The sequence below is a fragment of the Ictidomys tridecemlineatus genome, chromosome 8 (assembly GCF_052094955.1).
Source record: "Ictidomys tridecemlineatus isolate mIctTri1 chromosome 8, mIctTri1.hap1, whole genome shotgun sequence".
Classification (NCBI taxonomy): domain Eukaryota; kingdom Metazoa; phylum Chordata; class Mammalia; order Rodentia; family Sciuridae; genus Ictidomys; species Ictidomys tridecemlineatus.
Genome location: NC_135484.1, coordinates 118,965,432 through 119,229,901, shown reverse-complemented (window position 1 = coordinate 119,229,901; position 264,470 = coordinate 118,965,432). Strand labels below are relative to the sequence as shown.

Genomic DNA, 264,470 nt, shown 5'->3' with positions numbered 1-264,470 from the left:
CAATAAGGGGTGTGTGCATTTATTTTTTATTATTTTATTATTATTACCATCAATACTAGGGATTGAAACCAGGGTCCTCTACCATTGACCTACACCCCTAGTCCTTTATATTTTTTGAGATAAAGTCTTGCTGAATTGTAGAGGCTGGCCTCGGACTTGCAATCCTCCTGCCTCACCCTCCCAAGTCACTGGGATTGCAGGCCTGTGCCACTGCACCCAAGAGTGTGCATTTTTGTGTTGCATATCTGGGAGAATTTTTCAAGGCTAGCTAGTTTATGGTTTAGGATACACTCTTAGTTACTCAAGGAGGAGGATAGTGACCTCTATAATCCAAAACAGTAGGAAAGGCCAGATATTTCTCTGAGGCATTTAAAGTATTTTCAACTGTGGGTATACTTTTATAATTGTGCTTAGCACAGACTGGAATACTATATATCTTGCAATCAGTAGGAAAGGAGGAGGGCCATCAGCCTGGACTTTTAAAATCCTTTTTAATAAAACCTTCCTGTCTTACAGCCAAATCTTCACATTTTCCCCTCTCTCTTTTCCAATTTACACTTGGCTCTGCCTGCAGGACAGGAGTCCTGGTGAGATACATATATATAATATATTATATATATATATATATATATATATAATATATATATAATATTTATTTTTTATAGAATCATTCATGAGTCAGAATTCAAAAAGAATATAAGGTACATAGTAAAGACCTCCCTCTTAAAGCTTTTTGGTCTCCTTCCAACAAATTTTATCTTGATTCCAATGAATCTACTTTCTTCCTAGGATCTCACTCTGATGATTATCAGCATCTGGTACTTTCTGATTTTTTTCTGGGGTGGGGGGCTGTAGGTATGTAAGTGTGTGGTTACTGGAGATTGAACCTAGAAGGTTGCTCTACCACTGAGCTACATCCTTAAGCTTTTTATCCTCTCCAACCTGCCCCCCCCCTTTTGGTACTCAGGATTGAACCCAGTGGCACTTAACCACTGAACCATATCGCCAGCCCTTTTTATTTTTGAGACAGGGCCTCACTAAGTTGCTGAGGCTGGCCTCAAACTTGAGGTCCTTTTGCCTCAGCCTCCTGAATTGCTGGGATTATAGGCGTACCCAACCATGCCAGACTCTTCCCCCCTTTTTATTTTGAGATAAGTTCTCTATATTATGCAGGTTGGCCTAAAACTTGCATCCTCCTGCCTCATCTCTCAAGTAGCGGGGATTATAGGCATGCACCACATTTATTCTGTTTGAAATTTAAGATGCCTAGCTGGGCATGGTGGCTCATGCCTGTAATTCTAGCAGCTCAGGAGGCTGAGGCAAGAGGATGGCAAGTTTGAGGTCAACCTCAACAATTTAGCAAGGCCCTAAGCAACTTAGTGTGACCTTGCCTTGGGAAAAATAAAAGGACTGGGGATGTGGCTCAGTGTTTAAAAAGCACCTTGGATCCAACCCCCAGTACACCCTGCCCCTCCATCCCCCCCAAAATATGCCAGCATGCCATTCTCCAAGTAGCCCACAGATTGCACCCTTGGGGTGACACATGTACCTGCTCACCACTCAGGGGCCTGGAATCCCCAGCTGTGCCTTTTCTGTCAGCCTTTCCCTACTTCCTCCTTCCCTATAGAGCAAGGCTGCCTGAGCCCTTTTCCCCACCAAGGGTCTTTCCTACCTTGTCTGCTCTTCTGAGAGTCGGGATTTACCACACTCCGATCTTATCTCTTGGTAGATGGCTATGCCTTCTCACTGAGCCTCCTTCAGCCCCCCTCTAATACTCATTTTTATTAAATTGCCCAGTTAAACCCAGTTATCTTTGTGGCTGAGAAGTGACATCCTCCTTACAATAATATGTAGGTAATGAACATATGTATTTTTTTAGTGGAGCTGGGGATCGAACCCAGGACCTTGTGCATACTAAGCACATGCTCTACCACTGAGCTGCATCCCCAGCCTCCCCTTTCTTGACTACTTCTCAGATTCAGAGCTTGCTGAAAATCAGTCATTCCTACATCTCACTCCCAACCTTGCTCCATATCCCCATTACTGGTTCTGACTTTAGGTCTATAAACCCAGACAAGTATTTGCTGTATTTTTTTTTTTTTAAATTCTTCGTCAATCTCAGCCCCTCTCTTCTGAGTCACATCTTACCTCCCCCTTGCCAGCTCAGCAGTCTCCCCTCACACTCATCAAAGAAGAATGCATCAAATCTGCATCCAGAGGGAAAGGTGAATGGGGTCCCTGACCCCAGTTTAAGAACTAAATTCCCAGGACCTTGGAGTGCCTTTGCAAAGAACCCCCCCCCCCAACAAACAAGTGTCTTTGCTTCTGAATTTCTTACATAGACTTCCTTTGCTCATGGCCACAGCTTCACTCTCTATGTGCGCTGCAGGTGTTCCCAAACAGTATACTGTGCAGTGTTGCCCATTTGGTGTGTAGGCATGGATATCCCTGTAGTGCCAGAGGAATGTCCCAGGGCTACATGAACTTGGGTAGATTTAAGGGGATCGTTCTCAGATCTAACACTTCCCGTTGGATGTGGAGGGTCCGAGAGAGAGAGATCCCTGTGAAGCTGGCACAGGTATCCCCTCCTCTTCCCCCACTCAGGCTTCCTTACCATGGAAAGAAGGCCCAAGACAGAATTTAGGAGGGTGGCAACATCCAGGGCACCAAAGGGGCAGTTTGAAAAATCTGTGTTAGTTTTGAGAAAGTGAATGCCTTTGTTATCAGAGAATAGGTACTTTCATTCTGTTTCCTTTCTGTTTCCTTTCTACAAGTTGAAGGAGGATTCGTTATTATTATTTTTTAACTGTTTTGGTTAAAAAAAAATTTCACAGAACATAAAATGAACCCTTTTTAAATGAACAATCAGGCTGGGGTTGTGGCTCAGCGTAGAGCGCTCGCCTAGCATGTGCGAGGCCCTGGGTTCGATCCTCAGCACCACATAAAAATAAATAAATAAAGGTATTGTGTCCCAGTACAAAAAAAATATTTAAAAAAATAACTAAACAATTCAGTGATATTTAGTACGTCCCAGTATTGCATGACCATCACCACTATTTAGTTTCTAAACATTTCCATCATCCCAAAAGGATACCCTGTTCCTCTATTAAGCTGCAGCTCCCTATTCTCCTTTCCCTAGGCCCTGGCAACCACCAATATATGTTCTGTCCCTGTGCACTTACCTATCCTGGACATTTAATATAAATGAAATCATAGAATATGGAGCTTTTGTGTCTAGCTTTTTTCATTTGGCATGTTTTAGAGATGCATTTATCATGACTTTATTCCTTTTTAATGGTTGGATAATGTTCCATTGTGTGGATATGCCATAATTTGTTTTATTTATCTATTGATGGACATTTAAGCTGTTTCTAGATGGTGTTGTTATGAGTATGTGTATACATGTATTTGTTTATCTGCAATTTGTATCTTATCAGTGGAGTTGCTGGATTATATGGTAACGTGTTTATTTTATTTATTTATTTATTTATTTATTTTTGTGTGCTAAGAATTGAACCCAGGGCCTCAGTTCATGCTAGGTGTATGTTCTACCACTGAGCTGCATCCCCAATCCTTCTTTAATTTTTTTTTTTTTTTTTTTTTTTTTTTGATACTGGGGATTGAACTCAGGGGCACTCACTCACTGAGCCACAACCCAGCCCTATTTTGTATTTTATTTAAAGACAGGGTATTTAAAAAAAAAATACATATATATATATATATATATTTATTTTTTGTGTAGGTAGAAACAATCTTTATTTTATTTATTTATTTTTATGTGGTGCTGAGGATTGAACCCAGGGCCTCACATGTGCTAGGCAAGTACTGTACCACTGAGCCACAACCTCAACCCCTAGAGACAGGGTCTTACTGAGTTGCTTAGTGCCTTGCTTTTGCTGAGGCTGGCTTTGAAATCGGGATCCTCCTCTCTCAGCCTCCTGAGCTGTTGGGATTACAGGCATGGGCCACCATGCTCGGCTTTTAAAAAATTTTTGAGACAGTGCTTTGCTAAGTTACCTAGGCTGGCTTGAACTTGTGATGCTCCTACCTCAGTCTACCAAGTATCTGGGATTATAGGAATGCGTTACTGTATCCAGCCAGTTGATCTTGAGTGTTTTTTATTATTGAATTATAGTCACACATAGTATCAGTTTTTTTAACATAATCATATATGCATTGAATATAATTCAGTTCCCAGAATTTCCTCTTTCCCTCTTCAACTCCCCCTCTTCCCTTTCCTCTACTGATTTTCCTTCTACTTACATATAGTTTTTAAAATTAGAGCATTGTAGATTTACATCAAGGTGATATTCACTGTGGTATACTCATATATGTACATAGCATAACTTCACTCCACAGTTTCTCCTGTTTTTTTTTGTCCTTCTTCTCTCCCCCTCAAGCTACTTCCTCTGCACAATGGATCTTCCCTTCATTTTCATGGGATTCTGCCTCACCCCATTTCTTCCTTACTGTGCTCTAGCTTCTACGTATAACAGAAGACCTTTAATTTTCTGAGTCCCTTTCACTTAGCATGATGTTCTTCAGTTCCATCCATTTACCCAGGTGACTGATTTTTGATGATAGGTCACTGTGTTTAGGTATCTTATTAAATGTGATGTCAAAGAACGTAGTGACATCAATATGACAAAATGCTTTTTATTCCCACCTATAATATTTATAGGAACAAAATTTCAGCTCTCACATCTATAAAAATGAAAGATAGAAATAGATTTATGCTGAATCTTGTCTAATTCTAGCAATAAATAGTGCTCATCTATGGAGAACATGAACTAATTGAAAAGAAGTGACCCAACTACCCAACTATCTTATTTAGAACTATACTTCCAATGTGATTTTTTTTTTTTGTACTGGGGATTGAACCCAGGGATGCTCTACTACTGAGCCACATCTCCTGCTCATTTTTTAAAAAAATCTATTTTCGTTGTTGATGGACTTTTATTTTACTTATTTTATGTGGTGGTGAGAATTGAACCCTGTGCCTCACACATGCTAGGCAAGCACTTTACTACTGAGCCACAACCCCAGCACCCCCAACCCATTTTTATATTTATTTTGAGACAAGGTCTTGCTAAGTTACTTAGGGCCTTGCTAAGTTGCTAAGGCTGGCTTTGAATGCAGGATCCTCCTATCTCAGCTTCCCGTGTCAGTGTGCCATAGTACCCAGACCTCAAGTTATTTTGGTAAGTTAATTATAAATAATAGACACAAATATATTTGTTTTACTTATATATATAAATAAATGCAAACATATATTTATTATAACCCAGAAGGAAATTTTTAATACTTAGAGCCTTATGGCCATAGGAAATTTTTTAAATTCAGTTTTAATTTATGTACATAACTTTTTGCAGAAAATAGAAGGCTTTCTTTTTAAAAATTTTTAGTTGTAGACAGATACAATACCTTTATTTATTTATTTTTTATTCGGTGCTGAGAATTGAACACAGTGCCTCGTGTGCTAGGCAAGTGCTCTACACCAAGCTACACCCCCAGCCCTAGAAGGCTTTCAAGCATAAAATATATTACATTAGGAAAATGTTTGGGGTATAAATAGAAATATGAATTCAGAAGAAATAGAACAGTGTGAAATTCTTGACTGTTAAAGAAGAGTATGATTTTTTTTCTTTTCTTTTTTTGGTACCAGGGATTGAACCCAGGGGCACTTAAATACTGAGCCACATCCCCAGCCCTTTCTATTTTTTATTTGAGATCCGGTCTCACTAAATTGCTTAGGGCCTCACTAAATTTCTGAGGCTGGCTTTGAACTTGTGATCCTCCTGCCTCAACCTCCTGAGTTGCTGGGATTACAGAACTGTGCCATAATGCCCTACTTTAGAAGAATATGGCCAGGCATGGTGGCATACACCTGTAATTCCAGCGGGACAGGAGGCTGAGGCAAGAGGATCATGAGTTCAAAACCAGGCCTCAGCAACGGCAAGGTACTAAGCAACTCTGTGAGACCTTTAAATAAAATACAAAATAGGGCTGGGAATGTGGCTTAGTAGTTGAGTAGCTCCAAGTTCAATCTCTGATACCCCCTTACCACCCCCCAAAAGAAGAGAATAATCATGTACTTATGTTTTAAAAGAATTGTGAAAGGTATGGTAAATAATTTTTTTAATATTTATTTTTTAGTTGTAGTTGGACACAATATCTTTATTTATTTGTTTTTATGTGGTGTGGAGGATTGAAATCAGGGCCTCGCCACGTGCTAGGCAAGCGCTCTACCGCTGAGCCACAACTTCAGCCCAAATAATACTTTTTTGAAAAGGTCAGTGTTCACAACACACTGGGCATGGCATCATTTTTGTTATTATCATCATTTCTATGTTTAATTAATACATATAAATTGTACATATTTATCAGGCATAGTAAAATTTCATTCCATGTATACAATGTATAATGATCAAGCAGAATGATTAGTATATCCATTACCTCAACCATTTATCGGGCTGGTCTCCAACTCCAGGCCTCAAATGATCCTCTTGTCTCATCCTCTGGGGTACAGGTGTGGTGGCCGCACCTGACTGAGACCAACATTTTCAGTTTAAGTGAGAATGTGGTATTTGTCTGTCTATGAGTGGCTTATTTCACTTAACATAATGTCCTCTAGGCTCATTCATATTGCTAAAAATAATGTCCCATTGTCACTGGGCATGGTGGCACATGCCTGTAATCCCAGCCTCTTGGAAGGCTAAGGCAGGAGGATTTCGAGTTCAAAGTCAGTCTCAGCAACTTATAGAGGCAACTCAGTGAGACCCTGTCTCTAACTATATATATATATATTATATCACACACACACACATACACATAAATAAAAGGTCTGGGGATATGGCTCAGTGGTTAAGCACCCCTGGGTTCAATCCCCAGTACCCGCCCCCCACAAAATTTCCATTGTCCACATTATCCTTATCCATTCAGCATCCATCAATGGACAAATGGTAATCCCTCACCCCACACACACCTTTTTTTTTTTTGGTAGTACTGGGTATGAACCCAGGGGCACTATAACACTGAGCTATGTCCCCAGCCCTTTCTATTTTGAGACTAGGCTGGCTTGAACTTGTGATCCTCCTGCCTCAGCCTCCTGAGTAGTCAGGATAACAGGCACACACAACCATGTCTGGCTCCTTTTCTTGATTATTGTGAATAGTGCTGCAGTGAGCATAGGATTGCAGATTTTTTTTGACATATTGATTTCCTTGTCTTCAGATATGTACCCCAAAGTGGGATTGCTGGATCATTAGGTAGTTTTATTTCTAGTTTTTTGAGAATTCTTTATATTTTTTTCCCATAATGGTTGCACTAATTTGCATTTTTGCCAACACTATATAAGAGTTCCCCTTTCTGTACATTCTCCACAGCATTAAAAAAATGTTTTTGATACTAGCCATTCTAATTAGGATAAGGTGATGTCTCATTGTTTTTTTTTTTTTTGTTGTTGTTGTTGTTGTTATTGCTTACCCGTTAGGCAAGAGTTCTACCAGAAGCTATATCCCTAGCACTTTTTATTTTTGATTTTGAAACAGTCTTGTTCCTTTCCTGAGACTGGCCTGGAAATTTCAATCCTTCTGTCTTAGCTTCCTAAGTTGCTAGGATCACAAGCACGTGCCACTGCTCCTGTCTTAATTGTAGTTTTGATTTGAGTTTCCCCAATGATTAGTGATATTTAGTATTCTTTTTCATATATTTGTGAGCAATTTGTATTTCTTCTTTAGTTTCTCCAAAGACGCTTCCTGAGTAGTTAAGCTCTGACAGCATTTATAAAAGAGATTGTCTTTTTCTACAATGTGTATTGTTGACTGTAGAAAATCAGTTGATTATAAATACAGAGATTTATTTTTAAGTTCTCTATTGCTTTGGTCTGTGTGTCTCTTTCTATGCCAGTGCGGTGCTGTTTGAGTTACTATAGCTTTGTGGTATGTTTACAATTAGGTCTTGTAACACTTCCAGCTTTGTTATTTAAAAAAATTTTTTTTGTAGTTGTAGATGTATACAATAACTTTATTTATTTATCTCTATGTGGTGCTGAGGATCAAACCCAGGTCTTCACACATGCTAGGCCAGCATTCTACCACTGAGCTACAACCCCAGCCCCAGCTTTGGCTATTTTTGATGAAGATGGCTTTGGTTATTCAGGATCTTTTGTGGATCTAAAATTCTGGGAATGCTTTTTCTATTTCTGCAAAGAATGTCATTGTTATTTTCATAGATATTTTACTGAGTATGTAGATCACTTTGGGTAATATGGACTTTTTAAATATATTTTTATTTTTTAGTTGTAAATGGACACGATGCTTTTATTTTATTTATTTATTTTTATGTGGTGCTGAGGATTGAACCCAGGGCCTCACATGTGCTAGGTGAGCACTCTACCACTGAGCCACAACCCCAGGCCCTAATATGGACATTTTAACAATATTACTTTTTCTAATCCAGGAACATGAAGAATCTTTCAATTTTTTGAGTATTCTTTTCAATTTTTTTTCTCTAGTTTTCACTGTGGAGTTCTTTTGCCTCCTTGATTAAACTTACTATTATGTATTTTATTTATTTATTATTTATTATTTTTTGGTACTGGTTTAAACTCAGTGATATTTTACCCCTGAGCTACATTCCCAGCCTTTATTTTTTATTTATAGACATGCTATGATTTTTGTATGTTGTTCTTGTATTCTGCACTTTACTGGATTTCCTTATCAGTGCTGACATTTATTTTTGGAGGGGTATTGCAGGGGCACTTGACCACATCCCTAGCCCTATTTTGTATATTTTTCCCCTGTGAGTATTATTATTATTATTATTTTTAGAGACAGGGTCTCACTGAGTTGCTTAGGGCCTCACTGTTGCTGAGGTTGGCTTTAAACTCTCCATACTCCTGTCGGAGCCTCCCAAGCCGCTGGTCGCTGGTACTACAGGCATGTGCCACCATGTTCAGTAGTGCTAATATATATATTTGTGTGTGTGTGTGTGTGTGTGTGTGTGTGTGTGTGTGTGTGTGTAATTTTTAGGTTTTCTTACAGGTAAGATCATGTCATCTGCAAACAGGAATTGTTTGACTTCCTCTTTCAGATTTGGATGCCCTCTATTTCTTTTTGTTGCTTAGTTGCATAAGTAGGACTTCCGAAATTACATCCTTTTGAAACTCTTTCAACATCTGGGAAAATTTTTAGATAGTATCATAAAAACATGCAAAGAGTACAGAATTTGCAAAATTCTTCTAACATGAGCGAGAGAGTTTGAAGATTAAGTGCTTCTCAAACTTAATGTGCAGATGAATCACCTGGAGATTGGTTGCATTGCTGAATCTGAGTCAGTAGGCTTGGGTGGGGCCTGAGATTTCTGCATTTCTACAAGCTGCCAGTGAAGCTGAGGCTTCCCATCTGTGGGCCACATTTTGAGGTCAGCATCAGTATAGTCCTGTGAGTAGAACTGCTGCATGGTGAGATCTGTACACGTTCAGCTTCCTTGGCTAACTGTTTCCTAAAGCTGCTGTACAAATTTACATTCCCACCAGGAGTAGGAATGCTCCTGCTTACGAAGAGATTTTTCCAGGCTTCCTGATTTCCAAATTGAACAGACACTCGATCAGCTTGTGATACATTGGACCACACTTGTTTGATTCACTGCTTTCCCCTGGATTTCATGATGCCTGTCTTGAGGTTCCCTCCTCTCTAGAACCTCACTCTTCTCTCACCCCTCACTCTCTTCCTTTGTCCACTTCTCTACCTCCCATCCCTCTACCCAGTATTGGGGGTTTATCCTAGGGGTGGTCTATCACTGAGCTACATCCTCAGCCCTTTTGTATTTTTATTTTGAGACAGGGTCTTCCTAAGTTGCTGAGCTTGGCCTTGAACTTGAGATTCTCCTGCCTCAGCCTCCTGAGTCACTGGGAACATAGGAGGGTGCCACTGTGCCAGATTTGATAATTAATTTTATATGTTGACTTAGTGGAAGCTATGGTGCCAGGTTATTTATTCAAACACTAGTCTAGATGTTTCTGTGAAGGTATTTCTTGATTAAAATCTACATCTCAGTCGTTGTGTGTGTGTGTGTGTGTGTGTGGTGGGACCTTGTGCATGTTAGGTAAGTGCTCTATCGCTGAGAAACACTTCAGCCCCTCAATTGACTTTAAGTAAAGGAGATTGCCCTTAACAATGCAGGTGGACCTCATGTCATCCGTTAAAGGCCTTATGAGCAAAAACAGATTTCCAGAAAAAATTCTGCCTTGAGATTATAATATTTAAGAAATTCTGCTTGAGTTTCTGGCCTGCCAGCCTGTCCTACAAATTCAGACTCAAGACTCTAACAGCTCTTCCCTCAATTTCCAGCTTGCTGGCCGCTCTATGGATCTTCTTCTTGCCAGGTCTCACAAATGCACAAGCCAATTCCTTAAAATAAATCTCTATTATCCTACTGGTTCTCTTTCTCTAGATAATCCTGGCTGATACAGACTCTCAAGTTTTTATTTCCTCCAGATGTTCTAAAGGTACTTAAAATGCAGTATGTCCTGAATAGGATCTGTTTCCTCCTCTACTCATAAGTAGGGGTACCACCACCCATCCCCTCACCCAAGCTAAAACTCCTCTTTCCTCCTCCATCCTTCCTACATTCTTAGCCATCAAATTCTGTACACATCTGTTCAGTAAAAACACGAATAAGACACACATCCTACTCTCCAGAAGACTCTAGTAAACGCACAGGCAGTCACAGGACAACTATGTGACTGGGCATTATGAGATCCAGAGGGGGCTCAGAGGGGGCTCCAAGGGGCAGCATGGGAATGCCTCAGTGTTGGTCCTGGCTCTCCTTCCCCACTTCTGTGCTTGTCTTCAGCTCCTGCTGTCTTGTCAGGACTATAAATATCTCCTCACTGGTCTTCCAGTCCTTCCACACTGATCCCAGAATAATATTTCTAAAATGCTAATCAAATCACTTCCTTGTCTAAAATACCACATAGCTAATTGCCTTACAAAACATACGCCCTGGGCTGGGGATGTGGCTCAAGCAGTAGCGCGCTTGCCTAGCATGCGTGCGGCCCGGGTTCAATCCTCAGCACCACATACCAACAAAGATGTCGTGTCCACCAATAACTAAAACAAATAAATATTAAGATTCTCTCTCTCTCTCTCTCTCTCAAAAAAAAAAAGTGATTTCCCATAATATTGATGTATCTTGCTTCTGTGACTCCTTTAAAAAAATATATATTTAAAAAAAAAAAAACAAAAAAAAAATACGCCCTGGCTCCTTAAAAAGGCCTACTGTCTTCCAAGGTCTAGTTCACCGTGGTCTCCCCTCCCTCCATCCCAAAATTTCCAGAACTGCTTCAGTTTCTTTAATGTACCCTGGGGATCCAGAGTCACCACCTCTACTCAGAGAACTGCTCTCTCTGTGTCGCTCTCTCTCTCTTTTTCAGGTGGCTAAGCACTCATTTTTTTTTTCAGTACTAGGGATTGAACCCAGAGGTGCTTTATCACTGAGCTACAACCCCAACCCAGTTTTATTTTTATTTTTTACTAATGCTGCTTGTTAGGATGCAGGAGTGATATTGGGAGACCCTGATCATGATGGTTGCTCAAGGATCCATATTTTAAAAGTTTCCATTAAAAGAGAGTGTTAGGGCTAGACCTCTGACTCGGTGGTAGAACACTTCCTTAGCATGCACCAGAAGATGCGGGGTTCAATCCCTGAAAAAAAGTGTTACTGTTATGTAGAATGTCTTAAAAAATTGTTCACCTGTAGGAATAGGAAGCAGGGACATCTGCTCACCAATTGCCATTCTGTGACTGACAGCAGGTTGATGAGGACATTAGCTCCCCTGCTTTTTCTACCTGGGCCTGCCAATTGGGCACTGAGGCACAGAAGAATGCCCAGGCTGGCATGACTTAGCACAAGGTGAGTCTGAGCTCCTGAAGAGCCACACAACTTAGCCACGGCTGAAATCAGAGGTGGATGGAAGCCTTCTGATGCGGCTGCCCCATAGGCCCAACACTTATTGGATTAGCACTTTCTGCCAGCCCTTGTGTTGATGCTAATTTTTTTTTTTTTTTTTTGTACCAAGGATTGAACTCAGGAGAACTTGACCACTGATCCACATCCCCAGCCCTATTTTGCATTTTATTTAAAGATAGGATCCCACTGAGTTGCTTAGCGCCTTGCTTTTGCTGAGGCTGGCTTTGAACTTGCGATCCTCCTGCCTCAGCCTCCTGAGCAACTGGGATTACAGGTGTGTGTCACCATGCCTGGTGGTATATAACAGGCAGCCCTTTACATTTACGTGGTCACTTTTCAAAAGGTCTGGTCTTTGGGCTCTTTGAACTTAGAATTGGAGTTTTAAAAATGTAGATATGACTGAGCTCCAAGGAAGTAACTCATGCTATTAAGACTCATGAAAAGCTAATGAACTCCCACAGAGTTCCAAAGAGGCATTTTATTTTGGGAAAAGCTAAGAAGTGAAAGAGAATATATTTTGAGAAAAATAAAAGAGTTGAGCTTTTACATATAATTTTTATAATAAAGTAACATTTTAATACTAAATAGTGAGAAGTGGAGTGGGAAGGGCACTAGACTGGGGACTGGGAATATTCCATGTCTTTATCTGGGAGGTGGTTACTCAGGTGACAACTATATAAAAAAGTCAATGGGGCTAGGCATGCTGGCCCCCACAGTGGCTCCAAGAGGCTTATGAGACTGAGGCACATGGACTGTAAATTCCAGGCCAGCTTCAATTACTTAGTGAGACCCTGTCTCATTATTAAAAAAAAAAAAAAAGATGGGGAGATGGAGTTTAGGGATAGAGACCCCACCTTCTACCCTCACCCAAGGCAGTTTCACCTCCAGTGCTGTAAAAAGAAAAAAAAAAAAGTCAATGTACTTTACATATAGATTTGTCTATATGTCTACTTTATAGTGGTTCGGTGGTAGAACATTTGCCTAGTATTTGCAAGGTCCTGGGTTCTATCCCACAAAAAAAAAAAAAAAAAGATAATACAAATTTGTTTGTCAAAAGTGAAGCATTATGGTTAGATCTGAACTGTCATCCAGAAGCTCATATGTTGAAGGTTTGGTCTCCAATGCAGCAGTGTTCAGGACCTGCAGGAGGTGATTAGAACATGAGGGCTCTGACTTCATCAATAGATTAATCCATTTATGGATTCATAGCTTAAGGGGTTTGGGCAAAGGAACTTTGCAATAAAAACGAGCTCTCTGTTTTCAGCCTCCATGAGCTGAGCAGCTTTTTGAGAATTTTTTTTTTTTAGAGAGAGAGAGAATTTTTTAATATTTATTTTTTAGTTTTCACTGAACACAACATCTTTGTTTGTATATGGTGCTGAGGATCGAACCCGGGCTGCACGCATGCCAGGCGAGCGCGCCACCGCTTGAGCCACATCCCCAGTGAGCTGAGCAGCTTTGCTTCACGACATGCTCCCTACTGTGATGTTTCACTTCACCATAGGCCCACAAAGAATGGAGACAAGTGACAATGGACTGAAATCTCTGAAACTAAGCCAAAGTAAATCTTTGCTTTTTAAGTTGATTTTTCTCAGACATTTTGTCACAGTGGCAGAAAGCTGACTAACACATAGAGTGTGACATGTTATTAAAAATGAATGTCATATGGTTGGTTTTCTAAAAATGTGCTGGGGGTTTAGCTCAGTGGTAGAGTGCTTGCCTAGCATGCACTAAAAATACAATTGATTTATGGTTGTGTTTTCATAACAGGAATCTTTTCCCTGTAGAGATATATACTGATGTATGTATACTTACAGGTGAAGTGTAATATAATTCCTTGAATTTATTTACATAAAACTCCAGAAGGAGAGGGTGGATTCGTAGAAGTGAACCTAGATCATCTGTACATTGATGACTGTTGAAGTTGGGGAGAGGTGCACGGTGGTCCATTGTCCTATTCTCTCTACTTTTGCATATGTTTGAAATTTTACAAGATGAAACAATCTGCAGAGAGACTGTCTGTAGGTCTCTTGGTCACAGTCCTACAAGATGTTTCTATGGCATAGTAGAAGATTAAGATGGACCTTTAAGTCACTTTGTCAAAGCTTTTACAGGATTTCTTCTGAGCAACAGATTGAGAACTCAAAGGAAGTGCTGACTTCCCCAAAGACCTCCCTCAAGAATTTTTCTGACTGGGTGTGGTGGCTCATGCCTGTAATCCCAGCAAGTTGGGAGGCTGAGGCAGGAGGATCACTTCTTTGAGGCCAGCTTCATCAATTTAGCAAGTCCCTAAGAAACTCATGGAGACTCTGTCTCAAAATAAAAAAAAAAAATGTAGGGGGCCTGAGCTGGGGGTGTGGCTCAGTGGTACAGAGCTTGCTTCACATGTATGAGGCACTGGGTTCGATACTCAGCACCACATATAAATAAATGAATAAAATAAAGGTCCATCAACAACTAAAATAAATAAATAAAAGAGCTGGGGACCTGACTCAGGGGTTAATCATCCCTCAGTTCAATCCCCAGTAACCACCCTCCTCAAAAAAATGTCCTCTGCCTGGTTCCGCAGCTCTCTCCTTGCCCTCTTGTTTCCGTCCGTCTATTTGAATAGGTATCATGAGTGTGATAAAAAGCACAAGCAATAGCTAGGGCACAGCTCAGTGGTAGGGTGTGTGCTTAGCCTTCATGAGGCTCTGGGTTCAATCTGCAGCACCAAAAATAAATTAATTAATCTTTAAAAGTACTAACTGAAATAAAGGGGGATATGGTGAAAAGTAAGTTACCCTCCTTGCCTGTACCCTATTTTACAGCCTCCAGTTCTCCCCAGAGGCAACTCTCCTATCCAGTTTCATATAAACCTGTGCAGAAAAATTAAACGCACATGAAACGTGTATATGGGGTCAACGGTGTAGCTCAGTGCTTGCCTAGGGAAGCCCTGAGTTCCATCCTCAGCACCACAAAAGCAAAACACAACAAAACAAAAGACAAAAATTGTATATGTCTACCATCTCTTTCCTCCCATCCTTTTTTGCATAAATGGTGACATCCATACGTACTACTTTGAACATATTTAGTTAAAAAGTGCATGTTTGTTATGATTCATATAATATCTAAGACCTTTCACTCTGTAGATAAAATAGACCTCAAGCTTTCAGAGGCCCATTCTACTAGTGTCCAAATGTCTCAGGCGCTGCCTTAGACCTCTGTTTGTGGAAGCAGGGTCTTTCCAAACGCGGTATGTCACGTTTAGGGTAGTAGGTCCTTTCCTTTTGAGGTCTTAATTTAATTCTCAGAGGTGACTTTAAGGGGAGTGTTTTGCTTTTGGCTCTGCCTGTGACAGGTGATGAAATAGGGTGAGTGAGATTATGAAACAGCTAATCAATTTGCCAAACTGAACCTTAGATTCTAGGCTGTTTAAAGTCAAAGCCCAAATTCTTCTACCATTCATTATAACCTTTCATTTTCATCTGGGAGGAAAGTAAGGAACGAATATAAGTTCCTTGCATATGGAAAGTTTCACCCCGTCATTGTGGCATTGAGGGTCATTGTGGCATTGAGAGTCCTTGTGGCATTGAGGGCTTGGAAAGTCACAGTGCAAAGTGCTGGAGTGGGCTGAAAGGACATGGAGGAAGCTCTGAAGTCACTACAGACATGAAAGTTCCAGGCCTGTCCTGCTGGCTGTTACCAGGAACAGGAAGGGAGATGGAGCATCTCTTCACTTCCCCGTATGTGGAAGGAGCATTAGGAAGGCACTGTGAATGAAAGGGCAGATGGAGGGCAGTCAGGTTCCCCCTCTCACTAAGGTCAAGTCCAGAACTGGAAGGCAGGGGACTTGTAAGGCAGGAGGCAGAGCAGTTGCAGCGACAGGCCATCCCTGCTGATGCCCTTTCCCATCTGGCCTCTGAACATGTGACCCATGGCCATCGTCCTCTCACCTGAGTAATTCTGGGCAGCCTTGCCCCCAGGTAGCAGGACGTGTGCCACTGCCCCTAGGACAGCTGAGATGAGTCTTCTATTTCTTGGGAGGCCACCTTACCCCTTAGTTGCTTGTTTAATTCTTAGGAATTATTTGTGCAATGGATGATGAGGACGGGAGGTTCAGTATACAATCTAGTGTTGAACCTGAAGGTGGCCCCTGGGCCCCAGGAGCCTGGAGAAGGTAGAGGCTGGATATATCCTTTCCTGGAGTCCCTAAGTGTGATGCACGAAAAGGTTCCTCAAGGTCACAGTTGGGCAATTAGTTCAAAGTAATTAAATCAATGCCTGATGGAATGGGGGATAGTATGTATACCTAGTGACCTAGGAGTGGCCTGTGTTAGAGGAAGTGGGTGAGGCCTACCCAATGTAAATATGTTTATTAATAAAGAAATGGAAGAAATAGAAACAACAGCCACTTCTGTTGCTGATCTAAAAGATACTATTTTCTTGGGATGGAGAGAGACCTGGGGAAGGTGTTGGCCACAACCTTACTCATAGAGCTCATTATTTCAACAAAAACTCCTTGGATCCTTCCTCTGGGGAACTTGAGACAAGCATCTGAATAACTCCAAGGCAGGGAGTGGTGTGGATAGGTCCTGTTGGAGTCTGATGGATAAAGCATTTGAGAAGGATGCAGAAGAGAGTGTTACACAGTACGGGGAACAGGAGACAAGAGCCAACGGAGTCAGGGCTTGGAAAGGCACAGTGCTTAGTACTGGGGTAGGCTGAAGGGACATGGAGAAAGTTCTGAAGTCACTACAGACATGAAAGGAAGAGGTGCCATTGCACTGTGGCTATCAGTGTAGACTCTGGAGCCATGAACTCTGCCACTTAGTGCCTATGTGAACCTGAAGCTCCTCACTTAACCTTTATGCAACTCAGTTTCCTCATCTGTAAAGTAGGAGTGATGAACAGAACCTCATTTGTTGCAAGGATTAAGTGAGTGCTTACATGGAAAGGGTTTAGAACAGTGTTTGGCACGGAGCAGCTGCCATAAATATGAAGTCCTTTCCCCCCAAGTAGATACAAACTCTGAGACAACCATTCAAATAGTGTGTTTGGAAGGTGATCTCAGGAAATGTGGGTAGGGAAGTAGGAAAGCAGGTCAGAGAAGGAAAATAGTCAACAAAGGGTGTATTATCACCTGCCAAGGCTGGGTGAGGGAGGTTAATCTGCTGAGGAACCCTGGTGCAGAACATGCAAATCAGGATTATCCCATGGGTAAGGGAGGGGGGTATTTATGTGCTAGTTCACTCATTGGTTCAGGGACCTTGATTCTCTGGTGTTTCCAGTTTTCTGTACACATGTAGGGCAGGACACAGACACACAGACACACACTCACACACACAAAACTGACAAAAACAAAATCTCTTGGGCAAAGAGATGCTGCTGTTGGAAACCAGTGAAACATCCCGGTGATAAGGCCTGAGTTGGGGCGATCATGGATCTAGTATAACCACAAAGAGGCTTGTTAAACAATATCGACTTCCTAGCTAAAAATCACACAGTATGACTGTGACCCAGGCCAGGTCAGCCTAGTTTACAAAATTAGGCGTTGATATGGGTTTAGGGATCAGGCCTACAGTTACCATAGAAAATTGAGGGGTGGCAGATCAAAGAATGTTAGCAAAGTTTATATCCAGGTGTCCAGATTGTAGAAGGCATAGGCCGTGGTCACTATGGTAGGCTTGGCCCATGCTATCTGCCATTTTTCCAGTGAAATTTTTAGCTGCAAGAAATGGAGTGCTTCAGAAGAGTAGGGATCAGACTGAGAGGTCATCACATCACTATTTCCACTTTTTACCTGTGAGTAGGGGATGAGGTGTAGAAATTGGGGAATTGATTTCTTCTCTTTAAAATTGGCCCCCTCAGGCCTGGGTTGTGGCTCAGTGGTAGAACTCTCCCCTAGCACGGGAGAGGCCCTGGGTTCCATCTCAGCACCACATAAAGATAAATAAATAAAAGTATTGTGTCCATCTACAACTAAAGAATATTTTAAGAAATTGGCCTCCTGGAAGCAGACATTAGAAACCTTGAATTCATGAAAAGAAATTTGAACAAGACGAAAGAATCTAGCATTATTCACCTCCTTCCTTCCTTCCATCTGGAGTGAAAAGCCCAGGTTGCACTTGTCAGGTTTTGGATGATGTAAGAAGTGGACAAGCCACCATCACCTTCACCTAATGGGGACCTTCTAAAAATCTACTCAGGAGCATAGAGGGGAATAGAGATGGTGCCTTTGGCCCCAAAGTCACTCAGGTCATGGTCCTGTCACATTGAATTGGGTGGGCTTCTCGGAGACCTGGAGCAGCTGACCAACTCTGTGGCCCAGTCTGTCTTGTTCATCTTGAAGTGCCACTACACGAAGTGTCCCCACTGTGCAGTGTTTCCCATCAATGTCGGCCTCCTCTGGCGCATTGCACTTTCTTTCCCCAAATCCATCTTCTTCTGGCATAGCATTAGAATTCCAGCTGCACACATGGTAGACAAAATAGAGGCCTCATTTCCCAGCCTTCTATATAACTGCGTTTTTGCGGATGGAATGTGAGTGGAATAGTTAGGTGGAATTTTCATGACACGACTTGCCCCCTATTTCCTCCCTCATTGGACTGGAATACAGACTTGATGGAGATCCTGTTTCAACCACATGGACAAGAACAATTCCCAATGGAAGAACCATAAGATGGAAGGGATCTAAAGTCCTGAGTGAGGGTGACATACAACTGTCATGCCATTCAGGGTCCCCATCAACTATCACCCTTGGTTGCTTATGCTGAGGATCTTTTATTGGCTAGAAGAAAGCCTCTCTGGTATATTTAGGTTTTTTCTTTATTTACAGTTCCTGAGTGTTGCCTTTGGCTCCCATTTGATTTCTGGCTAGGTGTGTTGTTAGATACAGACCTGTTGCTATGCCAAAGGTAGAGTAGCCTGGTGTTAAGTGGTTTGAGCATAAGCAGTACAAGACAGCCTACCAGTCCTGACAGCCCTACAGGTTTGGGAACAGGACTTCTTTAACTTTGTTGCTTTGTCGTCATCGACATGTGACTTCCATCTTGTGACTGGGTGACTGCTGCAATTTCCACCATTCTCTCCTCATTCCACCTAGTGGGAAGGGAGGAAGAAAACTGAGAAGCATATGCTTCTCTCCTTGAAAATATACTTTATAGATGTGGCAAAAACTATGCAATCATTACTTAAGGAAGAAAAGAATGGATTCTGCCACACCTTGCCAAGTTGATTCAACTCAATAAATATTGGGCGAAATTCATTAAAGAAAGACTCTTCCTGAGAAAGTGGTTTGACAGGAGCTTGGTGGCTTAACAAGGCACCCAAAATTCAGTGACTTCACCATTCAACCAGGTTCGGATTTATTTTGCTTTGGTGACAAAAAATCCCAAAGTATTTGATGCCATAGTGGTTAGCAAAATATGACTGCAAATCTCTTCTATTCTGGTGTGCGTGCTCCCTGCAATGTGTCTTTGCCACTCCTTCCATCAAGAGGTAAAGTCTATTCCTGTACCCTTAAATCTGAGCTGGCCATGTGAAGTGCTTAGACTGATAGAATGTGGCAGAAATATTGTCATATGACTTCTAGTAACACAAAAAATAACATAATAACTAAATAACTAAAATAACACAGGTGTGTTTTTGCTCATATGGTATATCTTCTGTAGGTCGTATGTGGTTAGGCTTTTGCTGTCACCTAGAGATCTAGGCTGATGGAACGGTCATTGTATCAAACGTTGCCATACAGAAAAAAGAAGGCTGCATTGGCTTTTAGAAAGCCTGCCTGGGTGTGACACATATGCTACTCACATTTCAGTGGCCAAAGTAAATGGATGGGGAAATTCAGTCCCACCATGTGACCAGAAGGAGACAAAACCACAAAATCTGTGAACATCTCTAAATACCACCACCCTTAAGATAGTTTATTTTCCTCTTGTAGCAGGTGGGCAGGGCTCATCTGACACCAACACCATGGAGGGGGGGTGCGCAGCCTTCTCTGTTTGCCCTTCCATCCCCAGGACATTGCCCTCATCCTCATGGTGGTGACAGCTCTCTACTAAATTTATGTTCTAGCCCATGGGAATGGAAGGACATGCTCCTCTTTAATTTAGGGGCCTAAGTTGGAAGTTACAGCATCAGTTCTGCACTCACATCCTATTGGCCAGAACCGAGTCGTCTGACCTCTGGTTGCAAGGAAGGCTGGGGAATGGTCTTCAGCTGGGTAACTGTGTGTCCTCTTAATCATCTTCCACTGTAGGGGAGAGAACAGATCCTGGGGCTGGGGGAAGCACCCGCAGCTCTGCCACATCAGCAGCGTGAGGGGACCCTTGACACCTGGGCTGTCATGGTTTTCTTGCACTCAGTCTTGTCCATTGTGAGTCCCACTTTGTGTATGTGTGTTGACAGAGATGAAATTACTTTTTTAAATAACTGGTTGAATACTGACAATTTTACACAGTACAACTTAACTGATTGATAGTTACTTCCCTCAGCCCGCTGTAGGTCAGATTATAAATATATTTATGAATATATTTATTCATAAATCAAAAGAGTTTTTGCAAATGTGAATGATCATTTCAGAAAGATTTCATCTTCATTTTTATTGATCTTATTTATTTATATCCCATATTTATTTGATATTCCAAAAAGTATTAAAGAGAGACTAGAGACTACTGTGGGACAGGGAGCCTAACACACAGGCTTAAAATTTCTTTTTTTTGTTTTTTTAGAGAGAGAGAGAAATTTTTCATATTTATTTTTTAGTTTTCGGTGGACACAACATCTTTGTTGGTATGTGGTGCTGAGGATCGAACCCAGGCCGCACACATGCCAGGCGAGCGCGCTACCACTTGAGCCACATCCCCAGCTCTTAAAATTTCTTTACTTCCTTCATTTTATACAAGTGCAGGTTATGATTGAAAGGCACATCCTAAGCCCCAAATGCTTTTTGTTTAATATTTATTTTTTTAGTTGTAGTCAGACACAATACCTTTTTAAAATTTTTTTATTTTTATGTGGTGCTGAGGATCGAACCCAAGGCCCCACATGAGCTAGGTGAGCGCTCTACCGCTGAGCCACAATCCCAGCCCCCCCAAATGCTTTTAATACTTCAAGTAACCAACTCCAAATTTATTTATTTTGCAAGTGGGGAATTTTTCTACTGGGCTTTCTGTAAAAATATTCTAAACATTTTTCCTGTCTCCACAAACAAATGCTAATTCTATTTTTCTCCCTAGATTCTCTCTTGGGAAGGATTGCAGGAAAGAAAAGGATTGTGAATCTTCCTATTAAGAAGTCTAAGAAGGGCTGGAGTTGTGGCTCAGTGGTAGAGCACTTGCCTTGCTTGTGTGAGGCTCTGGGTTCCATCCTCAGTACCACATAAAAACAAATAAATAAAATGAAGGGATTGTGTCTATCTCCAACTTAAAAAAAAAAAAAGGCTAAGAAAATCAGTCTCAATCCTTTGCAAGTTTATATTCAAGAAGATCACACTCTCCCAGGCTCCCAGGAAATAAAATGCACTTGGCAAACCCGAAAAGAAAACAAAAACTTTGCTTCAAAAACATATTTGGCAAGATCTTGGATGGTTTGTGGATTTGTGTGCTTTAGACTAGTTATGTGAGAGCAAGTGCAAATGAGCACACGTGTGTAAGTGCATGTGTGTGTGTGTTTGTGCATTTGTGTGTGCATGCCTGTGTTCCTGCATGAATGTGTGGGTGTGTGGGTGTGTATGGGTGTGTGTGTGTGTGTGGCACATGGCACTTGACATCAGTATGCAAAGTCTGTGGTGGTGATCTACTGACTATGGATATATCAGAATTAGGGAAGCAAAGATTTTGCCTCTCAACCCAGTCCCCAACCCCTGTTTAGTGTTTTCTAACAGGAGGCCACCCCCCTTGCCACTCCCTAGCTTTCATTTTCTGTCAGTAAATGAAACAGCCAGCTTTGGTTTGCGGGAAGTCAGATGACCTTTTTCCTCTTCTGGCTTGGCTCTCCTTGCCCTGGGGTGGACACTATGGACCCACAGATGGCTCTCCTTTATCTGCTGCTCCTGGGCCCAGGTAGGAGGCAGGGGAGGGGGATGGTGGGCTCTGCAGGAAAGCCAGTCCCCCCAGGCTGAGACCAGTCCCACAATGAAAGGGATGGTCTTTTGTTTCCCTTTTTCTCATCTGTGCTTTTCTTCTTTCCCCTCTCATTGTCTGTGTGTTCCCACACCCACAGGCCTGGCAGCTACCGTTCCTTCGTGTCCTCAGAACGTGAACATCTCTGGTGGCACTTTCACCCTCAGCCATGGCTGGGCACCCGGGAGCCTCCTTACCTACTCCTGCCCCCAGGGCAGTTACCCAGTCCCTACATCACGACTGTGCAAGAGCAGTGGACGGTGGCAGACACCAGGATCCCCAAGATCTACCCGGCTCACTAAGGCTGTCTGCAGACGTGAGGCTCCCCCTGGGCTTTGCCCAGCATGCCCTGGCCAAGGGCCAGCCCAGAACTTCTATTTATGAGTTGCTCAGGATAGGCTGACCCTGATTAGGCGGTGTAGAGGGCTGGCCAGGCGGCTCTTGCAGAGGGCCCTCCAAAATACTTGGAAAATGTCAATTATCCACAGTAAGGAATTCAGGACAGGTTTTAATGGAGACGTGGGGTACCAAAGATAGGGATGACTTTTTATGTACAATTGATTGTGTGGTGGTGATCATTCTGAATGGCTGCTGAATGGTCCCAGGGTCTCCTGACATCTGAGAATCCCAGGAAAGGGGCCGGAGTGACCATGACCCACAGTGGGCTGAGGGAAGTAACTATCAATCAATTAAGTTGTACTGTGTAAAATTGTCAGTATTCAACCAGTTATCTTAAAAAGTAATTTCATCTCTGTCCACCTACTTTCTCAAAAAAAGTGTGTGTGTGTGTGTGTGTGTGTGTGTGTGTATGAGAGAGAGAGAGAGAGAGAGAGAGAGAGAGAGAGAGAGAGAGAGAGAGAGAGAGAGAGAGAAGAGAGAGAAGAAAGAAGAGAGAAGAGAGAAGAGAGGGGAAAGGGAAGTGATATACTGGGAATTGAACCCAGGAGCACTCCATCACTGAACTACATCCCAGCCCCTTTTATCTTTTATCTTGAGTCAGGGTCTTGCTAAGTTACCGAGGCTGGCCTCCTGCTTCAGTCTCTCCAGTTGCTGGGATTGATCATGTTCAACTCTTTCAGTGTTTTGACAACCAGTTGATCATTCTTCTGTGTCCCAGAAGAATATCACTCACTTGATGTCCAGCCCAGGTGTCAGCCATCCACCCCTGTCTCCTCCACTTTTCTCCCTCCAGCTGTTCGCTGTCCAGCTCCTGTTACCTTTGAGAATGGTGTGTTTACTCCACGGCTGGGGTCCCACCCTGTGGGTGGCAACCTGAGTTTCATATGTGAGAACGGCTTCACACTGCGGGGCTCACCTGTGCGGCACTGTCGTCCCAATGGCATGTGGGATGGGGAGACGGCCGTGTGTGACAATGGGGGTGAGTAGTCTGACAGGGAGGGGGAGTGTGGAGGCCAGATGTGCCCAGGGAACCTCTGTTGGGGCCTGGTGTTCTAGACCGAAGAATATTCCTGGAATTGGGTAAGTTGAGATCCACAGGTCACCCATCACTGGTCTGCAGGGTGCCTGGCCCTTGGAAGTTGGTACTAAACTTCAGCTCCAACACAATGGCTCCACATACTCTGTCCATCTTTTCTAAATGCCTCAAGGCAACACTTAGTATTTGGGCCCCAGGAAGTATTGCCCGGAAAACATGATTGGAGAGAGTTAAGTATTGTGCTTAAGTGCCTTGCCTTCAGAGCCAGATTAGGATATTCCAAGCCCAGATCTTAACAGTCTTTGGGCAGGTTATATAACCTCTTCATGCCTCAGTTTTCACATCTATCAAATGGCAGTAGTAAGAGTACTGATCTCATAGGATTTCCATGTGAGTTAAATGAGTTAATATTTTAAGCACCTAGAATAGCTGGAACTTGATAAACACCACATACACTTTTTTTTTTTAGTTGTAGGTCACAATACCTTTATTTTATTTATTTATGTGGTGCTGAGGATTGAACCCAGTGCCCCATGCATGCAAAGCAAGCACTCTACCAGTGAGCCTCAACCCCAGCCCCATCACATATACTTTTTTTTTAAGTTGTCGATTTATTATTTATTTATTTATATGTGATACTGAGAATTGAACCCAGTATCTCACACATGCTAGGCAAGTGCTCTACCACTGAGCTGAAACCCCAGTCCCCCACCACATATACTTTTGTCATGGCTCTTACTGCCCCTGTGAATAGTGAGTGGCTCTGCTTGGCAGAAGTAGGACTTCCAGGATTACTCTGAGCCACAGCTGCCTGTGGCTTTCCATAACACAGAAGACAACACCTACCAGGCAGCTCCCTACTTCTGCCCTGCCCTGGAATTTTCCCCAAATAGGCTTTTTTTTTTTTTTTGGTACTAGGGAGTAAATCCAGGAGTACTTAACCACTGGCCACACCCCCACCCATTTTTTGTATTTTATTTAGAGACAGGGCCTCACTGAGTTACTTAGAACCTTGCTAAGTTGCTGAGGCTGGCTTTGAACTCACGATCCTCCTGCCTTAGCCTCCAGAGCCACTGGGATTACAGGTGTGCCCCATCATGCTCGGCCCCAAACAGCCATTTATTCAAATATAAATTTAATTTATTTAAAAATGTCCCTAGGTGCTGGGGAGTGAACCCAGTGGCTTCACACATGCTGGGCAAGCAGCTGTCCTCACACTACATCTTCTCTGGGGTTCTGGGTAGACACAGGTGAGGCCTGGGTTGGAACTAGGACGCTCCAGCTGGCAACTGAGGCTGCCAAATTCTAAACCCTTCACCCTACTTAATGTTCTTCAAACTCACCCTGGTCTCACAGTTCTGTTTTCTCCCAAGGGACCCTTGCAGCTCTGAAGGTCTCTAGAGGAGCCTGGAGGGAGGGGTTGGTGGCTTGCTCATCTCTGTCTTTTTTATTCACTTGCAGCTGGCCACTGCCCCAACCCAGGCATTTCAGTGGGCGCAGTGCGGACGGGCTCCCGCTTTGGCCTTGGGGACAAGGTCAGCTATCGCTGCTCCTCAAATCTGGTGCTGACAGGGTCATCAGAGAGGGAGTGCCTGGGCAATGGGGTCTGGAGTGGGACAGAGCCCATCTGCCGTCGTGAGTAGCCATGCTGCCCTCCTGGGACTCCTGACCCCCCTGGCCCCTCCTGAGACTCCTGACACCCCTTGGCTGACCTCCAGGTGGTTCTTCCCACAGAACCCTATTCTTATGACTTTCCTGAGGATGTGGCCCCTGCCCTGTCCATCTCCTTGTCCCATGTGCTTGGAGCCACCAATCCCACCCAGAAGAAGAAGGGTGAGTGTTTTGAGGACCGGGTAGCAGGGGATGTTCCTGGGTGGAACAGGTCGGGGAGGGAAGCCTCCTGTGACTCAGTGACTGAAGGGGAGGCAGGGAGGCTGGACTCTCTCACCAAGAGCACAGGAGGGAGTGCGCATCTGAATCTCCCCTTGCACATTTCTCCAGAAAACCTGGGCCGTAAAATCCAGATCCAGCGCTCTGGTCACCTGAACTTCTACCTGCTCCTGGATGCCTCTCAGAGTGTGTCGAAAGATGATTTTGAGATCTTCAAGAAGAGTGCTTTCCTCATGGTGGACAGGGTCAGGAACTAGGAGTTTACAGGCTGAGAAGTCCTTCTTGGCTCTCTCACAGCCTGTCTCCTTCTAGATGTCCTCCAAGATTATATTCATGCCATGCAGGAATCATAAATTCAATTCACACGATCATTTTTAAAATTCCACAAATCCCTTTGGGGCACCTACTATGGGTCAGGCACCATGTTGGGTGCTGGGAGATAACAAAGATGAACAAGGCTGTGAGGTCTTCTCCCCAGAAATTCATTATCTAGAGCAGTGGTATCCACAGAGGGGTAACAAAATAATCCATGGGGGTGAGGCAGAAAATTACTGATGTCTCTGTTGAATAATCTTAATTAAATTAATGATATTTAATAATTTTCTCTTAAAACTTCAATATTTTGTGCAGTTTTAAAAATGTGTATATTTGAATAGTTCAATCCTTTATAATTTATAAATGGGCCCAATGGCTTGTAATCCTGCTACTCAAGAAGCTGAGGCAGGATGATTGTGAGTTCAAGGCCAGCCTGGGCAATTTAGCAAGACTCTTTCTCAAAACAAAACAAGGATGTAGCTTAGTGGTAGAATGCCTCTGGTTCAATCCCCAGGATTCCCCCCACACACATAATCATAAATATATACACCTGTATTGAGGTATGTGTCCAAAATGTTTTTATTTTATTTATTTTTTTGATACCAGAGATTTTTTTTGGTACTGGGATTGAACACAGGGGCCCTCAACCACTGAGCCACATCCCCAGCCCTATTTTGTATTTTATTTAGAGACTGGGACTCACTGAGTTGCTTAGTGCCTCACTTTTTCTGAGGCTGGCTTTGAACTCTTAGTCTTCCTGCCTCAGCCTTCTGAGCCACGGGGATTGCAGGCATGCATCTCTGTGCCTGGCCTCCAAAATGTTTTTGCTGACAGGAAGCATCACCAGAAGAGTTCGGATGCCACTGGTTTCAGTTCTTTGGTTCCTTGCCAGCCCTTTCTTTTGTATTATGCTTTTCACAGTAATTCGTGTAAATAGGTGGTTTTTCGCTTTCAGCTACATTTTTTATTATCTATTTTTTTTTAGTTGTAGATGGACACAATACCTTTATTTTACTTATTTGCTTTTATGTGGTGCTGAGGATCAAATACAGTGCCCTACACATGTGAGGCAAGTGCTCTACCACTAAACCACAACCCCAGCCCTCAGCTACATTTTTGACTTTATTAAATTGTTGTTGCTGCTGCTGGGGATTGAATCTAGGGCTAAGCACACTTACCTGCACACCCCAGCCATTTTTTAAAGAGGGTTTCTTTACGTCTTCTGTAGAGTTTCTCTTAGGACTTAGAGTATATAATTAAATGGTGAGGTGATAAAATATACCAGTTGGAGAAATGACCTCAGAGTCATTTCCTAATGACTAATAAGGCCAAATCATTTATTTTTTAATGGAAAAAAAATATATATATATACTGGGGATTGAACCCTGGGGATATATCTCCAGTCCTTTTTATTTTTTATTTTGAAACAGGGTCTTACTAAGTTGCTGAGGGTCTTGCTAAATTGTTGAGACTGACTTCAAACTTGTGATCCTCCTGCCTCAGCCTCCTGAGTCATTGGGATTACAGGTGGGCACCACTATGCCTGGCCAGACTCAAATCCTAATGCCACCTCTACTAGTGGTGTGATCCAGGATGAGGTAATAAGCCTCCGTTTCCTAATCTATGAAATAGGGAGCATCAGGTCCCTCACTGATTTGATGTGAGGATGAGATGAGGAGCGAGTATGTTAAAGAGAATAGATGCTTGTTTTCCTGGCTTCTTCCTAGCTGCAGTTGCTTGCACCTGTCAGTCTTGGTGCAGGTTCTCTGCCTCTGTGAGGGCCTCTTACTTATTCTTTTACTATATCCCCTTTGGTTTCCAGACTTCTCATTCCTCCTCTCACCTGCCCTCCTCAGCTTTTCAGCTTCGAGGTCAATGTCAGCGTTGCCATCATCACATTTGCCTCACGGCCCAAAACCATCATGTCTATCCTGAGTGACAAATCCAGGGATGTGACTGAAGTGCTCTACAGTCTGCAAAATGCTAACTATAAAGGTATGGCTGTCATCAAATGAGGGCTGCCAGAGAGGAGAGGTCAGTACCTGTAGGTAGAGTCCGGAGAGTGAGGTCTCTTGGGGCCCTGGAGTCCTAAGGCTCTGGGGTATCTTCCAAGTCCAGGGTCACGGTGGAGGAGTCCCAGCTTCCCCTGGCTCATGGCTTACCCTGAAGTGCTGTTAATCTAAACGAATGGTACAGATATTGGTTTTCAACTCCTTCTAGAGGGCCATGCTGTGTGGTTGAATTTCATAGCTCAGCACGGTAGTCTCCCATCATTATCCACCCACACGCTGTGTAAAGAAAAATGATGAAACAATCCAAGTTCTTTGGAAACTCCATCCCTGAATCTTGGAACCTTACAGTGGTCTTGGATGCAGTGAGCATTCTAGGTAGAAAGACGGAACATTTGAACAGGCAACGATGTCAAATCATTAAAGGTCTGAGTTTATCAAAGCCTATTGATAACTTACGTTTCCGGAGGTTGTGAAAGAGTGATTCCTCACTCCCAGGTGGAGGTGGGAAGTTTCTAAGACAGTCTTTCGTTTTGGCATGTTCCAGATCATGAGAATGGAACTGGGACCAATATCTATGAAGCTCTAAATAGTGTCTACATCATGATGAATAACCAAATGCAACGCCTTGGCATAGTAACATCGGCCTGGAAGGAAATCAGACATGCCATCATCATTCTGACAGATGGTGGGTACTGCCATCTTTGTGAGGGGGTCTGGAATAGTGAAAGGGGCATCAATGTAGGGTCAGAAGACCTTTTGCATTCTGTTCCCCCCTTGGCCACTTCAGACCTCAGTTTCTTTCCTTTCCTTTTTTTTTTTTTAAATACTTTCCATAGTAAAAGTGTTTTGAGGGGACAAGTTGAACCACAATGCAGTTGAACCAATGTAATGTTTTGTAAATTTTCATGCAATCCTTGTTCAGGGGTCATGATAATCTTTGTTATCATCCTGATTTTTTTTTTCTTTCTGGTACCAGGGTTTGAAGCCAGGGGGTGCTTAACCACTGAGCCACATCCCCAGACATTCTAATTTTTTATTTTGAGACAGGGTCTTTCTAAATTGCTTAGAGTCTTGCTAAATTTCTGAGGCTGGCCTCAAACTTGTGATCCTCTTACCTCCGCCTCCTGAGCTGCTGGGGTTACAGGCATGTGCCACCATGCCTGGCTTCATTCTGATTTTAATGTATGTGCTGCTGAAACTATAATGAGCCTCAGTTTCTTTCTATAAGATAGAAATAGTGTTATTTTTCAAAAAATATTTTTAATTTAGTTGTACACATTTATTTTGTTTATTTATTTTTATGTGGTGTTTAGGTTCGAACCCAGGGCCTTGCACATGCTAGGTGAGCGCTCTACCGTTGAGCCACAACCCCAGCCCCGAAATAGTGTTATTGATGATGATTGTAACAACAATGAGGATAATGATAACTACTCTCCTTTCCTTACATAATTTTTTTGGACAGACACTTGAGTAGTATGTATAAAAGCATTCTATGATTAGAACATGTCAGTTCATGTTACCACCTGGAGGTAACCTGGTGCTCGATGGTGGAGATGTGGTTCTTGAACATGAACACAAGGAGCTGTCTGTATTGGATCTGGCCTCTACCATTTATATATATATATATACACACACTTTATTAAATTGTTGTTGCTGCTGCTGGGTACTGAACCTAGAATATATATATATATATATATAATATATATATTATAGTTGTAGGACACAATACCTTTATTTTTATTTTATTTATTTACTTTTATGTGGTGCTGAGGATCAAACCCAGTGCCTCACCTGTGCAAGGCAGGTTGTCTACCACTGAGCCACAATCCCAGCCCTGTCATTTATATCTTGATTTTGTCCAAATTACATAGCCCCTCCAGGACTTGGTTTTCTCATCTATGAAATAAGGATATCCATACTTCCTGGGGTTTCATGAGAAGTAAATGAGAAAGAGTATATGAAGCTCCTGGCCCAGTGCCTAGAATATAGACAATTTCAGGAAACAAAATATTTTGAAATGGTTTTGTTAAGGTTTCCAGGCTGAATGCTTCTTCATGCTTCTGGGGCTCGCAGATGGACAATTCTTTCCCTTCTCTGTTCTAGGAAAGTCCAACATGGGTGGTTCTCCCAAGCCAGCAATTGACAACATCAAAGAGATTGTGGATATCAAACAGAACAGGAATGACTATCTAGGTAAGCCTCTGCCTTCACCCACCCACCCAATCTGTGCTGCCCTGTGGACAGTATGGGATCCTTAGCCAGAGTTCCAGTGGGTCTTGGCTCTGGCCCAGAGACACACAGTTTTCTCTCTGTTGTTTTGTTTGAGGGTAGCTGAGTATCACATGGAAGAGGGGAGGTGATATGCCCCTGGTCCCCACCTTGGTTTCACTTTTGGTGGGCTGGGATTGTGGGCAGTTTCTTCATCTATAAAAGGGGAGCAGTACTAGGACCTCCCTCATAGGCCAAGAGAAGACGCTCAGGCAAGTTTTGCCTAGCATAGAGAACTGCCATTGTCATCATTGGTGTGGTCATCACCATTGTCTCAAGTTTCAGGAAACTTTCCAGGAAGAAGGATCCTGGATTCCTCTAGACTCTCTCTGCTGTTTCTCTTTTAGCAATATAGACAGCTAACCAAGGTTTAGCAATTGCAGTCTATGAAGGAAAAGTTTCTCAGGTTCAGAGTAAACACAAATTGTACTGACCTTTGACCTGAAAAAGACTTTGGAGAGAGACACTCAGAGAGGGCCAGCTGGTTTTGTTTTTGTTTTTTTCTGTTTCTTTCTTTCTTTTCCCTTTTTTTTTTTTTTTTTTGTACTGGGGTGCTTATCCACTGAGCCACTTCCCCAGCTCTTTTTATATTTTATTTAGGGACAGGCTCTCACTAAGTTGCTTAGGGCCTCACTAAGTTGCTGAGTCTGGCTTTGAACTTGTGATCCTCCTGCCTCAGCCTTCCAAGCAGGGATTACAGGCACGTGCTATCATACTTTGCTTAAAACTGGCCCAGTTTTAAAACTCCAAATTCATTTCCTTCCTCTTTAGCCTCTGAACCAGAGTCAGATGCTCAAAAAACACCTTAATAGCTGTGTGCAGTGGCACACGCTACTTGGGAGGTTGAGGCAGGAGACTAGAAAGTTGGAGGCCAGCCTGGAAAATTTAATAAGACCCTGTCTCAAAATACAAAAATAAAAAATGGGGTTGGGGAGCTGGGATTGTGGCTCAGTTGGCACATGTGAGGCATTGGGTTTGATCCTCAGCACCACATAAAAATAAATAGATAAAATAAAGGCATTGTGTCCATCTATAACTAAAAAAAATATATTTTAAAAAATGTGAATAGTCCAAGTTGACATGTACTGTGATTTAAAAAAACAACAACAACAAAAACAAAAATGAGTGGGGATGTAGCTCAGTGGTAGAACATTTGTTTGGCAACAGCAAGGACCCTGGGTTCCATCCTCAGCACTGTGAAAGCAAGCAAACAAACAAATGGAAGCAGGAAACTGAAGGAATAGAGCTGAAGAAATAATTTTGTGGCTCTGCTATGCTTCTGTCCTGGGCATTGCTGATTGCTTCTGAGATTTCCCTCTGTCTTCCTGAGCTCCTTGATCCTTTTACACCAAAAGGGTGCAGAGAGTGGAAGCAGATGGACTCTGAGGGCCACCACAGGCTGATTCTTCCAGGGATCCCTACTCCTAGGCCAGAACTGGCAGCTGTGTGGGTCCAGGGCCTCCAGTGTGAAGAGATGGCTTTAGGCCCTTCTCCTACAGCCTACTTTTCCAGAGGAAGACTATATCTGAAGCTCTGTCTCTGTGCTATGTTTATGAGTCTCTTTCATTCAGTCATTCATTTTAAAGTCTTTACTGAGAAACTCTCCTGAGCCAGGCACCATCCTGGGTGCTTGACAGACAAAAATGCCTGCTTGCACAGGACCGCCATTCCAGAGAGGACAACGTATATTAGTTTCCTAGGGCTGCTGTAACAAACTGCCCCAAACTTGGGTGGCTTGAAACACAAATTTATTCTTCCACAGTTCTGGAGGTCAGAAGTCTGAAATCACAGTGTGGCAAGGGCCAGCCTCCCTTTAAAGGCTGTAGGGAAGAATCCTTACATGCCTCTTCTAGTTTCTGGGAGCCCCAGGCATTCCTTGGCTTGTAGCAGCATAACCCAATCTTTACTTCTGTCCTTACTTAGCCTTCTTTCCTGTGTAATCTCTGTATCATTACATGGTGTCCTGCTATTTGTGTGTTTGTTTCCAAAGTTCCTTATTATTTTTATTTATTAAACATTTTTTTTTGCGTTGCTCAGGATTGAACGCAGGGCCTCATACATGCTAAGCAGGTGCCCTACCACTTAGCTACACTGACAGCCCTTGCCTTTAGATTATGACCCACTTTAATCTAGTATGATCTCATCTTAACTTGATTAATTCTGTAAAGACCATTTTTCTGGACCACCTCTATCAGGTCCACTCTTGGCCTATGAGAGCTTTCTCTTCTTACTTGAATAAATTCTACTCTTTACACTCAAAAAAAAAAGAAATAAAAGAAAAAAGAAAGAAAGGAAGAAAAAGAATTACTAAGGATGTAACAGTACCAAGAAAAAGAAAAAATAATAAGACCTTGTTTCCAATTAAGACCCCATCCATGGGTCCTGAGGGTTAAGACTTGAATATATCCTTTGGAGAACATGATTCTACCCACATTAGGTGATACTCAGGATAAATAAGGAATCCATATAGCATGCAGCTTGTAGCATGACATGATATGAATGAGGCAGAGAGGGAATGGGAGGGCCTGGGGCATTGAAGTTTTAGACATTGAAGGTACATTTGTGCTAAGACTTAAACAGGTGTGAAAGTGAACCATGAGAATATCTGGGGAGAATGACCCAGATGAGGTGAAGCTGGTGCAGAGGGTTGGAGGTGAGAGAGCGTCTGCAGATTTAAGAAACTTCAAGGGTTGTGGTTGTGGTTCAGTGGCAAAGAAGAACCAGGGGATCTGGGAGTTCTATGGTGATGATATAGTCTTGCAGATGTTGGCCCAGAAAGTGAAAATGTCCACCCATGCTCCTGCAAGGCACTGGGTTTGATCCTCAGCACCACATAAAATAAGTAAAATAAAGATATTGTGTCCAACTACAGCCAGAAAGCTTTTTTTTTTTTTTTTTAAGAAACTTCAAGAAGGCTGTGCTGGAAGAGTGAGGGGCAGGGAGTGCTAGGAAACAGACAGGTGGCAGGGGTGAGGGAGGCTTGGATACAGCTCATGTAGATCTTTGTTGCCATAGTAGTTCAGATTCCAGCATTCTCTCTCACGGGATAGCCCCTCAGCCACAGGATTGGTGACTTCCCTCCTCCCCATCAGACATCTATGCCATCGGGGTGGGCAAGCTGGATGTGGACTGGAAAGAATTGAATGAGCTGGGGTCCAAAAAGGACGGTGAGCGGCATGCCTTCATTCTGCAGGACCCACAGGCTCTGCACCAGGCTTTTGAACACATGCTGGGTGAGTGAGTTTTGTCTTCCTGGTGTTGGGGAGAATGGTGGGGAGACAGTGGGGGGCTCATATTGGGAACCTGGGCACAATACCCCTCCCTTGCCTCCTTCTCAACCTGATCCTCACACTCACAGATGTCTCCAAGTTCACAGACACCATCTGTGGGGTGGGGAACATGTCAGCTAATGCCTCCGACCAGGAAAGGACACCTTGGCATGTCACTATTAAGGTACCAGGAAAGAGGGGTGGGCTTGGATCCCAGAGTGAAAGCAGCTATAGGCCAGAGACACTGCAGTTTCTGAATATCACTTATTCCCTGCAGCCCAAGAACAACGAGGCCTGTCGGGGGGCTCTTGTCTCTGACCAGTGGGTTCTGACAGCAGCTCACTGCTTCCACAATGCTAAGGACCACTCCCTGTGGAGGGTCAACGTGGGTAAGGCAGGGGCTTCACCAAGTTCCTGACCCCAAGGCCAGAGCGCTGGTTACCCGTCCCCAGCCTCTGGCCCCTTCAGGAGCCCTGATTCAGCCTCATCTACCGTATCATTCCCAGGGGATCCCAACTCCCAGTGGGGCAAAGAATTCCTTATTGAGAAAGTCGAGATCTCCCCGGGATTTGATGTCTACGCAAAGAAGGACCAGGGGATACAGGAGTTCTATGGTGATGACATAGCCTTGCTGAAGTTGGCCCAGAAAGTGAAAATGTCCACCCATGCCAGGTGCTTGATCCTAGGACAGGAGGATGCCCTGCAGGGGAGAGTGCTCTGGGGAGCCCCAGGATACTGAGGATGGGCTGTATAACACTCACCCTTATCTCCAGGCCCATCTGCATTCCCTGCACAGTAGAGGCTAACATGGCTCTGCGGAGACCCCAACGTAGTACCTGCCAGGACCATGGTGAGTGCTGAGGTTTAGAGTTTGTAAAGAGCTGAGGCCAGAGCCTGGGGGGTGCCAACAGGGACTAGACTTCTGTCTCCAAGCCAGAAGTCTGACTGGTGGGTAAAGGGACCTACAATCAACACCCTCTTCTCTTTGATGGCAGAGACAGAACTTCTGAACCAACAGAGCATCCCTGCTCATTTTGTGGCCTTGAATGGGAGCAAACTGAACATTAACCTCAAGACAGGGGAAGAGGTGAGGGTCTTAGGTGTGGGGGGGTTCTGGGGTCCCACTCAAGCCAGATCACAGAATGGCGCTCTTCCTCCTCTAGCTCCGGCTGCTTTTTCCACCTCACTTAAGTCACCCCTCCTCCCAGGCTTAGTGTTCTGCCAAGTGTCCCTAGGCCACTCATTTCATTCTTCCTTCCTGCTCCACCTCTACTGCAGAGGTCAGACTGTATCAAGGTAGTCTCCCAAGACAAAAAAAAGTTCCCCAACTTGATGGATGTCAGTGAGGTGGTGACAGATCAGTTTCTATGCAGTGGGACCCAGGAGGATGACAATCCCTGTAAAGGTGAGCACCCCCCATGTCTGGATTTCCCAAGGAAGGGCCACAGTGTCCCTGTGGCCAGCATGCATGCCAGGACGCCAGCACCTGCCCTGGATGACACACTGTCTCTTGTTCATCTTGCTGGCAGGAGAATCTGGGGGAGCAGTTTTCCTTGAGCGGAGGTTCAGGTTTTTCCAGGTGGGTACAGGGAAGCTCACAAGGCTGTCTACAGGAACTCAGCCTAGCTGGGGCAGGGGTGGTGATGGTGGTGGTGGTGGTGAGGGAGGTCTCTGAAGGAACCATGGGAGTCAGGGCTCAGAGCTGGGGCTGTGGCATCTTTCTACTTCATTTTCCTTCCTTTCAGGTGGGCCTGGTGAGCTGGGGTCTCTACAACCCCTGTTTTGGTGCTACCAACAAAAACTCCCGCAAAAAGCCTCCCCATGGTACCCCACCACCCCGAGACTTCCACATTAACCTCTTCCGCCTACAACCCTGGCTGAGGCAGCATCTGGAGGGTGTTCTGAATTTCTTGCCCCTCTAATCATGGCCACCAATCCCTTGGCTATCTTGCCAGGATCTGCCTTCTCTCCTATCTCCTACCCCTGAACACCTACCCTCAGACCCTGTGGCCCATCCTCAATTCTAGCTGTGTGAATTCAGGAGCCCAGACACAGCAAGCACAAGCAGGAAGGTCCCCCGGGGTGCTGGCCAGTGTGTCTGCCCGCTGCATCTTCCCCTCCTGCTCCTGCTCAAATCCCTCCCCCTGGTAAACATAACGTGTTCCTTTCACTTTCACATGAAATTTCCCAGTTATGAAATTAATAAAAATTGATGATTTCCACATCTGTCTGTACCTCTGCCTGGGGGATGGGGAGGGCAGAATGATTCCAGGAAGGTCAGAGACCCTGCTGGACAAACAGCAGCTGGACTCTGCCCTATAACACAGTCAACAGGGGAACCAGCTGGGGGACTATTTCTGGTCTCTAGCTAGGGTGGTCTGGGATTGTTGGGGAGAACCTGGAAGCTGATATGAAGTGTCAAAGGGGAGAGTCCCAGACCTTGGGCAGCAAAGGGTGGGGCTTGTGTAGTTTCTGTTTCTTCAATTGGCAGCTCAGTGGGGCCCTCCTGCTTGAACATTCCCGGAAAGTGATGTGTATAGGGAAGGCTGGACAAGCTGCAGGTGCCAGAACAGATTGCATAAAAGGCTGGGGGTTGGTGGGGAAGGGAGTGCCACTAGACTTAGGTCTAGAGTTTCAGCTTGGACACTGAGCCAAGCAGGCACACAGAAGGAACCTGGAGAAGCCCTCCTGACCCCAGCTCGCCCACTTCTCTCCTGCCTTCTATCACCATGGGGTGCCATCTCAGCCCCCACCTCTGTCTGGTATCTTTGGTCTTGGGCCTCTTGCCTGGAGGTAAGAAAGGGTCACCCCCACCCTCCTGCTGCCCCCAGCATTCTTCCTTGACTTTGCAGGGCCGAGCTTCACCAGTATTTCTTTTCAGGTGTGAACACAATTCCATTGCTGGCCCAGCCCCAAGGCTCCTGCTCTCTGGAGGGGGTAGAGATCAAAGGTGGCTCCTTCCAACTTCTCCAAGAGGGCAAGACCCTGGAGTACATATGTCCCTCTGGCTTCTACCCATACCCTGTCCAGACACGCACCTGCAGATCCACAGGGTCCTGGAGTTCCCTAAAGACTCGAGACCAAAAGATTGTCAAGAAAGCAGAGTGCAGAGGTTAGAGGCAGTGAGAACAGGGATGTGCTGAGACAGGGGATGATGGGGCAGGTGGTAGCCAAGGTCAGCACGCCTTGGGTGAGATTAGAGCTGTGTTGAGGCCAGCAGCCCAACAGGTTTGGCTAAACAGGGTAAGGGGCAGCCCTAGGGGTGCAGGTAAAAATCTGGGAGGCAGAGGGGCTCACCTTCACTAAACATTTGCCCTGTATCTGGCAGCTGTGGCAGTGAAGAGAATGATCAGGAATTGGGAGCAGATCAGCAGACCAGGGACTTGCTGTTTCTCAGTGACAAGGTCTCTGAGAGCAAGAGGGATACCCTGAAGATAGCCCTTCTATCTTGATGACTTTTACTTGTCCTCCTCCCCAAAGCGATTTATTGCCCAAGACCTCAGGAATTTGAGAATGGGTACTACTGGCCCAGGTCTTCTTATTACAATGTGAGCGATGAGATCTCTTTCCAATGCTACCATGGATACATTCTCCGGGGCTCTGCCAATCGCACCTGCCAAGTAAATGGCCGATGGGATGGGCAAACAGCAATCTGCGATGATGGAGGTGAGAAGCCTGCCTGCTCCTGTTGACCACACTCTCTCCCTTACACATCCATCCCCAAGGAACAGGCATCACAACTGTTCTCTGACCTGCCCTCTCGGCCTCTGCAGCGGGGTACTGCCCAAACCCGGGCATTCCCATTGGCACGAGGAAGGTGGGAAGCCAGTACCGCCTTGAAGACACAGTCACTTACCACTGTAGCCGGGGGCTTACCCTGCGTGGCTCCCAACAGCGAAAATGCCAGGAAGGTGGATCTTGGAGTGGGACAGAGCCTTCCTGCCAAGGTGAGTCTTGACTTGGGCTCCCAGGTCAGATCCTACTCTCCAGTCCTAATGTTCCCACAGCAAGGCACTGTCTCCTTCTCTCTTCAACCCAGCTTCTCCTAACTTCTTCCAAACTCTGTAGAGCTTTCTTACTTCCAAGCCCTTCCCATCCTAGAAACACATCATCCTGTCTTTCTGGTCACTGTCCTTGACCCTTCAGCTATTTGACCTGAGTTCTGACCTTTCCCAGACACCTTCATGTATGACACCCCTCAAGAGGTGGCCGAAGCCTTCCTGTCTTCCCTGACAGAGACCATAGAAGGAGTTGATGCTGAAGACGGGCACAGCCCAGGTTTGAGCAGAGTTGGGAGGAAGAGCAGGGAATTGGGGGAGTTGCAGGAGAAACATGCATCCTGAAACCTGAGTCTCTCTGCTGGCATCCAGGGGAACAACAGAAGCGGAAGATTGTCCTGGATCCCTCAGGCTCCATGAACATATACCTGGTGCTGGATGGATCTGACAGCATTGGGACCGGCAACTTCACAGGGGCTAAGAGGTGTCTCGCCAACTTAATTGAGAAGGTGGAATCCCCTTCCCCTTGAATGTGGGGATCCTGACTGGACCTTGCTGCCCTTCCAGGACTAAGTTCCTTTGTGCTCCCCGTCTCTCTGAACCACAGCATCCCAGTAAAATCTCCAGGTCTTATTCTGTCCTTTCCTTTTAAGGTGAAGTGGTAATTTAATGCTTGACACAGCCTCCTCCATGAACTTCAGCCTGAGCTTCTTACTGTGGTCTTTCTGTCCTAAAAAAGGTGCTGAATTTTTCTAACTATAATATTGTACTTTCAATGCCATGACCTCTTACTCTTCTCACTCACAGATAGCAAGTTATGGGGTGAGGCCAAGATATGCTCTAGTGACATATGCCACAGAACCCAAAGTTGTGATCAGAGTGTCTGATCAAAAGAGCAGCGATGCAGACTGGGTCACAGAGAAACTCAACCAAATCAGTTACGAAGGTCAGAGGTTAAGAAAGGGAAGCTCTCAGGTTAACTGGGGGGTCAGAGAAGTCAGAAGCCTCAGAGATATTGTGGGGGAAGGGGTAGAGGGGGCAGGGGCGGGTACCATACATTGTAGTTAAAGATGGATGGCAGGGTTACTGGGTAATGGGGGTTAGTGGGGACATATTGGGTGCTGATAGGGCAATTTTATAGTCAAAGGGATGACAATCCATCAAGATGAAGGATGTGGGATCTCAGTTGTGATAGGCTCAAGGATGGCTTGGAAGACCAGGTGAGGTGATGACCTTTTCCCTTTCTACAGACCACAAATTGAAGACAGGGACTAATACCAAGAGGGCCCTCCAGGCAGTGTACAACATGATGAACTGGGCAGGAGATGTCCCCCCTGAAGGCTGGAACCGTACCCGCCACGTCATCATCCTGATGACTGATGGTCAGAAGGGACCTTTTTCCTACCCAGACTCCCCACCCTCAAATCTACATGTAACACTTGAGTTGGGGTCCTGAACACTGCTCATAGCTGGCTGTTGAGTTTTCCAATGACCCTTTTAAAGGTGGGATCCTTCTCCCCAAGGCCTTCTATGATCTGTCACCTCCATCCCATCTCCAACCTGCTACTCAGCCATGTGTGTTGTCACTGCCTTTCCCAATTAATGTTCTTTGATTCTTTTCCTCTCCTGCCCACATGGTCCTTGTCTTCTCTGCAGGCTTGTACAACATGGGTGGGGATCCAGTAACTATTATTGGTGAGATCCGGGACTTGCTGGACATTGGCAGGGATCGCAAAAACCCAAGGGAGGATTATTTGGGTGAGTGACCTGCCAAAGACCTAGCATCATGCTTTCTCAGGGCCTGGACCCTTACTCTGCCTTTTCCTTCCTTAGATGTATATGTGTTTGGGGTCGGGCCTCTGGTGGACGAAGTGAACATCAATGCTTTGGCTTCCAAGAAGGACAATGAGCGGCATGTGTTCAAAGTCAAGGACATGGAAAATCTGGAGGATGTTTTCTACCAAATGATTGGTAAGAATACACAAAAGCATAAGACGAATATTAGGAAACTCAGATCTCATCAAATTGCTCATTTCCCTCTACCTCCTCCTCCCTCCCTCCCTCCCTTCCTTTCTGGGGATAGAATCCAGGGCCTCACACATGCTAGACACGCATTCTACAACTGATACTTCCCGGACCTTGGAAACCTTTTCTTATTCCTCTATGTCACTATTCTTGTTTCCTGCCACTGTCCACTTCCTGATCTTAGAATTACAGCAACATCAGGACTTTCTACTTCATTTTACAAATGTGGTAATTGATACTAAGGGAAAGAAAGCTAGCAACAAAAGTGGGTCTGAAAACAGCAGGTCCCTGATTTGGTCCCAAGGCCTTTCACTACCCCAGTGTTTTCTTGTTTCCTAACATAACAAATGCTCTCAGCCTTTTTCTCTATGTGGGCTTCTGTTCCCCATAGACATGCAGGGTGGGGGGTGGGGATTCCTTCTGAAATGGCTGCTGCCACTTGGGGATGAAGGATGAAGGGTCTCTAGCTTTCAGCACTTTCCTTTCGGCTAGATGAAACCCAGACTCTGGGGCTCTGCGGCATGGTTTGGGAACACAGGAAAGGTACTGATTACCACAAGCAACCATGGCATGCCAAGATCTCAGTCACTGTAAGTACCATATCCTAGTAGGTACTTGTGGGAGGGAAGGTGGAAGGGGCAAAGAGGGCAGAGGAAGAACAAAATATGCACATCAGACTGGCTTTTCCCCCTTCACTGTTCTGTTCCCAGCGCCCTTTGAAGGGACATGAGAACTGTATGGGGGCTGTGGTGTCTGAGTACTTTGTGCTGACAGCGGCACACTGTTTCACTGTGGATGACCAAAAACACTCAATCAAGGTCAGCGTGGGTAAGGATGCAGCAGATGGGCCCTGAGCTCCGGCCATACCTCCCACTTCCTTGCCACCCTGAACTCTGCCCTTCCCTCTAAAAAGTTGGGGGTAGGGAAAACCAGAAGTCAGGATGACACTGGGTCAGAGTCAGGAGGCTGCCCTCTCTTCCCCCATCAGGAGGGAAGAGGCAGGACCTGGAGATAGAAGAAGTCCTATTTCACCCCAACTACAACATCAATGGGAAAAAGGAAAAAGGAATTTCTGAATTTTATGACTATGACGTTGCCTTGATCAAGCTCAAGAATAAACTGAAGTACAGCCAGACTCTTAGGTGAGAGAATCTGGGTCCCTGAGGAAAGGAGGCTGGGGAAGGTGGACTGGAGGACAGGGGTGCAGGGCAGGCCATTTGCTGCTCCTGACTGTCCTCACCTCTGTAACAGGCCCATTTGTCTGCCCTGCACCGAGGGAACAACTCGAGCTTTGCGACTCCCTCAGACAGCCACTTGCAAGCAACACAGTAAGGCATATTCTGGGATGGGACAAAGTTAAGACTCCAGGAGATGCGAGGGGGAGGTGTAGCAGGAGCAAATGATGCCTAGCTCAGGAAGGGCTTGAAGGACATCTGTTAAGACAGAAGCAATGGGGTGGGAGGGGAGAACTGGAGTAACCCAGTCTGTCCACCTGTTCAGAGGAAGAGCTGCTCCCTGTCAAGGATGTCAAAGCAATGTTTGTTTCTGAGGAAGAGAAAAAGCTGACTCGAAAGGAGGTTTACATCAAGAATGGGGATAAGGTGAGGAATGGGGAATCCTAAGGTCCTCTAGGCCTGACTTAAGTCGGCTTTGTTCATCATCCCTTTCTCCCCCATGCTCCCCTTTAGAAAGCCAGCTGTGAGAGAGATGCTCAATATGCTCCAGGCTATGATAAAGTCAAGGATATCTCAGAAGTTGTCACCCCTAGGTTCCTCTGCACTGGAGGGGTATATCCCTATGCTGATCCCAATACTTGCAAAGGTGAGAGGAGTCTGGTTCTTATAAGTTCCTGAGGCCCAATAGTCCTTTCCCTAAAGCTTCTCTCCTACAGGTGACTCTGGTGGTCCTCTGATTATTCACAAGAAAAGTCGCTTCATTCAAGTGAGTATTCCCCTTCCTATCTGTGGGGAGATGCTAAATGGTCAGCATGGACCCCAAAGCAGGAAAGCTCACTGAACGTAGCTGGTAATAGGACAGAGCCCGCCTAACCTTAGAGTTAGTCTCTGAACAGATCACTTTAGTGTTATGTGTCTGGCCTGCAAGGCAAGAACAGGGTTGAGCTGGATATCTAGTCTCATTCCCTTGGATCAGCTCAGATGCACTCGGGATAACCATGCTTCCTGACATTAGGATGAAACTCTACAAAATGATCCATAGCATCCCCTCACCTCTGCAGGTTGGTGTGATCAGCTGGGGAGTAGTGGATGTCTGCAAAGACCACAGACTGCAACAGCAGGTACCTGCTCACGCCCGGGACTTTCACGTCAATCTCTTCCAAGTGCTGCCCTGGCTCAAGGAGAAACTCAAAGATGAGGATCTGGGTTTTCTATGAGGGTTTTCCTGCTGGAAAGGGGCATGGGATCAAATTAAAACAGCTGCAATAATAACTGTGTTCCAGATCCTTGTGGGGTAAAGGAGCGGGGGATGTGTACTGACGATGTTAACAACTGAAAATATAATCTGACAGCCGTTTTTAAAGGCTTAACCCCAATCCCAAGTGCTGAAAAACCAGAGGCTGAGGAAGGTGTGTGAGCTTCCACCTCAGTGTTTTACTGAGACCAGCATTGGGGGCGTATGAGGCACAAGGAATCCAGCTCCATTCCCTAGAAGTCATCCACAAGGTTTTCCTCATAGACATCATCATTGTAGACAATCTGGGTCCTCTTGTCCCGGTGGCAACCCTTAGGGCTATTCTGGACAGCTAGAGAGGGAAAAGAGTAACAATTAAGGTTTGAAGGAGATCCTGAGTCAGACCTGAGGCCTAGAGCCTGACTACCTCACTCTGGCCTCTGTCCCCAGGAAGCCCAGTTCTCATGCTGCCCTCTGGTGGACAGGATGGCCTGTCTCCTCTTAGCTCCTTCAGGTTGGTTGTGGTCAACCTATCACAATCGAAAGTGTGATGTTATTGCAGAGCATGTGGCTATTGTGATGAATGTTTTGTTCTTAGAAAATCCTCAAATGTTATCATTACTGAGACATGTGAATGATGTTAACCTACTGCTTTTAGTCAATACATCAAAAATTAAAAATCAGAAATCTGTAGCCCTTTGTTGATCAATTCTGGATCCTTCCTAGTGTCCAAATCCTACCTCCTGCTTACTTCTTTCCCAGGAAAATCTATTTTCAGGTAAAATGGGTCATTCACAGTAAGAAATGTTACTGGCCTCACCAGAACTCCTTTAAGGGGTAACTTTGGCTCTCAGCATACTCTCTTGAGCCTCTGGTCCTTTTTTCCCTTTCTCTTTCTTCATCAGACATGGTCCCTCTCTTCAAGGATTCCATCCCTCCTACCTGAGGGCTAGAGCAAGTCTCTCCACACCAACTCCCATTCTCTTGGGTCTCCTACCACTGACCACTTATCCCTCTTGAAGCCTGTGTCCTTTGGCTTTAGTGGCCTAGGGTCTCTGATGCTGTTCCTAGTGCTGGACACTTCTTGTTTTCTTTGCTGAATCCTCACCCTAACATGTCAGGGCTGCTATGGACATGTAGGGCACAAGGAGCCTGGTCCACCTTCCTAACATATTCCCTGAACAGTCCCCAAATTAGTCCTGGGTCACTCTTTTCTCCAAAATCAGTTTTCCTAATGATACTATCATTTTGTAGCCATCCCAAGATGCAAATGACTAAACCATTTTTATTCCTCACTTCACATTTGAGTTCTGGACTCTTAATTTCAAAGTTTCATGAAGCCTGCTGTACTCCAGCTCAGAATGCACAAGTCTCATGAACTGTTCATCTCCCTACTAACCTGACTTTGGCTCCCACTTTCTTCCCTGTTCCAGTCATTGCTTTGGTTTCAATACTCTTCTCTCCTCCCCTTACCCCTAGCTGATGGAGGGCCTGGCAATTCTCCTTTCTATTCCCATAGCCTCCATAAAAATTCTGACCATTACCACCTCTAAGGAACCCAGGGATATGCAAGGGAACAAAAAGGGATAGGTTGTGGGGGGAATGAGGAAGATTTCTGTTCTTACCAAGGGAGCCCCAGAGAGACTTGCCAGTAGCAGCATCCAGCATGGGCTGTTTACGGGCTATGTTGACTTTGAGCTGTACGGACTCCACCTGGGTCCCGTTGAGCTGTAGTAGAAGATGATAGGGTACAGAGGATAGGGGAAACATTACAGATAACCCAGAGAAGCTATTCCAGGGGCTACTATCCTAGAAGCAAATAAATAAGGATCTGAAATTATTAGTTTTTCTGTGTGACTAGAAAGAGACTTCCTGTCAAAAGGAACCAATTTCCTCCTGGCTTTCAAGTATTTTAAGAAGAAAACATGAAGCTGGCAGAAGGGATGGGAAGAACAGGTCTGGGAAGTCCCAACCTCGGCAACGGCCTGATCTGCTGACTCCATCTTTTCATAGGTGACGAAGGCACAGCTGGGATGAGAAAAAAACAGAGTCAGTAGAAGGCCTCTGGCTCTGCTGGACCCAACCAAACCCAGTGCTCACAGGCTGCTGGAAACAGGGCAGCTTCCTCCCCTAGGCCTTACATCCCAGGTCTTCTTATCATGCCCTGTGGCCATCCTTACTTTCTGGGTGGGTCCATGGAGAGGTCAATGATGTTTCCAAAGGGAGAGAAGGCCCCTCGGAGGAGAGTGGGTGTCATGTCTTCTCCATACACGTACAGAGTATTCCCCTTCCGAGGGGCCCGGCGTTCAGGGAATGAGTCTGACCCTATGGGATTCGCAATCAGTCACAAGACAGTCCATTTCACCTTCCACCTTAGTGGCACCCACCCAAGTCTGAGCTGAGATCACCCATCCTGCCAGCCAAGATCACTCACTACGGAAAGGGCCCTCTCGGTCTCGATCTCTATCCCTGTCCCGGTCTCGATCTCGATCCCGATCCCTGTCTCTATCTCGATCTCGGTCTCTGTCTCGATCCCGGTCCCGATCTCGATCTCGATCTCTATCCCGCTCCCGATCTCGGTCTCTGTCCCGGTTCCTCTCGTGGCTGCGGTCCCGGCTTCGGGGAGGGGAGGTTGAGGAGCGAGCACTGCCACGTTCTTCATAGCCCCAGTCAAAGCTTCGAGGGGGACCATCACCAGACGCTGGGCCCTCTGCTTCTTCTCCATCTGGCCCTAGTTCCCAAAGTCTATCACTAGAAGATACAAAGCTGAAGAGAAACAGACAATATAATTCAAAGAGGGCCTTTACTTCCTCCTCCCAGACCCTGTGGAGACTCAACACACCCTCCACAACCTATTTTTTTTTTTTTAACTCCAATCCCAAACATCCCAAGGACTAGGCAATCAACCCCCACACTGAGTGGGACCCAGTCTAGTTCTCTAACCTCTCATACAAAGATTTCCTCTGGGGACGTCTGGATGACTGAAAAAGAAACCAAGAATAGTTAATATGGGGTCTCTCGTCTTCCTCAATCCCCAGCTCAGGGATGGCAAATTGGAACCATTACCTCCTGCAGGTCATCGTCAGCAGATATGCTCCTCTGGAAGGGCTGGAAAGTAGGGACTGGCCCCTTCTCAGGGTCCTGAAGAGGTGGTAGAAGCCTATGTCAGTGTTGGAACAGGAGGCTGCCTAACCATGAGACAGAGGGGCTACTCTTCCCTCACTCTCTTCTTGACTTCTGATCTTTTCTTTTAATGCTACATATACTTCTTATCTGATTGTGTGTAGTTTTTAAAATAAATGACCTGACATACATGTAAAGTACCTGGTTTAACTGCTATCTTGAATCTGATGATGTTTTCAGCCTGTTCAACTTCTTGGAGCAACACATTTTAAGAGCTCTAACCTCACATGGATTAGAATCACAGAATGTATAAAACAGAGAAGACAATAGGAGTCACCTAGTTTTTTTTTCAGTTTACAAATAAGAAACCTAAGGCTCTTCCCACGTGTGGTGGGTCACACCTACAGTCCAGTTATTGGGAAGCTGAGGTGGGATCCCTTGTGCCCAAGAGTTCAATATCAGCCTAGGCAACATAGGGAGACCCATCTCAGAGAGAAAAGAAAAGGAAAAAAAGAAACCCCAAAGCTCAGTTGGTACAATAAGTTGCCCATGTCTAAATATGCATTATTTTCCCCCTAAACCTATCTCCCTTCTAACTTGGAGAGATGCTCTCGGAAATCAAAGGTCCCAAGAACAATCCTGCTTGTGCACACCTTTAGCTTCCCCTCTAGGGTTCGAGAACGTTTGAAGCCTGAGTTCTTGGTCTCGGCTTTGATGGCACTGATAGCCCCTGACTTCACCAGTTGCTTTGCCTGCTCTGTTGCTGTAGCTGTGTCCACCACAGGCTGCTCTGACAGTGCTGGAGTAGTGAAGGAAACAGACATTATGTTGGCTGCGGTACAGGTCAGGCCCACACTGCCCACTTCTAATCCTCTCCATTTCCTGTCACTCACAGCGTTTGACGCCACCTTGGCTGGCTGTGCTGCTGCTACTTTGCTTCTTCAGAGCCAGCAATGCCTTTTTCTGTGAATGGTGAGAAGACAGTGGTCAGGCAGGCCAAGTCTTTTCCCAAGGCCCCTGGGTACAACACTCCAGGGACACCTTCCTTGAAGAAGACAATGCAAATGGTACCCCTGGAGTGGTGCATTGAGGCATCCCCGCCTCTCATATCTGATCCCCCAAATCATGTACAATACCAGCAATACTTAACCAAACCATGGTATCCAGAGGCTTTCCAGAGTCTCACATTTTTTAAGTTGATGAAAATGAATCCAGTCATGGATTGGAGCCCCAGGATATAAGTTGCAAGTAAGTATAAGCCTATGTGCCTTTGTGGGGGTGTTCACCTACCCATTCCTTACATATTTAAGGAAGTCCAGACATGACTTTGTAACAGAGATATACAGAAGTAAATACATGGTTCCTATGCTTAACAGTCCAGGAGATGAAATGACTAGACTGAATGCCAAGAATGATAATAAAAGATGTAGATTACTTGTAGCTGAATACAAATAAGACTTTCTGATGCTTATGTGGCTACTAAACTGGGCCTCTAGTAGAATCGAAGCCAACACAAATAGAAAAGTATTTTAGACAAAGAAAACAAAGATGCAGAGAAAAGACGGTTTCGGGGAATGAATTCTGAGTAGTAAACAGTTCTGCTTGATTAGATAGCAATGTCAACCTAAGGTTTTGGGGCTTTGCTGTATATGTAATATGAAATCACTCATGAATTTTGAGGACAAAATGAATCATTTTAATAGGAGTGAATGTTTGTTCAAAACAAAAAAAAAAAAAGACTGAAGACCATTCTAACAGCCTAGGTGCAACAGTGTGCAATGAGAAATTCATGGGAATGAATAAACAGGATAAATTACTTTGAAAGAAGAATTAAGAAGACTTGGCACACTGAACATGGTGGTGTGTGCCTGTAGTTCAGTAACTCAGGAGTCTGAGACAGGAGGGTCACTTAAGCCTAGGAATTGGAGACTAGCCCAGGCAACATAGTGAGACCCCAATCTCAAAAAGAAAAGGGGGAAAAAACCGTTTGGCTCTGCAAATGGTGCAGAAGTCAGAGATGAGATTTTTGAGTTCAAACACAAAAGAGTTGAACATAGTCAGTTCTATGTGCAAGAGCAAGAAAAAGGACTAGATTAGATAGGAAGATAATAATTTCAGTCTGGGTCCCTAAAGATTATAAGTAAGGCAACAGATGCAACTGGAAAATCTAAACTTGGGAATTACCAGTGTGAAGTGTGGTGGTATTAAAAGCCCCAGAAAAAGATGACAATTCCATGAAAGACTGCATAGAAAAAGGAAAAAGTCACACCAAGACTTGAGAAAGCCCACCTTTTGAAGTTACATGGAGAGGTGATGTCTCCAGGTGTAAGCTGGAACCCCCCCATCCCCTCACACTCACCCCGGTGTTCTTGGAGTGCGGAATCTGAAAGGTTGGGATATGCCCCCACACACTCCCTCACCTTTTTCTTGAGTTTGTTGAATTTCTTCTGCAGAGCCTCCTCCTCCTCGCTCAGTCCGGGGGGTATCACCAACATGGTGGCTCCTGGTTCAAGGGCAGGGCCCAAGACATCTTTCTCCACTTTCACCACCCGGGGTTCACACGCCGTCCACCCTATACTCCAACCCACCCTTCCAGGCCTGCCTACTTTTGCCTTTGGCCTTTCTCTACCCCTTGTTTAAACCAGGCTGTGGTCCAAGCTCCCGCTCGTTGTATCAACCAGCATTTCCTCTTGTCTCCAAGGATCAGACATCAGAGCCTTGGGGTACCACGTGGCTCAGGGAGGGAAAAACACCGACTCCGTCACCAAGGTGATGGCACCCGACCCCCCATCCCCATTTGAGTTAGTATGGCCAACAGCGGGGTCTGGACAGCAGAGGAGGCGGCTGAACCCGCGCAGCTCTCTTAGTGCAAGAAAAAGGGGAAGAAAATAGAAGGGGCTCCGAAAAAAGGGGCGAGGGGTGAAGAGAAGACCTTACCTGAGGGGGCGGCAACTCGAGCCCCACGGTCTCGGGCGGCGCCAGCGCTGGCTGCTGAGAGCGGGCTCTAAGCGATGACGTAGCAGGGGCTGAGAACGCGGTAACCAAGGCGGCGGAGGCGCAGGCACTTCCGCCCGGCCTTCTACTGTTCCAGGTCGGGCCCCTTGGCCGCGCTGGTCCACGCTCCCGGCGGGGGTGTGTACCGGAAGTCGCCTCTACTTCCGCCCATTTAGGGGCGGGGCTTGCCTGCAACTACTAGCTGCCTTTCAAGGCTGCGGGCCGGCTGTCCTGGCTCCGGGATGTTGGAGACCGAGAGACTTGGTGAGGGGGAGGGAGGTGGAACCGAGTCGTAGACTGAGAATGACTCTTGACCCTTGACCTCTGACCTTTTCTCTCTAGTGCTTCCTTCCCCCGACCCCCTGAACCTGCCGCTTCGGACCGTGGAACTGGGATGCACGGGGCGCTGGGAGCTGCTGAACGTGCCTGGGACTCCAGAGAGCACCGTGAGTGACATTTGACCCCAAGCTTTGACCCGCATTGAGCCTAAAACTTCCTCCACCCTCCTCAGTAGGATCTAGCATGACCTCCCTGTCCTGTGTCTGGCCACTGTCATCTGGGCCCCCTGCTGATGCCGGGCAAATCTTAGCTCAGTGGACCTGTAGTGGGTCAGAGCCCATCTGAGGATGGAGCTGGGAGTGCTGGAAATGCCTTAGTTCTGAGAGATAACTCTTTGAAATGTGTCCTTTTCTTGGAGTTCCCTGTCCTCAAGAACAAGTGCACTTTGTGGCTGAGATGCTATCTTTTGAGTCCCTGTCTCTTCATCCTTAGGTCTGGCATGCCTTTTCTAAAACTAATGATTATCAAGTTTAAGTGTACTTAATGATTATCAGAAGAGCTTTTTAAGAAGGCAACTCTTGGTGCTGGGGATGTGGCTCAAGCAGTTGCGCTCTCACCTGGCATGCGTGCGGCCTGGGTTTGATCCTCAGCATCACATACAAACAAAGATGTTGTGTCCCCCGAGAACTAAAAAATAAATATTAAAAGATTCTCTCTCTCTCTTTCTCTCTCTCTCTTTAAAAAAAAAAAAAAAGAATGCAACTCTTGGGCTGGGGTTGTGGCTCAGCAGTAGAGAGCTTGCCTAGCACATGTAAGGTTCTGGGTTCGATCCTCAGCACCACATTAAAAAAATTAAATAAAACAAAATAAAGGTATTGTGTACAACTAAAAAAATAAATATTTGAAAAAAAAAAAAAGAATGCAACTTTTGGGTGGGAATGATTGTGAAATCCAAAGTCTGTACCCTAGATAATTTAGTAGCAGGTAGTGTTTTGACAACTTTTAGGAAAACTTGCTTCTGCCTGATGAACCTGGACTGTCTGGGACATCTACTATTTCTGACCTAAACACAAATCTTATCATTTTTTTTCATGTTACTCTTTTTTTTTTTTTTTGGTGCTGGGGATTGAACCCAGGACCTTGTGCATGCGAAGCAAGCACTTTACCGATTGAATTATATCCCCAGCTCTTCATGTTACTCTTTTTCCTGACCTAATGCCTCTCATCTTACCTTGGTTCCAGCTTCCCCATGGCCTTCCTCCCTGTGCCCCAGATCTGCACCAAGAAGCAGAACAGTTGTTTCTGTCCTCTCCAGCCTGGTTGCCACTGCATGGTGTGGAGCATTCAGCTCGGTGAGGAGACTGGAGGGGTCAGGACTAGGGAGACAGGTCAGTGAAGGAAGCTGGGGCAGAGAGAGCGAAGACTTGAAAATTATTTCCTTTCTTTTCAGAAAATGGCAGAGGAAGACAGATCCCTGGTCACTCCTGGCTGCCCCCGGGGCTCCAGTTCCATCTGATCTTCAGGCCCAAAGACACCCAACAACAGGCCAGATCCTGGGCTACAAGGAGGTAAAAGATCAGGGGCTTCCAGAAGTAGAATTGGGAGAAGATGGTCAGAGGCAAGCTCGGCCTCACTGGGGTTCTGATCTCTTACCTCAGGTCCTGCTGGAGAACACAAACCTGTCAGCCACAACCTCCTTATCTCTTCGCCGGCCTCCAGGGCCAGTCTCCCAGTCTCTATGGGGGAACCCAACACAGTACCCTTTCTGGCCAGGTGACTGTTGTGGAGACAGGGTGGTAGGAGAGGGAGTCCTTAGTCTTCAGGGAAAGGTTCCCCACTCATCCTGTTTTACTCATTCCATGAATCCCTATCTGTCTACCCTCTCAGGTGGGATGGATGAGCCTACCATAACAGATCTGAGCACTCGTGAGGAGGCTGAGGAGGATATAGACTTTGAGAAAGGTGAGGTGAAGCTCTGCATCTGAGCCCCGAGGAAGAGGGGCCCAGGCAGCCCTGTCACTAGGCTACTGGTAGCCCTTCCATGTTTTTGTGTTTTATGAAAGCTCTCCCTTGCCCCGACCAACAAACAAACAAAGGGAAAAGTGATCTTTCAATAACAACCTTTATTGTCATCTGTAGGGAAATGGTCACAACAGACATACCCATCTATAAGCATCTGTATGGCAGATATCTGTTATCTATAACAGCATGCAGTGACCTTGATTCTGTCTCTTTACTCCTGGCTTCCAGATCTTCTCACCATTCCACCTGGCTTTAAGAAAGGCGTGAATTTTGCCCCCAAGGGTGAGTTTTATGAGGTTTTACAGTGGCACCCTTCAATGGATAGAGATGGATGTGACAAGGTTGCTCTTTTTGCTTTGCTTCTCAGATCACCCAGCTCCAGCTCCTGGGCTACTCAGCCTTAGCCGTCTGCTGGAGCCTCTAGATTTGGGAGTGGGTGATGATGATGAGGGCGAGGCAAAGGGAGAGTCTGAAGGTCCCAGAGGGGACAGTGTTTCAGCCTCGACTTGCAGTGTTCCTCTGGCCCGGGCAAGCAGCTTGGAGGACCTAGTGTTAAAGGTTGGTGGTTCTGGGCAATGGAGGCAAGAAAGAAGGGGCCTTGCCATAGGGAGGGTGGGATGGCTAGGTTGGGTCTAGGGGAGGAATGGAGCATCTTTGGGAAGAATGAAGTATCTCTGGGAAGGAGTGATCTTTGAGAGCTCTTTGGCTGTACCTTTTATCACTCCTAGGAAGCATCCACAGTCATATCCCCGCCAGAACCTCCCAAACCTCCACCTCAGGAGCAGTGGGCCATTCCTGTAGATGTCACCTCCCCTGTTGGTGATTTCTATCGTCTTATTCCCCAGCCAGCCTTCCAGGTACTGAACCCCAGTCCTCACATGTTCTTTCATCTTTGGGTGACTCAGACTCTGGCCCTGTCTCCCAGCCTACCCCTTGTCTTCTTTCCCCACCAGAGGCCTTGTACCTCCAGACCAGTGTTAGTCCTCAGTCCCAGCTTCACCCCACTCTGAACTTTGTCCCTCTCTCCCGTATGTTCATGAGCAGAAGACCTCTTCTTCAGCCAATCAATTTCTCTCTCTCACAGTGGGCATTTGAGCCAGATGTGTTTCAGAAACAAGCCATCCTGCACTTGGAACAACATGACTCTGTCTTTGTAGCAGCTCACACATCTGCGGGGAAGACAGTTGTGGCTGAATATGCCATTGCCCTGGCCCAGAAACACATGACACGGTATAAGTACCCTCCTCACCCTTCAGCAACCAGCCCTGATTTTTCCTGCATCCTGTCTGGACCTCATCTCTCCCACACCTGTCTGCCTCATCCTTTATAAAGGAGGTTCAGGAAAGTCTGAAATGGGGCCCAGAGAGAAATGAGAAGGTGTGGTGGGGAGAAAGTTTAGGAAGATGACCTGGGCTATAGGAAGAGATGGGAGACATTTTTTTAAAATATATTTTTCAGTTGTTAGTGGACCTTTATTTTTATTGATTTATTTATATGTGGTGCTGAGGCTCGACCCCAGTGCCTCACACATGCTAGGCAAGTGCTCTACCACTGAGCTACAGCCCTAGCCCAGGAGACTAAGTTTTTCTGGAGTCATATCATGAAAGAATATGTGAGGGCATTTGGGTAAAGAAGAGGAGCATCACAACTTCTGGGGTGTGGACTTGGGATAGCTCAGCAAAGCAGAACAAGTGCTGACCATGGGTCTATGTGAGACTCTGGCTGACTTTACACCTCTTCCCAGCACCATCTACACTTCACCTATCAAAGCCCTGAGCAATCAGAAGTTCCGGGACTTCCGAAACACATTTGGGGATGTGGGGCTTCTCACTGGGGATGTGCAGCTCCACCCAGAGGCCTCCTGCCTTATCATGACGACAGAGATCCTCCGGTGAGAAAGGGGCACCCAACATGGTGGGTTTTGGGTAGGTAGAGGAGGCTGCTCTAGAGAACAAAGGTGAAGATGGGAGCCTCTAAGGAGTCAGCTTTCTGCTCTTCTTCCCAGCTCCATGCTGTACAGTGGCTCTGATGTCATTCGGGATCTGGAATGGGTCATCTTTGATGAGGTTCACTATATTAATGATGCAGAGGTAAGAAACATGGGGTCTCCTGTGGGACTAGTGGAGAGTTCTCCTATTCCATTTACCCTGAGGACTGCTGCAACACATGACTAAATCAGTCAGGATCACTCTAGGTAAATTGGGCTGGCACTAAATAAGCACACAGAGACAGAGAAAATACTTTTTTCTTGAGTTCCAGTGACGGCTCCTCTGCTCTAGCTCCCACAAGGGAGGGCAGAGAGGCAGGCGAAAGAGAGAGAGAGAGAGAGCATGCCTGAAAACCTATTTATTGGGGGGAAGACACTCGAGAAAGTTCCACCCAAATGAGGCAAGGGATTGGGTTTCAGGGGTGTGTAGCCCAGTCCATTGGGTGACGCCCACTCCCAGAGCTATAATTCCTTGTCTAGAGAAGGTGAAATGCTTTCGCACTTCTAGTGGAAGCCAGTTCCACACCTTCATTGCTCGAGGCTAAGGGTACATGCTCAGCTCCTATGTGCTCAGCTCCTGTTCATTGTGGCCCCCGACAGAGGACCTTACTGCTTTCTTTGCCCCCATGGACCCCTATGCCACATCTCTGGGGGCAGAAATTGGCCTCTCTGCGCTCCCTATGACCAGTCTTCCTTTTCCATGCCTAGCGTGGGGTCGTGTGGGAGGAGGTGCTCATTATGCTCCCTGACCATGTCTCCATCATCCTTCTGAGTGCTACCGTCCCTAATGCCCTGGAGTTTGCTGACTGGATTGGGTGAGATGGGTGAAGGAACTGTAAAATTCCTTGATTGGGAGCTGGGGGTACTAAGGACACCACAGCAAAGAGAAGAGTCAGGCCTTGGGGGTGGCTGTGGAATTCCTCTTGGACCCAGAACACTTTGTATGTTGAGATGGGATTCTTGGGGACAACTTTCCATTCTGGGTCTCAGAGTGAGACTGGATAAAGTCAGAGGCGGTGGGGAAGGTGTTAGAGATGGGTGCTCCTTTCTGCACTCCCACCCTGACTTGCTTGCTCCCTCTTCCTTTCAGGAGACTGAAGCGTCGCCAGATCTATGTGATCAGCACTGTTGCTCGCCCTGTGCCCCTGGAGCACTATCTCTTCACAGGGAATAGCCCCAAGACCCAGGGAGAGCTCTTTCTGCTGCTGGACTCTCGAGGGGCCTTCCATACCAAAGGGTAAGTCCAGGGTTGGGTGAATCAGGTCTGGGCTCCAGCCAGATCTGATGGCTGCCCCTCTCTGCCACAGGTACTATGCAGCTGTAGAGGCCAAGAAGGAGAGAATGAGCAAACATGCCCAGACCTTTGGGGCCAAGCAACCCACACACCAGGGGGGCCCTGCACAGGTGAGATTTGGGGGGGGTTCCTATCTGCCAACATAGGTTTCTCTGCTATCCTTTTTTCCCTAGTCCTCTAGGGACTTGGTCTTGAACTTTGAACCCTGGCTGACTGATCACTATTTCACATCCTCCACTTTAGTTGCCTCTCAGGGACTCAACATCTACCCTTTATCCTTCCTTCTCCAGGACCGTGGGGTGTACCTGTCACTCCTGGCCTCCCTCCGTGCCCGGGCCCAGCTGCCTGTGGTAGTGTTTACCTTCTCTCGGGGCCGCTGTGATGAGCAAGCCTCAGGCCTCACCTCACTTGACCTTACCACGAGTTCAGAGAAGAGTGAGATTCACCTCTTTCTGCAGCGTTGCCTTGCTCGTCTCAGGGGCTCTGACCGCCAACTGCCTCAGGTGCATCTGTATGGAAATTGGTGAAATAAGGTGTTCAGAGACCCATCTCTGACTATGGGCCACTTCCCCACCCTCACAGGTCCTGCACATGTCTGAACTCCTGCACCGTGGCCTGGGTGTACACCACAGTGGCATCTTGCCCATTCTCAAGGAGATTGTGGAGATGCTCTTCAGCCGTGGCCTGGTCAAGGTACACATGATGGGGGAAGAGGAACTTCCACGGTACTAGGCATCACCTTGTGGGCAGTCCCCAGGACAGAAGTATAGAAGTTTAGGCAAGACAGTGCAGAACCTGGGCTCTGGGTCCAGACCACCTGGGTTTGAATCTCAGCCTCACCATATCCTCCCTGTGTAATCTTGGACAAATTTCTTAACCTCCAAACCTCTAAACAGGGCCTTTGAGAGTCTTAGGTTTCCCATCTTAAAATGGGGATGCACAGGATGCTCAAACAAACGATCATCAGAAGAGAAACCCAAAAAACTAGGGACCATATGAAAGGTCACTAGAGCTGGGGATGTGGCTCAGTAGTAGAGCAGTTGCCTAGCATCCATGCCACCCTGGGTTGTATCCCCAGTGCTGAAAAAAAGAAAAAGGAAAGGAAAAAGTTACTAGTAATCTGAGAAACATAAATTGAAATGCTTAGAAGATATGACTTTACAGCTATTAAATGTAAAATTTAGGAACCTGGCTAATATAAGCCAAGTATGGCCAGAGACATGGGAGACTAGGAGTTGTTGTACCACTTATACCAGTTTAGAATTCACCTGGCATTATATTTTTCACCCTGGCACTATTTAAGTCAATGAATGCCTAGCATGCATAAGGCCCTGGGTTTGGTCCTCAGCACTAAAAATAAATAAATATTTTTAAAAAATTACAAGTGCACAAAACAAGTCATGGTCTGAATTAACATATTCACCAAGATACTTGTTAAACACATTGGAATCATTGCAGTGGGATACGTGTGCAAAAGGAAAAAAATAGGTAAATACATAAGCAAAATAAGGACAATAATAGAATCTGTCCTAAAGAGTTGCTTGGAGAGTTAAATGAGATCCTGTAAGAAATGATCTGGGACTATGCCTTGGCTACAAAGTGAGGTGGGTGTGACTTTTGCTGAGCATCTTTGTTGATCCTTGCTCTTCTCTGCTCTTCCAGGTCTTGTTTGCCACAGAGACCTTTGCCATGGGTGTAAACATGCCAGCACGTACAGTGGTGTTTGACTCCATGCGTAAGCATGATGGCTCCACTTTCCGGGACCTGCTACCTGGGGAGTATGTACAGATGGCTGGCCGGGCAGGCCGGAGGGGCTTGGACCCCACAGGCACTGTCATCCTTCTCTGTAAGGGTCGTGTGCCTGAGATGGCAGATCTGCACCGCATGATGATGGTGAGCAGGGGTGGTGTGAGGCCAAGACAGGCAGGGATCTGCTGAATTCCTTTTTCCAACCTTCTGCCTGTTTCCTCCCTAAAAAGCCTACCTCACTTTGTAGCCAGGGCACAATCCCAGGTCATTTTTTAATAAGATCTCATTTAACTCTCCAGGCAATTCTATAGGACAGGTACTAGCATTTTCCTCATTTTGCTTATGTAGTTACCTCTTTTTAGAGAAGAAATGGGCAGAATATTTGTTGGAGTTTTTTATTTTGCCTGGAAGAACCCAAAATGAGACTGAGAAAATCTAAGGAAGAGATTGGATTCCATCCATTCTAGTTTATTCCTGCTGTGAATACTGAGCTAGACAGGGCCTTTGAGAGTCTTTGTATTTCATTTTGTTCTTTCCTGTTACAGAAGAGGTGAGCAGGTGGTTTGTCTAAGATCCATGGTTACAGAGCTAGGACCAGATCTGAGTGGATACAGATCCCCATAGGACTGGCCAAGGAGTGGCAGGTCCCCACCTGATCTCATTGACCTCTCTGGCTTGGCTCCAGGGGAAGCCATCCCAGCTGCAGTCCCAGTTCCGTCTCACGTACACTATGATTCTCAACCTGCTTCGGGTAGATGCCCTTAGGGTGGAGGACATGATGAAGAGGAGCTTCTCTGAGTTTCCATCCCGTAAAGACAGCAAGGTGAGGAGGCTGGGGTGACCAGTATACTGGACAGGAAGGTGGACAAGACCAGGTTGAGAAAAGGTTGTTATACACGCCAGTTGGGCGAAGGTGGGGGGTGTGGCAAGATGGGCCTGAGGGGCTTGCTTCACAACATCCCCTGTGCCACCCAGGCTCATGAACAGGCGCTGGCTGAACTAACCAAGAGGCTGGGTGCCTTGGAGGAGCCTGATATGACTGGTCAATTGGTAGACCTACCAGAGTATTACAGCTGGGGGGAGGAACTGACAGAGACCCGGAACATGATCCAGGTAAATGCGTGCCAGTGGGGAGATGATGGGGTGAGGGAGTAAGAGATTGGGTCTCCCTGGGTACTCCCGAACTTAGTCCCAGTGACACCTTCTACTATATCCCCTTGTGCATTTCCCTCTTTTTCAGCAACGAATCATAGAGTCAGTGAATGGGCTGAAATCTCTCTCAGCAGGAAGAGTGGTGGTTGTGAAGAATCAGGAGCATCACAATGCACTGGGTGTGATCCTGCAGGTGAGTATGATGGGTTGGGAACTGAGAAAGTGGGAAGGAATGAGGAAACAAACTCTAGCTCTGTCTTCCCTGCTTGACTGGGGGGCAGGTTGCTGCCACCACAATACTTTCATTTCCCCCCTTTTCCTTCCCACCAATACCTCATGTCCACCTTCCCACACAAAGAAATATGCTGGGTGGTTGGTTACCTCTCCATATTGGTAGGCTGTGCGTGGTTGTTCCCTGATCCCAGCCCAAGGGTGGGCTTCTGGTTTCTACTTTTGATGTCTATTCCTTATATTCCACTGTCCTGGGCTTTCTGCCTCCCTCAGGTCTCCTCAAACTCCACCAGCAGAATTTTCACAACCCTGGTCTTGTGTGATAAGCTTGTGTCTGAGGATCCACAGGACAAGGATCCAGCCACTCCAGATGTGCCCCACCCAGATGACCTAGTAGGCTTTAAGCTGTTCCTGCCTGAAGGTGAATGAGGCAGATGTCTGGCTTCCTGACTGGTATGTGAGCTGGATGCCTGGCTCTATGGCAAGGACTGACCTACTTTTCCTTTTTCACAGGGCCCTGTGACCATACTGTGGCCAAGCTTCAGCCAGGAGATGTGGCTGCCATCACCACCAAGGTGCTCCGGGTGAATGGTGAGAAGATCTTGGAGGACTTCAGCAAGAGGCAGCAACCAAAATTCAGGTCAGAGATGCTGGGGGGATCCTTTTCCCCAGAGGACATGAATCACCAGCTAGGGGAGTATACTTGAGAGATCCCCTCAGCCTGAGGGGGATCCCCTTGTCTAGAGGTTCCTATGGCAAAGAAGTCTCTTGCCCAGATCTCAAAAACATGCTCCCTCTTTAGGAAGGATCCTCCCCTTGCAGCTGTGACCACTGCTGTCCAGGAATTGCTTCGTCTGGCTCAAGCCTACCCAGCAGGACCTCCCACCCTTGACCCTGTTAATGACCTACAGCTGAAGGATGTGTCAGTAGTAGAGGGGGGACTCCGGGCCCGGAAGCTGGAAGAGCTAATTCGGGGAGCCCAGTGTGTACACAGCCCCCGTTTTTCTGCCCAGGTAGCTCTCAAGTGAAGGGGGGACTTTTCCTTAACACCTCTGCTGAGTGGGAGAGGACTGAGGGCTCCTGCCTGTGACTCTCTGCAGTATTTGAAGCTGAGGGAACGAATGCAGATTCAGAAGGAGATAGAGCGGCTGCGCTTCCTACTGTCAGATCAGTCACTGCTGCTGCTCCCTGAGTATCACCAGCGAGTAGAGGTAGGAGCCGTGGGGATGGGGTTAGGAGGCTCATGTGGGAGAAAGTGGCAGACTCCCCATCACTAATCCTCTTTCTTGTAGGTACTCCGAACGCTGGGTTACGTGGACCAGGCAGGCACTGTGAAGTTGGCAGGGCGGGTGGCTTGTGCCATGAGCAGCCATGAATTGCTCCTCACTGAGCTCATGTTTGACAATGCACTGAGCGCCCTGCGGCCTGAGGAGATCGCAGCCCTGCTTTCTGGCCTGGTCTGCCAGAGTCCTGGGGACCCTGGGGATCAGCTTCCAAGCACCCTCAAGCAGGTAAGGGATACTACCACTCTCCCTGGATTGTGGCATTCCCAACCCCTGATCTGGTTTCCCCAGGTGACCACAAGTGCCTTTAAAAATGCACATGGCCTCTTCCTTCACTTGAGCCTCCCTGGGCCTAGAGCAGGAAGACAGGCCTTGACTTCTTCTTTCCCTTCTGCAGGGAGTAGAACGCGTCCGAGCCGTGGCAAAGCGGATTGGTGAGGTCCAGGTGGCCTGTGGTCTGAACCAGACAGTGGAGGAATTTGTGGGGGAGCTGAATTTTGGACTTGTTGAGGTTGTGTACGAGTGGGCCCGGGGCATGGTGAGTACCTGGGGTTTGGGGTTTTGTGGCTGGCTGGCCGGTCAGAAGCTGTCTGGGTCTGGCATCTTCAATCTTCACTCTGTTTTCCCCACAGCCCTTCTCTGAGTTGGCAGGGCTCTCGGGGACCCCTGAAGGCCTGGTGGTTCGCTGCATCCAGCGCCTGGCTGAGATGTGTCGCTCACTTCGAGGGGCAGCCCGCCTGGTAGGGGAGCCTGTGCTGGGAGCCAAGATGGAGACAGCAGCTACCCTGTTACGAAGGGACATTGTCTTTGCAGCTAGCCTTTACACCCAGTGAATGATTCCTGGGCGGAAGTGGAATAATAAAACAGCAAAATGTGCTTGGGGTGTTGGGCAGGATGACTCAGCTCAGAAGACACAGCAGGGAGAGCCACTTAGAAAACCTTTATTATCTCTGCAGACGAATTGGCCCCTTGAAGTCTCACTCTGTCGGGGAGGGTGTCTTGGGAACCGATGGGAGGTCCTGTGTCATAGCTTCCACATACCACATAGGCAGGAAGGCATAGGGTGCATCTCGATGTACAGACACTGTGACTGGGCTCCCAGGCTCCCAGGAGAAGAGGTGGACAAGCCTGGGGGCAGACAGGAGAGTGAGTTGAGGGCCAGAGACTGAGCTCCTGGGATCCAGAGGGGGTGCACAGAGCTGAATGCCTCACCTGGAGTCGTCCTGGACAACTGTGCTCTGGGCAAAGCTAAGGAAGGCAGCACAGAAGTTCATGCACACAGAGGGATTCCAGCCATCACGGTCATTCTGGAGTGGACAAAGGAGGAGGAGGCAGAAGACTAGTGGTGAGGATGGGTTGGAAGAAGGGGAAGGCAGACTGCAGCCCTGGATGTTGGACCCGTGGTCTTGGTGCATGGGGTAGGCAAATATAAGTGGGAACTGTGATGTCATTGTCTTACCCTGACATGTTCAAACATCTCCATGGTAGGAAAGGTCTTGAGAGAACAGACGAAACCCTCTGGGTTACGGAAGCCAGCAACAACTTTTGGGACTCCTGGGAGGAATGACTGAGCCCACCATTTCAGAAGCTTGTGTCTGACAGGAAAGGCAGGGGGTCAGTGGGACCCTCTCCACCCTCTGTTCCTCCCTCACCTTTAGGCCTTATCATCCTCCCCAGTCCCCTTCCCAGTCCTTGCTCTGCCCACCCCATCCTGAACCTGTAGAAGCTCCTCCACTGTCCAGGGCTGTACATCTCCTTGGAGGTCTTGAGCTCCACATAACAGGTGGGGGGCTGTGTAGATGGGGCCTGGGGGTCTGTGCAGTCTACCTCCCCGGAAAAGAGCAGAGGGTGGTTTCCCAGGCGGCTGCGTAGCACAGAGCAGAAGGCGACGTTGGTGTTAACCTCCCCAGAGGGGTCTGGGGAGCCTCCGGGTTTGTCTGCACAAGGAGAGAAGCAGCAGCAGGGGTGGGGGCATCTCAATCTCTGGGGAAGGGGAAAGGGGCCACTGAGCAGGGGCAACTCTCACCTGCACACATATACTGCTCAAACTTGTACCCCATGTACATAAGCTCCCGGAGAAGGGGTGGCCGAGCAAGCCTCTGAGCTCGAGCAGCTGGGGTCTCCACTTCACTCAGGTACAGTGTCCCTTGGAACCTGGAGGCTGCCAACTGCCAGCCTTCCTGCCTCTCATATGGTGTTGTCAGCAACTTTGTCAAGTGTCCCCGCCATGTCACTATGGCCCCTGCCAGCCAGCCTGGACCTCTGAGAGGGAAGAGTTAAGAGACTAAAGGTCTGACACAGCATTAGCTCAGCTCATTTCCCCAAGAACCTAAAGACTGATTCCTGTTCCAGCTTTTGCCCTCCTAACTTTAGAAGGTACATTTAAGTCTCCAGATCTACTCTTGGTTATCTCACCCCTCCAGCTGGCCTCGGTGTTCCAGGAGCCAGCGTAGCAAGTGGTCCAGCCCCTCTCGGACCTCCTCATCCCGGGGCAGGTATCGATCAGGGTATCCATCTCTCAGGTCAAATTCAGGGCCTGGACCATTGGTGGGGGGTGGGCTGTAGTAGCGGAGGGCTCGGGCATCTCCATGGTATTGGCGTTGTGCATCCAGAGAGAAGCAGCCTAGTTCAGAAGGGCGCCGGTAGAAAGGAAAGGGTCCAGAGTAGAGTGCAGGCTCTGTGGGTAGTGAGGATGTGGAATAGGCAAGTTTGTTCCGAGGTTCAGCTACCTCTAACTTTTCTGTTCTTCTCTTGGTCCCTCTGGGCTCCATAAAGTCCTAAGAGGGAAAAAGAGTGGGTCAGGACAAAGTGAGCTTCCAGACAACCAGATTTTGGCCTTGAAACTTGCAGGCCCCAGCCCCTCAAAGCCAGCCCACCTTTTTCTTTGCCCTATCCCCCAGGTTCTTTAAATGCAGTGAGGTCAGGAAGGAATCTGGACTCAGATGAAATATCTGGTTACCTTAGAATCCCCAACCTTGTCTTCCGCAAGGCTATGACGTCAGGGGGGCATATCAGAAGAAGAGCAATGCAAAATTGTTTTTTTTTTCTTTGCTTCCAATGATGCAACGATCCCGCTGCGGTGCCAGACAAATCCTCTGGAGGGGGTGGAGCGGGTGTGGGTAGCAGTGAGATTTACACCTGGAAATTGAGCCCAACGTGGCCACCGGTGAGGCTTAGCGCCATCCTACTGTTCCGGGACCTGAGCGCTCTCGGCCAGAGCCAATCAGCGGCAGGCATAGGGCAGCTGCCCGGCGGAAGTGGTGCTAGTATCCGCCTCTCCTAGCAAAGGGCAAGACAAGTGGGACCCTTACGTCATCACGTTGTTTAAACCTTGGGGATAAGATCTCCATAGACTCCCAGAAAGGTCTACGTCACTACTCTGCGCCGGAAGACCCTGTTTCCACAAGCTCTTCCCTCAATTTCTGCCGCTTCCCCGGTACCTTAAAGTCCGGGGATATGAGCCGGAAGAGACACCGCTTGGCCCCGGAGACTTTTGCATTGAAGAAGCGGCGGGAGCGAGGGCCTGTAGAAGCGGATCCTTTGAGGGGTGAATCAGGTAGGCGTGGCAGCCCCAGGGCGGGGCTGTAGACCTAATTGGGAGGGACCTCACTTCCACTAGCCAGGTGTTTGGGGGAGACCCGCACCCCCATAGTTGTCCCTCAGCCCCGCTTAATTCTGTCTCAATGTCCCTGTCTCCCCAATCAGGGTCTGCACGCGCGGCGGTCGAGGAGCTAGTGCAGCTGTTCCCAAGAGGTCTGTTCGAGGATGCGCTGCCTCCTATCGTGCTGAGGAGCCAAGTGTACAGCCTCTTGCCGGACCGGACCGTGGCCGACCGGCAACTGGTGAGGGGCGTCAGGGCCACCACCGGAGGCCCCTTCCCTGCCTTGTGGGCACTGGCGAAGGCCAGCGTCAGACAGATCCTCAGTCGGTTCACCAGCCATCCAGCAAGCATTAGGCCAAATCAAGAAGACAGAAAACTGAAACTTTTAGGGAAGCAGTCGTGGGGCATACATAGTACGAGCATCCATCTCTGGGAATGCAGGCATAAATCAGGTCACAACAGGCTTGGTCTGTTTAGTGGTGCTATTTCAGTCTTATAATGAAGGCGTTGAGCTAGTAGAGCATGTTAAACAGGAGAATGGCGTATTGTGTGTATTGGAGGTAGTGCCATGCCTCGAAAGCTATTGCATCTGAGAACTGGGGAAGGCCTAACTTAGGGAAGTGTGGAAGGTAGGGGGAGTGTGAGTGAGGCTTTGTGGAGAGTGATGAAGAGGGAGGAATTCATGGTAACTCCCAGGTTTTCCAGATGGTTGGTGGAGTGAATACAGGAGGAGCACATTGAGCTTTGGGGAGCATATGATGCATTTTATTTTGTACAAGTTGAATTGGAGTGTTTGTGGATCATCCAAAGTTTTTGGAGAGAATTTGGAGCCAGTAATCATAGAATTAAAAGTCATAGAGGTATGGATAGTGGGTTCAGAACATGGATGTGAGTGAGATCCTGTCGGAAAAGGGAGTGATTTTTTACAATGCTTGGAAGGTGGTGAAAGCAGTAGCTATTTCTTGCCAGAAAAATGCCTCTACAACAGACACACACATGCACACACAGTATTATGTATGATTTGTGGGGGAGTGTTTCACAGTTCCTCTGAGATCCAAGGTTAAAGACCCCAGGTTTAGAGTGTAAGATACTAGGGCCATATCCACAATGCTGGCAACACCAATATTTAGGGCAGTGTTACTCAGTGTAATACTATATGGCCTTATTTCTACCTATTCTAATTTCTGAATTAGCAGCCCAGAATTGTCTGGGTTGCTAATTCAGAAATTAGAGGTTCTGGGATTTACCCAAGGTTAATGAATTAAGATATCTTGTAGGAGTGGGATGTAGGGATGTAGGAATCTACATTTTTAAATTACTGCTTCAGGTGATTCTTAATTTGCCTTAAAAATTGAGACCTACTAATGTAAGAGAAAAATAGAGGAAGAGAAATCTGTGAAAGAGGCTGAGAAGGAATTGCCAGTTAAGAAAAACCCAGGAAGAGGTCTAATGTGAAAGTAAAGAGGTATTCAAGGGGGCTGGGGATGTGGCTCAAGTGGTAGCGCACTGGCCTGGCATGCGTGCGGCCCGGGTTCATCCCCAGCACCACATACAAAACAAGGATGTTGTGTCCGCCGATAACTAAAGAATAAATATTGAAATTCTCTCTCTGTCTCCTTCTCTCTTTTTTTTTTTTTTTTAAAAAAGAGGTATTCAAGGAGGTTGGAGTAGTTGGTGGTGTTAAAACCTGGAACTCAAAGAATTTTCTCTGAAGAGGTCCAGTAAAATAAAAGCTGAAATCTCTCCATTGGAGTTAGCTAGTCACAAAAGGAAAGAAGAAAAGGAGAATGGAGACTTGTACAGTCTGATGAGAAAGCAGGTCAGATGGAACTAATTCTTTAAAAAGTATTTGTGATTTTTAGCCAGATGTAGTGGTGACTCGGGAGGCTGAGGCAGGAGAATTGCAAGTTTGAGGACAACCTTGGCAACTTAAGAAGACCTTGTCTTAAAATAAAAAATCAAAAGGACTAGGAATGTACATCAGTGGTAGAATGTCCCTGGGTTCAATCCCTAGTACCACACACACACACACACACACACACACACACACACACACAAGTATTGTTGTTTTTAATTTATTTGTGTTAGCTTACATCTTTTATATTTCGAAAGAGTTTTAAAAATTACACAAAAGAAAATATAAATGTACACAGAGAATTTACAGAATGTTTATAAAGAAATACCTTGCCACCACCTAGGCCAAACTATAAAACCTGGCCAATATTGTACATATCTTTCTCTGACCAAAATTCTCTACATCCTTGGGAGTTGGGAGTTGACCACCATTCAAACTGCTATAATTGTTACCTTGGTGTTCTTTATATCACCTGTGTACGTATTCATAAATAACTAGCTTAATTTCCATCCCCCCCCCCTTGTTTCACTCCTAGGGATTGAACCCAGGGGCCAATTTGAGGCCAGCTTCAGCCACTAAACAAGACCCTATCTCAAAATAAAAAATGACAAATGACTGTGGTAAAGTAACCCGAGTTCAATCCCTAATACCAACACAAAAGTAAATAAGTAAATAAACAAACAAATAAATAAAAGTGGATAGTCTTATTTTTACATAGAGTGGTTGTATGCATTGATAGGATACAATATGACTTATTTGATCCATGTATACAGTGTGTAACCATCATATTAGATAATGATCATTTTCTTCTTCATTTATAATTTTGTGTTGAAAACTTTCCAGTTCTTCTTTTCTAGTTCTTTATAAAATTGTTTTCTGTATTATAGTTGTCCTACCATGCTATAGAACAGTTATTCTGTTTACCTAACTGTATTTTGATACAGATTGTCTTTTTGATAATTCCACTATAAAAGTCTTGGTATGTTTCATTTGTTTCTTTTTTTTTTTTTGTTTCCTGTGGGCCCAGTTATTTTTGGCCATGTGTTGGACAGATTTAATTTAGATTAGCAAATGCTCTCCATGTCCCACTCCCACTGTGAGTTCTTGTTTCTGCTTAAATATTATATTAGGTCTGGTAATTTTTGTTATCTTTTGATCTCTTTAATGTTTAAACAATTTTAAAATAATATTTAGTATTTTAGTTAATTTCCAAGTAGTTGTTTGGTTCTTGCTATATTCCTATAGACAGGAATTCTAGTTTTTTTTTTTATTTTGTTGTTGTTATTATCTTCAGTACTGGGAATTGAATTCAGAAAAACTCTACCACTGTGCTATATCCCCTGTCCTGCTCTTTTAAATTTTTTAATAGCTTTTTTATTTATTAATTTTTTTTTTAATGTGGTGCTGAGGATTGAACCCAGTGCCTCATCGTGCTAGGCAAGTGCTCTACCTTAGCCACAACCCCAACCCTATTTTAAAATTTTGAGACAGGGTCTTGCTAAGTTGCCCAAGCTGGCCTCAAACTTGTGTTCCTTCTGACTCAGCCTCTGGAGGAGCTAGGACTACAGGCATGTACCACTGCACCTGGCTATTTTTACTTGTTTTAAACATTTTATCCAATACTTCTCCCCACCTTCTGCCATCTGATAACTAGACTGTGGATTTCTTGAGGGAAGGGCCTGTGTCTTAATCACTGTTTTATCTCACTGCGTGGCATAGAACTGGTCTTAGAAAATATATATTTTTTCACAGACAACTGATAAGACAGGTGACTGGGAAGGTGGGTAACTAGTTGAAAAAGGCTGCTTGGTGTACCACCTGATTATATCCCCACACATTAAAATTCCCCAATTCTGGCAAACAAAGGCTCCCTGGCCCATTGTGCCCAGAGTATAACAACATCTTACCCTGAAATCCTTCTTTTCATTTCTATCTCTCTGGAGACAGAAGGAACTTCAAGAGCAGGGAGAAATCAGAATCATCCAGCTGGGCTTTGACTTGGATGCCCATGGAATTGTCTTCACTGAAGACTACAGGACCAGAGTATGTGTAGCTGTGTATGTGGGTGTCATGAGCAGGGGAGGGTGAGGAAATTGAGGAATGAAAAAATGATTCCTCTTATCCCATGTCCCATCAAGAGGGTTAGGGATCTGGTAAGTAGTAAAATGAGGGAGAGGGAGTAGAGAAGGAGAGGAGGAGGAGGGGAAGGAGGAGGAGTGGAGGAAGGTCTTGAGTAAGAGGGAAATCAGGAAGAGAAATGCTGTCCTGGGAATGGAGATGGGTGGAGGGTAGGACTAGCCCATGTCTCTCACCTTTGGTTCTAGGTCCTCAAGGCCTGTGATGGCCGACCGTACGCTGGGGCAGTACAGAAATTTCTGGCCTCCGTGCTTCCAGCCTGTGGGGACCTTAGTTTTCAGCAGGAACAAATGACACAGACCTTTGGCTTCAGGGATCCAGAGATCACGTGAGATTTGTAGGGCCAACAGTCAAGCATCTGGTACCTCCCTGCCTTCTTCCAGTCCCATTCAACATATCTTTTTCTTCCTAGTAAACCTGCCAAAAAAGGCTGACTCTTTTATGTAATAAAATGATCTAAGTTTGTGCTCTTTCTTTCAAGAGAGGAGGCCTATCTTAACTTGGGGCTTTCAAAAGAACTCCAGACCAGAATTCAGGAGAGCTGAGTGACTTGACAAATACATGAGGGGGTTGGCAGAAACTATAGCTGTCTGATTTTATTCATGCTGGATCTAAGAGGATAGAGAATGGTATTAAATAACAGGAAAAGAATGGGCAGAAGGCAGTTCAGTATGGACAGTGGATTAAGCAAGGGCACAAAAACCTTAAATAGCATGCATGGTCCGAGCAGACACCTGCGCCAGGTTGGGTTTTCTTATCTGGTCCCTATTGCATGGTTCCCCATGTTTCTGGAAATTTGGTGCCCAAACATAAACAGATGGGGAGGACATATGGTTCTCAGAGTCCAGGCCGTGTCTCTTCTGACTTCCCCCTGCTGTAGGCACCTGGTAAAGGCCGGAGTCTTCACTGTCCGTGATGCTGGGAGCTGGTGGCTAGCTGTACCTGGAGCTGGGAGATTCATCAAGTACTTTGTTAAAGGTAACTTGTCTGCAACCAAGCCCTCAACCTCTCAAGAACATCCTTTGGTGGCTCCTCAGGCCTCTAGGCTTTATTCACCTTTTCTCTTTCCTGTACTTCTCCAGGGCGCCAGGCAGTCCTTGGCATGGTCCGGAAGGCCAAGTACCGGGAGCTTCTCCTGTCGGAGCTCTTGGGTCGGCGGGCACCTGCCACAGTGCGACTTGGCCTTGCCTACCATGTACATGACCTCATTGGAGCCCAGCTGGTCGACTGGTGAGTCTTGCCCCTGGCCTGGGAGATGAAAGAGCAATGACCCAAGGTTGGATTTCTTCCCAACACAAGCTTAATTCACTATTGAAGCCCAGTTTCTCTCCATTTTCTCTGGGACCCAGAAACACCCCTTACCAAGTTGAGTTCTTCTCATTCCTTGGGCCTACACTGTTGGCTTTAGTCTTATCTTTCTCCTGTATAGTGTCTCCACCACTTCTGGAACCATCCTTCGCCTGCCAGAAACGTGAGGATTCTGCTTGTCATTGCACATCTCCCAGAGTGGGGTGAGGGTCCTGGGGATCCTGCCCAACAATGACTGATCCAGGGTCACCTTGGGAAGGCCTGGAAGCCAGGAATGCTGCCGTGTATGCTGCTGAGGTTCAAGCTTGGGTTCTTTCTTGTGGTAGGCTCTAGGCAATATTTATCTGCCCTTCCACGAATCTGGAGCCAGAAACTGTGCCAAGGCCACCATGGCCACTGCCTATCAGGAAAGAAGGTGCTATTGTTCTATGTTGGGACAGGAAGGTGGGATTGCTGGGGATGCTGGGGCAAGAGGGGTCCTGTGCCCTATGTGTTGGATTGAAACTGCTAAATAAAATACTCTGCTTTCTGATATTTTCTGGATGTCCTTTATTTTGTGTGACGTGATTGGGTGTCTTATTTTGGGGTAGAGATAGGTAAAGCCGACCTTAGTTCTGAGCTTTTCTCCATTGCTCAGAGAGAACAAGGGTTAACTCTGGTATTCAGGCCAGTTCTCCCTGTAGGGTGGTGAGGTTGCACCCCATTTCTTAAACCACAGGCTTTCTGTTAGGGCCTACAGAATGTGAAAGGCTGTAGAGGTTCAGTTTGTGTCAGGGTAAAAGTAAGAGGCAAGGGTCTTAGAAGCCCATCCTTGTTTTGTTAGGTGTATACATCTAGGCCACATTGGGCCCTCGCAGGCTAATGAAACGTGAGCACAATTATATGTGTACACACATAGGTATACCCAGTTAGAGGGCAGTGCCCAGGCACCAGGATGAGGAGGGTTAATAGGGAAGATTAATAGGGAAGATCTCTAGGCCATTTCTCCAGATTTCCTCAGACCCTGGTGTCTTGGCTGCCCCCAGTCCCCAACCCCCAACACCTGGGCCTGGGGCCAGTTGCATTTCTTGACTGTCACGTGGTTTCCCGGCTTAGCTGGGGTAAGGGAGGAGCAACATCCAGAGTCAACTCTGCCCTGAACCCTAAGTTGACCAGAAGGGAACAGACAGACAGACAGACCTGACTCCTCTTGGATTCTCCAGCCATGAGGCTCCTCTGGGGGCTGATCTGGGCATCCAGCTTCTTTGTCTTGTCTCTGCAGAAGCCCAGGTACTAAAGGCAATCAATATGCTGGGTGCTTGGGTGGAGGCACGGCTGGCGATAGAACCCAATTCCGGAGTGAGGGAGAGCTGGTGTGGACGGGTCAGGGTCAAGTCTGTGACACCCCTCTCCTCAGGTTGCTTCTGTTCTCACCTTCTGTGGTTCATCTGGGGGTCCCCCTGTCAGTGGGGGTGCAGCTCCAGGATGCCCCCCGGGGACAGGTAGTGAAAGGATCACTCTTCCTGAGAAATCCAAGCCGAAATAATCACCGCTGCTCCCCAAAGGAGGACTTTACCCTCAGCTCAGAAAAAGACTTTGTGCTCCTCAGTCTCCAGGTAACTGGCTCCCATTCTCTACTGCTGTTTCTGGGGGCCTCCCCAATGTTCCCCTCTATAATCTTGCCAATGACTGGCTTCTTCACTGGCTTTCCTTCCTCTCTTCCCACCTCAGTGGTCTCCTTCCTTTTGCTGTGTTGTTCTGATATTTTTCTCTGTGTCTGTCTCTGACCTGCTCCTTCTCCTTCTTCTGACAGATCCCCCTGAATAATGCAAAGAGTTGTGGCCTCTTTGAACTACGTAGAAGCCCTGAGGTCCAGCTAGTGGCCCAATCATCATGGCTGAAGGACTCCCTGTCTAGAACAACAGATATTCAGGGTGTTAACCTGCTCTTCTCCTCTCGTCGGGGACACCTTTTTTTGCAGACTGACCAGCCCATTTACAACCCTGGCCAACGGGGTAAGCACAGGCCTCAGGTCCTCTACTTTAACTCCCTCCCAACCCACTCAGGACATGTTTGGTTCCCTTTAATGTGAGGTAACCTGAAAGAAAGCGCCATTGGGCCTTTCCCTCCCTTTGGGCCTACCCTCCGTTTGCACACAGACTCCTGCTCATCTCTCATTCTGCATTCCCAGTTCGGTACCGGGTCTTGTCACTGGATCAAAAGATGCGCCCATCCACTGACACCCTCACGATCATGGTTGAGGTGAGTCCCCTGACTGGCTTTCTGACCCTGGCTGCCGATGTGACTTCCCACATGAGACCACTTCTATTCCCCTTACAGAATTCTTTTGGCCTCCGTGTGCTCAAGAAGGAGGTCCGCGTTCCTTCACCCATCTTCCAGGATGACTTCACGATTCCAGACATCTCAGAGTGAGCTACCCCCACCTGGGAGTTATCCCCATCTACACCACTCCAATTCCCATTTCCTTTTGGGCTGTCCACCTTCAACATGGTCACATCCCAGATGCCCTGGCCCTGGGCCTCCTGAGCCTCTAGTTTATCCCCTTAGACCTACTCCTAGGGAACCAGGCTGCTGGCTTTCTGTGGTTCTCCTGCATAGGTGAGTTGAGTCCCTTCCTTGTCCATCCTCAGACCAGGGACCTGGAAGATCTCAGCCCGATTCTCAGACAGTCTGGAATCCAACAGAAGCACCCTGTTTGAGGTGAAGAAATATGGTGAGTGCTGGAGACATGAAGGACAGGTAGCTTCTTTCATGAAGGAAAAAAGGGGTAGAAGGAGAGATGGTGGGACAGGGCAGGACCAGGGAGGTATGGGCACTATAGACCAGAGGGGAGGGGGTCTTAGAAGGGTACTTTCACTAGGGTATGACCTGCTTACCCCTTTGTTCTGGGTCAGTCCTTCCCAACTTTGAGGTGAAGATCACCCCTGGAAAGCCCTACATCCTGACTGCACCTGGCTATCTTGGCGAAATTGAATTAGATATCCAGGCCAGGTAACAGCCCCTGCTCCTGCCAGGTCTTGTTCCCATGCAGAATGAATAGGGTATAGAGCCCCGCTTCCTTTCTTCCCAGATTATTATTTCTACCAGGCCTCAGCCTACCTTCTTCCTCTTCTCCCTTTGGAAATAGGTACATCTATGGGAAGCCAGTGCAGGGGGTAGCATATGTGCGCTTTGCCCTCCAGGATGAGGATGGTAAGAAGACTTTCCTCCGGGGGCTGGAGACTCAGAACAAGGTAGGAAAGAGGTGGGGAGAGGTGGGGAGCAAAGAAGTGGAGAACTCCAGTCTTACCCCATGTCCTGTTTTTTTTACTCCATGCCCTAGTTGGTGGAAGGCCAGAGTCACATTTCCCTCTCAAAGGATAAGGTCCAGGGTACCCTGGAGAAGCTTAATATTGGTATTGCTGACCTCCAAGGACTGCATCTGTATGTTGCAGCAGCCATCATTGAGTCTCCAGGTAGGTGACTCCCCAGTAAAATCTAGCCCCTTGTCTCTGACTTCTGTGCTGACTGTATTAATCATCATCCCATCATCCTAACCACTACCTGAGAGAGTCAGCTTATAAATACAGATTTGTTTTGGCTCATGGTTTTGGAGATTCCAGTTCATGATCAGTTGGCCCCTTTACTTTGGGCTTGTGGTGAGGCAGCACCTCCTGATAGGAGTGTATGTTGAAGCAAAACTGCTCCATTCATGGCTGGGAAGCAAAAGAAAGGAAGAGTAAGGGTCCTGGGTCCCACTATCACCTTTGAGGGTGTGCCCCCAATAACCTGAAGTCTTCCCACTAGGCCTCACCTTATTAAGGTCCCACCACCTCCCACTATTGCCACACTGGGGACCAGTCCTTTTCCATATGGACCTTTGAGGGACATTCAAGATCCGAATTATAGCACTGATCGTGTTCTCTAGCACCTGCACCACCCCGGACTTCTGCTACCTCATATCAGGCCTAAAGACAGGAAAGACCCAGAAGACCTTGTCTTTTTCCAACTTTGTCTTTGCATGGGTCTGCCCCTTTCCCCATCTTGGTTTATTTATTTATTGTTTTGCTCATTTGTTCATCAGCTCACTCATCCAGCGCACCTCTGTGTGCAGGTCCTTTGTTGGGCCTCAGCAAATGGAGATGAATACTGTTCAGCCTGGGTGCTAAGGAGCTCATTGTCTTAGGGTGGGGCATGCTCAAGCTGTCCCCTCACCTTCCCATTCCTCTTTCCCAGAGCTCTGTCCTCCACATTCTCACTGCCATTTGTCTTGCAGGAGGGGAGTTGGAGGAGGCAGAGCTTACATCCTGGCGTTTTGTGTCATCTGCCTTCTCCTTGGATCTTAGCAAGACCAAGCGACACCTTGTACCTGGGGCCCCCTTCCTACTGCAGGTTGCTCTTGGGGAGGCAGGATTGGCGGGGAGGGAGTGTTGGTCAGGAGGGTCCTGTGTCTTGCTGACCACTTCCTTTTACCAGCCCCTTTCACCCCCACATAGGCCCTGGTCCGTGAAATGTCAGGCTCCCCAGCTTCTGGCATTCCTGTAAAAGTTTCTGCTACTTTGTCTTCTGAGTCAGTTTCTAAAATTCAAGACTTTCAACAAAACACAGATGGGACTGGCCACGTCAGCATCCCCATCGTTGTCCCGAAGACTATCACAGAACTGCAGCTCTTGGTAGGGCTCCCCTGTCCCTTGGGGACAGTGGGGGAGGAGAGGAAGTGTCCATAGCCCAACTTGAGAGGAGTGGGGTACATGGGTTCTTGCCATTGACCCTGTCCTGACCTGTCCCTTTCTCCAGGTGTCTGCAGGCTCCCTCTATCCAGCCACAGCCAGGCTCACTGTGCGAGCCCCACCTTCAGGAGGTTCTGGCTTTCTGTCTATTGAGCGGCTGGATCCTCGACCCCCTCGTGTAGGGGACACTCTCATCTTGAACCTGCAAGCCATGGGCATCAGTGGGGACACCTTCTCTCATTACTACTACATGGTGTGCATAGCTGGGGAGTAAAGGAGGGCAGGGTGCAGGGAACAGCCCCCTGGACAGGTTGGGTGCAGCTTCAAGGGTGGGGATGTTCAATGAAGAGGAAACCACTCTTGTCCTCTTCTTCGTTGCCCAGATCCTATCCCGGGGAGAGATCGTGTCTGTGAATCGAGAAGACAGGAGGGCCCTGACCTCGGTCTCTGTGTTTGTGGACCATCGCCTGGCACCCTCCTTCTACTTCGTGGCCTTCTATTATCATCGAGGCCTCCCAGTGGCCAACTCCCTGCGAGTGGATGTCCAGGCTGAGGCCTGCGAGGGCAAGGTGACTGGGGTTGGAAGAGGTGTTGTGTGTTAAAGGGATTAAGAAAGGAAGACAGGGTGATTGCTAGAAGGGCATGGATTTAGTTTGGGTACAGTGAGGTTGTGTGGGATTGAAAGAAGCTCTCCCTACTCTGACTGCCCCCACCGCCCATCTCTGCCAGCTGGAACTGAACCTGGATGGTGCCAAGGACTATCGTAATGGGGAGAATGTAAAGCTGCATCTTCAAACAGATTCTCAAGCCCTGGTGGCCCTGGGAGCTGTGGATACAGCTCTGTATGCTGTGGGTGGCAGGTCCTACAAGCCCCTGGACATGAGCAAGGTTTGTTGAGCCCTCTCCCCTGTCTTTTTGCCCCCTATGGCTCTTTCCCCTGCTTCCCTGAGCCCAAGTACTGAGCTCAGTTCCTAGATCTCACTTGAGTTCCTAACAGACCCTTCCCATTCTTCTCCCAGGTCTTGGACCTTGTCCATTTCTCCTCTTGGCCCCTGCTCTCTATTTTCCCCGCTCTATATCTCTTTCATATTTGTCCATGTCCTGCCCTCTTGCTCATAGCGAGTGGCTGATCTTGCCCCCCAGACACTCTCGCCTCCAGTTTCCTGCTTTTTCTTACCAGGTCTTTGAAGTTATGAATAGCTATGACCTTGGGTGTGGTGCTGGAGGTGGGGACAGTGCCCTTCAGGTGTTCCAGGCAGCGGGTCTGGCCTTTTCTGATGGAGAGAAGTTGACGTCCGTTAGAAAGAGTGAGAACAGTGGTGGAAAGAGAGTGGGTGAGGGGAAGATGAGGAAGGAGGAAGGGCCTGTGGGGTCAAGGAAGAAGAGGGGCAGGAGGGATGGGCAGGGGAAGGGGAGGAGAGGAGAGGCAGGACTTGACTGTAGACTTGCTCTCTACCAGGTCTGAGCTGTCCCAAGGAGAATAAAATCCGGAAAAAGAGAAATGTGAACTTCCAAAAGGCATTTAGTGAGAAGTGTGAGTTGGGGGCACCCATGAAGCAACTTAAGCTGTCCACTTGTTTCTGGATCAGGGTAGGGATCTGTCTCTCTGCCCTTTTACTCCTCAGTGAGCCAGTAGGTGGTATATGGGACCAAGAAACCAAGTTCTGAGGTTGAAGTAACTGGGTTGGTGGCTGTCTCCTCACATTTATGTTCTCGAGGCAAATCCTTGTGGGTCTAGGGGTTGGGATGGGGGCTGAGGCGTGTCTGTTTTGGTCCCTTGCTCTTACCCTCACCTGGCCTGCAGTGGGCCAGTATTCTTCACCTGAAGCCAAGCGCTGCTGTCAGGATGGGCTGACACGGCTACCCATGGCACGCTCCTGTGAGCAGCGAGTAGCTCGTGTGTTGCAGCCGGCCTGCCGGGAGCCCTTCCTGTCCTGCTGCCAGTTTGCTGAGAGCCTGCGCAAGAAGAACAGGACAAGGGGCCAGGTGGGCCTCGCCCGAGGTGAGGGGCTAGGTGGGGTGGGGGACAGGCAGTGGTGCCTGGAAGGGCAGAAGGGTCCCTCCTCACTCCCATCCCCCATGGCCCCCAGCCCTGGAGGTCCTGCAGGAAGAGGAACTGATGCATGAAGATGATATTGTGGTGCGCAGCTTCTTCCCAGAGAACTGGCTCTGGAGAGTGGAGACAGTGGACCGTTCCAAAATGTGAGGACCTGGGGGACCTTGCTTTTTCTCTGGGTTAGGTCTAGGACCAGCCCTAGGTGTGACAGGGCTTCTCCACCTCTCCTGCTAGATTGTCATTGTGGCTCCCTGACTCTCTGACCACGTGGGAGATCCATGGCGTGAGCTTGTCCAAAAGCACAGGTAAGGTTGCCCTGCCTGGGCCTCAGGCTGCCTTTCTCCCATTTCTCTTTGACCCAGGCACCCTGCTTAACCCTTTGCTCTCAGTAGAAGAAGGGGTTCCAGGGATCTGGGGAAGTCTCTATTAGCATGCACCTGGGTTGATCCTGAGAGAAGGGGCAGGCTAATGGCAGAGCTAGGTCATACCCTGCTCTCCACTGACCTCTGCTCCCCATGCCCAAATTCCCCATCCATCAGGTTTGTGTGTGGCTACACCAGTCCATCTCCGAGTGTTCCGTGAGTTCCACCTGCACCTCCGCCTGCCTGTCTCTGTCCGCCGCTTTGAGCAACTTGAGCTGCGGCCTGTCCTCTATAACTACCTGGATAAAAACTTGACTGTGAGGCCCCTTGGGAGCCTGAGCACATGGGGGTGGGTGGGGGAACCAGGGACAGGTGGGGATGGAAACCCTAACTGGTCTGGGGCTCTGGCCATCCCCATATTGTTGCCCCCAGGTGAGCGTCCATGTGTCCCCAGTGGAGGGGCTGTGCCTGGCTGGGGGCGGAGGGCTGGCCCAGCAGGTGCTGGTGCCTGCAGGCTCTGCCCGGCCCGTTGCCTTCTCTATGGTGCCCATGGCAGCTGCTGCTATGTCCCTGAAGGTGGTGGCTCGAGGATCCTTTGAATTCCCTGTAGGGGATGCAGTGTCCAAGGTTCTGCAAATTGAGGTGAATGGAGCAACCCCTGAATCCAAGTCCCTGGACTCCCAGATTTATCCCCCATCCTCAGTTCATCCTCTGCTGTCCAGACCAGTGTTCTTGTACCCCAAACCAATGTCTTGTTCCACTTACATCTTCTATTGTTGTGACCTAACACTCCCTGAAGTTGGAACAGTCCCAGGGGAGTTTGCAGTGGGGGAGGGGGAAGGCTATAGACCTATCTGATGTCTCACAGCCATGTTTCTCCGAGACAGAAGGAAGGGGCCATCCACAGGGAGGAGATTGTCTATGAACTCAACCCCCTGGGTGAGTGACCCCTACCCCAGTCATCAGTTTCCTAAGGTGATTGTGGGGTGATAGGGATGTGGATAGAAGGACCGACTGCTAACTTCTCCCATCTTCCCAGACCACCGAGGCCGGAGCTTGGAAATTCCTGGCAACTCTGATCCAAATATTATCCCTGATGGAGATTTCAGCAGCATCGTGAGAGTTACAGGTGGGGGTGACCTTTAGTCCCTTCCTGATGGGGGTCCACATGTGAAGCCTGTGGATCCCTGTTTTGACCCTAAGACCCACTCTCATCCTCAACCCTCTCTCTCTTCATAGCCTCGGATCCATTGGAGACCCTTGGCTCTGAGGGGGCCTTATCCCCAGGGGGCCTGGCCACCCTCCTGAGGCTTCCCTATGGCTGTGCTGAACAAACCATGATCTACTTGGCTCCCACACTGGCAGCCTCCCACTATCTGGACAAGACAGAACAATGGAGCAAACTGCCCCCTGAGACCAAGGATCGTGCCGTGGATCTGATCCAGAAAGGTTCTGGGTGCAGGGTCAAGCAGGACTAGGGGTTGGGAGGGCAAGTAATGGAAGATGGGCAGCCCAGAAGGCTAGAGAGGGGAAGCAGGGGGAAGCATGGCCTCGGGCACAAACAGTGGAAGAATGTGTGACACCTTAGCAGCCCCCTCTCCTCTCTAAGGCTACATGCGAATCCAGCAGTTTCGGAAGACAGATGGTTCCTTTGGGGCTTGGTTACACAGGGACAGCAGCACCTGGTGAGATTGGAAGGGGGCCCTGGAGGTTGAATAATCAGATACCCGGGGAAGTGGGTCTGTGTCTCCAGAGGGAATGCTCCTATCCCCATCTGTCCCTTCCTTCCCACTAGGCTCACAGCCTTTGTGCTGAAGGTTCTAAGTTTGGCTCAGGAGCAGGTGGGCGGCTCACCTGAAAAACTGCAGGAGACAGCCAGTTGGTTGCTGTCCCAGCAACAGGCAGATGGCTCATTCCAGGACCCATGTCCAGTTATCCACAGGGCCATGCAGGTGTGGATCTGCTGGGAGGCTGGGCCAAGGAGCACCTCCAGCAAAAACTGTCTCTGCCTCTTTCCCTCCTGAATGACATCTTCTTTTCTCCCCTCTCTAGGGGGGTTTGGTGGGAAATGATGAGACTGTGGCTCTTACTGCTTTTGTGGTCATTGCCCTTCAGCATGGGCTGGCCATCTTCCAGGACCAGAGTGCACAGCAATTGAAGCAGAGAGTGGTAAGGACACCTATGGGTTTTCCCATCACTGGAACCCAGGCATTCAGACCCAGTTCTCCCAGGAGTCCAGACCTTCCTCCTTGCTTTCTTCCAGGAAACCTCCATCTCAAAGGCAAACTCATTCTTGGGGGAGAAAGCAAGTGCTGGGCTCCTGGGTGCCCATGCAGCTGCCATCACAGCCTATGCCCTAACTCTGTCCAAGGCTTCCCAGAACCTGCAGGATGTTGCCCACAACAACCTTATGGCCATGGCCCAGGAAACTGGTGGTAAGGACAAGGGAGTTCTGGCAGTGACTCTGTTGGCTTGCGGGGGGAGGATGGTCCTTGTGATACCTGGATATATCTAGAAAGAGAGAGAATGGAGACCCTGAGAAGGAATTAAAGCATAAGCAGGGAGGATTTGGGAATAGAATCAGGAAAGCCTGACAGAAAGGAGTCAGAGGGCAGGTAACTGGGATCCTCTCCCTGTCTGTTGCCCTATTTGCCTGTGGGTCTCCCTTCTTTTCCAGATTACCTGTACTGGGGCTCAGTCACTGGTTCTCAGAACAATGTCGTGTCACCCACCCTGGCTCCTCGCAGTCCAACAGACCCCATGCCCCAGGCCCCAGCCCTGTGGATTGAAACCACAGCCTATGGCCTGTTGCACCTGCTGCTTCGAGAGGGCAAAGCAGAGCTGGCCAACCAGGTGGCATCCTGGCTCACCCATCAGGGCAGCTTCCAAGGGGGATTCCGCAGCACTCAGGTAGGAGTTGCCATGGGCTCTGGGGCTGGCTAGTCCTGAGACCAAGTGCTGAGTCCTACCTGGCCTAACCTCCTCAGGACACGGTGATTGCGTTGGATGCCCTGTCTGCATACTGGATCGCCGCCCACACCACTGAGGAGCGGGGACTTAATGTGACTCTCAGTTCCATAGGCCGCAGTGGGTTCAAATCCTATGTGCTTCAGCTGAACAACCACCAAATTAAAGGAATAGAGGAGGAGCTGCAGGTGAACACACTCACGCCTGGGTTGCCATGAAAACGGCCAGTCTAAAAGCCATCCCCACTGTCACCCTTCAGGAATCCCTGTGGCCCTCTTCCAGAGGTCCTCCTAGGAAGATTTTCTGTCTGTGTCACCAAACTTCTGAGCTTTGCTTTTCTCAGCTATAAATCATATATATGCTGAGTCTGTCCCACATAGTTTTAGGAGGCTCAAGTGAGAGAACACATACAAAGGTGGAGACTTTTAGAAATGTGAGGTGGGATATTTTAAGGGAAGAGGTAAATTATTAGAGCAACAAACTGATTTCCGTCTGTCCTTCTGATGTCTGTTTCTCTTTTTTGTTCCTGAAAGTTTTCCCTGAGCAACAAGATTAATGTGAAAGTGGGAGGAAACAGCAAGGGAACCTTGAAGGTAAGGCTGATGGTGCAAGTGCCCGGTCAGGGGAGAGGCAGAGCCCACAGAAGAGGGAGGAGCTGGTGGTGAGGGGTCCCTAGGGGCTGAACTTATAGTCAGGGGGAAGAAGAAGCCACCTCAGGGTTGGTGTCCCCTGCTTCCATCCTGGGCCTTTCCGTTTTGCTCTGGTCTCCGCCTTTTCTGGGCATTTGTCATTTCCTTTATCTTTTTATCTTGTTCCCAGCCAAGGTTCTATCTCCTGATCCAGAGGCTCAACACATTCCACAGTACCTCAGACATAGCAGGTCTCAAACTCCTTCTTTCTCCTATGTCCCTTATCTGAGTGATGGGATCCCCTTCTGCCCAGGAGCCCAGCCATCTAGAAGTACCCAGAGCATCTCCTTATAGACTCTGTAACTCCTGCTCTGCTCCCCTGCTGTCTAGGGCCTTTTCACTTTTGTCCTAGAGCCCTTGTCACTTATGTCCTAGAGCCCTTGTTAAGATGGTCTTGGCCCTTCCTACCATTTATCCACTCTGATCCATTGTCCACATAGCAACGAGACTGACCTGAAAACACCAGTCAGATTCACCTAGAAAAAAAGTCACACTGGGGTCCCTGCCTACCTTTCTGGCCAGACCACACATCCACACAGCTCTCCCTGCATATATGCACTCCCTCTGCTCCCTGTACCATAGAACAAGCTCATTCTCCTCCTTCTAGCCTCAGCCAGAACTCTTTCCTGAGCTTTCCGTTCCAGCCTCCTGTGTGCCTTCTAGAGCGCTGACCTCCTTGGGCAGCCCTGCATCATCATCTCTGTCTCATGTCGTACCCAGCAGCCCATCTGGTGTCCACTTATGGTTGGACCATTAAGATGGGCTATGGGGGCTGGGGATGTGGCTCAAGCGGTAGCGCGCTCGCCTGGCATGCGTGCGGCCCAGGTTCGATCCTCAGCACCACATACCAACAAAGATGTTGTGTCCGCCAACTAAAAAATAAATATTAAAAATTCTCTCTCTCTCCTTTCTCTCCTCTCTCACTCTCTCTTTAAAAAAAAAAAAAAAAAGATGGGCTAGGGCTTTAGACCCCTCAGCCCAAGGTGATGCCCTTAGGTCTGTACCCCAAGCATCGTATGTCCTCTCTCTGCCCCTTGCTGAGCCAGGTCCTGCGTACCTACAATGTCCTGGACATGAAGAACACAACCTGCAAGGACCTTCAGATTGAGGTGTCAGTCATAGGCCATGTAGACTACACAAGTGAGTGTTGGAGTGGGGAGTCCTTGGGCCCTGAGGGGCTGATGTAGGGCTGAGTGGCTTCCCAGCCATTTCTCACCATGCTGCCCTGTGCAGGGGAAGCAAATGAGGATTATGAGGATTATGAGTATGAGGAATTTCCAGCCAGTGATGACCCAGGTGCCTATACCCAGCCTGTGACACCCCTGCAGCTGTTTGAGGGACGGAGGAACCGCCGTAGGAGGGAGGTGCCCAAGGTGGCAGAGGAACAGGAATCCAGAGTGCAGTATACTGTGTGCATCTGGTGCGTGCTGGGAGCTGCACAGACCATGTTGGGTGCAACCACTGGGCCAGGAGAATGGGGGTGGGACAGAAGCTGGGGCTGCACATCTGGAACAGAGTAACACGGAACCTAAGCATCAGGCCACATTTCTCCACAGGCGAAATGGCAAGGTGGGGCTGTCTGGCATGGCCATTGCGGATATTACTCTTCTGAGTGGATTCCACGCCCTGCGGGCTGACCTAGAGAAGGTATGGTCAGCTACCCAGACCATTCCTCTCTGCCCTCAGGAACCCTGCTCCATCCCTGTAGTACCACCAGATGCTAAGCCCTGGCTTGTTTGAGGCCTAGGGCCACTGACCTGAAACTGTCTCCCCTTCTCCACAGCTGACCTCCCTCTCTGACCGTTATGTGAGTCACTTTGAGACGGATGGACCCCATGTCTTACTGTACTTTGACTCGGTGAGTGGGGAGGGGTGATACAGGAAGGGAATTGATGGCACTGGGATTACTGAATCTGTTATGAAGTTTCAGGGGCAGCTGGTTAGCAGCTCTTGAGAACCTAGAATGTAAGCAGGGAGCCAGGACAAAAATGAGACCCACATGAGCCACAGCAGAATTAGAGGCAGTCTTCTTAGGTTATGGCAGATAACAGAGGCCCTAGTTATATTGGTAACAAGGACAAGGCTGTCAGGAGTGTGGCTTGAGGGCAGTTAGAGTGCCTTGGAGGACAAGTCCTGCCACAATCCCAATGCAAGAATGGTACTGAAAGTCCAGTTTGAGAATCATCAACCTGGAAGGGTTTGTTGGGAGTCAGGGATAGAGAAACCCTTAGGATTACAAAGGAGGGAAGAAGGTGGGCTCAGGCCTAGGAAGGAAAAGAGAAAAAAGGATTTTCCAGATGGAACCAGAGACAGTTCAGAAGCTTACTCTCAGTTTAGGGAGTCTTGCAGAGAATGTGTCCATAATTTAAGACTGCAGAGGGATTGGGACAAATAGTACTGGGGCAAGGTCACCATAAGTACAGTAAAGTTTATCAGAGACCTTGGGGATCAGTTTTTAGAGTTCTGGTGGCCGGAAGGTAACAGAATGTGAAGGATGGTAGAGATAAGATCAATAGCAATGGAATAGAAACAGGCCAAGTAAAGGCAGCCGGAAGCCTGCAGGCTGGGGAGTGATTCCCTGACCTTCCTTCCCCACCCGGTGCCAGGTCCCCACCTCCCGGGAGTGTGTGGGCTTTGGAGCTGTGCAGGAGGTGGCCGTGGGGCTGGTGCAGCCAGCTAGCGCCGTCCTATATGACTACTACAGCCCTGGTGAGCCCTTGGGGACCACGTGGCATTTGGGGAGGTTTGGGTCGGCACCCTTATTTGGGATGCCAGGAACCAGCAGAGTGAAAGGTGGAAGGGGGCTCCCTGAGATGGGGAGGTGTGGAGGAGGGACATGTGCCTTAACTCCACTCTTTGTTTTTCTCCAGAGCACAAATGTTCTGTGTTTTATGGGGCACCAACTAAGAGCAAACTTCTGTCCACGTTGTGTTCTGCTGATGTCTGCCAGTGTGCTGAGGGTAAGAGGCAAGGTCTGGGCTAGGGCTGGGAAGATGAGCTGATGGGGCAAATGCACCCCTCATCTGGGCCTTCCACCTCAGGGAAATGCCCTCGACAGCGTCGTGCCCTGGAGCGGGGGCTGCAGGATGAGGATGGTTATAGGATGAAGTTTGCCTGCTACTATCCCCGTGTGGAATATGGTTAGTCTTTTCCCTCAGGGACCAGCTGTCTTGGTCTCTCTGGATTGTCTGTTCCTCTCACAGGCCCATGTGTGGCCTCTTTGCTGTCTGGGGTCTCTCAGCCTCGGCTGACCAACCTGCCTTCCCTTCCCCTCACCCTTGCCTAGGCTTCCAGGTTCATGTTCTCCGAGAAGATAGCAGAACTGCTTTCCGCCTCTTTGAAACCAGGATCACCCAAGTCCTGCACTTCAGTAGGAAGGGAGCCAAAGAGGCGGGCAACTGGGGGAGGCAGGGAGGTTTAGGTGTGGGGTCTGGCCAGCTGGAATCATGAAAGTTCAGACTGAGCACATGTTCTTAGCAACCTGGGCTTGCCTATAAGTGGGGAGTAATAGCACATGCCTATCAGGGACAGTAAGGGTTAAATGATAGCTGTGCAGAGCCCTGTGCTGCCCTTGGCCTTCCCTACCTCTCTAATGGCTCTTGTACATATTATCCCTTCAGCCAAGGATTCCAAGGCTGCTGCTGGTCAGACCCGCAACTTCTTGGTTCGAGCTTCTTGCCGCCTTCGCTTGGAGCCTGAGAAAGAATATTTGATCATGGGTCTGGATGGGGCCACATATGACCTCAAAGGAGAGTGAGTTATCTGGTCCCTTCTGTCTTGTTTTCCTCACATCGATGACCTTCCTTAGGGAACACCTCCCTGGCACCCATCCCTGTCCCTCAGAAGCCAAGGCCTTATGCTCTCTATTCTGCATGCCCATCCTCCTGACCTCTGCTGACAGCCCCTTTGTTCCCTGCAGCCCCCAATACCTGCTGGACTCAAATAGCTGGATTGAAGAAATGCCCTCTGAACGCCTGTGCCGGAGCACCCGCCAGCGGGCAGCCTGTGCCCAGCTCAGTGACTTCCTCCAGGAGTATGGCACCCAGGGGTGCCAAGTGTGAGGGCTTCTCCTCTCTGCTTCCCAGGTGGAGCCTGAGCTGGAGAAAGGTGACGCTTGGCAGTGCAGCAACTCCTTGGTCTCTGAACACAGCCAGGGACAGGGTCACAATAAAGCCTTTTGCCAAAGTATCAGTGTGTATCTCTAGGATTGAGAGCAGCTGCCATTCTGGGTTCTGGGGGGGCCAAGGCCAGATTTGTATAATCTTGGACTCTCAGAGCCTGGGGACCCTTGGACTGGCCACCTCTGCCAGAACCCACCCTGATGATGACTCACTAGGCCTTAGTACATCATGGGACCACCTCAAGCAGAACTGTGACCCAACAGCCAAGGACCAGAGTGTACCCCGAGATATTCCCAAGGAGCTCCATCGCCCAATGTCATCAGTCACCTGGGCCTTGCGCAGGTTGTGCTCAGTTGACACATCACCTCTTGCCAGATGAGCTGTGTCCAGTCCCGTGTTCCTACTCTGACCTTGTGCAGTTGGCAGTCCTGGGGTCTGTTGAATTTAGCTGAGTCCTGGTCTGTTGAAATCTTGTTGACCCTTGATCCTGTTATCAATAGCATTAGGTATCTTAAGTTGTGCAATCCAATGATGATGTCTTCATCTGGACACTGATTTTAAACAAGCCCAAAGGCTAACTATGATGTATTTGTTAATACTCTAAAGGAAATGATTATTCTACTGGGGCCAACCCACTCTACTCTGTTTGCCTAGCTTTCTCCCACTTTGGTTGCACCCTTGGGATCTTAAGCGGTGACCTTAAGAAATCCACCCAGGGGAATTTACTGAGATCAGTTTTGATGCCAACTGAGACAGTCCAGCAGCCCACCATTCAATCATTCAACAGAAATTCACAGAACTCTAATTCCATGCCATGCCCTGTGCCAGATGCCAGAAATATAGCCATCTGTTCCTCCTGTGCCAGAGCACCCACCAGTGTGCAGCCTGTGGCCAGCTCACTGTTGGAGGAAGCAGAAATGAGAATGAACACTCCCCATCCTTTGAAAAGTGTGATGTCAGGGAGCGGTGTGGTCCTGTGGGGCATCCAGTCCAGTAAAGGAGAGTGCCAGAGGACCAGGGAAGGCTTCCTAGAAGAGGTGACACAGAAATTATGTTCTGAAGGTTGAGAAGGAGTGCATGTCATTCATCATATTTGGGAGTTGGAGTTGGGGTGGAGATGTCCACCAGTGTGTCAGCTTTCTACATCAGTCTCTTTTCAAATGGAGCACCCCTCTTCTTCCATGCAACATCAAGCAGTTCTGACCTTCCTTAGCACTTCAGCACTTTCTTGGATTCTGCTTAAGTGACCCTCTTGTTGCCATTTCATCTCTCCTGAAGCCATTCTGCATGATGGCAGCATAAACTCATTTGCCAGTAGCTGCAATTGTGACAAGACACAGCTCGGGCCTAGGAGGTCGACCATGAAGAGGACAGCAGCTGTCACTGCCAACTTCAGAAGTCCCACCCTTCTAGTCTCCCTTTATGACAAGGCATGAATCCAGGCTGAGCCTGAGCCTCTTTTAGGACCCCAAACAGCAGGGAAGGTCAAGATAGTAGGTGGCACCGCTGGGATTTCAACTGGGGCTCTCTAGCAGCACAGCCTGTGCTCTGGATAAACCCCCAGGGGAGAGGGACCCCCTGGGTCCCAGGAGCTATCTGCAGAGCTAGGGAGTTGGGGGAAAGCCTAAGCTCTCACCTCCCAGGCAGCCCTCTTTTCTAAGCCCCCAATTACCTTCTCACAAAAGTAGTCCCTGATAGTTACTTGATCCAGTGAAAATCCATCCCTTAAGACTACAATTCCAGAAGAGGAGTAGCCCCTGGTCAGTTTTGGCTATTGTGCTGCTTCCTGGACTTTGGTATTGATGCTCAGTAATGCTGGGAATCCACACTCTTCTTGGTCTGACCCTGTAACCTGTGGACCCTGGCACCAACAGCAACCCCTCTCTGCCTGCCTGGAAGCATGTCTCTCCTCTGCCAGCAGGGGAGAGAGGGGAGGAGTGACAGAGGAGGCAACTGCCACCAACAGGAATTTTTTTTTTCTGCCTCCTATTCCTGGTCGTCAAGACCAGAGATCCCTTCCTTGCTTTCCTATTGTTGGGTTCTGCAAAACATCTCCGTATTTGTATGACAATTTTTATTATTATCACACACAAGTTTAGGTGTGTTATTTTTCTTTGGGACCAAAGAGAGATGCTACTAGCTGTTAAAGGTACAGATTATGCAGCCTGATCACAAGCCTGAATGCTGCCTCTACCACTTTCTGATTGTTCTGGTTTTTGGGGAAGCCACTCAGCCTCTCATCTTAGGTTCCTTATCTATAAAATGGGAACAATACTAGTGTTCTATGTATAGCATGTCTGTGAAGGGTTGCTTTATACAGGGAAAGCACACAGAACAGAGTCTGCTACATGTTAGGTGCTCTAAATGATGACCCCTATAATTCTTTGCCTCCTGGACACTTCTGATAGTGCAAGAGGCTCTATTAATAGTTTTGCAGGGACTACAGGTATATATTTGGATGCCCCAGGCAAACTAGGCCATATGGCCACCGTATCTAAAAGTAAAAACAAAGAAAACCCTATTTTCATCTCATTTTGTCCTTCAAACAATCCTGGAGGGACACAGTAGGCAGGGACTGTTATTTTTCTCTTGGAGACAAATTTAAACCAGTAAAATTGTCCAAGGTGGGTATGGAGGGTGAGGGCCTGGGCTGGGGATGGACACATTGACCTGCATGGCTGACATGGAACTGGAAAGCTGATTCTGGATGAAAAAGGTCATGGTTTTGTTTCCCTTCCTATCTTCTTGATAGATGGTAGGTCCTTTGAAATGTGATATCTCCAAGGTCTGTAAGACTGTCACCATCCTGGGAATGTGTCACTCTGTGGGTAGGACAGTGGGAAGGGTCCTGAAGGTGGGGGCTGGAAGGCTGCCAAAATGACCCAAGCAACAAGGCGGGGGCTCAAGAGTTATAAGTGGTTGTGACAGGGCCTCGCATAGGTCTCCAGCCATGCTGTTTCTTGGGCTGTTGTTGCTGCTGACACTATTGGCTGGCAGCCGCCTGCTGTGGGGCCAGAGGAAACTCAGGGGCTTCCACCTCCCTCCTCGTGCCCCAGGCTTCCTGCACTTTCTGCAACCCAACCTCCCCATCTATCTGCTCAGCCTCACTCGGAAACTTGGGCCCATCTACAGGCTCCGCTTGGGGCTTCAGGGTGAGCGTTCACTCCCTCCTTGTCCCATAGGAGGCTAGGTGGGGTCCTGCCCTTCCTGACACCTGCTTGGGCTCCCCCCAGATGTCGTGGTGCTGAACTCCACCAGGGCCATCGAGGAAGCCATGGTCAGAAAGTGGGCGGACTTCGCTGGCAGACCCCGGGTACCATCCTGTAAGAGCTGGGGGCATTCTTGAGGGAGAAAGGGACTTGGGAGGAAGGAGAAGTTCAGGTCCTTGGCTTCTGTGGTCAGTTCTTACCATCCATCCCTGTGATTCCCACTGCAGACAAGCTGGTGTCTCACAACCATCCAGACCTGTCACTAGGGGACTACTCCCTGCTCTGGAAGGCCCATAAGAAACTTGCCCGCTCAGCCCTGCTACTGGGTGTCCGTGAATCCATGGAGTCCCTGCTGAAGCAGCTGACTCAGGAGTTCTGTGAGGTGAAGCTGGGCTCCTGCAGCCCAGCCCTTCCCATGGGTCATGCTCCCCTCTCTCATAGTGCCCCTTTGCTCCCCTGCCAGCCTGTGTAGCTCCTGCTCTTCCCCCACAGCACCTCAGAGTCCAGGCCAGTGCCCCCCTGGCCATCCAGAAGGAATTTTCTTTCTTTGCCTGTAACATCATCTGCTGCCTCACCTTTGGAAAAAAGGTAAAGGTTGCCCTCCCTTCCCCTCCATCCTCCCCCTCAATCCTTCCCTGACCCTTCCTTGGTCCCAAACTGAAAGTATTCCTTCGTTTCTGGCAGGATGACATCCTGGGACATGCCATTTATAACTGTGTTCAGGATGTCTTGAAAGCTTGGAACCACTGGTCCGTCCAAATTTTGGACTTGGTTCCTTTCCTCAAGGTGAGGAGGTGGAGTCCAGACATGTAGGTGGGGGCTAGAGGAATAGGCCTCCTTCTCAGCAGCTCACTCTTGCCTCCCCCTTCTACCCTTGCCCAGTTCTTCCCCAACCCAGGGGTCTGGAAGCTGAAGAAGATCATGGAAAAAAGGGACAAAATTGTAGAGCAGCAGCTGAGGCAGCACAAGGTGGGAGTGACATGAGTGGACCAGGCTCCCTTCAGCCCAGGCCGGTGATGCTACTGCCTCAGCATCACTGCTGGGTCCACCTTTGGACCTGCTGCCCCCACACATCCCTCCCTGAGTTGGGAACTCAGTCACTCCCCCACTTTCTGTAGGAGAGTTTGGTGACAGGCCAGTGGAGAGACATGATAGACTACATGCTCCAAGAGCTGGGGCGGCCGAGAGAGGACAGTGGTTCTGGACAGCTCCTTGAAGGGCACGTGCACATGGCCGTGGTGGACCTTTTCATCGGTGGCACTGAGACCACAGCGACCACCCTCTCCTGGGCTGTGGCTTTCTTGCTTCACTACCCTGAGGTGTGCGCCAGGGGCGGGCAAAAGGTTCCTTCCTGTCAGCTTGGCCAAGGTCAGAAGAAGCCAGCTCCCTCTTAGTGCTGCACCCTGGCGGGGGTGGGGGGGTGGCTACATTCATCAAAAAGAACACAATGGCTCAGCCAGGTATCTGGAGGGAGTGGCTGGAGGTCAGGTCAGCAGCGGAGCTTGGTCCCTGGTCTCCAGGCTTACCCTTGCCTCACAGGTTCAGCATCGACTGCAGAAGGAGCTGGATCTCCAACTGGGGCCCGGGACTTCAAGCTCCCAGGTCCTATATAAGGACCGAATGCGACTGCCCTTGCTCAATGCCACCATCTCAGAGGTGTTACGCCTTCGGCCTGTGGTGCCCTTGGCCTTACCCCACCGCACCATCCGGCCCAGCAGGTGAGTCCCAAGGGTTAGGGATGAGTGAGGAAGGCCTGAGAAGGGTCTTGGTCAGCCTCTAACTCCACCTTCCCTCAGCATCCTTGGCTACGACATCCCTGAGGATACAGTCATCATCCCTAACCTCCAAGGTGCCAACCTTGACGAGATGGTCTGGGAGCGGCCACAGGAGTTCTGGCCTGGTATGTGGGGGGCCTGGTGCCAGGCATGGAGGTGAAGGAGGAAATGGAGGAGGCAGAAGAGGAGGTGGAGGAGACTCATAACTGCTAAAAACCTCCCTGTCCCATCCACCCATCTGCTCACAGACCGATTCCTGAAGCCTGGCAAGAACCCCAAAGTGACATCCTTTGGCTGTGGGGCACGCGTGTGCCTAGGAGAACCACTGGCGCGTGTGGAACTCTTCATGGTGCTGGCCAACCTGCTCCAGGCCTTCACGCTGCTGCCTGAGGGTGCCCTGCCCTCTCTGCAGCCCCAGCCCTACAGTGGTGTGAACCTTCTGATGCAGCCTTTCCAGGTGCGGCTGCAGCCCCGGGACCTGGGGGCCCCAGGGCATGACCAGTGCCAGTGATGGGACAGGATCAGTGCCAGCCAGGTGCCTCAGTTTCTCCTTTATTGCTCCCATAGAAACCCCTCCCCCTCCCCCCCTGTAAACATGATGCTGTGAGGTCACAGGCAGAGAAGGCTTCCTCTGGTGGCTGGGAGGTGGAGGCATCCCTGGCTCTTCTCTGGGTGTGACCCCTCAGTGCTCGGCAGTCATACTGGGGTGTGAGAGAGGTGGGCAGCAGCTCAGCCTCCCCCTACAGGAGACCGATAGCTTCTTGGTCTTAGCTTCATTTCCGTAAAGGGTACAGAGAACTCGAAGCCCTTCCAGTGGTACCAGCTCACTCCCTGGGAAAGTTTGTCAAGAGTCAAATCTGGATATCTCATCTGTCCCTACCCCTGCCCCTTTAGGAAGTGATTCCCAGAGATCTATCCACTCTCCCGGTACCCTGCCCCGCTTCCATTGCAATCTTCAGCTGCCCAGGACTGAGGTTTAATCCTGAGCTGGCCTTTTTCACCCAATAAATCATCTTATTGGGATAACTCAGCAAGGTTGACATTATTATCCCATTTCACAGATGGGGCCCTGAGGCATGAGCAACTCTGTCACATCCTGTGCTTCACCCAAGGAACCAAGCCCCAATCACTGCAGTCCTGCTGCCTCCCCAGCCTCTCACCTGGTGGTCCACTGTGCTCCCATAGAGCCCATTGAGGTTGGCATAGTGGCAGTTCCTGTACCACCATGCCCCACGGTAGGAGACAGCGCAGGAAATGAGCAAATTGTTGGGGTCTCGATCACGGGCCGAAAAGACACTGCCACTGTGGTAGCTCATGGAGTCCCCTGGGCAGGGCATGGGAAGGAATGGTGAGGTCACTCCTTCCCACTCCCTCTCCCAGGCCTGGGCCTGCTCTTACCTGCAGTGCCATGGTAGCCCTCCAGGTGGAGGCGGTAGTTCTCAGCAGCTGATCCTACTCGGAAGGAGTCATACTGGGCGAACACAGCCTCATCCCCAGCCCGCAGGTCCACACGCATGGAGTAATCACCAGCTTGTGTCAGGCTGTGCAGGGCCTCATTGCCTGGGGGTAGGGGTGGGTACTTCATCAGAGACCACATGTCCACAGGGCCTTCATCCCCTCCCTAGTTCTCCAATCCCTGAGGCACTAACCCAGCCAGAACTCCCTGGAGATGTTCCCAAAGCCATGGGCATAATCCTCCCAATCCCTCCAGAAGTCTGTCTGTCCGTCCATGCGGCGCTGGAACACCTGGGAGGCAGATGGGAACAGCATTAGTCTCTGGCTTCAGGGGCAGCAGTCTCTGCCCTACACAGATCCCTGGGGTGTGAAAGAGGAGGGCAGCCACCAGCTGGCACCCACCAGCCAGCCGCCCCCATCAGTCTCCATGTCACAAAACACATTCAGGGGCCGCTCGCGATTGCCATTGAGGAAGATGGTGGTGGTTCTCGAGGTGCTGGGCCCATTCTGCATCTCCTCCCCACAGTCCCTGGGGAAGGGGATCTGCAGTCCACCTGTGGAGAGGAGCGTGAGAAACCTGTTCTTTTTCCAAACCTTAGCCCACCCAGTGCGGGCCCCAGTTCTGGATACCAGTGGTGAAGGAGGTGGATACTGGTGGTGTGAGGCTTTGGCCCCACACGGCCTGGAGCCGTGCATTATAGTAGGTAGAAGGGAAGAGGCCAAGGAGCCGGTGTGATGTGATTCCCGAGGGGAGCAGGATCTCCTGTGGGACAGACAAGACATAGGTCAGGGGAGGGAGAGACCTCCTGAGGAAGCCAGAGCCAGCACCTCCGAATCAATCCAGGGAGAGGAGGTAGCTAATAGAGTAGGGGTGCAGGCACCTGAGTCTGTCCACCAGGGGTGTCAAAGCTGAGCAGGTAGCCTGTGGGTAGGACTTGGGGCTCAGTCCAAGTGAGCAACGCTGTTCGGGGAGTCACTTCCTTGGTTTCCAAGTCCAGGGGAGCCTTCAACCCTGGGAGGGGAAGATGGGAAGAGATAATGGGGATGAGGCCTGCCCGGTTCCTTTGCCCTTCTCCTTACCCATTTCACATACCCCAGGCTGTACCTGTGGTGAAGGTGATGCTGGCTGGGGAGGTAAAGTTGGGTCCCCGGAGGCCGCGCACAGTGGCAGTGTAGTTGGTGTGGAGTACCAGGTCGCGCAGGGGGTAGTCCACAGCACTGCCGGGGGCGGAGTCCTGCAGAGATGGGGCTGGGAATGGGGGTGGGTGTCAGCTCCTGCCACTCTCTGCTCTCCTACCTCCAGCAATCCCATGTAGAGGGAGTCTTCAGCTCTGCTCACCCCCTGGGGCTGTAACCTGGACGTTGTATTTGTCCACGGGGTTCTGGGGGGGCTTCCAGTGCAGCAGAGTGGATCCTTCAGTCAAGTTCAGTGCACGCAGCTCAGTGGGGCCATCAGGAACTGGGAGAAGGGAAGGGCTCAGGGGGTCTCCAGCACTGTCCCTACTCCTAACCTTCCCGAGCTCACTGGCTACTCCCTTGTCCACAGTCAGAGCTCCAGTGCCTCCCCTCCCTTCCCCTTGGGTTCCTTCCAGGCTCCTGCCCACACCCTCATTTTCTCTCCCTCCACCTGCTGCGCTGGCCCAGTCCCTCTCACCAGTGGTGAGGAAGCCTGTGAGAGGCTCACTCTCCTCAAAGCCGCGGACAGAGACCACTGTCACCTCGTAGCGAGCACCTGGGATCAGCCCCTGAATTTTCTGGGTCTGGGCCCGGCCATCCACCTGCACACTCTGCGGCTCCCCTGAAAACATATTGGGGGCTAGGAGGTTACCCAGGGAACTCCATAGCAACTGGGGGTGGACAGAGGACAGGGGCAGGAGAGATGAGAGAGCAGATGAGGACATGGGCAGAAAAGCGTTACCTCCATCTGCCAACTGGTAGGAAACTTTGAAGCTGTCCACCCTGGATGGTGGTGGCACCCAGCTGACCATGGCTGAGGTCTCCCCAATTTCGCTGAATTGGAGGTCACGTGGACTCTCCAGAACTGAGGATGGGATCAAAGGATGATGGTGAGGGCAGGGGCAGGGAGGTTCCCTCCCTTTCTCCTGGGCCTCCTGGCTCCAGAAGTGCCCACCACACCTTTTCTTAGGAATGGAAATTGCTCTCAAGAATCCTCCATACCTCCTACGCACTCCCCAGCCTCCCTCTGGCTGAGGTACCAGGTCCATTTTAGTGGGTGCCCCAAATGGGGCCTTACTTGGGCTGAGGGTCCGGGCAGTGCCTTGGATGCTGTCAGCCTTGTGAGGCCCTCGTAGCCCATAGAGAGTAAGGCTGTACAGGGTCCCAGGGCGCAGGTCTCGGAGCACCGCTGAGCGCCTTGTCCCAGGCACCATCAGTTCCCGTTGTAGCAGAGGACGTGGACGTGGCTCCAGGGTGCTTGGTGATGGAACCCCAAAGCGGAGTAGGAAGGAATCAAAGGCTCCAAGTGGGGCCTCCCAGTTGAGCCGTAGCGAACTGGTGGTCACATCAGTCACTGACAGATGAGACAGTCGGGGCCCTGGGTCTCCTGGGGTCAGACCAGCAGGAGGAGGCCCTGGGAGGAACAGATGGGAAAGAAAGGTTGGAGACAGATACACACCAGCCCAGTGGCCTTCTGCCACTGCCCTGGCATATTTCTCTGACAACAGTAGAGCTGGTAAAGGACTCCTTTAGTGGCTGTGAGTAGGAGCAGAGCAAAGAGCTGCCCTAGAGTCCATTGGCCTGCCTTCTCCTGGGCACCACCTCAAGCCCTCAAGTGATCCCCATTTCTGGGGGCCCCCTTACCGGGCTCAACCCAGGCCTGGCCCACCTGTGGTGCCCTCTGTGGAGATGGGCCCTCGACGCATCCCTTCATGGAGACCATAGAGGGAGAACTGGTAAGAGGTGTTGGGCTCCAGGCCTGAGATGAGGACCTTGTTCTGATCACCATCCACAAGCAGGGCCTGGGGCTGCCCATCTGTGTCCAGATACTGGACCACAAAGGAGTCAAAGGGGCCCTGGACCACACTCCATGACAGGCGCAGTGAGTCTGGGGTTGCCTCAGTCACAGCCAGCACTCCCAGGTTCGGTGCTTCAGAGGGCTCAGGGGCTTCTGGGGCTGGTGTGTCCTCTTCTGGGGCTGTGGGGGGGGGAGCCCAGAGAAGAAGTTAAGTGGAAGTGCCACGGGGCTCTGCTTTTTCCATCTTGCTGGCCCAAGGCCGGGGTGGGGACTTTATAGTTCTGATTAGGCTATCAGGTAGAGAGAAGAGAGGGGCTAAATTCTTCTAGGACTTTCTATCTCTTAAATCTGACTTATTCCTGACATGCCTGAGGCTTGTTCCCTGATTGGAAAGCTGTTGTGACCTCATCCTCTTTCCAAGTATCCTGTGCTGTGTCTGGATCAAGTACGTATTTTCCCCTTCCCTACCCAATCCCATCCAGCCTCTCCTCTAGCTGTCTGCACAGGCTCCACCCTGTACTGACTGCCTGGCAATCATGGGGCTTGGGGCTTGGGACACATGGTATTCTTTCTGAGAACAGCTGAGGGTGGGCCGGGCTGTGATAGGCCAGTCTATAACCAGCTGCCTCTAACCTGGCAGACCTGATGTGGATGTCAGTGACCTCTGGAAGAGGAGCCTGCCCCACAAATGCAGTCACATCTACTGGCTTCTGTGTCCCTCATCTGTTGTGTTTCCCAGTGATTTTCCATTTGAGGAAATGCTCCTGCCTCATCCATGGCAGGAAAGTTTGCCCCAGTCTGGAGGTTAACAGATACCCCAACAGAGTAGTGGGGGGAAGCCACATGATGGAGCAAAAACTGGGGTCAGCAAGTAAGGGAACCACCACCAAGACCTTTCCTTCTCGCCTGTCCTGGCTCCGCTTTTGTCTAACTCTGTAATCAATGGCAGCCTGACTTAGTGGCAAACTTTCCTTTTCCTTGGGCCCTGGTCAAGGCTCCCTCTCCTGGCCTGTCCACTCCTGTCAGTCTTTAGCACAAAGGTGCAAGGAAGCTACCTGCTAGTGCCAAGCAGGACAGCCTTAGGCCTCACCTGTCATTCCCAGGATGGAGACTGGGCCCACACGCTTTCCTCCAACTAGTCCATAGAGCAGAAACTTGTATTTCCTGCCAGGTTTCAGGCCCTCTATGGTGACTTCAAGCTGGTCTGCGGCCACAGGCACTGCCTGGGATTGCCCGTTGGTGTCCTTATACTGGACTAGGAAGGAGTCAAAGGGGCCCTGGGCCACAGTCCAGGACAGGCGCAGGGAGTCTGAGGTCTCCTCAGTCACTGCTAGTTCCCCTAGGCGTGGTGGGGGCTGCTGGGTTTTCTCCAGGGCAGCTGTGGAGAGCATAAGGGAGAATCCTTGTTAAGACCTGCCTGACCCCAAGCCCTGGCAACTCCTGGGAGGTATAAGGGTCTTGGAAAGGTCCCCAGGTGGTCTCTGCAACAGCCACCTAAGGATGAATAGGCCTGCTCTGCAGGATGAGGGATAGCAGCCCTGTCCTCCCTCTGGAGGCCACTGCCCACCCCGCTTCCCATCTCTGCTCCCTCCCTGCTGTGTTCAAGGGGACAGTAAACATAAAAGATCATCTCACCAGAGAAGGGTGGTACAGAGGGGGACCTTAATTTCCTCTGACCTCTAGCCTCTGAGCAGGGCTGTGGTCAGCCTCTGAGAGCTGAGAGACTCTCAGAGGGTGTCTGGATTGTCAGACACCCCCATGTGGGAGACCTGGGTTAGGCAGCCAGGCAGCTCACAGCTTCTATCACTGCTCAGCCTTATGTCCTGCCATGGCCATTAGCCTGAACCATCCCCCCACCTGCTTCCCCAGTCCCAAACTAATCCTACTGGACCAGGGCAGCTGGGGTAGGGCAGAGCTGGAAGAACAAAGAACAGAGAAAAGGAAACTCTCCCATATGGGGATGGCTGTTGATAGAGATCAGAGGAACCTATATGTAGTGTCCAAGTGAGAGTTTGGGGTAAAGAAAAATGGAGTCTGGTTGGGCACAATGGCACATGCCTATAAGCCCAGCAGCAAAGAAGGCTGAGGTAAGAGGATCATGAGTTCAAAGCCAGCCTCAGCAACAGTGAGGCACTAAGCAACTCAGTGAGACCCTATCTCTAAATAAAATACAAAATAGTGCTGGACATGTGGCTCAATGATTGAGTGCCCCTGAGTTCAATCCCCCGTACCCGCCCCCCAAAAAATAATAATGGAGTGTGGGGCCCCAAGCCCTGACTGGCTGGACAGGGTGACTCAGGGTCCTGGGAGTGGGTAAGGGTCAGTGACCCACTCCACCCTTTTCTCAGGGGGCTGAGTCATGGGCTCAAGGATACCAGATTTTTCCAGTCTTTCTTCAGCCAAGCCCTCCCTTACTTTCCACCTCTTGCCTCAGGGTTGGGATTGGAAGAAGAAGGATGGGCAAACTGAGTGCCAGTGGGGATTATTCATCACCATCATGCAGTTGAGGAAGCCAATGTCCATGGCCACATGGCTGGAGAGGGCTGAAGTTGGAATCTGAACACAGGTCGGCCCAAAGCCTACTTCTTAATCCTTCAGCAGCAGTTTATGAATGAAGGTAATAGTGCATATGAAATGCTCACAATTGTGTTTAGCACACAGTAGGGACTTTCTTTTGGTGTTATGGTTGCTATGCCCAGGCTGAAGAGAGAATATATTTCCTGGGAAGGCCATGCTGTCAACTCTGGGCTCTCAAATAAGAGGCAGCTCTGGAAAGGGCAGGAGGCAGGGCCAGGGGCTTGCTTACCTGTGGTGCCATCAGCAGAGAGGGGGCCCAGCCGCTTCCTGCCTGCCAGGCCATACAGTAGGAACTTGTATTTCCTATTTGGCTCCAGGCTGGGGATGGTAACCTTACGCTGGTCTGCGGCCACAGGAACCACCTGGGGCTGCCCATCCCTGTCCTTGTACTGGATCACAAAGGAGTCAAATTCGCCTTCAGGGACCGTCCACGAGAGGCCCATGGAGTCAGGGGTCACATCTGTCACTGTCAGCTCTCCCAGGCGGGGAGAGGGTTTCTTGTCTGGGACTGGAAAAGAGAGGGAGCTGTATGGAGAGTGATGGCCACAGAGATGGAAGCAGAGAGACTGCTGGGTGTGTGTGTGTGCTATGTTCTATGGTTATGGAGGACATGAGGGAGCAAATGGACCAGGAATAGGTATAAAAGCACTGCAAAAAAAAAAAAAAAGTCAGCAAAGAAACTAAGGGTCTCCTGGAGTGGGATGTAAGCAGGGTAGGGATAAGGATGGGAATGGGATGGGGGAAGAGAAGCTCAGGGTCTGGATTTCAATAAACCTGATAAATAAATGGGTCCTGAGGTCCTAAGGTCTGGAGTGTGAGGCACAGAAATATGAAATCCCAACAGTCACCACAAGGGGGCGGAGCAGGCCACAAGCTCCAGAGACAAAGGTGGCCTCTGTCCTGCACTCACGGGTCTTGGCATCCACAGAGACTGGGCCATGGCGCTTCCCATCCAGGAGTCCAAAGAGCAAGAACCTGTACTTGCGGGCCGGGTCCAGACCCGAGACAGTAACCTCACGGAGGTCTCTATTCACGGGAACTGCCTGGAGCTGCCCCTGTGCATCCTTGTACTGGACCAGGAAGGAGTCAAAGGGACCCTGGGCCACGGTCCATGAGAGGTGCACAGTGTCCAAGGTCACAGCTGCCACAGCCAGGTCCCCAAGGTGGGGCTCCACAGGAGTCTGGGTAGGGAGGGAGGCTGGAAGAGAGCAGAAGAGGCTGAGGATAGAGGCAGGAACTGCTCAAGGGAGACTTTCCCCATAAACTCTTCCCTGTATCCCAGGCTTTGCTGTAAGCAGTTCACACCTGAGAGTGCACCTAACTTCCAACAAAGTGCTAATAAAATTACCACCCCATACTGCAGGATCTGAGGCCACAGGGGTTAAGAAAAGCTTGCAAAATCAGTTAGTACACTTGGAGGCAGATTCAAATCTATACAGTCCAAACCTGGAGCACATTTGGAGTCAATAAAATATCCAGTCATGGAACCTGAGGGTGCAGTTAATGAGAAATAGAGTGACTTAGAAGTTCTGGATAATGGTGGGAGGAGGGAAGCCACAATAAATGGGGCATGGACCACATGCCCATTTCACCACAAATGAAGTGATAAATAATATTCAATTCAAGGACAAGCAACATCATTAGTAATATTTAAGAAAATAGGAACCAAGAGGTCCAGTGTTGATATCCAAAAAAGAAAAAAGAAAAAGACAGAGGGACCCCAGAGTGAAGGGCCCGCCCCTTACTTACAGGTCACCCCGACAGCAGATGCAGGACCCACGCGGTGGCCCTGGTGGAGTCCATACAGGTGCATCTTGTACTTGCGTCCAGGCTCCAGGTCCCCCACAGTGGCCTCTCTCTCCTCTCCTCCAACTCGTACCACCTGGGGCTGCCCATCCCTGTCCTTGTACTGGATGGTGAAGGAGTCAAAGTGGCCCTGGGGCACAGTCCAGGAGAGGCTCAGGGAGTCAGGGGAGGCGCCTGTCACTGTCAGCTCCCCCAGGAGTGGCTCCTCAGTGGACTCTGGGGCCTCTGTGCTGGGTTCTGTGGGCGTGGGGGTCTCCTCCACCTCTGTGGGGCTGGGGGTCTCCTCCACTGCAGCTGAGAAGGAGAGACAGAGAAGGTGAAGCAGGTTCTCTAGGAGATGCATTCAGGTCTTGGGGAGAAAGAGAGAGAAGCCATGGCCACCACTGGGGGTACTGAGGTCAGTTTAGACAAGTCCAAGTTCATCCTTGGGGCTGAGAGGCCCTGCTCAGCTGCATGCCCAAGCTCAAGGTCAGCTGGATGGAACTGGGGGCAGCTCCCAGGACAGCACAAGTCCCTGTGGTCCTTCCCTGCCCAGAACAACTGTTCCTTGCTCAGCTGTTACCCAAGAGTTAGAGTCAACCTCCCACTGGGTCCCACCCTGGGGCTCCCAGCATCTACTCACTTGTCACCCCAATGACAGAGACGGGGCCTGTGCGCTGGCCACTGTGGAAGCCATACAGGTGCATCTTGTACTTGTGGTCTGGCTCCAGCCCTGAGATGGTGACCTCGTCCTCATGTCCTGGCACCCGCACCACCTTGGGCTGCCCGTCCCCATTCTTGTACTGGACCAGGAAATGGTCAAACTGTCCTTCAGGGACTGTCCAGGAGAGGCTCAGGGAGTCAGGGGTAGAATCTGTCACAGTCAGCTGCCCTAGGCGTGGCCTGAGAGGAGGCTCGGGGGTTGTGGTGGGTGTTACTTGCGTGGTCATTGCTTCATCCTCTGCAGAGGGACACACACACATACAGGGACAGTGAGATCTCCTCAGCTGTCTTAGTTCAGCAACCAAAGCAGCACTTACAACAAATAAAGCACCAAGGAGCAGAGTGATGCTGTCCAAGGCACCACTGACATGTCCCCCCTTCCTGCTCCTTCCACATCCCCGTTCCTAGCCCTCACCCACCATCTATCAACTGCTACCATCTATCAACACCCACATAACTTCTCCTTCCTCCAGCACCTGCCTCTTGAGAAGGGCCCACTTGGTCACTGTACACTGGGCCTCCCTCCACTGGGGTCTCCTGGCTGCCTCCTCATCTGCCTGGATCAGGTCTTTGCTCCCAAAGAGCCTCAGAACACTCCACCCAAGCCAGAAACTGGGGAGTGCCCTGGACCTGTCCCTCTCCCAGCTGCCATCACACGAGTGGCTCAGACTGTCCCAGACTCCTTCCTAAGTTCCTCTAGCTGCAGGCCCTGGGGTGGCCACTGTCTCTTCTCACTTGGATTGTTTCCTCCCTACTCCCCTTCCTGACTCTGGGCTCACCTGCACTCGCCATATTTAACATGGCCTGAGCTTGGTATGTTCACATCAGATGCCAACATTCGGCAGAGAACTGGGCAACCATACCCCTCAGGCCTCCTAAGCTTCTCCCATCTCTCCACCCACACCTCAGGGCCATCCCTGTACCTTGAAGACATCTTACAAAATACTCTCTTGTGTGCCATGCTCTCTCTATCCTCATGGTCTCTGCACCAGTTGGGACATTTACCTGATACCCACTTTCTAAAGCTGTTGCCAGGCTAATGCCTGATAAGTTTCAGCTCCCTGTAGGCATGTTAGCTTGGGATTCCCTGCCTCATTCAGACTCATCCCCCTCTACTGTACTTTCTGGCTTTCTGCCTGTCACCCTGAATGTGAGCCCAACAAAAATGTGAACTTGTATATGTATCTTTCAAAACTTTACCCTGAGAGAGAAAAAAGCAGCAATGTGAGCTAACAATGTGAGCTGCCCACTCTCTCAGCTGACCTTGCTTGCTCAAAGCTGGCTTGGCACAGCTCAGTCCTGTGTGGTCCAGTTGAGCATAGATAGTTTCATGGGTCATCCACATAGACATCTGTCACCAGAATAGCTTAAAAACAGAGCCAGCCTGGAATCATGTCTCCACACACAAACTTGAACATTCACCAAACCACAGACATGACCCAACAGCCCCATCCAGCTAATCTGAGTGATGGCTGCTGATAGAGTCCCAGCTTTGGCCTCCCTCTAGAGACCTCCCCACAGATAAGACTTGGCAAGATTCCCAGTGATAAAGTTGAGCCCTCTTCCTGACAGTATCCAATTTGGAGCCAAACCTGCCTCCTAGTCTCTCACAAGTCACCTAACACTTAGCATGTATCCTAAACCATTTCTTTCCCAACACTCTTACAAAATGACTCACTATCCTGCTCCACAAGCAGCATAAATTCATTCATGCATCACAGGTGAATGAACTCCACAATGCCTGGATAAGGGCATGAAATTCACTGTGGAATAAACAGTATACCCATAGACCAAAGGTCTGTCAGTATCCTACAATGGGATTACAGGTGCACAGAGAAGATGCTGTGCCCCTTTACCTTCCCTCTTTCTTCATGGCTTCCAGGAAACTCCACAGAGGTGGAGCCTCTCTGAGGAATCAGGGATGCAAGCAAAATTCTCAGCAATGAATTGCAAGGGACAATCACATTGCTCTGTTGTGAGGAGGTATACCAAGGCACCAGAGGCAACAAACCTTGATAGGAATACAGAATATCAGGCTCCAGCCCCAACCTGATGAATACAAATCTTCAGATGCACAAGGCACTCAGATATGAACAAGCAGCATTGCTGCTGGGAAAGTTTTGTTTTTGTAAAGCTGGTGGAGAATCAAACAACTTCCAACACTGCTCTGCTCTGCCCTGCCCCTCCCCACTTTCACTCACCAGTGACACCAACAGTGGACATGGGACCCACACGGTGGCCCTGGTGGAGTCCATACAGGTGCATCTTGTACTTGCGTCCAGGCTCCAGGTCCCCCACAGTGGCCTCTCTCTCTTCTCCTCCAACTCGTACCACCTGGGGCCGCCCATCCCTGTCCTTGTACTGGATGGTGAAGGAGTCAAACTGGCCCTGGGGCACAGTCCAGGAGAGGCTCAGGGAGTCAGGGGAGGCACCTGTCACTGTCAGCTCCCCCAGGAGTGGCTCCTCAGTGGACTCTGGGGCCTCTGTGCTGGGTTCTGTGGGGCTGGGGGCTGAAGGGAAGAGAGAGAGAGGGTGAAGCAGGTTTCCTGGGAAGTGTCCTCAGGTCAAGGGCAGCTGGGTGGAAATGGGGGCAGTTCCAACACAGCACAAGTCCCTGTGGTCCTTCCCTGCCCAGGACAAATGTTCCCTGCTCAGCTGTTATCCAAGAGTTAGAGTCAACCTCCCACTGGGTCCCACCCTGGGGCTCCCAGCATCTACTCACTTGTCACCCCAATGACAGAGATGGGGCCTGTGCGCTGGCCACTGTGGAAGCCATACAGGTGCATCTTGTACTTGTGGTCTGGCTCCAGCCCTGAGATGGTGACCTCGTCCTCATGTCCTGGCACCCGCACCACCTTGGGCTGCCCGTCCCCATTCTTGTACTGGACCAGGAAATGGTCAAACTGTCCTTCAGGGACTGTCCAGGAGAGGCTCAGGGAGTCAGGGGTAGAATCTGTCACAGTCAGCTGCCCTAGGCGTGGCCTGAGAGGAGGCTCGGGGGTTGTGGTGGGTGTTACTTGCGTGGTCATTGCTTCATCCTCTGCAGAGGGACACACACACATACAGGGACAGTGAGATCTCCTCAGCTGTCTTAGTTCAGCAACCAAAGCAGCACTTACAACAAATAAAGCACCAAGGAGCAGAGTGATGCTGTCCAAGGCACCACTGACATGTCCCCCCTTCCTGCTCCTTCCACATCCCCGTTCCTAGCCCTCACTCACCATCTACCAACTGCTACCATCTATCAACACCCACATAACTTTTCCTCCCTCTAGCACCTGCCTCTTGAGAAGGGCCCACTTGGTCACTGTACCCTGGGCCTCCCTCCACTGAGGTCTCCTGGCTACCTCCTCATCCGCCTGGATCAGGTATTTGCTCCCAAAGAACCTCAGAACACTCCTCCCAAGCCAGAAACTGGAGAGTGCCCTGAACCTGTCCCTCTCCCAGCTGCCATCAGACTTAGAGTGTCCCTCCCAGCCTCTTTCCTAATTCCTCCTTGCTGCCTCACTCCCCTTCCTCCAGTTGCAGGGCTCTAGAGTGGCACTGTCTCCTGTCACTAGGATTACTACCTCCCTACTGGCTTCTCTACCTCAAAGCTCACACCAGGTCTTGGCTGTTCCTGGTATTTGGGGACATGCTGGCTTAGGAGTCCCTGCCTGGTCTTGGCCTGTCCTCAAGGCTTCCCTATCACAAAATCATCTCCTTGCTGTACTTTCTTGTTTATGGCCTGCCTCCTCACTGCTCCCCATTACTCAGGAATTTGTCAGTCAGTCTGCCATTTTCAAGGTCTCATCCAACCTCCTCAGGGCCTGGATCCTGCCACCCACAGGTTTGGTGATCTATTGGAGACATAAGTCTGATGATACCTAAACCATGAAGTTTTGGGGTGTACAGTGAAGGAGATGCCCTGGGTACCTGCCCCCTTTCCTCATGGCCCCCAGTCAACTAACTTCACTAGAGACCCAAGAGAAATCTCCACAAGATTCCTCTGAAAGGAATCAGGGATGCAAGCAGAATTCTGAGCAAAAATTCCAAGAGAAGATCTTATCACTTTGTTTTGAGGAATTTGCTACTCAAGGGCTGACCCAGAGACCTACAATGTCAGCATCAGGAGCACTGCTCTAGTCTGTATCTTGAATGTTCCCCAATGGCCCGCATATCAAAGAATTGGTCCTCAGGGTGGTGACACTAGAAGGTAGAACCTTTAAGAGATGGTCCCTGGCTGTGGGGTGTCCTCATGTCATCGGGTGTGCCCTTGAAGGGGATACTGGTGCCCCAGCCATTCCTTTCTCTGTTTTGCTTCCTGGCCATCAGGTAAGAGGTTTTGCATTGCCATTCTCTCCCACCATGATCTGCTGACCCACCTCAGAACTAAAAACAATGGGCGAACTGAATGTAGACTAGAACATCCAAAACTGTGAGCCAAAATAATCTTTTCTCTTTGTAACTTGATTATCTCTGGTACTTGTTGTAATAGCAAAAATCTAACAAGTATCTTTTTTTTTTTTTCCTTCTGGAAATGGGGATTGATCCCAGGGGTGCTCTACCTTTTCGATATCTCCTGGCGTTTTTAAAAAATATATTTTTGATGTTGATGGACCTTTATTTTATTAATATATTTAGATCCAGTGCTGAAAAGTCGAACCCATAGCCTCACACATGCTAAGCAAGTGCTCTACCACTGAGCCACAAATCCAGCCCCTCTCCCAGCCTTTTCTGTTTTTTATCTTGAGATAGGGTCTGGATAAGTTGCCCAAGCTGGACTGGAACTTGTGATCCTCCTGCCTCAGTCTCCAAAACAGAATGGCTGGGATTAGAGACATGCACTATAGCACTCAGTTCTAATACAAGGACTTTGATAGAAATGCAGAATATCAGGCTCCATCACCAACCTGATGAATACAAATCTGCCTTTCAACAAGATGAACAGGCTTTAACAAGCAGCATTCCCGCAGGAATATTTTGTTTTTGTGAAGCTGGTGGAGAATCAAACAACTTCCAGCACTGCTCTTCCCTGTCCTGCCCCATCCTACACTCACTCACCTGTCATTCCCACAGTGGACATGGGGCCCACACGGCGGCCCTGATGGAGGCCATACAGGTGCATCTTGTACTTGCGTCCAGGTTCCAGGTCCCCCACAGTGGCCTCTCTCTCCTCTCCTCCAACATGCATCACCTGGGGCCGCCCATCCCTGTCCTTGTACTGGATGGTGAAGGAGTCAAAGTGGCCCTGGGGCACAGTCCAGGAGAGGCTCAGGGAGTCAGGGGAGGAGCCTGTCACTGTCAGCTCCCCCAGGAGTGGCTCTTCAGTGGGCTCTGGGGCCTCCATGCTGGATTCTGTGGGGCTGGGGGCTGAAGGTAAGAGAGAGAAAGGGTGAGGCAGGTTTCTTGGGAAGTGTCCTCAGGTCTTGGGGAGAAGAAGGGAGCCACAGCCACCATTGGGGGAACTGAGGTCGGTTTAGATAAGCCCAAGTTCATCCTTGGGGCTGGGAGGTCCTGCTCAATTGACAAGCATGCCCAAGCTCAAGATCAGCTGGGTGGAACTGGGGGCAGCTCCCAGCACAGCACAAGTTCCTATGGCCCTTCCCTTTCCAGAAGGAGACAGAGGTCAACTCCTGGGGAGGCAAAAAGAGGCCATAGCCTTAGCCAAGATCAGGCCTGTGGTTACTGACCAAGCCTCTGCCACTGTTCCCTGCTCAGCTGTTACCCAAGAGTGAGAGTCAACATCCCAGTGGGTCCCACCCTGGGGCTCCCAGCATCTACTCACTTGTCACCCCAGTGACAGAGATGGGGCCTGTGCGCTGGCCACTGTGGAAGCCATACAGGTGCATCTTGTACTTGTGGTCTGGCTCCAGCCCTGAGATCGTGACCTCGTCCTCATGTCCTGGCACCCGCACCACCTTGGGCTGCCCGTCCCCATTCTTGTACTGGACCAGGAAGTGGTCAAACTGTCCTTCAGGGATTGTCCAGGAGAGGCTCAGGGAGTCAGGGGTAGAATCTGTCACAGTCAGCTGCCCTAGGCGTGGCCTGAGAGGAGGCTCGGGGGTTGTGGTGGGTGTTACTTGCGTGGTCATTGCTTCATCCTCTGCAGAGGGACACACACACATACAGGGACAGTGAGATCTCCTCAGCCGTCTTAGTTCAGCAACCAAAGCAGCACTTACAACATATAAAGCACCAAGGAGCAGAGTGATGCTGTCCAAGGCACCACTGACATGTCCCCCTTCCTGCTCCTTCCACATCCCCGTTCCTAGCCCTCACTCACCATCTATCAACACCCACATAACTTCTCCTCCCTCCAGCACCTGCCTCTTGAGAAGGGCCCACTTGGTCACTGTACCCTGGGCCTCCCTCCACTGAGGTCTCCTGGCTACCTCCTCATCCGCCTGGATCAGGTCTTTGCTCCCAAAGAACCTCAGAACATTCCTCCCAAGCCAGAAACTGGAGAGTGCCATGAACCTGTCCCTCTCCCAGCTGCCATCAGACTTAGAGAGTGTCCCTCCCAGCCTCTTTCCTATTCCTCCTTGCTGCCTCACTCCCCTTCCTCCAGTTGCAGGGCTCTAGAGTGGCACTGTCTCCTGTCACCAGGATTACTACCTCCCTACTGGCTTCTCTACCTCAAAGCTCACACCAGGTCTTGGCTGTTCCTGGTATTTGGGGACATGCTGGCTTAGGAGTCCCTGCCTGGTCCTGGCCTGTCCTCAAGGCTTCTCTATCACAAAATCATCTCCTTGCTGTACTTTCTTGTTTATGGCCTGCTTCCCCACTGCTCCCCATTACTCAGGAATTTGTCAGTCAGTCTGCCATTTTCAAGGTCTCATCCAACCTCCTCAGGGCCTGGATCCTGCCACCCACAGGTTTGGTGATCTATTGGAGACATAAGTCTGATGATACCTGAACCATGAAGTTTTGGGGTGTACAGTGAAGGAGATGCCCTGGGTACCTGCCCTCTTTCCTCATGGCCCCCAGTCAACTAACTTCACTAGAGACCCAAGAGAAATCTCCACAAGATTCCTCAGAAAGGAATCAGGGATGCAAGCAGAATTCTGAGCAAAAATTCCAAGAGAAGATCTTATCACTTTGTTTTGAGGAATTTGCTACTCAAGGGCTGACCCAGAGACCTACAATGTCAGCATCAGGAGCACTGCTCTAGTCTGTATCTTGAATGTTCCCCAATGGCCCGCATATCAAAGAATTGGTCCTCAGGGTGGTGACACTAGAAGGTAGAACCTTTAAGAGATGGTCCCTGGCTGTGGGGTGTCCTCATGTCATCGGGTGTGCCCTTGAAGGGGATACTGGTGCCCCAGCCATTCCTTTCTCTGTTTTGCTTCCTGGCCATCAGGTAAGAGGTTTTGCACTGCCATCCTCTCCCACCATGATCTGCTGACCCACCTCAGAACTAAAAACAATGGGCGAACTGAATGTAGACTAGAACATCCAAAACTGTGAGCCAAAATAATCTTTTCTCTTTGTAACTTGATTATCTCTGGTACTTGTTGTAGTAGCAAAAATCTAACAAGTATCTTTTTTTTCCCTTTCTGGAAATGGGGATTGATCCCAGGGGTGCTCTACCTTTTCGATATCTCCTGGCGTTTTTAAAAAATATATTTTTGATGTTGATGGACCTTTATTTTATTAATATATTTAGATCCAGTGCTGAAAAGTCGAACCCATAGCCTCACACATGCTAAGCAAATGCTCTACCACTGAGCCACAAATCCAGCCCCTCTCCCAGCCTTTTCTGTTTTTTATCTTGAGATAGGGTCTGGATAAGTTGCCCAAGCTGGACTGGAACTTGTGATCCTCCTGCCTCAGTCTCCAAAACAGAATGGCTGGGATTAGAGACATGCACTATAGCACTCAGTTCTAATACAAGGACTTTGATAGAAATGCAGAATATCAGGCTCCATCACCAACCTGATGAATACAAATCTGCCTTTCAACAAGATGAACAGGCTTTAACAAGCAGCATTCCCGCAGGAATATTTTGTTTTTGTGAAGCTGGTGGAGAATCAAACAACTTCCAGCACTGCTCTTCCCTGTCCTGCCCCATCCTACACTCACTCACCAGTCATTCCCACAGTGGACATGGGGCCCACACGGTGGCCCTGGTGGAGCCCATACAGGTGCATCTTGTACTTGTGTCCAGGCTCCAAGTCCTCAACAGTGGCTTCTCTCTCCTCTCCTCCAACATGTACCACCTGAGGCCGCCCATCCCTGTCTTTGTACTGGATGGTGAAGGAGTCAAAATGTCCCTGGGTCACAATCCATGAGAGGCTCAGGGAGTCAGGGGAGGAGCCTGTCACTGTCAGTTCCCCCAGGAGTGGCTCCTCGGTGGGTTCTGGAGCTTCCATGCTGGGTTCTGTGGGGCTGGGAGTCTCCTCCACAACCTTCCGTGGGGCTAAAGAAGAGACAGAAGCAAAGGTGACTTACTTCACTAGTGTCATTGATACATATGGAGAAGTACATCCAGGAGATATGCTTCTCAAGTCAAAGGCTCAGAGGCTTGGGTAGCCTTTGGTATTAGCCATCCAGTCATTCATAGTTGGAGGGAGCTGAGCCAGCCCCCACGCCGGTCCTGTCCTGTTGGCAGTGGTGCATGGTTACAAATTTTCAGAAAACAAATGGGACATAGGTGTCAGGAGCCAAAATAGTACTCATTTCCTTTGACCCAATAATCCCATCCTGGGCATCTGTCCTAAGAAAATTATTAAAAGCAGGAAAAAGTTATAGCATGGAAGAATTCATAATGGGATTATTCATGGCAGCAAAATGTGTCAGGAAACCAAATGACCTGGAAAAGATGATTAATTTTGGTACAGAGCTTTCACCACAAAGCATCAAATAACCATTAAAATGATGATTAATAAAGGTTGTGTAGCTGCCAGGTAAATGATTACAATGTAACTGTGTACAAAAAATTAAGAGCCAAAATTTAAATGAATATTCTTGACTGCAACTTCAAAACACATACTTGTATGCAAAATGCAGAAAGGGAATATGTGTTATACACATAGTTTTTGGTTTGTTTGGAGGGGGGGCTCATGCATGCTAGGCAAATGCTCACACTGTTATTTACAGCAGTTATTGGGTAAAAGGTAGGATTATGAGTTTTTTCCTATTTTTCCATAATGCTGCTACAGTTCTTTTCACTATAAAAATGTAGATTTAGAAAGAAATTCTGCTTGAGTATGGTAACGCATGCCTATAACCCCAGCTACTAGGGAGGATGACGCAGCAGGATGGCAACAACTTAGGAAGACCCTGTCTCAGAATGAAAACTAAAAAGGTCTGGGGATGTAGCTCAGTGGTAAAGCACCCTAGATTCAAAAGAAAAAATATTAAAAGATAAATTTTGTATTATAAAAAGTAATAATTGAGGGCTGAGGTTGTGGCTCAGTGGTAGAGCACTTGCCTTGAATGTGTGAGGCACTGGGTTCAATTCTCAGCACCACATAAATAAAACACAAAGGTCCATCCTAAAATAAATAAATAAATAAATAAAATGGACCTTTGTGTTTATAAAAAAATGCCTAGAGAAAGAAAAAGAAATGCCCTCATTTAAGAAAATTTGGACAATGCAGAAAAGAATAAAATAGAAAAATAAAACATGCTGGAACACTCCATTCTGTCTAACAAATCATATACCCATGGGATGTATTTCTTCCAGTCTTCTTGCCCTGACTGCTATTTTCGAATAGCTGTGATTAGCATCTTTACAAAAATTTGGGCCTCTGTGTTTTCAATGGAACATAATAAAGTCATTGTTTTATGTAAAACATTTTCAATAGCAGTATAATAGCTCATTTTAAAGCTATTCACTAAGTTATTCAGTCATCCCAATGTGGCTTGATGTTGGGTTGTTTCTTTTGTGTGTGTGTGTATGTAGTTATAACAAAGAATCCCATAATTAAGATGGAAAGAAAAAAAATTCTGGTAAATCCAGCTTGGCCTGTGCCTGACACATATCACTGTTGGAGGTGGCAAAGGCTGCCTGTCAGAGAGAGCCCACAACAAAGTGAAAATGGCTGAAAGTGAGCAAAGGTCAAACCAATAGGTATAGGCCATGGACAAGGATAATGGAGGAAGGACATGAGAGGAAGGCCAAGGCTCCGGCCCACAGGAGTTGTTGAAAAAATCCAACAGTCAAACAGATATCCACAGGGAAAGAAAGATAACCCCTCAGTCCCTTCCTCACTTACCGGTCATTCCCAAAGTAGACACGGGGCCCACACGGCGGCCCTGATGGAGGCCATACAGGTGCATCTTGTACTTGCGTCCAGGCTCCAGGTCCCCCACAGTGGCCTCTCTCTCCTCTCCTCCAACACGCACCACCTGGGGCCGCCCATCCCTGCCCTTGTACTGGATGGTGAAAGAGTCAAACTGGCCCTGGGGCACAGTCCAGGAGAGGCTCAGGGAGTCAGGGGAGGAGCCTGTCACTGTCAGCTCCCCCGGGAGTGGCTCCTCAGTGGGCTCTGGGGCGTCCGTGCTGGGTTCTGTGGGCCTGGGGGTCTCCTCCACCTCTGTGGGGCTGGGGGTTTCCTCCTCTGCAGCTGAGAAGGAGAAAGAGAAAGGGTGAGGCAGGCTTCCTGGGAAGTGTCTCAGGTCTTGGGGAGAAGAAGGGAGGAGCCACAGCCACCACTGAGGGTACTGAGGTCGGTTTAGATAGGCCCAAGTTCATCCTTGGGGTTGGGAGGCCCTGCTCAGCTGACAAGCATGCCCAAGCTCAAGATCAGCTGGGTGGAACTGGGGGCAGCTCCCAGCACAGCACAAGTTCCTATGGCCCTTCCCTTTCCAGAAGGAGACAGAGGTCAACCTCAGGAGAGACACAAAGGGGGCCATAGCCTCAGCCAAGAGCAGGCCTGTGGTTACTGACCAAGCCTCTGCCACTGTTCCCTGCTCAGCTGTTACCCAAGAGTTAGAGTCAACCTCCCACTGGGCCCCACCCTGGGGCTCCCAGCATCTACTCACTTGTCACCCCAATGACAGAGACGGGGCCTGTGCGCTGGCCACTGTGGAAGCCATACAGGTGCATCTTGTACTTGTGGTCTGGCTCCAGCCCTGAGATGGTGACTTTGTCCTCATGCCCTGGCACCCGAACTACCTTGGGCTGCCCGTCCCCATTTTTGTACTGGACCAGGAAATGGTCAAACTGTCCTTCAGGGATTGTCCAGGAGAGGCTCAGGGAGTCAGGGGTGGCCTCTGTCACAGTCAGCTCCCCCAGGCGTGGCTTGATAGAAGGCTCAGGAGTTGTGGTTGGTGGTTCTGTCAGAGTTGCGGTAAGTATTTCATCCTTTTCTGGGTCTGGATCATGAGAAAAAAAATCGGTGGATATATTTGGTAGGGTTCCTTCAAGCCAAGGGATTTTAGGATTTCTCTTAGAAGGGTTATGCAGGTCCTCTGGTTTGAATATTCAGTTACCAGGGAGAAAGCACAGACTTGTGCAAAGTTGCAATGCAGTCCCTTAGGAGTTGCCAAATCCCATCTGTTTAGTGTCTTAGATACAACATTTTATGACAAAACCCAACATTACAGAAAGTTATATTGGGAGCTACATTCTCTTGGGATTGGGACTCCTATTTTACAAGTATTTTCCTTTAATGTTCCTTCTGGTTTACAATATTTTCCCAAGCATTTTTAGAAGCCAATTTTGATTTCACCACTGAGGGTAAGGAGATGAGAGACTGAGGTCATTTTTGCAATCAGGTATTTTCTAGACCTTAACAGGGGTTCTGCTAACTTAGGACAAAGATTCCACTCCACTGAGACCAGCTCTTTGGGCCTCTGTGAAATCATGTGCTTTGTTTTTATTAACCTTTTCTGTTCTTATAGGGTTTCATCTGCCTTGAGAATTGAATCACAAAATCACCATGTTCATTTGTTCTGTTTGGGAAAGCATCTTATACCTCAGGGGTAGCAGCGACATAAGGCCTAATAAAAGCATCAGTGACAATGTTACAGAGTGACTGGTGAAAGGAAAACGCCTTGTTAAGTTGCACACATGACTAATATTAAATAGTAAAACAATGTACAGGATTCAGTGTTGGTTCAGCATAAGTGGTATCAATTTGGGGGCTTAGGAAACATCTATAATTTTTCCTACTGAAATCAATGATAATAGGTTTGTCCTAAGGAGTTTTTTAAAAAATATTTTTTAGTTGTTTAATTGTAGATGGACACATACCTTATTTTTATTTATTTTCTTATGTGGTGCTGAAGATCAAACCCAGTGCCTCACATATGCTAGACAGCACTCTATCACTGAGCCACAACTCTAGCCTCTGTCCTAAGGAGTCTTTAAGAACGAATTACCTTCAAGGGGAAGTGGTTACCTTTCACACTGTGTGAGCCCAGTCATACCCCACCCACCCTTTAAGATGTGTGGCTATTCCTTCTTTGAAGAGGAAAGGGAAGCCCAGAGAGGCTGAGTGATTCTTTTGAGGTTGAATGGGCTGAGGTTAAGGTCAACCCAGGCTGTGCCCGAATCCGTTCTTTCCCTGGTATCTTGCCTCTTCAAGGACCCAAAATACCCCTGTGTAAAGGATAAGAGAGCTGAGGCAACATCAAAGGTTTGGAGTGAAGACAAGAGTGGAACCAATCCTAGAAGCTCAGGAGGCTCAGTCTCAGGGAGTAAAATAAAAACACCCAAGCAGGGCATGGTAAGACATACCTGAAATCCCAGCAACTCAGGAGGCCGAGGCCCTAAGCAACTTAGCAATACCCTTTCTCTAAGTAAAAAGATGAAATGGACTAGGGTTCTAGTCCATTAGTAAAGTTCCCTGAGGTTCATCTCTAGTATAAAAATAACAACAACAACTGGGTGTGGTGGCACATGCCTGTAATCCCAGTGACTCAGAAGGCTGAGGCAGTAGGATCGCAAGTTCAAAACCAGTCTCAGCAACTTAGTAAGGCCCTTAGCAACTTACTGAGACCCTGTCTCTAAATAAAATTCAAAAAGGGATGAGGATGTGGATCAGTGGCTAAGTGCCCCTGGGTTCAATCCCACATACATAAAAAAAAAAAAATACCCAAAATCAAACCAAAACAACAACAACAAAACAAAATACTAACAGTAAAAGGAAAACTGGATCCAACCTGGGGCAGGGCCCAGTATATTTCTATCTACTCACCAGTTGAACCAATAGCAGAGACAGGGCCCATGCGCTGGTTACCGTGGAAGCCATACAGGTGCATCTTGTATTTATGGTCTGGCTCTAGGCCTGAAATGGTTATACTATCTTTGTGCCCTGGCACCCGCACAGCCTTGGGCTGCCCATCCCCATTCTTATACTGGAGCAGGAAGTGGTCAAATTGTCCCTCAGGGACTGTCCAGTAGAGGCTCAGGGTGTCAGAAGTGGCATCTGTCACGGTCAGCTCTTCCAAGCGTGGCTTCAGAGGAGGGGCATCAGAAGGCTCCTCTTCAGGGGCTAGAGATATAAACAGAATATTTCTTGTTGCTGGAAGGAGGTGTTGAAGTCCCAGCTTTCTTGGATCCAGGTCAGAAGGTGGACTAGCTCTGGCCTTAGAATCTATTTCTGATTATGATCACCAAAGTCTTTCTGTGGTCTCTTTACAGTCCACAAACATGTCAGGCAGCCTCCTACATCAGGGCCTTTGCATGACTGTTCACTTCTCCTGAAGACTTTCTCCAGATGTACGAATGGCTCATGTCTATTCTTTCTTTAAATCTTTGCTCAAATATCACCTCCTATTGGAGGCCTTTCTTGACTATTCTAATCAAAATTCCAATTCTTTTGATTTCTTTCTTTTTAATATTTATTTTTTAGTTATAGGTGGACACAATATCTTTATTTTATTTCTATGTGGTGCTGGGGATTGAACCCAGTGTCTCACGCATAGTAGGTGAGCGCTCTACCTCTGAGCCACAGCCCCAACCCAATTCTTTTGATTTCAATGGTTTTCCTTATTTGGACCTGGCTCTAGCAATAAATTGCAAAGCAACAGTTATGAGATCTGGATAACTGACCATAGTAAGAAATGATTGTTATGATTTTTTAAAGTATGGTAATTGCATTGTGGATATTTTTAAAAAATAGCCTATTTGTGTGTTTATTTCCTTTTGCTGTGCCAGGGATTGAACCCAGATCCTTGCACATGCTAGGCTACTACTCAACCACTGAGCTATACCACCAGCCTATAAAAATAGCCTTTTTAAAAAGAAAGATATGTTTACATATTTATTAAAAATATAGTGTGTCCAAGATTAGTTTTAAAATACTGCAGTGAATAAACCTCAAAAACATCATGCTCAGTGAAAGTCAAACTGTCCCTGGGATACAGTGAAAGAAGTCAGACCCCAAAAACATGAATTATATAATTACATTTGTATAATTCTAGAAAAGGCAAATCTCCTGAGTCATATAGATAAGTGGGGAAGGAGGGTTGGGGATAGGAACGCATCTGAAGTTAAAATTTCTTTTTGGGATGGTGAAAAAGTTTTGAAAATAGACAGTGATGATGGTTGCAAACTAGGTAAATGTACCAAAATGGATAAGCTGCACCCTTAAAACAGGTGAATTTTATGGCACATAAATTTTATAGTGAAAAAAATCACTAATAAAGAACATTCTAGTAGGAGAGGGTGGGAAGGGGCGGGGCAAAAATTAACCAGACTGGCCAGGAGTTGACATTTAATTGAAGCAGGGTGACAAATATACCAGTGGTCATCATATTATTCTTTCTCATTGCATATATGATTGAAATTTTGCTTCATCAGGATATGTTAAAGGAATAAATTAATATTTCATGGAATTTGTCCCAATAATACAAAAAGAAATTTCTCTAAAATTTTCTCTGAGGGAAAGGAGAGAGCCACAAACTGGCTGTGAATCACTGTCTTAGAGGCCTCAGTCTCCAGGGCTCTCACCCAGATAGGTCTGACTAGCTCTCCCTGCTCTCCCTGCCCCCAGATCACACCTGTCTTAAGGCACTACAGGATGGGGTGGGGGGATTAGAGGCCTAGGGGCTCTGGGGACTTGGGTCTTTAGCAGAGGAAACACTGGAGACTCCACTTCCCTGAGATCAACCTAAAGACCCCTTAACCTTCACTTACCAGTCACTCCCAGAGTAGACACAGGGCCCATGCGGTGGCCCTGGTGGAGTCCATACAGGTGCATCTTGTACTTGCGTCCAGGCTCCAGGTCCCTCACAGTGGCCTCTCTCTCCTTTCCTCCAACACGCACCACCTGGGGCCGCCCATCCCTGTCCTTGTACTGGATGGTGAAGGAGTCAAAGTGGCCCTGGGGCACAGTCCAGGAGAGGCTCAGAGAGTCGGGGGAGGAGCCTGTCACTGTCAGCTCCCCCAGGAGTGGCTCCTCAGTGGGCTCTGGGGCCTCTGTGCTGGGTTCTGTGGGGCTGGGGGTCTCCTCCACTGCAGCTGAGAAGGTGAAAGAGAGAGGGTGAGGCAGGTTCCCTGGGAAGTGTGCTCAGGTCTTGGGGAGAAGAAGGGAGGAGCCACAGCCACCACTGGGGGTACCGAGGTCAGTTTAGACAAGCCCAAGTTCATCCTTGAGGCTGGGAGGCCCTGCTCATTGACAAGCATGCCCAAGCTCAAAATCAGCTGGGTGGAATTGGGGGCAGCTTCCAGCACAGCACAAATTCCTATGGCCCTTCCCTTTCCAGAAGGAGACAGAGGTCAACCCCAGGGAAGGCATAAAGGGGGCCATAGCCTCAGCCAAGAACAGGTCTGTGGTTCCTGACCAAGCTCTGCCACTGTTCCCTGCTCAGCTGTTACCCAAGAGTGAGAGTCAACATCCCAGTGGGTCCCACCCTGGGGCTCCCAGCATCTACTCACTTGTCACCCCAATGACAGAGATGGGGCCTGTGCGCTGGCCACTGTGGAAGCCATACAGGTGCATCTTGTACTTGTGGTCTGGCTCCAGCCCTGAGATCGTGACCTCGTCCTCATGTCCTGGCACCCGCATCGCCTTGGGCTGCCCGTCCCCATTCTTGTATTGGACCAGGAAATGGTCAAACTGTCCTTCAGGGATTGTCCAGGAGAGGCTCAGGGAGTCAGGGGTGGCATCTGTCACAGTCAGCTCCCCGAGGTGTGGCCTGAGTGGAGGCTCAGGGGTCATAGTGGGTACTTCTGATGGCTCATTCTCTTCCTCCTGAGGCACTGAATATGAAGAGAGAGAAGGCTTGAAAGAGAGGCCATGTTCGCAGGACCTTTACTCTCCTTTGGACCCCCTAGTCATTTGGAAGGGAGCAGAGTGGCAGAGTTCCTCTCACTCACCTGTCAGGGCTTCTATGTGGGTAGAATCCACACGCTGACCATCATGGAAGCCATATAGGGTCACCAGATATCTGTGATTTGATTCCAGACCAGTGAGGGTAATATCACTCTGGTCTCCCCCAGTACTGACCACTTGGAGTTGACCATCTCTATCTTCATACTGGACCTCAAAGGAGTCGAATTCTCCATTGATCACCATCCAGGAGAGATGCAGGCTATGAGGAGTGGCCTCCTCCACCATTAGTTCCCCCAGGTGGGGCTCAGCTGTTGGAGGGCTTGGGGTGGGGATATCACCTTCAATTTTTTCCCTAGGGGCTGGTTTAGAGAGATAGGGAGAGATGAACAAATCTCTCAAGAGGAGGGTGGGAAAGAAGGAGATAAGGGCAAGAGATCAGCAATGAAAGAGTCAACTTTTCATACATGTAGCTGAATTTCAAAAACTTTATGCAAATGCAAGAATCCAAACCCAAGACAACATGTATTGTATGATGCTGTTAAAACAAAATGCAAAAAAGGCAAAACTAAAATGATAGAAAGTAGATCAATGGATGCCAAGGGTTGGGAGTGAGGGCGTTGGCTGCAAAGGGGTACAAGGAAATTTGGGTAGATGCCAATGCTTTATATTTCCCTTGTGGCAATGGTTTCGTGACTTACACATTCACCAAAACTCAATGATACTGTGTAATCACAGTACCATTGTGATGATTTAATGATGCCTTTAAATACTGAGGCATTCTTTCCCCAAAAGAAGGGAAACAGAAAGCTGAGAGACCTTATGGCTCAGTGAGACCAGGAGAGCCAGGAGGAAAAGAAACACAGGGTGTTCTGGTTACCACACACTTACCAGTCATGGCAATGGCAGAAAGGGGACCCACACGCTTGCTGTTGTGCAGCCCATAGAGCAGCAGCTTGTACCTGCGGTCAGGGTCCAGGCCTGAGACATTGACCTCCCTGAGGCTGCCGTCCACAGGCACCACCTGGGGCTGCCCATCCCTGTCTTTGTACTGGACCACAAAGGAGTCAAATTGCCCCTCAGGGACTGTCCATGAGAGGCCCACAGAGTCAGAGGTCACGCCAGTCACTTGCAGTTCCTCCCCTAGTTGGGGTTTTATTCCAGTATGGTCCACAGAACTCGGGCTCACTGAGATAGAGAAATGGAGAAGAAATGGCTAATGTGTTTCTGGAAAGCTGGTGACCTCAAAGAGAAGGATGGAGAGATCTGGAGACAGGGCTTTGTACAGGACTGGTGCTACAGGCTCATGCAAGGGCACAGGGTGCTGGATCTGAGACCAAGTGGTTGAGGTCTAATAATGGTAATGGCAGCTATCCAAGTGACTGCCTGCTGCCCCAGGGCCTTAAAGGATCAGACTCTGCAGGGGATTCCCCTCACCTGTGGTGGCATCAGCAGTGAGGGGGCCAAAGCGCTTTTTGCCTAGGAGGCCATAGAGAAGGAATCTGTACTTGCGGCCGGGGTCCAGAGAAGTGATGGTGGCTGAGCGCTCATGGCCCTCCACGGGCACCACCTGGGGCCCATCCTTGCTCTTGTACTGGACCACAAAAGAGTCAAAGTGGCCCTCGGGGACTGTCCAGGAGAGGCGCAGTGACTCTGGGGTGGTATCCGTCACCCATAGCTCCCCAAGGCGAGGTAGAGCCCCTGGGCTGGCGTCACTTCGGGCAGCTGACAGAGAGGAAAAGTTCCTGTGATTATTTTTTTCTGAAATGATTCTTTGACTGTCTCTTGCTATGGCTGGAAAACCCCAGAACTTCCCAAGTGGTCAGTGCTTCCCTCAGAGTATTTCCATCAGCCTCCATCCTTGCCACCATCTCTAACTGGCCTGAGCTTCTCTTTACTAGACCAACATGGGAAGAGTCCTCTGCCCTGTGTTATTCCTGGGAAGAAATTCCCTAGTTCCCCTCTCCATCTTACCCTTTCTGCTGTCTAGACTCTTCCCATCTCTGAGAGACTATTTCCCCAGCAGGGGGCATCTTATCATGGACTTGGTCTCTATTTCCTTTGACCCAGGAGCCCACACTTTGTGATCTGACTGGCCCCTGAGGAAATCCAAGTGGGGCACAGGTTCCCTAATGGGGGCAAACAGCAGTGGGGGAAGAGAGATGTTATGACAGGGGTGGTCCTTACACGTCTCTGTTCCCTTTCTTATTCTGCACCAGCTGGACTCAGGAGCACTGAGAATCCCATAGGGCCTAGAGGAATGGGGGGTTGTCTGTGCCTGGGGGTGTTGCAGGAATTGAAGGGTAAAGTGGGAGAACTGAGATGGGGAAAGCATCTGATGTCTGCCAAAGAAGCCATTTGGGGGCCTGGGAAGGAGCTGGCCTGCTGCCTTCCTGGACGGCAAAGACGCTGACGGCATTGTTATTGCGAGAGGTTTCTGGCAATAGGAAGCCCCAGGGGCAGAGAAGGGCCTGGACTGAACCCCAAAATAGGGCACATTTGGGTTGGACTCCTCTGGTTCCCAGTTCCCAAGGCTTCAGGAGGACAGAGGAGGAAGAAAATCCTTTATGGGAAACAGATGAGGGGCCAGATGGGTGAGGGGGGTGAGAGTTGGAGGGAAAGGGTGAAACTCTCAAGATGTGAGAAACCCACAAGGCCTAGGGAGGCAGGATGGTGACCACTACCCTTCTCCCAGCAGCCCCAGTCTCCCATAGTCCATCTTCCAGGAAGGGGCTTCCCCCATTCAACAGAAGCAGAAATTTTGAAAAGAGAGGAAAGACCAGCAGCAGGTAATCGGACCCAAGAACTGGTCCTTGTATGCTTTGGACTGGGGCAGGCAGTATAAATTTTTAAACCAAACAGAAGCAGGCAGGAAGGCTGAGGCCCAAAAAGTCTGGCTGCACGGGGGACCCTCTCACCTGTTTTTGCCTCCACAGAGACTGGGCTGCGTCGTTTCCCATCCTGGATCCCAAAAAGCAGGAACTTGTACTTGCGGGAGGGCTCCAGGCCAGGGATGGTAACCTCCCGTTGGTCTGCAGTCACTGGCACCACCTGGGGTTGCCCATGCCTGTCCTTATACTGGATCATGAAGGAGTCAAATTCGCCTTCAGGAACTGTCCACAAGAGGCCCACGGAGTCAGGGGTCACATCTGTCACTGTCAGCTCCCCCAGCCATGGCTCCAGGGGGCGGTCAGGGGTTTCAGTGGCCTGGGTGGTTGGGAAGGGATCTAGAATCCAAAAGACACAGAACATGCCTGTTCTACAAAGGGGAGAAATCCTGGGCTCTGCTGGTTCCAAGGGAATCAAGAACTAAAATGGGGAACAGTTATAGTCCCTACAATGATGAAGATAGGAAGCCAAATATTGTAGAATTAACAATACTTGTGAGTTTGCCATCAAGAGAAAGCTGAGATGCTTTCATATCACCTTAGAGCTACTTCAGAAGCTTCAAAATTTTGCTTACATTCATCACTACTTCTAAGTGTGGTAGTTTACTAAACATGTCACAAAGATTTGCTATTTAATGAACTAATGAAGAAGTCCGGTATTACCAAATCACAAATGTGAGTTTTTAAGAAATATTTTTGTAACTGTCCCACAGAATCAAAAGAGGTTTGTTTCTAAGACCCTTCACAGCTAATAAAATCCAAGGAAGCTCAAGTCCCTTATATAAAATGGTGTAGTATTTACATATAATCTATGACCATCATCTCCAAATATAGTCCAACACACTACTTATGTAGTTGTCCCACTGCACCCAGTCAGGACAAGTGCATTTAAAAAAGAATACTTAGTGCCGAATGTGATGATATACCCCTGTAATACCAGCGACTGGGGAGTCTGAGGTAGGAGGATTCCAAGCTTGAGACCAGCCTTAATAATTTAGTGAGCCCCTAAGCAACTTAGTGAGAACCTAATTCACAATGAAAAATAAAAAGGTTCATGCCCCTGGGTTCAGTCCCTGGTATAAAAACAACAACAAGCCTTCAGATCCATAGTTGGTTGTGAAACCTGCAGAAACAGAAGACATGCTGTATGTCAATATAATTGGTGTCCTTTTTAATCATATACATTCTATTTCCTAGATTTTAAAACAATGCTCAGAGAAGGGATAGGGATTTCATCATGTGCCTTGGCACAAAAATTGTGGCAAACCAATGCCCAGGAAGCCATGAGGGGCAGGAGGGTCCAAGGGAGAGGGCAGCCTGTGGAAGGATGAGACTAGCATGGATCAGCAGGGAATGCAACTCAGGCCAGATGGCTGGGATCTCTGAGAAGATATTCAGGTATGTGTATCATTTAACCCCAATAAAAACAGGCAGAAGAGGGCCAGGTGCAGTAGGATTCCTGTAATGCCAGCTAACTTGGGAAGCTAAAGCAGAAGGGTCCCAACTTGGAGGTCAGCCTCAGCAACTTAGCAAGACTCTGTCTCAAAAATTAAAGAACTGGACTGGGGATGTAGCTCAGTGGTAGAGCATTTGCCTAGCATGTGTGAGGCCCTGGGTTCTATCCTTAGTACCATACACATTAAAAAAAGAAAAGAAAGGAAAAAAAAGTGGGGGAAGAGGGGGGAGGTGGCAGCCGCATCCAAGTCACAGGGTTGTAAAAGAGATGGGGAGGAAACAGCTGTGGACAATCAGAGAGGGTGGAAGAGAGAGAGAGAGACTGGATTTAGGCCAAATGGAAGGATGACATCATTCTGGCCTGCTGAGGGCAGGAGATGGGGAAGGCACTGAAGGGTGGGAAAGTTCTAGCTCCAGGGAGAGGCTAAGGGGTCGGAGAACAGACTAAGATGTCTAGGAGGCTGGAAAGGGACCTGCAGAGTCACTGAGGCACAGCCTGAGCAGCCTAACTCTTCAGTGAGGGATGGTGGCTTGGAGAGGGGTCTTAGGGGGCAGCTCTGGATAATAGGAATGAGAACTGCCTCACTCCCACTCACTCACCCATCACAGCTACCACAGAGATGGGGGGGCATGTGTTCCTTGCCATGTAACCCACAGTAGTTCATCTTGTATTTTCCTGTAGGCTCTAGGTTGGGGATGGTGACTTTAAGCTGGTCTGCAGCCACAGGACCTTCTGGGGTTGCCAATCCCTGTCCTTGTATTGAACCGTAAAGGAGTAAAACTGGCCTTCAGGGACAGTCCAGGAGAGGAATTGGGGGCCACATCTGTCACTGTTAATTCCCCCAAGGCATGGTTCCAGGGGGGTTTGGTAGTTAGAGGGGTTGCTTCTTCTGTTATGGGGCTGGGTCAAAGTTGGCAGGGGACTGTTAGGAAAGGACCTTTCTGTTGCTTTTGTGCACCCATGGGGTAGTTTTGATGTAAAACTGCATTGATTAGCAACATCTTTCTGGCCAACTATCCTTCACTAAATCCCTGCCAGATGAGATTGTGCTTGCTGGGGGAGGGGGATCAATTGTCATCAAGATTGGAAAAATGGCTGAAATCCCATCAGTAGGTCAGTGACAAAATTTATATCCTGTCAGAAACTTCCTCTATCCCCCAGAGTCATGTTTATTCAACATCTTCCTTGGATACATCGTTGGTCTCAAATGCAACAAGTCAAAACCAAGTTCCTGAGCTTCCCCTGACACCTGTGCCCTCTGTAGCCTTCCCACCTCAGTCAAACGACAACCTTGTTCTTCTAGCTGCTCTAGTCAAAATCTATGGTGTCATCCCCATGTTCTTTCTTCTCTCCCACAGTGTCCCAAGGGTAAGTCCTGTTTTCACTTTCTTAAGGATCTGGCTCCTCCTTATCTCCACCACCATCATCTCTAGACACCATGGGCTCTTACTGGGTCATCACGACAGTCTCCCCATCACCTCTTTCTTTCAGCCCTAACTGCCTTTGATCTGCTGGATCTACAGCCAGAGGGGAGAGACCATCTCACAGTGGCTTCCTGCTCACTTAAAGTAAAAGCCAACTTCTTAAAATGGCTCCCAACTACCTATGTGTTCATGTCTCATGTAGTCCCCTATTGCCTGCCTTCCCCTGACTCTATCCAAATCATGCTGAGCTCCCTGCTGGTTCAGACATTTGGGGCCTCTTGCCACCTGCCAGTCTCTGCATTTGCTTTTCCCTCTGTCTGGGACACATTTTCCCAAAGATCAATGTGGCGTTCTCTCCCCTCCTTCAGGTCCTTCCTTAGATACTGTGTAGCAAGGTCCTTACTACCTTTACCTACTGGCTTTGTTTTCCCCCACTGATTTTGTTCCCATCACAAATGGCACAGCTGACATTATTTGTCCAAGTGGTTTCCTGTTCTCCTCTTCTAGACTGTGAGCTCCACAGGCAGCAGTTTTGCATTGTTCACACTGCTGTGTCCCAGTGCCCAGCACACAGAGGGTCCCCAAGCAAATGCTTGTTAAATACACAAGTGGTGTGTAGGTCTGGGATAGGAAGACTGAGCTCAGGACCTGCCTATCCTCAGTGCTCCAGAGAAAGCCGAGTCTGGCAGAGAGGTATTTCATTAGTGAGCAAACTGGAAGGTGGTGCCAAGAGGCAAACTGGTGGAGAGAGTGGCTGGCTGAGTGGGACTCCCAAGAGCCTGTTTCTCTGACTTCCATGGGAGGATAAGACTACACTCCAGACAAGTGAAATCTGCTTAAAATGTACCAGGAACCAGGCTTCAGGCAGACAAAAGTGAGTGTGGGTGAGAAGGACAGGAACAGAGGTAGCTGAAGCGGGTGAGGGGACCAGAGCAATCAGCATATATTAAACATCTTCCTTGTACAGTTACCAGGCCTGGCATTTTCTTTCGTTTCACTTGCCTTTTGACCTTATTGGTTCCTGTAAAATCCGTTTCCTGTTTGTTTCTGCCTTCTCTGTACTTCTTTCCATCAGGGAAGAAATTGACCCTCATCATCAAGCCTGATTGTTAATAATTCGGTTTAACTGGAAAAGGTAACATTATAACTATTCATGTATATGACAGTCTCCATGCTGCATCAAGGATAGTCTTTTGCCAAATTAGAAGTGTTTCTAACTAGCTCCATGCAGTGCTTCTCCTGGCAACGGTACAGCACGAGCTGTGTGCCAGGCACAGCCCTCAGCCTACTCAGCAGGCTCCAGCTGCTTCAGCTCCTTGCTGCCCTGATGGTAAACATTCTGTCCCATTCTCTTTTTAAAGGGCCACTTCTATATTATCCAAACATGTAAAGTACATGTTTTAAAATATCTAGCATCTGATGGGCGCCATGGCGCATACCTGTAATCCCAGCAGCTTTAGGAGGCTGAAGCAGGAGGATCACAAGTTCACAGCCAGTCTCAGCAACTTAAGAGAGGTTTTAAGCAACTTGGTGAAACCCTATCTCCTGGGTTCAATCCCCAATTCCAGAAAAGAAAAAAAATTCTAGCATTAGAACACGGACATACAGTGATCTTTCTATAGAAGGGTCTGAGAAAAAGTCAAATGAGCTGAGAAATCAGCACCTCTCACACTTACAACAAGGTGGACCATGTTTCTCTATCTTGAAGATGAGGAAGCTGAGGTTCCAGGAGAGGAGGTAAATTTCGTAAGATCAAGCTAAGAATGGGAAAGCCAAGAATGGAAATGGGTTTATCAGATTTCAAAACTCAATCTTCCTCTATTGCAGCACTTTAGTCACTACCTGAAAGGGCTCACCCTTACCCCACAGACCAAGGACAAGGCCACACAAAGCCTAGTGTGGCTACCTGGGACAGAGGGACAGGCCAACAGTCACCCCAGGAGAGACCTTGGCAGTAGGCTCTGGGCATGGCACAACCCTCTACTTCACTACATCAGGTGATGAGGAGGGTAACTGAGGTGGTTCCTCCTCTTCAGAGGCAAAGAAAAGAATTTGGGAGTAGAAGGCTCTAGAAACTAAATAATCCAAGTAATTATGAAGTTGATCCTTGTGCAACTACAGAAACCATGTTCTAGAAACCTATTTGTTTCTCTGTCTTTTAAGTTTTTAATATTTTCTCTTATAGCAAAAGCTGTTTTTAAAACATTTGTGCCTATGTTTCAGTAATCAAAGGGAAAAAAAGACATCCTTCACTGTGACCAAGCTGGGCAGGTCAGCAGAAGGGTCCCAGAGGCATCCTCAGCCTTGTTGGATGAAGCTCTGCAGACAAAGTGCCCAGGATAGGTCCTTATGCTGGCCAATGTGGCCCCATAATTGGCCTGAGACAAAGGGTGGGAGAAATATTCTTTTTTGCTGTAAAGTCATTTGCTGGATGATCATTAAAGAAAGTTTCGAGGGCTGGGGTCGTGGCTCAGTGGTAGAGCACTCACTTTGCATATGTGAGGCACTGGGTTTGATTCTCAGCACCACATATAAATTAATTAATTAAAGGTCCATCGATAACTAAAAACATATTTCAAAAAAAGAAAAATTTTGAGTGGCGCTGATGAATAGCCCACTGTCTGACACATATTATTACCAATTAAGTAGCTGACCCAGCTAGGGGAACAAAGCAGATCCCAGAGTAGGGACAATTATGACCATAGCAAGAAACCCAGCACCATGTCCATTCTTTATTTTTGGCACTGAAGATTGAACCCGGAAGTGTTTAACCACTGAGCCATATCCCCAGCCCTTCTTATTTTTAATTTGAGACAGGGTCTCAATAAATTGCTTAGGGCCTCGTTAAGTTGCTGAAGCTGGCTTTAGACTTTGTAATCCTCCTGCCTCAGCCTCCTGAGCCTCTGGGATCACAGGCTTGCACCACCACACCCAGTCCCATTTTTTAAAAAAAAATACCTTTATTTTGTTTATTTATTTTTTATGTGGTGCTGAGGATTGAACCCAGGGCCTCGCACGTGCTAGGTGAACGCTCTACTGCTGAGCCACAACCCCAGCCCCGCAGCTCCATTCTTAATACTTGATATTTGTTAACTCATTTAATCCTCACAATATTTCCATGAAGTAGGTATTATCTGCTTTTTAAGACAAAGAAACAAAGGAAACAAAACTGGCAGACAGTCACAAAAACTGGTTGTAGCCCCAACAGATGTAGCCCCAATTCCCACCATGACCTGCTCTTACTAGGTCTTCCCAAGAGGCAGAAATTCGTGGCCTCACTGGAATGAGAGCAACTGGCTACAGAAAGTCAGGATCAGCTGTGAGAGGGAACTGAGTCAGACCCTTCCTCACTTACCAGTCATGCCCAGAGTAGACATGGGGCCCACGCGGTGGCCCTGGTGGAGCCCATACAGGTGCATCTTGTACTTGCGTCCAGGCTCCAGGTCCCCCACAGTGGTCTCTCTCTCCTCTCCTCCAACACGCACCACCTGGGGCTGCCCATCCCTGTCTTTATACTGGATGGTGAAGGAGTCAAACTGGCCCTGGGGCACAGTCCAGGAGAGGCTCAGGGAGTCAGGGGAGGTTCCTGTCACCATCAGCTCCCCCAGCAGTGGCTCCTCGGTGGGCTCTGGGGCCTCCGTGCTGGGTTCTGTGGGGCTGGGGGTCTCCACCTCTATAGAGCTGGGGGTTTCTTCCACTGCAGCTGAGAAGGAGAGAGAGGGGGGGTGAGGCAGGTTCTCTAAGAGATGTGCCCAGGTCTTGAGGAAGGAGTGAGAAGCTATGGTCCCCATTGGCAGACCTGAGGTCATCCTTGGGGCTCCAAGGCCTTGCTGTGCTGAAAACTGACAAGCATGCCCAAGCTCCTGGTCAGCTGTAGGGAACTGGGGAAGCCCCCAGCATAGCACAGGTCCCTTTGGTGCCTCCCTTCCCAGGAGGAGACAGAGGTCAACCCCAGGGGAAGCACACAGGGGACCACAGTTTCAGCTATAAGCAGACCTGTGTGGTTACTCAACTAAGCCCCTGCCACCATGTCCTGTTCAATTATCACCAAAGAGTTAGAGGGTCAACTTCCCACCAGATCACTCACTTGTCACCCCAGTGGCAGACATGGGGCCCACACGTTGGCCACTGTGGAAGCCATACAGGTGCATCTTGTACTTGTGATCTGGCTCCAGCCCTGAGATGGTGACCTCGTCTTCATACCCTGGCACCCGCACTACCTTGAACTGTCCATCCCCATTCTTGTACTGGACCAGAAAGTGGTCAAACTGTCCTTCGGGCACTGTCCAGGAGAGACTCAGGGAGTCAGGGGTGGAGTCTGTCACAGTCAGCTCCCCAAGGCGTGGCTGCTCAGGTGTTTCCAGGACTTCCATATTGGGTTTTGTAGGACTGGGGATCTCATCTACAACCTCCTGTGGGGCTGAGAAAAGAGACAGGGGCACACAGGCATTAAGGGTGACTTGGTTTGCCATCAATGGGAACAATGCAGTACATCCAGCCTACAGATATGCTCCTAGGGTGCATAGGGGCTTGTGTAGCCTTTGGTATTAGCCAACCAGGTACTCATGGATGGAGAAGGATCAGCCTGTCTGCTGCTGGGAGTGTGCTGGTGGTTCAAAAAGAAGCTGATTCGAAAAGACAGGACCCCTTTGAGGATCCTTCCAGATCCTATCCCTGACAGTACTGACCTCAGAAAACAGAGGGATGGGGAGGATTTTTACCACCTTGTCCACTCACAGGGTGCTTTGGCAGCCCCATCCCTCTTACCAAAATGAGACCATGGAATGAGTTCTTGGTAAGGCTTCCTCTCCAGGCCTCCTCCTCTCTCCCCTTGAGCCCTTAGTTTGAACTGCTAAGGTAGGGCTCCGGCCAAGAGTAGGGGAAAGATTCAGATGGGTAGGGGCTGGGGAGGGACCTGCTCTTCCTTGGTTGGCTCTGAAATCACATCCCCACCCACAGTCCCCTCCAAGGAAGTCTCTGCAGGGCTCAATGGACTAGGGAGACTGTGGCACAAGGGAAACCAGCCCTTCTGTGACCCCTCCTTGGTTCAGGGGCGCTATGTAAGGGAAAGGAGACTGAGCAGGAAGCAGGCAAGAATTAGAACCCAAGCAAGGATGGGAAGGCAGGGAGGAGAGGAGAAAAAAGAGGTTACTAGAAAGAGCAAGAGCAATGAGGAACAGCCCCAGTCTCCATGGGTCAGACACCACTCCAGGTACTGAATGTATCTTCACTGTATTTTCTAACAACTCTGTGTAGTGGTCACCATGTTACCTCCATTTTACAGAAAGGAAAGCTGGGGCTCAGAGAGGTTAAGTAACTTGCACACAGTCCCCTGGCAGGAAGTTGCAAAGCTGGTATTCAGAACCAGTTGGTTCCAGAGTCCATGCTCCAAACCACTTTGCCACACCACTTGTTGGCAGTGGCATCTTGGGCTGTGATCATGGCATCCAACAGAGAGGAGCTGAGGATGCGGAGGAACAGGCTAGGATGCAGGGCTGAAAGTGAGTCCTTTGCTCCCCTGCAAGATGGTTGGGAATCAGGGAGGTGGGCTGGAAAGAGTCCTCTCCATGCACGAGGTGGCCAGGGAAACATGATTTCCTTATCTCCTGGATCTGCCACCTCTGTACAGAACAGTAATGCACTGAATAGTGACACAAGTGCAGAAGTGACTAGGTTCTAGCTGAGGCCCAGATGGATCCCACAGTAAAAAAAGAGAGATGAGAATACAGTGGTTGCAGGTAAAGGCAGCCTGGGGTGGAGGGATGAGTCCAGATACTTGGAATGAGTTAAACTGGGGCCTGCTCTGAGATGGAGAAACAAGGCTAAGAAAGAGATTAGGAGCTAGAGGCTGGAAGAGGAGTTCTGGAATGTGGAGGACAGAAGAGCAGAGGAGAAGGAAGACAGTAGAGGCTTTGTCAAAAGAGGAGCTGAGAAAAAGAAGGTGGAGCTGGCCAGGTTCCACTCAGAGTTCGGGGATAAGCAGGGAGGGAGGCCTGTGCAGCTGACTCACCCGTCTTGGCCACTACAGACACGGGCCCCACACGATGCCTGCCATGAAGCCCGTAGAGGTTCATCTTATACTTCCGGTTGGACTCCAGGCCAGGGACTGTGACTTCATTTTCATCTCCCCTGACAGGTACTGCCTGAGGCTGCCCCTGCACATCCTTGTACTGGACCACGAAGGAGTCAAAGGGGCCCTGGGCCACAGTCCAAGACAGGCGCAGGGAGTCTGGGGTCACGCCAGTCACTGTTAATTCCCCCAGAAGGGGCTGCTCAAGGGACTCAGGGCGAGGGGGCTCTTCTTGCCTCTCTGGGGCTGTAAACAAGAGGATTTAACCAGATGCTGAGTTGGAAGCCTTGGATTGGGGTTTGGGGTTTAAACATAGTACCTGAGGGGGGAGGTGTCACTACTCTATTAGTATTAGAGCTGAACTCCTGGGAAGTCTAGTACAGCCAGAGTATGACACACCTTCTGGGCCTTGGGGAGTAGCTGAATGGAATGGATGAAGCCCAGCAGTGTGGGAGAGGCTGGCTGCCCCTCAGCCTGGGAGCAGGGCCAGGATGGTGGAGTCAGCCACCTTTCTGGGAGGCCCCAGCTGGCTCCTAGCTGACGGTAAGTGTGCAGAGAGAGAGAGGGGTCATGTGGGGGGCTTTGGTGGCGATACTCACCAGTAGTGCCATCAGCCATAAGGGGGCCATACCGCTTCTTATCAGCAATCCCAAAGAGAGTGAATCTGTACTTGTGATCAGAGTCCAAGGGGGAGATGATGACTGATCGCTCAGGTCCTTCCACAGGTACCACCTGGGGCCGTCCATCCTTGTCCTTATACTGGACTATGAAGGAGTCAAACTGACCCTCAGGGACAGTCCAGGAGAGGTGCAGTGAGTCTGGAGTAGGGTCTGTTACCCATAGCTTTCCCAGACGGGGTGGGGTTTCTGGACTGGGATCACTCTGAGGCACTAGGAAGAGAAGGTTGAGAGAAGGTGGGTCACAGCAGAAGGGGGAACCCATCTCCCACATAGGAATGTTGTGTGATATTGGGCAGGCTATTCAATGCACAAAGGTGCATGACCTAGGGAGTACAATGGCACTGAAATCCAACCATCACTCTGCTTGCCGAGCTAAGTACCCTGCAGAGCAGGTTTGTTCACTTAAAAAAGGGTGCCATCATCTAAATGGCACAAAATCCCTGTGGATGCAGTGCTGACTTTGTCACAACCAAGGGGTTCAGAAAGTGGGGCACCCAGCCAGGCCTTCCCTTATCTCCACAGCCAGGAAAACTTCCCCAGTGCAACCTTCACTGCTTCCAAGCCTAACTCATAGCTGGTTTCTCCTTGAAGAGAAAAGGATAGATCCTTGGGAAACTGTCGGTATCAGAGGGTGGCACTATGTGCTCTGGACCCTCCTCCTTGGGGCTTCAACTCACCTGCCATGCCCACTCTGTATCACCAGCCCCTGACTCCCTACCAATGTGGCCTTCAATATTTAAACATGCTCTTGTCCCTCGCCCCCACATTCTGCCTGCATTTTTCTCTAACCTCTACCTTCCCTCTTTGCTTTCTATTCCCAGCCTAGGTTTCCAAAAGCCACACTAATTGCAACCATGTCCCAACCCAGCTCCACCCCTCTGTCAGGCAGCTCCATGGTGCCAGTGTGACCTTACCATTGCTAATTGCCATTCAGTAGCCCCTGAATCACTCTTCCAGAATCTGGACCTACTGACCACACCCTCTTTTCTGGCATCCAGGACACCACTCTCCTCCCTGGTTCTGCCCATCCCTGACAGTCACCCCTCAGGCTACTCCATGGGATCCTCTTCCTCTGCTCCTGCTTGGAATGTTTTTGACCCCAGAGTTCCATTGGTTCACCTCTCCTCTCTCTGGCTCCTGCCTTCAGACACTGATGCCCAGGCCCCTCAGCAGGCCTTCTCTCTCCTCTCTAGGCCCACCAGGACAGCAATTGGAGGCCCTGGCCATTTTCTACTTGGGTGACCTCCCCTCCCTGTGCTTGATTCTCCTCATCCATGAAGTGGGCATGCCTTGCTAGACTGCTCTAAGCAGTAAGTATGATCATTCACTTAGAACATCTTGAAGGCATCTGACTCAATAAATGTTCAAAAGGTGTTTATGGAAGCGTCCCACGCTACATTGTTCCCCAGCTGCTGCTCCCTGCCTCAAGGAACAGAACTGATCTGGGAACCCAGGGTTTGCCTGGGCCTCTTTGCTTTCCTTCACTTTCGACATCCACCCCACTGCCATCATCCCAGCCAGGCCCCCATGCCTCACCAGCTGACTCACTCTCCAGTCAGCCTCTACAGCAGTCACAGTACTATTTGTGAGATAAACACCTAATCACTTTAAACGGCCCAGAGGTTCCCTAGGGTCCTCAAATGAGGTCCACACCCTTCGCACAGCAAAAGAGCTGTAGACCAGGGCCTTGAACTCCCCACATGCCTTGCTCTCCAGCCAGAGGAAACAGTGACATTGATTCTCCTAGGGACCACTCCCTCCCGCTGCCCCATACTGTTTTCCCTTTGGGATGCAGTTCAGGCCTTGCTGCCTGTAGCAAGCCTTCCTGAGCCCCAAGGCAGCTTCCCAGAGCATGAGGAAGGCCTCTTTTATGATGGTACAGTGGGCAGGTATGGGGTGTTTCTTCTCACTCACAGATCTTGGCTTCGGCCACTAAGGGACCATGCCTCTTCTTGTTGACGAGCCCATACAGGACAAATTTGTACTTTCGGCCAGGTTCCAGGGATGTGATGGGGGCCAAGCGCTGAGGCCCCTCCACTGGCATCACCTGGGGCCCATCTCTGTCTTTGTACTGGATCACAAAGGAGTCAAATTCCCCCTCAGGGACTGTCCAACGCAGGAGCAGGGAGTCAGAGGTCACGTCGGTCACTGTCAGCTCACCCAGGCGTGGTGGACTTAAGGACTTCCTAGGCTTCTCTCCATCCCTGTCTGGAGTTATGGTGGGGGCAAAAGCAAAGCATGGTGGACTCAAACCATTTCCTTATCCCCCTTCTCCCTCCCTCTTCTCTGCCTACTTTACTCCATCCTAGCACTGCGTCCCTTGGAAACCTCCATCTACCTATCCCTCGGCCCTCTATGACCAACCTTCTTGGGAAGAGGAATATTTCCCCCCTCAATTTCTATTCCCTCCCTTGTGACAACTTCTCCACCTCTCACAAAGCTTAGCTCCTCTGCACACCAGGATTTTGGTGGGAGTTTCAGTTCTCCTTTGGTTCTGCCCGAGTTTTTAACCACCCCACTGTTGCTCCAGAAGAGTGTGAAGGCTCCCTGGCCCATCTGAGCTGCTCTCTCCCCTGCCATCCCTCTCCCAGTGGTCAGCTTGACTTAGAGTTGAGGTAAAAGTCAGCCACCCTTGTCCCATAGTGAGGACCAAAAGGGATGTGAGCCAGGTACCCCAGCCCGGTCTTTCACTGGTCCTGAAAATATCCCCCATCTCTGAAGTCCTGATGGCTGAGGAGTTCTAGCCCTCAAGGAGCCTCCAACCCCAGCAGAATCTAGCTGATGGAACCATAGGGTTCTGTCCACAGCAAGCCAGACTCCCAGGGAGGAGGTATCATGGGCTGAGGGTCAGTATCCTAAGGGCCAGAGGTCTCTTCAAGTCCACTTTGAGAGATCTATAGGGAAGGGTAGGGCAAGGAACAACCAGAAAGTAGGGGGCAGACACAGGTCAAAGAAAGTTGCAGGTGGTGGCCAGGAGCCTACAGCCTTTCTCCTTGGATTCCTGTCTCACCCTCTAACTTTTTTCCTCCCACTCCACCACCCTCATCATTGTTCTAAGATCCCCTCCAACTGTCTTCCCTCTGAACCCAGAATCCTTTTTTCTCCTACAACCCAGCCCCCAACATCAGCTCTTTCCTTCACCGGCTCCAGAATCCCCATCTCATTTCTAAAGTTCTGACTGCCCCCGTTTCTCCCCCAATCTCAGGACATTGATCTGAGCAGAGTTCAGGAAGTACCCATAACGCCTTGGTAGGTGATGGGAACAGAGGGCTTGCCCCCAGGGGGGATCCCATGAAGTAACAGCTTGTAGGGGGCTCCAGGAGGGGGCGGGGGCATCAGAGCCTGGCGGACGTCCCCTGGCAGCAGTTCTTCATGTGCCCCCGGGCCCTCGGGCACCTGCAGGCGCAGTTGGAAGTGGGCAAAGGTGTCGGGCTGGGCAGTCCAGGTCACACGGAGGCGCCCTGTCTTGTCTCTGCCCAGTACCCTCAACTCTCCCAGCTCCTGGGGGCGCTGCTGCAGGAGAGGGGCCTCAGCCCCTTGGGTCGTCGAGGGGCCTGAGGGAGGAGGCTCATCAGTAGCCCCCAAGAGGCCCGAGGGTGAGGACCCTGGGAAGGGGCAGAGCAGGGCAAGAAAAACAGGAGAGTGGAACATGAGAACCAGAAAGGAATTCTCAGCCTTTTATATTCCTGGGGAACCTCCCCTTTTATATTCCTGGTCCCCCCCCATATCCTCCCAAAGTTTTTTTCTGTCTTTCAAGCACCCCCATCTACCATTTTCCTGAGCAGACAGGCTTGTGCTTAGGGCAGGTAGTAAATAGATAAAGCCTGCCATCCCACTCCTCATAAGGCTTCCATGCCCTCTATGTCCCTCCCCACCCACTTCCCTCTCCCTACTGAGTGGAGGTCCGGCTTCCATTAGTGCTGCAGTGAGAAGCCTGGAAGAAAGTAGGGGACCGTGGTGTTAGGGAGGGAGGATGCAAGAAGAGAATGGGCAGTAGAAAAGAGGAAAGAGAGCACGGGGGTAGACGTCCAGGTCAAGTGGCATCTGAGCTCTATGGGGGAAGAAGAGTACCACCCCTACCCCTCCACACACACCCACTGCAGCCATAGAGCACCCTTTCCCCCAGCCCAGACATGGTTCCTGTGGGAGAGACAAGCGTGTAGTGAGCCAGGAAGACTGAAAACACAGCTTAATAAGCAGTGGTTTCACCCCTACATACACATGCTGCCTGATGGCTTCATGGACACCCTCAAGCAGTTCTCAAATGTCCCTTCATAGTCAAGGCCAAGTTGTGGGAAATAACCACAGGCCACAGTCTTTCATCACCCTCACCACAATAAATCAGAGAATCACTGGTTTCAACCCACGCCACTCAGAGCAGGATAGGCTGCACAAGCCATTATCCCAGATACCCCTTTCATTACCTAGGACAGCAATCCTGGTCTAGGTGGGAACCCAGATGCAAACAAGGGAACCCCAAAGGCCATAGAATGATACCAGAGCTCTGGGGTGAGGGTGGTTTCCAGGGACACTGGAGGGTGTGCTTTGTAGGGGTGGGGTGGGGGTGTCCCCTGGTGCCTGGGCCAGGGAGGGCCAGAAAGTAGAAGGGTGTGGTGGTGGGGGTTGGCAGTCATAGAAGTGAGGCTGCAGGCTCCAAGGCAGGTGGTGCTGGGGACAGGAGATGGGTAGTCCCGCCGCCCCAGCCCACGCTACCTGTGGTTGTGATGAAGGCGTAGGACTTGGAGGTCTGCCCTGCCCGTACCCCGTGGACCTCCACGTGGTAGGTGGTGCCAGGCCTGAGGTCGGGTAGGCTGACTGTGCGCGTGGTGCCCGGCACAGTCAGCTCCCCGCTGGGGCCCTCTGCAGGCAGCTGGGGCCGCCAGCGCAGCACCACGCGCTCGAACTGGCCGCGGAGCCCATCAAGCGACACCAGGAGCGCGCCGTCAGCTGAACTGCCCAGCACCTCAGGCTTGGGGTGGCGAGGCGCGGCCAACCGGTCGACGCCTTCAGGGGAGAGGCCGTAGATGCCCTGGTTGGAGTCCCGCTTCCAGGTGCCCGCAGCGGGGCTGGCGGTAGGGTGGGGGCGACGGGGCTGGGGGGCCGGGGAGCCGGCGGGGGCGGCGGCTGCCCGACGCCGCTGCAGGTATTCATGGATGTGGCGCGCCACGGACGTGTAGGTCTGGTTGGCGCGAAGTGGGTAGCCGTGAGCCCGCAGGTGGCGCTCCAGGTCCTGCACCGTGCCGCGGAAGCGGCCCAGTTCGGTGGTCAGGTTGCCCCACGCCCGCCTCGAGGGCTGAGGCAGGTTGGGCCCTGGGCGGGACTCCTCCTCGCCCTCCTCTGCTGGCCCCGAGGGCGGAGCTGGCCGCAGAGGCCGTGAGGCAGGGGCAGGACGGGGACGGGGCTTGGGGGGCGGGGCTGGGGGGTGCACCTCCGGGTAACTGTAGTGGCCTGGTGCTGCCGGGGACGAAAAAGGGGTAGGGGAGAGCTGGTCAGTGGCCGCACCCTGTACTCCACTCCACCGCGGCTCCTCCCCCTCCCGTCCCCATCAGAGCCAGAGGCCTCTCCCCTGAGTCCCAGCCCCACCTGGAAACAGAACCAGAGCAATGAGTCAGTTCCCCTCACCCTCCAAGCCCACCACTGTTGGTGCCCTAGAAAGAAAAGAGAAGCCAGCAGGCGGGGCCCTGTATCTGAAGGAGAGAAAGGGGAGTAAGAAGAAAATGTGAGCTACAACGAAGTGAGCGTCCCCCTGTCACAGGAAAAGAAAAGAAAGATCCAGGCATCTGTTAAGAAACTTTGAGGGCTGGGGATGTGGCTCAAGCGGTAGCGCGCTCGCCTGGCATGCGTGCGGCCAGGGTTCGATCCTCAGCACCACATACCAACAAAGATGTTGTGTCTGCTGAGAACTAAAAAATAAATATTAAAAAAAAATTCTCTCTCTCTCTATCCTCTCTCACTCTCTCTTTAAAAAAAAGAAAAAAAGAAAAAGAAACTTTGAGGGTTAGTGGAAAATTACGGCGGAGAGACCCAACTCTTGGAGACCAAAATCCTGAAGTCAACAGGACTGCTGATTTATAATCTGCCTGAATCCAGTTCCTACAAGATCTGACTTTCAGCACCACTGCTTCAGTACCTAAATTGGGATAAGAACCCTCCTTATCTGGGTGGATCAGAGAGCATCTCCTTTCCATGAGGTAGTTCCTCCCATAGTCTAACCTATAGGACTCTAAGCAACTGTGTCCTCAGTGACTTCAGAACAGAGCAACAGGTGTTTGGGGATTGCCACACACCCTGCCAAATGCATTCAGAGGAGACTGTGAACCTTAGACCTGGGCTCCCTGTCATGGAAATTAGGGCCCTTCCCTAACCCCTGGCTGGCCATACCTGTGTTGGCCCTGACAGAAGCTGGGTAGCTGACTGCCCGACCCCGTTCTGCAGTGACAGTCACCACATATTCCACGCCTGGCATCAGGTCGGTAAGCAGTGTCCCATCCGCTTCGGGTGGAACTTCCAGCCGTACCCTCTGGTTTCCAGCACTGACATAGGAGACCACAAATCGATCCACCTCAGCCTGGGGTCGTAGCCAGCTGAGCTCCAGGGTGGTCGGTGTCACAGCCACTACGCGGAGGTCCTGGGGACCATCGATCACTAGTTGAGTTGGAGAGAGGAGGGCTCATGTGGGATTCTGATTCTTCAGTCATCAGCTTTCCTTCCAAGACCCGAGCCCCCATCCCACCCCATCCCTCTGCCTCCCACAGGACAGGCCTACAGCTGTCCCTCTCAAACCCAGACTTCCACCCAGAACCCTGCCCCCACAGTTCCAGCTCTCACTGGTGGTGATGGTCTTAGAAGCAGGAGGACCCCAGCTGGTCCCTCGAAGGGCACGGACAGTGACCTGGTACTCCTGACCAGGGGCCAGTCCTCTCTGGTCATAGGCTGAGGCAGAACTGGGCACCCGCGCTGTGAATGGGGGGCTCGCCCCCTCTGTCTGTGAGAGAGAGTACCAGGTGGATCAGAGGCTGGTACTCTTGCCCAATTCCCCCCTATATCTCTTCTTTTTCCAATTCTGAACAGTGCCGGCATGGGACTGTGTGGAACTTTGCCCTGTACAAGCTGGGAGCAGGCAAGTAACAGCAAACATGTCCAGAGCCTTACTTCCTGCTAGCTGCTATTCTAGGCAATTTACAAATATGAACTCACTTAATTCTTTTTTGTTGTTGTTGTTTTGGTACTGGACCCAGAGGCATTTTATCACTGATCTACATTTCTAGCCCTTTTTAATAATTTTCATTTTTGAAACAGAGTCTCACTAAGTTGTTCAGGGTCTTACTAAGTTGCTGAGGCTGAGCTCAAACTTGCAATCCTCCTGCCTTGGGCTCCCAAATTGCTGGGATTATAGGCATAAGCCACCATGCTAGGCAAACTCACTTAATTCTTGTAACAGCTCTGTGAGATAGGTCCTATTGGTCCCATTTTACAGTTGAGGAAACTGAGAATGATAAGTGTCTTATCACTCAAATCAAGATAGTGGCAAGGACTTGAGCCCAGGCAGTGTGAACCCAGGTTTGCTCTTCCTGGGCATTCTTTGTTTTGTTCATCTACCAGAATCCCACCCGACAATCCTGCTGGCTTTCCCCTGGCAACCCCAACTACCTGAGTAGGAGGAGGCTTCTCCTAAACTTGTTCCTTTCAGAACAAATGAAGTAGACTAACGATCCCCTTTGAGTCTCACTTCCTCCTTCAAGTGTCTACTCAGCCTGAATCTCCAGCAGATGCCTGCCCTGGCTGTGTAATTTGGTTGTGGTCTGTATCATGATATTTCTTTTTAGGACTTTTCTCTTCAGCATGCTTCTAGACCCCTTTACAACAAGGCCTATGGGCTCAAAGTTCTAGAAATGTTTTTCTTTCTTTCTTTTTTGATAGCAGGAGCATATAATCACTGAACCACATCCCCAGCCCATTTTTTACTTTTGAGACAGAGTGTCACTAAATTGATTTAGGGCCTCACTAAGTTGCTGGGGCTGGCTTTGAATTTGTGATCCTTCTGCCTCAGCCTCCTGAGCTGCTGGGATTACAGGCATGGATACCATAGCCCGCTCACAAATGTTTCTTCATTGCTGATTTTGAACCTGAAATCATGCTCAGTAATGGAGACACAAAAATACAGTTCCTGTCCTTGGGTAGCTCATATTCTAGTAGCTAAATATAGATCTCCACATAAATCTCTTTGTATAGTAAGTGAGTTTGAGAAAACAACCCTTCTCTAAGTGTATATTTAAGGTAGTGTGATTGTATATGGTGGCCTCACAGGAAATTTGGGCTGCTGCTTTAGACAGAATCTTCAGAGTGCCAGTCTCTGGGGAGGCTGGAAGAGCTGGACATTTGTGAGCATTCTAACATCCCTGCATTTCACTGGGTTATCCAGCTAGGACAGCTGCTGAGGACACTGTGTTCTGCTTAGCTATGTTGGCCGTGATGGGGATGCCTCCATTCAGCCAAGAAGGATTGGAAATTTCTAAAGGTACTCTCCTAAACCAAGAGACTTGTGGGGAAATCAACATAGTAAATACCAAAGTATAAAACCAGATGAGAAGGCCACGTAGAGATTTCTTGTGGAGGATGAAATAAAGCTTTGTCAGAGTTTTCTGGGTTGAAAAGCTTTCCTGGACACACACGATCCCTGTTCCTGTCCTACTCAGGCTGCTCTCGGATATCCCAGGCTAGGAAACCTTGGATTGGCCCTCACTCAATACCTGTAACGTCTCACCCTTCCCAGAACCCATTTGCCCATTACTCTCACCCCTACTTTCTCTTGTCTCTGTCTCTTTTGTTTTTTCTTTCTCTCCTCTCCCTCCCCCCACCCCACACTTGGGTGCTCCCTGATTAAGCCTGGTTCTTTCATTAAGGCAAGCCTATCCCCAGGGTTTTCCTTCACTCTGTGGAATAGCCTGTCTATATTCTGTAGACACCATTTGGTTCCTCCTGAGATAGATTTGGGAACAGTCCCCTGAAAGTTCCACGGTCAGCCTAACCCATGTGTCCCAGCACCATCTTGCTGGCTGGAGGCAGATTCTGGCAGCTAACTCTGCCCCTTGGTAAAGCTTGGTTCCCTCAGCAATTGTTCTTGGTGAATTTTTAACTTTATTCTCAATGTCAACCTCCCTCAAAGGGAGGACTCTATCTTGACTGGTCCCTCACTCTCCCTTTTCAGACAAGACCCATGCAAAAACTCTTCTGTGTGTGCACTCTTGTTTCAAGCCAACACTTGGCCTAGTGTGTTTCCAGGCTGCAGAATACACCCAGACCAGGAATACCTGAACCTCTTTCTGAGGCAGGGATCACCTCCCTTAGGATGCCATGCTTTCTCTCACACTCTCATAACAGCCAACATTTTGGAAAATAGCAGCATTTCTTAAGTAATGATCCTCAGATTTGAGGCCATCAGAATCACCTGGGGGACCTGTTACAACATAGGTTACTGAGATCCATTTGCAGACTTTCTGGAGCAGAGAGCTTGGGTAGAGTCTGATATACCATATGTTTCTAACAAGTTCCCAAGGTAATGTTGATGTTGAGGACCAGGGAGCACTGAATACACTTTGAGGCCCACTGAGTCACAATAACAATGCCACATATGCAAGGAGAAGAGGGACATTCTTCTTCTGTGTTCTGAAAATAATTCCAATAACTAGGTGTGCCCTGTGGCCAAGAATAGCAGAGTTTGGATTTTTGAGAGAGAAGTATTTCCAGAAAGAGGGAGGGGATGAAGTAGAGACAGGCTTCAAGGAAAATGGCAGAGGTCAGAGGACAGTGAGCTACTGAACACTGTCCCATGCCAACAGAAATGGACAGAGAGCAGTGGCCAAAACAGAAGACTCAAGTGTAGAGGTCAGCTACACAAAGAAAGGACTGGGAGCACAGGCTGGTGTGGAATCCAAGAGGGGTGTTTAGGGACCAATTAACAGGAGCTTCTTTCACACCCAGGCCCACAAGGGATCCACAATATGACAGAGTTCCATATCCAGAGCAGAGTAGATGAACTGAGACCAGGACCACGCCTGGAGCAGGCCGGCCCAGCACCACCCTGTCTCAGAGTAAAGGGCAAAGCCTAGGGCTTTGGCTGGCAAGCTGCACCCCCTGACAACACCCAAGGATAAATCTGTATTTATTCAGAGCAGGAGACAACGGTCTCTGAAAGCTTCTCTTATCTCCAGTGTTTATTTTAATTCTTCTTTCTCTGAAGTTTCTTAGGAAAATTCCTTTTAAAAGTCCCACCCTCTTTGGATTAGAGCTATGTAAATAATGTACACATAGAAGAAGAGAGTGGGAGAAACACTTTAAAATGTTAGCAGTGCTTGTTTTAGTGTGGAGCAGCCAAGAATTATTTGTTTTTCTTTAGCTGCCAAGTTCTTGTCTCGTGATTAAATTATTTTTATCACAAATTTTTCTTTTAAACAGAAGAAAAAACCCAAGATACCTTGGTTGTATCACAAACTAGGGATTTCTGCCTCTTCTTTGGCCTGAGAGTGAGAAGAGATAGGACATGGTGGGGGGGGGGGTCTAGCCTGGGGGACATAATGAGACAGGCAAAGGGGGGCAAGGATGACAGCTAATATCTCTGAGCTATCCCTTCTGTCCTAGTACCTGACCAGGCTTTAGGCCCAGAGAGTTATTTATTTTTCCAGAGTCCTGGTTAAGATGATGGAGATGAGGGTGACATGGCACATCCCTTGTGGCATTTGGGGATGATGCAGGAAAACATGAGTTGGATGCTAGAAATGTCAGATGATTTAGAGCTGGGAAACAGCCATATCCTAAAAGCTCAATTCACAGAAAGGGAAGGCCCTAATAATAGGCCATAGGCTTTTCCCCTATTGTGCTCCCCAAAGGTTTTAATGGCAAGTTGGAGGCAGGCAGAGAAAGAATGCTTTGCAATGTGCTGGCGTCATGAAGGTGAAAGAACAAGTCCACAGACTCAAATTATTGCAACAGCCTAGACAGCTTGGCCTAAACCAAGAAAGATAACATTGAACAGAGTCAAAGGCAAAGACCTATATTTAGACTAAAAAGTGTATATAGTTGAATGTTGTCTTCTCTCTTTCCTTCCTTTCTTTCTTCCTTCCTGCCTTCCTCCCTTTTTTCTTTTTTCCTTGCTTATCTGTATTTTCTACATTTTATGCACTTGGCCCAGATGACTTTTATAATTAAAAGACACGTAAAAGAATTATGATCAAAATGCTGACAGTATTGTGACTACAAGTTAATATATGCCAACTCTGAGAAAAGTGCTGGTGCATCCAGAGTTAGCCAATGGGCTCCTCTCTGATGCCATTTTTGGGGAACATACAAAATGCAGGAAGCACAAGAATGTAATGAATTCAAACAACAAAAACTTAGGGGGAAGGGGTGAAGAAACTGAAGGGTTTTGCCTGGGGAGAATGAAATATAATTGATGGCTGATGTTGCCAAATATCTGGAGGCCTATGGTACAGGACACGGAAAAAGCAAAAAATATTCCAGCAGCTGGTGCATGCTCAGCTGGGCCAATGGATGGATGGTAGAATTTGGGCAAATTTGGATTCATCAACAAAATGAACTGACCAGCCTTGATGGCCAACAGTGGACTGTATAGCCTCAGGAAGTACTGAGCTCACTATCGCTAGAAGTGTTCCAACTGCACTAGACCAATGCTTGCTGGAGATGTCGCAGAGGCCACCAGGCCTGGTATGGCACAGGATAAGAAGGCCTGTACAGCAGCTTCAGGATTCCAGCCATCTGGGCTTAACCACTCATTACATGAACTTTTTGCATGAGGTGAGGACCCCCTCCCTTGCCACACATACTGCCAGTGCCACTCAGTCAGCTCACTCCTGGAGCTTGGCCCCCTTCTCACCGTGGGGATGAATTGAATTTCATAGGCATCCACAGAGCCAGGAACCCGGGTCCATTCTGTCCGAACTGTTGTTTCCTCCAGGAGGTGCATCCTCATGTTTTCAATGGCTGGCACCTCTGCCCAGGAGAACAGGGTAGGAAAAGCTGGTTAGCCCCAGGAAGCCACCCCCACAGCCCCTCTTACTTAAGGCCACACCAAGAGGCCATCCGACCTTCCCCTGCTCTCTGTAGGTGGGGAAAAGCTGGTAGAGGCTGGAACAGGGCCTGGGTCTCCCTCATCTTCCCATCTCCAGAAACACAGAATCTCTTTACAAGCAGCTAAAGGGAGCCCCAATCTGCTCCTCAGAGATCTGAAGCCCAGTCTCACCTGCTGACTGCCCCTCCACCCAATAGTTCTGCTTTTCTTGCTGGATTCTGGCTCCTCTGACTCCCACCCCTCTAACACCTACACCATCTCCCTCCACGTCTTGGGCACCCAAGGCTTTAGGTTTTCTGGATGGCTCTTGGTCCTAGAATCCCAGTCCTTGCCCAAACATATTGGAGAAGACTGCCTACTCACCTTCCCCACAGTCCTCCCCGGCATAGCCATCTTGGCAGAAGCAGCTACCCTGGCGACACTCTCCACGGCCATGACAGTCCCGAGGGCATATCTGGATAGCACAGTCAGGGCCTCGGAAGCCCTCAACGCATACACATTGACCTGCGCGGCACAGTTCCCTGGGCCCGCAGCCCCCTGGGCAGGCGCTGGCGGGAGGCTCTTCCTGCCCACAATCCTCACCGCCATAGCCCGTGTGGCATATGCACACTCCTTGAACACAGCGCCCACGACCTCGGCAGTCAGCTGGGCAGGTGCGGGTGGCACACACGGGGCCGGTGTAGCCTGGGTCACACACACAGCGTCCGTCCTCACAGCGGCCACGTCCGTGGCAATTGGAGGAGCAGGTGCGGATGCTGCAGTCCTCGCCTGCGTAACCCTCCCAGCAGGTGCATACACCGTCCTGGCACACGCCGTGTTGGCTGCAGTCTCGTGGGCACCGCCTTACACCGCAGTCCTCGCCGGAGTAGCCGTCATCACACACGCAGCGCCCATCTAGGCACTGGCCGCGCCCTCGACAGCCCCCAGGGCAACTGCGTGTACTGCAGTCCTCGCCTGAGTATCCAGCATGGCATACACACACGCCATCCTCGCATCGGCCATGTCCGCGGCAGTCTCCAGGACACCGACGGCTCCCACAGTCCTCGCCAGTAAAGCCTGGGTTGCACACACAGCGGCCGTCCACACAGCGCCCCCTCCCGCGGCAGTCTCCAGGACAGGCACGCGTGCCACAGTCCCGGCCCGTGTATCCAGGCCAACACACGCAACGGCCACTCTCGCAGCGGCCACGACCACGACAGTCCCCAGGACAGCTGCGCACACCGCAATCCTCACCGCTGTAACCCGTGTTGCACACACACACACCGTTCTCACAGCGCCCACGGCCTCTACAGTCGCGCGGGCAGGCACGGGCGCTACAGTCAGGCCCGGTATAACCCGGCCAGCACACACAGCGGCCATCCTCACAGCGGCCCCTTTGGTTGCAGTCGCCAGGGCAGCTACGCACGCCGCAATCGTCCCCGCTGTAGCCTGCGTCGCAGATGCATTCGCCATCCTCACAGCGCCCACGTCCCCGGCAGTTGCGAGGACAAGTTCGGGTGCTACAGTCCTCACCTGCGTACCCGGGCCAGCACACACAGCGGCCGTCCACGCAGCGCCCTCCCTCACCACAGTCCCAAGGGCAGCTCCGCACGCCGCAGTCTTCTCCAGTGTAGCCAGGGTCACAGACGCAGCGTCCGGCCTCACAACGCCCTCTCTGGCTGCAGCCTCGAGGGCAGCTTTTCACCCCACAGTCCTCACCAGAGTAGCCAGGATTGCACACACAGCGCCCATTCTCACAACGTCCTCTCTGGCTGCAACTGCGAGGGCAGCTTTTCACACCACAGTCCTCACCAGTGTAACCTGGGTCGCACACACAGCGTCCGTCCTCGCAGCGTCCTCTCTGGCTGCAGCTCCGAGGGCAGGAGCGCTGGCCACAATCGGGGCCTGAGAAGCCTGCCCTGCAGACGCACACACCTTGCACACAGCGCCCTCGGCCTTGGCAATCCCCTGGGCAAGAAGGCCAACCACAACTTGGGCCGGTATAGCCAGGGAAACACACGCAGCGACCTCGGATGCAGCGACCCTGATCGTTGCAGTCATCGGGACAAGACCCGGATTCTGCAGGAGGGGAGGAGGGGGACATCCCAGACTCTGTGGGGTCAGAGCAGGTGGGTCCACCCCACCCTGGCTCACAGGAACAGGCACAACGGCTCAGGTCAAACACACCATGAAGGCTGCAAAGGCTACGAACATCTGTCTGGCCTAAAGTGGGAGAGAGAGAGACAGGCCTCAGTCTCTCTGCAGGGAGAGAGACTGAGCCTACATAGTGCTCCTGTGCCCTCCTCCAGCAGGGCCAGCCTCATTTCATAAGGCCAACTTAGTTTTCAGTTGCTTAATGACCTTATCAAATGCTTGGGTTGACATCTAGCCCAGCTCTACTCCCCAAGTTGTGCCCTGGGCTGCATCCACCCCTCCTAATAGCAAGGAAGGGGTGCCTTTTTGTAATTCATACCAAGATTCAAGATCCTTTATGGACTAATGATGCCACCCAACTCTAACCCTCTTCTCCACCCTCTCTTCTGTGCCTCCTCTTGTGATGATCAGCTCACCTGTGCCAGCCTGGGCAGCAGCAGGACAACATCCCCCAGTACACTGTTCCTTGAGCCCCTTCACCAACTCCTCTAAGATCTCTAGCCGGATTCTCAGGGCCTGCATCTCTGAGGCAGGGACAGGGGGCTCAGTGCCTGGGGGACAACCACAGCCAGCAGAGGGGGGCAGATTAATGCGATGGGTGAACACCACTTGCTTTTCCCCTCCTTCCATAGTATGCTCGTAAAGTTGAGAAGAGGGGCTTCCTCCCCCTGGTTGGGGAGGGGGCCGTGGAGCTGGGAGTGTGACATTCGACCGTGGAGGGAAGGGGCCTGCGCTGGCTGTGCCCAGCAGTACCAGGAAGGTCAGACTGGAGGTTAAAGGACATTGGGCTGGCATCGTTCAGGAGGCTGCAGGGAGAGAGGGCAAGTATGAGAGCAGCTTCAAAAGGAAGGAGACAAAATGCATCACCCCCTTTTCCCCAACACACCAGCAGTCCCACCACTCACAACTAATCTACCCAACTCACATATTTGTGAAAATTCACATTCAGCCCAACCCCAAAAGATACTTTCCTGGGCATTATCTGGTCTCTACCACTCTTTGTAATGTCATTTGGTTACCTTGTTCCCTTTATAAAAACTGTGTTCTCCCTTCACAGGCAGAGTGATCTTTTATTTGTCACAAGTGCTCGAAGTTTACACTAGCCTAAGGGCTTTGCACTGTTATCTTCCCTCTGTCTAGGATGCTCTTCACTCAATTTAATTTTGTTTTTGTTTTTACCACTGAGCTACATCCCCAGCTGGCCACTTCTAGTTCAAATCTTAATTCATGCGTCATTGACCCTGAGAGTCCTTCCTTATGCTGGGTCAGTAGTCTTCATCTCAATGGCCTGTTTATGTTCCTCATGGCATTTTCTGCTGCCTTGTTTTCTTGTTCTTTTGTCTTTTCCCACTACCATAATGGGTGCCTCTTTGGAACAGGGATCTTGACTGTCCTAGCACTGCTGTACCCCTGTCCCTAACAAAGTAATGTGTTGGTAAATGTGCCACCCAATACATAGATATTGAATGAAATTAGTAGATGAGTATCTAGGGCCAGTCCTTCACCAAGCACCTGGATCCCAGCTCCTGTAGTCTTTCAGAATCCTTAAGGTATAGATTATTTTCCCTTCTTCATTCTCAACTAGATCTTTCCCATCAGTTTTTTTTAAAATAAGTTCATATATCTCCCATTTTAAAAAAAAAAGCCTCTTCCTTGGGACTTACATTATCAAGTGCCAAGATTTATTATAAAGTTGCAAGAATAGTCACATGGAAGAGAATAAGAGCCAGAAAAGACCCAAGCACAGATGGTCACCTGATAAATGACAAAAGTGCCTTTGCAATTAAGGAAAAAGGGGTTGGGGGTGTAGTTCACTGGTAGAGCGCTTGTCTAGAATGTGTGAGGCTATGGGTTTGATCTCTAACCCTGGAAAGAAAGGAAGGAAGGAAGGAAGGAAGGAAGGAAGGAAGGAAGGAAGGAAGGAAGGAAGGAAGGAAAGAAATAATGGTTGTTTAATGATGGTCTTTTTAATGAATGGTGCTGAGTGGATTGAAGTACCATGCAGAAAAAAAATCAATCTCCACTTCATATCCATATTTAGAGGCTAAAGTGAGATGGATTGTGAACTTAAATATGAAAGGTAAAGCAATGCTTTTCCTAACAATACCTTATAGAAAAAAAATACAAGAAACCCTTTATGACTTTGGAGTAAGTTAAGATTTCTTAAATGGAACACACAAAAAACCTAACCATAAAAGAAATAAACACAGTGGATCTCACTGAGAATTGATAACTTCTGGTCATCAATTGACACTAGTAAAAATAAGAAGGCAAGCCACAGGATGGGATAAAATCTCTCCCTGCCCCCCCCCCTCTCTCTCACACACACACACACACACACACACACACACACACACACAAATCTATTAAAGAACAGAAAGCCAAATTTTTTTTAACTGGCAAAAGACTTAAATAAGTACTCCAGAAAAGAATGTATCCAAAGAGCCAATAAACATAAAAAGGTGTACATCATTAGTCATCAGGAAAAATGCAAATTCACACCACAATGAGATGCCACTAAATAACCACCAGAATGGCTAAACTTAAAAGGACTGTTTGATATGGGCAAGAATATGAAGCAACTGAAATTCTCACACGTTGTAAGCAGAGCATAGATTAGTGTGGGCACTTTGGAAAACTGATAGTATCTACTAAAGCATATAGCCACCAGGTGAGTAGTGCATCTATGTTATCCCAGAGACTCAGAAGGCTGAGATAGGAGGATTTTTAAAAAATATTTATTTTTTAGCTGGGCACAATATCTTTATTTTATTTATTTTTATGTGGTGCTGAGGATAGAACTCAGGGCCTCACACATGCTACGTGGGTGCTCTACCACTGAGCCACAACCCCAGCCCAGGAGGATCTTAAGTTCAAGAACAACCTTCACAACTGAGGGAGACCCTGCTTCAAAATAAAAATTAAAACAAAGGGATGGGGGTATAACTCAGTGATAGAGGACCCTGGGTTCAATCCCCAGTGCCACACACACACACACACACACAGACAAAAAAAAAAAAAAAGGAAGGAAGGAAGGAAAAGAAAACAATAACTGAGCTGTTCATTTAACATTTGTACATTTCACTGTCTGAAAAATTAAACCCTAAAATAAAGAAATTTTAAAAATCTTCCCTGATATCGCACTCCTTCCAGCCACCACCACATATTTTTTTTGCACCTAGTTCATGGTCAGAGTTGGCAAAATATTTATCTGCACTTGTCTCCACTTCCCCATATCCCACACATGACTCAATCCACTCTTGTCTGGCTTCACACAACCCCTTTAACCAACCAAACAACACTCCTGAAATATCCCAATGATCTTGGTGTCACAAAATCCAAGGGACCATTTGTCTTCGTCTTACTTGGCCTCTCTCAAAATCAAATACAGTTGATCATATCTCCCATTTTAAAACATTCTATGCCTGAGATTTTTAGTATGGAAGCCAGAAGAAGTATGTGACTATTGAACACTCGAGATGTGGCTGGGTGAGGAAGGAGCCAAGTATTATTTAGCATTTTTAAAAAGCTCCCCAAATAATGGTAATCTGCAGTAAAGAACTCCTGCTCTTGTCACCTACCTAATTACCATCATCCAGACTTTTACTGTAATTTCCAAACTATATGCCAATTTGTAAAACCAGCCCAGACATTTCTTACCTCCACAACAATATATCTTACAGCCTCCTTGGCATCTTCTCTGAAACTGAACTCATGATTGTCTTTCCCATATCCCTTCCCTCCCAATGCACAGGCTCTATTATTCATCCAGCTCTATTAGCAGAAACCCAACTCTCATTCAATGCCACCATATTTCATCATACTTATCCACATTTTCTTATAAACATCTCTTTCTTTCCCTCTTACCATCATTATAGTCCAATCTAGTATCCACCTCTTGCCTAACAATGGCCATTGACTTCTAGCTGATCTTCCACAACCCGGAAAGGCAACCAGATGTCCCTATTCTCCTTGGAACTCTTAAGTGTCTCCCCTCCAAATTATCTCAGAACAATGATAAACAGCCTTGCATCACCTGGCCGCTGTTGACTTCTCTTACTTCATCTCCCTTCTTCTTTCCACTCCAGTTCCACTCGCCTTCTTTAGGTCCCTCATATTCCTTGTGCTTCTTCCTGATCCCAGATCTTCATATACACTGTTCCCTCTATGTGGATTACTCTTCCCTTCTCTCTTGGCTTCCAGATCCTTCAAATCTCAGCCCTATATCATTTCCTCATGAAAGCCTTTCTGAACAAGTCAGGTCCCCCATCATGTGATATCACAGTACCATATAATTCCCACTTGCAGCATTTATAACAATTTGTGATCATATACAAATAGATATATGATGGGATTATTTTATTACTTTCTTGCCTATTCTCAATCTTCCCATTAGACCATAAGGTCTATGGGGCAGTCATAGTAACTGTTCCCCCGACCTTGTCAGCTGTATCCTTGCACCAAGCACATATCAGGTGCTCAATAAATATTTATTCACTATAGGAATGAATGAAAATTTCAATTTAAGCTCAGGACTAGCATTAAGGCTGAAGTCAAGAATAGGACCAAGGTCAGGGCTAGGACCACGGACAGTGTCTGTGAATAGAAGTTAGTTAGAAAGCAGTAGCCAGGGTAGACCAGTCAGAGACCAGAGTTGGATGGATCCTGGAAGGACCAGATGGTATAAGCACTTTAGAAAACTGTTTGGCTGAATTTACTTGATTTAATAAAGCTGAACATATGTAAACCCCATGACCTTGCAATTCCAGTCCTAGGAATACAACCAACATAGCACTACTACCCAGAATAGTTTCAAACTGGGAGCTACCCACATGCTTCACATCAGCAGAACGGATTAAATAATTGTGATTCATTCTTACAGTAGAATAAAATAAGCAATGAGAAGGAACTACAGCTAAATGTAGTAATATAGATGAATCTTACTAAAAGCTTGAGCAAATGAAGCCAGACACACAAGAGAACATGCTGAATAATTCTATTTAAATGAAGTTCAAGAAGAGAGGATGGTAATCTACAGTGTTGAGTCATGAATATGGTGCTCATAGTTCGGGTAATGACCAGATGGGACATGATGGGAGAATACAGAGTGTTGAGAATTAACTAATCAATTAATGGTACTGGGACTGAACCTAGGGTTTGGTGCATACTAGGCAAATGCTTTACCACCAAGCTACACTCCCCAATACTTTTAAAAAACATATACTATATATATAAAAAACAGTGCTGGTAATCGAGCCCAGGGAAATCTTATTTCTTAATCTGGGTAATGGTTTTTCACTGTGGCAAGGGCTGGGACATAAAGGAGATAGTGGTTTGAGAGGCAAGGAGGGAGGGAGGGTTCTGGAGAATGAGGGAGTACAGAGGAGTGAGTCAAGCTTCAGTTCAGGTAAAAGTTGAGGAGTAATGTTGGCAGGTGTCGGCTCTTCTAGACTAGAGGGACTGGAGACAGGAGGGCAGAGTAGGCATCGGAAAAATGAACTAGTAAGGGAAGGTGTCACAGATGAGGAGGCAAGGGACTGACCCCCCTCCCTCAATTTACATATTTCCTGCCTGCCTCTGAGTCAGAGAAAAATGAGTTTTCAGGGCTACAAGCCCCCGCAGTCCCCCATCAGCCATCAAGACACAGAGGGGAACTGGACACCAGAGACAGTGTTTCCACAAGGAGAGGCACCTCACCTCAGGTAGCCAAGGCAGACAAATCTGAATGTAGACAGCCACCCTTTTCTGTGCCCCAGCCCTTCTCAGGTAGAGGTGTAGTTTTAGGTATCAGGTGGGTTCTGGCTTAAACTACCTGTCACTCTGTCTAAAGCTGTGCAAATCATCCACACACCAACTATGATGGTGCATGCACAGACAAATATGTAACACAAATAAAGATATTCACATGTGTTCATCCACAAATACAAATATGAACATGCTTGTGCATAAAATACTTACATCCACCTATAAAGCCTGAATCTGTGCAGGCACGTGTACACAGTACACACCATACTCACACTCAGACACACAACCTCCCCTCTACCTAGCCATTGAGTGATGACTACGAAAGTTGATTTCTTGCTGTCTCAAAGGGCAGCTGTGAAAATGAAGAACTGAATTGAATAGAAGGGAACTGCACTCCTAGGACTCTTCCGAAGTGGGAGGCGGAGGATACATGGTCCCTCTTGTATTCTCTGACACTGCTGAAGGCCTCTGGGAATTCTCCAGTCCCTTTCCCATCCCCCAACCCCCATAGGATTCAGTCTCTTTCCCCATGGGCACGGAAGGGAGTCTCTGTAGCAGGAAGGAGTATACAGAATCCATTGCCTTCTCTGGAAAGCTGGTCTAGAAGACAGGTGCAACCCCCATAAACCATTCCCAGAGCCTCCTTCCCAGTTCCCTCCCCTTCCCTTCCACCGCCACCCCTCTAGCCACCCACTCCAATTCTTGGAAAATTTTGACTATTCTCTTAGCAATGGGCAAGCAAATTTGGGTATCTCTTGTGTCTCCCCTCTGACTCTCCCAAGTGTGGCTGGTTGGGAGAAATGTGGCCTCACCCTCTTGGCATTCTTCCCACAGTTGGAGGACTGGTAGGGGTAGGGGCATCTTCCCAAACTGTGACTCAGCATCCCTGGTATTTGGTTTTGTGGCCAACTTTGACACTTTGCTCATCATGGACTCTAGAACCCATGGGGTGTGGAGGGGGTGGGCTTCTATGAGGGATGTGTCAGAGACTGGGGGGTTCTGATCCCATCCTAATTCCTCCCTCTGCCCCTCCTGTCACACCCCTAGCTGAATTTGGCAATGAGGGGTAAAGGCAGAAGGAGTCTAAGAGTGAGAAAGGAGGGAAGGAGCACAGGAGCCTGAGATATTGGATAAGAAGCAGGTGGGAAGAGAGTACTGGTAAGGGAGAGTTGGGGACCTAGCTGCCCCTTATCCTATAGAGTCAGCTGATGGGCCAGGAGAATGGAAAAACTAAGACAAAAGGATTTCCGGATCCCTAGTGGGAAAGGTCAGGAGGACAGTGAGAGACAGGAAGGCGAGTTCTGGTTCTACATTAGTGGCCAGGATTTAAGCAGAAGGAAGTTTGAGGAATTGAGGTGCTGGATCTCAAGGGATTGGAGATAGGGCCAGGGAAAGAGGGGAGGGGGCTGGAGGTCTCCGAAGTGGAGAAGGGTGGGGCAGGCGGCAGTTGCGGTGTTTCCTAGTTGCTTCCCAGTAGTTCCCCTCAGTTCCGCTTCCAGTTGTTTCTAAGCCATTAAATTCTTTCCAGGCGAGATAAGAGGCCTGCCCGCCCCACCCAGGGTGTGTCACGTGCATTAGGGGGTGAGTGGGACAATTCCGACTGAGCAGAAGGAGACTAGAAGGGGACGGCAGAGTGAAGACAAGAGTCCTGTGCCCCTCCAGGGACATCACTCAGCCATTGCAGCCGCGCTGAACTGTGAGTTATGGGTGCAGCGCTCCCGGCCAAGAACAAGCTTCAGGATCATCTCTGTAGGCTTTGTGCCCTTCCCAAACCTGCGAGTCCTCACTTTGCCCCATTTCAGCATTTCCTAAAGGCTTAAGACTCCCTAGGGCTCCCTCCCAGGTTGTGAAACCTCCGTGCTGTCATCTGGGAAGTCCCCGTCTGGATGCCCAAAGCTCCCTCTGGCACCTCCGGATCTGGCTCAGCCACTACAGTCCTGGCAGTTGGGATTTCACCCGCACTTTCCTCCTAAGGTTCAGCTGTTCACCAGATCAGCCCAGCTTTGTCTTCTCGGCAGCCTCAGCACCTCACTGATAATCACCTTCACCGTGGTACTATTCCCGGAGTCCCTGGGTTTGTTCCCAATTCCTTTCACATGCCTTTATGGGAACCATCCAAACCCTGGCACCCCCCACCTCCCACAAGCACACTGTCTCACCCTCCAGATATATCCTCTACAAGGAGTCTGATCCCAGTGGATGCCCCTATTCCCTCTGTCCTGAACAAAAGTCCCTGTCCTAGGAGAGACTCTGACAGCTCTCCTGCCACACCTTTGCTGGGGTGTTTCCGACAGATAGAAGTGAAATCCCTATCTGTCTACTCCTCATCGGTGTCTCCCTAGGGCTCTGTTCCTTACCTGGGCAATAGGGCAGCTGCTGTGCCTCTGCACCTGCTCTGTCTCCAATCCTGGGAAAGAAGTGTCTCAGAGCAGGCCAGGGGGGGCTCCCTTTGGCAGCCCTAGACTCCCCAGAGGTCCCCCTCACTTGTCCCCTGCAGCAGAGGCTCACCAAGCCTGGACCAGACTGACTGTCGATCTGGGCAGCGACAGAGAGAAGGAGGGAGCCTGCAGTGAGCAGGGGGAGGAGAAGGGGAGGACCAGCATGAGGTCAGGGAGGGGAGCGGAGATAGGGCAGGTCCTCCCACCCCTCCTAGACACCACCCCTCCTGTCCTCCTGCCATCATCCTGGCCCCCTCCCTGTCCAGGACCACAGAGTCCCACCATACCCTTGTCTCACCCACTTCATCCTGTCTCAACTTCTCACGTTCTTTCCCCATCCTATTTTAAACTCCTCCCCACCCTAAGTTTTGCCCAACCTGACATTCCCTATTCTTCCTGCTAGTTCTTTATTCCCCATCCTTTCCCCACCTGTGGCCCCTTTTCTCAGACCCAGTTTCTTTTCTCTGCCAACACTGTTCCTCATGGCCAGTCCCTCTCCTGCTCCTTCCCAAATTCCTTTCCCACTTATTCCCAGATGCTGCTCCAATTGGAATCTCACCCTATCTGTTGCTAGCACAGGCTCCTTCATCCCCCCAACTATTCCCCACTGGCCATGCAGGGTAGGGAGCAGAGGTAGGAGCAGGAGATAGGAGGCAACCTCCCCTTTAACCCTAAAATCTCTGCCATGAGAGACCATCCATGGGGTTCCACATCCACCCGACCTGCTTCCATTGCTCCCACCTGTTCCCTCTTCCCCAGCTTACACTGTCATCAAGCTGCCTTTCTGTTTGCTCTGACCAGTCCCTTTCCTGTTCTCATTTTCCCACCTCAGCAAATCCCTAGAAAAATGTGTGAGACTAACTAGGCAAGCACTTGACTGAACATCAGGGTATATGTGACGTGGGAAGAAGTAGGGTTTGAGGGGAAGACAGGGAAGGAAAACCTGAGGTTAGGGGCAAGTAAAAGGATGAAGAAAAGAGCTAGAGCAGGAGGCACATATGGGTGATGTTGTGGAAATGGAGAGGTGATGTTGTGGAAGGCAGAATGGAAGGGAATTAATGCCTGGGGAGCAGGGAAGGGAGAGAAACAGGGGCTGGAGGAAAAGGGCATATTGGTCTCAGGCGAGACAGAAAGACTGATCAAGCAAACACACCCCACATTAAGTCTGTTGGGTGTTTCTCTGGCCTCATTTTCCCAGTGCTGCCCTGTTAATAGGCTAAAAATGGGACTTCCGTCACAGAGAACTGTTCACACTGAGGAAGAACGCGACCCAGGCTCTATGGAGGATAGACTCCTCTCCACGCCTCACCAAAAAGGTGTACCTTGGCCAAGTAATAGGTGATAGTGAAGGAACTTAAAACAGGCATGTGTTGGATGCCACATGTGATTTGAGGCACAGGTGTCTGCACCTCAGGTCAGAGATCTAGTCACAGATGTACTGGGTACCTGGGTCTGGGTATACTGGCACAGCATGTGGCTGTGGCCACTGCCCACTCAGCTCTGCGTGGCTGAGAGCAGAAGCACACATGGCCTCTTTCATGGGTGTCCCCGTGTATGTCCGTGTGCCTGGGTGTATGTGGCTGTTTTTTTCCTGGCTTTGATGGGAAGGATGAAGTCAGCATCTTGGATAGAGCTGGACTAAGCTTCCTTCCTCTGTTTTGGCCTGAACCCTCAGAGCCATGAGTAGGTACCACCTTCTCCCAGATCTCCCAGCAAGCAGTGGGGAAGACAAATCAAAGGCAAGGGAGGGTCTTGAAATTGCACCACCTGGGGAGAGCAGATTGTAGAGTATGGATTTTTTCTCTTGACACCCTCCAATTTCTATGGTTATATCCATTCACCCACCCCCCAGGCCCTGTCTTCTTTTCAGTATTTAGAAAGTATGGTTATTTAGTCCAGAGAGTGGTCAGGAGACTCTGGAGAGAAGCAAAAACCAGAAGTATGGCCCTAGGATGTTTTGGAAGCCCACCTCTGGGGACCGGATGCTGGGGTCTGAGACAGGAACATGGGGTTCCAGATGTTGACAAGCTTATGAGGCATTTGGGAAAGCCACTGGAAGCTTGATGTAGTTCCAGGTTCCAAAATAATGACTGTCTAAATCTTGACTCACCTCCTGCATTTCAGTCTCTCAGGAGTCCAGGCCTTATAAACATTTTGCTTCTTTTCAGAAAAGCACTGAGCCTTGCACAGCACAGGTGATCAATAAATGCTCGTCAATATTGAATCGTGAAAGGACTATGGGGAGCAAGTGTTTGGCAGAGAACCACAGGTGTGAGGGCAGGGAAGCCCTCTGGTCAGGTGTTGGGTTGGCTTCACTGAAGTGTCCTGGGTGGTAGGTGGAGAGGTCATGGTGTTTTCCAAAACTGTCCGTGTGCTCTGACTGTTCTCAAGGTCTTCAGCTGGTATCTTCAGCTCTGAGCCTCCATCCTTGAATGATCCTCCAAGTTTCTGTCCTGACCTCAGGAGGTTATAGAATAAAAGATATACATAGAAGAAAAGGGAAAAGAGAAGAGAAAGAAAAGGAAGGGCAATTGAGGGCAAGGGCTTGAAGGACAGAGAAGGAAATGAAGAAGGGAGGCCAAGGAGGCTGTGAGCCAAGAAATCAGTCCCAGAGAAGGAAAGATAGGAAACATTTGTACTGGGCTTCCGTTTACAAAGCAGTTTCCTACACAGGCATTTTATGAATCCCACTTTGTAGATGAGGAAATGGAGGCTCATAGACATTATGTGGCTTGTCCAGGAGAATTTGCTAGTAGTGAAAGTGGGCCTCACCCCAGTTTTCTGATTCCAAAGCCTACATTCTCTCCCCCTTCCCCAGCAGCTCTAGGAAAGGAAGGGGTTGAAAACAGAAACAAGCAAAGTAGCTTCTTGAAGAACTTGAGGAAGAAAGCGTAAAGAAGCTGGATTTTTAAAACTTCTTTCTGTATCCAGTTATTGTATAGATTCAGGGAGAAGAAATTGCCTAAATTGCATATGGGGTAGGATGTCCAACATTTATTACAGGGAATTGAAGGCTGGGAGATGAGGATGGGAATATAGAAAACAGCCTGAGATGGGAGAGAACTAAGAGGCCAAGGATGAACAGGGGGCTAGAGAGTCATGGAAAGAAGGGTCTGGACCCTTAAAACTTCCTTTGCCCAGAGACATGGGTGTGGGGAAAAGGGAGGAGGGAAGACATTTCTATCTCGTGACAAAAGAAAGTCACACAATTGTTTTGTTCTCTGCTCTGGGGCGGGTGGGCGCCTGTATTTACCAGAGGGACTGAGGTCGCTGTGGCAACCACACATCTGGGCCCCGGAATCCAGATGTGCTGTATCCAGAAGTCATAGCAGAACGATGAGGCAAACATTAGGCTCCCCAGTCCTGGCCCCCACAGCTGGGAAGAGGACAGAGGACTGGAGCGGGAAAATGAAGAGAGAAGGGGGGAGGAGAAGACTGCAGCGGGGGAGAAGAGAGGAAGTAATGGAAAGGGGCAAGGAATGTGGACAAAGGAATGGAAAGGGAAATGGGGGGGTGGCATAAAAAAGGGAGGAGGCATGCACGGGGTCAGCAGCAGGAGACCAGAAGACCAAGAAAAAAATAAGAGGAAGAAAGACAGTGAAGCAGAGGGAGAGAAGGGGAAAAATAAAATGCAAAACAAAAAAACAAAACAGGAATAAAGGGTCAAAAGATGTGATAATTTGTGCTGCGGTGGAGGGCCAAAAAAAAAAAAAAAAAAAAAAGGCAGGCAAGAAAGAAGCAGAGAAAAGAGGAAGGGAGGGACACTGGTGTCAGGGAGTCAGGGACCACAGAGAACAAAAGGTGGGGATCCAGAGGGAGGAAGCAGGATGTGGTAGCCCCAAAAAGCAAAACTGATCAAGAGGGACTAAGAGAGGAAGGGAGCAATGAAGTGCAGGAGTGACAGTGGCCTGGCATGCTGAGGTAGCCTTGGAAGGGGCTGTGGACAAAGGAAATGGAAACCCACACAGGCTTGGAGGGCAGCAGCCAGGAGCCTGCCTTCACCCCACCCCAGGCATACCCAGTCTCCACAGTTCTCCATCCTCCCTGCTACTCCACTCCCTCAGCCAAGAGGTATGAGGCCTGGTTCACACCAGAGTGCCAGCTATCCTTGGCCACTTAGTGGAGGGGCAGCATGCCCCATCCTATAGCCTCCAGCATGAGATGCCAGTGCTTGAAGCACTTTCTCCAACTGGAGTCAGGAAGGAGGAGGAGCTGTAGGACAGTTGAACAGTGATGGACCCAGACGGGATAAAATGAGAATAGAGGGGGAAAGGCAATGTAAATGGGGAGAGAAAGAAGTAAGGCCCGAGGGAACGGTGTGTCTACTATGGAGTGAACACTGAAAATATCATCTTTCATCCTCACCCCACCAGAAGATGTAGGTAGGAGTATCACATTTCTCAGATGAGGACCCTGAGGACAGTGTTCTAGGACATCCACTAATAAAAGGCAAAGCAGGAGGAGCCCAACTCAGGTCATCTACTTCTAAAATCCTGGTTCTCATGGAACTTACTGCCTCTGTAGAGCTTGATAAGGCTCTAGGGACCCTGGTGCAGGAAGCACAGCTGAGGACCAGGGCTGCCCTCTGGAGGGAGGAGAGGTCTAGTTCCTGGGAGCCCCAGTTCCAGGTTGCCATAGTTATCCAGTCTGTTTTCACCCCAAACACAGTATGGGCGGGTGGTAGGGAGAAGGGAGAGCCTGGCTGGACACGTGAGGTTCTTCCTCCCTCCTTCAGGCCTGGGCTTATGGCCCAGGCAGCCCCTGTCCAGTCATCTGGGCGTGGAGCCCAAGCCCAGCTCACACCCTCCAGTTGACCCAGGACACTCCTGCAGGGTCAAGCCTGAGGCACTGCTGGACAGGGGCAGCTGAAGGGGATTTCTCCAAGTTGGGCTGACTCAACTCCTCACTTTGTCCCTCCTCCTAATTAGAAAATACACAGTCTTTTCTGCCCGACCCCCCCACCAACCCCCTCATCTGAACCCTCAGATCCCAGTCCCTCTGGTTTAGGGCTAAGAGGATGCCAGAAACATGCCCCTTTCCTCCCAAATAGCACCCCTTTCTCCAATGTGGCCCCTCCTTCCTGGGCTCAGGGCCCTCTGGCCCCAGCTCCTGTTGTTTGTGTGAGCTGCTGCTCATCCTGGAAAGCAAGGGGAAGGAGGGAGAACCTGCTGGAGAGCAGGGGACCCTGAAGGGCGTGGGGCCCCCTGTCCTTCCTGTTTACTCAGACACATTCCAGGGATCTGCATCCTCTAGTCTGTCACGCCATAGACATCCCTGCGAGACACAGACATACCCCAGAGTTACAGGGGTGGGGCAAGGGGATGACATGAGGTCTGTGATCCCACACCCACCCCACCAACAGCAGTGTCTTCAGTGCTTGGTTTTGTGATGCTGGCTCTACAGAAGCCACTTTTCCCAAAACTCCCCATCATGAGCCAGGAAGGCAATCATCATTCCTTCAACTCCCTCCAAGTTGTTTATTTAATAACAAAAAAGAAGATATGCACACACATAAATCTAATCTCCCTCTACCAACCTTCCTTTACTCCCAGTAACTAGCTCCAAAATGTAAAAATGTCCCTTGTCCCACCTGGGGACTAATTCCCACTTGTACCCTCAAACAGAGAAACAAAAGAACAGAACATGCAGCAGCCCACCCACCCCAAAACTGAACAACACTCAATACTCTCAGAGAAAGAAGCAGGGTCTAGGGGTTCATGGGAATGAGAGAAGCCCTATATTCTGAAGTGGGGTGAGAAGAGAGATGAACCACCCAGCCCCCAAATAAGTGCTTAGCCCCCATACCCTGTCTTTCATTTACCAGCTGCCGCCAAACCCAGGGATCAGGGGAATTTGAAACAGTCCCAATTGGTCACACTGTACCCCCCACCCCATCCCCAATTCTTAGTGTTTACAGAGGTCAGGGATGATTGAGGTAGAGGGGCTGGTGGGAGGCCTGGTGGGCCTGGCTGGCTGCAGAAGCTGGCAAGGGGCCACCTGTGGCATTGCCCGAGGTTGGGGACGGCTGTTTTCGGAGCGAGGGGGGCACCGTGGAGGTCTTGATGTGAATCACCCTGGTGTCCATGACCTCACACTCGATCTGCATCATTTCCTCATAGTCCCCTGGGGCCCCCCGGCCTGATAGGGTCTCTGTGAGAAGGGGAGAGTCAGGAAAGAGGAGAAAGGGGAGGCAAATGCGGGGCAGAGGTGTGGTCAGAAAAGTTATGGTGAGTAGGGAGGAAAAGAAAAGGCAATGGTACAGAGGTGGACCCATAACAGGGGTGAAATGGGATGGCAGGGTTGGAGTTTGGTGCAGGGAGGAGGAAAGGGGTAGGAAAAGAAAATGATATTGATAGGGGAGGGGGCCATAAAAGAGAGGATGTCAAGAGGAAAAAAAGGACATGAGTCTAGCAGGTTCCCAGCCCATGCCCTCTGCCCAGCCACCTGCCCAAGCACCTTCACCAAGGAGCACCCACCCTTAGCTTCCTCCCATTATAATCTTCTGAGTTTTGATTTTCTCTCCACTTACTTCCTGCTTCTTCTCACCTCTGAGCTTAGCATCTCTCAATGTCCCACTCTTCTTCCCTTCTCCCTCAGCTGCCCTGCTGGATCTCCCTACCAGAACTTTCTCCTTCCTTGGTTTCAGGACCCCTCCCTACATCCCAGAGGGAAAGAATTACCATTGGGGGCCATGGCAGGCATCACCAGGGACATCTTGGGCCGAGAGGTCTTGTTGTGGCTGATTGCTGGTAGCAGCAAGTGGTCCTAGGGAACAGAGGGGCCAGGCTGGGAGGTGGAAGAGAAGATGCCAGAAAACAGGCACTCCAGCTTTACTCTTTATCTTCTCATTGAAGACAGGTTGCTAGAGAGTCTGGGATGACAGACAGGGGCAGGAGTACTTACCCTTCGGAAAGAGACAACATAAAATGTATCTTCCCGGCGGTCAATCGCATCCAGGAACTCTGGCTGTGAACGATCTGGGTGTCGATAAATCTGCAGTTGGCCCACAGAATCCCTAGGCAGGTGGGGAAACAGGATTTGGAGTTAAACCCAATGCCCACTTCCCACTGGGCCAGGATGAAAGAGTATGAGAGACAGAGACCTCAGAGGATAAGTGGAGGATAATCTCATTGGTGACAATACTGACAAGCATAGTATGGCTCTTCAGAGTGGAACCTCACTTAATAAATAAGCACCCCAGTACTCACCTTTCTGGGAGATCAAGAGGTTGGGTGGGGACTGCCTTAACTGGAAGGGACTTCTTCCGTAGCTGAGACTTCTAGAAGAAGAACAGGTGGCCCCCATCTCACGCCCATTCCTCCACTTCCCCAAACAATTCCTGAAACCTCCACAACAAGATATCTCCCCAGAACAGTTAGCCCTTTTCTTCAAGTGGCCTCCTTGAACAATCTTACCCATCCTACCTGTCTCTCCTGGGTTTTCTGAGGGACCTTCCGCCGGCCCCTCTCATGGCGCTGGACCCAGCCACTCAGCTCATCGGCAAGCCTAGAGAAGCGCAGCAGGGTAAACATGTCTGGGCCAGGCCTAGATGCCCTAGATGCTTTTCTGTCCTGCACACAGGAGTGAGAAGATAAGGCAGGGGAGCTGGTGCTTCAGTACATGAGGAGAACCAGGAAGTGGAGGGCCTCTGAGCTTAGCATCTCTCTGTAGTCAGAGCCTAGCCCTGACTCCCCCATACCTTAGGGATTCAGTTCGGTTGAAGTGCCGACAGTCAGAGGAGAGAAACAGCTGGTCTAGGTCTCTCAGTAGTAGTTCCTTGGCACCCCCAGGGAAGGCTGTCAGGTTCCTGGAGTGAGGCATGGATGAAGCACCCATCAGAGACTTCCCAGTATACCCACATCAACAAGGAAGGTGCCAGTGGCAGGAGAGCAGCTTTGGCTCCCTCTTCAAGCAAAAGTGCTTTTAGGGAGAATACTTGCTTACACCCACAAAGGAGATGCAGCTTCTTTCTCCTTACCTGAAACTGGGCAAGCCTTTTGAGCTAGGCTGCAGCTCCTCAGGGGCCTGGGAGGATCCCTGGAGGGGTTCAACTCCATGAACTGGCTCATGCTCTGAGAACTCCAGCAAGTGTCTCTGGGGTCGAGGCTCCTCCCCGCTCATCCGAGGAGAGACGGGAGCTGGAGGAGGCTCACTGATACTATGGACAAAGAAGGAAAGAGCAGGATAAAGAAGTCCAGCTTATTAAGTATCTACTTAAGAGTAAGGCTTGGAGCTGGAGTTGTGGCTCAATGGTAGAGCACTCATCTAGCACATGTGAGGCACTAGGTTTGATCCTCAGCACCATAAAAAATAAATAAGTAAATGTCCAACTACAAGTAAAAAATATAAATATATTAAAAAAAAAAGAGTAAGGGCTTGAGGGCTGGGGTTGTGCCTCAGTGGTAGAGAGCTCACCTAGCATGTGCAAGTCCCTGGGTTCGATCCTCAGCACCACATAAAAATAAAATAAAGATATTGTGTCTATGTACAACTGAAAAAATAATAATAATAAAATATTAAAAAAAAAAGAGTAAGGGCTTGTGGCTAGGGTTGTAGCTCAGTGGTAGAATGCTTGCCTAGCACATATGAGGCACTGGGTTCAATCCCCAGTATCATATAAAAATAAATAAATTAAATAAAGGTATTATGTCTGTCTACAACTAAAAAAAAGTAAGGGCTTGCCAGATGTGGCGCATTCCTATAATCCTAATGGCTCAGGAGGCTGAGGCAGGAGGATCACAAGTTTGAGGCCAGCCTCAGCAACTTAGCAATGCCCTCAACAACTTAGCAAGACCCTGTCTAGGGGCTAGAGATGTGGTTCAGTGGTTAAGTGCCCCTGGGTTCAATCCCTGGTACCAAAAATAAAGAGTAAGGCTTTGTAGTCAGATTGCCTGAATTCCAGTAAGACCAAGTCACTTCATCTTAAGATGGGAATAGGAACCATCTTTACCTCATAGGTCCAGAAAACAAGAAAAAGAATGCTTAGCCTTGAGCCTAGAACTCAGTAAGCCCTTAACAGTCACTGTTTTGTTTGTTTCTTTGTTTGGTGGTTAATAGGGATCAAATCCAGAGCTCTGAACATCTCAGGCAAGTACTCTACCCATTGAACTACATTCCCAGTTCAATATGGATTATTTTTATCAACATTATCACCAACATCTATCTATTGTACAATGTGCCACCCATGAAGGAAACAGTGGAACAAAAAAACTGCTGGATATACCACCATTGCTGAGGACACCAGAACTGTTTGTGTACAAGTGGAAGGAAACAGACTTGGCCAAAGCAGGCAATCTGACAGTTGTGAGGGTCAGCTCCACCCAGAGGGTTCCAGGGAAATGAGTAGGATCTCACCTGACAGGTCCAAAGTTGAAGGCAATAAAGAGAAGGAAGACCATGATGCAGACCACCTTCCTATTTCCAGATCCTAACTTGAGCTCGCTGTTCTAAGGTGCAGAAGGAGAAGCAAAAGAAACAGGATGTCATTTCGTGGAGCCTGTGTTGCAACCCATCTCCCAAGGACAGTCCAATCTGACCTCAGCCAGCAGGGCCTCCAGCCGCCGCCGGAGGGCAGCATTCTCCCTACGCAGCTGCTGGTTGTCTGCCAGTACTGCCTGCAGCCGCGCTTCCAGCCCCTGCAGATACTCTTTCTTCTTCCTACGGGACTGGCAGGCAGACTCCCTGTTCTTGATCATTCGCTGTTGTCGCTTCAGCAACTTTGCCTAGGCACCCAGAGAGGAGGAGGCAAAAAGAAAATAATAGATGAACTAGAAAGGGGGACCAATGCCCCTAGGCCTCAGGGACTAATTACACAAATCTCCCAAGGGCCGTTCCTACCTTCCACCTCCTCAGCCAGAGGGGCTTCCTCCTCTACTAAAACATTCCAGGGAAGGAACCCTTCTCTCAACCATTCCCTGTTCCCTCTGTCACTCAGAGGAGGGAGAAATTAAGACTGCAGGAAGAATTTCCTCCATCCTGGTAAAACCTCTTTACTTGGTGGGCCTTCCTTCTTCCCAGCCCTTGTTTACAGAGACCAAGTTTAGCCTTGCACTTGCACAAAGTTTAGCCTTGCACTCTGACCTCCAGGATCATCTATAGGTCTACATCTTCACTTTCTGCTCCCATATCTTAACTCCCTCCTCATCCACCATTCTCTCCAAGAGAGACTTCCCTTATCACCGTGTGTGTGTGTGTGGGGGGGGGGGGGGGCAGGTGGCAGGGTACTGGGGACTGAACCCAGGACCTGTGCATGCAAGGCAAGCATTCTACCATCTAAGCTACATCCCTAGTCCTCCCTCATCCCTTTCTTTCCTTTTCCTTTAAAAAAAAAATTTTTTTAGTTTTAAGTTTTTATGTGGTGCTGAGGATCATACCCAGGGCTTCATGCATGCTAGGTGAGTACTCTACCACTAAGCCACAACCCTAGCCCCCTCTCTCTCGTCCCTTTCTATCACTAGCTCTACTCCTCTTCTTCCCAATACTTACATCCACTTCAGGCGGGCAAGAGTTCCCAGTCATAGGAGCTGGAACAATGCTTTTCCTCTCAGGCCGTGGAACAGTGGGGGCTGGCCCTTCAGGCTGGACTCGAATAGCACCTTGGATGAGGACAACTGGGGACACTGGGGCAAGTGAACAGGACATCAGAGAGCTATGAGTTACATGGGGTCCTCTGTCTATCCCTGTACCAAAGCACCCAAGGACTAGGTGCTTCCATGGCTGGGAGCTCTCTGACCAGGTCAATCCAGCCTGCCTCCTCCCTCTTTGGTACCTGAGGGTGGCTGGACAAGAGGTTGTAGAAGGACAGTGGTGCTAGGAGGCATGGCTCTGGGTGGCATCTGGACGGTGGTTAGCACCACAGGTTTGGGCTGCAGTGGTGGCTTCCTTGTGGGTGGGGTTTTGCCTAAAGGAAGGTGAAAGCGAGGAAGATGGAATTTCAGGACTCTGGACCTCTTACCAAGGACCCCAGGGGTCAAGAGGCCCCATTACCTGAGGAACTATCAGGGGATGGACCCATGCTGATCTGGACAGCTCCAAGTGAGGGGGCTGGAACATCCCATAGGAGGCACCCTGAAGGGGATGGGGACTCTGTCTTCACTTCCAGCACCTCCTCTCCTATAAAAGCCTATGTGGGGCAGTCCAGAGAGAAGTTAGACAGGAGGAATATCAGATATGTCAAGGAGAAGGAGCTGAAGAGAGAAAAGCTCTCACAGCCATGAAGCAGGAAGAGCTCAGAGGAGCTCCAGGAGGAAAGGAAGTTATACTTACCTGGCTGGGGGAGTCTGCCGAAAGCAGTGAAGCCTCAGAGTTAACAGAGGAAGATGGAGAGACTGGTTCTACCTTGGTTTGGATATCTGTGGGGTTGCAGGAAGAAATAAAAGCAATAAACTTAAACAAAATAAAAAGAAATAAATTTACCTAATATTATCTGGTAAATATTGAAGAGGACGTGGAAGAGGGTTCAGATGGAGAAATGAGTTATTTCTTGTACTACCTATGATACTACTCTGGCCAGAGGTAGGCAATTCAGAAGGGGCCAGAAGCTGCTACCCTGATGATTCGTCTTCTACCTTTCTTCAGTACTCTTTCTCCTTCAGTAATTTCTCTAATTTTTCTTATTACTGCTAGTTCTTCTCAAGGCTGTTCTTGCTATTCTCTCTTTCTTTTTCACAAATCTTGTTCATTCACACAGCAGAGACCCAAACAGAGTCTCCAGTATTTACATGGCCCATGTTCCTGTCTTGCCGTATTTCCACCCAACCTGGCCTATAGTACCTCCCACGCTAAGAACTACCCAGCTTGCAAGTGATCTATCACTTAAACCCAATCCTGACTTGCAAGCTGACTGCTGGTCACTTACATCTTCATGCCCCCATGTACCCAAATTCAACTGGCCTTAAATGAGGCTCACTCCTTTTCCTTCATACTAGTTCCCTTTTGATATCTGTTAGCTTCCCAGCCACTAAATTACAAAGCCTCAGGCACTTCTGAGCCTCTATAGCTTCTGTTAAATCTCTTCATATTTTGTTGATAACTCCAGGAAAACAAATGTAGGACCCACATGGCTGAAATGAAACCCAGATTCAGGTCAAAGGGCAACAGTTCACCACTATCTCTGTTCATACCACTTGTTTGCTACTGGTAAATTATGATTGCTAATACTGCTATTTAAAGTTTACAATTTATATTTTGGATACTTAATAGTCATATGATATACATTCCAAAAGAACAAAGGGGAATTCAGTGAAAATTAAATTTTCTTCCCTTCTCTGTCTCCTACCCACCCAACATCCCTCCTCAGAGACCACTGCTATCATTATTATTTCTGCTGCTTTTATTTTTGGCACTGAGAATTAAACCCAGGGGTGCTTTACCTCTGAGCTACTTCCCAGTCCTTTTTAATTTTTTTTTTACTTTGACACAGAATCTTGCTAAGGTGCCCAAGCTGGCCTAGAACTTGGGATCCTCTTCCCTTAGTGCCCCCAAGTATCTGGGATTACAAGTATGTACCACCTGACTCTATGAGGTGACCACTATTATTTGTGTGCTATAGCCCTCACAAAGCTCTCCAAATGCTGGGACTATGCTCCTATCATAGTAATGGATAAAGTATAGGACCTTGAAAATACCTAAAAAATAGGGAAGAATCTGACTTCAATAACAATGTGCTTTACCAAGTCACAGACAATCTTTGCTGCTAAAAGTCTTTCAATTCTTATTGTGTGTGCCCTATTTGTAACATTTAATAGTCTGCTAGATATGATCTGTTTGTCTCTCTAAACTTCTCTCTACCCTTCCTTGAACTGATGAGGTCCAGGAAGAAAATCTAAATGGATTGCAGCAGTGGACTCCCTTGCTCTCCAGCTTCTTGTTGGAGTTCAACCAGGCAAAAGGCACTTTGAAATAAAAAGTCATCATGTCCAACATTGAATTAATCCTCTTCCCTGATCGCTTCTTGGCCAAGATCAAGTGTAGTATCATCTTCCTTGACCAGAAAATTCCTGCCTTTGCAGTCTCCATCCTGCAAACAGTACCCTTAAGCACTGGTACCTGGTAAGTCAGAAACCGAGGCACCCTCTTTGAATCCTACCTCTCTTCAATGCCAAGGATCACTGAAGTTCATCCCTTTCATTTCATTCTTTCTCAAATCTGTCTTCTTCTCAGCATTGGAATGTTTTCTCTTGATTAATGGCATGAGTTTCTTCCTTAGTCCATCTCACTAGTCTTGCCTCTCTACAATCCATTCCTCTTTATTTTACTTTTATTTATTTATTTATTTGTGTGGTGCTGGGGATTGAACCCAGGGCCTTGTACATGTGAGGCAAGCACTCTACCAACTGAGCTATGTCTCCAGGCCCCAGAGACATCTTTATAATCCTATGCCTTCCCCCTCACTTAGTTGTTCAAAGGCTCCCAACTGCCTTTGAACAAGGGGCCCCTTGCCCACTTGGTCCCCTAGCCTCTGTAGGTCTTCACCTTACTTACATCCACTCCAAAGAGCTGCAGGGTCCTCAAATACTCACAAGTCAACCCTCTCATCCATCTGGTTTATTTCCATCTGTCCTTCAAAACTCAGCTCAGTTCCCAAACATGAAAATGATAATATTTGAGGAGATGAAAATGCTAACTACGGGCTGGAGATGTGGCTCAAGCGGTAAGCGTGCTCGCCTGTCATGCATGTGGCCCGGGTTTGATCCTCAGCACCACATACAAACAAAGATGTTGTGTCTGCCAAAAACTAAAAAATAAATTTTAAAAATTCTCTCTCTCTCTCTCTCTTTAAAAAAAAATGCTAACTACCCTGATCTGATCATTATACATTGTATACATGTATTATACTATACTCCATAAATAATTTATGTCCATTAATTTACGTCCATTAAAAACCAAAACAACAAAAAAGGATAAAGTAAAACAAAACAAAATCTCAGCTCAGGAAACCTTTCTTCAGGAGCAAGTCCCACATCCAGGCCCATTCCGGTTAAGCAGCCCTCTCTCATGAACTTTCCTCCTACCATCCAAAGATCTTTATGCTGGAATGACCACAGCTATACTGACTCATATTTGCCTTTCTCTCTACTATATTACAGAGCTCTTAAGTCAGTGTGGTGGTCACATCTTTTTCATCTTTGCTTTCCCAACATGCTGTCCAGTATCTAATATGAATTAGGTACTAGATAAATATTTGCTAAATGTGCTTTTGAATAATAAACTTAAAAATCACCAAAAAAATAGCACAAATGAGGTTAACTGTAGAATCTAGGGGTTAGATATATGGTATTTCAACCTTTCTGTATGTTTGAAAATTTTTATAATTAAATATTGGAAGAAGATGGGTAGAATGGTGCTCTGGAGGCTGAGGCAGGAGGATTGCTTGGGGCCAGGAGTTCAAGGTTTGCTTGGGCAACACAGCGATACTTCAGCTCAAAAAAATAAAAATAAAACAGTTGGGGTAAAAATAACACAAATAAATATGTCCTAAATTGTCCACAGTTTTTTAAAAATGCAAATTAATGGTAAGTTGAATAACACAACAGGACACTAAGAACAAGAAAAAAAGAAATCATCGATATCAATACCTTTGCTTCAGTTTCTGAAAATTCTCCCTTTCATTCCTGGCCCTTTTCCTTGCTACCTGCTATTTTCCCACCCCACCTTGTTGTTCCTATCCTATTGCCTACACCCACTTTTCTATCTTTACACATACACAGAAGTAGACTACCTTGGTAAAGCCCCAAAACTATGGCAGCTGCCCCCTACTTCTCCTGCTTTTACCAAGCTGGGGATGGAACCCAGGGCTTCATATACACTAGGTAAGTACTCTACTGCTGAGCTATATCCACAGTTCTTTTTATTTTGAGATAGTGTCTCCCTAAGTTGCTGAGTCTAGCCTTAAACTTGTGACCCTCCTGCCTCAGCCTCCCAAGTAACTGAGATTACAGGCATGGGCTACCATGCCCCTCAGTGGCAGGTTGTTATTACCTGAGGGATCATCAGAGGTGGAGCCCACGGTAATCTGGACAGTTTCAAATGGGGAAGTTGAATCATCTCCCAGGAGGCATAGTGGGGGTGCTAAAGACTCTGTCTTCACAGGCAGAACTTCCCCTACTCCAGGGACCTAGATGAAAATCAGGGTGGAACAGGGAAGCAGAAAAGAGGAAAGAAAACAAGGAAGGTGTTGAGAATAAGAGCAAAAACAGAAGTTTTAGAGCTTGTCAATTATCTGACAATTATTGTGGTCTGAATGGTACTGAGCATCTCTCTAAGCTATCTCTTGTCCTTTGCTTTTTCTACTTTCTTCCTGGGAAGGCTGATAAAATTTCATGATTTGGAATATTGCTATATAGTAGACAACTTGGGCAAGAATAGCTCCAGAATTCTCAGCAGTGACACCTCTCTTCTTCCCAACCCCACATCACTGCTGCCACATATCTCTGTATATAAAAAGACTCCATTTTCACTTCTAGCAACTAGAAAGGAATATGGAAAATGCAGAGGCAGAAGAAGACACCTCCCTCCACTTCATGACTCAGAGCAAATCATTTCCTCAGCATCCATGGGTAAAGAGAATGGAGAAAAGTCCCTGCAACACAGAGTAGGAAGACTGTTCTCTCACCTGGCTGGAGGGCTCCGTGGAGAGATGTGATGATTCGGAGCTGAGGGAGGAGGAAGAGCAGGGGGAGGATGGCTCAGACTTCACCTGAAGATCTGGAGGAAAAGGGGTTAGATAATAACCAGGAAGCAAAGCCTGAGAAGAGTCTAAAAAGTGTTGAGGGACATGGCAGGTAGGGAGGTGGTAGAGATATCTCCACAAGAGCATGGAGGAAGGAACACACAGAAGGGATCAAAGGAAAAAAGAGTGCACAGGCACTTATGGGGAAGAGGTGTGAGGACTCAGGGGATGACATAGTTTCTAGAAAACAGTGGGAAGATAAGGGATTCTGGAAGGCTGAAGCAACCACAAAGACTATCTTACCTGGAAAGATAGGCAGTGGGTCCCATGGGGGCTCAGGGGGGCTGGCATCCATCCCCACATCCAGGGAGCTGCTGTCAAACTGAATAAAGGGGGATATCAGAGAGAAGGAATGTAAGAAAATAGGGATGCCTCTGGTCTTGAAACAAGTCATAATTCTGGGTCCACTCCCACCCACCAAAGGTTAGAGAAAGGCTAGGGGAGCAATACCGGGACATCCTGCTCCACACAACGAAAGAGCTGCGTCGGCTCCTCGGCCACTTCATCCAGGCCAGTATACAAGGGGCTGTCTGCAAGCAGTGCGGAGTGTCAGGAGGGTCGTCCAACCGCCCAGCCTACCGATCGCACACAAGCCCCCGCCCCATCCCTCATTGGCTCTGCCCGGCCAGACCCACCGCCCGCCCACTTGAAAAGTGATACAGCCAAAGAACTTCAGCCCCTCCTTCCCCCGACCCCGGAACAACTCGACATTCCCGTTGGGAACGGAGGTCTTCCCCAACTCCTTCATCTCCCGAAACCACGATCCACCCCCCCCCTGTTCCGCCCTCCTTCGGACGGTGGATTCCGTATTCGCCCAGCCTTTCTCTTTGGCCTTCGCTTTCTTCCCGCGTGCCTCAGGGACACAGTTGGCCACAGCCGTCTTCCCTCCCCGACGCCTCACTCCGCACACCCCAGTCCTCCGGGCTCAGCAGGTTGTCAGTGAAGAAACGTGTCGGGTCTGCAATCTCGCTGAGGAGCATCAGCTCCGCCATCTTACCCCCCCACCCCCCGACCATGAGACGGTTCCCAAGGCCCGCCTCTCCCCATCACCAACTAATCAGTTGACTATTTTAAAAAGGGGGGGCGTCCCGGAAGTCCTACCGACCAGTAAAAGACCTGGATGCTGAGCACATGAATTGAGAAAAGAAATGGCTGTACAGGCAGGGCCAATGGGAGCACGGCGGTGGAAGTAGTAGTTCCACGGTAGCTGGCTGTAAAACTGACGCACGCGCCAAACAGGCCCCAGCGACAAGGAGCCTGGGACATGTAGTTCCCAGGATTTAAAGGTCTAGCATCTCCCCCAGCCAGTCCTAAATTTAGACTTGAGATAGCTTTTCGAAGTCTTCGGAGATAAATATGCTCCCAAGATTGTCTGAGAACACTGCTATCTCCCCCAGCAAGGCAAAAAAATTGTAAATAAGATATGGGTTGAAACCCTCCCACTGGGCCCCTAAAAATCTCACAGAATAGACACAATTCATAGGTTCCTGTCTTTTTTTTTAACTTTTAATCAGACAAACATCTTGCGCAGACCCTGAGCCAGCCCTGCATCCTGTTTCTTCCCCTGAATGACCACTTTCCCCAACTCTTCCTGGGCTGCTCGGTTTTTGGGGTCTACTGCCAACACTTTCTTGAGGTCAGCAGTTGCTTTTTCCAGGTTACCAAGGGCAGCCTGGGCAACCCCTCTACGGTATAAAGCCTTTAAATGGCCGGGATCCCGCTCCAGCACCCGATCACAGCTCTGGGCTGCCAGCTGGGGCTGCCCGAGCAGCAACTGACAGGCAGCAAGATTGGCATGAAGAGCAGTTCGTTCTGGAGGACCAGGTGGGGGTAAAGTCAGCAGCAGCCGAAGAGCCCGTCCATAGCATCGGGCAGCCCCTTCAGGGTTTCCAGCCCGAAATAGTTCTGAGCCCCTTGCATGTTCTTCTTTGGCCAGGGCCTCCTTCTCGCTGATCTCCAATTCCCAGGAGTCCCGGCCCTGAGTGAAGGAGTCCAGTGTGAGCCTGAAAGGAGGCCCAGAGTGCCCAGGGAGCTGAAGTTCTGCTTCCTCACCTTGACACATGGACTCTAAGCATTTCTCTATGAGTTCTCCCCAAGTTTTCTCCCTCCAAGGCCCAACACCCACAGTTAGCTCTGTCCAGCCTTCTGGCAACCCTGACCCTAAAGGGAACCCCAAAATGAGTACCCGGCAGCGGGAACCTAGCTTGGGTTTGTCCAAGCCTTGGCCACGGATTATGATCTTCTTGATAAAGCTCCCATCAGGACAGTACCAGACATCAGAAGCTTGAAGGAACTGTGGCATCTCACTAGTTGATTCATGAGATTTATCAGAGTCTCCTTCAAGTCTAGTGACCAGTTTTTCAGTCCCTTGAGGATTCTCTATAATTTGGCTGGCTGGATCTGAACTCATTTTCAGCTCAAGGGTTTCAGTAGGAAGGTTTTGGGTCTGCTGCCTAAACTCAGTAGTTGAATCAAAGTTTTCCTGGGGGTTCCTTTCCCATTGTTGCTTCAGTTGAGAGGTGTCCTTCTCTCCCGTTGGATTTACTGATGGTGTCTCCATTTGTCTGCCTGATTCCTTCCACTGTGAATGAACAGTTCTGATTTGAAAGGAACAGATCAGGTTCAGGTCAGCAACTGAAAAGAAAATCATAACAATGCTAATTGCTGGAGTCCTAATTTAGACTCCGACTCGTTCTTTCTCATCTGAGACTGAGGCTCCTAGTCTGAAAGTATCCCCTCCTCCGCTTTTATTCCCCCACTCCCAAAATCTCTTGTCTTCCTCAAGCTTCGGTTCCACCCAGACCAGATTCAGAACTATAAATTCCACAATTCCCTACTGTTCTAGTAGCTTCCCTACGGACACCCGATGAGGTAAAAAACTACCTGAACATCCAAAACACTTAGCATGGTGGTAAGAGCCGGATTACTCGAATCTTCTCTCCTTCCGAAGCTAAGTGCTTACTGATTATTGTCCTCGGAGTCTAGTGCTGGACTCTGAGGACTGCCTAGAAGCTAGGAGCAGCTGATACTGACAACTAACGCTGGAGCCCGCGAGACTTGCGTAACCAGTCAAATTTCTGGCAGCCAATCGGGAGTGGGGATGAACCTGTTTGGCCCGCCTACTGCACATGACATCATTTCCTCCGCAACCACGATGCTCCGGGCCTTAGCAACTGAAGTAGGCCAAAGCAACTGATCAAGGGGAAATTGAACCGACCCCGCTGAGGTCCACCTGGTCTGTTTACTCAAAGTGGGAAGAAAACCTGGAGTGGGAAACCCGGAAGATTGAAGATAGAATAGAGAATAGGGGTGGTGATGGGGAAAGAAAGTGGCAGCAGTCCTTTTATCCAGCAACCTCAGGCCCTTCTGTGCTATTATTACTAAATTCGGGGATCCCAGCAGAGGTCAACTCCTACTGGGTCCTTTGCCCCTTCCATCCAAGATAAACCCTCCGGCCTCTTTCTCTCCCACCGGCATGATTCCCTTAGGGGACCACTTGAGGCTTTTCCTTACCTTTTACATTATATTCATCATTGCCTTTCAAGTTTCATTTAATCAAGAAATCAGTGCTTTTCAAACTTTAAGGTGAATACACGTCAACTGAAGAAGCTGTTAAATTGCAGATTCTGATTTAGGAAGTCTAAGATGAGGATTGTGATTCTGCATTTCCACAAGCAACCAGGTGATGCTCCTGCTGGTTCAACCACTCTTGAATGATTCCAAAATAACTTCATCCCATTCTCTTTACCCCTTGCTCTGTGCCTCTTCAGCTTGTTCTACATTTTGCATATATAACTGGTATAACTTGCTCCATTGAATGTAGCAGGGGGAAACTGGTCCTCCTTGTTTGAGTAGGTGTAAGTTTCTTTTGTGATTTCATCCTTGCTTGGCCAGCTACCTGCACAGGCTGGGCCACCACAACTCTTCAGGGGGAAGGAATCCTTTTCATACCTCACTTTGACTCCCTCTTCAGTTTGTCTCATTGTGCCTTGGACTACAAGGACCATGCAAGGATAGTGTATGTGTGTGCTGTGCATTGGTTTCATCATTAACTACAGAGTTGAGTTAAAACAGCCTTCTCCTGTTTTGTGTTGAGCCTCAGGTCACTAACTTAGACATTCTTTTTTAAAAATTTTTTAGTTGTAGTTGGACACAATACCTTTATTTTATTTATTTATTTTTATGTGGTGCTCAGGATCGAACTCACTGCCTTGTACCTGCTAGGTGAGAGCTCTGCCGCTGAGCCACAACCCAGCCCCAATCTAGACATTATTTACCCTTGATTTTTATTTCTGGGTTCTGAGCCACAGTAAGCTTAGTCAACACTGCTTCCACCCCATGGCTAACTACTTTGATTCTGGAATCCCTGGGATCCTATTGAAAATTAATCCATCTCTTCTTCCTCCCTCTTCCTCTTTTGATTTCAGGGATTTCAAGGCAGTCTAAAGCAAGTCACAAAGGAATGACACCCTACCAGGTATAGGGGGCATGCCAGTAATCCCAGCAAATCTGGAGACTGAGGCAGGAAGATCGCAAATTCGAGGCTACCCTCAGCAATTTAGCAAGGCCCTAAGCTACTTTGTGATACCCTGTCTCAAAGAATAAAAAGGGCTGAGGATGTTGCTCAGTGGTTAGGCACCCTTGTGTTCAATCCCTGGTACCCACCTAAAAAATAAAATAAAAAATCACACCTAATCTCTGGATAGAGATCAGTTTCTCTCAAAAGAAATTGCTCCCTGCTATGAATCTGTGTTTTGAAATATTTTCTCTTATTGCTGTTTATCTGTACATTTCAGATTCCACAGGGTTGTGATTGTGATTGTGTGTGTGTGTGTGTGTGTGTGTGTGTGTGTAGTGTGTGTGTGTTATATCTTCTCCATCCATTCAATAAATATTTGTTGATCACCTGCTGTATGCCAAGCAACATGCTATGAACTGGGGATACATAGATGCACAAGACAGGCCTAGTTATTGCCTTCATGAAACTTATAGTCAGGCCAAGGAAAGTCAGTATTTACAATGATAGGAAGAGAAGTGTTAGATGCTATGGGAGAGAATGATGAGGGATGAGGGAACATTCTTTGACACTGAGAAATTTTTACTGATATTATAAGAATGAGTTGGAGCTGAACCTCAGAGAATAGACATTTAGGCTATATACTGAAAAACACTGAATTAAATAGTCTACTTTGTTTTTTAGTCGATCCTTTGTTGCTATTGTGAATATAAGTGCAAATGTAAACGTAGTGCAAACCTCTTTAAAGATAAGTCAAGTGCTTACTTTTGCACACATATACTAAAATGGGAGTGATACAGAGAAGATTAGCATGGCCCCTGTGCAAGCAAATTCATAAAGTATTCCATATTTTTATTGTTTTATGCCCTAAAAATAAGTAAAATAAAACTAATTTAAATCATGAATGAAAGCATTTTTAAAAAATGTTTTTGGTTGTTGATGGAACGTTATTTTTTATTTATATGTGATACTGAGGATCAAACCCAGTGCCTCACACATGCTAGGCAACCCCAGCCCTGAATTAAAGCATTTTATTTTTAAAAGATAACCCCCCTAAAAAATGAAAAAAAAAATACAGGACTAGGAGTGTAGCTCAGTGGTAAAGCACTTGCATAACATGCATGAGGCCCTGGATTCCATCCCTACCATCATACAGACACACTGAATTTTACATTTTTGAGAGAGGACTCAGAGGTCCCCAGGGAAGACATCCATGGACCCATAAATTCTTCCAGGCCTCAACATGTGTAGGTAAAGAAATGGGGAAAAGTATACATTCAGGCAGTACCTATGCATGTACTAATGCATAGGTACTGCTTGAATGTTGACTGACTCACTGTGCTTGCTCTCTCCCAGTTGTGCCTCATTATATTCTCTGGGGGTAGGTCACCAAGGAACCATGACAAAGGAAAGAAATAAGCCAGGAGAATTACACCCCCAGGCCTGGCTATAGAACATGGGATCTGAAGAAGACATAAAAAGACACAGGTGAAAAATTACTTTCTTGGGAGAGAGGCTTGGACTGTGGAATGAGGGAAGAATGATGTCTCTGCCCTCTCTTTCCCTTAGAGATTTGAGAGTGTAAAGGGATGCAGTGACATGCACCTGTAGCCCCAGTTACTGGGGAGGCTGAGGCAGGAGGATCTCTTGAGCCGAGGAGGAGTTTGGGGGCCAACTTGGGCAACATAGTGAGACTTCATCTCACACACATAAAAAGGATACTATATAGGACTGGTGTAGCTCAGTGGTGGATGGCTTGCCTGCATGTAGGAGGCTCTGGGTTCAATCTCCAACACACAAATAAAAATTCTTAACCAAGTACTCAGAACTCGTTGATTAAATATGAAAATGTGGTGGATTCCCACCAGTCATCTAATAAATGTAAAGAATCATATTATGAAATGCTCCAGGGGGAAAAAAATCAAGTGGCAAGGAAGTTATTTTATTTTTATTTTTTGAGAGAGAGAGAGAGAGAGAGAGAGAGAGAATTTATTTATTTATTTAAGTTCTCAGCGGACACAACATCTTTGTTTGTATGTGGTGCTGAGGATCGAACCTGGGCCGCACGCATGCCAGGTGAGCGCGCTACAGCTTGAGCCACATCCCCAGCAACAACGAAGTTATTTTCATCAGGGATGAACTGATCTGAAAAGTCTTCATGGAAGGGTTTAGAGTCGAACCTTGAAAGATGGCCGGCCATAGTTTTGACCTGTGAAGACTGAAGAGATTTTTTTTTAATATTTATTTTTCAGTTTTTGGTGGACACAACATCTTTATTTTATTTAATGTGGTGCTGAGGATTGAACCCAGCGCCCCGCACATGCCAAGCGAGCGCGTTACCACTTGAGCCACATCCCCAGCCCATGAAGAGATTTATTGTAGATGCAGAAGAAACACAAGACAGGAGAGATAAGTAAAGGGAAACTAATTTACCCCCAGCATTATTCATGTCCAGCTTGTCAATCTCAATTTTCCCAGGCTATTCCAATACCTATTTGTGCTGCCCTGTCACCAGGCAAGGAGCTGGCTGCAAGTTTTTATACTCTCACATTCCTTTGCATTCCACATTCACCACATGGAACCATATGCTACACTAACACTCTGCCATTTAGCATCAGCATGAGAGACAAAAATTCTAGCTTTCCAAAGGTTAAATAAATTTCCCCTTCTGTTTAGTTTTGGTTTCTGTGGTTGGTTTTTAGTTCTACTGGGATTTGTGTCAAAATTTTTCCTCCCTTCTCCCAAAGCAGTTTGTGCTTCCCTGTAGGCAGAGTTTTTAGGCAGGATGAGACAGTGAAAGGCAGACTTTTTTTTTTTTTTTTTTTTTTTGCAATAAAGTGTGTAATATGAACTGCTCTTTGGCCAACACTGACCATGCAGTATGACTGTAATACTAGTCACTGTGCTAAGTGTCTCACATACATTATCCCATTTGCTCCTCACACAGTTCTATGAGTTACTTATTCAGTAAGTTATTCAACAAATTATTTTTTCTTTGGTGGTGCCAGCGATCAAACCCAGGGCCTTAGGCATGCTAGGCAAATACTCTACCATTGAGCTACACTCCCAGTCCCTGGTTCAACAAATCTTTATTCAAAATTTCCTTTGTTCTAAGCATTGTGCTAGGGGCTGGATATAAGGCAGTGAAATAGAAGCCCTGATTGCTTCTTTTTTTTTTTTTTTTAGAGGGTGGGAGAGAGAGAGAGAATTTTAATATTTTATTTTTTAGTTATCGGCGGATACAACATCTTTGTTTGTATGTGGTGCTGAGGATCGAACCTGGGCCGCACGCATGCCAGGCGAGCGTGCTACCGCTGAGCCACATCTCCAGCCCCAGCCCTGATTGCTTCTTGTAGTTTACATTTGAGGGAAGATGATAGTCAATAAAAGTCAATCCAGGGGCTGGGGAAGTAGCTCATCTTGTAGAGTGCATGCCTACCACGAACAAGGCCCTGGTTTGTGGGAGACCAACCTTGCACGTGACTGAGTCACATTCCCCGGCTGGGTGCTGAGGCACTCAGTCACAGAAATGTGGCAGAGCTTTCCCCACCCTTCTGGGTTCGAAGGTTGGTGTCTCATGCATGGGTGTGTCTTGCTACAGCCCCATGGGTGAAGCTATGCTCACCTGTTCCTTTGTAATATTACCCCTTGCCCTGTTTAGGGTAGAATCTTCCACACAAGTGCCTTGTGTGTGTCCCCTTCTCTTACTGTGCCCTTGGGTGTGGCCTACCTAGGTGTCAACCAGCTGACAGTGGACATCATGAAGATAGACTCAGCCCCCTGAAACCTCACCCCTTGCCTCATTTGAATAGCTTCTCCTCAATAAAAGGGGTCAGCGCGTGCTCTCGCTCTCTTTCTTCCTGGGACCCTTAAGGTCAGAGGAGCCGTCACAGCCGTCACAGCCGTCACATTTGAATCTCTTGTGTGGTTATTTTGCTCAGCCCAGTCAGCCCAGTTTTCCTGGAGTGACCCCTGAGCCTTTTAGTTGTAAGAACAGAAACCCGGCACTAGTTCAATCCTAGAAAGAAGAAAGAAGGAGAGAGAGAGAGAGAGAGAGAGAGAGAGAGAGAGAGAGAGAGAGAGAGAGAGAGAGAGAGGGAGAGGGGGAGAGGGAGGGAGGGAGGGAGGGGGAGGGAGGGAGGGAGGAAGGAAGGAAGAAAGTCAGTCAACCCATAAAATATGATACAATGTTAGGCACAATATGAACACAATAAAGAAGGGTAAGGGAATAGGTGGAAAATCCAGGTATATGTGGTGCTATTTTTAATTTTAATCCTGTGATGAGGGTGGAGGTGATATTTATGCAATGACATAACTGATGTAAGGGAGTAGCCATGCAGGTATCTTGAGGAAGAATGTCTGGGGAGTGAAAAAGGAAGTGAAAAGGCCATAAGGCAGGAAGGAATTGGAGCTTTATGTTAAATCATTACAACTGGAAGAACAGAAAGGAGGTCAGAGTGGGTGGGACAGAGGGGATGAAGTCAGAAGTAGGGAGGAACAACGTCAGGCCTCATAGGCCATGATGTGGACTTAATATTTTGTTTTATAGGGACATAAATGTGAATTCCCCTTTCATCGATCATCATAAGGGTCATGGGTCAATAGCTTATAACAAGAGTTAGATTAACAAGAGAAAAAGTTATCAGATTTATTTAATCAAAGTTTTATAAGACACAGGAATCTTCAGAAATGACAACCCAAAGACCAGGGAAAACTGTCCATTTTTCTGCTTGGATCTGGTGAAGAATGAATAGTGTAGAAATGTAATTGGACAAAAAGAGTATGACCTAATGGAAACAGAAGAGAGGCACTCAGCAAGGTCTACGTGTTCAGATTCTTCTTGGCCTGAATAGCATTTGTTCTTCCTGGATAAGGGGCAAGACCTCTTTTGGAACAAGGGTCTTATGATCTATCCGACAAGGCAAGTCAGAGCATTTCTTTTCTTTTCTTTTCTTTTCTTTTCTTTCTTTCCTTCCTTCCTTCCTTCCTTCCTTCCTTCCTTCCTTCCTTCCTTCCAGTATGGAATGCTTCATGAATGTGTGTATCATCCTTGAGCAGGGGCTCTGCTGATTTTAGTATATGTCTGCCAAAGTGAGCGCTAGAACATTTCTTCATAGGCCGCTCTTATACAAAAAAAGACAGTAGAGGATAGTATAATCTCTCTAGATTTTATAGCTGGCTTTGGGAGAGAGGGTTTCTAGTTTCTATGGTTGGCCTTGCAGGAGAAAAGGGAGGAGAAAAAAGGGTAGGCACAAAACTAAAAGGTCTTGCTTCTGAGTTTCTTTTCCTTCAGTGCAAATTATTCAGCAAGACAAGGTAGCATAATTTGAGGTAGTGTGTCCTGAACCTCAATAGTTGGGTGGACAGGAGCCAGCAGAGGATTAAGCAGGTGAATGATATTTGGTAATTTTAAAAAATCACTCTGATAGCTGGGTGTGATGGCTCATGCTTGTAATCCCAGCAGCTCAGGAGGCTGAGGCAGGAGGATGGAGAGTGCAAAGTCAGACTCAGCAACTTAGTGAGGCCCTAAGCAAATCAGTGAGACCCTGTCTCTAAATAAAATACAAAAAAGGACTGGGGATGTGGCTCAGTGGTTGAGTGCCTCTGGATTCAATCCCTGTATAAAAAAAATTACTCTGATTTCTGCATAAGAGATGGATTATATCAGTCAAGAATGGAAGCAGGGCTGGGGTTGTAGTTCAGTGGTAGAGCACTTGCCTCTCATGCTTGATGCACTGGGTTTGATCCTCAGCACCACATAAATAAATAAAATATATTGTGTCCATCTACAACTAAAAATAAATATATATTTTTAAAAAGAATGGAAGCAAAGAATCCAGTTAAGGGACAATGGTTGCATAAGAGCTTGGTTTAAAGTTAAGAAGAGGTCCATGTGTAGACTCCTGAGGCCATCTAATATTTAGGGGTCTAAAAAATGAAAAGGAGGTTTGATCAATGAAACTGAGAAGGAACAGAAAATAAGAAACTAGGGTGCTCTTCCCTCCCTCCCTTCTTTCCACTCCTCCTCCTCCTCCTCCTTCTTTTTCTTCTTTCATTGCTAGGAATCAAATCCAAGGCCTTGTGCTTGCTAAATAGATATGTTAAAGCCCCAGCCCAGGAACACTCTTAATTTGGATCCAGAAAGAGTATTTTTTTAATATATATATATTATAGATTGTAGATTGACACAATAACTTTATTTTATTTATTTATCTTTATGTGGTGCTGAGGGCCTCACATGAGCTAGGCAAGCACTCTACTGCAGAGCTACAACCCCAACCCAATTAAGTATTTGAGCCAGGCAGGTGGTACATGCCTGTAATCCCAGATTCTTAGGAGGCTAAAGCAAGAGGATCACTTAATAAGACCTTGTCTAAAAAGAAAAAAAAAATTAAAAAGCCTGGAGATGTAACTAAATGGTAAAACATTCTTGAGTTTAATTCTCAGAAATGGAAATATAAAATACAACAAAAAGAAAGAAAGAGTGAATTGAAGTAAGCATTTCAAGGAGTGATCAACTGTGTCAATGTTGCTAATAATCAGAGACTAAGCTTTTTCAATCTCAGCATTAATTTAAATTTTGGGACTGACAATTCGTTTTTTGTGTCCTGCACATTGTAGGACGTTTAGCACCATGCCTGATCTCTGCTCACTAGCTGCTAGGGGCACTTCATCAGTTGAGATGATTCAAAGTGTCTCTAGACATTGCCAAATGTCTCTCGGGGGTGGGAAGATCACTCTTGAAAACTGCTGCTCAAGATATTCCCCAGGAGATATTTGGCAAGACAAAGTACATGTCCGTCTTCCACAATAAAAGTCATCTAGAGGCTGGGGGTGTGACTCAGTGGTAAAGCATTTGCCTAGCATGTGTGAGACACTGGGTTCAATCCTCAGCACCACATAAAAAAATTTAAAAATAAATAAAATAAAGATATTGTGTCTATCTACAACTAACAACAACAACAAAAAGTTATCTGGCCCAGCTGGGGATAAAGCTTAGCAGTAGAGCACTTGCTTAGCATGAGCAAGGCCCTGGGCTTGATTCCCAGCACTGAGAAAAAGAAAAAGATATGAAGAATTATCTGGCCCAAAGTGTCAATAATTCCCAAATTGAGAAACTCTGATTAAGACTCTAGTTGAGATGAGGGGCTGAGTGAATAGCTCATTGTTGAAATATGTGCTGAACATGTTCAAGACCCTGAATTCTATCCCCAGTACTGCAAAAATAATAAAGAAGTAAATGTATAGATAGGGTGTAGCTTAGTGGTAGAACACTAGCCAAACATGCACAGGTCCCAATTCTATCCTAAGTACCACAACAAATAAATAAATGTAAATTATCTCATACCAAGTTATAATACATGTGGATATGTGCATATATACAACAAAGAATAATTAAATATCACGAAGCTTAAGAAGTCAAAATTTAACTGTCTCAATTACCCATACCTGTTACTCAGGAGGCTGAGGCAGGAAGATCTAAAGTTTGAAGCCAGCTTGGGCAACTTAATGAGAAAGACTCTGTCTCAAAATAAAAAAAAAAAAAATTGAGAAATGACTGGGGATGTAGTTCAGGGATAGAGCACTTGATTAGCATGTACCAGGCCTTGGCTTCAATTCCCAGTATTATTTTCCTTTTTAAAAAGGAGTAAAATGTTCCCAGTATTGCTAAAACCCCTTGTATGTCTCATTCTTATCAGAATTCCCTGCCTGCCAAGTGATAAGACATAAGCACTATTATGAATATTGTATTTTTATGCATAGTTAAGTAATATATATATATATATATATATTTTTTTTTTTTTTTTGGTATTGGGGATTGAACTCAGGGCAGTCGACCACTGAGCCACATCCCCAGCCCTAATTTGTGTTTTATATTTAGAGTCAAGGCTTCTCTGAGTTGCCTAGAGTCTCCTCACCTTTGCTTAGGCTGGCTTTGAATTTGCTATCCTCCTGCTTTGGCCTCCAGACCTGCTGAGATTACAGGTGTGAGTCATCACGACCTACTCTAAAGATTATTTCTTTTTAAAGAAGAAGATTTTAGGGGCTGAGGCTGTAGCTCAGTGGTACAGTGCTTGCTTCGCATGTATGAGGCACTGGGTTCAATCCTCAGCACCACATAAAAATAAATAAAGATACTGTGTGTTCATTTACAGCTAAATAAGTATAAAAAAAGATTTTTATTATAGCATGTTTGTACCACAATGGAAATGTTTTCACAAAATGGGGAATACTGATTATTCAGAAAAGATAGGCGATAATTTCAGGAGTCCTGTCTCTAAACAGGTAAAAAGGAACAGAATCTTGGGGCTCAGATGAGGTGGGGACCAGGAGTAGGTCAGTTTCTCTGCAGTAGAAATGCAGGCAGGCTAGTGGATTTGGGGTGAGACCATGAGGGGTTTCTTTTCTGAAAGTTTCTGGGTTTTTTTTCTCACTGAAATAGGAAGAAAGGTTATCGTCTTGTGAAATTGTGGTCTCAGACTAGGGAAGGTGAATTGACTCAAGAAATGTGAGACAGCAGGCCACACTGAAGGCCCATAGGAAGTGGAACCAGCCAGTATGACTATGTGTTTTTCCCCAGCTAAATTCAGCTATTGAATGCAGTGTAAAGCCCTCAGAGTGTGATTTAACCAGGGACAAATGTAAATGTAAATAAATGGTTTTTTTTTATTGGTTGTTCAAAACATTACAAAGCTCATGACATATCATCTTCCATACATTTGATTCAAGTGGGTTTTGAACTCCCATTTTTACAAGACGAGGGGCCAAGTCTACAAGATGAGGGCTGAGAGGTGACCATAATGTTGAACCTCAGAAGGAAACTGAATAATGAGGAAATTAAGAAATTGAGGAAATCAATAAAACAATAATAAAAAGTGATAGATTTAAAAAAATGATAGGTAGCTGGGTGTGGAGGTGCATACCTATAATTCTAATGACTTGGGAGGCTGAGGCAGGAAGGTTGCAATTTTGAGGCCAGCCTTAGCAACTTAGTGAGACTGGTCTCAAAAAATTATCCCATGAAATAGAAAAGGAGATAACACTGTCACATTCATTTTATAAAGCCACTATCACCCTAATACCAAAACCAGAAAAACACACATCAAGGAAAGAAAACTTCAGACTACTATCCCTGATGAACACAGATGCAAAATTCTTAATAAAATATTGTCAAACTGCATTCAAAAACATATTAAGAAGATAGTACACCATGATCAAGTGGATTTCATTCCAGGGATGCAAAGTTGGTTCAACATATGCAAATCAATAAATATAATTCACCACATAAATAGAATTAAGGACAAGAATCATATGATTAGATCAATAGATGCAGAAAATGCATTTGACAAAGTACAGCATCCATTCATGTTTAAAACACTAGAGAAACTAGGAATAGAAGTTGTTTACTTCAGATAAACTCAAGGCCAACGTCATAGGGAACCAAGAAAAACTGAAAGCATTAACTCTAAAAACAGGAAGAAGACAAAGATATCCACTTGGGCAGGGGATGTGGCTCAAGCGGTAGCGCGCTCGCCTGCCATGCGTGCGGCCCGGGTTCGATCCTCACCACCACATACCAACAAAAATGTTGTGACCGCCGAGAACTAAAAAATAAATATTAAAAATTCTCTCTCTCTCTCTCTCCTCTCTCACTCTCTCTTTAAAAAAAAAAAAGATATCCACTCTCAACATTCCTATTTGACATAATCTTTAAAGAAATTTTAAAAGCATAATCTTAAAACTCTAGCTAGGGCAATCAGGTAAGAGAAGGAAATAAAAGGGATACAAAGAGAAAAAGAAGAAGTCAAATTATCTCTGCTGAGGACATGATCCTATATTTAGAAGACCCAAAAACTCCACCAGAAGCCTTTCTAGAGTTGATAAACAAATTTAGCAAAGTGGCAGGATGCAAGACTAACATGCCTAAATCAATTGCTTTCCTATGCTCCAATAATTAATTTTCTAAGAAAGAATTCAAGAAAACTACCCCATTCACAATAACCTAAAAAAATACTTAAGAATAATCTAACCAAGGAGGTGAAAGATCTCTACAATGAAAATATTAGGAAGAAATTGAACAAGACCTTAGAAGATGGAAAGACCTTCCATATTCTTGGATAGGAAGAATTAATATTGTCAAAATGGCCAAACTAGAGCTGGGGTTGTAGCTCAGTGGTAGAGTGCTTGCCAAGCATATATGAGGCACTGGCATCGATCCTCAGCACCACATAAAAATAAAATAGATTGTGTCCAACCAAAACTAAAATAAATAAATAAATATATTCTTAAAAATGGCCAAACTACCAAGAGCAGTATACAGAGTCAATGCAATCTCCATTAAAATGCCAATGCCATTCTTCACAAAACTAGGGAAAAAAAAAACAGTTCTAATACTCATTTGAAATAATAAGAGATCCAGTATAGCAAAAGCAAATCTGAGCAAAAGAGCAAGGCCAGAGGCATCACAATATCAGACCTCAAATTATCCTATAGAACCATAGTAACAAAAACAGCATGGTATTAGCATCAAAACAGACACAAAAACCAATGGAATAGAGTAGAAGAAACAGAGGTGAGCCCATAGTCATCTGATATTCAACAAAGTTTCCAAAAACAACTTTGGAGAAAAGATAGTCTTATGGTACTGGGATAACTGGATATCCATACGTAAAAGAACAAAACTGGATCCCTCTCTCTCTTACCTTGCACAAAAGTTAAATCAAGGGGCATCAAATTCATAGGAATTAGATTAGAAACTCTGCAACTGCTAGAAGAAAATGTAGGCCCAACACTCCAACATATTAGAACAGGCATAACTTCCTTAATAAGACTCTAAAACTCGAGAAATAAAACCAAAAATCAATAAGTGGGATGGCATCAAATTAAAAAGCATCTGTTCAACAAAGGAAACAAGAGCATGAAGAGAACCTACACAATGGGGGAAGATCTTTGCTACCTGCTCCTTACATAGGGGATTAATATCCATAATATATAAAGAACTCAAAAACCTTAATACCAAAGAAACAAATAACCTATCTAATAAATGGGTAAAAGAACTAAAGAGACACCTCTCAAAAGAAGAAATACAAATAGCCAAGAAATATATGAAAAAGTGTTCAACATCTCTAGCAATTGGGAAAATGTAAATAAAACTACACTGAGATTTCATCTCACTCCAGTCAGAATGGCAATTATCAAGAGTACAAATAAATGTTGGCTGAGATGCAGGGAAAAAAAGGTACACTTATACATTTTTGGTGGAAATGCAAATTAGTACAACCACTCTGGAAAGCAGTGTGGAGATTCTTCAAACAATTTAGGAATGGAACCACCATATGACCAGCTACCTTGCCCCTTTGTATACATCTAAAAGATCTAAAATCAACATATATATGGTGCAGTCACATCAATGTTTATAGCAGCACAATTCATAGTAGCAAGCTAGGTGCCTGTCAACAGACAAATGGATAAAAAAAATGCACATGTACACGAAGGAGTTTTACTGAGCCATAAAGGAGAATGAAATTATTGCATTTGCTTATAAATGGAACTGGAGAATACCATGCTAAGTGAAATAAGTCAGACTCAGAAAGTCAGGGCTTGAATGTTTTCTGTCATATGCAGAAGTTAGGCCAAAATTAAGGAAAATAGAAAAGTGGAGGAGATCCCCTGAAAATAGAAGAGGGATCAATTGAGGAGAAGAAGAGGACTCAGGGCGAGGGAGGAGGGATGGGAAAGGGGAGGAAGGGTGGAATGAATCTGACATAATTTTCCTATATACATATATGAATGTACCATGGTAGATTTTATTTCACCTTTATTTAGTAATTTTTTATATGAATGGCACAATTTTTAAAATAATTTTTTATTTTATTTATTTACTTTTATGTGGTGCTGAGGATGGAACTCAGGGCCTTGCATGTGTGAAGCGAGCGCTCTACTGCAGAGCCATAACCCCAGCCCACAATGCACTAATTTTTAAAACTACAAATAAATAGAATAAAGATCAGTAGAGTAGAGGAAAGGAAACAGGGGGAAGGAGGAGGAGATAGAAAGGGGAAGTACTGGGAATGAAATTGGAGAAAATTATATTCCACGCTTATATAATTATATCAAAATTAACCCCAATGTTATGTATAACTGAAGAATATGGAAACGACAGCCTGAAATGACAACCCCCAAGCAGTGTGTGACCCAGGAGGAGGGAGGGAGGGAGAAGCCAAAACATTGATTCTTCCCCAATAAATTCTTTCCCAGTGACAAAACAAACCCTGGAAAGGAGATAACCATCAATCCAAAAATAGCAGTCCCTGGGAAGAGGACAAGTATTGATCCTCTCCCAAGTAAATTCTCTCCTAATGGCAGTGAAACTACACATTAATCCTGTCCCTGTGACAAAACAATGACTCCTGGAGGAAAAGATAAGCATTTGAACACTGTAAAAACATTGCTTAGTGGGACTGGGGCTGTGGCTCAGTCGTAGAGTCCTTGCCTAGCATATGTGAGGCACTGGATTTCTATCCACAGCACCACATAAAAATAAACAAATAAAATAAAGTGTCCATCTACAACTAAAAATATATTTTTTTAAAAAACAAAAAACCAAAAACCCACTACCCAGTAAAAACAGTGCCCAGCAAAATCAAGTCCCAAAAGTTAGCAACCTTTTGCCCATGTCCTGTTAAGTCACCTCCCAATGTAACCTGTATAAACCCATACTTTTCCTGGGGGCCATTTTCTAAAAATCTGAGCCCCACCGATGCCTGACTGATTGACTCTGCTGCTGAGTAAAAGGCATAGCTGATCCATGAAGTCTGTTCCCATCTTAATTATTTGTGCTTTCATTATGGTGCTGAAACTGTTTTGGTTATTTTTGCTTACAATAACTATAACAAACTAATTTACAAAAGGGAGGCTGAGGATATAGGAATGTAGCTCAGTAGTACAGCTCCTCTTGGTTCAATCTCTTCTCCACACAAAAGTAATGCATAAAGTGATTCAATGCATGGGAAGTCCAGATAGGGTTGAGTGGGATACTGGGGGTTGGCATGAAAAAATTGTGGATTAAGTTTTTGGAAATTTGGTTGTTATTGGTGGCAACCAAATTGAGGTATGATACAGGGGAATGGTGGAAAGCAGGGACAATCAGATTGACAGAGGCAAGGAAGGTCAGGAATTGGCCAGAGAACTGAATGATCTACATGGATATTGAAGACATTAAAAATAATGAAATGAGGGCTGAGGATGTGGCTCAGTAGCCGAGGGCTCCTGAGTTCAATCCCTGGTATCCCCTGCCCCGCCTCCCACCAAAAAAAAAAAAAAAAAGAAGAAGAAGAAAAAGAAAGAAAAAAGAAAAGAAATGAGAGACTGAGAGACTGGGGATATAGCTCTTTGGTAGAGTATTTGTTTGGTATGAGTGTGACCCTAGGTTCAATCCCCAGCATCACACACACACACACACACAAAAAAAAAAAAAAAAAAAAAAGTGTGGAGTTAGAAGACAGTGAGTCATGAGCCAGGTGCCAATATTTTTTTTTCTTTTCTTTTTGTAGTACTAGGGATTGTGAAGCAGCAACCCCTTCTTAAGATGTTTTTTTTCTTTTTATCTCTGTTAATAACTGCAACCTCCTAGTTACCGCTTCTGTAATCATGCTTGCTCAGCAGCTGTGGCAGGAACCAGAGCTGCCTGGAAAGAGAGAAAAAGGGATCAAGGCTACTTGTGTGAGATAGTCTTGAGACCGGAAAGTGTGTACTATATAAAAGATACTGAGAGGAAAAAAAAAAATACTGAGAACAGCCAAGCGTGGTGGTGCATGCCTATAATCCCAGTGGCTTGGGAGGCTGAGGAAGGAGGATCATGAATTCCAAGCTAGCCTCAGCAATTTAGTGAGGCCCTAAGCAAATTAGTGAGACCCTGTCTCTATATAAAATATTAAAAAGAGCTGGGGATGTGGTTCAGGGGTTAAGTGTCCCTGAGTTCAATCCCTGGTACTTAATACTGAGAACAGAAGCCTGTGCTAAGCCTTTGGAAAAGGCTCCTCTGAGCCTGCATGGGTACAGAATAAACCTTGCTCTCTACATTTCCAAGCACTGAGTGTCTCTTTCCAGTGCCATGATTTCCTGTATTTTCCATAATAATTGAACCCAGGGCCTCATTCATTCTACACAAGCACTGTACCGTGGAATTACAACCTTAGCCCTTTTTATTTATATTGAGACAGAATCTCCTTAAGTTGCCCATGCTCTCCTCAAACTTGAGATCCTCCTGCCTCAGCCTTCTGAGTAGCTAATAGTTAATATTTTCCTTAAGGTTAAGGAAAATATTAAAGATCCTCCCTGTCCATGTGCCTGCTGTGACTTTGTGCATCCTTGATGGAACATCTATAGAATACTGAATTATTGGTGGGACTGGCTTACTCATGACAACTCAGAGATATTCACTTATATCAAGGCTAAATTCCCTCCCTTCAGGGATCTCTCCAGTCCTTGGGGGTTGAAGTGTCCTTGAGGAGATCACTAGCTTATGTAGGTTGTTAGAATAGAGGTTTCTTTGTTCTAGTTGTATTTAAAGAGCCCCACTGGGAATAAGACTTTGGAGTCTCAGCAGTAGAGAGGATGCTCTGCCTGAGAAGTTCTCATTTGGGACCTTGAAAAGTTGCTCTGTGACTCCCCAACTAATTGACCTCAGGTGTTTCCCCTGATCTGGTGATGTATTTTCTTCTCTTTCTCTCTCATCTTTGCTTTTGCTTTCATATTATTGATAAAACAAATGCTATCTAATATCAAGAGAGTGTTTTTATTATCTATCAGATCCGACCTGCCAAATTCAACAGCTGCATGCATGCAGAACATTACTGGATTGATTACAGGATCCACACTCAATATGTGCCAAATTCTCAATGAGTGAATGGGAATGCTGACCCAGAATCTAGTCATGGGGGAATCAGAACACCCAAGTAGATGTGAAAGGGGGTCAGACTCTCTCCTGGAGGATGGAATCTGTCAGTAGGGGTACAAGAGTAAAGAGCCTGGGGCTGGGGATGTGGCTCAAGCGGTAGCGCGCTCGCCTGGCATGCGTGCGGCCCAGGTTCAATCCTCAGCACCACATACAAACAAAGATGTTGTGTCTGCCAAAAACTAAAAAATAAAAGTTAAAAATTCTCTTTAAAAAAAAAAAGAGTAAAGGGCCTCATGTGCAGACAGAGTTAAAGTTAGGTGGGAGTAGAATCGAATTGGAATACCATTTTTTATTTCCTCTCCAGGGAGAAGTTTAGGTGAGGTGAAGAGATCTGGGAGAAGTCATGTTTATTCATTTCTCCTTCTGCCTAATTACTTTCAATGCAATTGAATTCTAAGATTAGTAAAACAGATTTTATCAGATGAGGAACTGAAAACCAGAGGTGAACAAGATTTCCTTCCTGCCTTTGAGTAGTTCACAAGATAAGGTAAGGTGTGTTGTATATCAAAAAAACAGGTGGGGCTCAGGTGTGGTGGTGCATGCCTGTAATTCAATTGGCTCAGGAGGCTGAGGCAGGAAAATTGCAACTTTGAGGCGAGGCTCAAAAACTAATGGAGACTCTGTTTCAAAATAAAAATTAATAATGATAAAAAGGGCTGGGATGTGGCTCAGTGGGTAAGCACCCCTGGGTTCAATCCCCAGTACCAAAACCAATCAAACAAAAAAACAATACCACCAAAAACAGGTAGAATGGGAGGGTTTCAGACCTAGAGACTCTTCTCCTAAAGAAAATTGCCTTGACTCAAGCTACATTTTGGCCTCTCCCCTCTTCCTAAGTAGTTCCTGAGATGACTTGAAGCCCGTGATTCTCAACCCTGGCTGCCCTTTGGAGTCATCTGAGGATGTCTTTAAAAGACATCGACTATTACTAACTGCCACCAGGCATGGTGGTGCACTCCTGTAATCCCAGATTGGGAGGCTCAGGGAAGAGGATCATAAGTAGGAGGCCAGCTTCAGCGTGAACAACTTGCCTAGACCCTGGGTCCCATCCCCAGAGATTCTGATTTAATTGGTTTAGTGAGCTTTGGGATTTTTAAATGCTCCCTAGATGATTCTAATGTGAATCTGGCTCTAATAATTGCTCCAAGGAGTTCCTGGGGATCTGTTTAGAAATCCACTTCTTTAAGACAGGAGTGGGGTGGTGCACACTTGTAATCCCAGCAGCTCTGGAGGCTGAGGCGGGAGGATTCTGAGTTCAAAGCCAGCCTCAGCAATTTAGTGAGACACTGGGTCTAAATAAAATATTTAAAAGTCCTGAGGATGTGGCTCAGTGGTTAATTACCCCTGGGAAGGAAAGAGAGAGAGAGAGAGAGAGAGAGAGAGAGAGAGAGAGAGAGAGAGAGACAGAGAGAGAGAGAGAGACCGACCCACTGCTTTAATCCAGCCCAGAGGATTGAGACCTTTTTGCTGGTGGGGTGGGGTGGGATGGGGTGGTAAATTGATCTGGGCCTTGAAGGGCAGGAAAATCTTGACCCCAAGTAGAGAGGCAGATGTGAAAAGGGAAGAACATGATAAGCAAAAGTCTAGAGGTGGTCTGAAACTCATGGCAAGCTGCAGTTTGTTTTATAATAGAGATTGGAGGAGGAGGTCTAAGATTTGAGTACAGCTGGGTAAAGACCTGGGGGTGGGAATGATGAATAATTCATTTTGGTTGCAAATGAGGTTGAACAGAGAAAGTTCAATGATTTTAAGTATGGAAGTAATTGAAGGCTAGACTGAAAATTTATAAATAATTGAATAAACAATCCACAATCATGCAGGGCATATAATTATGACTATGATTATTATTTTGAACTGCTGGGCCTTGGGCACCCAAGGTAAGTACTCTACCACTGAATTACACCCTCTCCCTTCCCCCACTTTTTTGAGGTGAGATCTTGCTATGTTGCCTAGGCTGGTTTCAAACTCCCAGGTTCAAGACATCCTCCTGCCTCCTGAGTAGCTGAGACTACAGGCATATGCCACTGTGCTAGCTTTTCAAAAGACTGTTGAGCAATGCAGTTATATCTTTTTCTTTTTTTTTTAAATGCAGTTATATCTAATAGCAGAGTTGAGAGAGACTTGAAGTAGAGAGACACGTAGGAAGTAGGAAGAGATGCTGGGGAGCTGTTGCGATGATCCTAGATGAGGTAATGTTTCTGGCAAGGACTGGGGAAAAGTGGACTCAAAATATATTGTGGCTGTAGAATTTACTCAACTTGACAACACACCAAAAGTAAGGCAGGAGAATGATGAAGGCAGTAAGTTTTCAGGCAAGGAAGGGTGACTGACAAGATGATGCTATTAAAGGAGATGGGGGTTTTGGTGGCATTTCATCAACTTGGTTTGGAACATGTTGAGTTTAGATAACCAGCAGCATGGTCCATGTGACTATGTTCCTCAGACATTGGAGGAATGTCTGTTTGTACAGGACAGGTTGGAGCAGCATTTGGTTTGAGATGATGGCTAGAATTGGAATCTCTGGGGTGAGGAGCTTGGGGGAATAGCATGTGTTTAGCTTAAAGCCCTGGGTTCAATCCTCAGCACCAAAAAAAAACACACACCAACAATATTGATGGGATGAACTTTTTTAAAAATTATTTACTTTTAATTTTTGGCGGACACAACATCTTTGTATGTGGTGCTGAGGATCGAACCTGGGCCGCACACATGCCAGGCAAGTGCGCTACCGATTGAGCCACATCCCCAGCCTGGGATGAACTTTTAAGGGAAAGTCCCAGAGAAGAAAAAAATCCACATGGTCACTTAGGTAATGGAGGAGAAAAAGCAAGAAGAAACCTGGGCACTGTGATACATGCCTGTAATCCAGGTTACTTGGGAGGCTAAGGCAGGAGTATCATTAAATTTAAGGCCAGCTGGGTGCAATGGAGCACACCTGTAATTCCAGTAGCTCAGGAGGCTGAGGCAGGAGGATCACAAATTTGAGGCCAGCCTCAGCAATTTAGGGAGATCCTAACAAACTCAGTGAGATCAAGTCTGAAAAATAAAAAATAAGAAAGGCTGAAGATGTTACTCAGCATGAAGCACCTCTGGTCCAATAAGAAGAAGAAGAAAAGAAAGAAGAAGAAGAAGAAGAAGAGGAAGAGGAGGAGGAGGAGGAGGAGGAGGAGGAGGAGGAGGAGGAAAAGAGGTATGAGAGGGTACAGAGAGGCAGATTCTGTGAAAATGCCATTGATTTTGGTCCAGGTAAACTCTGGTCTTTGGATGCCATGTGAGAGAGAAGTTTTGGTAGATCAGGGAGTGAAAGAATATTTTGAGGAGTCAAGACATAGTATGAAATAAAGATGACACAGACACATCTCTGATAGCAATACTCCTCTGTTCAAGAAAAACAGAAGATTAGAGGATGAAGAAATGGAAATTGAAAACATGGACTCCTTTTTGAGGAAGTTTGGTAAGGAAGGCGCATTAACCCAGACATGATGGTCCACAGCAACTTGGAAGGCCAAGGCAGGAAGATCACAAGTTTAAAGGCAGTCTGGGCAACTTAGATCCTGTCTCAAATAAGATTTTAAAATAGTTTCAGGATGTAGCTCAGAGGAGCCCTGATTCGATTCCCAGTGCCAGGGGAAAAAAACAAAGACAAAAACAAAACAACAACAACAAAATACAAAAAAGGAAGACATATTAAACCTGAACTATCCCAAGGAGAACTCATGATATCCATGCCCCATCTCCTCCTCCTTCCATGTCTCTGATCTCAGTGCATGGCTTTCCTTACAGATTGTAAGTTCCATGAAGTCAGGGCTGCACCTGCTGTAGAGACAGGTGTCTCACCAGCATGCTGTATGGTGTCTGCATGTTTCATGGATGCAGACTTAGGGTAGGACCTGTCCTCAGATGTACAATGAAAGACACCAAACCCATTCCTTGTAGTACTCCTGTCTCCCCTGCATCCCAACACAGAGGCCTCCTGGTTAACTTCAGGAAAGCAGAAGGTAATTCTCCTCCAGACTATTAACCTCCTCTCTGGGGCTTCCAAAGCTCTCTGCATTCTTTCTTTCCCCTGTCCCCTCAGGTGGGGCTCTAATCCAAGTTGTTTGCCACACTTCAGCACACAGGAACAATTATGGGCAGGTAACATCTCCTCCTTGCCCCTGTTACCTACCCTATCCTCAACTAACTTCCTCACCATGGTCTGCCACCTTCCTTACTCCTGCCTTCTTGGAGTTCTGTCTGAGGCTAGATCTCTGCGTCTCCTTGTAAATCTTTCCTCTCAGAAGCCCTAAACCCAACCTAGTAAGGAGTGGAAATGGGGCCTTGGGGAAAGCAAGACCCATTGAGAAGAGAATGGCATCCGTTATCTTCCCTGGTGGATACCCAAGGACCTATTCTCTGTTCCTTATATAGGTCTGTCTCCTCTCACTTGTCTTTGTCAGTCCGCCCCGCCGCCCCGCCCCAAAGAGATGGAGAGACGTGAAGAGGGAAACCAAAAGGGCAAAATCTTCGTGGTGCCAGAGTCTTTGGAATTGCGGGTGATAAATCCAGTAAGTCTCTTTAATATCGTCTTTCAGTTCACACACACGCACACACAGATCAGAACAAGGCAAGGACTGCCAACGGGAACAGGGAGAGGGGCCGGAGTCCTCCCAGGATTGGGAGGTTCTTATCCTGGGATTCCCTTCAGCCCAAGATGAGTGGAATGGAGTATTTACAGAGAATGGGTGCTTTTCTTCTGGGTGAAGGGTCCTAAACCAGAAATCTCCCAAATCACATTCCAAAAATCACTAAAGGAGAGTTCTGGAATTTGGGGGAAAATATGAAGAGAATCAAGTGGAGGAGAACGAAACTGTACTGGCAAAAATTGGGAAAGAGCGTGGGGGCGTGGCTATCCCGGGTCGCAGCCCTCTGGCCAGAAAAAGGGGAAGAGTCTGTTTGTCAGTGGGCTAGGCCTAAAGCCACAAACCCAATCACCTGACTGAATCGCCCCGTAGAGACGGAAAAGAAGGCGGAGCCTGCCGACCTGAAGGCGGGGTTTTGTCAGAGCTGGGGTGGAGCCTATAAAGGAGGTGGGACTTCGGAGACAAGATTCCAGGCTGGGGAGCACAGGGAGCACGGCTGGGGGCGCTGCACTTTGATGGGATGGGGTATTGGAGCCCGATTTGTAGCAGGGATCCCGGGAAGCAGCGTCCCTGGGGTTGTGGGTTTTGAAGGGGTTCCTGAGGAACTGGATTAGGAGCGTGCTCGCAAGGCCAGAGATTCCGTGGAGGCGGAGTTTAGGATGTTTGGAAGTCCGGCTGCCCCAGAGGCGGGTGTGCGGGACGCCTATTGGGTCCGCAGCTTGACTGCAGAACGAGTCTGGGAGGTTGAGGGGCGCAGAGTGGGGCTGGGCAGAGGGAGATTTTAGGGATCCCAGTAGTTTTCGTGGTGCTGTGCGGCAATGATGATGACTACGGTGAGGATAGTACAGAGCACCATGGCTGCGATGCCCACCGCCAGGGAGATGAAGGAGAAGTTCCGAGCCTCGCGTGAAGCGATCTCCGCAGACACCATGTCTCCGCGGGCCAAGGCCGTGCGCACCTGCGGGGGAGGGGTGGAGGACCGCGGTCAGAGTGCCGCTGTTCTCTAGCATGCCCCAGCCTTCCTTTAAGATGGTCCCCTTAAGGCCCAACATTCCCAGTACTAAGAATAACGGCGTAAACCTAACCCCGGCTCCCCACACCTGCACTGCCTTGAAGATGGCGATGATGCCCGTAGGCCAGAAGCAGCAGATGGTGGTCAGCACTGCAATGGGCATATAGTCGTGTGGCGGGCGCCTCGGCTCCAGCAGGGCCAGCCCTGGGCCTTGGGGCGGCGGGGGGAGAGTGGAGGTCACTCCAGTTCCCCCTGGGGTTCCGCCTGCATAAGGCTGCAAAAGGAAAATTGGAGGAGGGATGTTGCTCCGACCTTGTTACAACCCACCAGCGTCCCGCCTCTGGCAAGTTGGTTTTAGTAGCACAATTCTTATCCGTTGCTTCTCAAAGAAACTGATTAACCACTGCCCTTGTAGGACACCCATAAATTTCGCCTAGGTTCCTCTCCTCCATTCATTGCATCATTTTGGATATCTCCGCATTCTTCCACTAGCTACGGACCATAGGCATTGTCCTGGCCTCACTTGGGACCTGTTCCTTCCCTCCAGACACCTCCCTGACCTCCCCTCCCTCATGCCCTTTGGTTTCCAGGTTCCATTTCTTTCCTTCTTTCAGACTTCCTTTTGATCTCTAGGTTCCCCCACTCAGGTCCCGACCTCTGACCCCAAAGGACCCCCAGGTCCTTCACCTCCAAGCCTTTTCTTAGCCCCTTCTCTCTCTCTGGGACGTGTCCCCAGAAACACAACCTGGTTTTCTGGTTCTATTTCTCTATTACCTCGGTTCCCGGTGTGCCCCCAATTTCAAGTGCTGTTCCACTGTGCCTCCCTCTTCCCAGGCCCCAGTCAGCTCCCTCACTCACCGTGCCCACCGGATAGACCGGCACGTAAGCAGTACAGGGCTGCAGCTGCAGTGGGTAGCCGGGCGCTACGTAGCCCCCCAGCGGCAAAGTGCCCACCGCCCCCGCGTGCGTGGGCACCACGAAGCCAGGAGCCTGAGCAGTCGGTGCAGGCGCCGGCGGGGGTGGGGCAGCGGCGGCGGGCGGCGGCGGGGGAAGTGGGCCCTCGAAGCGAGTCTCCTGCAGGTAAGGGTCGGGTGGCATGCGGGGCAAGGTAGCGCAGCCGGGTGGGGGAGCCCCGGCGGCCGGACCAGGCGGGGCGTGATGGGGGGGCCGGGGTAATGTGGCTGAGGACGAGGGACCGCGTTGAGCTGTGGCCGAGGAAGAGGTCAGGCCGCCTGCGCCTAAGCGCGGGAGGGTGGCGGTGCCAGACTGGTGGTAGTGGTGGTGATGGTGATGGTGCGAGGAGGGGGCTGCCTGTGGGGGCGGGGCGGGAGGTTCGGCAGGGGGCTGGGGAGCATTGTATGGAGGTGGAGAAGTGTGTGGAACTGAGTCCGGGAGGCCTAGGGGCAGTAAGCCAAGGAAAGGGTAAGTGGAGAGAGAAGACAGCAATAAGATCAGAAGGAGACAGTCAGAGATGGAGATAGGTAATGGGAGAGGAGGAGGGAGGTGATAAGAAGTCATCTCTCATTTGGGGGTCAGGAGAGGGGTTGTATCTAGGCCATCTGCCTCCCCCCCTTCAATCTAGTTTTGAGGTCACAACTGTCCCCTCCTCCTCTTCTTTTTAAGCAATACGCACTCAGCTTTCACCCACAGACACAATCTTACTTTTAAGCTATGGCTGCCTTTGGACAGGCCTACCTGAGCTAGTCCTATGTGTGCACATGTGTAAACATGCATTACTGTGTTCACATGTGCTTACTTCAGTAGTTGTATACACATATGTGGGATGACATGTTCCACTCTGCCCTGGCCTCTCTGGGAACCTCAGGGCCATTTTTTAGTGCCCATAAAGAAGAGTCTTTTGAATTTGACTCCCTTGATAACCCCAATTTGATCATGTCTCCATATTTGCCAAATGGATATATCTATGCCAGTGAGCCACTGACTTTCCATCTGTCACTTCAAGTGATGCTATCCCTGCAGTACCTGGCTGATGCTAAGCTTCTGTTTACCTCCCTTAACCTCTCAACCTGCCCTCCTACCCATGTTGTTGGCAAGAGGCAGAGGCTGAGACTGGAAGGAGGCAAGGAAGAGAAGGGTGGGAGATAGAGGAGGGGGTGGGGGTGTAGAGAGCTGGAGAGAAGGGGAATGGAACCAAAACACTCACTAGGGAGGGCTAAGGAAGGGGGTTAAGGCAAGGGAGGGGGGGATGAGGAGAAGATGGAGGGAGGGGGTTGTTATTGTTGTTTATTTTTTACCTGACTTTTCCGATGTCATGATTGCAGTGTGGCTGGGACAGCGTCCCTGCCCTGGAGTCAGTGGCCCCTGTCTGGCGCTGGAGTCTGGGTCCGGGATGGCGCAGCCAGCGGCAGCAGCACAGAGATGGAGAGATGAAGACTGTGGGGTGGGGCGGAGGGAACGCCGATGGGGGGGGGAGCTTAAAGGGACCGAGGCAAGGGAGGGGGAAGAGCTTCAGACGTCCTCCAACTCGTCTCTGTTCTTGGACCACCTCTCTCCTCCTCTCACCCTGGCATTCAAGCCCCCAATTTAGGCTCCCTTGGAGTTGTCATGGAAACAGGAGGCAAGACCAGGCAAGGAGGGTGGGACTTAGGGAAGGAAGGAGGGAGAAAGAACTCTCTAGAGTCTCCCCCTCCAAGGCTCGCTGTAGTGATTATATTGTGGGAGGAAGCCAGCAGGTGCTCATTGGATTCAGTGTGCCAAGTTCCCTTTACATCTGGTTCACCCAGGCAGGTCTTCTTAGTTTCCCTCAGCTCCCTGCAAGGTGCCAGCATCTTTTCCCAAATCCTTGGCCCTAGTTTCTCTTTAGGAGAGATAATCTTGTGGGTACACAGTCTGAACCTAAGATCCCGGCAGTAAAGTGGGAGTCTCAGGTCTATTATTTGAGGATAGCTCCTCTGGCTGGAGGAAGAGAGATGGGAGTAGGGGGATGCATAGCTACCTTCTTCCAGGGTTAAGGAGCTGAAATGGTTTGGGAGCAGGAAGGGGTGACTTAACTGCTCATTTCTGGCAGGTCGGTTTGGAAATGTATGCTTGTTGGTGGTGTGTTTGGACTTCTAAGGCAAGTTAGCGGTCAGCTACACCCCCCCCCACACACACACACATACACACCCGCCAGGAGGAAACTCCACCTCCGGGGTCGACCTAAAGCATTGCGATTATTGCTCTTTTTATTGCTCTTTGCATCTTGGAAGCGAGTGGGTGGGGAGGAGGGATAACCAAAGGCAGTCTATGGAGATTTACACCAGTTGGGCTTGTTGCAGAAGCATGGCCAGAAAAATCATTGTGTCCCCCCCCCCCTTAAGATTAATTAAATTCCCAGCCTCCATCTGAGGCAGTCATTTTCGGGCTGTGTACCTCCCGGTCCCTGTCCAAGAGGAGATCAGTAAAGAAGGCCTCGCCCCAGTCCCATGCCCCAGATTTAGATCATAGCCTTACCTGGTACTTCTGGTTTTTCAGGTGTTTGCGGGAGCCCCTAATGCCTTGCTCCCGAATACCTTTCTCCCACCTCGTCCTTCACTCTTCACGCTTCTGAGCGTACATTGGTTTTATTGGGAGAAACAAATTTAGACCCAGTAGAGACCTTGTGAAATAGGGAGAAGCTCAGACAGCTGACGAACCTTTTCTCAAGGGAATCGCTTTAATTAAGTAAACACTCAAACAAATAAGGGCCCTAACCCAGGCTTTAGGGCATCGGGTTGGGGTCACTAATAGGTTGAGAGGTGCAGGCGCCTGGAGCTCGGAAGTCTGGATTGGGTGGTAGGGTCTGCGTCGGGAACTGCCTACAGAGTTCGGAGGGCCGGATTGTGGGGTCGCTCAAGTTCAACGACCAGGCAGCAGCATCTTCCAGGGGTGGTGAGTCAGCGCAGCCCCAGGGCCCTCCGCCCCTTAAGGGTGGGTTGTTCCTTGGGAGGGAAGTAGATAGAGTAGGGCGGGAGAAACTGGGCCAGGCTGCACTTAGCTCGAGGGGCCTTGAGGACTCTCCGCGTCTCTGGAGACAAGGGTACTACACGCACTTCAGGATGAAGAGTTGTAAGACGCTGACATGGGGCGGCGGGGGCGGGCGGGCGTCTAGGGGAGCGCATCGGCTGTCATCAGCCGGTCACTCCATCTGGCCACTCACCCAGCGTACCGCAAAATACTTTTTCCCAGTCCGTCCCCCACCGCCCCATGGGGACCAAGAACTTCGTGTTCGGCTGCGAAGCCAAACGCGTGGATTGGGAAACCGAGCGAATCAAGGCAGGGCAAGTCGAACCCTTGGGTCGCTGGGAGCAGCCGGGCCTGGAGTGGCCTTCTTTCGATTCCCAGGATACATTTGCTGCTGCTGCTTCTCCCCACTGGTCTAAATGGGTTGCTCCGCCTATTTCCTCCCCACCTTCCAGAGTGCATTGGAACGTTCCATTGCCTCTCCGGTCCCCTGCCTCTGTTGCAGGGGACGCTCGCACGGTTGCCAGGGAAAGCCCGGACGTGACGGCTTTGCGCGACCCCGAGCAGCCCTCCCCCCTCCCACCCGTCATCCCCCTGGCGCTTTCTTCTCTCACGCTTTCCCTCCCCCTTGGGTTCCAGACTAGGGAGAAGTAAACATCTGGCTGAGTGAGACCTACAGACCAGGCCAGGTGGGAGTTTGCATTCTTCAGGGGGCCAACGCTGCTGTTCAGGGTCCTGTGGAACGCTGGGTTGTGCCTGGTGGTGGGGTTGCATAAAGAAGATCCTGGGCCTAGGGACCAAGTCCCTGAGCGCGGAGTTGGGGGCGGGACTTCTGGTGAGCGTTGGTGCGTCAACGCGGTGGGGGTGTGTGTTTGTCGGGGGAGAACTGGAGTAAGTTCAAAGTAGGCTAAAGGACCTGGTGTGGGAGCAGGAGGGGGAGGCTTGATGGCTGGGCATCTGTTCCGAAGGTAATGGGTGTTGTCATCTACCTCATGGGCCCTCATTCTACCTTCTTAGGCGGGAGCATGCTGGGGCTCTGGGGGCAAAGGTTCCCCTCGGTGTGGGTCCTGCTCCTGTTGCCATTCCTGCAGCTGCTGCTGCCTGCAGTCCCCGCGTCCCACAGCGCTTCCTACAAGCCGGTCATCGTGGTGCACGGGCTCTTTGACAGCTCATACAGCTTCCGCCACCTGCTGGAATACATCAATGAGGTCTGTCCGGGGACACCCAGTGGAGGACATTGGCAGAGTTTGCCTTGACTGGGGAGGAAGTGGGTAGCTGAAAGCCACCCCCCACCCCCACGTCTCCTGCCTGCCAGTTCCTGCCATCCTGGCATGGTGATAATGGGGGGACGGGAATCCCTGGTTCTAGCAAGCACAATAGACATGTGGATGTGGCCAGGGATAGGTATGTGGGGGCTTCATAGTCCATCCCCAGTGGTTGTATTGTCCTTTCCCACAGACACATCCTGGGACTGTGGTGACAGTGCTCGATCTCTTCGATGGCAGAGAGAGTTTACGGCCTTTGTGGGAACAGGTACAAGGATTCCGAGAAGCTGTGGTTCCCATCATGGCAAAGGCTCCTGAAGGGGTACATCTCATCTGCTACTCCCAGGGTAGGCAATTACCCATTCCCAACTCCTGATCAGTGTCTGAGGGATACTTCTTAGTGTCCTCAGCACTACATTGCTGAACCACATTGCCCTAGCCTGAGCCCTTCTTTTCTGACTTAACTCAGCACCTGGGTCTTCTCTCTCTGTGTCCTAGATGGGAGGGAGGCTCCCTGCATTGCTGCCCTTACTTTGTCCATTACCCCTGATTCTTGGATTTCATGATTAATAGGGGCAGTTGAAAGTATCCTGGAGTTAAGAGTCGGGAAGCCTTGATTATAATTCTGTCACTTACATGACACATGACCTTTTGGCCCAGGGTGTGTCTGTTCTATGAGTCTCAATCTCCTTTATGTTCAGTATGGTGGTGATGGTGGGGTGTGGGGCAAAAGACAAGAGCTGTTGACCTTGTTATCCTTCATTTCCTGCCCAATATTGGTGTTCTGCCTATAGGGGGTCTGGTGTGCCGGGCACTGCTCTCTGTCATGGATGACCACAATGTGGATTCTTTCATCTCACTCTCATCTCCACAGATGGGACAGTATGGAGGTGAGTGGGCACTGTGGGCTGCGTAGAAGGTCCCAAGTTTTGGAGGCACAGAGGTTTGTGGTCACTTGGCACTGCCATTCTTTTGCCAGACACAGACTATTTGAAGTGGCTATTTCCCACCTCCATGCGGTCTAACCTCTATCGGATCTGCTATAGCCCTTGGGGTCAGGAATTCTCCATTTGCAACTACTGGCATGGTGAGTGGGGATACTGAATAGGGATACCAATATGGTTATTACCATAACCAATAGCAATGACAAAAATAGTGTAACTTCTGTTCACTGAGCACTTATTATCTGAAGAGGCACTATTCAAAAATGTTTGATGTGGCTGGGTATGTGGCAGCACATACCTATAATCCCAGCAATTTGCAAGAGTGAAGTAGGAGGACTGCAAAATTTGAGGCCAACCTGGAAAACTAGCATGACCCTGTCTCAAAATAAAAAATAAATGGGATGAGAATGTAGCTCAGTGATAGAGTGCCCTGGGGTTAATCCCCAGAACTGGGGGGCGGGGAGGGGAGACCACCACCAAAATATTTCATGTGTGTCACCTTGCCTCAGAGAGTACAAGATACAAAGATCAGCCAGACTTTTCTGTGATGTATGTTGAACAGTACCTGGTTCATAGTAGTGGCTAGATATAAGTGCTTTCTATTGTGTATACAATTATTATATTGCTATCACCCTGAATATGAATGTAGTCACCTGACTGGTTTTCCAGTCTTTGGTCTTGTCTCCCTTCTTTGCTTCTCTGTCTTCCTAACTGTTGTTTCCTCCCAGACCCTCACCATGATGACTTGTACCTCAATGCCAGCAGCTTCTTGGCCTTGATCAATGGAGAAAGAGACCATCCCAACGCCACTGGTAAGATCCCATGTTCCTACCCATCTCTTTAGCTTCTTTGATCCCCTATATCCCTCTATCCAACCTGGCCTGACTCAGGTTGTGGCTAACTCACTCTCTCTTCTTCCCACCCTGCAGCATGGAGGAAAAACTTTCTTCGTGTGGGTCGCCTGGTGCTCATTGGGGGTCCTGATGATGGTGTCATTACTCCCTGGCAGTCCAGGTAATAAGGAATGTGTGAGCTGAACATTGGCTAAAGACACATCCAACCTTCACCAATCTCTATCTCCTATCTAGAACTAGCTTTTCTTCTCACTGTTCAGTTAGTGCCACCCCCTATACCAATCATTCTGTTACCCAAATGTAAAACTTGGGAGTCCTATTCTAACCCCTATGTGTAGTCAGTCACTAAGTCTTGCTAAATTTACTTCCTCTACCACTCACCTCCTTTTGTAGATTTTTTTCCCCCCAGTGGTGAGGATTGAACCCGGACCTTTTCCCTTGCTAAGCAAGTGCTCTACCACTGAGCTATACCCCCAGTTTATTTTTTATTTTTTAAATTTTTTTAGTTGTAGTTGGACACAATTGGACACAGTACCTTTATTTATTTATTTATTTTTATGTGGTGCTGAAGATCGAACCCAGCACCTCATACGTGATGGGCAAGCGCTCTACCGCTAAGCCACAACCCCAGCCACCCCCAGTTCTTGTAAAAAAAAAAAACTTTTAATTTTGAAATAATTATGGATTCACAGCAAGTCCCAAAGATGGTATAGAGAGGTCCTATGTACACTTGACCTAGTTTCCCAATGGTTATATCTTAGGTAAACTAAAGCACAATATCAAAACCAGGAAATAAGCTGGGCATGGTGGTACGCGCCTGTAGTTCCAGCACTCGGGAAGCTGAGGCAGGAGGATCAGCTGAGCCCAGGAGTATGAGACCAGTCTGGGCAACACAGCGAGACCCCATCTCAAACCAACCAACCAACCAACCAGGAAGTTAACATTGGTACAATGTATGTTTGTGGTTCTGTGCCATTTTATTATTTTCTACCAGCACTTTATTTACCAAGACTATTGTAACACCTCCAGCCTCATCTCTCTATGGCACTATGTGATTGTCTCTGTTGTAGGTCATCATGAGTGATCTGAAATGTCACCTGAGTTACCTTACTTAACAAATATTTATTGAATTCTATGTGCCCAGCTGCTATTCTGGGTTCTGGGAATGCAGCAGTAAATAAAAAAGAAATCACTGCTATTATGTAGCTTACATTCTAGTGGGTAGAGGAAGTAAATTAGACTAGACTTATTTAGATAATAAATGTAAGTATATATGTCAGGTGGCAATAAAGGAAGGCAGGAGAGACATCAGAGGATGCTTAGGGCCTGTTTTAATGCTCAAAGAAGGCATAATGGAAGAGTTGCAACTTGAGCAGAGGCAGAAGGAAGTGAGAGAGGGAGTTGTATAACAGAGGAGGAAGAAGACCCAAGCAGCACCTGCAGAGGGCCTGGGGCAGGTGTGAGTAATGAGGCTGATATAGGAAGAGCATGAAGAGCTCATGAGAGGAAGAAAAAGAGGTAGTGAGGACCAGTTGTGTTGAGTTTTTGCAGGTTAAAGTAAGGCCTTACTTCTTTATTCTCTTTTTCTTTTTTTGTATGTGATAAAATATAGATAACAATAGGTTGGGGATACAGTTCAGGGATACAGCACTTGTCTACCATGTGTCAGGACCTGGGTTTGATCACAAGCACCAGAAAAAAAAAAAATAGGTAGTAAAAATTACCATTTTAGTCCAGGCAGTACATACCTTAATCCCAGTGACTCAGGAGGCTAAGGTAGGAGGATCACAAGTTTGAAGCCAACCTTGACAATTTAGTCTCAAAATAAAAAGGGCTGAGGGGCTGGGGATGTGGCTCAAGCGGTAGCGCGCTCGCCTGGCATGCATGCAGCCAGGGTTCGATCCTCAGCACCACATACAAACAAAGATGTTGTATCCGCCGAAAACTAAAAAATAATATTAAAATTCTCTCTCTCTTAAAAAAATAAATAAATAAATAAAAAGGGCTGGGGGTATGCCTCAGTGATAGAAGGCCCCAGTACCACACACACAAATAAACAGACAGGTGTGGTGGTGCATACTTGTAATCTGAGCTACTTGAGAGACTGAGGCAGAAGGAGTGCTAGTTTGAGACCAGCTTCAGTAACTTAGCAAGACCCTGTCTCAAAATAAAAAATAAAAATGGGCTGAGAATGATGCTCAGTGGTGAAGTGCCCCTGGGTTCAATTCCCAGTACTTTAAAAGAAAAAATCCTATTATTATCTTCTTTTGACATTTAAGGAAACACAGGGCAAAGAGATTAAATAACTTGCCTACATTTATTGTGTTAGTAAGTGCTGTGAGGTCAGGCTATCTGACTTTTTTTTTTTAATTTTTTTTGTTTAGTTGTTGATAGTCCTTTATATATTTTTCGTGGTGCTGAGAATCGAACCCAGTGCCTCACACATGCCAGGCAAGTGCGCTACCACTGAGCCCCAGCCCCGGCTATCTGACTTTTAATCACAATGTTTTACTTCCTCTTGATAAAGGAGGTATTCTTTATAGGACAATGAGGACAAGTAACATACTGAGACATACACATGGGGAGAGTGTGGCAGAACTGGGGTTCAAATTCAGGCCTGTGTGTGTGTCCCTACCACTTCTACTACACCTTCTACAATATAACGCCAGACCCCCAGACCTCCAGCCCAGCTTTCCCATGTGCCCAGCTGTGTCTCTGTGGCTTTGCTCTTGCTGTTTCCTTTATCTGGATACCCTTCCAGGAGCACCACAGGGAAGTTTTGTTGATGCTGTAAAAACTAAAGTAATGGTCTCTTCTCTGATCACACAGTCCACCGAACTTAACATCATTAGCATTTGTGAAGTTATTCACAGTGAGGTTCCACTCAGTGCCCATGACAGTTAAATACTCTTTAATTTAAAAATGTGTAATTAGGGCTGGGGATGTGGCTCAAGCGGTAGCGCGCTCGCCTGATATGCATGCGACCCGGGTTCGATCCTCAGCACCACATACCAACAAAGATGTTGTGTCCGCTGAGAACTGAAAAATAAAAAAAAAATTAAAAATAAAAAAAAAAATTAAAAAAAAATAAAAATGTGTAATTAATCCTGAGAACCACACACACAAAAAACTATTTTAAAAGAAATTTTATTTTGAAATAATTTTACACCTAAGAAAAATAAAGCCAGGCATGGTAATGGCATGGTATCCAACATACCAAGAACATTAAGTCAGGAGGACTGCAAGTTTGAGGCCAATCTGGGCAACTTATTGAGACCTATCTCAAAATTTAAAAAAAGAAGAAAAGAAAAAGGAAAAAGGTGGGCAGGATGTAGCTCAGTGGTAGAGTGGTTGCTTAGCATGTGGAAGGCCCCAAGTTTAATTCCCAGCATGGAAGGAAGGAAGCCAAGTTAGTACAAAGCATTTCTTTTTTTTTTTTTTAATTCTTTTGAGACAGGGTCTTTCTAAATTGCTGAGGCTAGCCTCAGACTTGTGATCCTCCTACCTTAATCTCTTTAGTCACTAGAATTACAGGCCTGTGCCATTGCACCTGGCTTGTATACTCTTCACCTAACTTTCCCAAATGTTAACATTTTACCATGTTTACATTAACATATTTTCTCTGTCCCCTTAAATATATGTATATTTATGCATATATGTTAATATTTAAATATATTCAACATTTATATATATATCAATTTTTTGTGTGAACCCTTTGAGAGCATTCTGTAGACATAATGTCTCTTTACATCTGTATATTTTAGTGTGTCAGGCTGTATTTCCTATAAGCAGGATGTTCTTTTATGTAACCACAGTAGTTTTCAAAAGTGGAAAATTAATAGAGACAGTAATGTAATTTTTTGGGGGGGAGGGGGGTGGTTATTGGGGATTGAACTCAGGTGCTTAACCACTGAACCATATTCCCAGCCCTTTTATATTTTATTTAGAGACAAGGTCTTGCTGAGTTGCTTAGGGCATACTAAGGTTGGCCTCAAACTTACAATCCTCATTCCTCAGCTTCCTGAGTGGCTGAGATTACAAGCATTCACCACCATGCCTGGTTGTCCTCAGACCTTTAAAAAAAAATTAAAAATTTTTATTTTTACATATATAGATGGACACATATCTTAATTTTATTTATTTAGTTTTATGTAGTGATGAGGATTGAATCTAGTGCCTCACATGTGCTAGGTAAGCACTCTACCACTGAGCCACAACCCCAGCCTCATCCTCAAACCTTTTTAAATTTCACTTTTGTTTTACTTTTTGTGGTGCTGTGGATTGACTCCAGGGCTTTGCACAGGCTGAACAAGCACTCTACCACTGAATTATACCCCTGGCCCTCAAATTTTGAGACAGGATCTTGATAAGTTGCTCAAGCTTAACTCAAATTTGCAGTCCTCCTGTCTCAGCCTCCCACGTAGCTGAGATTGCAGGTATGTGCCACCACACCTGGCTCTAATTGTCCTTATAGGGAAAAAAAAATCAATACAAGTTCAAACTCAGGCCTGTTGTCATGTCTCTTTAGTCTCTTTTAATCTGGAATTGTTCCTTAGTCTTTGTCCATGACATTGACAGTTTTGAAGTGTATTGACCAGTTGTTTTGTGGAATGTCCTTCAGTTTGGGTTTGTTGGATATTTCCTCATGATGATATTTAGGTTATACATTTCTAGTGAGAATTCTACAGAAATGATGCAGTACCCTCAGGGCATTACTGCATCTGGTATGTGATATCTAATTAAGTTTTTTGAGTGTCCTTCCTGCCGATTGTCTCCCCAGCAGGCTGTAGGTTCCTAAAGGACCCTAGACCACCTTGATTATTTCCAGTTTTTGATATCCACCCTCAATCTCTTTGTAGCTTCTTTGGTTTCTATGATGCCAATGAGACAGTCTTGGAGATGGAGGAACAACTGGTGAGCCCCTTGGGATTACTCCCCTTCTCTTCATCCACTGTCCCACTCATTCTGGAGTCCTTCCTGCCACTGACTCCTGAGCTGAAGGGTTCACCCTATGGGGAGGGGGCCTAGGACACCAACAGTAACTCAATTTTGTCTCTTTTTGTGTCTTTCTTCCATGTTTCCACACCCTTTGGCCTACCTGGAAGGTATATCTGCGGGATTCTTTTGGGTTGAAGACTCTCTTGGCTCGGGGGGCCATAGTGAGGTGTCCAATGGCTGGGATCGTCCACACGGCCTGGCATTCCAACCGCACTCTTTATGAGACTTGCATTGAACCTTGGCTCTCCTGAGGACATCCTCAGATGTCTCCAGAACTCCCCAGCCCAGAGACCAAGTGGTGGCCTTGGAAAGCAGATGTCAGGCTCTGGCATTGGCAATGACCACCTCATTGCTCTCACACTGCCCCCACATCAACCAGGGCTCCCAGAACCCCCATCCTTTGCTCCTCCATGAATGACAAGTCCTGGTCCCCCTACCTCATGTTTTCTAGTTTGGGGGTGGCTCAATGCTCTCCCTTTCTCCCAAGACCGAGGTTGGGAAATGAGAACCAGGTTTTTAACTTGTGGCTGCTCCTGTTGCTGCTGCTGCTCCTCTGTATCTGGCTGTATAGGAGGAGAACCCAGCCCCTGCCCACCACAGGGGTCTCCTTCCAGGCCACTCAGGACATTTTTAGCTTATGTTCTCCCCATGTTCCCTTTTCCTCTGAACTTCCCTGTTGCCAGCCCTCCCTACCCACAAGAGGGACACCCATGAGTGGGGTTCTGAGGCTCCCCTATGGGGACAGTTCCGTTCTTGAAATGTCAGTGTTGGGGACTATCTGTGGCCTGTGAGGCCCATCTCAGGTTTTGGGATCCCCCAGTCCCTAGGATCAGTGTTGGGGTATCCCTGGGAGCCTAATTTCTTTGAGGCCCCAGCCCCTCTTTTAACTACCCTTGTATGAGTATGTCCCCTGTATTTATGGAAATAAAGTTCCATTTCCTCAGAGTGGCTTGGCTTATTTCCAGGTGAAGGGGACCTAGGCTCCTCAAGGAGGGTGGGAATGGAAAGCCTGGGGCCTGGGTGCCCGGATGCTTGGGCTGGGGTGGGGACCCCCTTGGTGTTTCCGTCTTCTCAATGCCCATTCTGTGTGGGTTCCTGATTCTCTGCGGGTTCTTTCCTGCTGAAGACAATTCTCTTCCTGTCCCAGCCTAGGATTAGGGGGCTGAACCCTAGGCTCCAGTGGTTTGGGCCTCAGTTTTAGGGGTGGAATGTGCCTGCCACCCCCAGGCTAGACGAGGAGGCTGAGGGTCAGGGTGGGCATTTGTTGTGCCCCTTTTTGACCTTTGTAGGCCAGAGCTGGGTGAGGGGCTATACAATGAGCCTCCTTTTCCTTGAAAGAAGGAATTTTGGCTCACACAATAGGGCCCTGTCTGCTCTGGCATGGAGGGTGGTGGCTGACTCAACTCTGTGCCCCCCAAGCCCTAACAAATGTCATCAAGAGATGGGGGCACTTTTCCCCTTAGTTCCTTGGGCTGCCCCCCTGCCCTTTTGACAACTTACTTTTATTTCTTTTCTCAGCTGATCTTGCCTCTTCTCTCATGACTTGATCTGCTGTTTCTTGCCAGCCTGCTCTTCTCCCTGCCCCCAATTCTCCAGCAGTCTGTCTTGGGTTGAAGTAGGGCTAGGGAAAGGTCATAGGGTATTGGTGGTGTTAGAGCTAGGAGTCTCTGTTAATTTAGGAATCCAGAATTTGGGGCCCTCATAGGGTTAGGAAAATTCTTCTAGGGAGCCCTATGCTAGAGTGGGGGTGAGAGTTATAGGACTTGACCCCACTGAGCTGATCAGGCTAGAACTAAGGAGGAGGCTTGTGGGAGGGGGTAGGAATGGGAGGCCTCTGTCTGGCCTAGCCCCTCCTCTCCTTCCCTGCCCAGAGGGCCCACCCACCAGTCTGAGCTGCTGCTGCTGAGGCTGGTCTGCCTGAAGTCTCCCTGGAGAGAGAGGAAGCCAGGTTGGAATGGAGGGAGGGGGAGGCAGATGGGGAGGGAATGTCAATGAGTAAGGAGGGGGGGTTACTCAGAGCTTTAAGAGTGGATATGAATTGGGGGGCATTGTCTGAGTGAAAGGTGTGTGTCCAGAATGTATTTGATGGTTTTAGTGCGTAAGGGTAGAAATATGTTTATGGTATGGTGGTTCCAGGAGCTTGGATTTGTATATAAGGTGTGAGGGTGTATAATTGGGGTTTTGAAAATATGAAGATTAAGTTATAAGAGAGCATGTTAAGGAGGACCATGAGGGGAGGGTTAACCATGTGTTTGTCCCTCCAGGTTGAGCAGAGTTTCAGGAGAGGATGTGTGAGAGGGGTAGTGGAGGGAGTGTGCTTGGGGGAGCCTGTATGATGCTGAGTGGATCCAGATATGCTAAAGATGATATCAGTTATATGTACACACAATTGTATACAGTCCTGATGGCTAGTGTGTAAAAGTGAATGTCTTAAATCCCTTAGAAGGCATCCACAGATGGAGAGAGGAAGGTCATCCATTAACCTCTTCTTGTCTGTAGCCCACAGAGTCTGAACTCAAAGAGAATCATGGGGTCCAAGGCTGAGCTGTGCACACTCTTTGGTGGACTTTCATTCCTCCTGCTATTGATATCAGGCGAGGGAGCCAAGGGTGTATCCCTCAAAGAGAGGTGACAACAGAAGGGGTGGGGCCTGGGTAAAGTCTGCATGTGAGCCTTCTGCTGGGAGTGGGGTTTCCTAGAAGGCAAAACAAAGTTGAAAATTCAGAAAGGGGGTTAGAGGCTGTCACCTCAGGGGTGCAGGATCTCAGTGGCTCCTTGAGGGAGATGGTTCTCCTGGCGGCCTAGGATGAACCTGACCCGCTCAATGTCTCCCACCTCCTCCTTTGGCACGGATGCAGTCAGGGGGTCTGCTCCCAGCAGATGCTGGTGGTCCCACTACGCTACAATGAGTCCTACAGTCAACCCGTATACATGCCCTACTTGACCCTGTGCGCTGGAAGGCGCATCTGCAGCACTTACAGGTGAGGGATGGGGAGCTTGGACTTTGGGATCTCTCAGTGACCCAAAGAATCTCTACCAGATCCATATCTGAGGTTTGAGTCTGGTGCTGTGTTTCAGGACCACCTACCGCGTGGCGTGGCGGGAGGTGAGACGGGAAGTGCAGCAGACCCATGCCATATGCTGCCAGGGCTGGAAGAAGAGACATCCAGGAGCGCTCACCTGTGAAGGTGAGGTCCTGTCTTCCAGGCCTTTCAGGAGGTCTGCCGACGGGAGGCAGAATATTGGGGAGCTGAGCTATAGGTTTGGACCTGAAGCCCCACTCCCCCCCCCCCCCCCAGCCATTTGCGCCAAGCCTTGCTTGAACGGAGGCGTCTGTATTGGGCCGGACAAGTGCGAGTGCGCCCCCGGCTGGGGAGGGAAGTACTGTCACGTGGGTGAGTCAGCTGGCCCTCCCCGCAGCGAGTGGGAGGGGCACTGGTGGCCTTCCCACCCACTCAGACGCCGGCCCTGCCCCCACCTCAGCACTCTCTTCTTTCCTATAACTAGACGTGGATGAGTGTAGGACCAGTGTCACCCTCTGTTCGCACCGTTGTTTCAATACCGCCGGCAGCTTCACTTGTGGTTGCCCGCAGGGCCTGGTGCTGGGCCCCGATGGGCGTGCCTGCGCGGAGGGGTCCCCAGAGCCCCCAACCAGTGCCAGCATTCTGAGCGTGGCAGGTAAGTATGGGCCAAGTGCAGGAGAGCGCCAGGCAGCTGCTGGGGCCAAGGTAGCAGTCAAGTTCTCCCTCTTTGTCCTAGTTCGGGAAGCGGAACAGGACGAGCCCGCCCTAAGGCGGGAGATTCGTGAACTGCGAGGGCGCCTGGAGGGGCTGGAGCAGGTGAGTGTAGGCGTCTAGCGCCAAGCCCTCGGGGCAGAAGTGACCAGTCGCCTACATCCTCAGGTATTTCTTCCTTTGCAGTGGGCCGCGCAGGCTGGAGCTTGGGTACGGGCAGTGCTGCCCATGCCACCCGAAGAGCTACAGCCAGAACAAGTGGCTGAGCTATGGGGCCGGGGTGACAGGATCGAATCTCTCAGCGACCAAGTGCTGCTGCTGGAGGAGAGGCTGGGCACCTGTGAGTCTTCTTGTCCCTCCCCACGCAGACCCCTATCCCAACTGCCCGAACTCCTCCAGAGACCTTCCAGGTTCCGAATTCCCTCATTCCAGAAACCTCTCTTCAAAGTTCACTTTACTACCTTCCAGGATATCTCCATTTTTCTCCTAATCTGGGACCCTGCCTCAGTCTGGGTGAGAGAAGCAGTGTGGACCCCTCAGACTGGGGCAGTCCCCAGAGGCTTCAGCCATGGTGTCACACTATCCCTTTGTCATTAACCAGGCTCCTGTGAGGACAACAGTCTGGGCCCAGGACTGAATCGATAAGGAACTTCTAGAGCACCCAATCCCCTAATTTATAGAAACTGGACCCCACTAATCATCTGGGATTGGCCAACTGGGAGCTGCAAATAAGACTGCCACAGAGGAGCTATGAGCCTGGAAACTTTGAAGAGCTGAAGAATGGGCAAAGGCAGGCTGTGTTAGCCTGCCCATTTCTTCTGGTTGGGGACAGGTTGTCTGGACAAAGCCTGTGTCTTCAAATCCTTAACAAACATGGCAAGAAAGCACCCAGATCTCTCTCTCTCTTTATTTTCAGTTGCTTGCTGTTATCCAGATAATAAAAACCAACCATGAAAAACTGGGTGCCAGCCTCTCCTTTTGCTCCCAGCCCACCTCCTGGGCTGAGGAAACAGGACTGGAGTAGGAGGCAGGGAGTGGCGGATGCCACCAGGAGGAAATGAAAACTGGCTCAGAGAGGGGGAAGCCTCAAAAGAAAGAAATAAATTAAACAACCTCCTCTCCCCTCTGGCCAGGGTCCAGTTCCTTTCCCCAACTCCCCAGGGTTCAGTGAGTGCAGAATCTGATATCTGCCTCGTTCCCCTGTGTCTGGTTGGGATGGTATAGGGGACAATAGGGGACTGGGTTGGATCAGGACTACTGAAGGACTGTACCATGGGGACAGGGGGAAGCAGAAATGTGAGACCAAATTGGCATCCAGGAGTGTGTGCTCAACCCTGGGCATCTTGGCAAGGGAGGGATGAGACCTCTGAGTTAGAAGAGTCCAGCCCCTACAGATAGGGGCTCCACGGGGAGGGAGGATGAAGGTGCTGAGGAAGATTCCCAGGATGAGCCTGGGAGGAGTGTTCCAGGTATCAGCTTCCAGCCAGAGTGAGGAGTTGTCCCCACAAATGGATCAGTCCACTGAACCCATGAACTTAGGCATGGGGGGATGAATTGTTCCACAGACAGGATGAGTCTACTGGCCAATGTGGGATGGAGAGGGAGAGAAGACAGCAAAGGAAGAGTCCATTGGGGATGGGATGGGATGGAATATTCCCCACCCTTGTGTACAATGAGCCACTCAAGTTGAAGGGGAGGCAACTATCCCACAGACAAGATGGCAGGAGGTGAGGATCAGAATGAAGACTGCACCTAGGCAGGAGGGTCCCTGGATGGGGCCAGGAAGGGATAGGGAGTGACAATTGTACGTACTTTCACATCAGAATTTGAAGATTCTGAAGAGGAGAATGAATGGGGAGAAAGGAAATGAGGAAGAGTGCCCCTGCTTTAGGGCCAATGGGTTGGTAGGTGTGGGGCAGAAGATGGGGACAGATGGGAGAGAAGCTCACAGCCGGGCTTCGCCCACTCCCCCAGGCTTCTTCAGATAGTCACCACCACCCCGGCCATCAGAGGAGATTTCCCGGAAAATGGTGAGCATGGAGTGCCGGACTTTGTCAGCCAGAGCAGGGACATCATCTGGTGTCAGCCCTTCTGTGGGCACTGGTGGCAGCACCCGTACCTGACATCGCCCTGGTGAGATGAGGAGCACCATTATGGCTTGTTCTCCCAGGATTTTGCCCACAGGTAGTGCCTAGCTTCTGAGCAACGCTGCTACTCCCTTCCTCAATCTTGTGGGTTTCTTCCCCTAACCCTGGGCAACCACCTCCTGATTGCCAGCTGCCACCTGTTTTTTGAGGCCCTCCTGTACAAAGCCTTCCCTGAACCTCAGTCCAGATATCTCCTATCACCCGGGTTTAGCCTTCACCATGGAGGTTTATTGACTGCAGTTTTGCATATATAGACTATCTTTCCTGACAGATCAAAACAGCCCCTCTTAGAGACCAAGTACTGCCCACCCAACAGAGTATGGTGGGTGCTTAATAGATACTTTTGCCTGATGTGGGATCATACATGGGATATTCATGTGGGTATGTCTCATGGCTCTGTCACTGAATGATCCCCTGCTCACAGGGACATACCCTAGCCTCTCCAATGGCTGTTCTGGCCACATACTACCCCAGACCTGCTCAGAGCTCTCACCCGAGGTGAAGCGGCGCTCCTTCTTGCAGTAGAAGTCTTGATAGGAGGACATGACTATGGGGACAATGGGAACCTGGAAAAGGGATAAAGTGGATCAGTCCATGGCTCCCTGAGACCAACCACTGCCCAGAGAGGAAGGAAGGATGGGGCTGGGGACTGAGCAGTAGAAGGCAAAGTAGTAGTCACCTGGGCCTGTACTGCAAGATGGAAGGCGCCACGTTTGAAGGGCAGCATGGAGCCATTGTGATTTCTTGTTCCCTCAGGAAAAACCCAGACTCTTACCTGGTAGAGGAAGAGGATCAAGGAAGATATGCATATATGGAGGCATCAGAGTGGGTGCAATGCTATAATGAGGCCTGCCTGCCCTGTTTATCCATTAATATATAACTGTTCCATTTTCTAGTTCCCCAAGCCCCCATTTCCCCAAGATGACTTACGTCCTGGGTAAGCAGGGTCTGGGCGACCTCAGACATGACACTGATAGCATCCCCTGTGCGCTTCCGGTCAATGAAGATGACTCCTGCCAGCCAGCAGGCCAGCCCAGCAGAGCCAGCCCATAGTAGTTCACGCTTGGCAATGGGAACACAGCGGCCTGGCAGTACCTCCATCATTCCTTAAGCAGGCATGCGGATGGGGTAAGGATCAGGGTAGAGGCAGACTGCCACAGCAGGCATCCCACTCCACCCAGGTCATCACCCACACTAGCAGGGACTGGAGATAAAGGGAGGAGACTACATTTTACCCATGTAAAAGCAAGGGTGACTAAAGGCATATGTACCCTGCTAATGAGGGCAGACGTATTCTGGAGAAAGAAAACCTGAGGAGGGAGCAAGGGAGCAACATCCTAGAAGAGAGGAGTTGAGGACCTTTAAAGGAGCAGGTTTGTGGCAAAGTGCCAGGAGGGAGGGCATGTGCCTAGGAACGGGGTCTCACCAAGCAGGTCGAGGGAGCTCTGGTGGTTGGAGACTACAACGTAGGGCTGTGAGGGAGGGAAGTGATGGGCCCCTCGCACCTCCACTCGGATCCCATACAGGTATTTGATGTGGAGCAGCATTAGACGCAAGATCCTGTGGGGTCACGGCAAAGGGGCCCAATGGGATTCACTGATGTCCACCTGCCTGTCTCAGTTCTTCCCACCCTACTGTCTTTCTGGCCATTTTTGCAATTTTCTCCCCCTTCCATGTCCCTGGGCTTATTCAGTCTATTCTACACATACCATGCTGCTCCCTGTATCTACCATTCACTTCTCACCCTTGGGTTCCCTCATCACCCATCCATCACCCCTTGCCCCTCACTTCATGTTCTCAACGTTGCGTCCTCGCACGGCACACACAGGGATGGCAAGCACAGCCAGGAAGAGGATCCAACCATTGTAGAAGGCCATCTTAAAGAAATACTTGGCACTGGGGCTGCAGAACCACAGGGTGGGCAGCAGGAAGAGTAGCAGCAAGAGCAGCAGCAGCAGCACCGTCCATGCCCCGGGCCACAGCTCCATTCTGGCCACCTGCAGAGAATGGGGCAAAGGACAGTGGCCTGGTTTCTGGAGGGGAGGAGAGTGGAATGAGTAAGGCACAGAAGGAAAGGTTAGGGGGTATTATCAGGATAAGGACCAGAGATACAGAATGAGGTCTGAGCTCCTATCAAAACCTTCCCAGGAAGCCTCTCTAGGACAGGGAGCTCAAGATAGTTGTCCCCACCACCTCCAAGAGGGCTCTAGATACACTGAGACAAGAAGATCTGAGATATGGATATCTACAACTCAGATAAATGAGAACAAAACAATAAATCTAATGTGGTGGTGCACGCCTGTAATCCCAGTGACTCAGGAAGCTGAGGCAAGAGGATCTCAAGTTCAAGGCCAGCCTCAGCAACTTTGTGAGACCCTTAGTAACTTAGTGAGACCCAGTCTCAAAATAAAAAATATAATAAATGGGGATGTGGGTCAGTTGTAAAGCACCCCCAGATTCAACCCTCAGCACCAAAATAAATAAATAAATAAACAGAATCAACAAAAACAATGATAGCTAACACTTGTACTGAAAAGATAACCGTCTACACCTGCTTAGCCACATGTGGATACTGAGCACCTGAAATGTGGCTAGTACAAATTCAGATATTCTAGAAATGTAAAGTATACATCAGATTTTAAAAACTTTGGGTGAAAAACGAAAGTGTAAAATACTGCCTGATAATCTTCTAATTTCTTTTGGATATATTGGGTTAATGATGTACTCCATTAAAATCAATTTCACTTTGTGTATGGTACTGGGGATGAAACCCAGGGTGCACTGCCAGTGAGTTACATCGCCAGCCCTTTATTTTTTGAGACAGGGTCTCACTAAGTTGCTGAGGCTGGCCTCAAACTTGTGATTCTCCTACTTCAGCCTCCCTAGTGGCTGGGATTAAGGAATACACCACCATACCTGGCTCACTGTTACCTTTAATGAGGCTATAAGAAAATTAAAAATTACATGTGGCTCACATTATATTTCTATTGAACTGTGCTGGTCTATACGTTATATTAAACATTTACATACTATATACACTATAAAGCACTATTATTATTTACATTTTATAGAAAATAAACCCAGAGATTAAAGATCTTACCTGAGACCATATAGCTCCTAAACAACATTAGGTCATATAGCTTCTAAACAAAATTAGGCAGCCTATGTCCTAAGCACTTTGTTATGCTGTCATCTGTATCTGTGTGGTGTATGTGTATACACCACACACAGAGTACACAGCAGATACAGTGACTGTGAACAAACATCCAAAAACACTAAGTGATGAGAGATGAAAATGAACACACACACATAATCATACAGAGAGACACATTTGCATACATGCACAAATTTACCACCATACCCAATGACAGGTAAAGGAATATAAATGCATACCTAAAAAAATCTCTCTCCCCCCAGGGAGCCTCCTCTATTTTCAATAAATCCAACATACCAATCCTGTTTCCACAGATAGGTAACAAATTTCACCACCCTTTCCCCTTCTTTCTAGCCATATGCAGGCAATGTGGCTGGCCTCATCAAGTAAAACACGGAAGGTAGAGAATAAAAGGTCCAGATATCATACCACCTGCTCTGGACAGGACAGGACTCAAGTGGAAGAGGTATAGACATGCAGAGATTCTTCCTACTTCCTCCACTTTGTCTCACTGCTAAAGGGAGAGTCACAATTGACAAAAGGGGTGTTCAAGCAAATTATCTGTTATTCCCATCTAGGCCAAAGGCACTCCCTTTCTGGAACAGGAAGGGCTATACTCAAAGGTCAGAGGCAATGGAGGAAACAGGCGATCTTGCCAGCTAGGAAGGATTTCTCAGCTGCTCCATCCCACTGCCTCTTCAAGTTCAGACCTGCATGGTTTCTCCCCTGGCCTATATGCTGTAGACTCCTAACTCTTCCCCTCCAATCGTCTTCCACGTGACAACCAGAAATGTTTCTGTACTGGATATTTCTGTCTTGCCCAAAGGCCCTTCTTCACAAGTTGACTTCTGCTTATATTTTCCACCACATCCTCAAAAGCAGCTTTGTTTTTGCTCCAAACTGATTTACTTCAGTTTCTCAGATGCACCATGAACCTTCATGCTTCTGTGCCTTGAACATGCAGTTCCCTTTGGCTGGAATGCCCTTTCTGACTCTTCTCTAGCCTCACACAGTTCAGTTCCACCTTCTGGATGACTTCCCCTCAAGGCCTGTGTTTTCATTAGATATTTTCTTATCAGTGGATCTCAAAGTATAGAATGCAAATTCTCAGAACTCAACCCAGAAATACCAGATATATTGAATCAGAAATCCTGGGCACTGGGACTAGCAATCTGTATTTTAACAAGCTCTCCAGGTGAGTCTGATATGCACTTGGGTTCTCAAACCACTGACACTGCACCACACTAAGTTTAACAGCTCACTGGCATCCACCTCTTCCCCAAAGTTGTAAAAAACTTGAAGACGGGGATTCTGTCCTATCCCCAATGCCAGGACAGTATGAGGTGGAGTAGGCATTCAATATTAACATTTGCTCAACAGATTATAAGGCTGTATACACATTCACACAGCTATAATTAATGTTGAGAGATGGTTTTGTTTTTGTTTTGCAGTACTGGGGGTTGAACCCAGGGTCTCACATATGCTAGGCAAGCACTCTGCCACTAAGCTTAAACAACCAGTTCCAAGATGGTGGCCCAGATCACAAATCAGATAGCTACCTTTTTAAGGAATATTAATTATAAAAAGTCACCAGTAAAATATGGAACATGTCAAGCTTCACAGTAACTTATTCTGAAAATAAACGATACATGGTCACAGTGAAGGCAGAGTAAATACCATGCCGATATTGTCTCATACATAAGAGAGAATGGGATCAATGTGCCACTGGGGAAGGACGCTGGTATCACCAAATATGTGCCAACAGTATGAAGAGTGGGGCATAGATAATGTCCTTAAATAAATATGATGGGGTTTCACAGCTGGCTAAACCCTGACACACATTAAGCCCACAGACAAACTATATACAGCCAATGGAGAAATAATGTGTGAAGACACAGGCCAAGGAGGTCAGCAAGATAAGGCATGGTCCTTTGCAGATTTGGACCGTTTATAATACATGATATTAAGTAACACTCTGGTCAGAAATGTCCAAGGATTTATTAACACAATGGAGTGCCAAATGGTTAATGAGCATACAGCTCACAAAACATATTGACAATAAGTTTATTAAATAAATGGTAGGTGTAATCAGAAGCACACACACTATGGATGTATCACATCCATGCATCATTTGAAGGGGAATGCACATTTGGTAAGAATCATAACAGGGATAACAGGCTGATCCCATCACAGTATAAGAGTGTGTGTTATTCCATGGATCCCACAAAGGAAAACTCCTGCATATGTCTTGACCATGGACATTTGAGACCAAACAAAATAAGGTATATAAGCTTTACATGCTAAACATGCAAAAGCATAAAACATGTAAGTAACATGAAATCGCCTATTAATAGGTGCAACATAAAAAACAATGCAGGACTTGAACATGTCAAAATTGGATGTGGCACAAGGACACAAGATATGAGAATGGGCAATTCTGATGGAAAATAAAAAAACATTATTTCCTCTATAATGTATGGATAACAGGGACAACCTAGCTGCACACAAGCTATCAAACACATTAAAGACACACAGCCAATATAGAAAACATGTCCCGCCCCCCGCAAGGAATTTACAGTGTCAGTGTGGAAGGCCACTGAGAAATAAGGTTCTGTGCCTAGAGGGAGAGGTGCCTGAGGACATTCCTAGGAATCAAATTTTGCTGGCCTTCTCTCCTCTCCCCCCACCCCGCAAGAGTCATGTGGGGCCAAAGGGCAGGAAAAGGAATTGGGGAATGTGTAGGGAATTCCCTCTCCAGGATTCCCTGTCCACACCCCCAGTTCCAAATTCAGTTTCCATCTCTCTTCCCACCCATGTCTTTTTCATTCTTCCTCTCAGGCCCCCTCTCCTTTCCCCAGCAACCCTCTTCCCTGTCGGCCTTCCCAGCCCCATCCCCTCATCTCCGTCCCTTTCAGCACCCTCCTCCCTCTTCCTCCCATCCCTTTCCCGCCCACACCTCAGTGGGGTGGGGGGCCTGGGGGGCCGGCCCCCTCCCCAGCCAGGCTGCGGCAGCGGTGGTGGCGGCTGGCTGTGTCTCTGCCTCTGTCGGGGTGTCGGTGCCAAGGGGGCGACAGGATATGGGGGTGTCCTAGCCCCGGCCGATGGAGGGGAGGTGGGAATGGGAGGTTGGGCCCATAGCGGTAGGAATGGTGGGGGGTTGTCCCCCCAGCACCCTCCCTCCCTCCCTTTCTGCTGTCTCTGAGGGCTGGGGCTGCTGCTGCCGCTATCCCCCCCCACCCCTCCCCAACGCCTGCTGGTTTCCGGGGCTGGCCAGGAAGTGGGGGGCGGTGATGGGCGGCCTGTCTTACCAATCTCCTCTTAGAGACCCGGCATCTCCTCTCCACCTCTACCACAGTTCTCTGGCTAACTCCGCCTCGGGAGAGCCCAGCAGGGCTCTGCTCGTCTCCAGCTGTATCTTTTTTCCTCCAACCCCCTTTCAGCACTCACGGGCCAAGAGCCCTTGTTGTATTCCTCCATCGGCACATTCCTTTCCCTCATTCCTCATAAACTCACCCTCTTACTGCCAGTTTTCTTTTTCTTTTCTTTCTTTTTCTTTTTTTTTGGTGGTACTGGGGATTGAACCCAGGACTTCTTACTTGCCAGACAAGAACTGGGTTACATGCCTAACATTTAAAAAGTGTGTGTGTATTTTTTTAAAATATGCTTTAATATATATTTTAATTTTTAAAATTCTGTGACATGGTCTCTCGCTAGGTTGCTCAGGCTGGCCTTCAACTTGCGATCTTCCAGAGTGGCTGGGGTGACAGGTGTGTGCCATTTTTACTTACTCTGATTTTTTTTTTCTCCTTAACTCCTTTATCTGTGCTTCGTCCCCGTCCCCTCAGCTCTTCTCAAAGACCGCTTCTCCTGTCCCCCATTCAATCCCAAACATTTATCATATCAAGCACCTAATATATCCCAAGCAATAAGTTCACCTCTTTTCTTTTTCTCTTCAGGACTCCATCTCTCCCCACCTCGCCCTCCAGCTCTCTGGTCTGGTCTTTTTGCCCTTTGTCCCTCCCTCCCCCCAGCCCCATCTCTCAGCAATCAGACTCCCTCCTCCACTCTCATCCTATCTAGCCTTCTCCCGGTCCATCACTTCCATTCACTTTTACCTCAGCACATTTTTCCAAGTTCCTATCAGTCTCTTTACTCAATAAGCTGAGACAATTCCCTCCCCCAACAAAGAATCTGGATGCATTTTTTTCTTCCAATGGAATTTGGGTATTAAGATACTGCTTCCTGGCGGGGTGGGAGGGAGAGTAAGGAAGCATGGTGATTTTTTGGGGTAAGTATTCCTCTTTAAATTTTGTATCTAGCTCTCAGTCCCTGCACCTCTCTTTCTCATACTCCCATTATCAGGATCATCCATCCCATCACTCCTCCCTCCTGGGTCTCCATCTCTCCATTTCAATATCTTATTTCCTAAACTTCTTCAAGTCTCCTAAATCCTCACCTCCCTAGTTCTTCCAGCTTCTCATCTTTTCTTATTGAATCACATGGAACCTTTTTTCAGGGTGTTGCTTAGCTGCCCTCAGCCTCTGTCTGCCTCCCGCCCCCAGGAACACCTATACCCTGCATGCGTTTACATGCCCTGGTGAAGAGGTTGTATAGAACACTGATAAGAGAACTGTTACCTAGTTCTGCTCCTTGGGCCACACAGTGAGGGCCACTGTAGGAAAGGCCCAAGCTCCCAGGGGTCCAGCCCAGGAAGAAGACCCCAGTTCTGCTGGGCAAACTACAAGAAGGAAGGGGCGGGCCTAAAGTCACCTAAAATGGGGCGGGCCTTGCCCTTTCCGCACCCACTCATAAAGGGGTGGAACCAGACCTTTTCTGTTAAGGTTTAGGACAGAGCTGTGGTCGACTGTTCCGCTCCGAGTCACATGAACAAGGGGGTGGGCCTTTAACTCTATTCTGTTCGTAGATCACTTAAAGAGGGGCGGGCTGAATCGTCCAGCTGAAAGAGTTAGGTTAACACCAGCGCCGAAGGTCGAAGTTCGCACCATCCAAACGTCGGGCTAATCCCAATTCTGCTCCCTTCTTCACGAAGAGGGAGGGGTGGACCCAAGTTCTGCCCTCTACGTCACCCAAAGAGGCCGGAGCCATTTTGAACCCCGCGACCCTAGTATTTTTGCCCTCTTTTCCGAGATCTGCGTCGGCTTTTCCGGCTTCGGCCAATCACAGGCAAAGAAAACAGCCCAATCAGCCCAAAAAGGCCACAGCCGAAGGACCCGGATGAGGCCGAGCCAAAGCCTTTGAACTGCAAGACCCGCCAATTGTAGAGCAGTCACCATGGCGACAAGATAGAGATGAAGGGGTGGGACCAGAGAAGGCTCAACCCTCATAGAGTCGGTCCATCCCATCCCGCCGCGTGCTGCGCAGGCGCATTTTCCTTAACCACCATTTTCCGTGGAGTTCCAGCCAATCGCTTATACGCTCCAAAGTCCAATAGGAATCCGGACATTCTTTGAAAGAGGAAATGAAGGAAAGAAAGGGGCTTAATATAGTGGGTGAGTTCAAGTAGTCCCGAACCAATTGCTTCTGGCCTTTAGTTATGAGTGGCATCTGCTCAGACAAATAAAACCCTCCTTGGCCGGGTGACAGGACCCAGTTTAGCGACTTGTTACCAATCCCTTGGTGTAGCATACTGACAGTGACTATATCAACCAATAATCATTGTTGAAGGGCAGGGCCGCCTAAACCTTTTGCCGCCCCCACCCTTTGGGCCAATCCTTTCTCCTGAATCTTATGTGATTGGCAAGCATTTAGACCAATAGCGATTAGAAAACCTTGAAGCCTGCCCAACGATCGTGGGCAGGAGGCGGCTTCTTGTTTTTTGGGGCGTGTGTGTTTAGGGGGACTGAGGGGTACGCGGGGGCGAAACAGAACCGGCCATGGCAGCAGCAGAAGAGGAGGACGGGGGCCCCGAAGGGCCAAACCGCGATCGGGGCGGGGCGGGCGCGACCTTCGAATGTAATATATGTTTGGAGACCGCTCGGGAAGCTGTGGTCAGTGTGTGTGGCCACCTGTACTGGTGAGAGTCTGGGATCCGGGCTGAAGTTGGTGGGGCTTACCTCTATACTGGAGAGCCTGGGAGCGGGGAACCCTACAATCACATTGATAATCGGAGGGTCCATTTCTGTGGGTGAGGCCTGAGGAGGGGAACATACGTCTTTTCTGCTATGTGTGGGAGGAGGGATCGTCTGTAGATCTGTGGAAAGGACAGTCTCAGGAACTAGGATAGGAGCTGGTGCGTGTGTGGTGTATTATAAGGAGGAGGTTGGACCGGAATGGGGACAACTACACATCTGTGCAGGTGGGACCTGAGGGCACCTTATCCCAAGGAAGTTAAGAATTTTTTAACTAAATTGGCCCAATTCTTATATTGTGTGCATGTATGAATGTGTAACTGCAGATCCCATCATTATGTACAATTATAATGCACCAATAAAAAAGGTAGAAGAGAAAAATAGTTTTTTTTTTAACTGAACAGGTAGAAACGGATGAGACTCAAAGGTTAGGACAGGCATGCATCAGTTGAATAGAGGAGACCCAAGGAATATGGGCTCACATTCAAATGAGATCTGGAAGTAGGTAGTAGACAAACCTGGAGACATGGACCGTGGAGGGGCAGGATTGAGAAAACGTTGTGGAAAAAGAAACTTGAATAAGCTTAAAAGTGAGAGTAATGGGGGGGGGGAATGTGCTAGCAAAGGGGGTTTGGTCTGGAAGAATGGGGGCTAAAAGGGGTTGGATCTGGAAAGGGGTGGGTTGAAGAAAATTGAAAATTAAGTTGAAAGAAAAGAGAGGGAGGGTTGGAGGAGAGGAGAAGGTTGAGTGTATTGTGGATGGATAGAGCTTTAGGTGTTAGATCAGTAAAACAGGAAGGCCAGGTTGGCTAGTGTGGTAGATGTTGCAGAAAATATGAAAAGAAATAGCAGGTAATATCTGGGAAGATGGGAGAGGTGGGATTCTGTTAAGTCTGGGGTCTGTGTCTTTTTTGTAGCTAGTTTGACCATTTTTTTTCTCCCCCTCCCCCCCATCCAGTTGGCCCTGTCTTCATCAGGTGCGTACTCAGGATATGGAAAGGAAATGGGGAGGTCTGAGGAGCTGGAAGACCCTTCTATGTAGTTGAAATCACTGCATTTGTTTCTCTTCAGTGGCTGGAGACACGGCCAGAGCGGCAAGAGTGCCCAGTGTGTAAAGCTGGTATCAGCAGAGAGAAGGTTGTCCCGCTTTATGGGCGAGGGAGCCAGAAGCCCCAGGATCCCAGGTGAGAGACTAGAGGTAGTGTTGAGGCAAGGATGAAGGCTTCTGTCCCAGGAAGAGGGTGTCAAAGAAGAGAGGAAAAGAACACTCTTGACAGTCTTCTCTTCTCACCCTCAGATTGAAAACTCCACCCCGCCCCCAGGGCCAGCGACCAGCTCCAGAGAGCAGAGGGGTGAGTCTTCTTGTCCAGTTGTATCCCTTCCTTGCCAAAGATATGCCTAGTTCCCCTGACTTTGTCTCTTCCCTAGGGATTCCAGCCATTTGGAGATACCGGGGGTTTTCACTTCTCATTTGGTGTTGGTGCTTTTCCCTTTGGCTTTTTCACCACTGTCTTCAATGCTCATGAGCCTTTCCGCAGGGGTGCAGGTAAGAGTCTTCCCTTAGCTCTTCTCAGGGAATCCCCTCAACCATCCCCCACCCCCACCAGGTTCCCTTGTGGCCTAGGAGTATGTGCTTCTGCAGCTTTCCTTTCTCCCACAGGTGTGGATCTGGGACAGGGTCACCCGGCCTCCAGCTGGCAGGATTCCCTCTTCCTGTTTCTCGCCATTTTCTTCTTTTTCTGGCTGCTCAGTATTTGAGCTATGTCTTCTTCCTGCCCACCTCCAGCCAGAGGAGAATCAGTATTGGGGGTCCCTGCTGACCCTTCCTTACTTCTGGAACCCCATTCCCTGACCCCTCCATTTCTGTTGGCTGAGGCCACTCTCCAGGAGGGCATGGGAAGGAGCAGCAACAACTGTGCATAGGATGAGAGACCCGCCTCTGAACTCTCTCACTCTCTTGCTGGGTAATAGTCCAGCCCTGTGGAAGGAGGGCAGACTGAAAAGAGTGCCCTTTTTCCTCTCACCTAATGTTTTGCTTCCCCTGATTTCTTGATTTGATGTTGAAAGGTGGGCAAGGCTCCCTCTGACTTTCCTCCATTCCTTTTGTGATTTAATTTAATTTTTCTCTCCCCAGTGCCTAATATGAGTTTTGACTTTAAACACCCCCCCCACTACCTCCTTTATTACAAGTTCAATAAAAAAGGTAAAATGTATTGATGGGAACTCTTCCCAAGTTCTTCCTTCTCTTCTTCCTTCCAGGAGAGAAGCCTCTTCACCCTAACTTAAATAGATGTTTGGTGATAAGTCCCTCCCCCAACCCCTTCACACTCTCTCTTTCTCTGTCACACACACGTGCACACACACACACACACACACACATACACATAAACAGAAGACACAGCAGTATGGGCAAGATGTATCAGGTGTTTATTCAGCATGGTTTGTGGAGGGCTCTGGTTGTGGAAGAAAGTGTGTTGAGGTGGGTTAGAGATTGTACGGGGTTTAGGACCAGCACAGTTTAAGGGAAAAAAGCAAGGGAACTGAAGGACAGGATCTGTCTGGGGTCCCCTTAAGACCCTCCTGTTCCACTCTCGGCTGCCTCCGGCTCCTCTGACTGATTCAACTCTGCACGTTCTTCCTCTTCCTCCTGGTTTTCTGGGGCCTTCCTAAGGAGGATTGGGGAGAATTCCACATATGGCTCCTAGCTCTCCATTGTTCCATCCCCCACACCCCTCACTGGCTGCCTGGAAGCTCTAAATCTGAGGCGTGTGGCTTTCTTCACTCACCTCTCCTCTCCTTGGCGTCGCCTCCTTCTCCACATGATGATCCCAATGAGGAGGGCAGTTATCCCTAGGCCTCCCAGGATCCCCAGAACTAGGGCTAGAGTTCCCAGCCCTGATCCTCCCACAGATCCTGTAAGGAGATAGAGAAAATTGAGGGCACAACCTTCACTTTTTACCATTCCTTCCTTTCTTTTTTTCTTCTTATTTTTTTTTAGTTGTAGATGAGACACAATGCCTTTATTTTATTTATTTATTTATCTTTATGCCGTGCTGAGGACCTAACCCAGGGCCTCACACATGCTAGGCAAGCATTCTACCACTGAGCTACAACCCCAGCCCCACTATTCCTTTTTTTTTTTTTTAACCATACGATTTATTTTAATTTTTTTTAGTCATACATGACAGCAGAATGTATTTTGACATATAATACATACATGGAATGTACATATATCAATCATATTGTCTATTCTATTCTGCTGTCCTCCCACTATTCCTTTCTTGTTGACCATCTCCCCAGTCCATGTGGAAGGGACTATCTGCTTTTCTCTGACTGTGTTCCAATCAATCCCTCACCTGTGGTTGGCCCCTCCTCGCCAGTTTCTAGAAGAAAAAGTTGGGGCAAGTCAGAAGGAAAGACTTCAGTTTGGGAAAGGACTATTTTGTGGGAGTGACAGTGGAGTCTTTCCCTCTGGTTCAGAGGAGAGAAGCTGGGCTGTTCTCTTGGCAGGATTTGGGTGGGGCAGAGACCTGGGTGCGGGTGCATTGAGGGTGGGGTAGGATGGCTCTTGGGGATAATGCCAGAAGGGGATAGAGAGTTGGAGCCTACTATGTCCCTCATCCCAGGCCCAGGGTCTCAGGAATTTGGGAAATGGTCTTACCTGTAATGCTGATGCTGACAGCAGGGCTTTCCTGGGACCCATGGCTGGGATGTGTAGCAACGCAACTGTAAGTCCCCTGGTCCTGAGGCCCTACCTCAGGGAGGAGCAGGATGGGGCTAGGGGGAAGGGGCAGGGGCATGCCCTGGTGGAGGAAGGAGGACACTAGGCTATTACAAAATCCCCATCCACATGTCTCCACTGCCTAAGATACCCTGTCTTCTTTCGCAGCTCCTTGCCCACCTTTCCTCCATTAGCCTCTGCCCTTCTTCCAATTGCCAATTACTTCTTCCAGTTGCCACTCTACCTCCCAGCTCCCCCTGGTCACTCACATCCTTCACCCAGTGAATTTGAGGAGGGGGTTGGGCAGGGGCTTCACAGGTCAGGGTCACGGTCCCACCACGAACTACTGCTCCCCCTTCTGGTTCCACCACCAATCGAACTTCCTCCAGAGGCACAGGCTCTGAGGGCAGGAAGGGGCACGAGGTTGAGTGTTAACACCTGGGAGTGGTCACGGTGAGTGTGGGCTTAACCCCTGCCTCCGGGAGGACCATACTTCCAGAACATGTTCACTTGAACTTGGGGCTCTCCCCATCTGCTCACCCCAGACAATGGGCTGGATGGGGGCTGTGTTCAAGGCCCGGCGCCTGGGAATGCCTGGGCTGAAGCTACAGGAGAAGGTGGGGTGGGCATTTCCACCCTGGGCTGGGGTCACCATCAGTTCTGACTGGAGTGTGAAGAGCCCTGTCTCAGGGTTTCTCCTGATCTGTTCCTTCACAGACACTCCTATGGGAGGGAGGACAAGAGAAGACATCCAGGTGGGAGATATTGATCTAAGAAGAAGGAAGCTGTGGGGCAGGGGTGTGTGCACATGGGGACTCACCTTTTCCATCAGGTATCAGGGGTTTCCCATCTAAGTGCCAGCTAAGAGTTCCCTCAGGGTAACTTCCCTCGGACACACATGTCCCCACCTGAAGAAAGAGTGGTAACCTTATCATTGAAAATGTGAGATATATTCATACAGTACATAACCACATTCACAGCACCACTTTCTGCTTCTCCCGCTTCTTTCCACTACCTTATTCGGGACACCAGCCATGAGTTCAGAAGCAGGATCTAGAATTTCTGGCTTCCCAGGAATTTCTGCAGGAGGGAAAAGTCCAGTCAGAGGCTGCAGCTTTGAAGGTTCCCACTCTCCAGGTGTGATAGTGTAGGTAGTGAAGTCAGAGGTCCTCACACACCAGGGCCAAGAAGTCAAGGGCTGGGAGTGAAAGTTTTTTCTTAGATAAGTGGGCCTTGGGTAAGGCCCTGGAACCCTTACGGTAGACTCGGACCCGGTAGTTGGACTTGGTCTCCTTTCCATGCCTGTTGGTTGCCCGGCACCGGAAAGTCCCCTCATCCTGGATCCCAATTGCTGGAAGGAGGAGGGAGCCATTGGGGAGGACACGAGCCACACTATCCCAGGGGCTTCCCTGGGGAGACAGGATCTTCCAAGCCTCTGTCCTGCCTGTATTCTGGAGACAGAGAAGGGCCTGAGCAATGCCAGTTCTCTGGGAAAGTCTGATCGAACAGTGATGGGGATGCAAGCTATCACAGGTCTCTATGAAAATTGGGACAGGGCCCTGCTTACCAGTTTCCATTCCAGCTGCTGGGGTGGTTTCTTGGGGGCGCCCTTACAGTTCAGCACCAATGGCTCTCCAATCCGGGCTGTGATATTTTGACCGCCTACTACTGCCCCTGGGAAACAGCACTGAGGTAGAAGGGGCAGGAAGGGAGATAGGCTAATGAAATTAGGGGAGCGTGGGTTAAGAACTTGAAAGCAAGTGTCCAAGATCTAGAAAAATTCCAGGGAAATTATGGGCAAAGTGTTTTCTCCAGGGAGAATCATTGGGGGCAGGGAATGGCTCACCCCATAGACTGAGGACCAGCACCCAGGTTCCAGCCGTTGCCCCTGCTGCCATCCTGCTTCTTTCCTAGGCTCCTGTCTGTCCCTTTCCCTTTAGTGGTCACCGCCCTGGGTGGGGCTTGCACCCACTCCCCTACCCCCATCTCCCAGTCTTGTCCCTTTGCAGGGAATGCTAGGAATTCATGCTTCTTGAATAAGAGTCCTTCAGGTGCTAGGAGAAGCAGTTCTTACCTCACCCTTGGGCACTGCCAACTCTGGACACAACCACTTCCCTGGGGGTGAGGAGTGTACCTCTTAAGGTCTCATTCTCTTAGAGCCCCCCACTGCATTCATATTCCATCATTCCTTTGCTGAGGGCTGCCTGGAGCCCCATTTTGACTAGGCATGGTTGCTAAGCAACAGGGTTCAGCTGTTGTCTCCAGGGATGGACTTGGGGCCTGAATGATGAGGAACAGGGTAGGGGACTGGGAAGAAATCTATTGGGGCTTTGAGAGAAAAATTTTTTCTTCTAGGGTCTTTCATTTTTTGAAAAAAAAAATTCTCAACTAAACCCAGGGAAAAAAGAAATTTCTTTATTTAAAACTGAATTGTTTTTCTTTTCTGTGAAACTACAAGTTTACAAGTGAGGAGAGAACTGCCCCTGGCCCCGTGCCTCCCACCCCCCCACCCATCACACTCCCAACCTGTTCCCCAATCCTGCCAGGATCTTTAATGGGAGGGGTTCCCCACTCTTGACAGTCTTGTAAAATCCTGAGGATGTTTGAGGGGATTAGATAGTAGGGTTCAGGGCCAAGGATGGGACAGTGTTTTTTCTTCCCCCATACCTGGATTTTTGCAACCTCCCACCTCTCCCCACCCCCTTGATTTTGGTGAGAAAAAAAGATACCTCATTTTTGGGGAAACTGAGGGAAATACATATATAAGCACCCAACCCATATTTAACATATTTGGCAAGAATCCCCTCTCTGTTCTTTATCCTCCAATCTGCAAATGACAATTAAAGAAAAAAAAAGATTTAATTAAAAGATGTGTCACATGGGGAAGGTGGCAACTTCAATTTCTTCAATTGTTGAGTTTAGCCCTGCCCAAGGGTTGTGGGAAGGGGGTTGGATATAGGGGGCCAGCAAGGCAAACCCCTTACTGCCACTGCTCCAAATACAACAGAAACTGCCTGCATAAGCAAAGAACACCTAAGTGATTTTAGAGGGAAGGGCTTGGTGTTCTGTAAAATTCACTTTCTGATGAGCAGGCATAGAGCCAGGTGGGCTTCTTCACTGGTATTGTTGGTTCCCCTTTCTCTTATGGAGACCCCTTTGGCTATCACCTCTAATATGGGAAAGCAAGAAATTATATTAAAAAAGTATGTTTATTTTAAAAAAGAAAACAAAACTACTTCCCCATACTAAAAAATTAAGAGCCACCACCACCACCACCAAAAAATAAAAATAAAAGACGATACAGATGGATCCCAGGGTTTCGTTTCTTTAAAAACAAAAACAAAAAACAACAAAAAAATCCCAAAGCCCAGTCAACAATTCCCTAAAGTAGCAGAAACTCCCTCCGAGGTAGATATCTGAGTCAGACACTCTCGTCCACCGAGCGATTCTATTGGTTTAAGATGAGCTGCATATGAGGTAATAAAGCCGTCTGGAGGGGAAGGGGGTGGGGATGCACAGGGGGCGTGGCCCATGTCATTTGTCCAGAAGTCGCGTCCCCATTTTTGGCATCTCTGGGTCGGGCAGGGCTGACGTCTCCAGATTCCAGAGCATATTAGCAGGGTGGGGAGGGTAAGTGGGGGAGTACACAGAAACAGAATAGTTGTATGTGAGTGTGTATGGGGGGGGGTGAGAAAAAGGGGTCTGAGAAATAGGTGCCTGATTTGCTGTGTAAGAGAAATGGGGGAAAAGACAAAAAAGGAAAAAAGGAGGAGATAGACCCCACTCTCCCCTAAAGGGCCCCATTCTCCCTGCCATGTAGTCAGCACCCCCAGCACTGAGAGTCTTAATTGGGGAGGGTTGACCCCATTCGCCCTTCTCTTTCTTGTGCTTCTCCTGTTAGGGGTTTGTCCTCTGGATGCCTGCGTCCTCTTCAAGAGTCGCCTTATGAGAGCCCCCACCCCCAGTGATCCTGAGGGGCAAGATCAGTTGGAGGTGTCAGAGTGAACACTCCCTGGTCCCTCTGTGGGGGATGTCACTGAAGATGGGGTCACAGCTTCCTGCCAGCCGCCATTTGCCTGGAAAAAGGGAGAAAGACAGTAGGAATAGGGTCCTGGAAAATTCTGTGGAGGTGGGGTGGACAACACTGCTTGGGGAAAGGCCCTCCCATCATGGTAAGAGCGAGCGAGAGTGAGTTGAGTATCCACTCACCCTCATTTCCCGAGGGCTGTACATCTGGCCTCCTCCAATGTTATCCCCATAGCCTCCTGGCCCCATGGAGTGTCGGAGTGATTCCACCTGCAGGCAGCAGAGGAAGGTAAAACAGTGAAAAGAAGCCTCAGAGGATGTCTTGTACCCTAAAGAGGAGAAACAAGAGTTTGGGAAAGTCCCACTCAAGGAGATAGGGCACCTGACCTGGGAAGCAGAATAGGAATCTCCGTTGAGCCCAGGCATCCCCAGAAACATGTCTCCGGATCCTGAGAGATTGAAAGAACCGCCAGAGCCTTGGAGGAGTAAAGAGGGAATTAGAGAAGAGTATAATGGAGTCTGTGGTGGCAGATGAACATAACTCTCAGGTTCCAGAAAGCCCTCTAAATTAGCTCTGTAGGGACATATGTATATCTGTATACAAATTATCCACAAAACAACATTTCAGCACTCAGAATAGATTCCAAAGCCTTCCCTGGCCACCCACTGGAAGAAAGGCTGAAGCAACTTCATTGGAATGGCCTATGTCCACTGACATTACCACCCCATTTCAGCTTGGTCCCTCTCAACCCCCAAAATTCTCTGATAGGATCATGCCTAGATAGGAAGTGGGAACAAAAGCAAGAAGTATGTAAAATAGCCAGGGTGGCAGTGAGCTCCACCTGCAGAGGAAGGGGGTGTTGGGGAGCTTGTGCGGCTGTGGCCCCCTTGGGTGACTGATACGGCAGTCTTGACAGCGTAGATGTTTGCCTCTTCTTGGAATTTTCCAATATTTTTCTTATACCGAATTCGCTTATTACCAAACCAATTGGAGACCTGTGGGATGGTGGGCAAAGTCAGGTGGAAACCCCTCATTGAGTAGGATCTGAGAGCTTTTTGCCCAAAGACTCCTTCCCAAACTCCCATATTACCTGAGAGACAGTGATGCCACACTTCTTGGCAAGCTCCTCCTTAGCCTCTTCACTAGGATATGGGTTACTCAGGTGGGAGTAGAAATACTCATTTAGGACTTCAGTGGCCTGTTTGCTGAAGTTACGGCGTTTCCGTCTACAAAGGATGGAGAAGAGTAGGGAGGATGTTAGCATCCTGGCAGCCATACTGCGGGACTCTAGGGGGCATCATTGTGTGGAGTACCATGTTATGCAATATGGTGGCTCAGGGTCTTGGAGAGAAATGGGAAAGAGTCTGGTACTGGGGGTTGGTCTTAGTCCTTGGACCCCACCTGGCATCCAAGAAACGGGAACGAAGGATCATGACGGCCTCACAGGTACTCTGCTTGAGCTGCATCTGGATGGCGCTGAACTTTCGATGAATGATGCTCACCATGCGCTCCATTTCCTTGGGTGCCACGGGCCGCGTGCGGCTCTGCTCCCTCAGCAGGTTCATGACATGCGTTGTAAACTCGTTACATGCCTGTAGTGGGGAGCAGGTGGGCTGGTGAGAAGCCCTTTGGCTTTGGTATTCCCTCCAAAGAGCTTCCTCCTCCACCCACCCTAGCTTCCTCTCCTCACCTGCTCATACTTCTCCAGCTCTGAGTGGTAGATGTGGCGGATCTGGGCAAGCTTGCTGCGATAGTCCGAGTGTTCGATGGAATTGTCAGGGGACACACCACCCCCAGAGGCTGCTGCGGCTGCAGCGGCTGCAGCTGAGCCTCCCCCCTTCTCAGGCCCAGCCACACCCTCTGCCAGAAGCATGTTGTCCAAGCGCATCAGCTGTGGGTCCACTGGCTCCTCCTCTTGGGAGCTTCGAATGCTGAGGCCTAGCATGCAGGTAAGTAGACTTAGGGACACAGACACCCCTTACCCAAAGTTCAGTCTTCCTGTTGCCTCCTGTAAACCCAAGTCTACAGGCTTTGGTTCCTTCCCCAGTCTCTCTTAGCAATACCTTTCCTCAGGGTCCCAAGTTGTCAAACTCAGCCCCATAGTAAACATGGCTGTCCCCAGAGTTGAGGATTCAAGGGGGAGACCCCCACATACCAGTTTTTTCCTTGATTTCACACAGGACACTAAAGAGAGCAGGCTTCATTCTGTGGCAGTTTAGGGCGTGTTTCCTTAGGAAGAATGGGAGTAGAGAAACAAAAGTTGAGGAGCTAAACAGCAAGGGAACCATAGCAGTGTGAGAGGGCAAGGAGAGAGAAGAGGAAATCTGCAGAGGAAGAAAGCAGAGTTGGGGGATGGTTCCTGGGTAGCAATCAGCTTCCGAACATGGGGAAGCTACTCAGCTTATTAGCAGATATTGGCAGAAGGCAAAAGGCACCATGGTGGGCTGGGGACTTTGGGAGTTGGTCACGAAAAGCTGTGAAGAAGGAATTTGGGGGTAACTGGAAAAATGAGAGTGACTAGGTAGATTTCAGAAAAAGGGATGGATGCTAAAGGGGAGAAGGTTCAGAATTTTGAGGTGGCAGAGAGGGGTTGGGGGTGCCCAGGTAAGGAAGGAGTTCAGTATAAGGTATCTAGAAAGGTCCTGGGGCTAAGGGAGGGAGAAGGGTAGGTGAGGACCCTTGGAGGCTGGGGCCATGGGTTGGAGAGGACTGTCAGCACCTTTGGGAAGGGGTGTTGAGGTCCCAGATCTGGAGAGAATGGGGCAAGCTGGGTGGAGAGTTAGGGGAGGAAACAGCATGGTCTAGAACAGTTTGTGAGTCTGGGAGCCAGAAGGGGGCTCCGGAGATGAGAAGGGATGAGTGTGGGGGGTCAGCAAAAGGTTAGGAGGGGGAGACCACCTGGGCTTCCCTCTGGAGGTTTCAGGGCCTGGGGCTGAAAGGAGGTTTTGAAAGAGATCACTTCGCTCAAGGGATCCCAGACTAAGGGAGAGAAGAAAGCTGTAGGATCCTGAGAGGGCCCTGGAGTTGGGGCGGGGGTGGGGGGGGGCTCCCAGAAGACTCAGCTTGTGAATGGGGTCCTGTGGGTCTGTGTGGGGTCCCGGGGTGGGGGCACTCACTTGGCCTGGGCCTCGTCCAGGCTCTGGTCGGTGATGGTCATTATCTGCTGCAGAATGTCCCCGATGTCTTGCTTCCCTCGGCCTCCCGGGACCCCCCCGCTACCCCCACCGGGGTCTCCGCCACCGGGAGGCTCGCCAGGGCCCCCAGGTTCCCCACCCACCAATCCCAGGCCCCCCCGGCCTCCTCCTGGAGGGGGCGGCCCCAGTAGCCGCTCGTCCATAGCTGGGGGGGGGCCCTGAGGCCCCCTCCCTGCTCCGCCCCTCCCCCCGCCTGATTACTTCCCCCCCAAACTCGCTGGGGCCGCTGCTCCCTCCGCCCCAACCCCCGCCCGTCTCCCCCCCTCCTCGCTCCCCCGGGGGTTCACCCCGGCACTGAAGGGAGACCTGGGGTACCGGCTGGGCCCCCCACAGGAGACCCCGGCCCCCGGCGGCGGAGAAAATGGAGCCGGAGAGAGAGAGGAGGCCCAAGCGGGGGTGTGTGTGAGAGAGAGGGAGGAGGGAGGAGGGAGAAGGGGGGAGCGAGGCTGGGGGAGGGGAACCCGGGAGGAAGAGGAGGGGAGAAGAGAGGAGGAACAGGGAGGAGCCGGGGGCGGAGAGAGACACACTGAAACAGAGGAACTGAGACCGAGTGGAGGAGGGGAGAGGGAAGACGGGACGAGGGGAGGAGACTGGCACTTCGGGGCACTAAGGGAAGGCCCGCGGGCTGGACTTCCGTGGCCGGGGAGGGGGGTGTGGTGGGGGCTGGGGTGTCCACCTCCTGGGTTCTGAGTCTCCACCCTAAGTGACACCGACTCTAGCCGCTGGAATGCCCGGGTTCACAGGCAGCTCAGTTCATATTTCTTGTTCTAATGACTCCCCTCCCTGTTCTACTTAATTAAAACCAGGAGAGGGGGGCTGGGGGAGATAATTAGGGAGGTCTCCAGCCGCTGCTTAATGAGCCAGTAATTAACCAGCTAGGGAGGGGAGCTGGCCTCTGGCCAGACTGGGGAAAGAGGGCGCCTCTGGCCTCACCTTCCTATTCTCCACCCTCCCACCCCGCAGACATCAGTCTTCAGTCCAGAGGGGAATTATATTTATTTATACAATCAAAACATCAGACAAACTCAGCAGCAGTGGGAAGGGAGGGTGGGCAGGCTAAAGGTCCATTCACAGCTGCTAGGCCCTCTGTATTGGGTGCTAGATGGTGCCCAAGGCAGGGATGAGAAAATACTCTTGATCTTTCTGTGCTGTGCCCACCCTCCCTTTCTTCCTATGGGGAAGGAGGGTAGAGCTGTCTATCAAGTGATAACCTTAGGAGACTTGCCTTGAGAGGGAAAGGCCTGAGCCCTCACACCCTGCCTAGTAGCTGGATAGCTCAGGACAGGGACTCCCAGTTACTGCCTGAGATTGATGGCTGGGATCCTCTTACAGCCTCAAGCTCCAGAATACTTCAGGAAGTTCATTGACCATCCTACCTTGCCTATTCCCAGGATTTGAGGACTTTCACCCCCTCCAGTTCCCAGGGAAGGTGCTGAGGGTGGTGATCACTGTAATTTCTGCTGGGTCTTCCAGTCTCTGGTACCCATGCCAGGCAGGGTTGAGGGCAGACATTGGCTGCCCAGCTTTGAGCCCCAGGAGGGAGGAGGGGCTAGTTGGAGACTCAAGTCTCAGCAGGTGTGTGTGGGGGGCCGGGATCTTTGCTCCTCCATTCGGCCCCCACCCTGAACTCTCAACAGCAACTCCAGGAGCTCTTGCCCCCCTGGTGGGAGGGGAGGCTCTGATCTCTGGGCTTCCATGCGCTGGCACTGGAGGAGTGGAGGGAGAAAACATTGGTAAGAACTGGGGGGTAGGTATCCTTGAGAGGAGCCAAGGCTGGCTTGGTGGGGTCGGGGGAGCAGATCGGAAGCCTATGATGGGGATGGGGGGACTGGGGACTGGGGACTAGGTATGGGGCAGATGTCTAGGGACAAAGAGGAGTAGATCCAAACAGAACAGGGGGCAAGAGACCAGACCTTCTGGGGGTGTCTTACCTGGTGACTGAGGATGGTGCTGTAGAGCTGCTCTCTGTCCTCGAGAGGCCGGGGTGGGACTGGAGTTAGGCTTGAAGGATTCTGAGGGGCTCGGAAGGTGGCCCTCTGCTCCTCTAAGCGGCGGGACTGTGCCTCAGCCACCAGGTCCAGAAGGAGTTCAGTCTGCAGGGAAAGCAGGGAGGCCGAACGGGGCCCCAAGGCTGGGGAGAGGAGGGAGGAGGGCTCAGAGACCCAGAGAAGTTGGTGGATTGGAGCAGTGGGGGATGATGAGAGGGTGAAGTGACTAGGAACTTTGGGTCGGAGCCATGGGGATGTGATGGGGAGTCTGGAGAGGTAGGGATGGAGTCAGGATGTAGGCACCAGGGTCAGGGGATTCCCTGGGTGCGTTGGGGTACCTGTGTGGCGGGTTCCAGGAGGAGGGGATGGAGGAGCAGATCGCCAAGGCCGAATGGTGGAGTTCAGAGGAGGCCAGCCCAGCTCTTCTTCTGGGGGTCCCTGATGCCAAGAGACATACATTCCAGTCAAGCCCCGGTAGTAGGTGGAGGGAGTAGGGTGGGCAGAGGGATAGGTCAGTGTCCCATTTCCTGTGTTTCTGTTCCTGCCTTAGGGTGCCCAAGCCTTTTCAAGTCCTTTAGGTCCACCGTCACTAGATCTTTACTCTGGGTCCTTGCATTTCTCTCTCTCTCTCTCTCTCTCTCTCTCTCTCTCTCTCTCTCTCTCTCTCTCGACAGAGTTAGCCTCCCCAGTTAGTGCCCAGCTCACCTGCTCACCATCTTCTTCCTGGGGTCTCTCAGCCTCCATCCCCTTTCGGGGAGAAACTGATGGGGGAGGGGTGACTGGGATTTGGGAGGAGGGCCGGAACCTTGGGTTCCTGAGGGGAGTGGGGGCTGGAAGGGGTGGGGGTAAGCTGGGGGATGGATGCCTGGGCACTGAGCAGGAAGCTGGGTTCCTGGTCAGCCCCCCCACGGCCCCGCCCATCCATGTCAACTTCCTCCATTCTCTTTTCCCACCCAAACAGTTTGTTTGACCCCTCTCCCCAGGGGAGCATAAAGACTGGGAACAACTCCTCCAGCTGCAGGAGTGGAGAGGTTTCTGGGGTGGGGAGGGAGACTTTGGTCTTCTCTCCAGAGCCTCAGTAGCCTCCCAACCCCCAATTTAGCTCCCTTCACTGCCCCCCCCCAGCTCTTTCTGTCAACACAGGAACTAGCTACACAGGAAGTGTGGTTTCACTCTTCAGGATCCCCCTCCCCCAAACCAGGTCCTTTTCCTCCCTAAAACAGACCTAGGATTTGGCCCTTCCCAACTCCCCTCAGACTTATTGGGATTAGGAGGCACATGGTTCCAGTGGAAAGCAGAGCACTCAGAGCAGAGTGTGTGTGTGTGTGTGTGTGTACACATGTATCCCTAGTACTGGTTCCCACATGCAATAGTTACTCAAGAATTATGGGCTGGGGGCTAGGATTGTAGCTCAGTGGTAGAGCACTTGCCTAGTATTTGTGAGGTTCCATACCCAGCACCACATAAAAAACTAAATAAAGATACTGTGTCCATCTACAACTAAACATATTTTTTAAAAGAATTAAGGATTGAATAATTATTCCTGCCCACTAGATGTTTAGCTCTTAAGGGTTAAGGGTGCAGTGGCACATGCCTATAATCCTAGCAAGGCAGGAGGATCACAAATTTGAGGCCAGCCTCAGCAACTCAGTGAGGCCCTAAGCAACTTAGCAAGACCCTGTCTCAAATAAAAAAAGGGCTGGGTGTATGGTTCAGTGGTTAAGTGCCCCTGGGTTTAATCCTTGGTATCCTCACCCCTCGCCCTCTCCCCTCAAAGTGCATCAAATGTGAGAAAAATAGAAATAGGTTTCATTCTGGCAATTTGCAGCTTATTGCAGATAAGGGGCAGGAGAAAATGTTAGGTCGTGAATGAAGGATCTAGAAATGGAGAGAGGACAACTTTCCTGGCTTGGCCTTCGATTGATGTTGGACTGGATGATATCGAGGAGGGAATAGGGTAGACCTTTGGGATCTTTAAATGGCTACCTGGCCACAGCTGAGTGGATGGGACCATGAAATGTGATAAAGAGATCTGGATATGCCACTTAATACCTTGCAATTGTGGATAAATAAAATCTTTTGTGCCTCAGATTTTGAGAGTAAAATGGGGCTTTCATAGCACCTACCTTATATATTGATGTGAAGATTGTGATACAGCACTTGACCCATAGTGAATGTTCAATAAATGGTAATTATTAGCTTTCAAAATTTCTCAGGCCTCCATATCTCAGGCTTATCAGTATCAACAAGGTGTAATCATGTTGTGAAAGGTGGTTGGTTCCTTTAAGATGTTCTCTCTCCATCTTCCTCTACTTGAGACCTTAGGAATCTCCTAAGCAGCTATAACTAAATGCACTTGGTGAGGGACAGGGGGTGTACATGGCCTACTATGTATGTATTCTCCTTGGGCTACTAGAAATTTTTGCTTTCAGAATACATCCAAAATGATCATGGGACTGTACTTACTCTTGATCTTAAACTGTATTTAAAGTTCTGATCCAAATGTTGAGCCTGGGGCACTAAATCCCCAACACTATGCAGAAGCTCCATTATTTCCCATTCCACTCCACAACCCATCACAAAAAAATTTAATGCTTTAAATCAGCTTTATTACTAGTGAGATTTGGGGTTCACTAGAGATGGCAGTGACTAGAAGGGAGGCGCTTCATCCCTGCATGGAGTTTCTTTGATGGGGTCAGGGAGAGCAAGGAGTCATCAGCTGGACTAGCTACCTTTCAGCATCTACACAGTGCCTGGCACACAGTAGGTGCTCTATAAGTATTAGCTATCTGTTGACCACAGCGTGGGGGTGGGGGAACTCGGAACATCTGCCGGCAGTTCCTAGTTCTGGTTTAGGGGTAGTTCTCTCCATGAACTTTGTCCTTTTGTAGCCTCTCATGTTTATTTTCTAGAGGATGACCTGGGCCTGCCTCATTCCAGCATCCTAAATCTTTAGTGCTTCAGCTTCTCTACGTGGAATACCATGCCTGTTGAGGTGGGCATTCACTCATTTTGGGAGGGAAACTACCCCCTCTACTTTTGGGCCTTAATTTTAAAGTCAGGCAAGCCTTCCAGACACCCAGTCATTTAATCATTTTTAGGATTCCCCTCTCCTTACTATCCTTCTATTTCTGACCCTCTCCTTCGGAGTTTAAGGGAATGACTTGCTGAACTGGGAGACCCCAGACAACTTGAGGGGATCCCCGCTCCGGGGAAGGAGTAAGGCAAGGAGGCGGGATCGGAATGTTGGGGGAGGGGCCGCAGGTCTCCAGGGTTACCCAATCACAGGGCCAATCATCCGCTACTGTCCTGCCCCCGCGTGCGGCCACAACTCCTGATTTTCCCCGAACTATTGCAGGGTTGGGCCGAGACCCACGCATGCCTGCAGAAAATCTACGGCTGCGGGACGGCGGGCCTCCTCCTGCTCCTCCTCCAGACAGGCTCCGGCAATGAGGATAGGCCCTGGCCCCGCGCGGGGCCAAGTCTACGGACAAAGTCCGAGATTGCTGGCAAGCTCCGCCTCCACGCTGGCCCGCTCCGGCTGACAGCGTCCGGCAGCGCGGAACGGCGCCGCCCGCATGCGCAGGCACGCTTCCTGACGCGGTCCGCGCGCGCGGGAAGGCCCCAGTCTCGCGGCTCGGCGTCGCTTTGTGACGTGCCTCTGGTGGTCCCGCCCCTTCCAGTAGCGTCAGCAGATCCCAGTGGTTACGCTGGCGCGCGATGTCGCTGGGCGCTAGCCCAGCCTGGTCCCGCAGTCCTCGGGCCGCCCCCAGCCCCAGCAGAAGCTGGGCTACCTCCATCGCTCCTTCCCGGGCAGCCAGGAACAGCGGCGTCTGCTCCTGTCCGGAAGGAAACAGCCAGGGGGTGAGGTCAGGGAAGGCCACGCCCACAGAACGAGTCCTACCAGGCTCCAACGGCTTGGTTACTGGCCCCTCCCGCTTCAGGTTTTCTGGGGTTCCCGCGCTTTCCAAATCACTGGTCCTTCCCTCTTTTTAAAATATGGGCAGCCAGATACCCGTTCTGACCCTGCTGTCCTGGGCATCTTTATCGGCTCCAGCTTGTAGAAGGGAGCGGGCGGCTCGGGCGTTGTTTACAGCAGCAGCCCAGTGCAGTGCAGTTTTTCCTAGAGGACAAGGGGAGGGTGTTAACGCAGCAGCTGGGGACCAGGAGCCTGGGTTCCTGTTTCCCACGGATTCTAGCCTTGCGGGGGAGGGCTTCTAGGCCCCTCAAAGGCTGGAAGCGTTGCCCTGGCGACCGCCAGTCAGCAGGAAGCGTTGCCCTGGTGACGTCACTGGCGCACTGGAGGGACAATGGGTATTGTTCTGGAGTCGGTGGGACCGGGAGACCTCCCTCTCCTCCCCACAGACATTCTCCCATATCCCAGTTTCCCGTGGGTTTGGACAGTCGTGTGTGTGTGTGTGTGTGTGTGTGTGTGTGTGTGTGTGTGTGTGTGTGTGTGTGTTTGAGAATTATGGGAGAAACTCAGCTACCGTACAGCAGCAGGTTTACCACCAGATGGAGGAGCAGGGGTATGCCCTCCAACTGCTGCAGCCCTTCTCTGCTGCTCCTATATTTTGCACCTCATCTTACGCCCTAGTTTCCTTAACTCTATGGCATGACATTACCCCCGCCCTTCCACACCCCATTTATCTCTGGCCCCGACATCTGCTTGGGCTGCAATCAGTTCTTCAACTAGGTCTTCCACCGCCAGCCTGGCCGCCAGCATCAAGGGTGTGGTCCCGTCCTCTGTACGTGCGTCCACTGCAGTCTGTCTGCTGCCGAGTAGGAGCTGTAAGGACAAAACCTGTGATCTCTGGGGTACCCTGGACTGTTAACTCAGGTCCCTCAGACTTTTAACCCTTTTACCAATCCATATGCAACCATCTTCCTTGTTTCAGGTCCTCAATCTCACATCAATTTCTTATGTCAAACACTAGAGGATGCTTCTACCCAATGTAACTTGTAAGATCACCCTTTTCCTTTTGGGGACCCCAATGTATGCTTACCTGGCAGACCTCCCGTGCGTCAGCAGCTACAGCAGCATGAAGTGGAGTACGCCCTGCCCGGTCTGGCTGGTTGGGGTTGGCTCCAGCCTCAAGGAGGCGGCAGGCAGCAGTTGGTCTGGAGAAACGGGCAGCTAGGTGCAGAGGGGTCTCCCCAGTGCCCACTGTGTGAGCCTGGGGACAGGCCCCTCCATCCAGCAGAAGTTCCCAGGGCTCAGGACTTCCCAACCATGCTCCCTGAAAGGTCCTGGACTCCACTCTCCCACAGCAGACTGCAGACATCAGGGGTGTAACCCCATCTGTGGGTGAGAATGAGTAATGGGTCCATCAAAAGGACACAGGAGGAGGATCTTAGGGAGAATCACAAGAAGAGATATGAGGAAGCTAGGCTCTGGCTTTTGATTTTGTGCTTAAATGACTTTCCTACTTTGAGCTTCAGTTTCCTCACCTATAAAAATAAGAAGGCCTTAATTCTCTTAACATTCTAGGACAGTGATTCTCAAACTTGAGTCTGAATCAGACTCCCCTAGAAGGCTTGTTAAAACACATATTGCTCAATATCTCAATTTCAGAGTCAATAGCTTTGTAGTGGATCCTGATAATTTGCATTTCTAACAAATTCCAAGGTGATGCTGCATTTTGAGGACCATACTTTGAGAATCACTATTCTAAGGCACTCATTCCAACATTAGTTCCTCCAGTTCTGACACTAAAGGACTTTTCTGCTTTTAAAAGAATTAAAAAGCATTTTTTCATTTTCTTGGTCTGGGTTGGTTCATACCTGGTCCACAGGCATTCACATCAGAGACTTCTATCTCTGATTCCTGAGGAGGAGTCAGCATGGCCACCTGAGGGAGCTCCCCACAGCCACCACTCAGTGGCCACAGTTGGCACTTGGAAGGTGGGGCCATTTCTTCAGCCTTGGGGCAAAAGCAAGAATCAGTGAAGGCCATTGACTTGTTCTTTATTCTATCAACTCCATACTATTTCTGCCCTAGCCCTTTCAGCTGGTTCACCTCTTCTTCCTCCTCAGGGCCTGAGCACATCACCACTCCATCCTCTTCCACTTCTGCCTCTGGCTTCAGTTCCCTGGAAGGAAGTGAGTTGGGTACAGGTTACACAAGTTAGGACCAATAAGAGTCTCCAAGATTTCCAGAAGCCTTCCTGCCCCTCATCTTTCTCTGTTTTCAACTTTTACAATAGCATTTCTTATTGCTTTGGCCATAAATATCTCCACGGACAGATTCCCCTTCCTGAGCCTGAGTTCCTCCTCATTCTCACTTGAGGCCAATGCTGTCCTCGCCCAGTGGGGGCCTGCGTCTTCGGGGAGTCTGCTGAGTTCTAGGCCTTCGAGTGAAGCCAGGAGGCAGCCAGAGGGCCCCATGCTCTCGGCGTCGACGTCGGATGAGCTGAAGGACAAGAAGAGCCCCCAGGGCCAGGAGAAGCACTCCAGCAACTGGCGAGCACAGCATGGTCCAGGGAAGCTGTTTGGTGGGTGCTAGTGGAGAGATACAGTGACAAGGAGGTCATTCCTGGTGGGACTAGTTCTACTCATGAGCAAGTGCAACAATCTTTCTCTGCCTCAGTTTCCTCATCTGTGAAATGGACATAATACCTGCCTCTTGGGGTTAAATGAGTTAACAGTAAAATGCTAGAGCAACACACATAGTAAGCATGATATAACAGTTATTATTCTTTCATGTACTACGAACTATTTAATACAAAGATGACTGGGTACCCACATCTAGTAAAGAAGTTAAATTAGAACCTGAGGTTTCTTGGAGGGCTATGTCAGAGGTTAGAAAGTACTTACAGAACCAATAGGCTGTGAGGAGAACCAGGTAAAGAGTTGTTAAAAGGAGGGCAAGTTCCCACAAAATATTTTTGGTTCCAGCTATCCTGTTTTATCTCTTGCCTATTACTGACATGAGCACAAAGGTCAGGAGAAGTGGTGGGTGTCACCTACCAGAGCCTGTGTGAGGGTGGGCAGCCAGCAGGGGTGCAGGCAGCAGGGGCTCTAGGGCTCCCACTGCAGCCATTGCTGCAAGGAAGCGAAGCAGGAGTCCTGAGTCCCAGGGACAACGGGATGCTGGGTGGTCAGGGCCACAGTGGGACAAATCTACACCCATCACCACCACAAACCTGTAGGGGAGGCATGTTAGAGATGTGTGTCAGTAACTGGCTCCCAACCCTCTGCCCCATGGGAAAACAAACTAGTGTCTGGACTTCCCTCCACTTCTTACCCAGCACTGAGGGAGTCCTTCTCCTTGCCTAGGAGCTGCATATCAGGGTCTGCTTCCTCTGCATGTGAGGGGTCATGGGTTCCTCTTAGCTCTTCTTCTGCCCGGGACCCAGGATAGGGGAACACCATGTCTCTGCCATTACTATCCTTCCTCACCCAGAGCCCCACCCTCAGAGTCAAGGACAGCACGCGGGCCAGAGCAAGCAGCTGCTGGTCCAGGGCAGTTGGGCTCAGCACCACCAGCAGGGCCAGGGAGGGCCCCCACTCCAAGTCCCCATCTTCAGGTCTGCAGTCGCCCCCATCCCAGCCACATTCTGCGGTGTTGCAGCCTTTCTCACAGTGCCCATTGTGGAAGTGGTCCCGGCAGTACTGGTCATAGGCTGGACTGTAGGGTGAGAAGAGGGGAACTGAGGACCCCCTAAAACCTGACACCCCTCTTTCCCCAGAGGAAATTCCTGACATTCCACAGCCCTTTGGTTGCTAAGTGGGGGTAGCTGTGCATCCCTGGATGGTGGCCCAAACACCCTGACATCCTCTCCTGAGACCATCCTTTCCCTCCTCTCCCAAGCCCCTTTTCCCTGAAGGAGAGCCCTTTTCCCTCAGGGATGCTGGTTGCTAGGAGAGAGATTCCATGGCAACATGAATTAAGAAGGCAAGCTTGAGGACCAAGCTCCAGAACGCTGAGAGGAGCCTAGAAAGAGGTTGTGTCCCACATAAAGTATTGATGCCATCCCATTTTTCTAGGTTGGAGTCCAGAGTCTTCAAGCCCTACTTAGCAGTGGTTATTAGGGTGGAAATTCCTTGGAGCCGGAGACTATGGTCACCCTGTAACTCAGACATCTATGTCTTACTCTCTCATCCCCTTATACCCCAGCCACAGTGGGCTCTAGGCTCACGTGCAGGATGGAGGGGGCTCGCAGTCGTAGCCATCAAACAGACATTCTTCCGAGTCACACTGTGGGTGGCACTGTCCATCCCGGAAGAGAAGCCAGCACCGGGAATGGGAGGGGCAGCCTTTCCAGGGGTCTGGGACCCCCAGGGAGCAGTCCCCACCATCCCAGTTTCCTCCTGGGCCACTGCAGCCAGTGTCACAGGCCCCATCTCCACTTCTGCCTTCACACCCTTTTGCTCCAGGCCTCTGACATCTGGGCCCCGGAGAGTCAGGAGGGCAGGAGCATCGAAAGCCTGGGCCCCCCAACCCAGGGGTCTCTGAGCAGCTGCCATTGTGTAGGCATGGGGACGGGGGCCCACAGCCCTGAGGAGCTGGTGGAGTCAGGCAGTCAGGACCCTCAAAGCCATTGAGGCAGGCACAGCGGGGTGGGAATCCTGGCTTAGGGGAGGGCAGACACAGGCCTCCATGGTGACAGTGATAGATGCCGCAGGAAGGAACTCTGTGGCCGCAGGTGGGGCCTTCAAAACCCTGTATAGGGGGAAGACATTGGGGAAGGACCTTATTTTATTATTCCCACTCCCCCAAGAAAACTCTAAGTTAGATTAGTGCAGAGAGGGTCCTAGACTTTCATCAAGTTCATCATTTTATGGATTTGGAACCATGTTGCATGATAATTTCATGCAATGACAGGACATTGTTGCAAAAATGGATGAACTTTGCCAATATAATAAAAGTCCTGAAAGACTATAAAGTCTTAATACTTTTTAAAAAAAAATTTTTAAAAATATTTATTTTAGTTTTCGGCGGACACAACATCTTTGTTTGTATGTGGTGCTGAGGATCGAACCCGGGTGGCACGCATGCCAGGCGAGTGAGCTACCGCTTGAGCCACATCCCCAGCCCCCTTAATAAATTCTTAATAGAACTGAATTCTATTATATTCTTATGTTCATCCTTTTGGAGACAGGATCAAATGCCTTCCTCTTTCTCCAAGGAAGGGAACATAAGTAGAAGTAAGTTATTAATATTGAACTTTTGGGGTTAGGTTCATGGATGTAATATTGTTAAAATACTAAAATAAAAGGTCAGGTACAGGGGCTGGGAATATAGCTTAGTTGGTAGAGTGCTTGCCTTGCATGCACAAGGCCCTGGGTTCAATCCCCAGTACCTCCGAGGCGGGGAAAAGGATTAGGCACAAACCAATGAAGAGTGTATCATGAATCATGGATTACTATTAATCCAATCCCATGCATCAGGGATCCACACACAGAGTTAAAGTAACTTATCCAGGAGCTTTTGATCTTAGGCAATGCCTATGGTTTCTGAACATTCCCTTCATGATCCTACCTTTTCCCTGACTCCTTTCCCCTGACTGCTTCTGAGAGCCACTTACTGCTGGGAATTTAAGATGGCTCCTTCCAATAAGTCACACTTTGATGATCTCCTATGCTCCCCTCTAGGATTCCAGCTCAGGCATTCTCACCTTTTATCAGTATAGAAGGCAATAGAGAAGGCAGCTTTGTGGTCTTTTACCTGGGGACAGTGGCAGGTGAAACCCCGGGGTGGTCCTGCGGTGACCTCACAGGATCCTCCATGGGAGCAGGGCTGGCTCTGGCAGGGGTCTATCTCCACCTCACACCACTGGCCTGTGATGGGGACGAGACTAGATATTGCTTCAGTCACTGCCTACCTCCTCACTCCTGGAAGTTGGCCCAGCACAAAGGGATCCTGGAGCATCTTCTCTGGGATAGCACATGGAGGCAGGGGATAGACAAGGGGACTAGGCTGTCTCATAGGTGAGGACTGTCTAGGTCTCCGTGATCTGCTTAGATGTCTTCACCCCCCCCACCACCACATACACACCAAGGCCTCACCTGTATGTCCAGGTAGACACTGGCAGTAGAAGGCATTGGCTAGAGAATGGCAGGCTGCGGTGCCTGTTGGGTGACAAGGCTTGTCTAGACACTCATCCACATCCCCCTCACAGCGCAGACCCACAAAACCTGGAGGGCAGGCACAGTTGAAGCCTCCAAGTATGGGGGTGCAGGTTCCATGGTTGTGACAGGGTTGGGACTGACAAGCATCAATTTCCTTTGAGCAGTTCTGTCCATTGTAGCCTGGGGCACACTACAGGGATGAAGGATCAGAGATGTAAACAGTGGATGAGCCTAGCTCAAAGCAGTCTGTTCAGCCCCCCATTTTCCAGCCCAACAGCTTCACTCAACTCACCATCCATCGCTGACACATGTAGCTTGACCATTCTATCTCAATGCCACATGATACATTATTATTCAGTAACTTATAGCTTAACCCTCCCCTAGTCCCAAACAAACCCTTTCCCCTACCAATACACCCTCCAGATTGTCTCATACTTCATTACTTCATAAACATGTATTGGATGCCCACCTTCTGCCAGGCTCTGTTTTAGGTACTAGGAATACAGGCAAAATTAGAGCTCATTCCTGTTTCTATGAAGCTATCAGTCAATCAGAGGGGAGAGGTAACTAGTATTTATTACATGCTTTATATACATAACCTCAGGAAAACCTCCTAAAACCCTTTATATAGATTATCTCACTTGATCCTCACTTCACAGAAAAGGAAACTGAGTCCCATAAAGGTAAAGTGATTTGTGCAAGTCACATGGCTGTAGATAGAAGACCTGAAGTTCAAGTCTATTACTCCATAATCATTTTTCTGCTTGCTTCATGCCTCTCTGCTAATGAGAGAATGTCATTGATGATTCTGTACCACATACTGGGTTCTTGCAGGAGGAAAGAGAGCATGCAAGAATGGAGTACAAGAAGCCTTTGGAGAGTTGATAAAAAATTTACAAAGAATCTGAGCAGTGGCCAGAAGGTTGGTAGGAACAAGTTAAATGTTTTGGAAACTTCTGGAAGGGGGAGTTTCAGGAAGTAGGACATGAAACAGAAATGAGTGCACAGAAGTTCACTGCTTTCAGTCAAGCACACTGAGTTTGTATATATTTGAAAATGTTCTTAATAAAAAGGTTAAAACTAAAATTTAAAAGTGAAGTAAAGGATCCAGGAATAGTGGTACACGCCTGTAATCCCAGCGACTTGGGAGGCTGAGGCAGGAGGATCACAAGTTTGGTGGGGATGAGAGTAGATATTGCTTCAGTCACTGCCTACCTCCCAACTCACTCCTGGAAGTTGGCCCAGCACAAAGGGATCCTGGGGCTTCTCTCTGGGATAGCACTTGGAGGCAGGGGATAAACAAGGGGACTAGGCTATCTCACAGGTGAGGACTGTCTGGGTCTCCGCAGCAACTTAGGGAGGCCCTAAGCCGCTTAGTGTGACCCTGTCTCAAAAGGGCTGGGGGAGTAGCTCAGGGGTAAAAGCCCCTGGATTTAGTCCTCAGTACAAAAAAAAAAAAAAAAAGATGAAGTAAAGGGGATCCATCTTGTGTCTTCTGTTAAAAGTTGTGGTCTGAGCATAGAATCAGGCTGCCCAGATTTAAATCTCAGCTTTGCTTTTCCTGGTATAGTGACAAAAACCACCAAGGAGAAGCCTTCACCCATCTGAGAGAGGACTTAGAGATATCTTCCTAAGGAAGGTGCTTCCTGGTCCCCATCCAGTGGAAGAGGGGTGGGGAAGGCCATTCCAGGCAGAGGCAATGGCAGGGAAAAAAACTGAGACTGATGCTCGCCTGTAATACTAGCAACTTGGGGAAGCCAAATGAGAAGGATCGCAAGTTTAAAGCCAGCCTCATCAGGTTAGCAGGACCCTGTCTCAAAACAACAACAACAACAACAACAACAAAAAAAAAACAACAAACAACAACAAAAAAAACACACAAAAAACTGTGGATGTAGCTCAATGGTAGAGTGTTCCTGGGATCAATCCCTAGTATAGATTAAAAAAAAAAAAGCTAAGAAGCAAGAATCAGTGTGGGGTGTGTAAGGTTTACATTGCTAGAATGAAGTAGGGAAGTGGAGAGTGGAGAAGGTGACAAATGAGGACTGAGGGGCAGGCAGTGCTGTATCAGGCAGAGCCTTGAACTTTATAAAGATGTGGGCACCCCCTGAAGGATGTTCAACAGGGGAGTGACAGGTCAACTTAACATCTGCAGTGATCCCCAGGTTGTGGGGTAAAGACTGAACCAGTGGAAGGATAGATATGGAGGCTGACATGGTATTCAGGTGAAATGCAACAAATGCCTGTACTAAAGCAGTGGGATGAAGGGTGAAGGGGAAAGGATAGAGTGGAGAAATATTTAGGAGGTAGAATGGCCTGACCTGGTGGTTAGCTGGATGTGTGGGGTAAAGGAAAGGGAGGAGAATTGGGTACACCATGTTATCCTTCCCATTATTACTGTTTTCCATATCTCCAGCCATGTCCTGTTTCCCATCTCCAGAAAGGAGAGTTATCTTCTCTCCCTTCTTTTCTCTACACCTCTTACCTGGCAGAGATAGCCATTGGGCTGGGCCACACAAGTGGCCCCATTCTGACAAGGCCGGGATTCACAGGGGTTTATGTTATCCTGGCATAAACTGCCTTGGAATCCAGGGGGGCAGTGGCAGAAAGAGGAGGGGCCTCTATCAATGCAAAGGCCTCCATTCTGGCACAGGGCAGAGACTTCTATGCCTGAGGGAGAAAGACAAACAGGGAGAAGTGAAGCTAAGTGGGCTGGAAGGGTTTTCAGGATCCCAGATCTCTAGCAGAGAGGCCTTTAACTTAAGCAGCTAATGTTCTTGGGTGGAAACCCCCGTGGGCACAAGGAGAAAGTAACTCCTGACACTGAAGAGGGTAGAACATCAGGTTTCTCTGCCTATCTTTTCTGCCAGAATATGGGAAAGATTTCTTAAGCTTATCAGTGTTGTAAGGTGACTATTGTCTTGAGCCATAAGCAAGAGAGAGCTCAAGGGAAGGCTGGACATACAGCTCAGTGGTAGAACATTTGCTTAGCATGTACAAGGTCTTGGTTCGATTTCTCAGCACCACAAATAAAATGAAGTTTTTTAAAAAAATGAACTCAAGAGAAACTTCAGGCTGGGGACATGGGACTTTACTACTGTCCCAAGTTTGTCCCCTGGATTTTGCATCAATTTTGATGTTATCTCACCGTGATTCCCATCAACCTAAGCCCTAAGCTCTTCCCTGAGCTCTTCTCATGTTGAACCTTATTTGAAGTAGAGTATTCTTTTACAAGAGGGTTGGTGTAACCTCACAGGGGTGGGGTGAAGTGTGTTGATGTAGCTGGGTTAAATGTAGTCCACTTAAGGTGAGTTACAACCATAACAATGTTGAGTTGCTCCACCAGGAGTTATGTCCCTGGTGGTTGTGTTAAGCTGGGGTCTACTTTACTGGGCTGATTGGTGTTGTGCTGAATGTGGTGACAGGAGTTGGGTTTTTTTAGGCTTCCTGGGTGTTAAACTGTAGAATCAATAACTATAGTCGGGGGCTGGGGTTGTGGCTCAGAAGTAAAGCACTTGCTATAGCATGTGCGAGGCACTGGGTTCAATCCTCAGCTCTACAAAAATAAATAAATAAATAAATAAATAAATAAATAAAATGAAGGTATTGTGTCCATCTACAACTACAAATATTAAAAAAAATAACTATAGTTGGTTTATGTTGTTTTGACTCTCAGGTGGTTGTTTTGGCCAAAAGCTGTGTGGCTGCTCTTAAAGAAGGACACTTGTTTTTCTTCATCTGCTCCCCAGTTGGGCCTTGTGTTGGTACCTTGGCTCAGCGCAGCCTTCTGGCAGGAGGACTGTGGAATGTTACAGAGAGGCCCGGTCCATCCCTGGAGGCACAGGCACTGGAAGGAGGGCCCACTCTGGAGGCAGTGGGCATTGTGTGGACAGGGCTTCTGGGCACATAAGTCCATCAGAGTCTGAGGGTTGGGAGGGATCACGAGGCATCAGGTTCCCAGGCCTGGAGATGGGCCTCTGCCAATTCCAGCTCCTCAGAATCCCTCCCTCTAAGACTCTCTCACCAGTGGCCTGGACCAGGTAACCCTCCCTGGTTTCCCTTCTATACCCATATTCCAGAATGGCCCCTGAGGGTCATAACTCCATTCGATCTTTCCTCCCTTCTTCAGGCTACACAAACCTCAAATGAGACTTCAACTCCTAGACCTTTCTTCATGAGCTTCCCTGCTGCCCACCTTTTATTTCTTGAGACCATTCTTACTAGAGCTCTCTAGGTCCCTCCCTCCTCTGCACACCTGGCTCCTTGCATCTTACCTGGCAGCTTTCTCCTGTGTATCCAGGAGGGCAGAGGCAGCGAGGGCCCTGAGGGCCATCTTGGCAGGTTGCCCTGTTCCTACAGGGGCTGTACAAGACAGAGATAGGGCAAGGTAGGAAGGAGGTCTGGGAAAAAGGGGGAGGGAGTGTGTGATGGGGAGGCAACTACTGGGATGATGGCTGACCAGAAGGGGAGGCAGGAGGAAGAGTGTGCAGCAGAGATAGCCTGGAGTTCCAGTGGGAGGGAAGAGAAAGGGCGGGAAGGCTGAGGGGCTCCTTCCCTTCCTCTGGGGGCCTTAGTGCTCTGCTCACCTGTCTGCACAGCTGGAGTGGATCCTTCCCTCACAATGTGGACCCTGGAAGCCCACGGAACAGAGGCAGGAGAAGGTGCCAGTCCTGTTCACACAGGTACCCCCATTGAGGCACGGGGCTGGAGAGAGGAAGCTGTGAGGGATTGGGTTCCTTGCCTGTAACCTGGCCTGTGACCTCAGTCACACCGCTCACAGGACATACCTTTCCCCCACTAAAACAACAGCTTCCAGTTAATTTTTTTTCTTCTAAATATGGAAGAACTCTGCCCGATTCTTTCATCCCCCTGTGCTTCAGTGCCGGACATGGTGGGCACTTACCAGACACGCAGTGGTCAATGATGGTTTGGCAGTGGGACCCTGTGTGGCTTGGAAGGCAGATGCAGGAGTAACCTCCAGGGCTGGGACTACAGGAGCCACCATTGAGACAGGGCTCTGAGTGACAAGCTGTCACCTCCTCACTACAGGTGGGCCCTGAGGGAAAGAGGTGGGATCTGAGAGTGGGAATCCTTTCTCTCCCTCCATCCTCCTCTTCTTCCTTTTGCCCTCCCTTCCTTACCCCAACTCTATTATTCCCTCCTATTTAGCTCCTTTTCTTATCACCTCCCACACATCATCTGTGTCCCCTGCAACCCATGACCAGTTTTCCTTGGTGGTGACTAATACACAGAGCCTTTGGCCACATACATTTCCCTTGACTTAGGGTGTGACTAGCCCAGGTGTATATGGTTTACAGACAGTCTCACCTGTGTAGCCTGTGGGGCAGGTGCAGTTGTAGCCAGAGGGCTGGGGATAGCAGGTCCCCCCATGGGCACAGGGTATGGAGATGCAGGCCCCCAGCTCTGCCTCACACTCTGGCCCTGTCCAGCCCACATCACACACACATGAAGATCTGGCCATAAAGAGAAAGGGGAGTATTTTTCTTTTCTTCTGCTGTATCCTTTTCCTTTTCCTGTGGGCCAGGCCCTTATGACCTCCTCTTTTTTGTCCCTGAGACTCTGGCCTTTTTCTTCAGTGACTTTCCTCTTAACATTGCCCTTTCACCTTCCTGATCCCGCAGCACACATTTTATTTCTCTATCTTTATTTCTTCTATAACTTGTTCGTTGTCTTTCTGCCAGACAGAAATGAAAGCTCCACGAGAGTCATCATTTTGTCTCTTTGGCTCTGTGCTATTTCCCAGTGTCTGGAACGATGTCCACACAGAGTAGATATTCAATTGATACTTGTCTAGTGAATGATGAACTGATGCTGGGCGTTATACTCCCTTTTCTGCTCTGACGCCTTAATTCTCTGTTTCCCTCATCATATACGAGCTCTCCCCTCCTTGGATAACAAGTCCTCCTATCGACTTGCCCTAAGAACTTGGTCATCTCCTTCGTAGTCCCTGTTGGTCATTTCCCACAGACATGTTCCTCACTTGCTTTTTCTCCTACCATAGCTAAGGAGGACCAGAAAAGGGGCAAATGGAGGGCCTGGAAGATGTTACCTCTGGCAATGCCCATGGTGGCAGGTGCAGTTGTCCTCAGCAGGGGCACAGCCAAGGCTTCCACTGGGGCAGAGGCAGTGGATCTTGTTTTCCTGATCCTGGCATTTCTGCTCAGGCTGGCACAGGTTGGGGGCACACAGGGGAACCTCACAGAGCTGGCCTGGGGTGGGGATATGAGTCAAATAGAAAACAAAACCCTTTTATGCCCTTCAGGGGACCAAAGACTACTTATGTATGACTAACTCACTCCCCATAGACCTGTCCTTCAATGACTTCCTGTTACCTTCAGGATACTAACTTCCTGTCACACGGGATCTGGTGTGACATGACCTTCCTACAACTGCTGTGTTTCTCATCTTTGCCCTGTTGAACTCTAAGCTCTGGATCTCATGCAGTTCCTTAAATGAAAGGTGCTTTTCTTTCCCCTGTGCTTTTACAAACACAGTGATTTCCAACTAAAACACATTATCTGGCATTCTATTTTGACAAACTCCTGCTCATTTCTCAAAATTCAGCCTAGCCATCATCTCCTCCATGCAGGCCCTTTTCTGCTCTGAACTCCATGAAGAGTTCTCATCTTTAGTCTGGGTTAGTGGGTTCTCCTCTCTCAGGGCCATTGGGCCATACCAACAGGAGACTTGTTGGTCTATGCATTAGACTTAAAACCACTTGAGGATAGCAACTTCTTACTCAAACTTGCTTCTACAACTGGCATAGTAAGCATTTATTTATTTGTTTATTTGTATGGTGCTGGGGATTGAACCCAGGGACTCATTCATGCCAGTACTTTACCACTGAGTCACATCCCCAGTGTTAATAAAGTCTTGCTATATAAAAAAGTGAATGGCTCCCCTTTGAGCCCAATCTCTGCTCCTGAGCCCTAATTATACCCATTCATGTTGGGATAAATGTGGCTCTTTAATAACACCCACAGTTGTGAAGGTTTTGCTCTGAGTTACTTTAAGGGGTGCCATTCTTATCTGTTTCACATCCTGACTCTCAAACACCCACCAATGACTACTGTCCCACGCCAAATGGACTCAATTATTCTCTAACAACTTCCCTGCTGACCTGTGAAGCCAGAGGGGCATAGGCAAAAGAAGGCTCCTGGGAGATCAAGGCAGCTGGCTCCACTGGGGCATGGGCTACTCAGACACTCGTCCACCTCTGTCTCACACTGTGGCCCTTCAAAGCCTATGGCAGAGGAGGAGAATCAGGGACTGCAGAGACTTCTGCTCTCTGCCACCCTCTCCTCCCGTGTTTGGGCCCCAGTTTACCTGGGAGACACTTGCAATGGAAGGCTCCAGGCTGGTCCTGGCACTGCCCACCATTGGCACAGGGAGAGCTTCTGCATTCATCGATGTCTTCCTCACACTGGGTGCCAGTGAATCCTAGTGGGGAAGGGAGTAGATGGGGAGAGAAGGCCAAGATCATTGAGGAAGACACAGCTTAGCTCTTTCTCTCCAGGAAAGGTGAACCTGTAGGTCTTCCCAAAGAAGACACCTGGTAGTTGGGCATGGATCAACAGAAGGGTGGTGCAGAAAATGTGAAGCTCAGCCACCTACCAGCTGTGTGACTTTGGGCAAGCTACTTAAACTTTCTAAGCTCCCAGTTTCCTCCTATGTAAAAGGAGCAAAAAATGGAACCTAGACTGGGGGTGTAGCTTCAGTGGCACAGTGCTTGCCTAGCATGTGTGAGTGCGTGAGGCACTGGCTTTGATCCCCAGGACTGGAAAAATAAATAAAGAGGAGCCTACCTTATGTTGCCATTGAAAGGATTAAATGACATAATGCCCCCAAAGCACAAAGTCAAGTGCCTGTCCTGGAGTAAATAGTCAATAAATGTAATTATTTTCATAGCAGGGTACCAGAGGGATGTTCCAGGAAGCTGGAAAAGAAAGACCTGGGGCAGCTTTCCCTGTGTCCAGGGCAGGCAATGCCAAGACCAGCCTGGGACCCCTGACATGCAGAGTCCATAGAGGACTATGCAGGAGGACTGCAAAGGAGGGATATATGGGTGATTTGGAAGGTCAGAGATGAGGGTGGGTGTGTAAGTAAGGAAAGATCTGGGATGTAGCAGAAGAGAGTTTGAGGAGCAGAGGAGTTGGAGAAATGGGGAACTCTTTGACCAGGCTAGAGAGAACTTCCAGAGGACAGAACTCTGGTGGTTCTAACATTGCAGGGTGAGGATGGCTGGATTGAAATCTGCACACACCAGGCTGGCAGACACACAGGAAGCCGTTGCGCAGGTCGTGACAGTCAGCTTGGTTCAGGCAAGGAGCTGAGGCACACTCATTGGTCTCCACCTCACAGAGTAGCCCTTCTAAACCTGAGGACAGAGGAGCATGGTGAGAGTGGGGCTCTGCCAGGCTGGCCCTGCCCCCTTCTCCCTGGGAGACCTGGGTTCTAGAGCCAGCACACACGCAACTTGCTGTGTGTCCCCATCAGGCCTCCCCTCTCTCTGCTGTCTGCCGATGGGTTTGGTAGATGAACTCTGAGCCCTGCTGTGGTATGCAGTTCTGCCTCCTCCAGGTGTGAAAGCTCAGGAAGCAAGAGGGCTCCTGTTAAGAGCTGTAAGAGGGCATCCTGGAAGTGCCTCTTGGGGCCATCTCTGGGTAAGGCATGGTGGGACCCACCCAGGCAGGCTGCTTAACCTGGAGGTCTTTGATGTACAAATTAGGCAAGCGGGTGTCTGCCTGGAGCACAATTTACTCCTCTTGTTCATGGCAGGTCTTCATGCTAAAGTGAACAGGAATCCCAATGTGGGGGAATGTGAAGGGCATTTGGGAAGCTGTGATACTATCTTATTTATCCCATTACTTTGGGGTCATCCTCATGTCCATGATCTCATCTTGAACAAGGACCTCATTACCTTCCTTTTCTTGCTTAGGGAGCGTGCCTCCAACCCTCCTTCACGTCTACAACCTTGTCCACAGTGGTCTAAGCCATAAACCTTGGATATTGCTCACCTTAGAATGGTAGTGTAGTGTAGTGGTTAATGTTGAAACTCTGGGTTTGAATCTTGGCTCTGCCACTGACTAACTGCATGACCTTGGACAAACCACTTGAACATTTTATATGTCTTAGTTTCTTCATTTATAAAATGGATATAGTAACAATGCCAACCGCATAGGATTAGTGTAAAGAGTAGGTAAGATAATACATGTAAGACAGACAGTCAGCTATTATTTTTCTGGTTTCATCCAGCTCTCTGTATTGGCTCTGTAGTTCTCTTTCTTCGAATGACTTTTCCCTGGTAAAACTAGCCTGGAAGTGCCTGTACCCTTGCTGTGTTTCTTTCCTACTGCATCAAATTCAAGCACACAGATCTTTTTGGAATTTTAAGGATTTACTCTTTATCTCTGCATGGGAGAGTTGGAGTGATTAGGGGGAGCATTGTAGGTAAGTATGAGCAGAGGCTGCAGCATGGAAAGTTTATTAACTATCCTCCCTTATTTTGGCCACAGTATACAGTGGGCCATGTGTTGTGCTGTCTCTGATTACCATGAAAGGAATGGCAGCCCCTCTCCCCCAGAGTTGAGCAGTGTACAACCTCACTACTATCTGTGGCAGCTCTTTTCCTAGGGTCCATAGGTGTCTCCATTTTCACTTGGGGGAAGGGAGAGGAGAAACATCCTGTAGTAAGTGACGCCTGTTGGACTGATGCTATCCTTGTTCTCTAGGGGCAATTCCCAGTGGGTTCAGCTTAGTTGTTTCTCCCCCACCCAAGTCCCCATTAAGCCATACCTGGTGGGCAGAGGCAGTGGAAGGTGGCAAGGAGGTCCAGGCAGGTGCTGCCTGGGTGGCAAGGCTGGGACAGGCACTCATTATGATCAGCCTCACAGCGGGAGCCCGTGTAGCCAGGTGGACAGAGGCAGTTGAAGGAGCCAGGGGTGTTGAGGCAGGAACCACCATGTTCACAGGGACTGGGACCTTGCTGGGCTGGGAAGAGAGAAGAGCTGAGAGTTCACAGGGGCCAGGTATGGGAAAGGCAAAGAGGCCAGACTGTCAGGAGAGGTGTGGGGGCCCATTTGAGGCTGCAAGACCAACTGGGGAAAGGGCTTGTATTTTTAGGATAGAGAAGGACCAAGAGGACAATCTATGAGGCCTGGAGGGCTAAGCATTGGGGAGAGGGCCATGTAGGGAAGAGATGTCACATCAGGACCAACCCAAAGAAAAAGAGATATTTCCTTCCTTCCTTCCTTCCTTCCTTCCTTCCTTCCTTCCTTCCTTCCTTCCTTCCTTCCTTCCTTCCTTCCTTCCTTCCTTTCTTTGTTTTTAATTTAAGAAACAACTTTCCCTTTTCTCTCTTCAGTGCGGAGGCCTGTCTGGGCTCAGAGAGGCTTTGCTGTGGGGTGCCTCACCCATCTGACACTCATCCAGGTCTTGGTGGCAGGTGGGCCCTGAGTAGCCAGGTTGGCACAGGCAGAGTGTGGAGCCCGTCAGGGGGTTGGTGCTGCACTGGGCTTCCCCATGGCATGGCTGGCTCAGACACATATCTTCCAGGTGGCATAGGAGGCCTGGAGGGGCCAGATGGGGGCAAGGCTGATTGACCTCCCAAGAGATCTCCAGTTCTTCTCAGCCTCCACCTTTACCTCACTCTTCCCTGACCCCTCAGTCCCCATACCTGTGCGCCCAGGTGGGCAGAGGCAGGAAAAGAAGCCCACGTGGTCAATGCAGGTGGATCCAGGAGCACAGGTAGCAGCAACACAGTCATCCAGGTTCTCTTCACAGCCTGTGCCTCCCCAGCCACTCACACATACACAGTGAAAGCTGCCAGGCAAGTTCTGGCAGGTACCCCCATTTTTGCAGTGAGGGGAACCGTGAACCTCACATTCATCCACATCTTCAGAGCAATCCCAACCTGTAGGGAGGTAGGAAAGGAACAAGGTATAGAGCTGGGAGCCCTGTGGCTTCCCTTCCTCACAGGGCTCCCAGCCATTAACTTGGCTTAAACAACTCACCTGTCCAAGTCTCTGGGCAGAGGCAGGTGTAGGTGCCCAGTCCATCCTGGCAAATGCCCCCATTCTGACAGTGGTGCTCAATACAGTCATCTAGATTCACCTCGCAGTCTAGGCCTGTGAAGCCTGATAGAGTCATGGGATTAGCCAGGTGAAGGAACCCAAAAGAGGCAACCCTCCCTTCCCAGAAAGGGGAGGAGGCTACAGAAAAGCACCTATGAGGACACACCTGGGGGGCAGAGGCAGAAGTGAAAGGTGGTGTCTCCCCCTGGCACCAGTTGGCAGGTGCCCCCATTTGAACAGCCTGCTAGGGGGCAGGGTCCTGTTCGGAGCTCACAGTGTGGACCTTCCCGCCCTGCAGGGCAGAGACATTGGTAGGAGCCCAGGGTATTAAGGCAGGAGGTGCCTTTAGGGCAGAGTCCAGGGTCCTGGAAGCACTCATTGACATCATGTTGGCAGGCATGACCCTCAAAGCCAGGTGGGCAGCGGCACTGGATCTGGGGGTATGTTGCCAGACATACGCCTCCATTGATGCAGGGGTTGGCTGAGCAGAAGTCCCGAAGCTGGCACTGCTCGCCTGCAATAGAGGGTAGAGGGAGCTGTTTCTAATATTGCACAAATTCCAGCCCATCTGAGATGACTCTGATCTCCCTGCAGATAACATCTGTGGATTGAATATTTGAATTTTCCTCCCTTTATTTCTGTGCTCACTTTACCCTGTTCCATCACCCCTGCCTTAGTTTTGCCATGCCTTGGTAGGATTATATCTGGAGCAACCTTATTTTCTAAACTGAGAATGGATATTGCAAATTGGCCTTACCTGGGAAAAACTGGGACCTGGGGTCCTATAACACCTGATCTTAGCCAAAAGGCCAAGTAGCAACGATGGGGTCCCTACAGTGATGACCTTCTTAGAGGAGGTGAAAAGCACCCAGCTTCTACAGGTAAGAGATTCAGATTGGTATCTTTTTGTGCCACAAAACTGGTTGTATGCTCTTGGGTGAGTTGCTTTGCCTCTCTGATCTGATTTTCTAATCTGGACCTGGCAACTCTGACCTGGATAATGACAAGGAAACTCACTTTACAGCATGTGCAACAGTGGTGATGGTGGTAGCAGTGGCGGCAGCAGCAGCAGCAGCAGCTTTAGCTCACACTGCATACATACCATATGCCAGGTTTGAGCTAAGTAAGCACATATTGAGTATCATCCCTTTTAATTCACTCAACAACCTTAGGAAATACGGACATTAGTATCCTTGTTTGTTTGTTGACAACCTAGGACCCAGACCACTTTAAATATCTTATTCATGTTCATGTAGTTAGTGGCAAAGCTGACATTTGTATCTATTCTAAAGTAGTAAACTTGCTCAGGGCTAGACCCCTCTTCTTGAGGTGCATTTCCATTTCTAACTTTAGATCAGGTCCCTCCAGTCTCATCACACCTTACCCCACTATATTCTTTCCAGGATTATTATGAACACCCACCATTTCGAATAGGGGCTGTTCCGATGCTCAGAATGTAGAGCATGGAGAACTCCTGGTGAGCAGCTAACAACCTCTAGTTTTAGGCTCAGCAAGCTTAAGGAATTTAGAAATATTTCAGATAGTTTGGAAATCTTTCAATGTTTTAGCAATCACATGCTGATGAATTTCAGTCTTGAGTAATGGTTGCCTGTCATGGATTAGCTTATTGATTCTCATGGCCTCTGTCTTCAAAAGGCTCACAGTCTATCATCTACCTGGGACCTGGGGTCCTATAACACCTGATCTTAGCTAAAAGGTCAAATAGCAATGATGGGGTCCCTACAGTGATGACCTTCTTAGAGGAGGTGAAAAGCACCCAGCTTCTATAGGTAAGAGATTCAGATTGTTATCTTTTTGTACCACAAAACTGGTTGTATGCTCTTGGGTGAGTTGCTTTGCCTCTCTGATCTGATTTCCTAATCTGGACCTGGCAACTCTGACCTGGATAATGACAAGGAAACTCACTTTACAGCATATGCAACAGTGGTGATGGTGTCCAGTTCCATCTTTCCCAGCCCACATCTTTCCTAGCCCACTGCTGTTGCTTGTCCTTTCCATTCCACTCCCACCAGAGCTTACCTGTCCATCCAGGCATGCAGGTGCACTGTGGGCGGCCTGAAGCCTGGATGTGGCAGCGGCCCCTTTTGGAACAGAAGGAGGGAAGACAGGGGTCTTGGAGGCGGACCTGGCACCTTTTACCAGTGAAGCCAGTGGCGCAGTTGCAGAAGAAGCTGGGGGGCAGTGGAGAGGGGGAGCTAGAGGAGCCTGGTGAGGTGGGAAGCAGGGTTTGGCAGCTGCCCCCATTCTGGCAGAGCTGAGCATCTTGGCAAGGGTCAGGAAACTTGCATGTCTTGCCCAGGAAGCCAGGGGCACACCTGGGTGGGAGGGAGAGAGGAAAACTCACATCACTGGCCCCTCCTTCCCTTCTCTCCCACCCTTCTCCCTTGCCTTATTTGTTTCCCTTCATCTCCTTCACTTCCCCTCATTCTCCTTTCTTCCCTCACTCTCCCTCCCCATTTCTTTCTAGTCTCCTAGTCCCACAAGGTACACTCACAGGCAGGTCTCTTGCCCCTGAGGCAGGGTCAGGCAGGTGCCTCCATTGGCACAGGGTTCTGGAAAACTTCCGCACAGCAACCCTATGGATGGAAAGGGAGAATGAGATGGAGCCATGCAGCTTGTGTCTCACTTCCTCCTCCAGGTGCTCCTAAGAGACCTGTTCAAAGCAAGCCAGCCCCCATGCATGCTCTAAACTACCATGTCCTTCATACCCTGTTCCAGTCCACGTGTGGTCCCATGCCTCAGTTCCTTCCATCCCAGGCCTCTCAGTTACTACTCCCTAACACCCCCCTTTCCTGTTTACTCTCTAGCCTTCCAAGTCCAGCCCTGGACTCCATCCCTAGGAAGCAAGACAACAGGGAACAGAAGGGGGGCAAGGGGGCCCCAGGAGGTGAATGGCTGAGACATTGAAGGGATTTCCTCCAGGAAGGCCAGGAAGGGCCCAGAATCAAGCCTTCCGGGGGGTGGGGACAGCTGGACAGGAAAGGGACATGGTGGACCCATGACCTTCCACATCTCCACCTCCTGATCTCCTCTTATCTTTCCCCCTAGCAGGTGGTCGATCTGCCCTTCTCAACGTGGTTATAAGAGTACACTTAACTCAGCTCCAGGGCTAATTGGGTTTCCCTGGGGATGGGTGCCCTCTCACCCATCCCCCCAACAGTCCCTACTGGCACCCAGCCCAAAGCCTGGGTTGGAGCAGCTTCTGTGGCGGTTGGCTCTCCCTATAGGCTGTCTGCATTTTTTGGGAAAATCTCTTCTATCTAGTGTCCCTTCAAAACCTGGGGGTCAGCTCTATTTCTCCCACCCCACTGGACATCCTCTTAAGGGAAAGTAGACTCCCCCTCCTCTCCCACCCCATAACTCACCTCTGGCCATGACAACTAGGAAACACGGTGGTGGCGGCAGCAGCAGAAGCAGCAGCAGGGAAGGGGGCTGCATTCCAGAGCATCCCCAAGCCCAGATCTCCTCTCCCTTTTCAGGCAGGGACTTTCAGAGCCCTCACTGTGGCAGGGCCACCTCCTTGGCTCACACTGCCCTTTCCTTGTCCTCTTCAGCCTGCTGCAAGCCTAATGTCTGAGCTGTTTCCTGAGTCACACAATGTCCTGGACACCCTAGTGAATGGTGGTGTGGGGGGGTTGGAGGAACATTGAGGGGGATGAAGGAGGGGCCTTCTGTCCCTGACAACCCCTGGGGAAGTGGGAGAAGTAGGACGGTATGAATGAATGGCAGGTGAAGATAGGAGGGGAGAACTGGCTTGGTTTCTGAGGCCCCTGGGTGGGGGGTAGTCTCAGTTCTTCTGTTTGTGAATCTGGTTTCTCCTTTTTAGGGAAAAGAATTGCAAGGTGGCTACCCCTGAGCCTCCAGAGGGGAAGGATCTGGAAGCAGAGGTGTGGGGTAGTGAGGGATCTCCCTGTTCCTCTTCCCAAGAGATGATGCTTAACTTGCCTCATGAGTGCAGATGCTTCTCAGAGGACCTGCCACTTGTCATGATTTGAAACCATTTACCTTGCAGAAAAGACCCAAGGACCTCTGGACCTCACCTTGGCCCTTGTGGGGACTTTTTTTTTTTTTTTTTCCTCCTTCTGGGGAATGGGCAAGATACTCTGCTGGTTTTAAAAGGAAATCTTGGCCTTCATATTTGTCATCATCAATGATAAATGAACACAGTGTTTCCTAAATTCTAGTATATTCTATCATCTATTCTAAATTTAAAATTCTAACTTTTTCATTCTGAATTATTTGTAGCGAATACTGAATTTGGGTAGCTTTTACTCCTTCCATCTCTGCTTCCCTCTACTGTGGAGATCTCTGGGATGTATAATATAAAATTGGAGTAAATAAAACCACAAAAGGAAATTTGTTGCCTTGAAGTCTCATTCCATCTTCTTAAGTCAGCCCAGGAGAGCTTTGGGGTCAACTGCATGCTCAGTTCCTCTAGTAGCACAGAGAGCAAGAGTCCAGGGTTGTGGAGGTGTCTCAGCAGCCGCACACACCCAGTGTTGACCTAGGCTGCATCCTGGAATGTTCTGAACACCTCTCCTGCCAAGGAATATACATCATTGGTGCCATTTGTCTCTCCCTCTCCCTTTCTCCTTCCCTCCTTCCTCCCTCCCTCCCTCCCTTCTTTTCTTCCTCCCTCCCTCCCTTTATTTTTTTTTCTTTTTAAACTTTTTATTTTGAAATAATTTAAAGCTTATATAAAAGCAGCAAAAACATTAAAAAGAATTCCTAGATACCCTACACTTGGATTCACCAATGGATATCATTTGACCACATATGCTTTATCATTATTTTTCTATAAATGCACATTAGTAGCATTTTTTTTCTTGAATCCTTTGAGAGTTAAGTCACACACAAGGCCAGTACCTCTAAACCCATCAGCGTGAATTTCTTAAGGACAAGAACATCTTTTTATATAATACAGTACAATTATCAAAATAAGGAAATTTAGCCAGGCTGGGTCGTATATGCCCATAATTCCAGCTAGTCAGGAGACTGAGGCAGGAGGATTTCAAGTTGGAGGCCAGCCTCAGAAACTTAGCAAGACCCTGTCTCAAAATAAAAAATAAAAAGAGCTTGAGATATAGCCCAGTGATAGAGTGTACCTGGGTTCAATCACTAATACTGGTGGGAAAAAGATGAAGTGACCTTAGGAAACTTAGATTGATATAATACAGTGTTCTAATCTGCAATCCATATTCAAATTTTGCTAATTGCCCAATAACACCCTTTATTTTTTATTATTGGTTATTCAAAACATTACAAAACTCTTGACATATCATATTTCATACATTCGATTCCAGTGGGTTATGAACTCCCATTTTACCCCAAATACAGATTGCAGAAACACATCGATTACACATCCACATTTTTACATAATGCCATATTAGTAACTGTTGTATTCTGCTACCTTTCCTATCCTATACTATCCCCCCTCCCCTCCCCTCCCATCTTCTCTCTCTACCCCATCTGTTGTAATTTAATTCTTTCCCTTGTTTTTTTCCCCTTCCCCCTCGCAACCTCTTATATATAATTTTGTATAATAACACCCTTTATAAAAATTTTATTTCTAGGCCCAGGATCTAATGTAGAATCACTCATTATATTGTATTTAGTATTTCAGTCTTTTTGTTTTGGGTACCTGGGATTGAATTCAGGGGCACTCAACCATTCACAATCTTCCCGAGCCATTGGCATTATAGGAGGGACCACCGCGCCCGGCTAGTATTTGTCTTTTTACATTCCTTTAATGTAGGAATGTTTCTTTAGACTCACTTTGCCTTTCATGATGTTGACATTTAAAAGAATACAGGTCAGAAAGGAGACCAACAGAGTAGAGAAAAGGGATCAAGGGTCGGGGGAGGGACTGGGGAAGCACTAGGGAATGAAATCTACCAAATTATTATATGTTCATTTATGAATATGCTATAATGAATCCCACTTATAATTATAATGTAATAATAATAATATTAATAATAGATGGGAGATTGATCAGTAAAGTAGAGCAAGCAGATCAATGGGAAGGAAGAGAGGAGAGAGAGGGAAAGTAATGGGAATGAGATTGATCAAATTATGTGATGTGCATGTACAAATATGCCATCATAAATTCTATTATATATAACTATAATGTATCAATTTAAAAAAAGAATATAGGTCAGTTATTTTGTAGATAGTTTGAGTAAGTTTGAATTTTTTTATTTTTTCATTTTTTGATGCTTGGTATTGAACCCAGAGCCTCAGGCATGGTGAGCATGTGCACTACTACTGAGCTATATCTCTAGCCCGCCATCATTCTTAATAGTTGCCTAGTATACCACTATTTGGTGAACCCTCATTCATTTAAACCAATTTCCTATGGTAACACATTTAGGTGGTGTCAAATTTTAAAAATATATAAACTATTTTTGCAGTAAGTATTCTTGAATCTACATAATTTGTGTGGTTGTCTGTTTCATGGGTCAAAACTCTTGGTCCTTAAGTGTGGCCAATGTCATTCTCCAAAGATCAGTGCAGGACTTTGTATTCCAGTCAGCAAGGTCTATATGTATGTCCTTACTCTTTTCAACCCTAGGTATTAGGCAAAATGGCATATCATTGTTGCTTTAAATTTATATCTTGTTGCTGGGCATGATAGTGCATGCCCAGAATCTCAGCTACTTGAGGGGCTGAGGCAGGAGGATCCCAAGTTCAAGCCCTGCCTGAGCAGCTTAATGAGACTCTGTCTCAAATAAAATATAAAAAGGGTTTGGAATGTAGCTCAGTGATACAGTGTCCTTGGATTCAATTCCTAGTACAAAAAAAAAAAAAGAAGTATTTTGTTGTTAGAGTTAACATTATTTTCATCTATGTAATGATGATTCATGATTCTTCTTTTGTGAGTTTCCTGTCTGTGCTTTAGGCCCATTGTGTTATTGGTAAAGCCATTTTTGTATCACCTCCTTAGTTGAGGCAGCAGCTGAGGAGCCAAGGGTATAGGGATCTGGGAAGGGGACACCTGGTGTGAAAAGCCCCTCCTTTTGCCCGCTTTGATTTTCTGATTGGGGGATTTGGTGTTGGTGAGTAGCAAAAGGAAAATAGGAAGAAACATTAGGCTTCTCATGGAACCACAAAGAAAAAACCTGGGTGGAAAGAACTGAGCTTGCCATTTCTGTTGTGTTGCTGACCTCATAGCATTTTAGAGAAGGAGGCTGGGGTACTCGGCTAGAGCTTGGGAAAAAGAAGAATTGGCAATGGAGACAAAGACATTGTTAGGTGGAAGGGGAACCAGGAGTGGTGTAAGGCAGAAACTGTTTAAGGATAGTGTCAGGAAGGTGCTTGGTTCATTCCTTGCTTATCCTGCCTGAGGTTAGGCAGAATGAACCTGCCCAGGCTATCTAAGCTGTTCCTGGGTCTCACTCACTGTCTTCTAGGACCTTACATCCCCAAAGAATATGGAGACTTGCCTAAGAGCTTGCTTTTCCTTCATAAAGGCTTCCCAGAGGTTGATGCTAACCATGATGGTATGGTCATTAAAGTGATCTACAGCATGGCAGGGACACAAAGTTTTCTCTGGTGAAAATGACCCCTTTCCTTATAATATCCCATCAAAGAGAGGTTCATGCTCAACTGATTTTTCTTTCAGTGTATATTTCCTGAGTGGGATAACCTGTCAATCATGCATACTTCAGGTTCTGACCTTCAGAGGATCAATCGTCTTTGAGCTGGGCCCTGATAATGTGACTAAACACAAAGAAGACAACAGCTCACCATAGATATAAAAATAAGCAAAATTGACCCCATGCTGATAAATCAATCTTTCCTTCTTTCTTCACTTCTTCCATCCTTCCTCTGATTCTCTCTCTCTTTCTTTCATAATGAGGATCAAACCCAGGGACATTCTACCACTGAGCTATATCCCCAGTCCTTTTTAGTTTTTATTTTGAGACAGGATTTCACAAAGTTGCCAAGGCTGGCCTCAAAATCAAGATCTTCCTGCTTTAGCCTCCTGAATATTTTACATGTACTATCACTCTGGCCTCCTCTCCCTGACTACTACTACTACTACTACTACTACTACTACTACTACTACTTCTTCTTCTTCTTCTTCTTCTTCTTCTTTTGATATGTGTGTGGGGGTGAGAAACTGATGTGACTCCATTTTTGAAAACAGCTTCTACCTCAAAGCCTGTCCAACGAAGGGGGTGTGACCCTTGTCCTTGGAAAAACCCACAGAGAGCTCCTAGGCACATATCCACCCTGCTGAGTTGTTTTTCCAAAAATAGAGAGATCTGCGGAGCCAGGTGTCCCTGACTCAGTTAGGCTAGGTGAGGACCCATAGCAACCCTCTAGCAGCCACCAATCAGCATGAGACAGGGAAAACACCTGGGATGCCAGATGACCCCCCAGTAGTTTATGGTGGTTGATAACATGTTGGGAAACCATGTAGCTTAGCACAAACACCCCTCATGGCTTAAAACAATCAGTTCAAAGGAATCCCCCTCTTTTACTAACCAATCACTCCTACTCAACTTGTTCCCGCCAGTGAATGTGCTAATCAATGTTAATTGTTGTTTGACTTTCCCTCGGTGTGAAATGACTTTCTGTATGATGTTGTGACACATAGAGTATCCCCCCAAACCTATAAAATCTCATTGAACAAAGGACCAGGACTTACTCCTCAGGACTGCTATGTCGGGAATGGTTGTTGAGTCCAGGCTCGAGCTTGCAATAGAGACTCTTGTGTGATTGCATCGGATTGGGCTCCTGGAGGTCTATTGGGGTCCCATGAATCTGGCATTACAGGGGCAGTACCAGAGATTGAACTCAGGGGCACTCAACCACTGAGCCACATCCCAAGCCTTATTTTGTATTTTATTTAGAGTTGCTTAGCGCTCTGCTTTTGTTGATTCTCCTGCCTCAGACCCCTGAGCTGCTGGGTCTCCCAGACTTCTTATGAGGTAGTGTTCATGCCTCAATTCCTGGATCTTTTCTATCTTTTCCTGTCCCTAGGTGATCTCATACAGTTTCATGGTTCCCCACCAGATTTAAATAGTTTCTTCAAAGACCATGTTTGTGTTGACAACTTCAAATTACGATTTCTAGATCAGACCACTCCCTGGAATTCCAGACTTGTACTTCAATGTCTGGTGAGTACTTTAAACCCAATTTGCCCAAAATTGATCTGATTTTCCACTATAAACCTTCTCCTTCCTACTGATAGAAATGGTTCTTGCGATTTTTTTTTTTTTTTTGGTACTGGGGATTGAATGCAGGGAGCACATAACCACTGAGCCATATCCCCAGCCCTTTTTATTGAGAAATAAAGTCTCACAAAGTTTCTTAGAACCTCACTAAGTTACCCAGGCTTGCTTTGAACTCGTGATCCTCCTGCCTCAGCCTTTCAAGTTGCTGGAATTAAAGGCATGTGCCATTGTGTCTGGCTTCCAATCTGTCTTAAATCCCATTGTTTCTACCTTTAAAATGTATCCAGATTCAACTCTTGAATCTCCTTTCCCCCTACTGCTGCCCTTGCTTTTCTAGGCCATTTATCTACACCGCAGCCAGAATGAATCTGTTAAAATGTGAGTTAGGTCATGTAACTTCTCTGCTCAAAATTCTTTAATTACTCGGAGTAAAGCTAACTTCCTTGCAGGGCCTTCAAGGTCCTACACATCCACCCTATCACTCCTGGCCCCATTTACCTTTCTGAGCTAACTGCAGTTATTCCTCTTATTCATTGTGCCACATTGGCCTCCTCACTGTTCTTTAAACAGGTTCATGCATACCCCAGGGCTTTTACATTTGCTCTTCCTGCTGCCTGGATCTTCTCCTCCCCCACCTATCTGCATAACTCCTTCCTTCACAAAAGACACTTTTTCTTGAGGTATTCCTTGTCTATCCTATTCTCAAATTGGAAGTTCTCTCCTATGTTTCCCATCCCCTTTGGTTCTTCTTTTTATTGCTACTTTTTTTTAAACCATCTAACTAGCATGTTATATATTTCATTTATTTTTTTTTATTTAATGACTGGCAGTTCCCCAAAGGCAGAGATATTTTTATGTTTTATTTACTTATTTTAGGCTTGTGTGAAGCAGAACCTCAATTGACCATGTACTATCTCATTTAAAATACCCCCAGAAGCGCAAGACCCTGGGTTCAATCGTTAATACTGCAAATAAAAAAACAAAAACCTTCAGGAGCAGAATATTATTACTTCCATTTACAGTGATATGTGGAGCTCAAAGCAGTTGAGTCACTTGCCCAAGGTCATGTAGCTACTGAGTTTCAGACAGAGGGTGTTTACTTCCAAACCCATGTTCTTTCAACCTGGAAGCACCATCTATCTTAGTGGGAATTATATTTTTTGTCATTTAAAAAATAATGTGAGAATGACTGGAAAATAAGTTTCTACTTGGGATTGCACCAGAAACCATAGATCCAGACATTCCTGTATGACTTTACGTACCACATTCAATGCCATTTTCAAGAAGTACTGTTGCATGTGATTTGCTCATTTATTCATCCAAAAATTCTTTGTTGAGCACTTGCTGTATGCCAGGCTCTGTTTTATGCTCTGAATTTTCAGTAGTGTACAAAATGACAGACAGCAAGTAAATGTAAAATACAGTATCAGGTAGTTATAAGGAGTATGAGGTAATATAAAGAAGGGTAAGAGAGAATGACTTTGGGGTTATTTTAAATTGGGAGGTCAATAAGAGATGTCCACTTTAGCTTCAAAATAAACTCTAAATCAGACAGCTACTCACCACACCACCATCAAATCCTACTGGATATATTGCAATAGTATCCCACCTGGTTCCCTTGCTTCCATGTTTCCCCCAACCCCTAGCCCAAGCCATTCCCTACATGGTGACCTTTGAAAAATGATGGTGGCAAGGTGAGAAGGGGTCTGATACGAAATATGTTTTGAAACCGGGGTTGTCATGGTTTGACTGAATTAGGGATATGCAGGTTGGGTCTCTGGGAAGCAGACATTGAGATTTAATCTGGAGTTGGGATGAGGAAGCCAGGCCTTTACATCCACACATTATTCATCCATGAGGTGGTTTGACTCTGAAAAGAGTGTGACTTTGGGGAGGCAGTTATCTTCAGTCTACAAAGAGGGCTGAGAGCTAAGGACTGGACAACACATCAATGAAATTCTCTAATGGAGAACTCTGAAACACTCTACCAAAAAAGAACAGAGTATAACATTTTTTTTAGGTGCACCTGGAACATTCTCCAAGCTAGACCATATGCTAAGCCATAAAACAAGTCTCAATGATTTTAAAGGGATTGAAATCACGCAAAATATGTACTCTGATCACAATAGAATTAGAAATCAACAATGAAAACAAATTTGGGAAAATTCTAATATGCAAAAATTACACACACACTTCTAAACAACCAACAAATCAAAGAAGCAATCATAGGCAAATTAGAAAATATTTTGAGCTGAATGAAAAAAAAAACACACCAGAATTTTCAAGATGCAGATAAAATTGTTTATAGAAACTTTTTATAGTTGATAATACCTATGTTAGAAAAAAATAAAGAATAAAGATTATAATAATATAAACTTCTACCTTAAGAAACTAGAAAAAGGGCTAGGGTTGTAGCTCAGTGGTAGAGCATTTGTCTAGCACATGTGCGGCCCTGTGTTCCATCCTCAGCACCACATAAAAATAAATAAATAAAATAAAGATATATGTACACACACACACACACACACACATACCTACACACACACACACAACTGGAAAAAGAACACATGGTAAACCCAAAGCAAGCCATAGGAAGGAAATAATAAGTATTGAAGTGAAAATAAATAAAAGAGAAAATAAAAAATAATAGAGAAAATTAATGAGTCCCAAAGCTGTCTTTTTGTCAAGGTTAACAATTTTGATAATTCCTTAGTTAGCTTGATGAATAAAAAGAGAAGACATAAATTACTAAAATCAGGAATGAAAGGGGGGACATCAATACTGATGTAACATGAGAAAATCATCAACTATTATTTGTTAACATATTAGAAGTGATGTAATAGACAATTTCCTAGAATAACACATGTTGCTAACATTGACTCAAGGGGAAAAAAGAAAATCTGAATAGACCTATAAGAAGTAAATAAATGGTAGGGGAGGGGAGGGGAAAGGGGGATAGGAAGGGCAGCAGAATAAAATAGACACTAGTATTGCTGTATGTATATATGTGGCTGTGTAACCACTGTGATTCTGCAACCTGTATACTTAGAAAAATGAGAAATTATACCCCATTTGATTCAAATGTATAATATATCAAGATCATTGTATTATCATGAACAACTAATAAAAAAGAAGTAAATATATCGAATTAGTAATTAACATCCAATAATCAAGTAATATACCAAATTTGTTAGAATAAAGGACAAAAATAACATAATCATCTCAGTAAGTACAGAAAAAGCATTTGATAAAACCCAATACCTGTTAATGATAAAAACTTGACAAATTACAAATAGAGGGGAACTTACTCAACTTGGGAAAGTGTGTTTATGAAAATATTAATATCACATACCTGAAGGTGAAACACCAAATGTTTTACCCCTATACTTGGGAACAAAGATCTCTTTAATATTGCAGGGGAGTGTACACCAGACAGTGTAAGCATTCAGATTGGAATGGAGAAAATGAAAAGGAAGGCTATGGAAGAAGTAAAACTATATTTCTTTGCACATGACATGATATTATATGCAGAAAATTCTAACAAACCCCTCCAAATACTCTTAGTACCAATGAAAAAGTCTAGCAAGTTCTCAGGATACAACATCAATACTCAAAGTCCAAGTATATTTCCATATTCTAGCAATTTAACAATGAAATTAAAGCCAGACATGGTGGCTTACACCTATAATTCAAGGGACTCGAAAGGATGAGGCAGGATTGCAAGTTTGAGGCCAGCCTCAGTAATTTAGTGAGACCCTAATCAACTTAGTGAGACCCTGTCTCAAAATAAAAAATATAAAGGGCTGGGAATGTAGCTTAGTGGTAAAGTGTCCAGTACAAAAAACAGCAGTAAAAACCAAGAAATTAGGAAAACAATTCCATTCCAATATTATCAAAAGAATAAATTTCTCTGGAATAAATTTAATAGAAGATGGCATGATTCATTCACTGACTACAACATTGCTGAAAATAATTTAAAATACTGAAATAATTAGCATTCAATTTTCCTAGGTAAGAAGATTACTATTATTACTATTATAATACTAAACAAATTGATCTAAAGATTCAATATGTTTCCTATCAAAAGCCCAGCTGATTTAATTTTTTTTTCAGAAATTGGCAAGTTGATAACAAAGTTCATATGAAAATGTTAAGGATCTAGAATAGCCAAACAGTTTTTTAAAAAGAACAACAGAGAACTTGCAGTTCTCAATTTTGAAAGTTACTATAAGACTATGGAAATCAGCATGATATTGGTAGGTTAGACACATAGATAAATGCCATAGAATTGATTTATGATTAATTAATTTTTAAAAAGGTACCCAGGTATCTCAAGGTGGTGAAGTCTTTTCAACAAATAGTACTGGAACCGTTGTGTCTCCACATGCAAAAGAATGAATTTGGACTCTAACCTTATACCATATATAAAAATTAACTCAAAGTTGACCATAAACCTAAATGAAGGAACTAAAACTATAAAACTATTAGAAGAAAGTCTGAGAGTAAATATTCATGATCTTGGGTTATTAAGAAAATGATTTCTTGCACATGATAGAAAATGTACAGCAATCAAATAGAATATTGATAATTGGGTTTCATTGAACTTAGAAACTTTGGGCTCAGTGGCATACACTTATAATCCCAGTGGCTCTGGAGGCTAAGGCAGGAGGATCACAAGTTCAAGGTCACCTTGGGCAATTTAGTGAGACTCTTATCTCAAAATAAAAAATAAAAACAATTGGGGATCTAATTCAGTGTCCCTGGGTTTAATCTCTAGTAAAAATAAATAAACAAGCAAACAAATAAATAAAAATTTAAAAATACATTTTTTTTTAATATTGGAAACTTTGGTGCTCTGAAAGGCACCATAAAGAAAGTGAAAAGATAAACAACAAAATGGGGAATAAATATTTGCAAATCATATATTGGCTAAGGGACTTTTATCCAGAATATAAAAAGAACTCTTATAACTCAGTAATGATCATTTAAAAATGGGCAAGAAGCTAGATGCAGTGGCAAAAACCTGTTTCCAGTGGTTCTGGAGGCTGAGGCAGGAGGATTGTAAATTCAAAGCCAGCCTCAGCAACTTAGCAAGGCCCTGTCTCAAAAAAAAAAAAAAAAAAAAAAAAAAAGGCATGAGATTTGAATAGGCATTTCCCCCAAATAAACACATAAAATTTAGCTTGTCAGGGTCCCCACCACTTGAATCCATAGGTTTATATCTTTTGCCTAATTTGGTTTGGTTTTGTTTTTCAGAAGGGGGATTGAACTCCGGGCCTCATTTGTGCTAGACAAGGTATTCTGCCACTGAGCTATATCCCCAACTCTTACCTTTTATCTAATCTTGGAGCTTTTCAGCCATTATTTATTTTAATGGAACAAGAGTTCCATTATTTTCTTCTCCTTCAGTGATTTTTTTTTTTTTTTTTTTTTTGCGGTACTAGGAGTTGAATCCTGCACCTTGTAAATGCTAAGCAAGCACTTTACCACTGAGCGCGCCCCCCACTTTTTAAAAAAATTGTTTTGAGATAGGTTCTTACTAAGTTGTCTAAGTTGGCTTCAACTTTCAACCTTCCTGCCTCAGACTCCACAATAGCTGAGATTACAGGTATCTAACCACTGTGCCCAGTTCCTTCTGAGATTCTTATGATGTGAATGTTTACTTTTTTGTTAGTCCAACAAATCTCTGAACCTCTGTTCGTTTTTTCAGTCTATTTTCTCTCTTTCAGTCCAGATTAATTTATATCTTCCATTTTTAAAATAGCTTTATTTTATTTATTTATTTTTATGTGGTGCTGAGGATAGAACATTCACAGGTGCCAGGTAAACGCTCTACCACTGAGCCACAACCCTAGCCCTGTATACCTTCCATCTTTAAGTTCACTTTATTTTTCCTTTATACTTTCCATTCTGCTGAGTTTTTAATTTTGATTACTGAATTTTTAAGTCCTAAAATTTCTA

The 264,470-nt window shown here is 48.2% G+C and overlaps 20 protein-coding genes, 2 long non-coding RNA genes, 2 other non-coding genes and 1 pseudogene across 54 annotated transcripts; 12 read left to right on the top strand and 13 right to left on the bottom strand.

Annotated features, from left to right (window-relative positions):
• Window positions 1–1,876: 1,876 nt before the first annotated feature.
• Trnat-agu (transfer RNA threonine (anticodon AGU)) lies at window positions 1,877–1,948 on the bottom strand. Its single transcript has one exon. It is a non-coding gene; the product is annotated as a tRNA-Thr (tRNA).
• A 19,916-nt stretch (window positions 1,949–21,864) lies between these two features.
• Window positions 21,865–35,490, top strand: C2 (complement C2). 2 transcript variants are annotated; one of them, XM_005338969.5, is made up of 18 exons: window positions 21,872–22,019; window positions 22,180–22,395; window positions 23,272–23,457; window positions 24,976–25,149; window positions 25,249–25,347; window positions 25,516–25,649; window positions 27,576–27,714; window positions 28,276–28,416; window positions 29,835–29,924; window positions 33,092–33,232; window positions 33,358–33,452; window positions 33,546–33,657; window positions 33,775–33,940; window positions 34,042–34,118; window positions 34,264–34,355; window positions 34,547–34,673; window positions 34,798–34,847; window positions 35,014–35,490. In XM_005338969.5, exons 1-18 carry the CDS (start codon window positions 21,923–21,925, stop codon window positions 35,188–35,190), a joined length of 2,313 nt encoding a protein of 770 aa, XP_005339026.2. In that variant the 5' UTR covers window positions 21,872–21,922; the 3' UTR covers window positions 35,191–35,490. The 2 variants fall into 2 exon arrangements, with proteins under 2 accessions (XP_040138345.1, XP_005339026.2); XM_040282411.2 differs by lacking the exons at window positions 34,547–34,673; window positions 35,014–35,490 and having other exon boundaries at window positions 21,865–22,019; window positions 34,705–34,821.
• Window positions 35,491–35,850: 360 nt separating this feature from the next.
• Cfb (complement factor B) lies at window positions 35,851–41,738 on the top strand. Its single transcript, XM_005338965.5, has 18 exons — window positions 35,851–36,061; window positions 36,150–36,380; window positions 36,749–36,934; window positions 37,042–37,215; window positions 37,445–37,546; window positions 37,639–37,775; window positions 38,074–38,212; window positions 38,517–38,648; window positions 38,923–39,024; window positions 39,100–39,237; window positions 39,784–39,881; window positions 40,002–40,119; window positions 40,280–40,433; window positions 40,543–40,619; window positions 40,792–40,892; window positions 40,980–41,112; window positions 41,183–41,232; window positions 41,528–41,738. The coding sequence occupies exons 1-18, from the start codon at window positions 35,998–36,000 to the stop codon at window positions 41,681–41,683; spliced, it is 2,292 nt and encodes a 763-aa protein (XP_005339022.1). The 5' UTR covers window positions 35,851–35,997; the 3' UTR covers window positions 41,684–41,738.
• A 142-nt stretch (window positions 41,739–41,880) lies between these two features.
• Window positions 41,881–47,899, bottom strand: Nelfe (negative elongation factor complex member E). The gene is made up of 11 exons (XM_005338966.4): window positions 47,761–47,899; window positions 47,244–47,326; window positions 45,717–45,786; window positions 45,477–45,622; window positions 44,767–44,841; window positions 44,644–44,681; window positions 44,135–44,466; window positions 43,881–44,025; window positions 43,674–43,728; window positions 43,326–43,428; window positions 41,881–42,052 (listed from the first exon to the last, which is right to left on the bottom strand). Exons 2-11 carry the CDS (start codon window positions 47,316–47,318, stop codon window positions 41,955–41,957), a joined length of 1,137 nt encoding a protein of 378 aa, XP_005339023.2. The 5' UTR covers window positions 47,319–47,326; window positions 47,761–47,899; the 3' UTR covers window positions 41,881–41,954.
• A 42-nt stretch (window positions 47,900–47,941) lies between these two features.
• On the top strand, window positions 47,942–58,690 carry Skic2 (SKI2 subunit of superkiller complex). Its single transcript, XM_005338967.5, has 28 exons — window positions 47,942–48,081; window positions 48,160–48,263; window positions 49,339–49,448; window positions 49,547–49,664; window positions 49,755–49,869; window positions 49,984–50,058; window positions 50,347–50,400; window positions 50,486–50,676; window positions 50,847–50,975; window positions 51,203–51,348; window positions 51,863–52,009; window positions 52,124–52,208; window positions 52,814–52,920; window positions 53,196–53,342; window positions 53,413–53,509; window positions 53,690–53,902; window positions 53,982–54,092; window positions 55,062–55,292; window positions 55,834–55,971; window positions 56,124–56,261; window positions 56,389–56,493; window positions 56,805–56,952; window positions 57,045–57,171; window positions 57,334–57,544; window positions 57,632–57,742; window positions 57,824–58,042; window positions 58,212–58,352; window positions 58,447–58,690. Exons 1-28 carry the CDS (start codon window positions 48,060–48,062, stop codon window positions 58,645–58,647), a joined length of 3,741 nt encoding a protein of 1,246 aa, XP_005339024.1. The 5' UTR covers window positions 47,942–48,059; the 3' UTR covers window positions 58,648–58,690.
• A 49-nt stretch (window positions 58,691–58,739) lies between these two features.
• On the bottom strand, window positions 58,740–61,016 carry Dxo (decapping exoribonuclease). 2 transcript variants are annotated; one of them, XM_078020268.1, is made up of 7 exons: window positions 60,691–61,016; window positions 60,230–60,591; window positions 59,841–60,076; window positions 59,532–59,751; window positions 59,274–59,409; window positions 59,027–59,121; window positions 58,740–58,942 (listed from the first exon to the last, which is right to left on the bottom strand). In XM_078020268.1, exons 2-7 carry the CDS (start codon window positions 60,583–60,585, stop codon window positions 58,792–58,794), a joined length of 1,194 nt encoding a protein of 397 aa, XP_077876394.1. In that variant the 5' UTR covers window positions 60,586–60,591; window positions 60,691–61,016; the 3' UTR covers window positions 58,740–58,791. The 2 variants fall into 2 exon arrangements, with proteins under 2 accessions (XP_077876394.1, XP_005339021.1); XM_005338964.5 differs by having other exon boundaries at window positions 60,774–61,015.
• Window positions 61,017–61,138: 122 nt separating this feature from the next.
• Whr1 (winged helix repair factor 1) lies at window positions 61,139–67,248 on the top strand. Its single transcript, XM_005338963.5, has 7 exons — window positions 61,139–61,370; window positions 61,520–61,656; window positions 65,218–65,313; window positions 65,595–65,734; window positions 66,287–66,384; window positions 66,489–66,636; window positions 66,836–67,248. Exons 1-7 carry the CDS (start codon window positions 61,271–61,273, stop codon window positions 66,879–66,881), a joined length of 765 nt encoding a protein of 254 aa, XP_005339020.1. The 5' UTR covers window positions 61,139–61,270; the 3' UTR covers window positions 66,882–67,248.
• On the bottom strand, window positions 65,977–66,904 carry LOC144366266 (uncharacterized). The gene is made up of 2 exons (XR_013425280.1): window positions 66,769–66,904; window positions 65,977–66,654 (listed from the first exon to the last, which is right to left on the bottom strand). It is a non-coding gene; the product is annotated as an uncharacterized LOC144366266 (long non-coding RNA).
• Window positions 67,249–67,830: 582 nt separating the features above from the next.
• C4a (complement C4A (Chido/Rodgers blood group)) lies at window positions 67,831–81,685 on the top strand. The gene is made up of 41 exons (XM_005338959.4): window positions 67,831–67,983; window positions 68,111–68,309; window positions 68,507–68,708; window positions 68,885–68,955; window positions 69,034–69,122; window positions 69,345–69,427; window positions 69,609–69,705; window positions 69,842–69,947; window positions 70,037–70,169; window positions 70,970–71,085; window positions 71,190–71,366; window positions 71,491–71,676; window positions 71,807–71,992; window positions 72,153–72,311; window positions 72,604–72,730; window positions 72,883–72,957; window positions 73,228–73,425; window positions 73,514–73,625; window positions 73,714–73,784; window positions 74,019–74,158; window positions 74,274–74,483; window positions 74,729–74,780; window positions 74,881–74,970; window positions 75,081–75,290; window positions 75,451–75,526; window positions 75,637–75,793; window positions 75,894–76,010; window positions 76,105–76,276; window positions 76,519–76,751; window positions 76,829–76,996; window positions 77,342–77,401; window positions 78,544–78,637; window positions 78,731–78,917; window positions 79,054–79,144; window positions 79,281–79,355; window positions 80,104–80,206; window positions 80,368–80,457; window positions 80,539–80,637; window positions 80,784–80,867; window positions 81,118–81,250; window positions 81,417–81,685. The coding sequence occupies exons 1-41, from the start codon at window positions 67,919–67,921 to the stop codon at window positions 81,556–81,558; spliced, it is 5,235 nt and encodes a 1,744-aa protein (XP_005339016.2). The 5' UTR covers window positions 67,831–67,918; the 3' UTR covers window positions 81,559–81,685.
• A 2,851-nt stretch (window positions 81,686–84,536) lies between these two features.
• On the top strand, window positions 84,537–87,632 carry Cyp21a2 (cytochrome P450 family 21 subfamily A member 2). The gene is made up of 10 exons (XM_078020267.1): window positions 84,537–84,770; window positions 84,852–84,941; window positions 85,055–85,209; window positions 85,320–85,415; window positions 85,512–85,613; window positions 85,710–85,796; window positions 85,946–86,146; window positions 86,367–86,545; window positions 86,624–86,727; window positions 86,851–87,632. The coding sequence occupies exons 1-10, from the start codon at window positions 84,569–84,571 to the stop codon at window positions 87,111–87,113; spliced, it is 1,479 nt and encodes a 492-aa protein (XP_077876393.1). The 5' UTR covers window positions 84,537–84,568; the 3' UTR covers window positions 87,114–87,632.
• Window positions 87,139–152,562, bottom strand: Tnxb (tenascin XB). Of its 13 annotated transcripts, XM_078020258.1 has the most exons (45): window positions 147,163–152,562; window positions 139,477–139,866; window positions 137,291–139,129; window positions 136,733–136,848; window positions 131,671–131,827; window positions 131,224–131,487; window positions 129,556–130,296; window positions 128,079–128,447; window positions 126,757–127,050; window positions 124,762–125,052; window positions 124,103–124,408; window positions 122,180–122,512; window positions 121,448–121,795; window positions 115,243–115,551; window positions 113,762–114,049; window positions 113,216–113,512; window positions 112,372–112,686; window positions 111,931–112,254; window positions 111,190–111,513; window positions 109,247–109,543; window positions 107,088–107,420; window positions 106,319–106,669; window positions 104,185–104,517; window positions 101,884–102,201; window positions 101,160–101,468; window positions 98,839–99,156; window positions 98,318–98,626; window positions 96,037–96,354; window positions 95,358–95,708; window positions 94,519–94,806; window positions 93,838–94,116; window positions 92,122–92,409; window positions 90,903–91,211; window positions 90,312–90,647; window positions 89,976–90,098; window positions 89,712–89,855; window positions 89,397–89,516; window positions 89,163–89,306; window positions 88,939–89,069; window positions 88,688–88,820; window positions 88,460–88,611; window positions 88,252–88,348; window positions 88,001–88,162; window positions 87,763–87,926; window positions 87,139–87,433 (listed from the first exon to the last, which is right to left on the bottom strand). In XM_078020258.1, exons 2-45 carry the CDS (start codon window positions 139,853–139,855, stop codon window positions 87,332–87,334), a joined length of 13,503 nt encoding a protein of 4,500 aa, XP_077876384.1. In that variant the 5' UTR covers window positions 139,856–139,866; window positions 147,163–152,562; the 3' UTR covers window positions 87,139–87,331. The 13 variants fall into 13 exon arrangements, with proteins under 13 accessions (XP_077876384.1, XP_077876375.1, XP_077876374.1 ...); XM_078020249.1 differs by having other exon boundaries at window positions 87,379–87,926; window positions 89,712–90,098; XM_078020248.1 differs by having other exon boundaries at window positions 87,379–87,926; window positions 89,397–89,855.
• A 134-nt stretch (window positions 152,563–152,696) lies between these two features.
• On the bottom strand, window positions 152,697–164,121 carry Atf6b (activating transcription factor 6 beta). 2 transcript variants are annotated; one of them, XM_078020266.1, is made up of 18 exons: window positions 164,079–164,121; window positions 163,424–163,503; window positions 163,217–163,295; window positions 162,857–162,948; window positions 162,223–162,358; window positions 158,509–158,594; window positions 158,230–158,365; window positions 158,012–158,143; window positions 157,729–157,862; window positions 156,780–156,965; window positions 156,598–156,689; window positions 155,222–155,401; window positions 154,943–155,050; window positions 154,668–154,749; window positions 154,452–154,522; window positions 154,147–154,258; window positions 153,924–154,008; window positions 152,697–153,393 (listed from the first exon to the last, which is right to left on the bottom strand). In XM_078020266.1, exons 1-18 carry the CDS (start codon window positions 164,104–164,106, stop codon window positions 153,164–153,166), a joined length of 2,049 nt encoding a protein of 682 aa, XP_077876392.1. In that variant the 5' UTR covers window positions 164,107–164,121; the 3' UTR covers window positions 152,697–153,163. The 2 variants fall into 2 exon arrangements, with proteins under 2 accessions (XP_077876392.1, XP_005339015.1); XM_005338958.4 differs by lacking the exon at window positions 164,079–164,121 and adding an exon at window positions 163,884–164,040.
• A 332-nt stretch (window positions 164,122–164,453) lies between these two features.
• Window positions 164,454–166,018, bottom strand: Fkbpl (FKBP prolyl isomerase like). Of its 2 annotated transcripts, none has more exons than XM_005338956.5 (2): window positions 165,857–166,018; window positions 164,454–165,607 (listed from the first exon to the last, which is right to left on the bottom strand). In XM_005338956.5, exon 2 carries the CDS (start codon window positions 165,531–165,533, stop codon window positions 164,484–164,486), a length of 1,050 nt encoding a protein of 349 aa, XP_005339013.1. In that variant the 5' UTR covers window positions 165,534–165,607; window positions 165,857–166,018; the 3' UTR covers window positions 164,454–164,483. The 2 variants fall into 2 exon arrangements, with proteins under 2 accessions (XP_005339013.1, XP_021591391.1); XM_021735716.2 differs by having other exon boundaries at window positions 164,454–165,570.
• A 93-nt stretch (window positions 166,019–166,111) lies between these two features.
• Window positions 166,112–167,735, top strand: LOC144365897 (uncharacterized). The gene is made up of 2 exons (XR_013424625.1): window positions 166,112–166,655; window positions 167,401–167,735. It is a non-coding gene; the product is annotated as an uncharacterized LOC144365897 (long non-coding RNA).
• A 511-nt stretch (window positions 167,736–168,246) lies between these two features.
• On the top strand, window positions 168,247–168,343 carry LOC120889437 (U6 spliceosomal RNA; annotated as a pseudogene).
• Window positions 168,344–186,977: 18,634 nt separating this feature from the next.
• Prrt1 (proline rich transmembrane protein 1) lies at window positions 186,978–191,674 on the bottom strand. Of its 2 annotated transcripts, none has more exons than XM_005338954.5 (5): window positions 191,536–191,674; window positions 190,338–190,476; window positions 188,941–189,479; window positions 188,171–188,356; window positions 186,978–188,028 (listed from the first exon to the last, which is right to left on the bottom strand). In XM_005338954.5, exons 2-5 carry the CDS (start codon window positions 190,354–190,356, stop codon window positions 187,852–187,854), a joined length of 921 nt encoding a protein of 306 aa, XP_005339011.2. In that variant the 5' UTR covers window positions 190,357–190,476; window positions 191,536–191,674; the 3' UTR covers window positions 186,978–187,851. The 2 variants fall into 2 exon arrangements, with proteins under 2 accessions (XP_005339011.2, XP_021591388.2); XM_021735713.3 differs by having other exon boundaries at window positions 190,338–190,421; window positions 191,536–191,628.
• A 138-nt stretch (window positions 191,675–191,812) lies between these two features.
• Window positions 191,813–201,028, top strand: Ppt2 (palmitoyl-protein thioesterase 2). 4 transcript variants are annotated; one of them, XM_078020240.1, is made up of 10 exons: window positions 191,813–191,952; window positions 192,664–192,713; window positions 193,042–193,232; window positions 193,483–193,636; window positions 194,084–194,179; window positions 194,269–194,376; window positions 194,962–195,045; window positions 195,163–195,247; window positions 199,947–200,001; window positions 200,193–201,028. In XM_078020240.1, exons 3-10 carry the CDS (start codon window positions 193,050–193,052, stop codon window positions 200,334–200,336), a joined length of 909 nt encoding a protein of 302 aa, XP_077876366.1. In that variant the 5' UTR covers window positions 191,813–191,952; window positions 192,664–192,713; window positions 193,042–193,049; the 3' UTR covers window positions 200,337–201,028. The 4 variants fall into 4 exon arrangements, with proteins under 4 accessions (XP_077876366.1, XP_077876365.1, XP_077876364.1 ...); XM_078020239.1 differs by lacking the exon at window positions 191,813–191,952 and adding an exon at window positions 192,024–192,129; XM_078020238.1 differs by lacking the exon at window positions 191,813–191,952 and having other exon boundaries at window positions 192,160–192,713.
• Window positions 201,029–201,183: 155 nt separating this feature from the next.
• Window positions 201,184–204,777, top strand: Egfl8 (EGF like domain multiple 8). Of its 2 annotated transcripts, XM_078020241.1 has the most exons (9): window positions 201,184–202,033; window positions 202,585–202,713; window positions 202,944–203,066; window positions 203,164–203,273; window positions 203,385–203,480; window positions 203,593–203,763; window positions 203,845–203,924; window positions 204,006–204,159; window positions 204,421–204,777. In XM_078020241.1, the coding sequence occupies exons 2-9, from the start codon at window positions 202,613–202,615 to the stop codon at window positions 204,462–204,464; spliced, it is 879 nt and encodes a 292-aa protein (XP_077876367.1). In that variant the 5' UTR covers window positions 201,184–202,033; window positions 202,585–202,612; the 3' UTR covers window positions 204,465–204,777. The 2 variants fall into 2 exon arrangements, with proteins under 2 accessions (XP_077876367.1, XP_077876368.1); XM_078020242.1 differs by lacking the exons at window positions 201,184–202,033; window positions 203,385–203,480 and having other exon boundaries at window positions 202,084–202,713.
• Agpat1 (1-acylglycerol-3-phosphate O-acyltransferase 1) lies at window positions 204,713–213,868 on the bottom strand. 5 transcript variants are annotated; one of them, XM_078020243.1, is made up of 7 exons: window positions 213,758–213,868; window positions 207,755–207,999; window positions 207,393–207,526; window positions 206,897–207,072; window positions 206,646–206,741; window positions 206,460–206,532; window positions 204,713–205,949 (listed from the first exon to the last, which is right to left on the bottom strand). In XM_078020243.1, the coding sequence occupies exons 2-7, from the start codon at window positions 207,952–207,954 to the stop codon at window positions 205,765–205,767; spliced, it is 864 nt and encodes a 287-aa protein (XP_077876369.1). In that variant the 5' UTR covers window positions 207,955–207,999; window positions 213,758–213,868; the 3' UTR covers window positions 204,713–205,764. The 5 variants fall into 5 exon arrangements, with proteins under 5 accessions (XP_077876369.1, XP_013220095.1, XP_013220094.1 ...); XM_013364641.4 differs by having other exon boundaries at window positions 207,755–207,963; XM_013364640.3 differs by lacking the exon at window positions 213,758–213,868 and adding an exon at window positions 212,077–212,351.
• A 1,100-nt stretch (window positions 213,869–214,968) lies between these two features.
• Window positions 214,969–217,422, top strand: Rnf5 (ring finger protein 5). The gene is made up of 6 exons (XM_005338950.4): window positions 214,969–215,154; window positions 216,168–216,186; window positions 216,281–216,393; window positions 216,507–216,561; window positions 216,638–216,755; window positions 216,870–217,422. Exons 1-6 carry the CDS (start codon window positions 215,015–215,017, stop codon window positions 216,965–216,967), a joined length of 543 nt encoding a protein of 180 aa, XP_005339007.1. The 5' UTR covers window positions 214,969–215,014; the 3' UTR covers window positions 216,968–217,422.
• Window positions 217,423–217,613: 191 nt separating this feature from the next.
• Ager (advanced glycosylation end-product specific receptor) lies at window positions 217,614–221,177 on the bottom strand. 5 transcript variants are annotated; one of them, XM_005338944.4, is made up of 11 exons: window positions 220,777–221,177; window positions 220,498–220,604; window positions 220,189–220,381; window positions 219,946–220,010; window positions 219,751–219,838; window positions 219,471–219,653; window positions 219,200–219,330; window positions 218,871–219,012; window positions 218,566–218,592; window positions 217,996–218,122; window positions 217,614–217,875 (listed from the first exon to the last, which is right to left on the bottom strand). In XM_005338944.4, the coding sequence occupies exons 1-11, from the start codon at window positions 220,826–220,828 to the stop codon at window positions 217,779–217,781; spliced, it is 1,212 nt and encodes a 403-aa protein (XP_005339001.1). In that variant the 5' UTR covers window positions 220,829–221,177; the 3' UTR covers window positions 217,614–217,778. The 5 variants fall into 5 exon arrangements, with proteins under 5 accessions (XP_005339001.1, XP_040138357.1, XP_040138359.1 ...); XM_078020237.1 differs by having other exon boundaries at window positions 217,639–217,875; window positions 219,751–219,857; window positions 219,917–220,010; XM_040282423.2 differs by lacking the exon at window positions 218,566–218,592.
• A 146-nt stretch (window positions 221,178–221,323) lies between these two features.
• Pbx2 (PBX homeobox 2) lies at window positions 221,324–226,309 on the bottom strand. Its single transcript, XM_005338942.4, has 9 exons — window positions 226,074–226,309; window positions 225,113–225,186; window positions 224,648–224,895; window positions 224,359–224,549; window positions 224,048–224,183; window positions 223,799–223,952; window positions 223,344–223,432; window positions 223,140–223,226; window positions 221,324–223,006 (listed from the first exon to the last, which is right to left on the bottom strand). The coding sequence occupies exons 1-9, from the start codon at window positions 226,292–226,294 to the stop codon at window positions 222,914–222,916; spliced, it is 1,293 nt and encodes a 430-aa protein (XP_005338999.1). The 5' UTR covers window positions 226,295–226,309; the 3' UTR covers window positions 221,324–222,913.
• An 819-nt stretch (window positions 226,310–227,128) lies between these two features.
• Gpsm3 (G protein signaling modulator 3) lies at window positions 227,129–229,014 on the bottom strand. The gene is made up of 4 exons (XM_005338940.5): window positions 228,845–229,014; window positions 228,478–228,577; window positions 228,083–228,282; window positions 227,129–227,857 (listed from the first exon to the last, which is right to left on the bottom strand). The coding sequence occupies exons 1-4, from the start codon at window positions 228,881–228,883 to the stop codon at window positions 227,720–227,722; spliced, it is 477 nt and encodes a 158-aa protein (XP_005338997.2). The 5' UTR covers window positions 228,884–229,014; the 3' UTR covers window positions 227,129–227,719.
• A 1,712-nt stretch (window positions 229,015–230,726) lies between these two features.
• On the bottom strand, window positions 230,727–252,925 carry Notch4 (notch receptor 4). 2 transcript variants are annotated; one of them, XM_005338938.5, is made up of 30 exons: window positions 252,693–252,924; window positions 251,822–251,903; window positions 251,347–251,642; window positions 249,473–249,820; window positions 249,247–249,369; window positions 248,910–249,146; window positions 248,647–248,802; window positions 248,030–248,224; window positions 246,498–246,611; window positions 245,561–245,674; window positions 245,355–245,477; window positions 244,284–244,443; window positions 243,542–243,687; window positions 243,117–243,269; window positions 242,800–242,917; window positions 242,488–242,575; window positions 241,982–242,135; window positions 240,699–240,883; window positions 238,151–238,403; window positions 237,810–237,922; window positions 236,281–236,804; window positions 235,386–235,769; window positions 235,109–235,284; window positions 234,424–234,640; window positions 234,159–234,231; window positions 233,924–234,062; window positions 233,146–233,441; window positions 232,781–232,928; window positions 232,165–232,262; window positions 230,727–231,978 (listed from the first exon to the last, which is right to left on the bottom strand). In XM_005338938.5, the coding sequence occupies exons 1-30, from the start codon at window positions 252,763–252,765 to the stop codon at window positions 231,265–231,267; spliced, it is 6,000 nt and encodes a 1,999-aa protein (XP_005338995.2). In that variant the 5' UTR covers window positions 252,766–252,924; the 3' UTR covers window positions 230,727–231,264. The 2 variants fall into 2 exon arrangements, with proteins under 2 accessions (XP_005338995.2, XP_040138350.2); XM_040282416.2 differs by having other exon boundaries at window positions 231,712–231,978; window positions 232,155–232,262; window positions 252,693–252,925.
• Window positions 237,377–237,449, top strand: Trnaa-ugc (transfer RNA alanine (anticodon UGC)). Its single transcript has one exon. It is a non-coding gene; the product is annotated as a tRNA-Ala (tRNA).
• Window positions 252,926–264,470: the final 11,545 nt, after the last annotated feature.

Excerpts from the sequence above, each read along its gene's own strand:
- C2 (XM_005338969.5), top strand. The coding sequence starts at position 21,923 with ATGACCTTTTTCCTCTTCTGGCTTGGCTCTCCTTGCCCTGGGGTGGAC. Across the intron at positions 25,650-27,575 it reads CTTTCCTCATGGTGGACAGG|CTTTTCAGCTTCGAGGTCAA; the intron begins GTCAGGAACTAG and ends TGCCCTCCTCAG. Across the intron at positions 33,233-33,357 it reads GGCTTTTGAACACATGCTGG|ATGTCTCCAAGTTCACAGAC; the intron begins GTGAGTGAGTTT and ends TCACACTCACAG.
- Cfb (XM_005338965.5), top strand. The coding sequence starts at position 35,998 with ATGGGGTGCCATCTCAGCCCCCACCTCTGTCTGGTATCTTTGGTCTTG. Across the intron at positions 36,935-37,041 it reads AGCAATCTGCGATGATGGAG|CGGGGTACTGCCCAAACCCG; the intron begins GTGAGAAGCCTG and ends CGGCCTCTGCAG. Across the intron at positions 39,882-40,001 it reads ATGCCAAGATCTCAGTCACT|CGCCCTTTGAAGGGACATGA; the intron begins GTAAGTACCATA and ends TTCTGTTCCCAG.
- Nelfe (XM_005338966.4), bottom strand. The coding sequence starts at position 47,318 with ATGTTGGTGATACCCCCCGGACTGAGCGAGGAGGAGGAGGCTCTGCAG. Across the intron at positions 44,026-44,134 it reads CCGAGAGGGCCCTTTCCGTA|GGTCAGACTCATTCCCTGAA; the intron begins GTGAGTGATCTT and ends CGAATCCCATAG. Across the intron at positions 42,053-43,325 it reads GTCTCTCTGGGGCTCCCTTG|CTGTCCAGAATAGCCCTAAG; the intron begins GTAAGAACAGAA and ends TTCCCTCTCTAG.
- Skic2 (XM_005338967.5), top strand. The coding sequence starts at position 48,060 with ATGTTGGAGACCGAGAGACTTG. Across the intron at positions 53,343-53,412 it reads GGGGCCTTCCATACCAAAGG|GTACTATGCAGCTGTAGAGG; the intron begins GTAAGTCCAGGG and ends TCTCTGCCACAG. Across the intron at positions 57,172-57,333 it reads AGGCAGCAACCAAAATTCAG|GAAGGATCCTCCCCTTGCAG; the intron begins GTCAGAGATGCT and ends CTCCCTCTTTAG.
- Dxo (XM_078020268.1), bottom strand. The coding sequence starts at position 60,585 with ATGGAGCCCAGAGGGACCAAGAGAAGAACAGAAAAGTTAGAGGTAGCT. Across the intron at positions 60,077-60,229 it reads CACCGAGGCCAGCTGGAGGG|AGGTCCAGGCTGGCTGGCAG; the intron begins GTGAGATAACCA and ends CTTCCCTCTCAG. Across the intron at positions 59,410-59,531 it reads CAGTGGAGGAGCTTCTACAG|ACACAAGCTTCTGAAATGGT; the intron begins GTTCAGGATGGG and ends CTTTCCTGTCAG.
- Whr1 (XM_005338963.5), top strand. The coding sequence starts at position 61,271 with ATGAGCCGGAAGAGACACCGCTTGGCCCCGGAGACTTTTGCATTGAAG. Across the intron at positions 61,657-65,217 it reads CCGTGGCCGACCGGCAACTG|AAGGAACTTCAAGAGCAGGG; the intron begins GTGAGGGGCGTC and ends CTCTGGAGACAG. Across the intron at positions 65,735-66,286 it reads TTCAGGGATCCAGAGATCAC|GCACCTGGTAAAGGCCGGAG; the intron begins GTGAGATTTGTA and ends CCCCTGCTGTAG.
- C4a (XM_005338959.4), top strand. The coding sequence starts at position 67,919 with ATGAGGCTCCTCTGGGGGCTGATCTGGGCATCCAGCTTCTTTGTCTTG. Across the intron at positions 78,918-79,053 it reads CAGTATACTGTGTGCATCTG|GCGAAATGGCAAGGTGGGGC; the intron begins GTGCGTGCTGGG and ends ATTTCTCCACAG. Across the intron at positions 81,251-81,416 it reads ACATATGACCTCAAAGGAGA|CCCCCAATACCTGCTGGACT; the intron begins GTGAGTTATCTG and ends TGTTCCCTGCAG.
- Cyp21a2 (XM_078020267.1), top strand. The coding sequence starts at position 84,569 with ATGCTGTTTCTTGGGCTGTTGTTGCTGCTGACACTATTGGCTGGCAGC. Across the intron at positions 85,416-85,511 it reads GCCTCACCTTTGGAAAAAAG|GATGACATCCTGGGACATGC; the intron begins GTAAAGGTTGCC and ends CGTTTCTGGCAG. Across the intron at positions 85,797-85,945 it reads AGCAGCTGAGGCAGCACAAG|GAGAGTTTGGTGACAGGCCA; the intron begins GTGGGAGTGACA and ends CACTTTCTGTAG.
- Tnxb (XM_078020246.1), bottom strand. The coding sequence starts at position 139,855 with ATGCCAGCCCAATGTCCTTTAACCTCCAGTCTGACCTTCCTGGTACTG. Across the intron at positions 104,518-106,318 it reads GTCTACTTTGGGAATGACCG|CCCCACGGAAGGTTGTGGAG; the intron begins GTAAGTGAGGAA and ends TCTCTTCTTTAG. Across the intron at positions 88,821-88,938 it reads CCCCTGGTGGACAGACTCAG|GAGATCCTGCTCCCCTCGGG; the intron begins GTGCCTGCACCC and ends TCTGTCCCACAG.
- Atf6b (XM_005338958.4), bottom strand. The coding sequence starts at position 163,989 with ATGGTCGGGGGGTGGGGGGGTAAGATGGCGGAGCTGATGCTCCTCAGC. Across the intron at positions 155,402-156,597 it reads TTCAACTTTGGACCTGTCAG|TATCAGTGAGCCTCCTCCAG; the intron begins GTGAGATCCTAC and ends CTTTGTCCATAG. Across the intron at positions 154,009-154,146 it reads ATGTTGTCTCTTTCCGAAGG|GACCACTTGCTGCTACCAGC; the intron begins GTAAGTACTCCT and ends TCTGTTCCCTAG.
- Prrt1 (XM_005338954.5), bottom strand. Across the intron at positions 188,357-188,940 it reads CGGTCTATCCGGTGGGCACG|CCTTATGCAGGCGGAACCCC; the intron begins GTGAGTGAGGGA and ends TTCCTTTTGCAG. Across the intron at positions 188,029-188,170 it reads CCATCTTCAAGGCAGTGCAG|GTGCGCACGGCCTTGGCCCG; the intron begins GTGTGGGGAGCC and ends CCTCCCCCGCAG.
- Ppt2 (XM_040282422.2), top strand. The coding sequence starts at position 192,996 with ATGGGTGTTGTCATCTACCTCATGGGCCCTCATTCTACCTTCTTAGGC. Across the intron at positions 194,377-194,961 it reads CATTTGCAACTACTGGCATG|ACCCTCACCATGATGACTTG; the intron begins GTGAGTGGGGAT and ends GTTTCCTCCCAG. Across the intron at positions 195,248-199,946 it reads ATTACTCCCTGGCAGTCCAG|CTTCTTTGGTTTCTATGATG; the intron begins GTAATAAGGAAT and ends ATCTCTTTGTAG.
- Egfl8 (XM_078020241.1), top strand. The coding sequence starts at position 202,613 with ATGGGGTCCAAGGCTGAGCTGTGCACACTCTTTGGTGGACTTTCATTC. Across the intron at positions 202,714-202,943 it reads GGTGTATCCCTCAAAGAGAG|TCAGGGGGTCTGCTCCCAGC; the intron begins GTGACAACAGAA and ends GCACGGATGCAG. Across the intron at positions 203,925-204,005 it reads GCCTGGAGGGGCTGGAGCAG|TGGGCCGCGCAGGCTGGAGC; the intron begins GTGAGTGTAGGC and ends CTTCCTTTGCAG.
- Agpat1 (XM_078020243.1), bottom strand. The coding sequence starts at position 207,954 with ATGGAGCTGTGGCCCGGGGCATGGACGGTGCTGCTGCTGCTGCTCTTG. Across the intron at positions 206,742-206,896 it reads AGACCCTGCTTACCCAGGAC|GTAAGAGTCTGGGTTTTTCC; the intron begins GTAAGTCATCTT and ends TTCCTCTACCAG. Across the intron at positions 205,950-206,459 it reads GGAGCGCCGCTTCACCTCGG|GGCGATGTCAGGTACGGGTG; the intron begins GTGAGAGCTCTG and ends TCATCTCACCAG.
- Rnf5 (XM_005338950.4), top strand. The coding sequence starts at position 215,015 with ATGGCAGCAGCAGAAGAGGAGGACGGGGGCCCCGAAGGGCCAAACCGC. Across the intron at positions 216,394-216,506 it reads CAGAAGCCCCAGGATCCCAG|ATTGAAAACTCCACCCCGCC; the intron begins GTGAGAGACTAG and ends TCTCACCCTCAG. Across the intron at positions 216,562-216,637 it reads CAGCTCCAGAGAGCAGAGGG|GGATTCCAGCCATTTGGAGA; the intron begins GTGAGTCTTCTT and ends TCTCTTCCCTAG.
- Ager (XM_078020237.1), bottom strand. The coding sequence starts at position 220,828 with ATGGCAGCAGGGGCAACGGCTGGAACCTGGGTGCTGGTCCTCAGTCTA. Across the intron at positions 220,011-220,188 it reads CTACCGGGTCCGAGTCTACC|AAATTCCTGGGAAGCCAGAA; the intron begins GTAAGGGTTCCA and ends TCCCTCCTGCAG. Across the intron at positions 217,876-217,995 it reads CGACGCCAAGGAGAGGAGAG|GAAGGCCCCAGAAAACCAGG; the intron begins GTGAGTGAAGAA and ends AATCCTCCTTAG.
- Pbx2 (XM_005338942.4), bottom strand. The coding sequence starts at position 226,294 with ATGGACGAGCGGCTACTGGGGCCGCCCCCTCCAGGAGGAGGCCGGGGG. Across the intron at positions 224,896-225,112 it reads TGAAATCAAGGAAAAAACTG|GCCTCAGCATTCGAAGCTCC; the intron begins GTATGTGGGGGT and ends CCTGCATGCTAG. Across the intron at positions 223,433-223,798 it reads AACACCCCCTTCCTCTGCAG|GCTCTGGCGGTTCTTTCAAT; the intron begins GTGGAGCTCACT and ends TACTCCTCCAAG.
- Gpsm3 (XM_005338940.5), bottom strand. The coding sequence starts at position 228,883 with ATGGAGGCTGAGAGACCCCAGGAAGAAGATGGTGAGCAG. Across the intron at positions 228,283-228,477 it reads TCCTGGAACCCGCCACACAG|CCTTGGGGCCCCGTTCGGCC; the intron begins GTACCCCAACGC and ends TCCTCTCCCCAG. Across the intron at positions 227,858-228,082 it reads GCACCATCCTCAGTCACCAG|TGCCAGCGCATGGAAGCCCA; the intron begins GTAAGACACCCC and ends CCACTCCTCCAG.
- Notch4 (XM_005338938.5), bottom strand. The coding sequence starts at position 252,765 with ATGCAGCCCCCTTCCCTGCTGCTGCTTCTGCTGCTGCCGCCACCACCG. Across the intron at positions 248,225-248,646 it reads CCTGGATGAGTGTCAGATGG|CCCAGCAAGGTCCCAGTCCC; the intron begins GTGAGGCACCCC and ends CTCTCTTCCCAG. Across the intron at positions 233,442-233,923 it reads TGTGAATGCCTGTGGACCAG|ATGGGGTTACACCCCTGATG; the intron begins GTATGAACCAAC and ends TCTCACCCACAG.